Source organism: Lutjanus erythropterus, chromosome 1, assembly GCF_056507025.1.
Source record: "Lutjanus erythropterus isolate fLutEry1 chromosome 1, fLutEry1.hap2, whole genome shotgun sequence".
NCBI classification, from domain to species: Eukaryota; Metazoa; Chordata; class Actinopteri; order Lutjaniformes; family Lutjanidae; genus Lutjanus; species Lutjanus erythropterus.
In genome coordinates, this window is record NC_139317.1 from 18,396,310 (window position 1) to 18,684,667 (window position 288,358).

General features: G+C 38.6%; 11 protein-coding genes across 16 annotated transcripts; 4 read left to right on the forward strand and 7 right to left on the reverse strand.

Moving 5' to 3' along the window:
- Window positions 1-1,166: 1,166 nt before the first annotated feature.
- Window positions 1,167-46,581, forward strand: LOC146332798 (LIM domain only protein 7-like). Of its 3 annotated transcripts, XM_084715501.1 has the most exons (29): window positions 1,167-1,247; window positions 8,314-8,384; window positions 9,333-9,402; window positions 11,567-11,673; window positions 12,036-12,066; window positions 18,660-18,773; window positions 18,858-19,017; window positions 20,237-20,390; window positions 26,594-26,762; window positions 27,490-27,632; window positions 28,119-28,302; window positions 28,923-29,522; window positions 31,940-32,284; window positions 34,800-34,914; window positions 36,233-36,394; window positions 36,558-36,733; window positions 37,822-37,885; window positions 38,016-38,075; window positions 39,994-40,019; window positions 40,139-40,246; window positions 40,369-40,458; window positions 41,573-41,760; window positions 41,993-42,037; window positions 42,692-42,747; window positions 42,839-43,010; window positions 43,101-43,283; window positions 43,400-43,508; window positions 45,560-45,662; window positions 46,520-46,581. In XM_084715501.1, exons 1-29 carry the CDS (start codon window positions 1,179-1,181, stop codon window positions 46,540-46,542), a joined length of 3,897 nt encoding a protein of 1,298 aa, XP_084571627.1. In that variant the 5' UTR covers window positions 1,167-1,178; the 3' UTR covers window positions 46,543-46,581. The 3 variants fall into 3 exon arrangements, with proteins under 3 accessions (XP_084571627.1, XP_084571635.1, XP_084571644.1); XM_084715509.1 differs by lacking the exon at window positions 38,016-38,075; XM_084715518.1 differs by lacking the exons at window positions 36,558-36,733; window positions 37,822-37,885; window positions 38,016-38,075.
- LOC146332799 (uncharacterized) lies at window positions 22,289-25,587 on the forward strand. Its single transcript, XM_084715529.1, has 2 exons — window positions 22,289-22,898; window positions 23,988-25,587. The coding sequence occupies exons 1-2, from the start codon at window positions 22,549-22,551 to the stop codon at window positions 24,106-24,108; spliced, it is 471 nt and encodes a 156-aa protein (XP_084571655.1). The 5' UTR covers window positions 22,289-22,548; the 3' UTR covers window positions 24,109-25,587.
- A 16,239-nt stretch (window positions 46,582-62,820) lies between the features above and the next one.
- LOC146332800 (BTB/POZ domain-containing protein KCTD12-like) lies at window positions 62,821-64,572 on the reverse strand. Its single transcript, XM_084715541.1, has one exon. It carries the CDS (start codon window positions 64,359-64,361, stop codon window positions 63,579-63,581), a length of 783 nt encoding a protein of 260 aa, XP_084571667.1. The 5' UTR covers window positions 64,362-64,572; the 3' UTR covers window positions 62,821-63,578.
- A 16,107-nt stretch (window positions 64,573-80,679) lies between these two features.
- On the reverse strand, window positions 80,680-90,414 carry slc5a7a (solute carrier family 5 member 7a). 2 transcript variants are annotated; one of them, XM_084724048.1, is made up of 9 exons: window positions 89,431-90,414; window positions 88,480-88,705; window positions 88,043-88,156; window positions 86,731-86,886; window positions 86,478-86,626; window positions 86,007-86,150; window positions 83,967-84,120; window positions 82,102-82,319; window positions 80,680-82,009 (listed from the first exon to the last, which is right to left on the reverse strand). In XM_084724048.1, the coding sequence occupies exons 2-9, from the start codon at window positions 88,661-88,663 to the stop codon at window positions 81,338-81,340; spliced, it is 1,791 nt and encodes a 596-aa protein (XP_084580174.1). In that variant the 5' UTR covers window positions 88,664-88,705; window positions 89,431-90,414; the 3' UTR covers window positions 80,680-81,337. The 2 variants fall into 2 exon arrangements, with proteins under 2 accessions (XP_084580174.1, XP_084580183.1); XM_084724057.1 differs by having other exon boundaries at window positions 88,480-88,708; window positions 89,431-89,512.
- Window positions 90,415-92,441: 2,027 nt separating this feature from the next.
- Window positions 92,442-98,780, reverse strand: arl6 (ARF like GTPase 6). Its single transcript, XM_084715566.1, has 8 exons — window positions 98,551-98,780; window positions 97,218-97,371; window positions 96,739-96,800; window positions 96,502-96,570; window positions 96,311-96,405; window positions 95,948-96,077; window positions 95,615-95,670; window positions 92,442-94,485 (listed from the first exon to the last, which is right to left on the reverse strand). The coding sequence occupies exons 2-8, from the start codon at window positions 97,335-97,337 to the stop codon at window positions 94,460-94,462; spliced, it is 558 nt and encodes a 185-aa protein (XP_084571692.1). The 5' UTR covers window positions 97,338-97,371; window positions 98,551-98,780; the 3' UTR covers window positions 92,442-94,459.
- Window positions 98,781-100,450: 1,670 nt separating this feature from the next.
- LOC146332803 (ephrin type-A receptor 6-like) lies at window positions 100,451-182,687 on the reverse strand. The gene is made up of 20 exons (XM_084715552.1): window positions 182,152-182,687; window positions 170,163-170,227; window positions 151,702-151,830; window positions 150,524-150,673; window positions 150,283-150,444; window positions 148,873-149,101; window positions 133,520-133,675; window positions 131,437-131,787; window positions 116,232-116,356; window positions 115,721-115,883; window positions 113,664-113,769; window positions 110,861-110,931; window positions 106,562-106,687; window positions 105,063-105,248; window positions 104,905-104,966; window positions 104,595-104,804; window positions 104,362-104,511; window positions 104,073-104,266; window positions 102,530-102,679; window positions 100,451-101,286 (listed from the first exon to the last, which is right to left on the reverse strand). Exons 1-20 carry the CDS (start codon window positions 182,318-182,320, stop codon window positions 101,172-101,174), a joined length of 3,069 nt encoding a protein of 1,022 aa, XP_084571678.1. The 5' UTR covers window positions 182,321-182,687; the 3' UTR covers window positions 100,451-101,171.
- Window positions 182,688-219,491: 36,804 nt separating this feature from the next.
- nsun3 (NOP2/Sun RNA methyltransferase 3) lies at window positions 219,492-227,165 on the reverse strand. The gene is made up of 6 exons (XM_084715579.1): window positions 226,762-227,165; window positions 224,266-224,369; window positions 223,662-224,176; window positions 222,382-222,536; window positions 220,552-220,673; window positions 219,492-220,115 (listed from the first exon to the last, which is right to left on the reverse strand). The coding sequence occupies exons 1-6, from the start codon at window positions 226,933-226,935 to the stop codon at window positions 219,776-219,778; spliced, it is 1,410 nt and encodes a 469-aa protein (XP_084571705.1). The 5' UTR covers window positions 226,936-227,165; the 3' UTR covers window positions 219,492-219,775.
- A 990-nt stretch (window positions 227,166-228,155) lies between these two features.
- Window positions 228,156-231,115, reverse strand: LOC146332805 (uncharacterized). Its single transcript, XM_084715589.1, has one exon. The coding sequence runs from the start codon at window positions 229,568-229,570 to the stop codon at window positions 228,563-228,565; it is 1,008 nt and encodes a 335-aa protein (XP_084571715.1). The 5' UTR covers window positions 229,571-231,115; the 3' UTR covers window positions 228,156-228,562.
- Window positions 231,116-232,531: 1,416 nt separating this feature from the next.
- Window positions 232,532-236,379, reverse strand: LOC146332806 (ATP synthase F(0) complex subunit C3, mitochondrial-like). Of its 2 annotated transcripts, none has more exons than XM_084715601.1 (5): window positions 236,314-236,379; window positions 235,918-236,017; window positions 234,531-234,602; window positions 233,389-233,588; window positions 232,532-232,917 (listed from the first exon to the last, which is right to left on the reverse strand). In XM_084715601.1, exons 2-5 carry the CDS (start codon window positions 235,954-235,956, stop codon window positions 232,803-232,805), a joined length of 426 nt encoding a protein of 141 aa, XP_084571727.1. In that variant the 5' UTR covers window positions 235,957-236,017; window positions 236,314-236,379; the 3' UTR covers window positions 232,532-232,802. The 2 variants fall into 2 exon arrangements, with proteins under 2 accessions (XP_084571727.1, XP_084571737.1); XM_084715611.1 differs by lacking the exon at window positions 236,314-236,379 and adding an exon at window positions 236,160-236,306.
- Window positions 236,380-239,615: 3,236 nt separating this feature from the next.
- Window positions 239,616-243,523, forward strand: rrad (Ras-related associated with diabetes). The gene is made up of 5 exons (XM_084715621.1): window positions 239,616-239,776; window positions 240,024-240,414; window positions 241,724-241,797; window positions 241,914-242,118; window positions 242,523-243,523. Exons 2-5 carry the CDS (start codon window positions 240,042-240,044, stop codon window positions 242,798-242,800), a joined length of 930 nt encoding a protein of 309 aa, XP_084571747.1. The 5' UTR covers window positions 239,616-239,776; window positions 240,024-240,041; the 3' UTR covers window positions 242,801-243,523.
- Window positions 243,524-243,720: 197 nt separating this feature from the next.
- cdh16 (cadherin 16, KSP-cadherin) lies at window positions 243,721-282,760 on the forward strand. 2 transcript variants are annotated; one of them, XM_084724074.1, is made up of 18 exons: window positions 243,721-243,808; window positions 244,344-244,394; window positions 244,487-244,585; window positions 248,140-248,274; window positions 248,546-248,675; window positions 249,856-250,014; window positions 251,957-252,153; window positions 258,813-258,938; window positions 260,737-260,887; window positions 263,571-263,783; window positions 266,154-266,230; window positions 270,129-270,320; window positions 276,231-276,472; window positions 276,558-276,688; window positions 276,982-277,221; window positions 281,131-281,247; window positions 282,006-282,122; window positions 282,312-282,760. In XM_084724074.1, exons 2-18 carry the CDS (start codon window positions 244,350-244,352, stop codon window positions 282,410-282,412), a joined length of 2,472 nt encoding a protein of 823 aa, XP_084580200.1. In that variant the 5' UTR covers window positions 243,721-243,808; window positions 244,344-244,349; the 3' UTR covers window positions 282,413-282,760. The 2 variants fall into 2 exon arrangements, with proteins under 2 accessions (XP_084580200.1, XP_084580192.1); XM_084724066.1 differs by lacking the exon at window positions 243,721-243,808 and having other exon boundaries at window positions 244,329-244,394.
- The last annotated feature ends 5,598 nt before the right edge of the window (window positions 282,761-288,358 follow it).

Here is a 288,358-nt window from a genome sequence, read left to right on the forward strand (position 1 = left end):
TTTGGCTGTGTTTTATTTGTTCTAATGTATATTCTTTGCCTTGCTTTGCCTTATGAGACTCAATATTAAATGCTTTTAAATGTGTTTGAAAGGTGCATAATTAAACTTCTCTTATTACTTATATTTAGTCTTTTTTTTTTTTTTTTAGTACATTCTGTTTTACTGGGTCCAATGTTTTATATGATTATCTTTTTATCTGTTCTGTTTACAATTTTATCTTGTCCTGTAAAGCACTTCGTGACTGTGTTTTGAAAAGTGCACCAAATAAAGATTATTTTTATTAATTCTTAAGTTCTGGGGGAAAAAACTAAAAGTTTCGAAACGTATATTTTTTGGTCGAGATGATTGATTTTTCTTCTTTGAAAAAAAAAAAGGATTTCTGAGTTCTAGAAACCAACAAACAAACAAACAAAAAATGTTTTAGAAGTATTTATTTTTTATTTTGTAATATTTCAACTATTTAATTTCAGCCATCCAAATAATGACTAATTGGGTTCACAGCTCACTTTGAACACATTTTGAAAGAGAGTTTTTTTGGCTTTCTAAACTTGAAACATTTAGGTTTATCTTAGTGTGAGTAAATTATCTCAACAGGAAAATAGGTCAGCAAGACTTGTTTCAGTTTATCTTAAAAGTTCAGTTTAAAGTTCAGCTTAAAACTCCTAAGTTTAGAGAAGGCAGCCTTGCCCTGTAGCCCTGTGGCCCTGTGTGTCTCTCAGTGTCATACACCAGCAGGCCAGCAGAGGGTCGATGAGACTCTGCACGTCCTCGCTGTTTCACCTCACCTCACAAACTTTGGTTGTAGTTTGTAGGTGGGCGGAGACCTTCCCTCTCCTCTCCACCCAATAAGCGTAACTTGTCGGTGATGCAAAGTGTTTGGCGAAGTGCTGCAGGAGCGTCGGTGATAAACTGCATGTCAATTAGCGGGGAACTTTCACCGGTGAGCAGCTCCACACATTCATCACAAGGTGACTGAGCACAAGCTGCCTCAGGCGCTTGTTTAAAGCTCCTTTTTTTTAAAAAAAAGCAGATTGCATTAGTTTTCCTCGTGTTTGACATGATGTGGATGTTGGTTCATGGAGAGGTGGCGGCATCAGTGCTCCATAAAAAAAATGAGTTGAACTAAACGTTTCCTCTTTCATTAGATTTGAGTCTTTTGCCTCTTGAGAAGATCAGAGATGGAGTGGCGCCAGCAGACCAGTGTCAGCTGTGCAGACGCCTTCATCGAGGCTCAGCGCTGGATTGAGGTACATCACGCTTCACTTTCATCTTTTTTTCTAACTTTATTTTCTGCAGAGACGTTTTCCTGTGCGAGCAGCTGTGGAGATTTAGCCAGTCAGTCATTTAACCACATGTGGAGACAGGAAGTGTTTTAAATGAGTCAGCAGCGGCAGACATTTCAGCCATGAAAGGTCACCTGTCCGTAGTTTGTATCATTGAGTTTCTCGAATTAAAGGGACAATTCACCCAATAATCAAAATACATATTTTTTCCCCCTTTACATGTATTGCTGTTTATCCATTGAGATTATTTTGGTATGAGTTGCTGAGTTTTGGAGATATTGGCAGTGGAGATGATGTTGCACTTTGGTGAATGTGATGAAACCAGATGGCATGGTTTGTGGTGCTTAAAGCATCAAAAAAATACATTTGAAAAATTCAGCAGCAGTGTCTCTTTCCAGAAATTATGATGCAGTTACTCAAGATAATCCACAGAGCCTGCTGTTTCATGTAGGAACTATTTTCTGTCTGCCAAACTACACCCACCGGCCGAATCAGTGACTACATTTACATGCACAGAATATTCAGATTTTTGCGCTTATTCTGAAAAAGACAACATTCCTTCTAAAGTGTTTATATGGCTAATAAAAACGAATATTCCTCTAATATTCTATCTTACATGCAGCTGTACATACAAGATTCTTTGCATCAAAATAGTATTTATTCAAAGTTTTCCACTTGTGGTAGACTTGTTTAACAACCTCTCTAAATTATTAAACCACCTTCTTGAAAAGGCTGGTCTCGTGGTACTTTGCATATCTGAACATCTTTTGATATCCAGGTCTTTCATAGTATATAAAAGTGGGTGTGTTTCTCCTTCTGACTAGAAATGTGGACTTTTGTGCATACATCCAGCAAACTGTTTGCTAGTGGTTTGTTTACAATGCATAGAGCTAACAGTAAATAGACAAGAGGCTGTGAGTAACAAACTGTGGTAAAAAAAACAAAACAAATTATGATGCATATTCTGAATGCATTGCATGCATGTGCAAAGGCTGCTTTTAAAACCTGAATAACACTGGCATATCCCACATGTCTTAAGGTCTATTGAGGCCAACTTCAAAGTATCCAAACAGAAAATGCTTTTTACAAATTCAGAACATTGCCATATTCTGAAAAATAGAGGAAAATTAGTGCATGTAAATGTAGCCACTGCAGAGAAGGGAGTGTGTATCTACTTAAGGAAGAGAAAATATGTATTTTTGATTTTGTGGTCCCTTAAACAGTTGCTCATAACACAAATGGCACTCATAAACCTAAAGAGAGTCACCTTTATAGACTTATCTCAGAGTTCAAATGCAAAACGCACCTTGATAAGACTGAGGTAAGTTAGCGTCCTGACACAGAGAGACCTGTGTGAGACTCTTCTGTGTTTTGCAGATAAAATGATTTGACTGCAGGACTCATGGAGCTTCAGAGGGAAAAGCACATGGAAGGAAGGCAGATAATTAGTTTAGGGTCCAAGTCAGTGTAGTTAGTTAATGCAGCTTTTAAACTGTCCTTACTCCACAAAGTGTAAAGCTGCTAGAAACCCAAAATACAAGAACAGAGACAGTTTCATCATGAAATAATTAAGTCTCCCAAGACACCATTTTTGATTCAATTCAATTCAGGGGCCTGCAATTGATATCAGACGATACTGTCAGACAATTTTACTGAAATCTCCAGACATGTGTGACACAGACATGCCAGGGGACTTTCAAAATAAAGGCACATTTTAACAATGACGATATAGATCCAATATTTCACTTAGCATTGATAATATTGGATCGTTGAGTGCTGAATCTCTATATCGATTCAGACTGATGTAACGTTATGCCTCTAATAGGTCAACTTGTTTTTGTTCACATGTCATTGAAAATGTATTTATGTATGTGAATCACTGAAAAAATATTATTAATTCAAAGTTTTAAAAGATTGTCAAAAAAGTTATGATCTAAAAACATGAGACATAAGAGAGGCACTGAAAACATGCAACAGCATGCTTCACACTTGTTGTCTTTCTGTCCATTGAGATGGTTTACATTTGACTTGTTTTGATTCGGCAGTTCAAGCTCTTTGCACACTTGTTGTGGTTACAGCGATAGGCACATGGTGCAGGCAGGTTCTGCCAGGCACACATTGTGGAGGATGTGGTTTTTATAGCAGTGCATTTTCTAGGTTGTTATAGTCTGCTCCCGTCCAAACATTGTAGAAGTTGTAATCCTTAAATCATAACCAGTGAATACAACTTGTAGAGTGTGGGCACTGAGTGTTGACCAACTCTAAATGGGACCATTAATGCCAATTGTGTCTGAGTGGATCATTATGAGAATTCTGTCCAGAGCTCTGTTGGCGGTGAGCCCGTGCCAATTTTACTCGTCTATTTTCCTGCACTGACGTATGAAAGGATGGATGAACAGCGAGGAGGTCTCTGTGTGTGTGTGTGTGTGTTAGACAGCAAGGCTCACTGCTTTTAAGGAAATAGTAAATGGTGTCATAAATGCTTCCTTTTGCCAAACAACATCGGGAATGTGTTGGCACTAATATTCAGTGTTACAGATTGCTGGATAATAAGCTTCCATATATTCAAGTGTCCAGAAATTGTTGCTGTTTATCATTAGCAGCAGAACCCGCAGCAATTACATGTAAATGTTTGCTCAATGCCTACTGGATTGGAGAAGAAATAAGAATGGATTGGCCTCTTCTACATTATGTAAACAGGCCATTTATTTTTTGGGAGGAACGGGAGCAGCACAGTTTTTAAGCAGGTGTTCTTCTGTTTTGGAACGATGTCCATCATGTCCTTAAAGGGTAACTTCTGTACTTTTCAGCTTGGGCCAATTTTTTCCTCATTTTTTTGTGGGCAAATGACTAATGGCGACAGCAACTTTTGGTTGGTCCAATATTGAGGGAGACGGCTGCAGCTAGCAGGCTTAAAATAGGCTGCAGTGTAATCCTTGTAGGTGATTGTGTATTGTCAGCTGTATAAAAGTGCTTGTTTTGTCATTAACTGTCTCAGATTGTCTCTGCAGAGGTCTTTTACATAGCACTTTCAGAAACTTCGCATAACAGACTTTTTCGTTGAAGAGTAAGATCCCGTTTGTCAAATCAGAAACTGATTATTTATCTGTCTCCGCAAAGCCACCAAACTCCATTTACAGAAACGGTAATTTTGTCATCATAAAACACTTCATTCAGGGTGGACCGAAACAAAATATAACTCTCCAAAAACACCATTGTTCATATTTCCACTGCTCCAACAATCACCAGCTCTGGTCTGGTTGATATACAGCGAGGGGGAGGGCGGACATAAATTTTGGCTGTAAGCACGTCTGGGTGAGACAGTAATAGAGAAAGTTAAGTTATAGTGAATCGGAGCAATAGCGAGCCGAAAGTGGTCGCAAGTTAGATTTGTCAAAACTTGACGTAGCAATATTTGTTACACATTTGTAATGGAATATCTAAAGCTGGCGAGGCAACACATCTAACGAACACAAAATATATCAAAAAGCTGAAGAGTGCACCGCTTGTAATAGCCTGAAAACGAACTCCCCACAACAGCCACAACTTCATTAACCACTCCAGGTGATTAATTATCTTGTTGAACAAATTGTTGTTTCAAATAAGTGGGTTGTTTTGACCAGCTTGGCTAATGTTAGCTTAGCTTCTTTACTAGTGTTAGCTAACCCTCAGCCACTGCTGCAGAGTGTTAGTATGAGACCAATATCCGTGAATGGCCTACTACTAATGAGGAAGTATAAAGGTCTGCAAACACTAAGTAACAATGATGACATTGACGTAACAGGAGGGAGATTACATGCGCTGATCAGGTTTGGGAGAGGAGAAGCAGGGACTGTGTTTCAAATGCTCTAAATAAAATATTCAAAATAAATACTAATGTTCAAATTGAGAAATTTGGACTTATTTTACAACTGAAATTCCATTTTTATTATTACAGAGATGGAAAAAAGGTGCCGCTGGGTACTGGTACCGAATTCCGGGTCCCTTATCTGTACCTTATCAGTTCAGATGTGATTGGTGTCCAACCTTTAGTGCAGATCCTTTCTGTAATGTTGTCAGACACGAATGGCAATCAAGACAAGTGTTCAAAACAAGCGTGTTAATGGACGTACTTTGACTGGTGCAATTGCTCATAAGGATTACGTTGTAGCTCGTTTTCCTGGACGCAGCGGTCGCACTTAGAACTGGACCAGTATAAAAAGAAATTGCCGGCCACATCAGTCACTTGCACAAAAACACGGGAAAACAGGGTTCAGGCTGAAAAATACTGTAGTTATTCTCTAACAAGAGGAAATGTAGAGTAGTTTTTCCTTTTAATCTAACTGCAGCTAACAATTTCCATTAGCTATGTTAATCTGCCAATTCCTTTTTCCAGTAGCAATTTTGCCAATAAAATATCATCAAATAGCTTTCTATACTTTATTGAAGCCCAAAGTGAGGTCTTCAGAAATTGTGTTTTATCTGATAAACGCGCTAAAATCCAGAGAGATTCAGTTTTTTTCACGTTTGACACAGAAAAGCTACATGTCTTCACATTTTAGAAACCAGAAGCAGCAAATTTTGTGATTTCTGCTTAAAAGATGACAATTATTTGATTGTCAGAATACAGTTAATTGGCTAATCATCGTAGCTCTAATTTATACATTATTGTATTGGCTACATGTTAGAACTGGATCACATTGTTTCAGTAATGGTGCCTGTATTTGAGATAATTGCCTTGTTTGATCCTTTTTGGATTTGGGAAGCTCTCTTTGAAGCCGTCTTGAATGTGCGAGACACACTTAAGAGCATATGGTTGAAATCCACTGAATCAGTGGTTTCATGGGGACAGTTGTTTATCGAAATGACCAATTAAAGTTTTGGTGCTGCTGGAGAACAGACAGTATCTTGACCACATGAGTGTGTTTTATTGTGTCAGCCTGGCACTGCATTGTTTGTCTGATTCCACTGAGAAGCATCCTCTCCGTGCCCGGTGCCCAGTTCTACCAAAAACGAATTGTGATGGTGGATTCCTGGGGGGACTAATTAGTGAGAAGAATAGCCTTTTGGGGCCCTCTGTTAGTTATGGAGCCGAACCTTAATAGCCCCATTTTTATGTCCTCATTACAAACCCCCTTTGCCTTGTGCTCGCTTCTGCCATGTAAATCATTTAGGTTATGTTGTGTTCTTTGATTTGACCAAAAACTTATTCTGATATATTTTTTTTGAGGAAAGCTTGTCCACATATATTTTTTATAGCCCTTTTTTTTACTCTGTAGCTCCTCTGTGATTTTTTGTTGCCTACTGAAAGATAATCTGCCTTGTTTTTGTGCAGTAGTTGAAGGACTTTCCAGCTGCTTAGGCTAAATGTTAATAGTACCCAGTACACTTAATTTACTTAACTTTGTTTTACTTATGAGAACCACAAAAAAGAGAAACAACTGCATTGTGGATGGAAGAGTTATTCTAATGAACTTCAACCAGGACCTTGTTTTCATATATTTTGCCATAGTTTCTTTTGTTTCGCAAACTGCCACTGAAACAGCTTTGGGTCTTTTACCAGGAGTGCATAAAGGACCAGTTCAGTCTTCAACAGTTGAACCAAACCGTTTAATTAAAATACTTTTAACTCTGTGTCAGCCACACCGCAGTTTCTGAACTGTGCTGGTTTAGATCTGAGTTTCATTGTTTTGTTTGTTTTTTTCCAGTTCAGTGATGCTGGTAGATGTGACGCTAATTGTGTTAACACTGAAGCAGTTTGTGATGCTATTAGAGACACAGTGGAGCCTGTGCAAAATATTTCAGGACCATTACTGGAGTTTTTATAACGATATAATTTTTTTTTAAATTTGAGAGGGGCACGCAGACGTCTGCTAAGACCAAAACGTCCTAATGGATCTTGAAATGTGATAAAAGTGAAAACTAATTTGTGGATCCACCCAAAGGTCTGCTCCAAAATTTAATGGGCTTTTCCTTGGCCTTTATGACAGCCTTCTAAATTTCATGAAAATTGGGCTAGTAGTTTTCTAAGGCGCTGAAAACATAAACTTCTCAGTGGATGTAATAGACCTGTCAGCGCTCCCCGGTGGACAAAGTGTGAAATGATGTCATTGTTTATAGATATCCACAAACATCTTTGGCATTTCTGTACTGACATTTATTGTTACTTATTAGTTGACATATATGCCAATATACTAACAGATGTTAGCTAATATTAAAAGCCAATATTGGTCAATACGTCACACTTCAGTATAAAGTCCTGTTAATGTGAATGGTGTTTCTCAGTTGGCTATTTGCATTTACAGACCATCCACTCGAATGTGTCATCACAGTACTTGAGCATCCTACTTGTTACTGTAACTGCAGCCCACACTAGTTAAAACAACATGTACAGTATATTCAGCAACGCATGCATATAAGTTTCAGTTCAGTAGTTGTGGTCAGGTTCCATTGAAGACTAAGTTTTACTGTGTGGGAAAGTGTTCATCACAACTGATAACGGCTAGTTCACTGTACACTTCACTGTGACGCCTACCTTGTTGAACTGCTGATGCTTGCACACCTGTGGTGTCCGCATGGGCAGCGTTTCTGTTGCGGGATGGCTGCTGAAAGCCCGATCTTTCTAAATTGAGTTTGCAAAAGAGTTTTGAAGAGAAGAAAAGAGCTGTAGACACTGGCAATCAGTGATTTTCTACCTTGATGAGAGAGAGAAGGACGGACTGAGAACGAGAAAGGTGCACTGCACTGCTCTGAACCTGACATGGCAATTTGACTGTCAACAGGTGATTTTCAGTGTGTATTTATGCAGAGATCTGCATGCGTCACACAGCGAGTAACAGCCACATACACACACTGCTTAAGCATGTGATGTGAACTGGCTGTCAGATATCGTGTCTGACCTGCAGGTATGTTTTTTGAAAGCACCACTATTGAAAAACTGGAAAATATAAATCTCCCCAAGAGAAGCTTTGAACCCACAATTTGACACGTGTCAAAAATAAATGCACTGGTAAATGGATAACTTTTAAAACTTTTTTTTTTTCCTCCTCAGGAAGTGACCGGTAAATCGTTTGGTTGCGATGACTTCCGTGCTGCCTTAGAGAATGGAGTCCTGCTCTGCGAGTAAGTAATGACGTTCAAACGTGGATGTGTTTTATTTTATTTTACAAAGTCGCACTTTAAAAGAGCAGTGCGTAGAATGTTTGCAATATACAACTCACTGCTAGATGGCACAATGGCTCGCCTCACCCTGCCAATCCAAGCATGTAGGAGAAACTGTGGTGGCTGGGAAACTCTTGAAAAATGCAAAAGCCAGTGTTTGGTTTGTCTGTTCTGGGCTCAGAAAACAAATGTAACAAAAAAACAACTATTTATTATTTTCATTATAGTCCATATCTGCTATATTCTGCTAATAGATCCCACTAAATCATGTACACTGGAACTTCAGTGCCATGCAAACCTGTGGTTGGAAAGTTTAGTCAGGCTAATTTAATAGATTGGAGACACCTTTGGAAAAATAATAAAATCTTATATAATCTTATAAGTTAAAGTAACTAAAAATTGGCACAGGCTATATCCCAACATTATATTACATGTACTAGATGCCATCAGATATGAATTGTTTTCTATACCAACTTTTTGTTTGTGTAGCAGCCTCTGTGGAGTGTAAGAAACAGCCATTCTTTTCCAATGCACACTCTAAATAACTGCTGACTTTTATAACATTATATTTTGTAGCTTGTAGCTACAAAATAACAATGAGGCAGATAAATGAGGGGCATTTGGGGAAACAAATCTAGACTAGCGGCCCAGAAATCAAAAAGCTTGTTTCCTCGTCTAAGATGCAATCAAACTGGTTTGTAAAAACAAATGCAGCTTTTGTTGCATGCCTTTTTTAAAAAGTGATTTCTTTCAAAGTCAGGATTATTAAGCCATCCTCTGTTATTTAGATTTATCTGTAGAATGGGACCCTTATGTTACAGTATATATCGTGTATTGTTTTTGACATATATGCATTATAAAGATGGACTATTTGTAAACTGTTGCTGATTTTTATATTTTCTCCCATAGCTTGATCAACCAGTTAAAACCTGGCATCATTAAGAGAGTGAACAGGCTCTCTACTCCCATCGCTGGCCTGGTGAGTGTTTAACAGTTCTTACAGTGTGCTGCCTGGCTGTGTGGTTGCAGGCAGTGTTTCTTTACCCTTGAGTGTTGAGCAGTGTAGAAGACCTTTGTAAATATTTTAGCTCTGTAGACAATTGCAGACAAATAAAGCATTTAAATGTGTGGTTATTGGGTTTAATACAACTGCATGAGAAGGCACCTGCTAGCCAGGAAGTTGTGACACATCATGTGGTTTCCTGTTAAAGGCACAGAGAGACGGTGTTGTCACTGTTTGAAAGATCTTGAAGCTGCATTTCAGTGTGACAACCCCGACTGCTGAATATGCAAAGTTTTTTTTTTTTTTTTTTTTTTTTTTGGGCATAAATGCAAATGCAGATTTTTATTTTGGCTTCAGGCTGTGTTTTGATAGCTTCACACAAGTATAATTGCCAAAACTGCCCTAAGCAAGGGCAGGAAAAGATCAATTGCAGCCTCCCATCAGGGGCCAATAAATAGGCAGAGCCCAACAGTGGATGCTGCAGTGATGGTGGGGTGTGAGATGCAGATGGAGCAGAGAATCAGCACTTACTTCAACAGCCTAAAGGACCACACTGTTGGTGGTCTTGCATGTTTAACCCATTAACCACAAATCAAATATTCTTTATATCACTGCTGAGATTTTTAAAAGCATAAAACACAGTCGGTGTTTGTATTGACTCTCCTCTCCTCAAGCAGAACAGATATCCTGTTGGCACAACTTTAGATCCCTTAGTTGACATGGTTTATTCATCATAGTAAATACTTAGCCTCCATTGGATTAGTGTGAATTTATTGTTATAACTTTGCATGGTAATAGGAGCTCAGGTTATGTATGATAATAAACTTGCATAACAGGATATAAAATATTGATAAAGTGCATGTAATCTGTTTGTCAGTTCAGACTTGCATCACTACTGCAGTTTATATATTAGCCAGTAGAGAAAGACGAAGCTTTATCTGATTGATCCTAAGTGAGAGAGCCTACATTTATGTTGTACTTAAAATTATCATTTTCAAAATTGACAAACACTAACAAAGTAGAGACTGACGTAGTTAAGCTAAATGATCCTTTAATTTGCTGAGCTAAGATACTGCTACCTAGCTAGATGCTAATGGCTTGTAACAGCAGAATGTTAAACTTTCTTTAACTGAGCTTAATTTTACAGGCTGAACCTAGAGAGCGGAGCTTAAGGTTCACATACAACAGTCAAGTTTAATCAGACTCCCACAATTAATGTTTATCACCTACAGAAAATAAAATCTGCTGCTTAAGTATGTCATTTCTTCGAGTTACAACAACAAACACTTAAAAAGATGATCCTGACTGAGAAAAGGAGAAAAAAGAAAAAAAGAGAAAAAAGAGTCACCTGGCAAAATCTGTTTAGCCTTAAATTTTTAGGGAACTTGTCTCTTTTTTTTAACCTGTTCTGAAGTCATAAACACAACGGAGAAAAATGTTTGGATCAGACTTAGAAAATGGCTCACCAGAATTTTAAACTTACTTACTCTGTGCATTTTGACAAACGGATGATTCATAATGTTTTTTTTGTATTAAATGCAGCAAAAATAAGCATCATGTTGAACAGTTAATTGAATAAATGCTAATGAAATCATGAAAAATAACACTGAAGTTCATCATAAAATTCACTGTAAGCATTACATTACATTTAAAATTAATTTTGGCTTTGAGTTAACCTTTCCTGCCTTTGTATGCAAAACACTACAAATAATTGAAACATCAACATTTGAGACTAATAGCTAATGGCTAATAACTATTTTAAGTAATCAAGGAAACTGATAACTGATATACATTTGCAGAAAATCTTGGTGTCAAAATTTAGAATAACACAAACTCTTACGCAAAACTTCATTGAAATGTTTTTAAGCATATTTTTAATTAAAATAGAAGTTTTCAATATGATCTTAAAACAAAAAGTGCAGGGAGCTGCTAATAATTAAAGTAAACTGAGCTGAGCTGAATTAATATCTTAAAGGCAATCAGATTAAAAATAAAGATTCTGGTAATTGTAATAATGCTGAATATCAGATCAGATAAATCGGGTGATAGTAAGTTGAGCTCTTCTTGTGATTCTCTGCCAGTTTTCTGCATGCTCTGATAGTTTGTCTCATTTATCTGTCTCCGTGATTTGACTTTTCAGGATAATGTGAGTGTCTTCCTGAAGGCCTGTGGGAAAGTGGGACTGAACGTGTCACAGCTGTTTCACCCAGGAGACCTGCAGGACCTGTCCACTCGAGTCACACTCAGGTACAGCTGCCGTGTATGAAGCAGTGTCCTGTTAGGTTAAGTGTGTGTACAACTGTCCAGAAGCCACAGTTGCTCACGCCTGCTCACAGGAGCACACCATTGAAGTACACGTCCTTTTTACAGCAGTATGTGTGCTGAAAAAGGTGTATAGTTTGAGCCTCACAGCTGCTTTGCATTTATAAATACCTGACAAGCTGCTGCTTTATACAAGTTGATGGCCTGTTCTCTATAAATTCTGATAAGTAGCTGATTAGTAGAGCATTGCAAATGAGATGTCAGTGACATTTTTTTTAGTCCCAGCAGCTCTCATCTTGTTTCCAATGCAAGCGTTATGATGATGATAGTCTTTCCTTTTATTTTAGGCGGGATGAAAGCACCAGAAGACTCAAAAATGTAAGTGTAACAAAGAATGAATTCTCAATTTATTCTCCAAAGTTGACCTTTGTCCTCCTAAGCTGTTTTATATCATTTATAAATTATGTTTTCCTCATTCTCCCTTTTCCATCTCTGGTTTTAAAATCTTAAATGGGATGGTGATGCAGCAGAATGTCCATGCTCTCATTGTCGTCAAGTTCCTTCAAAGTACTTTTTGTTGTGAAAGTTTTGGCTAGGAAGTTATGAAATTTGAATCAGTGTTGTAACAAAAACTTTTTCAAAATGGTGTTTGGAAACTTAGAAGGATATTTTGGATTAATTGATGTGAGGTTTGTGAGGTAGAGAAGGGCACCAGGACAGAAGCTAAGCAAAGTGCGGCTGTGGACAGGATCACCTTCTAAAGGGATTTTAAACACTTTAAAAACAGGGTACCTTGCAGAACATGGGAATTTCGGGGCAATCTCTTTCACGATCTGTTAGTTTGTGTTATTGTGTGACTTTTGTGTTTTAACAGGTTAGTTTGGGATTCTCCAAGTCACATAAATAACAAAAACTAACAGATCAAGGCAGAGGTAGACCAGCAACTCTTGTGTTCTGCAAAGTAAGATTACTGATTTCACTTCTGAACTGTGGTTGGTTTGTAGAGAGTGATGTTTGACATGTAAAATGACAGTTTCCTGTTGGAAAAGGCTGTCTGATGGCAAAGTAAAGTGGTGAAAATATTCTAAATATACACTTAAACTAATGTTCATTTTTTGTCAGACCTTTTGTTGCAGACTCCGACCACAACAGTTCATTGCTTAGTTTGTGTGCTGGTACTCCTTACTGCTTCTCCTAATTAGGGTAATGTTGACCGGCATCCACTGTAGGTAATACACCGATTATCCATAAGTATCTCATACAGCCCCTAAATGACCCCTAGCACTACTGCTGAATATCCCTACATGATGATGATCAGTAGTCAGCATCCCATTCATCAGCCCAGTTACCAGTTGGAGTAGCCACAGGTTCCAGCTTCTCAAGCTGATGCCAGCAAAGTGAAGAGATGAAGGTTAACAGGGTTGTTCTGCTGATAGAGTCTGGGGCTCATCCCAGTAATCTGGCACCAAACCCCAGATCTGTAGCAAAATGTTTTATCGCTATGCCTCTAACTGTATCTTTGAACTCATCTCTGCAGTAAGTCTGTGTGTGTGTTCTGTGTGTGTGGTACATGTGAGTACTGTACACGCTTGTGTGCACTGCTGGTATTTTACATGTTGCAAAGCTTATGAGCTTGTTTGGTTATCTAGGAAACCTCATTTGAATCACACAATAGCTGACAAGTTGCAGCCAGTAATGAGGCTGTTTGTCAGAGCACTCTTTCTTTGAACTGGGTGTAGCGTTTTTGTTTCTATTAACCAATTAGGGTCAATTTGCTTCCATTGAATCCACAGTTTTCATGCAGGGCTCCGAGCACATACACAAATATCTCACTGTTTTTACATGCAGTATTGATGTAACGTGGAATAATGTTGTTGACATGTACAGCTGAACCCTAAAAAAAAAAACAGGATTACATTCAAGTTAACAGAGAATTACTCTCTCAGTACCCTCTAGGATGTTGCAGGCTGTTTTGGGGATTGTTGTGGCCTAAAATGCCTGATTTAATCGCAGCTTTGCTAAAAAAAAATGCAATACATCACATTTTTTTGTGTAATTAATTAAATCAAAGGGAGAATAAAACCACACTCTGTTCTGAGTGTTCTGAGGAGGCCCAGGATTACAAAAATTCTTACAAAATATGCTCCATTTGTGGATGAAGATGTGCCCCTGGTATATTCCACAAAGCAGCAAAATTCTTTTTGAACTCAAAATAATAAAATAACACACACAGCACAGAGCAATAAATGTTAACAACAATGACAAACCTTCTCTGAGTCTGTTCATTAACATGTGCATGTGCGATGTTTGTGTGGGCGGAAAACTTGTTTGAGTTTGGACAGAATTGCAAGGCCGTGCAGAGTTCATGAGAAGTGGTTGAATTATTGCATATTGCATTCTATCAAAGTGACTGCTAATGCCAGAACTAAGTCAGCATCTGATCTTATGGTTAATGGTGTTTTTAGCCTGTGCCGTCATTTTCTTGTTTTTTATTCCCATAGGCCCACATGTAGTGTATGTGCAAAGATTTTTAGTTTAAAACGAAATTATCAGCAGAATGTGAAGCAATAACAGTTTTGACATTGTGTCAAAGATGCGTGTTGTGTTGCAGAGATATCTGCTGAAGTTAGCATGCTAAGCAGCTAATCCAGGCCCATCCTTTCCAGTAATACCACTCTGTACCTCAGAAGGTGATAGGTGGTTTTCTCGCCTGGTTTGGCTCCTGGCACCACGGGGCTGACCCCTCCATAACCCTGGTTTGGGCCTCTGGCTGACTCACGTCCCCGACTTCCCCCTTGTTCCTCTCCCACATGATGCCTCTCCTGAACCTGCCGCGTCTTTGTCGTCCCCAAAATCAAAGTCCTGGTCGTGTGTGATGTAAGTCACCTCTGTGCTGTATTGCCTGTTGGCAAATTGAGCCCAGTTCTGTTGCCCGCTCGCCTGGCTCAGGTTCTGCTCAGCTAATTGAGCTAAATCGCTAATGGCAGCTACAGTCACCATATGTTCACACTACCGGAGACATGGCAACAAAATGGCCAAACGTGGCCAGCTACTCTGTTGCTGAGTTGCCAGTGAAGTGTTGCTTAAGTGTTCATTGATGTCAGTGTGTGTCAGAGCGAAAAAATATTGAGGCATCATTTGTATGTTGAAAAAAGTTGAGGCTTAACTTTGATTTGTAGTTCCTTCGCCTGACAAACAGCGACAAGTGTCCGATTCTTGCTTCATGTGTCTGGCTTCCATTAAAAAATGACTTGCAGCCTGATGCTTTGTAGCCGGTAGTGTGAACAAACCAACAGCAGCAGTTTTAGCAGTTGTTCTGGTAATATGCTGCTTCTGACTGGTGTGGAGTGTGAATTCATTAGATGGCCAGGTCTTGCACTTTTCTTTTTTTATGGTGTAGTTACTTAGATCTTTGTGATACCTACATTAGTATACGTAGATCCATTTGTATCACCAAGACAAATGGCGTGTAGAGGTCATGTACAGTAATTACATCTTTTTCACCATGACAAAGCAGCCTAATTCACTAACATTGCTGTTGCTGTAGCAATGTGTTATGTGATAATGAACAGTGTTGATTTTAGTGGGGTCTTTATAGGAATATTTAAAATCCAACTTCAATTTATTTTGCACAGCAGTTATGGGAATTAGGGCCATTGTTCAGTAAAATCATACGTGGCAAATAATGCCGTTAAATAGGATTAACCTGTGATGACCTGTTGCATGTCCTTTAATGATTTTCTTGGCATGAGGTAGGTGGTTAGCTATTAGAGAATAATGAACAAATCCTGTCCCTGTGCTGATAAATGAACATTAGCTTATGTTGTACAAATCAGGGAAAAAAATAAATCCAATTTTGGCTTGAACAGACTTACATAGCCAACACAATTGGTCATTTAAAAATAAAAGCTGCATGGTCTCTGTACATCATTTGTACTGAAAAATAAAAGATAACCCTGAATTAGGTTATATATCTACTCTACAATGACACTGAAGGCCAGAACTCTGATAGTGTCTGTATTAAATTAATGTTTTCTATAGCATAATGGGGAATCTATACAGACGCATTTATTACTACTCAAAGTTCTCATCTTTTTCATCTAACTAGCCTCGTGCTATAAAACATTAAGTCAGTTCAATCATCTCTCAAGGCCCCACATGGATTTTCTCTTCAGTCTCCTGACCGCTCAGTGATGACTTTGTTAGGAATCAGATGGAGAGATTTTGACACTCGGCGTTGTAGATATCCCTGCGCAGCACAGGCTGCTGTTCTGCCAGGGAGAACGGCAGTCCGTCAAGAAAATATCCCTCGCCTCAAGGCAAATGAGAAATAAATCGTGTCCAATGCTTTGCTTGCTGAAATAATAATAAAAAAAAAAAACAGGAAGAGACCAATATTTCACAGGCCTTTACTCACTGTCTGTACTAATGGCTGTCAGGTGAGTCTGACTGACTGTCAGCAGTGTTCAGTACCAGTGTTTTAAATTGTCTTGTGTAGCCCAGATGGCTCATCTCACCAGTATTTTTTTTGTGGCTGATGCTGTGGGGGAAGAGTATCATAAGCGGCAGTGTAGACAGGAAAAACAAATTCTCTACTTTTGATTTTTGGCAGACTACTTTTATGTATTTTTTTTTTTCCTGCAATGCTAGTAAAGAATTGTGAATGTCTACTTAAAGCTACTACAAGGAACTTATTGTGTTGATATTGGAGGCCCCTGACAAAAATGGAAGTGTTTCCACTGCCATAAATGCAACGTATAACATCAAAAACAAAACTATCTAAAGAAAATTCTCCTCATACTTCTTTTTAACTGGCAAACATAACTCTGCTTGGAAAAATTTAACCATAGGCTCTTTTGGTTTGCACACTTTTCATTTGATTTCCACAAGAATCAGAGCTGGCAGAAGGCATTCAGAATAACTACATAGAAAGAGTCTTCTTGCTGATGCTCTTGTTTAGTCATTTAGGTGATATAGAGGCATCAGTATTAAATTCAGACCTTTTCCCTAACCAGTTAAAAACTCCTTGTTCAGTGGAATGACACAAAATTAGCCGTAAACTTTCGTGGTGTCCAGAGAATTAATCCCAGTGAATTTAGCAAACATCTGACTTTTTCCTCTAAAACCACCATGCGGTTGATTTGAGGTAGTATTGTGTTTTTGAACGAAATTTGAAAATATTTAAATTTATGCACACATTGATGTCAACCTGATGTCAACTTGATATGATACCATCATCGGGTCAGAAGTCTAATTTTTCCATTATCAAATGATAAAATACTTGTAATGCATGTAGCATCATCAGCCGTACTTTGTGTTTAGCACCAGTTAATAAATGTTTGCATCTTTACACACAAAACTAAGATGGTGAACAATATACCTGCTTAACATGTTAGCATTGTCTGCATTCTGACAAGCATTGAACTTCAATGTCCAGTGTGAGAGAAGATTTACAGGGAGTTATTGGGAGAATATTGCAGAAATGTAAGTATGTTTTCATTAGTGTCTAAACCTTACCTTAATAAGAATCATGTTACCTTAGAATGAGCTGTTTAAATCTACAGAAGAGTGCATGAGGTCTAGTACTGCCATGTTTCTACAGTAGCCCTGAATGACAAAGCGAACACTGGCTCTAGATACAGCCGCCTTTGACATTTTTTGTGAGGCAAGAGGGTTCACATTCTGCAAACTGGTCCTTTTAAAGCAGCGCTGTCTGTATGCACAGCCTTACATAGCTGCTCACTTAGCTGCAGACTCATGGACATGTTAATGCAACAATCTGCTGTATGCACATTATCCTTTAATTCAATTCATTCAATTTGCACAGCACCAAATAATAAGTAAGGGATAAGCAACGAGTAGGTGTGCACTAAGCAGTTTTAAGGAAAGACGTGGAGGTGGTTCTTTAATGCACACCTGCAAGTTCATCATCCCAGTTATACCATGGTCATTTCATTTAACAACAATATGAAATAAAAGCATTCAGTTTTTTTTTTTTGTTTTTTTTTTGGTGAAAAGTTTTGTGCTAAAAATCAAAAGTTATGAAGCAAGATCTTACTGTTGTCATGACGAGGAATAATTCTTACCCATTTTACAACTAAGTGGTTATTCACAGTATAAATTATGATGGGGTGAGGGCTGATTTTAACATTTCTTTCAATCTATTTGAAGAATACAGCAATTTCAAGTAATGAGAGACAGCAGAGGAGAGACAAAACACCTGAACTCCATATCACTTATTATATTGAAATGTAATATATGGTGGTTGATACCAGCTCTACTGCTCTTGATATTTCTAACAGACATCCAGTAGTTACAATATCTGTGTTTTCTTATCATTTGTGTTTCTAAATGCTTTCTGAATGCAGTACCGCTCAACATTTTCTCTTAGGGCTTTCACAGCATATCTTCCTTTTATTTGTTGGCTGAAAACGTGACATTGCCAGAGTCAGAGATTGACGTGCACCTCTGTCATTTCGCAGCCTTTCCGCTCTCATTCCAGGTTTGACAGGGTCACACTCTGCTGCATTTTACTTGGGCTTTTGACTTTGACTCTCCAAACGTCAGTCAAGTCAGTTGCAGGGACGGGCTGCCAGTTGGGTTACCCTTGTGTTCTCCTGCATATTTTTAGTTGGGTAATTCATTGTAACTTTTCATTGATATGTTATGTCATGTCCTTTTACTACCTTAGTTAAAACTGACTTTGTTTCATGTTGGCCTCGTCCATCCTAATCTGTTTCTGCTTTCGAGTTGGAAAAGATGAGTTAAATCAGGATGGGCATTCATGTTGTGCCTCAGCCGCCCCTAGATAGGGTGTAACTAAGCGAGGAAAAGCAGACGGGCTGCTAAAATAAATACAATCCATAGGAAACCCTATATTTTCCTCTTCAGTAGGGAAGGAGAAGGAAGTTGTTTCTGTAGTCGGATTTGAGTACAACATGTGTTCCACTCTTCCTTTCCCACTTTCTCAGGTTCTGATCACAATCTACTGGTTGGGTCGCAAAGCCCATCTAGATGCCTTCTATAGCGGCCCTCAGCTTAACTTCAAGGCCTTTGAAGGGCTTTTAGGTTTGGCTTTGTCCAAGGTAAGATGCTCTTAAACACAGTTGTAGTCCTTATGTTTTTTTTTTGTTTTTTTTACCTATATTAACCCTGTCTTCTGACTCCAGGCTCTAGATGAGGGCGGTAATGTATCAGTGAAAGACAGTGGGTACAGCTGGTACCCAGAGAAGGAGGAATATCTGCGCATGAGACCGTACTACAAGATGCAGACTTCTGTGGACAGCATCGAGTCCCTGGACTCCAGAGCCCTCCACCTAAACAGTGAAGGTTTGTTTACAATCTACTTCTTGTCAATAATTTGTGCCTGCGACGCCATATGAAGTGTGAATCCGTGTTTGTTTGGTTGTAAAAGATTGTGACTATGAAGGTTATGTGCTGCAGTTTGCTGAAATCAGTTGATAATCAAACACAGCGGCCAACAGTGACAACCTTTTGTTTTTGTTTTGATTTTGATGCGGTGTGAGTTTCTGCTGTTGTCTCTTTTCTTTGTGCAAACTCACCCTGCTCATATTGATTCCATACAAAGTTCTATTCCAACTTTTTTTTTTTTTTTTTTTTTTCTTTGTTTGGATTTATTTTACAATAACAACCTGCTCACTGAATGTTCCCTCACATCCCTCACATAATAAACATACTGCAAAACATTTTTAGCATATGAAGTGGAGGGAAACGGCAGACAAACTCTTCTTTGTCTGGGCCCTGTTGTAAATACAAATTGACAAAAATCTAATGGTGATAAATATGGAAATAGTGACATAATTAATGTAAAACAGACATGGATCTTTTTTTTCTTTCTTGTATCTAAGTAGTTCTACTGGTTAGACTATGTATACTTATGAAGGGTATTAGGCATGGTTTTAAGTTTACTTAAATATGTCAAAACCTTATTCCAGATGGAGAATTTTATCCCTGGACCCTCTAAGTGATCATTTTATCTTCTCTAATGGTATAAATTGCATCAGGTCACTGAGCCTGCTACTGCAAATTTCACTACAGTGGAACACCTACCTGCCACTGTCACTCATGCCAAAAAACACAAAGATGCATTTATCAAAAACTCATAAGTTGGCGATTCCATATGCAACCATCTTCTTGTGCTTGATCGGCCTAATTTTGTCGGATCAACAACATTCCTGACCTGCTGATCCTCAGTGTGTCATTTGTCTGCGCTCTGCTGTGCTCGGCCTCGGTGGACGTCAGTGATCGATTGTGGCAAGTTCCACACTGTGGTGATAAAGTGTGTGCGAGTGTGACGGGAGAGGGTAAAGTACTTGGCAGAGTGCTCGCTAGAGGTTCGGCTGTGTGAACGCTCAGTCTTCCACTAAAGGTTCTTCTGTTATGTTCTGATATTGAGACTTTTGTTATTCGATCATAATACGTTCTTGGCTCAGTCGCTTCTCTTTTTAGTTGACTGTATCACTTATGTTTCTCCTCGTTGTTTTATCTTTGCTGTTTCTCATTTTCCACATGTTTGTGCGGTCTCAAGGTTGTGGAAGTGATGCAGAAGCTGAGCAGGTGTTCAAGATGGAGACCACGCAGCCCCCAGCCCAGCCAAACAAAGGTCATATCCCACCACCGCTCCTATGGAGAAAACAAGGACAGGAGGAGAACGGACGGGGTTCCACTAGCCCACTCGCCAGGTACTGCAAATATGTCGACAACTGTACACAGAGAGTTCACTCTCCTCTGCTAACTCACTCACCCATAGCTGCTGAAGGACTGTCTGCAGTTGATTTTGTTTTGTTTTTCTTTAACAGTCGATTTTTTATTCAATTTTTTTGTATTTGCAAGTCTAAATCATATGAACGACTTAAACATACCGTAGAGGAGACCGTTTTATTTTTGATTCTGGTCATTTGAATACTGATAGCGGTAACAGAAAGTCTCAGAGAAACGTCTGTCTTCCTAATTCTGTATATAACAAGATCTGCTGTGATGAGAAGAGAACTGGGCTCGATAATATCCGTCATCAGAATAATGACATGGATTGTTCTTGGCTGAAACTCATTTTCTAGCAAATTTCATCATCTTCAAATCAGTTAACGGCTGATCTTCTTTCACACAGTTTGAAGTTTAAATAGCAGACGAGTACTTTTTTTTTCTCCCACTCTAAACCCCAATCAGTGGTTTGGACTGGCATGCATTCATAAAAACAGCCATCACAAAGTACAAGTCCCTCTCACAAAACACACACTAAGTGGTAATTATTTTCAACTTTTTATGGTATTTGAGCCGCGTATTTTTTCTTTTCTGCTAGAAGTAGATCAGAACATCAGAACTACTTTGTCAGGCTCGATTGAGCGGCTGAGTGTGATAAGTGCTTTTTTAACCACTTGTTGGTACTGAAAACAGCAGCTTGTGCGTGTTCATTTCATCTTTTTTTTAGAGTATCTTTTTGTAGCGAGTTTTGGCTAGGAAATTATTATTGAACTAAAATCAACCTTACAAATGTTTTTCAAATTGGTGTGTATCAGCTTAAAGGTACCGCTGTGAACCTGATCGCTGGCAAAATGTATCGTGGCAACCTAAAATAATACTATTTTAAAGGTGTGGTGCGCTGTTCTGGAGAAAGATTGTTTATATTTGAACTCAACAGCCAAACAAGTCCTCCTTCAGTGCTCTTTTGGAAGATTTAATGCCTCTTTTGCTCCTCCTCTCACAGGCACAAAACTCTCAGCGACCTGTTGCTGTTTAGCCAGAGTACAGTTATGTGTTTCGGTCTTAGACACTTTTTGTTCCCCCTTTTACAGAGTGAGGGCTGTGAAAACACCAGATTGTTTTGTTTTTCAGTGTAGACACAGAACATGGAGCTAGAGGACCATAAGGAGATGTTCACTAAATCTGATTTGTAAAAAGTGCTCTTGGATTAGAATAGCACACCCCAAGTGGCTGTATTTAGAATATTTTCACCTCTTGACCTTGCCATCAGACAGTCTTTTCTGATTAGAAAATGTCGCTATATAAGCCAAATATCGCTCTCTCCAAACCAGCCAGACTTCATTGGCAAAACTGTTAATTTTACCTTGCAGAAAACAGGTGTTCCGCGTCTTCCACTGCTTTAATCGGCTAGTTTTTTTGTGTTATTTACTGGTGAATCCAAACTAAGCCTTTAAAACACCAAACAATAACACAAAAAACTATGGAGTCTTGTGGATCTGGAAAGAGCTATATGTCTTATAGCAGGTCCTCTTCAAAAAAGGCTGTCTGATGTTTTGCTGCAGACTCTGTCCTCAGCAGTACAGCTGATCACCATGTACTGCATGTTGACTACAGATGTGTACCTCAAACAACCCCCACTTCAAAAATCTGAACTATAAACCTTTAAAACTTTAAACTGTTCATTCTGTGTGAATCGTTGAGGACCGACTGGCCTGCTGAGCCGGTGTCTTCATGCCGATGATTTAATCTGTTTGCCTCTAGTCACCATGGTAACCTAGCGCTGAAGACTCAACACGTGGTGGCAGATCACCTGCAGGTTGAGTTTAGCTTCAGACACAGATGACAATATACGATCTTTGATGTGTCAGGTCAAGGTGTTTGCAGTGAGCTCAGTCCTCGTCCCACTAGTCAGATAATGTGTGTGAAGAAGTGTGGATGTCGGCGCTCTGCTTGGCTCTGTTATTACTGACTACCACACTACCTACTACTCTACCGCTTGGACATGGAAAAGCATTGTAACCCTTATCCTCAAACAACACTGAATTTGCCTCCATGCATTAAAGTCACACTTCTGCCTTTTTTAACATTTTGGAGCAGCTTTGTGCTGTAACATTTTTTTTATCCAAAGCGATCTGTGTGATGATCACCATTAGCTGTGGGTGTACCACTCTTTGCTGCAGCATGGAAGAAGCCCCTCTCTCTCCTCAACCCCACCTCACTGTGTCTCCTCCTGAGTGTGCCTTCGATGAAGATCTTTTCCTGCAAGCTCTGAGTGAAGACGACTCGGATGAAGATTACGCCGAGGCGGATCCCGTCCTGGATGACTTGTATTTCCGGCGGGTGCAGCAGACCCTTCATCAGACATCCACAAACTGCAGCTATGACCGCTTCCTGCCCCAGAACTGGACACCAGAAGAGGAGACTCGTGTGCGCACGATCTACCTCGGCTCTCGGAGAAGACCCTGGTATCATAAAATGCAAGGCTTAAGGTCTGTTTGCTGTTTTTACTGCTTTATGATGCAAGGCAGTGCTGATAGTGCAAGTGTGAAAGCTTTTAAGATTTACTCAAAACTAATACAAGGCAAAGCTGACACTGCAGTTTTGTACTTTTGCTGTATGCTTAATGTGCAAAGTTGTTGATGTATTGCTTGAACAGCAAGTAATCCTGGTAACTTTAAGGAAGGAAAAACACAACATGGCCGAAAGGCTGGACTCTGACTTACAGTGCTGCACCTCCTTTGGTGAAATTTAAAATGAAACCTTTGTAGTGTAGTGCTAAAATAACCTGCTGTGTGACATGATGGCATATGGTTAAATGTCTTCTGTTGAGTATTGATTTTGGCTGTAGATTGAGAGAGTTGTTTTAATCTAGCTTAACTACAACAATAGGGATGGGCATTGAGAGTTAATTCCAAATAAGAACTAATTCCAAAGAAGTCATTGAGAAATTTTAATTTTTATTCTGCTTATCGATTTCTGCACAAATTTTGCTTGCACTACTTTAAAATTAATCTAATACCTACTGTATAGCAATCTGCTTGTTACGTGCATGCATGTCTTTCTGTCTCCTGCATTTGTGTTATTATATCATGATTCTAGCATCGTTCTCAGTTAACCTGCTCAGCCGTTGCCAAGTTGCTTGGCCAGCAGGTGAAAAGTACTAATTGTCTTGTAACAATCACCTCAACTTAGGAAATGCTATGCTACAAAGCGCTTTACAATAAAGTATCCTCAATAAACCCCAAAATATTAAAGAAACCACCATTATTATGGTCATCTAGCTAAAGGTAGCTTAGCCTAAATGTTACCAGTGGAAAAACTGAGCTATCAGTGGCAAGTAGTGTTTCACACAACTCTCAACAAATCCTGATCAGCAAACTAAATCCTAGTTTGCTAGGTACAGGGACACAGCTACCTCTAGCTTTGCAAATAACCATTAACCTGCTGAACCCAGCGTCTTGAAATTTTTTATCCTATTTCTTCTCATTTAGAATAACTCCTCTGTTATTTTTTTTAGTCTACTGTAAATCATCTTGCACTTATTTCATGCATCTTCTGTTTCTTTTCTTCGACTGTAGCCATAAAGCTTTGCGTTCTTCTGAGGAGGAGTTTGACTTTGACTTAATTTCCTGGATCATGACATCTGCTGCTGTACAAAACATCGCCGCCACAGCTGGAGAGCCTCAAAAGCATCTCTAAGAAACTCTCTCCAGGCCTGAACATTCACTCTGGCCCTGAAGATCCATACCTGATGGCCAGACACAGTCCCAAACCAAGCGGCAACCTCTGGGGATGAAAAAAAATGAAGCCAACGCGGAGGTGCCAGGAACTTTGATTGGCCACTTGAGGCTCCAAAAGCAAGTCAACCTTCATAGACCCCCATATTAAAGTGCCCAACTTTAAAGCAGAAGTAAACATTTTTTACAGCCTGGTACCAAAAACAGTTTTGGTGTCCATAACTAAATGTTCACCCCCAGTATAGTTGTCATGAGGTGTAAATTAAATGATATTAAGGCTTCGGCTGCACTCAGGCAGAATCAGGTGTTGCAACAATTAATAACAGAGCTGTGCTGCGTTTATTTGTGCTTTGAACATGATCACTGTGACACAATCAGGAAATAATGTCTAATTTTTCTGATGCACCAGCTTTCTTGCAACCAATGCTCCCTCACCTCATTCAGTCTCTACCTTGCAGAATCACTGCTGTGCTCTCTCTCTTTCAAACAATGGTCACAAAACCAAAAGAAACTTCTTGGCGTCACTATTTTGGTGGGTACACACAATAAATACAACAAGGACACAACTCAGAGAATCATCATTTGGTCACTGATGTGTGAATAGCACCTGGTTTTAGTGATATTTCAGGCTGACTGTGGAGCAGTCTGATCGCCAGCTTGTGATTGACTTGACTGATTCTGTCTGAATGTAGCCTTAAAGTTATGTGTGTACCAGCTTGAGTGAAGGGTCGGTGTTGTCACCTCTTGGTAGCTGCTTCATCCGGCCACCTTAGCTCCACCCATGCTCCACTCATTGCCCATTTTTGGATTAGTCAGGAGTTAAGCGGGGCGAGGTGCTGCCTGCCACTGGAAACGACTGGAACCACCACACCAAGAGCTTCACGAGGCCTCTTCAGAAACATACGGGTGACATCACCGATGTCCCAAACACACAAACCATACACACTGTTACAGATGGACAAAAGCTCTATCACACTTATCTTGCTCATTATCTTGTCACGTACCGAGTGCACCTGTTGGTTTTGCATTTGCAAATCTTTAATCCCTCACGCTACATACTTTGGTAAAGATATACAAATGTTACTCTGTTTTTCCAATACATGTTTTATGACAGGAATTAAATTGCTTTGAATTTGTCACTGCTTGTTAAATTATCTGGCCTTTATTCAGGCACCTTTTTATAGTGCTGATGATGTAAGGACTTTTTAACGGCGTCATTCTGAGTGACTCATTAGTTCATAATAGTTAAACAGATGACTCAGGCCTTGTGTCATCCTGCGATAGCCATAACAGAACCATGATAGCTATAACAGAATCATGTTATTTATAACACCTTTTGTGCCAGCAGCGCAAATGTTTTCCAGTTTACTTTCTGTGTGAATATGGCTTTGGTGTGGAAAATACTGAATGTCATCGCAGGTCAATAAACTGACTAAAATATTGTGCAGCATGTGATTTATTTATTTATTTTTTTTCCATTAAATACACTCTTTCTGCCAAGACTTTCTGTGTGAGTGGTGGGTTTGTATTAAAGCTGTGGTCCTGAAATATCTGTCAAATAGCATTGCCTTTTTGTATGTACCAGTGCCTCTTCTCAACATCACTCTTTCTTTTGTCAAACCAGGCGCCTTTTTCATATTTAGATGCATAATGGTGCTCCTCTGTCTTTGACTCCGTAGAGCATATCAAATCCAGGTCAGACCTGAGAGACCAGTTCAGGTCAACCCTGGCTGGATTTGGTAAGTCCTGAAGGTTTGGGCATAAACTTGGAGCTGAACCGCTTTGTTGCTGCTTCATCTGAATGTGCTTCTGTTTGTATTCAGCTTCCCTACAGAGGAAATGATGCTGCTAACATAATTTTCCTTTTCATAAAGATGGAGCACTCGGTGTACCGCCCACTATTAATTATCTGGGCCGGGACTTTGACAGTAGAATTTATGACAAACTGCAGGATTGTTTGTGATCACAGTCTGGGTTCCTCCCATCAAATTATGTCACAGTTTTGATATACCACCTGCTAAATGCTGCTCTAAGTTATTTGAATGTCACATCTGACATCCTCTGTTGCCCTCAGCGGTGCTATTACTTGTTGCAAGTCATGGCTGTTGTGTTTTCCAGACAGCAACATCTGTTGCCATTTGTTCTGCTGCGCTACTTGACTTGCATGCTACTCTCCTGCTTGCACTTGGCTAAGGATTCTGTTGCTGGGATGCATAATGTGCTATGCTGTAGCTGTTAATGCTGTGGCATACTGGCCTGGCCTGTGAGAGAGCTGGAGTGGTTGTCAGTATAAGATGGCATGTTTGAGTGCTCTGCATTGCAATATGACTATTCATCATGCTTGTTATAAACTTTCATGCAAGTGCAGTGTTTTAAATGCCGTCTTCATTTTCTCTGGATATCCATTATTTATATTCATGTCTTGCATTTTTCTCTGTCTGAACCAGGAGCAAATCCCTGAGTGACATCCCGATGATTTATCCTGCGCGTAAAGTTCCTGATGAGAAAACCATTTATGATGTGGATGTGGACACTGGCATGTCAGGGGAATGGAGTCAAGAATACAAACGCAAGTGTAGTGTTGCTGCCAAGGACAGTGAAGCTCAGTGGCAGGATGTAAGTCTAGAAAAATCTTACAACAAAAAGCTGTTGATTAAACGATCTCACTACAAGGTCCATTTAGTAGCCGTCAGCATGGCGTACGCCAATGTTCCTATCCTGGAACTGTAGATATTCTTTTTTTCTGAGCACTTTAAGAGCTTTAAATGCACAGACTCATAGAAAAATAATCCCTCTTAATCATCATCTGTGACCTACCAGAAGTGTGGTGCTCTGCCCTTTGCCCGTACCTTCATATTTTGTGCTGCGAATGCTTTACCGATCCAAAACATCAGCTATTACCGTCCTGGGAATGAGACCCAACAAACGACTTATCTTCCTGATGCATTTACAAACAGCAACAGATAAATCCTACTTATTCTGCCTTTAAGGCATCCTCATTTTAAAGAGGAAATTTTTAGATTTAAAGTTTATTCTTTATCTTGATAACCCCTTACAGTTTAAGTTGAGCCAAAAGATGAGCAAACATCATCTGCTGAAAGCACCAGAACTGCTACTGAATGGAGTAAGAGTTGTCAATACTGAATCTGAATATGATAGTTCCCATAAATTCCTTAAAATTTGAAATTGTTTTGTCAATAACTGTCTGTCGCAAAAAAAGGTTGTTTTGTAGCATATAATCAGTCAAAAGAAAATGTGTTTTTAGCCGTAAAGTACTGATAATGCAATCACATTGTTGCTTGTGTGCATACTGCAGTGTGAATGGGTTATACATGTGTTTCAGGACTTTACAAAGTGGAAGAACCGTCGCAGGAGCACCAAGTCTGACCGCAGGAAGTCACAAGACAGAGAGCATGTCACTAACCAGATGATCAATGGAGCTTTGACTAACTATGAAAAGAATGAAGCAGGCAGACTGCTAAAGAGGTACACCCCTGCCACAAATGTACACTTCCAAAACCTGTTTTTTACTAGGAATCTATTTAAAAGACCAGTGTGTAGGTTTTAGTGGCTTCTAGCAGTTAGCTTGCAGATTAAAAACATGTCAATGCACCCTGCCCTGCAAAGTGTGCAGACCTGAGAACCTATGATAGTTCTGAAATTGCCGATAAATGTGAAAACTGTAGATATGGCTTATTGTAAGGTTTTCTTGGTGATTATACACTAATAAAAGATACTTATTATTAAAGTTATCTTAGCCTAATGAGTATTATATTCCATTTCTCGCATATTCAGCCAATAAACCCATGTAAGTCTTACACACTGGGCCTTTTAAGTGTGTATGAAAAGCTGCTGACCTCGCTTGAATAACTGTTCAGTATGTCACAGTGAACTCATGTAATATGACACACACACACACACTCTGCTTCTTTCATTACATCCTCCTCTTTTCTTACATGCCATTTCCTCCAGAGACCAGCAGTCACCACGCAGGCACACCCCTGCCCCCCATCCTTACTCCACCTCTCCTCCATCCAAATCATCGAGCTCTGATCTCCGGCCCCACACTCGAGCTCTGCTGGCCCGCAGCTACGCCACCGAGGCACCTTTTAGTCCCACGGCTCCACTTAGCCTCCATAACTCAGCCCACACTCCGGTAAGTTGGGTTCTGTTTTACTTCCTTTTGCCTTAATGAATGTCCCTGGCTGTGTTTACTGAAGTATACTACATCAATGATAACAGAAGAGGTTCCTCAGATACAAGTGCAGTAGTACAAAGCAAGCTGTATAACAATGTGGAAATGAAGGCAAGTGGAGGTACTAGTATTCCCTGGTATGCTTTTGAAAACACTGGTTACCCCTACTTCCTAAAATAATTATATGATAATAAGTTCAATAAAAAATTTAAAGGCAAGTCTGATTAAATCATTTTTATACTAATTATTCCCATTTTCAGTGAAGTCATTAACTGCCAAAAGCTGTCAACTACTGTAAAACCTCACAGAAAAAGACAGTCATGTTTGTTGTGAGAGGAAAGCTACTTTCTGTATTGCGTGACAGATGAAAATCAAGATAATGGATTTGTGGTTGAAATGCAGCAGAAATATAGCTGAAAACACAGACAAAGAAGCGAAACACAAAGTGAAAGTGGAGCAAACAGCGCACTAGGCTGAAAGAGTATTTATATTGAAAAAAGTTTGAGAAACATTGGTGTGTAACAGGTAAAAACAAAAATTAATTTTGCACTTTTACACTCTGTTTACGCATGTCTTCTCAGGGATCCACAGTTGGAGCCATGCCTGCCTCTGATGGGAACGTCTTAGGAGAGGACAGCCACTTTGCGTCCTTGGCGTCAGAGGGAGCAGGAGTTATCACACCTACTGTGGACTGCCCCTTCAGCTCCCAGACCCAAGTCAAAGCCCAGGGCAGCCCAGAACATGTTTACACAAACCAAATCTCCATTCTGACCACAACTCTACAGCCAAACAAGACCACAAAGTCAACCATCACCAGGGATCCTACTGTAACTGTGTTGAGCCACAAGGAATTTCCTCTCTGTCCTGATCCAAAAGTTCCAGCATTTTGTCCTGATACAGTTAATCATGCAGGAACTGACACTCTGGAGGACCACCAGAACCACAAGTCCCAGGAAGAGAGCCAGACAGCTTCTTCAGAACCAGCTGTGGAGGCAGGCAGAAGTCAGCAGGCTGCAGGCACATACAAGTACTTCTCCAGAACTGGGTCGTGGTCTGGTTCTGCCAGCCTTCCTCGTGGTTACCGCAGGTCCGAGGGTTCGACCCGTCTCTCTTCTGCAATCACACCCAGACCGTTTGGGACCAAGCAATCCAGGGTGTCCTCGCTGCCGAGACTGTGCAACGTGAGTTGGCTGATTATCACAGATATACCATTGTCCTTGTCTCTTGTGTTGTTTCCTGTCAAGATGAACTAATATTGCTGTTTCTTCAGACTATATCAAATACATAAAGTTCTGTCCAATGGCATTTTTTAGTTTCTGGCTCTGGGAAAATAAGGAAAAAACAGCCTAAATGTGTGTGATTTGGTTGAACAGATTGTCCAGACATACAGTGTTAAGACATTTCCCTAGTCTATGTAATCTTGTTTTGCTAGCTAATGTAATATTTTTTTCATTGCCTTTCACTGAAACTGTTTGGAGTGGCCCTAGGGAGGCCCACCTCCCACTTCAAAAACCTCTGGCTTTAATAATAAAATTTGCATGAAAAGGCCAAAAACCTCTTTAAAAATTGATTACACAGACAGATTTTTAATTTTTAAAAGTGCTAAATCTTTTCCTGAAACAGCTGTAGCTGTAGTTTTCAGCAAATGGGAGTAATCTGTGCATTTGTTGTACTATTTTCAGCTGTGGATTAATACATACTTGGTGTGCTAATTAGTAGGGGTGTGTATATGTTTAAGATATATTGTGTCTTTGACCATGTATCAAGAGACATTTTTACAAGGCCAAAGATTCGGTTCGATACGGTTTGATATGATGCCATACAAGACAATGCAATGTGTGAATCTTTACAGTTTGCAACTAATAGCACCGTGCACATATAGCATTAATTGAATCAAACAGAAATCCTGATAGTTTTTCTAAGTATAGTAACAGTAGAGACAGAGAAAGAAACATTACAGGGGTGTTAACATCTTATTATAAATCTGAGGTGTAAATGAGATCCTGTAGCCTAAATGAGAATCTGTGAACAAACTTAAAAACTGTTTGAAATATTAGTATTTTTTCAGTAAGATGATCTGCTGCTTTGTTTCATAAGAATAGTGCTGTGGTTTTGATTAGTGTGAATGAACAGTGGGGCTCCATGTTACCTTCTCTCACAGTGACATGACATCAGCCTCATGTCTCTGTTCTCTGCTGTCAGACATGTTTTGCATAAATGATCTGCAGCAGCATTTCTCATCTTTCTTATAAAACCCGAATCTTATTCTACACTTGCGCCTCATGAGAGTTTGGTGGTGCGACGCGGTACGGTGTCACTTCTGTGGCTGTTTTCAGCAGAGTAGAGGGAGGAGGGAGCGCTTGTTTTGTGCGACCATGGCAGCAGGCGTCCAGTGAGAGCGGTGCAGGCAGAGGCAGGAGGAGAGAGAAAACAGAGGAAAATTACAGTGGCAGCTCCTTGATGCCAAAAATGAAACGTACACGCATCATATGCTGCATGCTGCACCAATTTTTTTCCGTTTCATTTTCAGCTTTTTACCGATACAGGTCATTTGAACCAATGCTCTCATATCTTACATATAAAAGTCCGATGCATCGGATGCATGAGTGAATCGTTCCATTTCTTTTTTTGCGTTGTTCATCAGTCCGTCCCATTCTTGTGAACGTGACATCTCAGGAACACACTGATGGAATTTTTTCAAACTTGGTACAAACATCCATTTAGACTCGAGGACGAACTGATTAGAATTTGATGATCAAAGGTCAAGGTTACTGCACACTTTTTTAACTTCTTCAAAGTTCTCACCACATATTACTTGACTAGTCGGCAGAGGCGTACAACTGCAAGGCAGTAAATCTAGTTTCCTGAGAAAACAAAATAATTTTAGTGTAAATTTTTGGCACACCAACATGTGCATAAAATATTTAATCACACCTGTCATCCTTTTTTTTAACTACTGTCTTCCCTCTCCAAACACTGAAAAAAAACCTGGAACACTCTGTCTAATGGATTTTATATTAGCAACAGCATCACATCCCTATGATCTATTCAGGCTTTACATCCTGTTTAAATTGGAAATGTGTCCAATTTTGAAATCAAGTCACCTTTAAAATGCCGGTGAATTACGGTGGTGGTTATGGTGGTGGGACAGAGATAAACAGTAAATAGGTTTCTGTTTCTACAGTGAAAATTGAAAATACTCTCCAGTGTTCTAAAAGCGTCGCAGCCGCCACCTGCTAAATTTGTTTCACACAGTCTGGATGGTAATAATTTGGGCTTAATGGGGGTTTAGTGCTTGCAAGGGTGCATATGGACAAATAGGCTCAGACTAGTTAATGTAATGAGAGTGTGTGCGGGCGTGCTTATGTGTGTGCACTACATGTGAGTGAGCTTGTGTTACCTTTGTTTTCTTGGATCGCCGTCCTCATTAATAATAGAAATGCTGCTGCACCATTGTGAACAGTGTCAACTCACTACCAGATTACACATTTTTATTTTCTGTTGGTTGAAGATGTTTTGTGTAACTGTCGGTCAGCGCTGCAGTCAGATGTATCTGTACTGTCCATCCAGGCACATCTTTGTTTCTGTGCATCTGCAGGTCGACACCAACCAGGGTCTGCTGCTGACAAATGAGAAAGAGGAATCTCTTTCTCCACCCAAAGAATCTTCGCTCACAAGACAGACCGCAACCACCCAGCTGATGGGCGAGCACCGGGCTTCGGTCGCACCGGTGAAAGCTAACCTGGTGAAGCAGAATGGCACAGAGCAGGTGGAGGAGGTGAAAGGTGCCACTTTTCCCAGCCAGACCCTCCTCCAGACATATGGATACCACCATCAGCCCTACACCCAAACCCAGCTACTACCGCAGCCTTATTCAAACCCGCAGGCTCACCACAACAAAAGCTCGACTCTCCCATCCAATGCCAGCATCGATCACCCGAAGGTATGTTGTATTATCTTTCATCACACAGCATTTGAAGTATGCGTATATATTGGTGTACTGGTACATCTTTAAAACTTTTAATGTTTGATCCAACATCAGTAATCCTAGATTTAATCTGTACTCTTTCTAATCAGGGATTATCAAATCAATTTCATGTATTGGGTGGTGATGTTGCTTGTCGATCACTAGAAAAACTAAAAGAGCCAAAGTTGTTTTAGAAGATCACAGGCGAATGGCTGGAAAAATAATCCCTTTTCTATGTAGTCATGCACTGTTACTGGGAGCTTTGATCAGGTACAGATTGATATCTGCTGATAACTATAGACCTTTTTCACAGCAGCCACATTTTGACATGAAATAGCAGAATAAACACAGGTGTTACCAGTGATATTAATTAAGTTTCTGTTCCATTCAGGTCAAACAGAGTCGGTGTGCTGCTATTGTGTATGTTGTCTCACTGGAAAGGCTCTGCTACACTAAATGGAAGAGGGCCTTAATTACAGACATTGGTAATAACTGTGTTTACTAGTTCATGCCAATATGGCTGCTGTGAAAAAGGTGACAAAATGACGATTTATTAAGACCTTTATACTAATAAATAAACACAATCTAGGTTTTCACTGCCTGAGATGTCAAAGAGATATGAAGGGGTTAAAGTGCGGTCTATAATTTTGACTTGGAAACAAAATTGCCCCATTTTTTCACATAATAAATTATGATTAAACACTGTGTAAAGCAATAATGAAGGTGTTCTTTGTTTGTCACACCACAGAAAATGTGTTATCCAGCCAAATCTGTATGATTAAAAAAAAAAACACCATTGTTAAAATCATGGAAAAACAAGCGGTTTACTCTGCTCTTAAACGTGGAGGGCTTGTCTTCTCCGCTCTGCTGTCTCAAGTGTCAAAAATAAACAATAAACGTTTAAAATGATTGTATTCCACCGAGGTCCTGACGTTATGCATGTTGGCTCACTGTCATGTTTCACCTGTGATTTTCCTGTCATGACAAGTCCAAACGTCTGCTGTGAAAAATGCCTTCTAGCACCTGTTAGGGTGAGACATCTCATTTTTATAGCACTGTTACTGATGCATGCTCTCTGGTTACCTCACATAACTCTCAGCATAGCTCCGCCCAACTTCACCCAACTCCAAACGTAATTAATTTAGACTTTATTTAATCAGCAAAGCAAGTGGAAATGTGTGTGTGTGTGTGTGTGTGCAGGGCCTTTAAACAATAGCTCTTTTTCACAGCAGCCACATTGATATGAATTTGGAGGGTAAATACAGGTGTTATCAATGATACTAATTAATGTCCTGTTCCATTTAGTGTATCAGGACCTTTCCAGTGAGCCAGTATTCACAATAGCAGCACCTTGACTGTGTTTGACCTGAATGGAACAGATCCTCAATTAGTGTAATTTATAAACACCTCTGTTTAGTCTACTATTTCAAATCAAAATTGTTTATTTGCACTTATTAGGGCAGCAGAGTTACCAGCATTTTGAAGCTACAAAATGTTCAGTTTTTTTCATTGTATGAGGTGTTTTTAATCTTCTACCATCCTTTTTTTTTTTGAGTAAATAAAATGCTGGAACACCAACTAAAGCCTCAGACATAATAATAAAAAAATAGACTTACAAGGTTCTTCACAGTATGTGGGCAAAGATAGTGAATCATAGAGAAATAAAACCACAAATAATACATGGCCGTGGCATTGAGACAGAAATATAACCTGAACATTATAAACTTTACAAAGATGATATTTGTTGCAGGGCGGCTTTGATGATTTAATCTACTTCTTGGATGCTTCTTGATGATTCCTATGAAGTTAAATGATTGAAATATCATCCATAGGCCTAGTGGATGAACTTCACCTGGGCTGCTAAGAGTTGCATGTTGGGCAGTGTGTGTAATTGGCATAGTTAGCTCATTAACAGGTTAATGGAAAAATATTTATTTATTTAACTGGGATGACACATGAAGGCATTGTTACATTTGAGTAAAAAAGCAGCTGATGAAATATACACAGGGCTTTGAAGTTCACACTGCATTTAAAATATAAGAACGTAACACTTATTTGACTATTAATCATTAACAACAACTCCATAATGAGAAAAATATGAAAAGGCCTTATTTGAGACATTTTTTACAGGTATGTTGTCGCTATTATAGAAAAATAACATAATAGTGAAAGACTTAATTGAAAAAAAAAAAAAAAAGTCCAAGCAAAAAACTCTCCTTGGATCAAGAACTTACACCACACTGTAGCTAATGAACTGATCCCTCGCTATATCTGCGTAGCAGGCCAGTGTGTGTATCTAGTTTCCACCAGGAAGCACGGGATATTGGATCACACGGTGTCACCTTTTTGTGTGTGTGTGTGTGTGTGTGTGTGTGTGTGTGTGTGTGTGTGTGTGTGTGTGTGTGTGTGTGTGTGTGTGTGTGTGTGTGTGTATGTGTGTGTGTTTGTGTGTGTGTGTGTGTGTGTGTGTGTGTGTGTGTGTGTATTTCAGGTGGATCACAGTGACATGAGAGTGAGCCTCACACTTAAACCCAACAGTAGACCAGACTTTGGTTTCCAGACTCACTGGGACTCCACAGGGGCGAGAGTCAAATTCATTCAGCCTGGTAAGACTTTCTCCATATATAACTGTACATTACTGACTAACATCACATTTATGGCCTGGCTGACACAGTCCTGAGACTAAAAACTTTGCTGTGAACCTTGTATTACTCAACAAGGACGTTTTAATGACCGTGATGATGATACTACATTATGCTCACAATGTGTTTCTTTTTAGTTTTATTAACTTCTTGGAGAAAGAATTTGTTCTGATGTCCCACTTTAAGTAATTGAGTGCAGTAAAATAGCCCTTAAATGATTTCTGTATCCTGGGGGATACACTCAGATACAAATATTCATTAATATAAAGGTGGGAAATATTGATTACTCTTCATTTTACTCTCTGGTTATTTTACCAGGGTACACAGAGTTTTTGCATGATCACTGGTCAAGAATGCTCGCAACTTTTTCCTGTTTGCTCAGTTTCCATTACCAACAGGATATTGCAAGTGTAGGGTAAAGATGTAAGACGTCTCTAATGAAGTGTATAAACAAAACAATTTATTCTTATTATTAACATTTTTAGTTTGTTTATTTAAAGATTCCAGTGTTCAAAACATGAGATTATGATTATTCTTATTTTTTTCTCTTTAAAACTTACAGTGTTTTAAAAGTTGGTATACGAACTATTAAAAAAAAATGTTAATGTTAAGTTATATCCTAAATTGGCAATGTATCTTGGGATATGCTGAGTATAACTTGGAAAATAAAGGTCATGTTTTGAAAAAATAATGACATTTGATTCTCAATACATACGAAAATAGCAATTAATTGATTTTCCAAAAATATTTTTTATGTGCTTGGTGAGAAACTGTCACTACCAAAACACAAAGAAATGATGTTACTGAGGAAATGTCTTAAGAGTTAAGACACAGCAGTTTCTCATGTGGCTGAAAATGAGGAAAAAAGTTGCATTTTAATGCTAAAAAAGAGAAATGCCGTACACGGATTTTGATAACAAAAACAAAAGTTTTCACTCAGATGTTAATTTTCACTTTTATTTTGTGCGCATTTACTGTACCTCTTTAAAACTATGAACTGCAGCGAGTGATTTAAAACTCGGCCATGAATATTTAATGAGATGTGAGAGGAGGTGTCACTTACTCGCTGCTTTGTAGTTTTGGCTTACTGGCCTACTTTGAAACTCGGAACGGCAACCTTGTCCTCAATTTACTGCAGCTTGTTTCTCAGTTTGTGCTTAACTCATAATTTCCAATTCTGTGTGTGTGTGTGTGTGTGTGTGTGTGTGTGTGTGTGTGTGTTTTATGCTGATCTCATTCTCATCTTTCTTCATCTTCCTGACGCCTGTCCCTCCCTCCTCAGGCAGTCCAGCGGAGCTTTGCCATCTGTGTGTGGACGATGAGATTGTGGCTGTTAATGGAGTTGCGGTGGCACACATGAACTACACCCAGTGGAAGGATAAAATGACATCTTCCCTGAAAACCGGCAGTCTGACTATGGACATTCGGCGCTATGGCAACAAGGGTAAGATGATGAGCCAGAAAAAGACTTAGTTATTAGAGTTATTTTATGTCATTCACCACCCCCTGAAATAATTTGTGATAAATTAACTTCCAACTTCTTACCAGCGGGTAACACGTTGGTTTACGGTGTGGCTGTAGTGTTGATGGCTGGTTGTTTTCATTAGATTGGAGCGTGAGTGAGGGGGGTCATCACAACCAACCAGGCCAGAGCAGGATGACCCTTAATCTGACTGCCGCAGCGCCCGTTCTGATAGGTTGCCCTGATCACCATGCCAACAGTGGCGCCTCTACAGAAACCACAGTCAGGAAAGTGTCCAAATTCAATGGGCAAACGGAAAATGTGAGCAAAGTTTTGGACAGCTATCACTTCAATTCAAAAATGGCACAAAGTTCTTCTTCTGATAGTCTGTTTGAAAGGGAGAGTTCAGATTATTTGAAGTGGGATTGTATGAGGTACTTGCTCATAGTCAGGGTGTTACCTACAGTAGATGGCGATGGACACACACCTAGTTTGGAGAAGCAGAGATGAGTACCAGCATGGACGCTAAACAATGTCCTGCTGTGGCCAAGGTCAGTAACAGAGTACTGTAATAAAGCATGCTATATTTAGAATATGTTCTTTTGGGTTTTTTTTTGGGGGGGGGGGGGTTATGCCTTTAATGGACATGGCAGCTGAAAATATGGAGATATGACAGGAAAGGAGGAGACTGAGTGGAGGAATGCCATGTAGTAAAGGGCCATAGGTGGGAGCTGAACCCACAGCCACTGCAGAGGACTATTTAGAATATTTTCACCACTTTACTTTGCCATCAGACAGTCTCTTTTGACCGATAACCCGCACTATAAAAGCCAAATATCGCTCTCTCTAAATCAATCACCAATCACTGGAGAAATCAGTAATTTTACCACCTACCTCAATCTGTTAAGTTTGTTTGTGTCATTGTGTGACTTTGTTGAATCCGATCTAACTTTTTTTAGACACTAAAGTCACAAAATGACACAGACAGACATATTGAGGCAGCGGTAGACCAGCAGCTCCTGTGTTCTGTGAGGTAAAATGACTGACTTCATCAGTGAAGAGCAATATTTGACTTATATAAGGGTGTATGACAAGAGGTTAAAGTGATGCAAGTATTCCAAATATAGTGTACACTTAAACTAATATAAATGAATTTTTGGTAGGCCTTTTCATTAGGTGGCTAAAATCAGTTTTGCTGCAGACTCTGTCCACAGCAGTACTTTACTTAGCTTCATGCTGTTGCCCCTCTCTGCTTCTACAAACTGGGGATGTGCTGACTGCCCTCTACTCTAGGTAATTCACTGACTATGAATAAATACCTCATATAACCTTGCTTCAAAAAATCCCTTAACAATCCCTTAATTAGTGGTGCTCATTAGGTAAATCTTGGTGTTCTCTCACCTGCCCAGGTTATACAAGGTAAAGTCATGCATGGAGAGCTTGCTGACAGCCACAAGACAGCCAGAAGTAAAGGTAATAACAGACATAAAGTCTGTGATAATAATGTTACAGTACAAATCTAAACATGACAAACAAATGACTCCTCAGATACAGTATGTACTTGTGTAATTTCTTATCTTTTCCACCCTTCCTCTTCATGTAGAATGTAATAAAATTATTAAGACAAATCAGAGAAGGAGGGCTGAATTTTTCAGGCAGAGAGGTAAAATTCTAGTTTGAATTTTTAGACTCCTTATGTAGCAGCTTTGGTGGCTGGTGCTTGGCTTGGTTAGCTGTTGCATATTCATTAAAGGCAAATAAAAATGTAGATTTTCAGTGGGCTTTTTTGATAAGGATTTAAAGTGGAGGCTGTTATAGTAATTAAAAAGAATCAATGATGCACAGTAATTAGATGAGAACCTTTACTAGGAGCACTATCACAACATTAACTAGTGTTTTAATCAAAGCATCCTAACCACAAACTATAAAACAGGACAATTTACCCCTATAATAAAATAGGAGGTTTCTAGGTAGTTGTGCCAGGATGAGCACTGCTTCTGCTCACGTTTGCAAAAAAAAACTCATATAGAAATGCTTCATCTTTAAAGGGGCAGTCCACCCCAAAATTGAGTAGATTCATGCTTTGCTTCTGCTCCTGTGTGGTGATGTAATTGGCAGGTGTCTTTTGGTAGAAAGAAAAACGTTCCGACACGAAACCGCTAACAACTGTTGATTATCTTTTTGGAAAGCGACATAGCTGTTGAGTTCGTTTTTGGCGCACGGAGCAACACAAGCTAAATGCCACCCTGTTCCATTATATTGAAGAGGAGGCAGACATCTTTTTTGGCCAATATCTCACACCGGAACTATCGAGATGGATAAATGGCACTAAAGAGGAAAAATATGTATTTTTGATTGTTTTTTGGGGTGAAGTGTCTCTTTTAAAGATGTAGCATTTCTTTAGATTCATCAGTCAAAAAGCCATACATGTATTTTGCAGATGGGGGTACAAACTCTGCTTGTCTTGGCACAACTTTACCTTGTAACCACACAACTGACAGCACTGATCAAGTCTATAATACACTGTGTGCATTGTGTAATAGCAGATTTTTTTACCAACATATTTTCTGTCAGTGGGTTGTAATTTTTTAATTGGTGTTTTTTTTTGCACAATGACTGATTTGTACCGCCGTCCTTTGTGGTTGTTAATGAATCAATCTGATGTGTGTCCCACTACAATGGCTTCTCTCTTCAGGCTGTGCAGGATTCAGCTCCTGGGTTTACTTGTGTGGTAAATGTTTGCACTGTGTGAGCTACATGCTAGCACTCTGAAATCAGTTGTTGTGGAGCATCCTCAACAAATGAGCCAAATTTTTGTTTTCATATAGCCTGTGAAACTTTTTTTTTTTTTTTTACTACAGCTTAACTCTTTGCTCAACTGTCTCTCTCTCAGTATTTTCTTGCGGTGCCTTTAGGATGGGGACATATTAGCAGATTAGTGTGCTGATTTACACACAGACGTGCTGCTGGCTGGCAAAGAGGTCAACAGATTTAATCTTAGATACTCTCAGACTGAGCTAGACCTGCAGGTAAAGCTGTACAAAGAGCAAAATTATAATTGAGTTCATTGAACTGTATTCTTGTTTACTATAAAGCGGACTGCTGACCTCCACCTCTGACTGCAAAGGGTTTGTCAGGCGTCAGTAGAACAAAGTGTGTAGTCCAGTGTGAAATCGGGCAAAAAGACAAAATACATTATGCATAAAAAGATCATTTATTGTGTCTGGAAGTGATTAAAAAGATCCTCTAAGTCATTGTAATGAGAAACTTTCGCAAATACCCACTTTGTACCTAAAAAATACTGACAGTATATAAAAAGTATTAGTATTTTAAAATAATAACACATTATCTAAATAAAAAAAAATTCTCAAACAGTTTTTTGTTATTTTTGAGATTTTTTTTTTTCCCCATTACATTGGCAGAAATGGGCTTTAATTGTAGATGTGCATTTAGTCTTCTAATGTATCCCCAGCCTTTGTGTGGTGAATGTGTGACCTGTGATATAACACACAGCCTGATCATCTGTTGGAGCTGCTGTATGAACGGTGCTCTCTTTGCTGACCTGTTGTTTTCTCACACAGGAGGTTCAGAATCGGCGATATCTGATGTAAGTGATCAAAGGATGTTTGCGTTCAGTTCAAACATAAGCTATCTGTGTGTGTGTGTGTGTGTGTGTGTGTGTGAGCTGCACTGTGATCATGTTGGAGTCTGTCTGTGCATCACCAGCTCCAGGTGCCATCCCTCAGCCCCTCCTCATCCAGCTGGTCGTGGGACCGTGAGGAGGATCGAAGGCGTCAGGAGAAGTGGCAGGAAGAACAGGAGCGCCTCCTACAGGTGAAGACGCCTTTCACAGAGCACAGATCTGCTACACTACACTGCACTGTGGGAGGTTATAGCACTCCTTGTAAATCTAAATCTTCATCTAAAGTTTACAAGTGTGTGTCTTTGTTTTTCAGGAACAGTGCCAGCGGGATCAGGAGAGGCTGGAGGCAGAGTGGCAGAGGGCACAACAAGAAGCAGTGGGGGAGTTATACAAGAAGTCAGGGGTAATGTGTGGTCTTTGGAGCCACTCCTGAGCATTTATAGTTACAGCTGGGGAATTATAAAATGATTATTATATTTACCTCTATAAAGTCACTACAGAAAAAGAACGCTTCAAAGTTTACCTCAAGTATGTGCATTAAGGCCGTGGTCCCTCAGTGACAGTACTGTATTTAATTTAAGGGATAGTTTGCATTATTTGATGTAGGACTGTATGACTTTTCCATAGTCACTATATTACCTACAGTAGATGGTGGTCGGCTTAAGCGCAATTTTGAGAAGCAGAGTGCGGCACCAGCATGAAAGATAAGCGATGAACTGTTGTAGATGGAGTCAGGAGCAAAAGTTTTTTTAGCTACTTAAAACAATTTCCACTCAAAAAAAATCACTTTAACTGTATGCTATGTTACTGATATTTTAACTGCTTTGCCATCAGACAGGCTTTACTGATGGTAGTTGCTGTTGTATAAGCCTAGTATCTCTCTCTCTCTCCAAAGCAACCAAACTCTACAGGCGAAATCAGTAATTTTATCTCACAGAACATGGATTCTCTGGTGCCTCTGTTAGTTTTTGTATTACATTATGACTTTGGTGAATCCGAACTATCCATTTAAGCTACAGAGGTCACACAATAATACAAGCAAAATAACAAATCAAGGCAGGGATAGACCACCAACTACCATGTTTTGCAAAGTAAAATGACTGGTTTTGCAAAGTAAAATGACTGATTTTGCAAAGTAAAATGACTGATTTTGCCTATGGAGTTTGGCATCAGAGAGCCTTTTATGACAGGAGAACTGCCATTTTACCAGAATATCACTCGCCAAAACAGCCAAAGTAAAGCAGTGATAATATTCTAAATGTAGCGGACGCTTAAACTGATAGTGTGCTTCTTTTCTTTCTTTTTCTTTTGCTAAAATACCTTTGTTGCTGACCCCCACAACATTGTTTAACTTTGAAACATTTTTGTTTCCAACAGATGGTCAATATCTTAAGATTTTTTTTCCAGACAGTGAGATGATATTAGACCAGATAAAGTATGAGTTGCTATTTTTAATGAACAGCTCTGACACTGTGCTGACAGGAAATTTGTGTAATTTTGTTTTTATCTGTTTGAAGCAGACCACATTTGACATGACCAATGGCGGTGAGAGCCATGCCAGCACCCAGCTCCAAGTGAATGGACTGACCAACAAAACCAGAAAAGAAGAGCGGAGCCCTGACCGAGCAGAGCTGAAAGAAGCGGGATCCAAACCTCAAATTAATGCACAAGGACTCCAGAATGACAAGATTACTGAAAACGCCTGGTGAATAAATTTTCTCCTCTTGTTTTAATGTTTCCAACACTGTCACATTTCCTGGCTGAGTGTAACAGTGTTTGAATGAACCAGTGAAAGCAAGGTTCAAGGAATTTTATTTGGCAGTTTTTTTAAACATTTCTGACTGGTCATGATCTTTCCTACGCTGCTGCTGTTGCTGAATCTGCTGCGCTTCCTGCTGCTCTTGCTGGGCCTTCATGCTCTTCATGCTGCACCTCAGGGCTCAGGACTCCTGTGGCTTTGCTCAGCTGTCTCCTGCACACAGGTCAGAAGAAGACCAGCTCAGTTTCCCCTTATTTTCAAACACTCAGCATGACTTGGCCCTAATCCTGTATAATAGTTCTTAATATTTGGCTTTGGGCATAAAGGCCCAGTGTAGTTTTTTTTTTGCAAGCATAACATGTTTTTTTTCTAAAATAACTTGGGATATAAAACTATATCTAACATCGAGGTATAGCGATTTTTTAAAAAAAAGTCTCAATAGCGTACCAGACTGCAAGTTTTATTTTATTTTGTGAAAGGAATGCTACTGACTGCTGGGTTGATTTTGTTTGGAAATAAATGTTTGAATTATGCTAAATACAATTCAAGATGTTCATTAATTCCAGCTTCTTTTTTTTTTACACATGTTGGGTCATGGCTGGCTATTTTTATTTTGTTTTATTTTAAAGAAGGAAAAGAGAGGAACTTTATCTTAAAAAGAAAAATGAATTTTATATAAACAAAAGTCCCTGTAGACATCAAATTTATTATTTATTGAAATATATTATTGCATCATCTCAATAAATATCATATCATGGACTTTTTATTGTGGTGTTATTATAGCTTGAGTTTTTGGTATAATTACCAATTAAGCCAACAACAGCAACCAGCTTGTTGCAGACCCTAAAATCCCATAATGTTTTTTTTCCTCCCGTAGGGCAAAGTCCTTGTCTACCCCAGCATTAGCAGGTCCCCACAAACAGGTCCTAAGAGGTAAGTCTACCCCTCTATGGCGTAATATTCTGCTTCCCCTGTTCTAGTGATTTACTGGGCTAACCACCCACACTATGACTGATTGGTCCAGGTGATGAGAGGAAAAGAAAAGGACAGACGGTGTCTAAGGTCGAGCAAGAAAGACAGCAGATTTTGGATGAGATGAAGAAAAGAACTCAGCTGTTGACCGACAACAGCTGGATCCGTCAGCGCAGCAGCAGCTTTTACAAGGAACCTATCTATGTCGGGGTTCCTCTGAAAAGGTCGGTGTGCAGATTTTGTACCTGTTTGCTTATGATATTTCCTCCCTGTCTTTTCTTTCAGCTTTCTGATCTGTGACATCTTTTCTGCAGGTTTGAGTCCCTGGACAACCTGGATACTTTGCGTCAGTCTCCGCTCTCGAACGCCACATTCAGTTACCCTCGTCCACACTCGGCTGCGGCAGGTTACTGTGCTCCGAGCAGGAACTCCTCCTCCCGCTACACCGCTGGAGCAACGTTATCCCAGAGAAATGCATTAATGGATCAACATGGCAGGTATGTATGTTCATGCAGACGTCGAGTCTGTCTCTCTTGCGCAGGTTGTAGTGTGTTATTTTCTTGATGTGTTGTCATGACTTTTGACCTCACACTGTTAACATGTGCTGCCCCAGGATGGTCAGTGGCAGGAGGACTTGCTGTGTGTGTGAGCGTGTCCTGGGTATTGGGGCAGCCATGGTCATAGAGGCTCTTAGTCTCTGCTTCCACCTCGCCTGTTTCCAGGTGAGAGGTCATGACCGGGTTAAGGTGCGGTCACAATAGCTCCAATTACACAGTATCTCATTCACTTCTGTGGAAGTGGCTTGTGTTTGTGCACTGGACTAAAAACCACAGCATCTCTCTCATAAAGTTGTCCTTATAGCTGTTTTTATGCACATTTTAATTTTGTGTATTAAAAAAAACACTCAGTGGAAATGCCAGAAATTTGAAATAAGATTCAAAATATCACCAAAAAGGTTTTACGCTTGGCTGAGGTGCAGTGAAAATGACAAATAAGTCATTTATTTTTTCACTTCCACTGACGAGGTGAAAAAAGGAGGAAAAAACATCCTAAGTGGGCACTTTGAAAGTAATAGTGAAGGCAGTCAAAATGTCTTTTTAGAGCACAGCATTTAAAAATAACAGTGGTCGATACAAATACAAGAAACAAATTGGCCATATTTCTGTCAGGTTTTCCACACAGCGCTCTTTTAATCATGTCCTCCTGTTCAGCCCCCTTCTTCTGCAGTAGTTTAATGGCACCCAACTAGAGAACTCACCCCTCCTAAGTCCCACCCCCTTTTTTGCTCTGTGCTCCAATAATAGTTGAGTGAGCTTGGTACCCAGCAGTACTTGGTTGTGTCAAGAACGGAGCCCCAGAACTGCAAAAGATCTTGCAAGATGGATCATTTTTTCAGGTGTTTTCTGTCCCTAAAACCACTGCGTTGTTGCTGCAGCAGCCGTGGGTTTGATCCCCCCCCATGGCCCTTTGCTGCATGTCATTTCCCACTCTCTCTCCCCATTTCCTGTCGTGTCTTCAGCTGTCCCGTCGTTAAATGCCCAAAAAATTATTAAAAAAAACAACACATAATTAGTTTGCACACTGTACACAATGAAGAAACAATACGTACAAATTTGCAAGAGTTTTGTAAACCCTGTGGTTCAGACATGACCACAGAACCTGGGCCAGCTTTCTGCTCTTGTATATGCTTTGGTTTTCTTTTCAACATTCAGATCATTAAAAGATGTTGCTGTGGAGCCTGTACAAGCTACATATGGTCTCATTTTAGGTTGGCAAATGTTAACAAAACAATAGCTAACTAGCGAATCAACAACTGATGTAGATTAACGAGATGTCTGGTATTCTGTTAATATCAGCCGTCAGATGTAACCGTGTAACAACGGCTGTAGATTAGCTAGTTAATCTATCTTTTTGCTAACATGATCCCACTAACATGTGATTATATGCTGCTTTTACAGTTCCCCCAGCAAAAGATTTTATTCAGAATTGTTCTTTTCTTTTCCATAGAGACATGGCATAATTAATCATCATTTTCTTTTTGACGATTTCCTTGAAATTCATTTAAAATTTGAGCTATATTTGGATGAAAACCTGACTAGAGAATGCTTACGCCCACGATCATTCTGCCCATTATTACCTGCGTCACACTTATGGCATGAAGTCCATTTTTGGTGCTTAGCGTGGAAAAAATTTCATTAAACTGAAGACTAATGTGACCGCACCTTTAGTAAGTTCAGCGGGAGTCTCATATCTCTAAATTAAAATCGTCTGAGCTTTATAGGCACCGGCCAGCAGCAGGATTTCTACCACCTTTCTATGCTTCTATCCTTCCTAACCAGTCTGTCTCCTAGTTTGTGTGAGGCATTTGGACTGTTGGTCTGTCTGGTGTGGTATTCCTGTCTACGGTTTCTTTATCTGTCTCTAGTTTTCTGCATATGATTGGCTGTCCTGCTTCTCTTTTAGATGCTTATTGTGAAAATCTCACTGGCAGAAGACCCCCACACTTAGGTGACCTAGGTTATTTAACATGTAGATGTAAAAGTCTATTCACTTCTTCAACTTTCTGCTCCATATAAGTCACAGACGCACATAGCACTTATAGAGTATTTATATATTATATGTGTTTTTATGCAAATAGAAAGCTTTGTTCTGTGCTTGGGTGGCGGACAATCTGGTGAAATAATTTAGACACTAAAAGCCCACATTACATTACAGGTCAGCTGGATTTCTCTCTCTGTTTTTTTTTCTCACGTCTCCCTCCTCCTCCTCTCAGTGTGTGGGTTGCCACAGACATCTCGGAGGAACAGAGACTGGAGTCCAGGTTCGAATCCGAAACGGGAAGACCTACTGCGAGCCCTGCTATTTCCAGCTCAAGTGTGAGTATTGGCCTTTGTGAGGCAACGACCTCAAATGCATCTCTCAGAACATATTGCGCCTCACAGTTTCTGTACCTCTGGCCACAAGCCCTCCCAGACGGTTGTTTTTGACTCTATGAATCAGTATAATAACTCTTGTATGGAGCGTTTCTTTGCTATAAAAAACACTTAAACCAAATGTACTTGGGTTGCACTTAAAGCTATAAAATGTAACATTTCCACATTAAAATGTCTAAAAAATGACAATAATAATAATGGACTTTATTTGCCTGGCAGCCTTAATACAATAAATTCATCCCAAAGTGCTTTTCAACAGAGAAATTACATGCACCAAGTGACTCACATGAATGCCATAATTAATGGAAAATAAGATGTAAAATAAAACCCACTCATAAATAAGATAAGATAATAAGATAAAGATGAGAATAGAATATATAAGATGCATCTTCACATGGATGAAACTCACTTATTAGTAAAAGTACTGTGCTGTTAAAAGTAAGTACTAGTAAAAGTAAAAAAAAAAAAAAAAGGATGGAGTAGACTGCACTGCACCAGAGAAATCTGTAATTTATTCAGGGTTAAAAAACACAGGCTACATGGGATATATCAGAGTGAGGAAGGAAGTTGGTGGATGTAACTAAATGTAGCATGAATAAAATTTAAGCTGTTATATGTAATATTTCTGCATTAAAATGTCTAAATGCTAAACCAGTTACATATTTTGTTGAGTTATGTACTTGCATTATAATAATATAATGTTCCCAATAATGTTGTCTAGGAAAATTTAAATTCATTGTCAAGTATCTAGTCTAATTGTGTGGGGGTTTTTTTTATGTATGTGTTTATTAACATTTCAGCCTGTGGTGCCCCTTCCATGTGAGCAGCATCCTGTACTCCACATTACAGAGTAAGCAGCTCCTGTTGGATGAAACGATGAGAACACAGTTAAAACACTGTCCTCGCAGCCAAGCCACAACTTTTGTGTCCGACAGTAACTGCTGGTAAAACTGTAAAAACAAAGTAGATTGTTAACGGCTGTTTTTTAAATCAAATATGGTGAATATGGTAATTAGTTTGTTCTTTTCTCTAATTTGTTTCCAAGAATATTTAGATTTAATATATGAAATAAAGTAATGATGGGGATTATTATTAGTGTATGATTAATGCATTTGTTTTAATATTAGTGTTGCTATTTGTCATATCCTTGTGTTATGTTTGATATTTTGCCCAATAGGGTGATGAAGATATGAGACACTCCTTGCTAATGTAACCCATGTATGGAGGCACATTTTAACTGTATGAAGCACTTTCTGTTCTGTTGTAATCTCACCAAGTGCACTTTGGGATAAATCAGTGGTATATATAGCTCACATGAAAATGGGCATCTTAACTGAAATGTTTTTTGTAAATAAAGTGCACTGAACATCTTCCATAAGGTCTTTCATTTGTTATTCATGTATGTACCACATGGTGGCGTCATTGGTCTCGTAGTAAAGCAGACATTTCAGTGTCATGCTGCAGGCAGAAATGTCATTATTTGAATATACCCACATTATTTTAGACTACATTATTTGAGCAGCGACACAAATGTAAAATATGGCTTCTATCTTTAGATTTTATTACACCTAAACTAAAAGCCCAGGTACTTGCCAGTGTGCTTTGACTTTAGTGCACTACAATGGTGTCTAATAAAAGGGATCAACTTCCTAAACAAGAGTTAACAACAGCTACAAACATGCAGCACATTTGTATGACATGTCAAAAGAAACTGAACAGAAATAGTTGCTTAAATGTCAGCAAATCTTCTGCCTGCAACCCGTTAGTAAGAGTGTAACCTTTTAGTTAATCTGTTATGTAATGCATCAACATTTCTCAGAAATAAAGACTAAATTCAGCATGTGCTTCCTCTTGTGTATTAAGGTATTGAACTCCAAGTAAATCTGTCAAGTTCATCAGTACATGTGTTTATCTGGAAAGTTTAATGGCCAAACACACAGGATTTGTTACTGTTATGTGATGGCACCAGAAAGACAGTTGTGTCTCATTCCCAGGGCGCCATATTATAGAAATGTACTATATTAAGTCTAAAGACAGGAAGAGTGACTTATCAACTTTTGTGTCTGTTGCCTAGCAACTCACATTACTTTTGAGTATGTCACCGAGCTAAACAACTCATTGTGTTTTGAATAAACATACTGAAACATACATGCACGTGCAAAAAATGGAGCAGAAGCAACAACAGGCAGTTAACTTGAAGATGGATGAGTTAGAGGTTTTAGTAAAAGAGAGAGTGGGACAAAATGGACAGTCTCCACCTGATCTGGTTGGCATCCACTGTAAAAGCAATGAAAGAGCAGCCATATGGATTACACAAGTGAGCTAACACTACTGTTAGCTGCTAGTTACCATCAGCTAACACTAAAAGCTACTAGCTAAGACTACCATTAGCTACTGTTACCTAACACTGTCGTCAGCTACCAGCTAACACTACTGTTAGCAACTGTTAGTGAACACTACTGTTATCTAGTTAGTAAGTGAGCCACCACTACAGATGGAAAAGTTAAAGTAACTAACAATAATCACAATTATTATTACAGGAACATTGTTCATCTGTAATGCTGTAATCCTAATTACCATGGTTACTGCAAGTCAGAAAGTTTCTGTAATACGGCCCCAGGTCATCACATATCAACACTTTCAGTTGGTAGTAAAACATCCAGAAAACAGCAAAATAATGAGAAAATACAGGCACAGAAATCATGCATATTATGCCTTACAAAGTACTTTGGAAACTGATTAAAGTCTTGATAACATTTATTTAGTTTTTATGAGGAATCCTCTTTCTTTATCCGGACTCTACTACAGTGATGCAGTGTTTGGTTAAACAAAGAGTGTTTTATCATGAAGTATTACTATGAAATATCTGTGTCTTGGAATTCTGGTATGATATTTCTTTTGAAGGCGGTCTGGATCTATCTGCTTTGAAACCCCTTTTTGGCAGTGGTTACCAAGGGGAAAAAGTCTATTTTTATAAGCTGTTAAAGCATTGAACTGCAAGCCACAGGATTTTTTCCATGTAAGTAAAGAGGACCTCTTTCTACTTTTCCAAATGCCTGTTTGTAAAACCTTTTTCAAACACTTAAAATAAACCGCTGCAAAGGGAACTCTTTCTACCAATTCCAGGACACAAGCAGGAAATTTTTCCTGTTGAAAAAAACGTTTTTAACGCTTCGCAGAGCAAAAATATAATCCCATTCACTTCCATTGTGTTGGTGATAAGCAAATAATGTTTTGTATTGTGTGGGTGAGCTGACCTTTTACAGGAAATTGGTGAAGCAAGGTTAAACCAACAAAGGGGAACAGAAAGTTTTCTTTCCTCTGGCCTTTAAATGGGGAAGTGCAGTGCCCCTGAATGGTAGATTCAGCTCTGACATTGCAAATTAAAGAAGAGTCTGTGGTTGCGTGGCAGTTATGAACAGTCACTGTTTGTCTTTATGCCAACTTTCAGCTCAGATGAACAGGGAAGGGAAGGGAAACTGCAGCAAGCATTGCAAATATGTTATCTAGGTCACTGAGGTGTTTTTTTCACGATGGAGAAATCATTTTCCTGCTTCTTGGAGCCCTGATCTATCTGTGGACCTCGACAGTCAAACAGTGATGTTAAACATTGGTCATCCAGCAGCTCTTGGCCTGATGGATGGAAATGTTTTTACGGTTTTCTGTGACCTGGTCTTTTAGATGGGAGAGTTCAGTTCCCCAAAGGCACTAGTAGAGACATTTTTCACTTTCTGACATGCTCCATCTGTTGAGGATGACTCTTGTGACTCTGGCCTGACCCATTTTAAATACCACAAGTACAGTAAGCCGGAAACAGCGGAGGGTCAGCTGCACATGTAGAGACATTAGTCCAACTTCAGATTTGGCTTGAGAGTCGGAAGATTAACCAAACTGACTGTGGCTGATGTTTACAGGGTGGTGGACATTCCTCTCAGGAATACTTAAACGTTCTCGCTACACCAGGGAGACTGAATCCTTTTATACAAACTCCAATTTCAAAAATGTTGGGATGGTTTGTAAAACATAAACAAAAACAGAATGCAATAATTTGCAAACACTTTTTGACTTATATTCATAATTATTCTTTTTATTCAAACTGAATTTTCTCAATTTGAGGCCCTCAACATGTTTCAAAACAGTTTAGACAGGAGCAACAAAAGACTGGGAAAGTTCTGAAATGCTAAAAAACAAAAAAACACCTGTTTGAAATATTCAACAGCTAAAACAGGTTAATTGGTAACAGGTGACAGTATCATGATTGGTTACCTTGAGGACCATCTTTGAACGGCTCAGTCATTCACAAGCATGGATGAGACAAGGTTCACCACCACACAAACAGGCCAACAGTTTAAAAACAAGGTTTTTCAACACTCAGTTTGGGGTTTCACCATCTACAATCCATAACATCATTAATAGATTCAGAGAATCTGAAGAAATATCTGCATGTGAGGGATCAAGGCTAGAATCAAACATTGAATACCTGTGACCTTTGACTCAGGCTGCACTGCAGTAAAAACCCACATAATTGTATAAAGGATGTTACATGGGCTCAGGAACACTTTAGAAAACCTTTGTCAGCAAACACAGCATGTTGTTAAATATAGAAATGCAAATTAAGACTCCACCATGGAAAGCGAAAGTCATATATCAACAACATTCAGAAAACGCTGAGCCTGAGCTCATCTGAGACGGACTGAGGTACAGTGGAAAAGTGTGCTGTGGTCTGACGAGTCCACATTTTAGAAATTGAAATCATGGACATTGTGACCTCCAGGCTAAAGAGGAAAAGAACCATCCAGATTGGTACTAGCACTGACATTAAAGGTCAACATCTGTGATGGTACGGGGGTGTGCTAATGGCCATGGCATCATGGGTGACATGTTTTTCAGAGACGTTCTTGTTTATTACAGTAATGCCAAGACACATTCTGCAGATGTTACAGCAGCATGGCTCCATAGTTAGAGAGTCAAAGAGAGATACTAGATTGATCTGCCTGCAGTCCAGACCTGCCTCACACTGAAAATGTGTGGTGCATCATAAAGCACAAAATTCATTTCATTTTCTACCCAAACACTGACTGTCATCATAGGTGATGTAACAAATTCTGAATATGATTCAGAATATAATATATATGTGTGTGTGTGTGTGTGTGTGTGTGTGCATGTGTGTATGTAGTGTATGTTCAGAAAAAAAACCAATTAAGTTAATCAGTTTGAACATTAAATATCTTGTCTTTGCACTGTATTCAATTGAATATTGGTCAAAAAGTTTTTACAAATCATTGCATTCTGCTTTTATTTACATTTTACACAATGTCCCAACTTTTTTGGAACTGGGGTTTGTACTTTTTTCAGATGAATAGTCAGTCATATCAGCCTACACAAGAACGTGACTATGTCTTCAGGCTGAAGCATTTTTAGAACTCTAACAATATCCCTTAGCTAACTAGAGCAATGTCCCTTAGCTTGCTGGTGATTTAATGCTTTATTTCTGTTTGGGGCATCTGTCTGAGAAGTGAGTAAAACCTAATCTCTCAGGCTTGATGAAAGGTTGCACTCACACTTAATATGTGCTTAAAAGACATCTGGACTACAAACAAATGGACAGTTGTTGAATAATGCTGATTTATACGTTTGGCCATCTGTGAAGAGGCTGCCAGATGGATGTAAGTTTTTAAATGTGTCAGCCTGACAAGTGTAAATGGGAATAATCAGACATATGATGGGAGAGATCTGTGTCGAGCATCACCAAGACATTTTCAGAAAGCCACTGTTGGTGTTTGTCTTGTTTATAACACAATTACGAGCAACCAAGTGGAAACTCATGAGCCTGGTCTTTGTCAAAGAATCTAAATATTTTTTTTAAGGCGCCCATTTCTTCCTGAAACAAACTTTTTTAATTCAGTGATACCCTAAAGCTGTTATTTACAACACTATCCCTGACTACTGTCTGTGTCCTGATCTGCCCTTTGTGGTTAAAGACGTCCTATTTAAGTCTTATTTGTGCAAATATTTGCCTTCTTTCTCCATGGTTCTTGGTAAAGTGGATTCCATTCAGCGGTTTGCTAGTGTGAATGGGAGATCTTGTCTGCAATCTTGTGATCTCTGTGAATTTTTGCAGCACAGAATGTCTCTATTTGAGATTAAATAACTCTTTCATAACTACAAGACAAGTATTCATAACAATGCAGCAACAGTTTCAGTGTCGCACAACTTGACACTAGAAATGATTGCACAAACACACATACTGTTCAGTGTGTCAAACAGGAAAGCACAATGACATGAGGAAATAGCTTAAAGTTACAAGCGTGGTACTGACCTTCTCTGCCTATCTGTCAATCATTTATTACCATAGCACTATCTGGACTGTCTATCAGGACGACACAGGAAGAAAGGAGGAAGAAGTAGGCGTGTCTGTGCCTCGCAGATATCTGGCGAGTGTCCTCTCAGTTGAACGTCACTGCTGTAACATTGTCCAGAGCCCAAACAGACAGACTGTCCAGCTCAACAGAGAAACAGGCAGAACCCTGTACTGTATATACAATAGTCTTTATAGGAGGGACGGCCTGGAATCTGTTTTTGCAGACCAGTAATCATGGATAAATATGATATTTTGGGCCATATTTCAATGCTAAACAATGTGAAGACATAAAAAGTCCAGTGTGTAAGATTTACAGGGGTTTATTGGCAGAATATGACAGAAATTGAATATAATATTCATAAGTATGTTTTCATTACCTACCAGGCCAATATAAGGGGCCATCCTGAAGACTTCTGATTGGTACTGCAGTGCATAGTTTGTTTAAAACTCTGTCTCCACTCAGTTTCCCTAAAGTTTTAGTATCAAACACTGGGATTTTGTTCTCAGTTTATATTGAGTGAAGTATTTAGAGAGAGCCTTGTGGATCTAGAAAAGTGAAGCCACCACCAGAAGTGCCTTAAAACCTTCATTCTTCCTAATGGCCAAAAGCAGGCGAAAAACAAAGTCCCATTGAGCAGCTACCCTGTTTACATGGATTTGTTCACAGGTCAGTCTTGATCTAATGAAAATAGTGACATTGATGTAATACAGCAACAAACCAAAGTGGTTAATGTGGGTCACATATTATTTGGGCCATCATGTCAAACTTGAGGCTTCAGAACAGTACACCACAAACCAGTGGATGACGTCTGGTGGCTACACCCACTTCTCTTATAGATCTATGGTCATGAACCAAAGTATTGGACAAAAATCAGTGGATCATCAAAGTTATTACAATTGATCCCGAGGGAGGCAGGAATGTTGTTACCTCACTTTGTGGAAATCCATCCAAGAGCTGCTGAGATATCAAACTCAAAATCTGCAAATGTCAGCCTTTTGGTGGAAAAACTGTTTTGTTGAACCAGTTCAAGGACAAAAATAATACAGTATCTTAGTATGCATGAAATGGCATTACAGCTCAAAATAAAGTGACCTTACTGACAGTCTCAGACAAACTTTGAATTGGCTTCCTTCACGTCTTGCCCTTTCAGACAGACAGCCCTGAGAGGGAGGGAGGGGGGGGTTGCGCTTCTTGTGAAAGGAAGCCTGCTGCAGCAGCAGCAGGGGAGGAGGATGCTCCCTCTCTTCCTCTCTGTTCCCTGCAGCTGATTGATGCTGGCAGCCTTTTACCTTTTAGTTTACCGGCACAGTGCAGGGCTCAGCTCTATCACTGGGAGCTGCACCAATCTCCGGCCTGCTGCTGGGTGCTGAGAACAGCTCAGCTGAGGCTGGCGACATTTACACCCTCCCTCTACCCGACAAAACTACACAGAGCAGACAGGGGGAGAGAGCGTTATGGTCAGAGGCACCAAGGGTGAGTCCTAGAAGGAGACAGATAACATGGCCACTGGAGGATCACAGATTTTAATGTTTGTCTGCAGCAATACCTATATATCCTATATATCCTCCATATACCATATCCATCGGCTGATGGCGTGACATGTGACTTTAAAGCATCTCAAAAGCAAAAACGTTGCATGCAAAAACCAAAACAAGTAAGAATATCAAGATTCAGCGAGTATTTTAATACTAAAACTTAACTGATAACTGTAGTTTCATTCATTCTAACTTGTTTCTACTTTATTAAAGGAATAGTTTGGATTTTTTGAAGTGGGGTACTGTGAGGTACTTATCTATGGTCAGTGTGTTTCTTACAGTAGGTGGTGGTCTGTGCACCTCCAGTTTGGAGTAACAGCAGGATTTCCCAGGTAGAAAGCTAAGTACTGCTGTACTGCTGTGGGGAGGGTCAACGTCAAAACATGTTTTAGACACCTAAACAAAGGCCCACCAAAAAACATCAACAGCCTCTATCAGTTTAAGTGGACATTATATTTAGAATATTATCAACCCTTTATCTTGCCATCAGACAACCTTTTCCAACAAGAAACTATCGTAAAATGAGCCAGCTATCACTATCTTCAAAGCAACCAGACTCCTTCAACAAAAACTATAATTTTACCTCAGAGAATACAGGTGTTACTAGTCTGTCAGTGCCTTGATCGATTAGTTTGTTTGTGTCACTGTGCGACTTTGGTAAATCCAAACTAAATTTTTATAACACCAATATCACACAATAACAACAATATAACCCAAAGACAACACCGTACTTCCAAGGTTTGTTCAGTTTGGCTCTAGATATATTAAAACGAACAAATGAAGTCAGATTTATTTTTAACTGTCTCTTGCGCACAGCTGGCATTAAAACTATGAACTTAATTCTTTCACTAACATTTGTTGTGCCAGTGTGATTTAAAAATGCACCGCCAAATTCAGGGCACAGTTGCAGGTGGTTTAAATGCTGCTGCATGTGGTGTTTATGAGTCAGTTCCTTTAAATAAAACCAGACTGTCCTGTGTGAAGGTTTGGTGTGATGGTATCTTGATTAAAAACATGAGCAGAGCAGATCTGTGGTGTTATTGTTATTGTTGTTTTTTTGTGTGTGTGTTGCGTTGCTGAGCTGTGAACCACAATAGAGCAGGAAGCACAAGAGCAAAAGCTTGTGTGCAGGTTTTTATGTCTTGTTTTATTGCTGGGATTTCACTTCTGATGGAATAGATTGCCCTTAACAGAGCCTTAGAGGGGGAGCAAAGTTCTGCTTTAATTTCCTGCATCTTACCTTTTATCCCACACAGTGTCTGAAGTTCATACTGTACTTGGACACAAACACACACACACACAAAACAAAGCATTACCTCCAGAATACACTGCCCAGCTTATGAATCACTTCTTGTACTTTAAAACGAAACAAGGTCAAATAAAGCTGCAATGCATTAGGACAATAACAGCACTGTCAGATTGTAAAACTGAATGATTCTACAGAGAAAAAAAAAACATCTGCATCAAAGAGTCATGGATTACAGTGTCACAATTCAAGAACATAGCTGAGCATTCAAATGATAGATTGTGGTTTAAAGCTGTTTTGGTGATGCTGTCAGCCCGTAGCTTCTGGGAACCATTTGTGAAAGAGGATGTTTATTTTTTTGTGAAAGAGTTGGTGGAGAAACAGAAAAGGTCTTAAGTACACCATATTCGCTATGATAAGACACAAATCCACATTTTTATTAGCTGAACACAATTCTGAGAGATTCTGTTGATTATTAATCAAATGCACAGACCCTTAATGGTTTCACTGCTTGGTAACACAAACACTTAACCAGGCTAATTACGTGTTCAGGTAGTTAGCAAACACTGACAGTCTGAGTCTGCAGTGATGCAAGCCTGTGATGGTCTGTTACCATATGTGCACTTCACATTAGCAGTCATTGGCTGGCTAAACTTCTCAGGATTTGTTCAAACACTGAAGTGTTTGCTCTTATAATACCAAGATAAGTGAGGAAATTAAAGGCCTGAGAAAAAGTAAGTGGACCTTAAGATGAGATTGTTTTGTCAATGGCTCTTTCAAGGTCAAGAATGAAATGTTAAGTTAATCACACAGTAGCCCCACCCAAAAAGCCTGCTTTACTGTCTATTTTGCTCTAAATGGGACTGTTCAGAGGGTCAGCCAGTCCTCCCACCTGCAGCAACTCTCCTTTAACCCGTTCAGGATTCACGTGTACAGACCCAAAGTTTGCAACCTTGCTGGAACACAGTGTTCACATGAACAAACAGTAGCAAGACGTATTTACCAATCACATGTATCCCTTCAGCTGTCAATCATCATTAAGCAACAGGCCTGAAGTGAAGTGACATCAGACAACATACTGCTGTCAGCTGAACGTCAATGGAACCATACTGCAGTCTCTGGGACTATAATTTTATTATCGCTGCAACAGACTTTATTCATTCCTCTTAGCTGCAGTTCTTGGGAAGCCATCCTGCTGCAGCACCAGGACTCTTTGTTACAGGGACCATAATTAACAAATGAACATCATGCCGTTTTAAAAAAAGACTTGAAACTGGTGACTGAGACAATAAACACACAAGGCAACTGTATACTGAGGTTACACATCAAGTTAGAAGTAGAGTATTTTTGCCATAAGAGTACATACAGCTGGACTGTTTTTTGCAGCCAGTGGAGTCGCTCTCTGCTGGCCCTTAGAAACAATTGATTAATTAAGGAATTTCTGCAATGGCTTCATGTATCTATGTGTATACCCCTGTTTCCTGTTTTTGTGCTAAGCCAAGCTAATCTGCCAAGTGGCTATAGATTTATATTTAACATACATATATGAAACTGGTAACAATCTTCCCATGTTTATCTGTTCCTTTAAAGGATACTACTTGTTTTCATGTGATAGAGATAATTTACTACACTGACATTCATGTATAAAATGACTGTGGCATGTTGAGTAGAATCCGTGTTTAATCAAGAAATACTTATTGCTGCTCTAAATATTTTTTAGGTGACTTAAAGACTATGACATGCTTTGCTGTTTGCTTGCTGGTTCTCTTTTAAGTATACGTTTGATGGTGGCTATGGTTCTAATGTTTGCAAGATGATTATAACACAGCCAAGCCAAATACTTTCACCCTTCTAAAAACAGAACCAAGAGAACCAAACCCTCGCTTCTTTCTATGACTTTTATGGGTCTTTCAGTCCTTTTGTTATTGTTAAACCTGCAGTCAGGATGTTGTATTGTTTCTCAAAAGGGCTCACTTCATGCTCATGCTTCACAGCTAAGCGTAAGCACTTAAGAAGTCTTGCAGAACTCAGTATTGATAAATGCAAATGGCCACACAGCCACTACCATCATTACAAGCTGTAAAGGGAACATTTCAGATGACATGGAAATGAAGGAAGGATGGTTTTGCATTTAGCTAAGGGCCATCACATTTTATTTTCTGCTCTCACACCTGATCTAAACAAAGAGAAACACAGCTTGGATTAATTATTCATGTGTTGTTGTCTCTGTACACAGTGTGATGTGACTATATCAGAGGAACTGGAGATGGAATAAATACAAATTAAACAGTATTAAGGCGTGCAGGTCGCAGCGAGCTACAGGCAGAGACTGTGAAAGTGTGAAAGATTTAGCACATAGAGGCTGATATGAAGAAAGCCAGCACGTCTGTGTTATCTCCAACTCTGCAAATTGGCTAATTTGGCTCTCTTTATCTCTCTCCCTCCTGCGTTCTGTGTGTTCATTTATATACGCGTGAGTGTGCACATTTTCGGTGTTTGGCCGACAGTTTTTGTACAGACAAAAAAAAAAAAGCATGCATAGAATGAAATGTGTGTTGGAGGTGTTTTATCACCAGGAACACACACACTCACCACACACAACAAGGGCTGTATTAGAATATTAGAAATAGCTGCTTGGCAGAGAAACTCATCATCGCCTCAGAGGGGAAAAAAAAACGGAAATTTAAATTTAATTAAGTGTTTTATGTGTCTTTTGACCAACATTTGTCCTATCGTTTCACAAGCTCCCAGTCTAAGACATGCGAGGGCATCCTCATTTCTCAGAGCAATTTAAAACATCACTCATTATATATATATTTTCATAATAATACATGGAAAATAAGACGTATGATGAGGACAAACGTGTCTAATTTTGTTGAGGAGAGCAAGCGCTACGTCCTGTTTCTGGAGATCACAGTATAGAGGAAGAGTTGCGGTCGATCCTTCCTTTTTCCTGTCCAGATGGCAGCATCAGCTGACAGCAGATATGAGCTCTTTTTGTGCAGACACGTCTATCTTTGAAGCTGTTACGAAGCTCCTTGGTAGCAGAAGTGTGTGTAGGAGGTTGGGTTGTTGTAGGGGTACGTACACGTGTGTGCATTTTTGTGTATCTTCAAACAACTTTGTTTGCATATAGTTGGAGAACAAATCCCCTTTAATGCGTTTTACAGTAACAACTTCAGTGCTCCTGGACATCTGACAAACAAAAATGATTCATTTTTTGCACATTTGTATTCAAGTACACTCTAACACAGCCCACACAAAGCCTTTTTTGTACTAGACTTGATCCTGGGATAGCTTGGATTTGTGCCCCAGGATCCCACAAGGGAACAGACATTTGATTACTGTACTTGTCAGCCAAAGAGAAATCCCCCCTCCTCCTCCTTCCCATCCTGCTCAGGGGAGATAACAGAGCTCTTCTGTGCTGCAGAGAAGGACACTCTGCTATATATGCTCAGCCAGATCGGCAACCAAGTTCTGTTGTTGGCAGTTATTTTGATTTTTAGCTTGACTGCACGTAAAATCTCCCCCTCAGGTAAAAAGAGAAGTAACTGTGTTGAAACGGTAGTGGAAAATGTATACAGTTCAGAGAAATTTACATAATGTACTTCAGCATGATACACCCCTGTGAAAAGAAATGAGAATGCAAAGAGCTAACCTTCCTCATGTTGGTTCAAATAATTTTTAATATACAGAAATCAGAAAATTAACAGTGGAGTTTTGAATTAATACCATCTGTGCATTTTATTGCTTTTTGTGCCACGACTGATGTTATCTTTTACCAGATAACTCATGACTTGACGTCAGATTGTGTCTCATATAATGTAGCTGTTGTGCAGTTAAGTTTGTGATGCAGTTCTACTGTTACTATGGTGATCAGGTGTCCCACTTTATGAGGGACTGCACAGCATTTTTGTAACTTGTCCCACATCCCACATACTGGAACAATGGGCTTCATGCTAGAAGTCATTAACAAACTGTCTTTCATTTTTGTTTGTATCCATGATTTGCTCTTATTTTGCTAGTACCCACTGACTTCTATGATTCATTAATATTTTCTTATTATTTGCTCTTCTATAGGTAAAAGAAAGGTTGCGAGTGTTTGAGAGCACTCTTACCAACACATGAAGAAATATGTAAATATTCATAATTACCACTTTTAATAATAGTAACTATTATTGAGATATAATTATTTGTTTTAATCATAATTGAAATATCTACAGTTATACAATAATGAAAAACATGTTCTATGTTTCACCCAGGGGGCACCTTTAAATGTTAACTGTTTATTAAGAGAAAATATAAGAGACAATTTAAGAAAATGTTGCTGCATAAGGCCTAATGTCCCACATTTTGATTGATTCTAGTTTTCAGAAGTCAAACCACCACTTTTCAAAATCTGGCCTTTAGCCAGCGGCTGTGAAGAAAGCGGGGAAGGCTGTAATCATGTGCCCGTGTTAGATGTCAGACTGTGCACATGTGGGTCAGATGCGGGTCATAACCTCAGCATTAGTAGCAGGTCCTACATTGTCCCGCACAAGCACAATCTTTGTCTCACATTTGGTTTATTGAGATCTGGTCAGCCTGACCGTAACATGTTTAACATCCTCGTTTCTGTCGTCTTGATTCAGTGACCTCTGAATTTATGAATGGATGTGGGAGTCTCTCTAAAACAAAGCTTTATAAAAACCATCAATTGATAAAAAAAGTTTTAACTTATAGTGATTCATGTAGTACACAATTTTTGCATGATGAAAAACAGGATTTTCAAAAAATCATCAAACACGTACATTATCGCAGTCCTTGTGATGCAGACTTTTCAGGTAAACACCTGGTAACCTGGTCATGGCTCACATCTCATTCCCTCTTCTGCACTCTAGCAAGAACCAAGAAGGGTTCTTCAGCTTGTCCCAACAGGAGTCTCTGTGGTATTTGTCTTGTTCTGTGACTCATTCTTGGTATTCTTTCACTAGAACTTATTTTTGCCCATTGGTCGAAACAGTACATTTAGTCAAAAGTGTACATGCATACACTCTTAGAAATAAAGGTGCTAACTAGAAGCACAAAGGGTTCTTTGGCTTGTCCTAATGGGAGAACCCTCTCCAGTTCCTAATAGAGCATTTTCTAAAGGTTCCACTTGGAAACCATTCAGAGAGTTCCACCTAAAACCAAACTTAAGGGATTATACATACAAAGATGTGACACATAAAAAGATCTACAGAGAACCCTGTTATGATGTAATGGATCCACCCAGAACCCTCCCTATAGGCCCCTTCCGCCAAAATACCAGTGGTCCTCGAACTGGTTCCTTTCAAGGAACTGTAAGACAACAATAAATGTCACGCCACAGAAACATGTGTGGTCAACCGCCCAGCCAAATTTGAATGATTAAAAAAATGCTGAGAATGTAAATTTATCAACAGAGGGCGTTGCATGGCAACTTGTAGAACATGACACGCCTACTTTGTTTTCCCAAGGAAAGTCAGCTAGTTTGGGGGTTCTAGTTGGGAATCAACGATTCCGGTTCCAAACCAATTTATTTTTGGTGGAATGTTGGTGGAAAAAGCCTGCCTGAGGGTTCTATCTGGAACCTTTCCACCTTCCAAGTAGGCTAACAAGAACCCACCCAGAGGGTTCTATGGGAGCCTTTTTATATTCCACTGGTTTTATCTAGGACCCACCCAGGGGCTCTACAAAAGGATTTCAACAATTCTCAAAGAGCTCCTTCTACCAAAAAGGGTTCCTTGGATCAAAATGGTTCTTAATGGAACCCTTAGTCTTCCAAAGAAACCTTTCTTCAAAAAAAAAGGTTCCTCAGAAGCAAATGGTTCTGGGTAGAACCTCAGTCCTTCAAGAGGAACCCTTTTGGAACCCTTATTTCTAAGCTTTGATATGCTGGTGATATGTTGGTGTCCTGCTGTAGTGTAAAACACTTTCCAGATGTTGTGAATAACTAAGATAAAAGTGATCCTGGTCATTCAAATATGCGCAAAAACTATGAAAGTCTCCCAGCATTTAGTATCACTTAGTTTCTTTCAACACCACCAACTCTGACTGACTTCCTGCATCCCTGAATTTATCATGTGATAAATGTCACATCTATTGTTGAAAACAATACTATGTGACTTAATTCAGGTCAAATTCTCATGAAACCCTTTCGGTGATATTATAATCTGCTGAGGTCATGGCTCATTCAGGAGGAGCAGCTGGATTTGATCTCCAACATGTTCACATTTGTAAATATAACCATGAGTAAAGTCAGTGTGGCTGACCACATGATGGAAATCCCCAGCTGGATGAGTACTTTGGTGAAAATGTCTAAATTAAAGGTTTTGTAAATTTCTTTTTTGGGCAAAAATTCACAGAGAAATCACAAAAACACTAGAGATGAGACGAGAAAAAATATGTTGTGCTGAGAAAAGAATCATCAGTGTATTTGAAATAGACGTCAGTCTTAAACAGTTTCCACAGTGAACTCAAGGGGACGATGATGTTGATAGTGTTACCATGTCACACTTTATTTGGCTTTATATCTAAAGAGAGAAAACAATGACATGAAAACAGTTCATAAATGTCACATTACAACATAGCATTGTGAAAAAGTCCCAATGTGTAATCTTGAAAGCAGTGATGCTGTATGAGTGGTCAATATGATTGAATTAAACAAAAGAAAAACAATAAAAACATCATATCAAAGAAGCCTCTTATGTCTTCCTCATTCATCAATCCCCCTAATTAAAGAGCTGGACGTTATAAGTAAGTAATAGACCAAACATCTGGCTATTTACAGTACATATGTCTAGTTAATGTGTTCAAAACATCAAAAGCCTTTCTACAATGAGCACAGTTCAATAAGGATCAAAAGAAACCAGTTCCAACATTTCTGCCACCCCGAGTAACCATTTATGTCATTTCCTTCAGAACAAAACAGTCTTTGTGAAAGCCATAAAGGTCATGAGGCATAAAAATAACCCAGCGACATATCAAAAAAATGTTTTGGTCTGACCAGTGATATTTATGTTTGGATCTGGAGAGTGTCCTAGGAGAAAAGGTTATTGCTTTAACAAGATGTGTTTCATGTTATTATGACATGCAAACTTATCATGTGATAACAGGAAACTGTTCTTGGTATAACAGTATACTATTTATCATGTCAAAAGTTTCATGTTGTAACATAACTTATTGGTAAAACATAAAACATTTAACATTAACATGATAAGTTATACTGTTATAACATGATAACTTATTGTTAAAACAGAAAATGTTATTAGAGCCTGACTGATACTGGATTTCTGGGGTGCAAAACCATTCTGATATTGGTATTATGGCCAACACATGTATTTATATATATAATATCCGAAGTTACATCAGAGCATTGAAACAGTAAAACAGCTATAGACAAAAAAAAAAACACAAATAGAACAACCTGAATTAAGAAAATGATCAAATATACATAAAATGCTGCCTAGAAAACTAAAAAAAAATAAATAAATAAAAATAATTTGCATTATGTTTGGTAAAAAAAAAAAAAACCTGGCTGTGCAAGGGCAATATTGGTACAATAATCTCCTCCGACCAATACATCAGTCTGGCTCTACATGTTATAATGTGACAACTTAATGTTATAACATCCTGTTATAATGTATCCTATTTTGTGAGCCTTTTTTCTTTCTGTTGTACTATCAAAAGAGATATTAAGCATCTTTCTTTTCATAGAAGTGTTGTATCGAAGTTAAAAATTCTGGTACAGTGACAACTAGGGATGTTAATGATTAATCAGTTAATCACTGTCAAAAATTTAACCAGTTAAAAGTGTATTAATCGGATTATAGTAACTGTGCCTCATTTGACATTGTTTTCTCTAGCAGATCCATTTGTTGAATTAGTAAATTTAAATTTAAACATAAAATGAAAAAAGAATTACACAAAAAAAAGAAAATTACAAAAACATACGTATATATCTTAATCGTTAGTATGTTAGCATCTTTATTGTTAACATTTTCAACTATCATTTGAAATGCACAAAATTAGCAACCCTAGTTGCAACTCTACAGGGCAAGTTTCTTGTTATAACATGACAGATATTCATGGTGTAGTAATGTGAAAATATCTTGTTGGAAAAACATCTTGCAACAATAAACTTTTCAAGTTATATGTTTTTCTGGTGGCAGTAATATGCTTCCATTCAGAACAACAGAGGAGAAAACGGCAGAAAAGCTCCAGTCTGCCTGAGACATTATAACAGCATGACATAAAGTGAAATTCTTTATGTTATAACAATAAGTTAATCACATTATGACATGTTTTAAAAAATGCTAAAAAGCATATTGTTATGACAAGAAAAGTTTCTCGTTATAACGAGATAAGTTTGTACGTCATAGTAATATGTTGTTATAATGAGGAAAAGACATCTGCTTATACCAATAAACGTTTCACTTTTTAAGGCGTGTCTGTTTTTTCTTTTCTCTGGTGTGGCAGCAGTAAGTTTTGCATACAGAACAGAGAAGATGGCAGAAAAGTTAAACCGAGGCTGACCCCTCTGCACAAAGCAGGGAGCACAAAAAAAAACAAAACACGATAAACTGAAACTAAACAGGTTGAAACTGCCAGTTTGGGATGTTAATTAATATAAGAACTATTGTAACTGGTGATTGCTCCCATGTGTTAGTTGGAATAAGTGGAGAGCGTGAAATGTACCCTTCAGGTTTCAGTCGTTTCACCGACAGAAAACATACTCGGTGTAACTGGTCCACTGTTTGTCCTCCCCCGGGTCGTTACTGCCGTACGAGCAGGTCCCGGTGGAGTTACAGGCCACCATGTGGAAACCAGCCTGGGCCAGGCGGTCAAACGCCTGCTCCAGAAAGTTATACTTGAGGTAATACCGGGCGGTGTATTTGTCGGGCGGTCGGTCCGGGTCGCGGCTCTCGTTCAGGGTTTCTCCAAACACCTCTTTGGCCAGAGAGATCTTGCTGCAGACGGTTATTCTCGCCACCCTGCGGAACTTAACATCCGTCTGCATGTCCCTCCCGATGGTGTAGCTGCCCCTGTACCCGATGGTGATGAAGCCGGAGGCGGCCCCCGGGGAGCGCACGGTCCTCTCCGAGGAGGAGGAGGAGGATGTGACCGGGCTGCTGAGATCAGTCTCCTCCGGCTCCCCGCTGTCCTCGTCCTTGCTGACGGCCGCCAGGCGCCTCGACAGCTCCGGCAGCTGGAAGAAGTCCGCCTCCCTCTGCAGCCGCCTCCTCTCTTTGAAGAACTCGGGCAGGAAAAGCTCCGAGTCCCGCAAGTAATCCAAAATGTAGCGGAAAAGAAAGCCGTCCCGGTCGAAGAAGAAGCGGCCCTTGCCGTCTTTGGGCAGGTCGCCCGGGAAGCTCTGGGTGAACTTGGTCCACAGGAGAGAGTTGGGAACCGCGGTGAGCGTCTCAAGTCGGGTCACATACACCTGTCCGCCCACGTTTAGCTCCACTACCTCAGGGAAAGTTTTGTCGGTCTGTGCCATATTTCTCGCTGTCTTTTTCTGTTTAAATCCCAATAGTGTTCCTGTAGGTTCCCCTAACGAGGAGGACGGATAGTTGGAGAGTGTCCTCACTGTACAGAAATGTTTGTATTGGTTTGAGTGAGTGGGAGGAGAAGGAAAAGGACGGCCAACAGAGACATTAACTGTTCACTGGAAAGCTCTGTGAAAACATAATGCTGCCTTCAAGGACTCCGTGTAAGCCTCAACTTCCTAATATAACACTTGTAAACATCTTGACATGATGATATCCAGGCTACTGTATTTACAGGTCCACCGAGGAACATCGACGGGGGTATACTGGCAGAAAAAGGAATATAATACTCACAAGTATGTTTTCATTAGTGCTTATTACATGGCTTTGTTACTCGATGCCGATTGGACAATCACAGCATTGTAAGGTCTGTTATTTCTGTATAGCAGACTGTTGCTATGAAGAACAAACTTGCTGCTATGGACACAGTTCCAATCACAGACTCTGGAGGAACACTGAAATAAGTGTGAAATCAGTAAAATCATTTTAAATGAATATTTTGTGTCACAATGAGCAGGTCACTATTGTGAAATAAAGTCAGAAAGTCATTTTAAAATTAGAATTTTGTGTCACATAAATGTGTGCCACATACATATATTTTTTTGGAAGTAACCATGTAATAAGCAAGGTAATGTTCAGTGAGCAGGTAATTATTGTGAAATAAACCCTGACTGAGTGATGCAGGAATCAGGAAGGCAGGAATTGATTCTTCTTTCTTACACCGTGGTTATTTGTCAAAAATCATCAGTTTGACACAAAATATTGATTTTAAAATGATGTTGTGAATTAAAAATTGCTTTATTGGGCCCCCAGAGTCTATGATCAGAACTACATCCATAGCAACTGTATTTTCTCCATAGCAACGTGCTGTTATACATAACAACGGTCTACTATACAGATATAACAGACTTTAGAATTCTGGTTGACCAATCAGAATCAAGTATTTAACAAAGTCATGTAATGATTATGTACAGCAGGCTGTTGCTATGTATAACAGACCGTTGCTAAGAAGAACAGACTGTTGCTATGGGTGCAGTTCTGATCATAGACTCTAGAGGACCAATAAAATAAATCAGCAAAATCACTGAAAATCACATATATTTTGGTAAGTTACCATGTAATAAGCGTGATGATGCACAGTGAGTTCTTCATTGCCTTACGTAATAACCTGAAAATAAAAATCAGGTTTCCAATGCCTTACAATGAGTCCTTTATACCCCCAGGAAGTGCATTGAACTTTTTTAAATAGTGGACAAACAGTGTAATTACAACTCGTGATGCACAGTGAGCCAAAAACACTTCATTTAATCCATTTGCCCCAGTAACATTTGGAAAGTCTAGAACAGCTACACAATGGAATCATTTTATCCTTTCAAGTTAGCTGAGGCTAAACTGGAAGCTAGCCAGCTCAAGTCTTAGAAGTTAGTCTCAGGTTCACATGCTCCTTTGGCCACTGCGACCAATAGCGCATGTGCAGTACATTTTCATCTGGGTAATTCCTTTACAGCGGGAAGCCTTGCCTCTGATGCTGTATCTGGTTCTGTACCCAGTTCTCTATTATGCATCCATGGTCCTATAGACAAATACATGTAGACACCACATTTTGGCCTATTGCTGCAATATGTCAACACTGCCGCCATACTGGACAGGGTAAGACTGACCTCTGAACAAAAACACGGGGAACTACACTTTTTGGATAAAAAGCACTATAAAGTTTATTTCTTAACTAATGTCAGAGTCATGTTATATTCACAGGTTTGTGATCAGTATGGACTAGGAAAACAGTCAACCCTAAACCTTTGAATATGAAAACAACTCAGTTTGTTGAGAAATGTAAACGTTATAGTGCTTTAATCCAGATAAACCACAGCTCCCTTGTTTACTTCTATTTGTCTACAGGTCAGTCATGCCCTGTCCAATATGGCAGTGATGATGATGTACAATCCAAAGGCCAATGCAGCATCTGTTTATATAAGTCTTAGTCTGTTGCAGTAGTCCAAGATGGACAAACCAGCCACTGGCCCCAGATACGGCCTTTTGCATTTTTCATGAGTTTGACGGCCACCATATTCTCCCACACACTTTGAAGAAGACTACATCCCACTAAATTGTACACACTGGTCCTTTAAAGGAAAATTTCCACATTTTAGGTAACATCATTCCTTCTGCGAAGAGTTAGATGACAAGATTGATACCACTCACATTTTGCAGACAAAGTAGGCTGACACTTTATACTACTATACTATACTATACTTTATACTTCTACTTGATTTTCACAGGAAATATTCTACAATTGTTGACAGCTTTCGTTACCATACAGACTAAGATTTGACTTATAAAACATGTGCACAGCTAATACAATTTAATGCAATATTACTGTTTCACCTATCAACAGTAAATAGAATAGTTAATACAAACACCACCTTAAGTAGCTATATTAAAATGCTGCTTACACATCAGTAATATAATATAGCTCTCTGTCAGGAGCCATTATGCTGCCTAGTGAGTACTACTGCTTGGAGTTTTGTATTCAGAAAGTAACATTATAAATCCAGGACTAATGCAGGAGTTTAATGGAGTTTCAAATTATGTACTTGACAAAAGGAGAAGTAACACTTTGCATGAAACCCAATATAAGACTTGGTATAAACCTTCATTAAAAAAATATCAGACCAGGTCAAGTATGTCAATTGCTTATATTTGTTTAACTCCTTTTTGATGACAAGTGATAAAGATTTGGGAACCTTGTGGAGATTTTTGTAGCCATACTTCGATGATAAATGTGTTAATGCCTCTATGACAGCTCATTGACTGTTTCAAGTGAAGTCAGGATGTGTTGATATCTATAACAGGATGTTTGTATCTCGCTGCAACACGATGCACAACAGTAGAAGAGGTCGAGATGTAACATGTGTTCATGTACATATATTCCACACGGCTGCAGAAACTTTGACACAGTATGGTATGTTCAGATGATATTATTACACCCTCACCAAAAGCAGAAAAACTTGTCTTTTGAAGAGGAAGTTATTATGGCAACAATAACAGCTCTCTGTTTACATAAAGCACCAGGGAGTTCATACACCTTTCCAAAGGATGTATGGACAGTAACACATTCAGGTCCATTTAGACAGATTGTTTTATCTACATACATTCATGTCCTATGGGTGTTGTCAGAGGACGTTTTAATGCATTATATATACTTGATGTAATTTATTTGATGCATTATACGTGCGCAGGCAGTGTTAGCGCCTTCTGGATGAGAACCATGGACATGTGTGATGGCTGTGTGAGGCAGTTAAGATGCATGCCAAAGTTAAGGGGGGCGGACTTAGATTATTTGTCATATTTACCCTGGAGTGTTTCATCTTCCAGGCCCCCCCAGGAATCAAGCTCATCCTCAGGCCGCCTACATTCCAGTTAAAAATTTGAACACTCCATATGAGGCAAAGCTGCACTGTGTTTGACAGGAACGATCAAAATCTGTTTTCATAAACTGAAGCTTGAAAACATGACCTTGGCTAGAAGTAAATCCCTTGTTTCCAAGACGAAATGGAAGAACTGGGATTCCACCAACAAACCCCCAGAGGGGAGATAGTATAAGTTTGCCTGGGGTCTTTGTGTTTACACTGCTGCATTGAAAATAGAATAACAGATTAAGTTCAGTACCAAAAACCCTCAACTTCCAAGGTAAGATAAAGCTGGTCTGACTGATCTGTGGTGTCTCTGAAAATCCCTTGAAAAGAGGCCGCACTTTTCCTTCAGCCCCCAAAAGTCTTAACACAGAATTGATTTCAGCTTAACACCAGAAAGCTCTTTGATCTAGTCTTAAAGTGCAGTGTTGGCTGTATTCATATTTCAGTCCACACACACACCAGTATTTCTGCTGAGGGCAACCACTGACATTATCACTCATCATCTGACTGAGATGTAATTGGTTTGTTATCACGGATGCTGATTTTTGTTTGATGTATAAAGAACATCAGCTATTTGTAAGAGAGACTGCTGATTAAGATCCATCCGAATTATGGAAAACAACACTTGTTATAATATTGTTCAGAAACAAACAAGGTTTGAGACAACAGAAACATTTAGAGATACAGCTGCAGCCTGCAGAGCAAAACCAATCAGAATGGTGTTGCAAAAAAAAAAAAAAAAAAAAAAAAAAAATGGCTGTTGATAGAGTTGTGCAATGAATATGAATATGGAATAAATATGGAATAAATTTATACAAAAAGTGAAGTTTTAAGGATAGGAAGACACAAAACACTGCGACAGTGGAAAAGTTGATTAAGATTTTGATGAACCATAAAGCATTTAAAACATCCAGTATAGCACTGCAATGATTAGTTAATTAATCAATTAGTTTGCAACTATTAAATCAAATAACCACTTGCCAATAATTTTGATAATCAATTAACCATTTTGAGCCATTTTGAAGAAAAAAAGAAGAAAGAAGACTATCCAAATCAGAATTTAGCTTGTCAAATATGAAGACTGAGGGCGTCAAATTGGGCTTTGAAACAGTGATGGACCAAACAACTATAGAGAAAATGATTGGCAGATTAATGGATAATGAAAATAATCATTAGCTGCAGCCCAAATCCTGTCCAAATTCTGGAATTAAATAAACTCTGTGAATACATCAAAGTTAAAATAAGCAGAAAAGAGACTCATGAAATTATTGTATGATCATCATCATTTTAATAAAAAAAAAATATAAAAAAAATATAAATATATATAATCGTGATGATAAGTGTCATAAATGCAATAAAATAACATGTTGCTCCATGTAACTTGTAATGTAACTCATCAGTTTGCTCTCTGTTTGATTGTTTTTGTTTTTCTTTTGTTCTGCACACCACATTAGACCTTTTAATGATTCTTGGTGGTTTGCAAATGAAAACATAAACTTGTTGCTTTCCTGATTAATTTAGTTCCTGCTTTAGAGCACAAACATGAACATGTATCACCCAGCCTTTCCTACTTGAGACAATCTTTGGACTAGACTGACATCTAGTGGACAATAAGCGGAGATGCAGGTTGTTGTTCTTGTGTTGTTGTAGTGGAGATGTTTACTGGAGTGCTAAAACACAACACCACGTGTCCAACTTTTTTATGATCCAGCCTCAAGACAGTTGGTTGCCATTTGAAAGCTATAAAAGAACTTTGATTTAATTATATGTCTTACCACAAACTGAAAATACCAATGGTGAATCAGCTGAACAAAAATCTACTGTGAAGCCTTTGTGATTTAGCTTTTAATTTATCTTTCTTATCTTTTTATTATATCTGCTGTTTGTTTAGTGGAGATATGTGTGGTTTGTGTATATATTCATAACACAGAAAAACATGTCTGTCATGAACACTGGTCACTAATTATCTTAGAATAAAATAAATGATCAAGCTGCTCTCTGCACATCCCACCTAAATTGTCGCCCTCTGTCCGGTCTCAGCCTCTTGTCAGTGTCATCGCAGTTAAATGTTACCATTTTTCTCATCCTCTAGCAGAAGATAATTGGATAAAGGAAGTTGTAACACTTAGATTTTCTGCCATTTCCCAGACAGTATGAAGGTTAAGAGATGTGGCAGCTCATTTACTCATCATATGGGTTCCCCTCTGAGATCTCAGAATTGAAATATTTATCCGTTTTTAGTTTTTAGTTCATATTTCTGAGGCCATGTATTGTATCGTGTTGAATGTTGCTGACCCTGACAGAGGACATCTTGAACTGTATGTTGATGGTTGCATAAACATATACTCTGGCTGTTTAGAGAGAGAAGAAACTGAAGTATGTTAATGAAATTATCATGCATGTGAGTTTAATTTGCTGTTTCACACTGGTTAATGTTTTAGAGGTAGTTTAGGGAAGTTTTAAGCGCAGTGAAATGATTTTGTTCATCTAAAAACATGTTTTTGTATGTGTCCTCTGCAGTGGTGAAAGACTTATTCAGATTTTTTACCTAAGTAAAAGTACTAATACAACAATGTAAAAATACTACATTAGGAATAAAACACCCCCTTTTAAAATCAAGTACAAAAGTATAATTCTCATTCATATACTAATCTATACTCTAATATACTCATTCATATACTGTAAACAACAAAACATTGCAAAAGTTCACAATATTTTCAGTTCACCTGGCTCCATCTAGTGGTCATAAGATAGATAGATAGATAGATAGATAGATAGATAGATAGATAGATAGATAGATAGATAGATAGAGATTTGTGTGTACATGTTTTTATGTGTGTGTGTGTGTGTGTGTGTGTGTGTGTGTGTGTGTGCATGCACAGTGTTGTATTATGTCATCATGTCAATCATGTGACCTCCTGCTCATGACAATAAGGCAGCCTTCTGATGTGACACCCAGCCAAACACTGTCACTCTGCGGTGTACTGGAGTGTGACCTCCTCAGCAGCGTCTCTGTGCTCCGTACAGCAGCCGCCCCCATCATCCGTGCGCTGTCTCCCCTCTGTCGCCCTCACCCAGCTCCTCTCCCCTGATCCCCTGCCTGCCCCTGTCTGACACATAGACAGAGACGAGAGGCAGAAACCCTCTCTTTTTCCCTGTCAACATGGAAACACTCATCCCTACTATAACTCTGGTGTGGTATTACAGGCTTGTCCCTGCGAGGCAATTTCTGGCTTCAGTCAAGACACTCATGTCAGTGTTTCAGTTTTTACTTAGGTTTGGCAGGGTGGCGCTGCTCATGTGATGCTCTGGAACGGATCTGAGCTAGCTTGACACAGACAGTTGTTTTGAGGGAGTTAAATTTCTGAAAGGAGCAACAGTGTGAGGACACAGAGCTCAGTGTTGTGTTCTGACTGAGTGAGTGCCAAACGTTTATATGGACCGCCTACTGTGAGAGACAGGCTAGGTCATGAGGATACATGATTGGAACATGTGACAATTAAAACGACTTTGGTGCCTGCCTAAATTTCCAAGAGAACAATATAAACTCATATTATGCTCCATTATCATATGGTGGACCACCTGCTGGCTGTCCTGCTGCTTAAACTAGCAAACCAGAGTATAAAACACAATAAACTCTAAATAAAAACATAGTTTAGAGTTTTTAAGCCACAGTTAGTGTCCCTTAGAGTAAATTAAAACACCTGGGTTGGGGTGCAAGGACAACCACTGTAGGGGGGTTGGCTTTGTAGTTCCATTTCATTGTGTGACGCCGGAGGTAAGGACACACAGACCAGAGTAACAGATTTGACAGTCTGACCAGCGCTCTGTGTAGCCAAAACAGTTAATAGTTAGAGCCAATCAGCAACGAGCAGCTCCTATCAGACTCCCTGTGTCAGCACTGGAGCCTTGACAGTCACTAGAAGCACAATCATGACCCTTTGTAATACTTCTTGTGTGGTAATGTTACCTGTGTTGTAATTTAGCTGAGCTAGTGGAGAGACTGAGAGGCAAAAAATACAGTCCACTGGTACTTCTACAGCAGTCAAAAGCAAAAAGTCCAAACCACTATGGCAAAATGTAAAAGAAAAACTAAATAGAGGGGTTGCAAAAGATAGCACAAACTCCTGAATGTGTCTCCATCAGCACGTTTGAAAATGAAAATGAGAAAATGAGTAAGACTTGATGGTGTGCAAAACCTCTTTAAATGAGTACATGCTAACAAAGTTTAAACATTCCTTAAAAACTACATCAATTTCACACCAGCACCAGCTTTAAGCAGGTAAAGAACAGCTGTAACTAATACAGTTAATGATGGCTGAATTCCATTTAGCTAGTTTCAGCATCCTGATATTGTGCATGCTGGCTCACTGTCATGATTTATGGGGACAACTGAATAGAAGAGAGCCATCGTTAGGCTTTTCCTATGACACTCTAAATGTCTGCTATGAGAAAAAGAACTATTAAGAAGCACAGTGTTTGAACCGAGAGTTAAAATATTGTGTAATTAAGCCTGATTTCATTTCCTTGCTCCTTATATATCACACACACACACTTGTGTAAATTTGTTGTGCAGTTCCCACACAAACTCAGACTAGTATAGCTCAGACATTTTACCTCCTAATTGTGGTTCCACTGTAAACTCATCCCTTGCTCAAAGGTTAATTTTGTGCATATGAATATGTGTGTATTATCTTTGTGTGTGTGTGTATCTGTGCTTGAAGTGACTGGACTGGACTGGACAGATGTGTGTGTGTGTGTGTGTGTGTTCTCGTCACCTTCTCTCAGGGTTACGTCTGCACCCTTGTGCTCCTCAATCAGCTCTAATGGATCCTCTGGCTCAGACTCAGCTGGGGCAATGATACTAAAGACACACACACACACACACACACACACACACACACACACACATACACACACACACACACACACACACACACACAAGACAGGGCGGGGTTGGTGGCTGATGCGTCGTGATGAGCTAAGAGGTATAACAACGACATTTTCTTCCCGTCTTTGTCCTTTGTATCTTCTCTTGTGCGTCGCCATTGCCATCCCTCAGTGCTGCACCTCCTGCAGTCAATTTAATGTAATTAAAGTGTGGTCTGGTAACCAGTCACATCTAGAATTAATTTCTGCTAAATATAACACAATATACAATTAAAATCCAAACCAAAAATCCCCCCAAAAGTCTTTATCTCTCTCTTATCTGAAATCTTAAGGCTGTAAAAATGACACAAAAAAGCATCTTTCTTTCTATGTCACCCACCCCCCACCCATCACCACCACCAGTCCAGGGCTCTGAGTGCATGTGTGTATGTGAATGGTTCGCATGGGTCCCATCTACCCTCCCTCCTTCCTTCACTCGGAGAGTGAACAGGTCCCCTGGGGCTAATGTCTGCCTTTGTATATGTGTGTGTGTGGGTGGCCACTACATTATTCTCCCCACTGACTTTCTATGGGCTGAAAAAATGTCCGTCCATCCAGCATGTCCCCACTTTGTTCCTGTCTTTAGAAAAGAGACAGGCTGATGGGAACATGCTGTCTGGCAGGGCAAATTAAGTAATACATCCGGCAATAAATTTCTCAAAATATCAAAATATTTTATATGTTCATCACTGAAATTTATTAATAAAGTGTTCATTATCAAATAATTTTTTTCAAGCAGTGACTCATTCACATCAAAACTGAATTTACAACAGTCATTTCGGAGATTATACAAATAGCAATAATAATTATAATTTTGGAACATTAAGTCACAATTTACGTTCCAGTAACAGACACTCAAGACTCTACACAAGATTTACAAGGGAAAAGGAAACAGTGTGGCTCAGGAGGTAGAGGCTAATCAAGAGTTTTGGAGTTTGATCCCTGGCTGCTCCAGTTTGCATGTTACAGCATCCTTGTGCAAGATACTGATCCTCACATTTCCTCCAGAGGCTGTTTCTTGTGTGTGACTGTGTGAACAAAAGTCCATTTACCATTTATAAATCAGATTTTTCACTTCTGCCGTACATCTGAAATGTGGCAGCATCATTAGCAATTACGCTGCAATTCTACTCACCAGGGATGCACCCGAATCTGAATGCATTATTCAGGAAAATGCAAATAATATGATGGAAACAGATGTTTCTTCTACACAAAGTTGCTCCTTTAAATAATAATAATTTTAAAAAATCCCAAAAATGTAACACACTAGATTATAACATCAAGAAATATGAATGCAGCTTCATTACATTTTAAGATTTTTCTCTTCAGGTGAAGGATAAAAAAATACAAAATTTAATTCTGGTATAAAACCTGTATCTGAATACAGATACAAAGACAAATTTGATTTGATTTGAACAGATACAGATACGGACCATTTTGTTTTCATTCAATGGATACAGAGACAGATCATTTTATTTTGTTTTGAATAGATAAAGAGACAGATAGTTTTGTTGGTTGAACAGATACAAATACAGATAATGACATCTGTATACCTCTACTCCTCACCTGGGTAATATTATAAAAATAAAAATAGGATGGACTCTTAAAGACTTGTGGTGCATTGGTTCAGTGATCTGAACTGAACATGTGTGTTTTAAACACAGTATGTTGTTATACACTGACATGCACTTCAATTTGTTTTGCAAGAGCTGTTTTTGTTTCTCATTCTCAATCTCTGCACCGTCTCACCATACATGCAGGTCCAGTGCAACAATAAGATTCTCATTGATCCGTTGGAGCTGCCGGCTCTCCACAACTTGTAAAATCAAGTCTCAGAGGATCTGAGTGACTATTTGACTCACAGCTCTAATTCCATATCAGTGAAGCTGATTCATGGCTCTGACTCATTAAGAATCAGGGGGTTTGCTGATTGCAGAGCAGTCGCCTCATTCCTGCGGTGAGCCCCCGGACGGTCTACCTGCAGCCCGGTCCGAGTGGAACAAAGCTGGTTCTATAATTAGGTTCTCGTGGCTGATTCGATTAGAGAAGCCGCTGCATTCACTTTGCTAAAGATGCTCCTCAGCTGCTTGAAGGGACTAATGGAGGAGATGGAGAGATATATGGGAAACAATTAGACATGACATTATCGTATGCTGTGTGTGTGTGTGTGTGTGCGTGTGTGTGTGTGTGTGTGTGTTTGTGTATGTTTATAACGCCGTGTGTTGGGACCATTCAGTCAAAACTCCTCTTATTTTTCCTCAACAATTATATAGCCCACACATACTCACATTCCTCCTTCAGAAACCCACACCTTTTCTTTTTCTTCTTTCCTTCTCCATCCCACGTCCTTTTCCAATGTTTCAATTATCTACCTTGCAATTAAATTACAGGGGACATTACTTAAGAAGGACATAAATAGCGGCCTCCCAACATGGTGGTGGTGCCTCATCCTCAGATGAGATATGAGCTGCCTTGAGTCACGCTAACTGTCTTATCAGAGACTGTCTGATCCTGAAACCAGGTCTTCTGCTCTACATCATGTTCAGATCATAGATTTGACCTTTCCTGTGCTTTCAGTAAAAAATATTAAACCCCCTTTTCACTCAAAAATGTGTTGTGCATATTTTATCTTCACTTGGATATTTGACCTTCACTGTGCAGAATGATGCTGTTGCTGTGTTGATCTGCTTCAGTTTCTCTGTGGTCACCTTAAATCTTTAAGACATTTGGTACAAGCAGGATTTTATGACATCAAGTACTCTGGAATAGAGTTGCAATGATTAGTCAATTAGTCAATTGAAGAATTAACCAACTATTTTTAAAACTGATTGTTAAGTAATTTTTCAGGCAAAAATGTCCAAAAAATATTTGGCTGCAGCTTCTTGAATGGATGAATTTGCCGCATTTCTTTGTCATGTCTGATAGTAAATGAAAAGTCTTTGGAAGCAGCAATATGAAGACATCACTTTGAGCTCTGGGAAATTCTGACAAGCATTTTCACTTTTTAAAAAATATTTTATATACTAAAGTTTAACGATTGATCATGAAAATAATCAGCAGATCAACTGAACTTTTGAAATAAAGGATTTTTCAACAATGTAATTGAACTTTTGTGGAAAATAATTAGGCACATTTACTCAAGTACAATTTGAGGCACTTCCATTTTATGCTACTTTATACTTCTACTCCACAACATCTGGAAGCCAATATTTTAAGGTCCCAACATGAACAACAGCAGCACCCTGACTCTGTTTAATCTGAACTGGAACAGAACAATAATTAGTATCATTGGTAACACCTGGCTTTACCCAACTATTTCATATCAAAATGGCTGCTGTGAAAAATGTCTATTAAATTGGTTGATATGAGGTAAAACATTTGCCAAAAAGTATTAGACTATTCAGTGTAAATTTAGGTTTGATTCTGACCTTCAAAAAACAAAACAAAAATCAAAAGTCCTGATCACAAATGCAATTTCCAGCAAACAGTGTGATACCTGAACAGTCTTTAAGTCCTCTCTGTCTAAAGTTATGTCTGACTTCAGCACATTACAGATGTCTATCTGAACGCTCCGTCTGCTCTCTGTAATCTCATCTCCGCAAATCCACATTGAAAGAAAGTGCTCTACTGGGACCTTGATTCCCAGAATCCTCTTTTATCTCTCGGTGTTTGTCTGGGAATATAAGGCCGTCAGCTATAGCAGATAAAATGCAGTGAAGGAGAAATGGTTAAAATTTCATGTCAAGTCTGCTTGGCTCTCCTTTTAGGATCTAATCAGACACTTGGGTTGGGAAGGTTTAACTTTTAAAATAGCTGCCTTTTTAAGACAATTGAGCAAAATAATCAAGTTCCTTGAAGGAAGTTAAGGAACTTGATGATTCAAACGACAACTTCTTCTCAAAGGAGGAGAAATTACAGATTCTCTGTTGAGCCAACGTGAGAGGGCTAAGTGATTTTTTTTAGCTGGCTAGCAACATTAAAAAAAAAACTTTTTGCTAGATAGCAAACACTGTAACATTTGAAAAAATATTTTAACTCAATAGCAAATAAAGTTAAAGTTTTGTTAACTTTTTCACTAGCTCACAAAAAAAGTAAATATTTTTAAAAATGTTTTAGCAACCTAACAAATAATTCATAGTTTTGTTAACCTTTCAGCTAACTAGAAAACAATTTAACATTTTTTAAAAAAACATGTTTTAGTTCAGGAGCAAACAGGACAATGTTTTATTAAGGAATACAGAGCAGCCAGAAACCAAAAAATTACTCTTACTAGAGCCCAACAACACTAAATTTATTTATTTAGTTAGTTAATTTCAGAAAGAAGGATATGCATATGGATTAATCTCTATTTAATTTCAATTTTAACCGAAATTGGAATGACTAAACTGAGTTTAGATTTAATCATGCAACACAGCTGTGCCAATCTTGATTTAGTAATTTTAAACCTAGTTTCTCTGAACTCTGATTAGAACAAGATAAAATTAATATTTGCTGTTGAAACCCAATCTTAAAGAAGACTGCAGCTGTACAGGAGGTATGGATGGTTAGTTTTCAGTTTGTAAAAGCAGTTATGGGTAAATATAAAATAAAAGGCAGTAATAATCAGCACTGGCTGAATATCAGTGACTCCTGGAAAGACATCATAGGACGTTCTAAAAATATCCAGCAGTTATGAATGAAAGAATCTGTTTTGGTTTACATCCAAATGGTCTCTAGAAGAGACTCCTACACACGAACCATCCCCCCTCATACGTAAAGCCATAAATAAATGGATTGACTTCTGGACAAGCGACAGTTTTCCTTCATAATTGTTAATTATCATGAGTGCTCTCTGAGGTACTTTCTATGAATGGAGATGGGACACTCTCCCTCTGTCTCCACCCTCTTGTTCTTTTTATGGGATTGGTCTCACTTCTCAAGGACGTCAAAAAGGACGATGGAAGGAGGAGGCGCGGTGGACGGGTGGGGCACCTGCGTCATTCCTTCGCATCAGGGTTGGTGGATTTTATGGCAGTGGGCGCCAGTAAGCTACACTCCATCTAAACCCCACCCAGGTCCATCTTCCCCGCAACCCCACCCACCCCTGGGTGGCTCCTCCCCGAGTCCCAGACCAGAGAGAGCACAGCACTTAAGGTAATGTAAATAACCAGAGAGGGAGAGCTATTTTAAGACGCTGTCTTTTCATTGTGGCCATGGAATGGGACAAAGATGCAAGCCAAGCGATTGTAATTTCAGTCACGTTTTCGGACATGTTCTCTTTCTCTGCCCACCGTCCAGCTAGCTGAAGGGCCTGGCAGACAAGAAAGAGCTCGGAACCGGCTGCAAATTCAATGTAAGCTGTTCTCTAAAGAAAGACGTTCTCAAAAATATAGATACCTTACAATAACAGACGGCTGAAGGTTTCGTAAAGTGGGTCTGAGATTTCTCCTTTAGGCTTAAATATACACAGAGAAAAATGAAAGCAGAAATGAAAGCTCTAAAATTCCTATAAAACAGAAACTGTCCAAAGGGGCTGTAAGATAAATCTGACAGGTCACAAACTGATGAGTAGAGTAGGAAACCAGAAAAAAAAAAAACCCAGATTTTTGCAACACAAAGTTGATTCTTTGCTCTTTCATTTTGTAAATTACTGGTTAATTTGACCTCTTCTGGCCTCTAATGTAATGAAAATCCAACAATCAGAAAATAAAGGATCAGTTTTTGGTCAAGTCAACAGCCTGGCTTTAAGAACTTACACAGAACCACTGCTGTAAACCCACACGACAGAACCTCGTCCCTGGAAGATCACAGTGTTTCAGCAACATGACCAATAAGCCAAGAAAACATTTAAATCTGCAACATTCAATCGATTAATCAATCGATCAATTAGTTGTCAACTATTAAATCAATCGCCAACTAGTTTGATAATTGATTAATCGGTTTGAGTCATTTTTTCAAGAAAAAAAGAAGTCAAAATCATTTGATTAAATGAGAGTATTTTCTGGAATCTTTACTCCTCTGTTTGTCCTCTGACATCTGACGTCATCTTACAACGATGGACATTTTTCACCATTTTCATACATTTACGTACCAACAGTAACAACTGATTGATTTATCGAAAAAGTAATCAACAGATTAATTGACAATGAAAATAATAGTTGCAGCCCCGGAAACAATTGTGTTTTGTTATTTTGTGGAAATTTTGAAAGTAAATTAAGCAAAATCACATTTGCAATATTCTCAATGTGGATTTTTAACAAGAGTCAGCAAAGAAAAAAGTGAAATACCCATTTTTATCTTCTTATAAAATTAGAATTTATATATTTTGAAATTCTGAAATAACTTGTTTGTTTTTTATTGTTTCATCTTATGACATCAAAAATAAATAAACATTTAGACATCATCCTCTCCATCTTATATGAATAAATTTTAACCAGCATTATTTGTTACCTATATAACTTTTTTCCAGATATATACAAACATACACAACACAGAGAAAATAATCTGTACACTGCTGTTAACAACAAATAAATTTGTAAATCAGAACCTGCCGCCACATTGTTCTGCAACAGTTACTGTTTGACTTTGCAAAAACCACAAACAAAAACAGACACAAACAGCAGTCAAAGTACACTACTTGACATAATTAGATCTTTTTTTGTCGAGGTTACATTCATATTCAAGTCTTTGTTCACTGCAGTCTGACCAGAGTCCAGTCACAACCGCGGAAATTAACAGTATCTCTTCTTATGAGCTTCATTAAGGCAGTTAAAATACAACTTTAAACTCTAATTTACACCGATTCTTATGATTAAAACTGACATTAAAGAGAATATTTACTAATGCTTTAAGTCAACTACCATCACTACAGCTTGTATATTTTCTACTCCGCATGATATATGGATTGTTTCTTTCATGATTCATTGTTTATCAGTAATAAGTTAATAATATACATGAAAGACATGATTGCCAAAAACTGTATCAACCAAAATTAGTTTTGTGTTTTGGTTAATATGTCTGATGCATTTCACTTTATGAATTTACAGTCAAAAAAGTTATTTCACCGCTACTAATGTGAATTACGTTACACATAACATATAGTTATATGCTTTATATGACTTAATTGAGCTATGAAATATCCTGTTTTCCATCATTTCTCTTTGTTGATCTATTATACCTCCACTCTATCAAAATCAGATTTTCGTTAAAATCACTTTAAACAGGTGTTAAAGGGATAGTTCAGATTCTTCAAAGTGGGGTTGTAGGAGGTACTTATATGTGGTCAGTGTATTAACTACAGCAGATGGCTGAGAAAAGAAGTCAGCAAACGTGACTAAACATAACGCGAATATTACGTCCAACAACATGACTTCTGCCTGAGTCACATCAGATTTTAATCAGAAGTGGTGGGTGTTTAACAATGAAGACAACATCTCCCATAATTCCATGCTGCTTCACAGCATCATCAAACTACTTCTTGTGTTATTTTTTTAATGTGAGGGAGACCACCAGCAGCAGGATTTAAATATTGTGCATCTAAGTGAATGCCATATTTAGAATAGTTTCAGTGCTTTGCTGTCTGACAGCCTTTCAAGACGAAAAGTTGCTGTTGTACAAGCCAAACATCGCTCTCTCCAAAGCAACCAAACTCCTTTGAAACAAAAAGCAATTTTACCTCGTTTTACCCTTGTTTGTGATATTGTGTGACCTCTGTGCTTTGAAAGGATTGTTTGCAATCACTAAAGTCACACAATAACACAAAGAAACTGACAGATTGCGGCAGCAACAGACCAGCAACTCCTGTGTTCTGTTTTTTCACAGGAGTTTTGGTGGCAGGGAGACAGTCATTTAAAAAGCATTATAACTTTCCCATCAAAAAATGTCGTGTGACAACAAGGTAAAGTGGTGAAAATATGCTAAAACACATTTTGCTGCTGCGGTACATTGCTTAGCTTCTGTGCCGGTGCTCCTCTTTGCTTTTCCAAACTGGGGGCGTGCTGACCGGCATCTACAATAAGTGGTGGATAACTACCTCACACAACCCCACTTTAAAAAATGTCATCCATCCTTTTAAAGTGTGTTTATGTGTTATTGCTTTCATGTAAATGGCACATACATTGATAAACAAATACCCTTCTTCCAAACTATGGTTGTGCTGTCAACTGCTTCATTCCTTGCCATATTTCTGATCAAATATTTAATCAGCATCTCTGATCTCCATTCGTCTGCAGTTTGATAATGTTCTGCTTTTATATTAGTGATATAAAATCAAGAAATTAAGAGTCTGTTAACACAGTTTTGTCCAAACCAGTTCAAAAAAATGATGAATATACGGTACACTCAGCTATCTATAAGAACTACATGAGTGTATGTGTGTGTTTGATGTACTTCAGTTTAATGTCTGGACAATCAGCAAGCTGCTACACTACACAGTATATCCTGTCACGTGGCTGTTATCCAGTCACCACAAGCAGAATGTGGTGCTTCGTGGTCCAGAGGGAGGATGTTTGCTTGTTGTCTCTTTCTGACAGAGTAACCAGTTCTCTGGCAGTTCGGTCACATGTTCTTTTTTAAAATGTTTTTTTAATCACATCCTGAGTTTGTCATTCGTCGTCATGGTGAGAGGAGTCGGGGCTGGACTCCTCCTCCTCCTCCACTGTTTCTGTCGGCAGCGTGTCACGGCGTGTGAACGCGGCCGCCAAGGTCACACTCAGCCGCGGTTTGACCGGCGCCATCTCTGACAGCCCGATGTTGTTTCCACGAGTTACAAGCGTCGTCTTATCCATAATCTCTCCGCTGTGCTTGGACACCACCGCGTCGAGAAAGTCGTATTTGTGTGAAATCTTGCCGCTCTCAAACAGGTACTTCGCCAGGTAGGAGAAAGCAACGTTCCCCAGGAAGGAGGCGAGCATGGAGACGGTCTTGAAGGGAAACTTCTGGATGACGACTTCCTCCATTTCTCCGCTGATCTGGTGCATCCGCTTCTCAGTGGTCCAGCCAGGGTAGTAAATGAAAGGAGGCAGCTGCAGGTAGGGCTCCCCTCCGCCTATACGCAGAATCATACCAAACACGTAGGCGGCGATCGAGCCGTATGTGTTGGTGCCTTTGATGAAGAGCACGCTAAGCAGCTGCGGGAAGATGATGACGTAAACCAGGTCTGAGCTCAGGTACCACAGGCCATAAACTGTCCCAGTCACCAGTGCCATCCACGTGGCAAGGCCGCCAAAGACAAAGATAGTGATACGCATCACCCACACGATCTCACGGTCAGACGCCTGAGGACAGAGAGAGGAGTGAAAAAAAGGATTGCCACATGAGCAGCCAAAAACAAGCCTAAACGCATTTGACATGTCACACATTTACTTACAGACTGTCTAAAGGCGAGCTGGTAGATATTCCTCGCAAACATGGAGCTCGCTGAGAGGATGGAAGAGTCTGCAGATGACATCACAGCTGCAGACACCGCACCCAGGCCGAAAAAAGAGACGAATGGCGGGCAAAGGTGTTGGAGCACGATAGGTAGAATCATGTCTGCTTGGTCCTTCGCTTGAGGAGTGAGGGCACCGTAGGATGTCTGGTTCCAGTCTGATCAGGGGAAACAGTTAACGAACACTTACAATGACACATCCAATATGCCTGGATTATTGTCATTTGATCCATCCAAACCCTTGCCCTTTTCACTCTGTGCTCGAATAACAGTTAAACAATTCTGTCAAATATTGCCTTTCCTGTTTCCTGTAGTTGGATATGTTATGTGCTACGTTTGTCTATGTTGAAAAGAATCAAAATTTTGAAGATGGTTAAAAGATGTCGCTGGGATATAAAAGATAAAAGCCACATATATACATATCTTAGGTTAGCTAGCAAAACGCCAGCTAACTAGCTAGCCAGTTACATTCATTGTTCATTCATTATCTGTAACTGCTTATCTTTGAATGACTGCAGGCTTGCTGGAGCGTATCCCAGCTGTCACTGGGTGAGATGTGGAGTACACTCTGGGCAACTTGCAAGTTCATCTCAGGGCTGACACATAGACACAAACAACCATTCATGCTGGCATTCACACCAGAGGCAATATAGAGTCACCAGTTAGCCTGCATGTTTTTGGACAGTGGGGGAAGCTGGAGTACCTGGAGAAAGCATGCAAACTCTGCACAGAAGGGCCCTGCTCCAGCCACAAACTCCCCAGACCCCCAGCTGCCTAGGGCATTTGAATCAGAACCTTCTGGCTGTGAGTCGACAGTGCTACCCTAGCAAAACACTAGTTACCTGATCTACATCAATTATTAGCTAGCTAGTTAGCATTTTGCTGTTTAGCTAGCTAATGATTGATGTAGATTAGCTATCAAGATAGTGACTGTATATATGTGAATTTTATAGGTCGGCCAGCAACATGTTTAAACAATCTTCAGAATTTGGTTTTCTTTTCAATATAGACAAATATTGCACATATTTAACGGAGATTATTGGAGCACAAAGTAAAAGGGGCGGGACTTAGGAAGGGCAAATACATAAACCGTAGCAATATCTTTAATAGCATCTGAATGTGCTTCTTTCATCATGGTGACATCTATAAGTAGAGGAAGTCTGTGTTTTTCTGAAGGTGTGGGGGGTTCAGGGTTGTGTCAGCCTGTTCAGGATACAGAAGGGGGTGCAAGGCCTAAAACATTTGAAACAATGAAACAAGATCAAACTGGACTGTACGTGGCCCCAGAACTAAAATGAGTTTGACTCCCCTGCAGTATATAGTATGAAAGTCATTGCACTACAATTTCAAAATTGCAACATGCACAATCATTAGGAAAGGAAATATAATAAAATTCTTCTATAGTTAGTTTCTTCTTTCTTTAGTTTAAATTCTGTATGTGATTTTTGTCATTTTAAGTTTTTCATGATAGATAGATTGTGTTTGTAATTTTTATGTTAAAACAAGACAAAACAAACGTGTGTATTCAGATGTTCACTGAGGAATTCTGATGCCTAAAAATCTGGAGATCAAACCTCTAATTTGGTCCCTTGCCTCCTCTAATGTAATATTTACACGAGCAGCGTGGTTATTAAACGGATTGCTGCTTCATTATGGATGAGGTGAACCAGCTGCTATTTACCAGCCTCTCTCAGATCTAAGGGCAACATGGACCCATCCAGAGCCTCCCACCATACCCCCCAAAACAAATACACACACACAGACACAGCCCGTGCATATGCAAGCTCATGTGCGAGCGCTCTAACCTGTAGAGGCCCCGATTGCCCCGATGAGAACGGACGGCACAGCCATGACGAGGCACCCGAAAGCAGCGATGAAGGAGAGGACCTGGGCGTAGGTGGCTGAGGAGGCAGACAGGACTCTCTGGAAATACACCTGCCAGGGGATTCCTCCAAGCATCTGCAGGAAATTTAGACATTTAGAGACCAGTGAGGAATATTCACAACTTAAGCCCAACATAGTCAACTTAGTTTTACTTATATAGGCCAAAATCACACATTTGTCTCAATTCTGACAAGGAAAACCCCATTTAACAGGGGAAAAAAAATTAAGACATTTCAGGAAGAGTAACAGAGAAGGGCTCCTTCTTTCTAGAAGTAGTACAGAAGTGTCAGAATGCATGAAACTTCTTACCATAAGGTTCAACTAAATGACATTTTATGACACAAACAACTGTGATCATGACTGATTAATCTATAGATTATTTATGAGGTTAATTTGTAGTGTTTGTCTTCAAAATGTAAAAAATGTAATATTAAAATATGTCAGCTCTAGGGACGTAACAATACCAAAACTCAATAATACCACAATAAAATGTCCACAATACAATATTTATTACAATATTAAAAAGCAACAAAAAAGAAAGAAAAAAAGTCCTTTATTAAATAATAAATCTGATGTGTGCATTTTTTGTTTGCATAAAATCCATTTTTCTTTTAACTTAAAGCTGCTACAAAGAACTTTAATATTTTGTTGATTCTGGAGGCCTCTTTAAACAAAAGCAGCAGTGTTTCCACTGCAATAACCACAAAATATAGTGTTAAAAATAGAATTTTCGAAAGAAAAATCTCCTTGTGCTTCTTTTTAACTGTCTAAAGTACCACTCACTGTATCGTTGCCTGGGAAAATCTAAAAAGAGGCTTGTTTATCTGATTTTAAGGAGCATCTGGTGGCAGCCATTAAGAATAACTGTACAGAAATAGCCAGTCAGTATTAAAATGGGACTGTTCATAACCAGTTAAAAACTCCTCGTAGTAGCTTTAAAGTGCTTCTGCTTTCCCTCTTTTTATTGCGCTGTTCAAGATAGTATTACATCCCTGGTAGGCTCTGCCACTAGGTGTCTCTCTCACAATAAAACAATAACAGAGGACATACTGATGATGTGAAGTAGCATGGCATCGTGGAAGTTGTTGTCTTCACTGTGAAGCAACCACACCTGACATGACTCCTGGGCGAGGTAATGGTAAAGTTTTATTCACGTTATGTTTAGTAACGCTCTCTAACTTCCTCCCTCAGTCCGTGAAGTGTTCTGTGTTTTCACAGAGGTCTAGCAGCTGGCAAGGAAATGCACTGTTACACTGAATAAATTACACTTTTCTCTGCATTTGAACATTGTTGGAAACAATTGGGATGATGTAAGTACACAAATCAACAAAATATGTAACATATGAAGACAAATTTAAATAATGTTACCGGATTAAAACTTATCACATTTGAAAGGCTGCAACCAGCAACATTCAGTATTTTCATTTCATAAATGATTTTACTGACGAGCAAAATTATCAGGAATTTTCTGACAATAAAATATAAGATTAATCAACAAATATTCTCATTTTGATGAAGTCTAGTTCATCAGTACAGTACTGTTTTAGACCTATTTCCAGCATGAAAAAGTGTTTGTCTTAGTGAACTAAATTTTGATATGATATGATTCACTTTAAAAGATGATTACAGAGACTTTCGCCCAACTGTTGTGCTTTTTACCAATGTTCAATAAATTTAACAATTGCACCTGTTTATACTGTATAGTGTTTCTATTTTTATATTTCCTCTTGTTTATATTGTTCCTATTTTTATAATTCTTCTTGTTTAAATTGTTAAGTTTTTAATATTTTTTTCTTGTTAAAATTGCTTTGTTTACTATTTATTGTTTTTTTTATGCTTCTTTCTATTTTTGCCATCCACCTAGCAGCTGTAACACTGAAAATTCCTACCATTGTGGGACTAATAAAGGAACATATTATCTCATCTTAAAGTAAGATATGAATAACTGGTTAGTTACGTACCAGGAGGCAGAAGTTGTCGATCCAGACCCAGGTGTCGCTCTTGTGGACGCTGCCTTTCCAGGGCGACTGATGCACGTGCTTCACTGCAGTAACAGTAATGTCTGACACCGCAGGGTTGATCAGAGCAAAGGGGACACTGATCCACTGTAGACGGAGAGAAACAAGTTCAGTATTAAACAGTTACAAACAAAAATGTATGGGTTTATGTTCATTGCAACTTTTTATGCATCCCATCTTGGTTTATTTTTTTAGAATTTCTGGACAGTTTGTCACCAATAAATTTTTGCAGTGTCATTTCACATCCCTGTGCGCCCTTGAAACTGACTATTTTTGTGCATAACTCTTAGAGTAATCTGGCATATTTAAAGTCAAGGTCAAAGTACATTTGTTACATTAAATCCATTCAAAAGGGGTAACTAATTACACTATTTGCTATGATCTACTTTTCAGTTGTGCTCAACATGAACCTACCAGGCCAACAAAGATACAGAAGAGCTGCACGACGTCTGTGTATGCCACAGAGTAAAGACCTCCAACCAGGGTGTAAAAGATTGCAATGAGTGCCGAGATGACCACTGACATCTTGATGTTGATGTCCACGATGACACTCAGAGTAGCACCTAAGGTCATGAACAAAGAGATGAGAGGACATTACGACCACTGCAGCATCACAAAGACAAAAACAGACTTTAATCTTTCAGCCCAGATAGAGACATGAACTTACCAAGGGCGTTTAAGATGGCGGCGGACCAGAAGATCTCACCCATGAGTGCAGGTATGAAGAGCAGGCCACCCATGCGTTTGCCGTACAGCTGCTGGAACGGGTCCAACATGGTGACGTAACCTCGTGAGCGCATGGGCTTAGCGAAAAAAAGACCACCTGAACCAAAAGTGGACACGGTACAGTCTGAGGATTGAAGCTACCACCATCCAGAGCTGAGAGAGGATCTCTAAATCAAGACTAAACCACCTTTTCTGGTCCTCAAGTGTACATTTATACATATTCATTGTTTTATTTTGCACCATTCCTTAGACTGGGTTGCATCAGCAAGGACACATTTTTAAGCATGGCTTAATTTTAAATTATGTTACAACAGAAATGTGAAAGTATCCTCAATTTAAATGCGTCTTTAAACCTCAGTTTAGTATTTACTCTGAACATAGATTATGTTGCATTAAAATTTAAAATGTGATCCAGTATTAAGTGGTTTAACTTTTTTGAGATGGATTAAGGGACAGACTCACATTGATTTTCATCATAAGTATCTCCTTTCTTTCAGTCCAGTTGATCAATCAAAACAGTCAGCCAGTTGCTGCCAGGCAGTCTCTTTCCTTATTGTGCTGTTGCCTGTTTTTTTTTTTTTTTTTTTTTATTATTATTTGGTCATATTGCTCCAATTATTCAGTCAACAAGTTTTTCTCAAAGGTAGAGAAACTAGAACTTCTCTGCAGAGTCATCGTGCGTAGGCTAAGTGGGCTAACTTTTTAGCTAGCTATCAAACAGTGTAACATTTTGTTTAGGAATATAGAGCAGACTAAAGTTCATTTTCATCCCACTTTTAAACTGACTAGGTCAAGACAGCACACCAATTTATTTTTTATTTGTTTATTTTAATTTTGGTAAGCAATCACTTCCATATTAAACTTTATTTAATTTCAGTTTACATTAGTTTTTCATTGTGAAACAGAGCTTGCCTCAATTTTAAATCTGGATTTATTCACCCCCCCCCCCCCCCTCCCCCCCCCGCGCCTAATTTTGCTAAATGCTGATTAGAATTAATCTGCGATTAAACCAGCCTTTGTTGGTGCAACCTAGTCTTAAAATTGATTTGTTAAAAACAGTAGAATAACAGAGGGTTATACTTCAAAAACTGGCTTAACAAGGATTTCCCTGCACAGAGGAAAACTCAAACCAATCATTTCAATTAGATATGTGATCAATAAGTCATTACATTAATGTGTGAAAAACCCCTTAATATTACACCTGTACTTTTACAGGGTTTTAAACATGATAATAAACCCAGCACAGCACTCACCCACAACAAGACTGAGGGCATATCCAAAGGGAGCTTGAGCCCAAGCCAAACCATAATCTGGGAGGTACACGTACTCAGCTGTGCCATTGATGTATCCTCCTCCAACCCAGGTCGCTGAAAGTCACACACACATCACATACACAAATGTAATCAATGGGAAAAAACAGATTAAAGTGAAGCATTAAATGCCAAAATAAATATTAAATTAAAGTCAATTTTAAATCAAAGAAATTGTCTGAAAGCTGGTGGAGCGACGTCTCACAAAATGTTGGCACTTATTTCTAAAAAAAAAAAAAACATGCTGACACATACTACATTAGAAAAAGCATAAATGATCTAACTCCAACAGCTGATTCTTCGCATTAAAAGATAAAGGATTAAACTTGTTAAAACAGATCTACGTGCTAATTTTAAACAGTCACCGCTCCAAACTTTACCTGTCATTGTAAATCCACCGACAAATAATCCAATGTCTCTCCCTCCGACCATGATGGTCTCGCTGCGGTCGGTGCCCTCCGCCTCCCCGGAGTTTTTGTTCTTCCATGCCGCCCAGATGCCCACGAACAGGATCAGCAGATAGAAGAGCGCGATAGCCACAAGCCCCTCTACATGGATGGTCATCGTCGCACCGGTCTGCCGCTAGGAACGGGAGGGCATGGAGACCTGCTTGGCGCACGGAGACAACAGGATCAGATACAATAAAATATATAAAAACAATCATTTGACATTCAGTTTTCTGCATCTTGCAGTTGGACTAATTTTTTGGTTCGTGTGAAATCCACTTTTTTTTATTTTGACAGGTTTTCATTGTATTAGAGGTCCAACTGACAAAACACGCACCGACTTGTTGAAAAAGGCAAGACAATCACAGGAATAGTCCAAAAGAAATAATTTCCTCTGTCGATTTAATAGATTTCATGCTCTGGAAGCTCTTATAGTACAAGTCAATTGTGGCGAACATTATCATAATAAGTAAAGTAAAAATGTATTAAGAAGAAACCTGGAAACTATGTTGCCTATTTTTTTTTCCTTCAGGCAAAGACATGCAGTAAGTAGTTCATTTAAATGTAAACTAGTCCCCTACACAATTAAAAATAAACCAAATAAATCTATAATTGTTTCAAAAATATCACAGCTGCTCCTCCATTGTCTATCTCTCTTCTTGTATTTCTATCCGGACATGTGTGCGTAAAAGTCAAATTACGCACAGCATTCATGATAAAAAAATATGTCCACCCTGATGTTGAGACAGCCTTATCCAAATGTAGATAGTAGATCGTGAACTGTCACCTAAAGATCTTCACTCAGATGATCAAATATCATCATATATAATTTGATAAACGAAAATAAACAGTTTACAAACGCTTGAAAAACACAAAAAAACTTACCTCAAGTGTGTCTAGAGTCATGTGCTGGGGCACCTGAGGCAGAAAACAGTTGGGACGGTTTGGAGGAACAGTTGAATGAACCGTTGGTGGAGGTCTCCCGGGTGACTTACCGAGCCTTATAAGGGGGGCAGGTGCCGTCAGAGGACTGATACACACGTCAGAGACACAAAACGTCCCCTCTTAATGAGCACCTTGCACGGAAACACGTCACAGCGAACTGGCTGATGTGACTGGAGGAGGGCGGGAAGAGAGATTCCTTTACTCAATAAAGGGGATGGATGGACATCTTACTCTTTTTTTTAAACCACTGAATCACTAAGTGGCATGGCATGAATTTTAATATCAACGTCGCATTTTTACGCATTAAATAATCAATAATCTGTGGAGGAGTTTCTGTGCTTCACGTGGCTCCTGCTCCTTCAAACTCAGTGCGTAACAGGCGCCTAATTGCGCAGCCACGCTTCGTGTGGCCTTTTATCCGCTGTCACTTTGTCCAGCCGGCATTTTACCTTACAACCGCAATTAACTTTCCTCCACAGAAACAGTTTTTGCGTGACTGAGTGAGGAGGAGGAGAAGGAGAAACCGCCCTCATGGTGCCCTCTTTGCTTTGCACAGGAGAAATCTGTGGAGAGATACATTTATTAATAATATACATACTGAAATTTAACTGTCATTTATTAAAGCCGAGTACTATTTACAGCAGTTCAGCCACACTTGAGCAGAAATGGTCCATTCTTCCTCTTTTTTTGGGCCTAACACGGGAAAATTCTCCTCACCTCTGAGCAATTAGAAATCATTTAAGTGGTCTGTCTGCCACTTTCCCTTCAGGATATATATCAATGAACTGAACCTACTTAATGACCTCTCCTGCCTCAAGTCGTTTAATGTGGGTGCTCTTGTCAAAACTGACAGGCGTCCAATTAGGATGGATCCTGAGGAGCAGCGCAGAGATTTAATGATACAGTCGGACTTTAAAAAAAAAAAGAAAACCTGGCACACACAGAGACACACGCACAAACTCTGACGACAGACGAACAGACGGTGTAACGGAGAAGTTATTTGCTAAAAGATGTCTGAGGCGTTTACTCATCAAGACAAAGGGTGACAAGCTGAACGCGCACAACGCCCCCTTCTGGCCACAGAGCTGTTTCAGCACCATGGACAGAGTCTCAGGTTTATTCAGTTGAAGTTCAACATTGCCAGAAAACGTTTGATCTTAATGGAGCCAATTGATGGGACTGCAGGGTAATGTCTGATATGTGGTCATAATGTTTCTTTATTAATTTCATTTTACTACATCAACATTTTAACATCAGTGTGATAACTTATTTCTCAGTTTAAAACATTTCTCAGTTAAAAACATTTATTTGAAATGTTTTGTCCATAAAGAATACCAGATTTTATCAGTTGGTATATATACATATTATTTTATATATACATTATTTGATCCTGCTTGAAAGTCTCAACTACATATTCCTCTGCTGGGCTTTCTGGTTCCTATTTAAAGCTTTGATTAATGTAGCAGGAAATTACAAATAAAGACAATTTAAGAAGTTAGTTAATTAGAATATGGCTGACACTGATGCCAAAATCTACTACATCCGGAAGACAGCTGGAAAACTTCCTAACTGCATGTTTGACAGATGGCTTGCACATGACCTTGACACTTTTTCAAGGCAAATACTGAAGCTGAGCCATGATGTGTTTGTGGGTTGATGACGTGTTCCTTAATCATGATATTATATCAACATATAGATACCAAATAAACCATAATTACAAAGAGAAACTGACATGCTGCATAACATGACACGAGAAACCCTCATAACTTGTAGAAATGAATGTTTATGTTCTACCAAATAAATTGTTCAGGGCCCAAGGACTGCAGGTTTAATGAGCAGCTGTTGCTGGCAGCACTCAAGATGTTCGTGAGAGAGAGAGAGAGAGAGAGAGAGAGAGAGAGAGAGAGAGACAGAGAGAGACAGAGAAAGAGAGAAGATCCACAGCTGACATCAGACATACAGTATGAAGCCACATGAGCAACATTATTTCCCAAAACTTCATGAAACAATATTAATTTTCCACAGCATTTATTCTTTGAAAATTAACACACACAACATAATAAACAACATACACACATTTGAAGATACAGTTATAACTTCTCTGATGCTAAAGTGAACCTGTGCTCAGAGGGTCCTTGTTGTGAAACAGATGTCGGGAGGATATGAAATATTATCCCACAAGGACCCTCTTCTTGTTTTGAGAATAGGAAGTAGGATGTCTGGAGGACATGAAAGCTGTAATTTTGCCTGGTAAATCACCAATCTGAAATGTCTTACAGTTAGCAGAAACAGACAATATATTATAAAAAACATCAATGTGTCCTTGAAGCCACTAAGAGTAGGATTTGAATATTTTGGACTTGTGTGTGCCCCCCAGTGGTAGCATGAAGCATAAATACGTGTAGGACAAAAGTAATACATAAAACAATTTTCACTGGAAAGTCTGTGCACTGAAAACATTACAGTACATTAATATACAACTTGTGGGATATGAAAAAAGTTAAACTGCCCAATAGCAACAAAATCAGCATTTTCATCGTGTATGTTTTGATTTTTAAAGGACCAGTGTGCAGGACTTAGTGGCATCCAGCTGTGAGGTTGTAGATTTCAACCAGTTGAATATAGCTTGCCTCACCCTCCTCTTCCAAGCATGTAGGAGAAACTATGGTGGCCCTAAAACTTGCAAAGAAGCGAAAGACCCTCTCTAGAGCCAGTGTCTGATCTGGAAACATGGTGGTTCAACAGGGTGGCCACTATGGAAAAGGACCCATGACCTCTGTCTCATATAAGGTAACGAAAGCATTCTTATATTCGGGTGATTATACACTAATGAAAATTATACTTACGAAAATTACATTAAATTCCTGTCTTATTCTGCCACTAAATCCCCATAAATCTTACACAGTGGAACTTTAAGCTAAAACAAGTTCTTGATAATTCGATTTTTTAAAAAAGTTTGCCCTCCATGAAATCTGTGAGGTTTTCTCTGGTTGGTAAATCGGCTTAAATGTACCGACTAACCATCAATTCACCTTTCATTCATCAACAACTTAAAGAACTAAATTCGCAAAAACTAAATAAGGAACTGTTTTGTCTCATCCAACCCATACACTCAGGTAATACATTCTACAGTTAATATTTTAAACCATTAACAAAATAATTTTCAAAACATCCATTATAAAAAACAAACAAACTTTGAATGAATTTTCTGTGATATTCACTTCTGTGTCAAGTTTTAATGGGGAAAATTTATTTTGGAATGTTTCAAGGCGTTTTTGTAGTTTCTGCCATTTGTTATATTTGTAGAACTAAAAATGAGGTTTTCAGATGACACATTTGTGAACAGGAGGATATCACAGTGTATATAAAATAAAACACTATTATTTTAAAGATTGTATCATACATTTTTGCCAGGTATCCTTTTTTTTTTTTGCCTTGAAACTACTCAAAAACAGTGGAACATCTCTCACTTGATGTGAAGCTTGGTTGAGGTGATGGAGCCTGACAAAGCCACCACACACTGATCTGTACACAAGTGGTTTTTAATGCAAGCTTTCAGTCAGAGACTGAAGGAGAGGATCAAAGGCCTGAATTAAAAACTTTGTGTAGATGTTGTTTTTCCTTAGTCTGCCTTTGAATCACTGAGTAAATTGTAAGAAGCATTTTGTTTCATTACATTTTTTTCTTTGAGCAATGAAATAAGGCAAAGATACAAACACCAGATGCTTTTGAAGTTTCAATTTTAAAGCAAACTTTGCAGGCTAATTAATTTGATATTCACTGATGACTATCATTTTATCACTTGTTACAGCTAAGTTAACTCTATATGAACTCTTAGCCACAAGTAACAATATGTACAACAAAATCTACTAGACTCTTGAACACATTTAATCTTCAATATGCAAAATATATTTTCCACAGCTACTCGAAAAAGAGCAACATTGATCCAACATGAGCAGAGCTGCATGACGTGTTAGCTGCAGTTAAGATATAGTAACTTTTGTTTTCAATGTGACAGTGGGATGGACCTTAATGCAATTTTGAGAAAGGCGCTGTGCACTGGAATGCATGAAAGGTTTTGGTATTTGTCAAAGAAACACCAGAAAATTTGCCTCCGCTTTAGAAATAACTGAGAGTTGACTTGAGTGTCGTGATGCTTCAAACACAATTTATAATGTAGCTAGAGAGGCCCTGAGAAACAAAAGAAAAAAATGGAGCATTTGGCATATTTTGGAGGTGGAAATAAATTATGAAGGACCTTCCTTACACATCATTTTGTATGTATTAGCCCACTACATACAGACTGTAGAGAATGACACATAAAACTAGAGATCAGACCACACTATACTTATAACTGTTAACAGGGGCTACAGGACAATGAGTTTACATGGCTGGTATAATGTAGTGTCTAAGTAACTCTAAGTAGCTCTGAGACATGTTGTCTCTTCAGTGAACCTGGTACATAAGATTTGTTGAACATAGAGAATAGTTTAAGGGCTAAAACATGCAAAATAACACCCAACAATGGGTCTTTTCTGCAAGACATCCCAGGTATTTATGCTCCTTAAAATGCAGCCAGCATCAACCATAAAAACTCATCTAAGAGCCTGTTACACAAAGTTATTGAGAAATTGGGGCGTAATATAAATGGAAACAGAATTTTCCATATTTTAAAAATGTCACTGCTCCTTTAGACAGCTGTATCCATCAGTTTAAACTCAAAATACAATTTGCACAAAATGAATGTGTTAAAAGTTGCCAACTTGGATGTTTGTCATTGACTTAGCACTGTTGGTGGATGCATTTCACTGTCTTTCCTGGTACCAGAGAATCAAATCGTCCAAGAACCATCTAAATACCACATTAAAAACATTACTATCCCATGGTACCTCTGAAAACAGTGTCAACCCATCTTTCACTGAAGACCTCCATGGATGCTGCTACTTCCCACATGTCCATCCTCATGCCCTCATGTTCTCATTGTTTTGATTTGATCTGGAAAAACACGATAAATTCTGTTAATAAGCAAAATATAATCAACAGACATACACATCTATGGATGTTTTGAGCCCTGCGTAAATGCTGTGAATCCATCTGATTACTACTGCCACCATCCTCCACAACAGAGCTACCTATAAACCTTTCAAGGCCACATTTTGAGCCTTGAAATTTGAGCATTTGATACTCAAAGGATAGATTTCAAGTGGAATGTTCCTTTAAGAGTTTGATATCATCACAAGCCTTATTGGAGCACCCTTGGTTCAGCAGATGCAATGGGAAACCAAAAGGCTGTTGGTGATGGAACAACAGTACAGAATGCAGAACGGTAAGGAAAAGCTGGGGGAATTCACAGCTATGCAGTAACACAATAAATAACACAACATTTACAAAACACCAAGTACTCACTGCATTATTTGATCTATGGGAGGATTTGAATGAGAGCGTTAAACATAATAAAAAGAAGAGAAGATGATGTTGACGAAGTGGAGCAGACCACACTTTGCAGGTTAATGCAAAGTTAGTTGCAGTGTATCTCTTAGTCATGTTTAGATAGATGCAATAAAACAAACACAAACATTTTGATCTGAAGACAAACACAATTTCAAGTCATTAACTTTAATGGGAATATAAATTCATCCTGGCAAAGTTCACAATCACTAACACCCAAACTAAACTATCCTACAAAAAACTAATGGTCCAACTGACAAGACCATGTTCTGAGTTTCGTCAAAGTTAAAACATATAAACACAGAATTACATGGTTTTTGAAACTGATAGGTTCTTGCTGTACTAGTTGGGTTTTGTTAAACTTGAAGTTACATATCTAATGTAAGTGCATTACACAATAACAAAAAAAAAACAAAACAAGTTAAGCTACATTATATTTTCGCTACAAATGACGTGTAAATAAAAATACTGTTACACTGGCGTCATTATATCCACTGGTAAACTTCAGATGCTAGTTTAATAAAAATGAGACAAAAAACTGACCATATAAGATATAAGTAAAAAGGTGTTTTGATATACATATATTCATCACTTTTAATAGTGAACAAAATGTTCCATCTGCGCTGTAAACACGACTTTACACTGTCACTTTCATTCATATGAATTCTCATCATACCTTGTAACCAGTCGACTCCCTCCTGTAAACCCTCTCCTTTCAGAGCGTCGGTGGCACTGAAACATACCAACACATCATATTAAAAAAAAAAAATAGCCAAAAGTGACTGCTCTGTCAGAGGAAAACTCCAAACTAAAGATGCTGTAATCCTTTGGGTACTGTAGAACAGTAGAATCCAGACAAAGTTTGGGAGCCACTGCTGTACACAATATACTACAGTATTATTTCACAGATTTCAATTTGTCAATGAGAAGTACACCGGCACTATTTTCTCAGTGGCATTGGCATACAGGCATACTAGGCAAGTAAATAAGTGTGCATGTATGTTCATACCAGATGTGCCAGGGTTTGTCTTTGATGTTCTCCAAACAGAGCAGCTGTGAGACCTTGACTGAAGACAGAGCATCTCTGACGTCCATCTTGTTTGCAAAGAACAGGATGGGGATCCTCCTGTGTTTAATGTCTGCAGTGAGAGTGAGTGGGATGATGTCAGAAATTTAGTTTTCTAAATTTGTCATGTCATCTCATTATACTGATGACAAACAATATTGTGAACAGACAAGACAGAGCAGAGCAAAATCTGTGTCCTCATTTTTAAATGTTCAATGAAGACTCAATAGCACTCAAGAAAAAGACACCACAGCACAACAGTTAACAGGGTAGAAACTCCAAGTTCAAGAATCATGTTGAACGTACCAGGATGGTTTAGTAATGTGTCCAGTTCTTCTTTGGCTACTACCATCCTCAGTTTGTCTGCACTATCAATGACAAATATGATCGCCTGGCCTTCCCTGACAAATACAAAAAGATGACAAGAATTTATACAGTATGTACATGATTTAAATGGCAAATAAGACTGGTGTTTTTTGTAGCAGAGGCACACTCACTTGTAGTAGTGTTCCCAAAGGTTTCTGTATCTGCCTTGACCAGACATGTCAAACACTGTGAAGGAAAGACTGCAAGAAGAGAAGACAGAAAACTTTTATGCTCTCATTCTGATTGTTCAGAGTTGAAAAGACATAGCATAATATATCAGACCTACAAAACAATATGAATTTATTTCAGAAATATGCAAATATAAAAATACAACATAACATTTTTTTTGTTTTATGATGAACAGCTACCTGGATGTCTTGAACTTCTCTATGCTGAAGCCAATGGTTGGGACAATGTCTTGTGCCTGGGCCTGAAAGACAAACGCAGCATATTGAAAATAAAAACTTAAAAAGAGAGCACAAATTAGCAACACAGTTTAATTTCCTTGCTAGTTTTTATTTGTTTAGGAGGATCATCATTAGTTGCTACCAGGCAATCAACCATTCTTCCTGGAGTCCACATATAAGTACAACATCAACATACATGAACAACATCACAATAACCCAGATTCTCTTCACACATAGTCAAGTGATTATAATTATTATTAGTCAGTATTATAACAAAGGCAGTACTGTGGAATATTTAAGTGTACAACTCCTGCAGTCACTAATTTGGCAGTTAAGTAAATGTCAAATGTGCGTTCTTGTGAGTAAATAACATTCACTCGTCAGCTGTGTCAGAAACTCGTTATAATGTTATCTTAGTCATAAGCATTGTGTAGACTTACATTGGAAGGTTTGAGCTGGTTAATGATGGTGGTTTTTCCACTGTTGTCCAGACCGAGACACAGCACATTCACCTCCTTCTTCAGCCCCAGCCATCCTGCCAACTTGTCAAACAGCCCCATTGGCTAGCCAGCAACCATCAGCTACCTGTCTGATCTACAAGGAAAAGACAATAAATACAGTGACAGTTAGAAAATAACATCATTACAGGTGGCTTAAGTTGTCCTAGAGCATTGGCTCCCAACTATTATTATTATAATAATAATGATAATAATAATTCGAATTAATTTATTTAGTCATTTATTTTTAGCATTATCCTTCATCTTTTGCTAGAAACTGAAACCTGAAATCGTTGGATTGTCATTTGAATTGCTGAGGCCCTTCAAAACAATTAGTTATAACTTAATTGATATCAATATTTAATAATCAAGCTATGAAATCAATAACTTATTCTACTAGTGTGCGTGCAGGCTGTGAAGCTCAGCTTTTTTTACATAAATGCTCCAGGATAAAGGAGAGATAAGATAAGATTGGGAACCACTGTCCTAGAGGTTTATAAACCAGATAAGCTCAGTTCTCTCCGCACTGCTACATTGATACTGATTGTGACTTCTTACTTTGGGTAAAAGATGTTCATTTGAACATGCACATAATCCGGCCCCATGTTGCCTCTTGGTGTATCCTCTAACAAACCTTTACTCCTGTGAATACGTCATACTAGTCACGTACACGCTACTGTCTTACTTTTTAAGTGATGTCACATAACGTTAAGGTTTACCTTTCTCCCCGAGGCAGCGGTTTTAGCTAACACTCGACAATTTCGCACTTGGCGTCACTTTATCAACAGCCGCCTTCACCTTGAAAGACACTGATTCAAGCTAATTTAATGTCAACATTTAGACGTTGTTCATTAGCTACAGATCAACATGGTCATTGCAGCCATCAACGACGATTTTTATTCGCTAACCGTAGCTTAAGCCACCATACTTAGTGGGCTCTTACCAGCTTCTAACGTAATTAACATTCACTAACAGCTATTTAGTTAATCTCTTGTTGTGACTGTTGCTAGCTAGCCTTAGCGTTTAGCCACTGATTACTTCAGCTTGCTGAGTTTACACAGACAACATCAACGGCTGAACAATTGCTCTGTGGCATCTCGTATCGTTAAGACAGCCACAAGTATGATATAGTTAGGTTAGCAAGTAGTAAACGTGTCTGAAATCTAACTTAACTAGCTTAGCGTGGTAACGTTTCAGTTCAAGCTAACACGCTAGCAAGGCTAACGTTAGCTTGTATTATCCGTTCCCAGACTGTTATATTGAGCTGGACTTTTACCTGTAATGTAGCCTCGGGATCTTGCTGCCAGGATGCACTTAAATAACCGGGGTCAAACCAGCGTTTCATTCATTTCTCTTCTATTCTCTCATGCTCTCAGCCAACAGTGAAAAAAAAAAAAGCACCCGAGTTATTTACACTGTGTTGCTGGGAGACCAGTGTCCTCCTGACTGAAGTCTGCCCCCTGCAGGCCAAACACGGAGAGAGTCCTCCCTGCGGAATGTGGATGTTGTTTAATTTTATTATGTACATAAATATTTTTGCGATTCCGTTATTTTCCACCTCTATATACCTCTACTACTACTACTACTACTACTACTACTACTACTACTACTATAATAATAATAATAATAATAACAATAATAATAATAATAATAATATTATTATATGTGCAAAATCAATATACCCTCTGTGCAATGGTGTAAGTTCAATTGCTGAGGCTGCTTATATTGTTTATATTGTTCCTATTTTTATATATAATTTATAATATATATAATAATAATATAATAATTTATATAAAATACTGTTTGATGCTAGAAATGTGTTCCTTTGTGTCTCTGTGATATAAATGACACGTCACTGGTATCAGTCGATAAAGGCTTTTACATGAAATATCATATCCAAAACTAGAAGAATGCACTTAGTTGAGTGCAGATTGAGACAACAAATGGTGGAGCTGCCAGATGCAACCATCAGAGATTTGTAAAGTTCCACCAACATTAACGTGACCCCACATATGTTGTTCCTGAAACAAGATTGAGAGGGTGAGAAGAGTGACAGGTCAGCTGTCAATGGTCGTATGAAACAGGGCAGTCAAAAAATAGGATGACTGCTTTACAGACGATCACAGACGTCACCATGACTTTGACCACCAAAAACTAATCAGTTCATCTTTCAGTGAAAGTGGACATTTGTGAAGAAATTCTCTCAAGGCATTCTTGACATGTTGCATTCACATGAACAGGATGGATATGAGGTCACAGTGACTTGACCTTTGACCTCTGACCTCTGAGGAAATTCACACAAGGAATTCTTGAGATATTGCTTTCATAAGAATGAAATGACATGAGAATATATGCTTTGAGCCATAAAAAAATGCATGAGAGGTTTTTAAACAATTCAGCTGCATTTACAGTTTAGAGCAGTGATTCTCTCCTTGGGTGGCCCTTTATTGCAGTTTTAGGAAGGGCACATTTTTATCCTCAATCCATTTTAATCCATAATCCATTTTCTATGTTTTTATATAAAGAACAACAGTGGCACTATGTAAACAAACTGGCATTTAAAGGGTAAATGTAATTAAATACGTTTAAAAAAGAAAGAGAAATACCTTTTGATAATTAAAATGTCTGTTTCTGTATTTTTACATTTATTTCTGCATTTCTGCATTTATTTACATGTATTTCTTTTTTTTTTTTTACCTCCATATTATTGCAGTGTCAGAAACATACATTTAAGAAAAAAGAAAAATAGTCAGTTTTTGTTGTATTTCTACAACTGTCTTTGTAAGTTGATTTATGTAAATCCCCATGGATACTTATGGTAAAATATAGACAATAACTTGAAAACATGAACCACATGAAATGCAAAAAATTGTAGACACAGAGCAAAAAGTGTGTGCCACATTGTCTTTTGTCATTGTCTTTATTGTCATCTATCACCTCCCATAAGCACCTGTTTGACAAACTCACCTGACAATTCTTCATGTCCAGAAAATGTGTCCGTCTCTTGAGTGACAATTAAGAGGATGCTGTTATAGTGCATGTGTGCGCTTGAGATGCATCCATGGATACCTTTTGTGTATGTGTGTTCATGTGCATGAGGAATTAACAGCCTGATTTAAAGAGACATAGATGCTCTGGCCTGGTGGTGGTTAAAGTCTGAGAGAAAACGAAGTATTAAAATAGGGTCGTTTATTAAGGAACAAACATACTGAATAAAACATACAACTTTCACAAGACTTTTTGTACAAGACATACTGCATTATCATGAGGATAGAACGTACATTTCTATAAAATCTTTTGACATTCAGCGGTCTTCAGTTCAAAAAACATGATTGTATTTACCATTCTGTCAATCTTTATTTCTGGCGGATTGTTACATTAACCAGCTGGAGACGCTGTTGTTGTTAAAATCACATATTGCACCACACATTACCATACCTTACATCCTATCCACATCTTCTCTGGTCATGAGGTAACAAGACTTGAGACCATTCAAAGTCAATAGAAACCGTTGGATTGTCACTTGGAAAGAGAAGAGGTATTGGTGAACACTTGAATAGACACTAGAGAAAAGAAGTCCTAAATTCAAGTGAATGCTAGTATTTGCTGAGATAACAAAGAGACCGCATTTGGCCAACGCTGACAGAGGTTGGTTGTTGTGGAGGTTGTATTGATAAGATGTATCCATAAGATGATGAGTGTGTATTATTACCCAGACCCACATGTGGCATAGCAGCGGACCGCTCTCACATGAGCAGCGTGTGGTACCTGCTACACCTAACAGTCTGGTGTTTGTGCAATTAGTTGAATGACGATGCCAAGGAAGGAGTCTGGTTCATTTCCAGCTCAGTGTGTGTACAGACACGCGCACACACAGTCTGTTTTTGCGCAACGGTCTCACACTTGGAAGCCACTCTGTTGGATGTGGTGAAGCTGCAGGCGGAGAGACTGTATGCTGCTTATGATTCTCCTCTGGTGGCCAATCAAACAGATCCCGATGCGCCTGATGTCGCTGAAGGGGAGAAGAGAAACATCATGACAAGTGTGCCGTAAAGCTCTTCACACCACTTTAACCTGAAAAAAGCACTCTGGATAATATAGACACTAACCATATTTAGCAAAGCTGGACAAAATATTGTAATACTACAGCAGAGGTAGCATTTCAGACTGTCAAGACAGTATGTCCAGATTAGAATTACTGCCTTGCTGTTGTATGCTTTTGCCAACCAGTTTCCAATTTACACCCATGTCTGTCCAGACTTATTTAATATATGTAATGAAGATTTTTTTTTTTTTTTTTGGCAAAATAGAAGTCATCACAACATTGACATGTGATTCCAGTGAATAGTTTTCAGTGAGAAACATGCTGTCTTCACTTAGAGACTATGTTTGAACAGGAGTTCAGAGGACTGAGAGAGAGAGATGAACATTATGATGTCACAGTGAAGTTGACCTTTGACCTTTTGGAAACAATGTCATCACCTCATAATTTTATCCTCTAATATACATTTGAGAGAAATCTTGTCATAATTAGCATATGGATTCTTGAGCTATGGCCAAAAATGTATTTTGTATGTACCTGAAAACATAATGCCTCTGGTCACAGCTGGCATAACATATCTGCAACTTGATGATGATACAGTGAATAAGCCTATCTATATGGAAAAGAAATGAAAATAAAAAAAAAGTATTTTATGTCTTATAAGCACATGATGCCCCATGTTTGTAGTTTTTAATTAAATATTTAAACATGCCTCAGTTATGTGCTTTTTTTTATATCATTATATATATGTTTTTGCTTTGTTTTGTGTTTTTTTTTAATTTGTATGTCTCAGATGTGACATCTTACATGCTTGTAATGTTTTTATACAAACATTGGTTTCACTAATGGTTGCCTAAATTTCAGATTATACACATCTACTGAGGAGATATGAATTGACTGTCATATATAGTACTTACAAGTTCCCAAATTCTGTTAGTTTCATGTTACACAGATTTACTGAGGATGATGAATCTAGTTTCATCATATATATATTACTTACAAGTTTCAGACAAAGATACAAACATTTAGTAAAATGTATCTGTCTTTTTAAAGAGAGGGATATGTGATTCACACTGTACAGATATTTTCTTGACAAAGTTTAATGATGAAATCAATTTTATTACAATTCTTCTTTCCTTTAATGTTACTTTGTGTCCTTCCAGTGTGTTTTTCGATACCGTAGCTGCACTCTGTATAATGTGGCTCCACTCACTCTATACTCATGGTTGAAATGGAATCCAGTGTTGTGTATCCTGCTGCAAGGAAATTGTTCTTATACTGGCTCATCTTGATGGAGTCGAGCCAGTCGCCGATGGAGATGAAAAGAGGGTAGTCTGGCATGTCCTCCGGCGAGTCAGGGAAGCTGAGATGTCAAACAGAAAGTTAAGGAATACAAAAAGACAAGTTAGCATATCACTGAGCAGAACAGTAAATATTCTTTGAATAACCATGTCAGTGGTTTTGAATGACAAACAGTGTGTTTGTTATTACTAATAATTTTCCTGCCTGCTTTGGTTTCGGTTTACTGTAAGGCCGGAGATAAAGCTGCTTTTTAACCAAACTTTTGGGAATGCACAACAATAATTTCTCAGGACATGTAGAACCATTGTTCCAATCAGATGCAGGATATGTGAGGCAGCCATGATGCAAATGGATGCAAATGCAAACATGTAGTTAAAAGAAGGATGTTTCCAGTCTAAGAGGTCTGGTAATAAATTCTAGACACATGAATATCGATCAATCAATCACAGTCAGTATTTCAGATTTATTGTTTTTTCCCCCAACAACATAAATTGTCTGGTGAGGTGACGCCAAGCAGGAATGCTCTTAACATCTCTACCTTGTTGTTGTTATATTTGCTATTAAAAAAACTCTCCTTAAAGGGAAAATTCAGCACTCTTCACGTTGATGGTAAATGATGTAATAAAGTCCTCAGTGGGTGCTATATTGATGCAGGAAGAACTACAGGCTATTTGGGCTTGGATTTCTAGTCTCCACCTGTGTGTAGCCAGGGGGTGTGTTAGATGAGTATTTCTGTCACTTAATGCTATGTTTTGGCCAACAAAGTAATAATGGTGATACACAGCAACGTTGGCGAGGACATCAGAAACTTGTGTGCAATGCATCCTGATACACACAGCTCTGTCAGCTTTCTTGGTCATTATATCACACACTGAGAAATGTATTGCTTCCACTGACCACATTTACCATCATCATTGACTGGATATCCAAATGAAAAGTGCTAAATTTAATTTTTTTAATGGAGGAGAGTATTTCACAAAACGTCCACATTTACTTAATGTTTGCCCTCTTGGTTTGATATTCTAACAAATAGCACATGAACACATACATAAATGCAATGCAATAAAGGAGCTGAAAATGTGATCAGTGTTTCAGTCTCTTCTTTTAATTGCATTACCATGCAGTGGTAAAAGATAAATAATTATTCATTTAGTCTTAGCTAGTGTATGCCAAAAGTTTAAAGTCTATGCAATATGATTACCATGCCCTTCTGAAACTGAAATCAACAGCTGCAAAAAAATAACACAGTATGCTTTAAAGAGTGTTATAAGTCAGTTAGGAGTATCCTGGTTATCTGTTGGGTATGTAAACATCATATCCTGGTTGAATAATAACTTATCCATGTTCCATGGACACACCATGTCCTGAATATGATCAAAACATGATGAGACTCAAAACCAGGATTCTTTTGAGCATGTAAATACAGTCATTGTCTGTATGAACTGATACTTTACCTCTGCACATCATTCACCAGAGTTAGCAGACTGCTGGGATTGATGATGAGTTTATCCAGGAAGGAGAGCACGTTGTTGAAGCGTGGGCGCTGGCTGGACTCCTTCTGCCAGCAGTGCAGCATCAGCTGGTGCAGCGTCACAGGGCAGCCCATTGGTGCTGGTAGACGGTAGCCTTCTTCAATTGATAAAATGACCTGAGATGAAGATCAATTAAAGGTAAATATGAATGACAAATATTTTATTTTAGTATTTTAGTGATTATGAAGTTTTGATGTGATGAGCAGCTTACATCTTGATTGGACATCTCCCAGTAGGGCCTCTCCCCATATGACATCACTTCCCACATGACAATGCCGTAGCTCCATACATCACTAGCTGAGGAGAATTTCCCATAGGCAATAGCCTCTGGTGCTGTCCAGCGTATTGGAATCTTTCCTCCCTGACACAAAACATAAAGATATTCAACATCGCAGTGGCTGTCAGATTGTGACGTCCTGCAGTAACTGTCAGAGCTGCACTCACTGTGGCAGTGTAAGCTGCTTCACTGTCGTCCTCGAGGATTCTGGACATGCCGAAATCAGACACCTTACACACCAAGTTCTCATCCACCAAGATGTTACGAGCGGCGAGGTCTCTGTGAACGTATCCCATTTCTGACAGATAGGTCATGCCCACTGCGATGCCGCGCATCATGCCAACCAGCTGGAGCACCGTGAACTGACCGTCACGCGTCTGTAGAGGTTGGGAGAATGGGAGAAGACAAATATGATGCACGGAAGAAAATACTTCCCCAGGTAACAGATGTACATGTGTGGATATGTATTAATCTCACCCGGAGGAAAGAACCAAGCGCTCCGTTTTCCATGTACTCCACCACTATCATTACTGGTCTGCCTGAGGAAAAGGGAAAATACATGATTTCAGTGACAAACAGAGAAAAGAGACCAAAGTAAGAAGAATGTCATGAACAGATACATATGTGGAACTTACTCTTGGTCACCACTCCCTCCAGCCTGATGATGTTGGGGTTGTTAAACTGTCCCATGATTGAAGCCTCACGCAAAAAGTCTCGCCTCTGTTGATCCATATAGCCGCCTTTAAGTGTCTTTATTGCCACGGCGATGTCCATTGATCCAGGTATACGCAACCGACCACTACAGACTTCTCCAAATTCACCTGTCAAACAATGTAATACAAAAAAGAATTATCTCTCATGTATCATAAGACTCAGGAATGCATGATATGGATTTCTTTCAGCTGATACGGATAACTGATAATTACCTGCTTCTCATGGCTGATAATGATAAGATAACAGATAACAATGACTAAATATTTTTGTATTCAAATTTGTGTTTATATTTTGTATTACAAATGTTCATATAGCTTGTATTTTATGCACACCAGAGGGTAAGAAAAGCAAAGATTCACTGTTCTGACTCTTCAAATGCACATTTTTCAAGTTAAGTTCATTAAAAAACTTAGCAAACACTATGGCTTTTGCACAGCAAAAATGCAAATCATGTCTACATTGCATCAGTCGGTCCAGGATCCTATTTTTGATGCATCTTTGCCTGGTGGATATAGATAATTTTGCCCGAAAATTCTAATAAGAAGCTTTGAAATAATCTGTCAAATCAGATATTAGTATATAGTTTAATTATTGGAATGATAAATATTGATAGAAATTACCTCTATCACCTGATATATATCACACATCCCTAATAAGTTATTCTAGGCAGTGTTCAATAAATGATTAAGTATAATCATATATCAAGAAACAATCAGGTGAAATAAACATATTAAACTATGTTAACTTAAAGCCAAACAGTTGGTAAATCCATTAAAACTTGAGGTTGAAACAAAAGGGCGAAATGGAAACAGTGTGACAGTATACTGCAGTTGCATTGCCATTAAAAAAACACCTGCAGGCACACAGTGCCTCCACCAGATGGAGTCCATGTTACAGAAAGTAGACAAGGGGAGTCACCCTCATGATTACTCATGGGCTTAACAGCAGACACAATCTGTTCAATTTAATGAGCCATCGAACATCATTATTCAGAGTCATCAGCACTGACTTTGCTCCTCTAAGGTACAATATAATAAAATACTTTAAAATCAGCTTGCTAAGAGTGGCTATAAAAATGTAAAACTCAAACTTTATGAGGTTTAACATTTCTTGTAAAATAAAAATGTTACTCGACATGAAATGTGATCATTTCTCTACCACCAGGACATTTTTCACAATATGCCTGTGTAATCTTAAATGTGACTTTAGGAAATAAAACCCAGATTAAGATAATGGTGTGCACTATTCTTCTAACTAGTTAACAAGCATTATAAGAAAAAAAGAGTACATCAACTCTTTTTACACACAGGTGACAGCTGTACTGTTCCCGCCATAAAAACCAAAAACACATGTACAGTATGAGTTAATGTACAGTATCTATCTATGTGTGTGTGTGTGTGTGTGTGTGTATTGATTCTACCTGCACCGATCACCCTCTCGATGCAGATGTATGAGGGGTCAATCTCTTTGGCGAACTCTTCCACAGCCTGAGTGGGATCTTCATAGGTGTCTGGATCCACGTACGTCTTTATCCCAGAGAACGGGACTGGAAGAGACGAAACAAAACATACAGCATAAATATTTATAATTTTTGCATGGATTGGAACATGAAATTTTGACAACATCCATACAGTTGCACTGCAGAAATATATTCAGGACAAGATGATATGTAATGAGTAATAAAGCCTGACTGATACATCAGACAATTGTAAGATTGTTTTTATTTGTTGGCTTTATAGGCAGCATTTCATGTATATTTGATACATTTTCTTAATGCAGATAAAATATAGGCATATATTTTACTCTATTTGTTTTTTAATTTATATTTATTTATAAATATTAAAAATACTGGTGAAAGTTAACTTGACCAGTCGCCTGATATAATTTTGGTCAATGGAGTTTCTTGTTAAACTGTATCCTGCCTCTATTACATATCTATGTCACAAGTGTTAACCACTTTTAAGGGATCATTGCAAAAAAATGTAATGCCAATGTATATTCTATATTGTGCATATTATATTCTGTATCAAGAATATTGTGTCATGGTTTGTGTTTTTTTTGTTTTATTTTGTAGTCCTTTTCTTCCCTCTTGTTTCTGTGACCATACTTCCTGTCTTTGTCTCCCTCCAGGACTTTTTGATTACCATTTATTTCACCTGTGTCTGATTAGTTCCTTGTCCATTGTGTCCTTGTGGTTTCTGCTTATGTTTCACCCGTCTGTACTGTTGGGTCCATCATCTTGTTTCATACACTGTGACTTATTGGCCAATGTATCGATATCAGACGTTTACTACTCCATAATATCGGCAGTGGCCCAAAGAAAATCCAGTATCAGTGGGCTCTACAAAGTAATAGTGTGAATACATACACAAACACTGATATACATCTCCAACACCGGTAATCTGCAAAACCTTCCAGGGAGAACATCAGCAGATTTAATATGCGTTTTAGTATTCTTATCTCTTCTTACAGTATAACAATAATGGAAACCTGGTGCACATGCATTATTAACTTTAACCAGAAGATTTAGATTGAAATTCTAATTAAGAGATAGAGCTGTGCAGGCAGTGTTTAGAAATATGTGCACATCACATGCATGAATGCAGATCAGATTTGTGTATCCCCTTGTACTCTCAAAGGATGGATATAATAACACAAACACCTGTGCAACACGATGCAATCAAGCTCTGTAGACTAGTTTTGTATAAACTGTGAATTTAGTCAACATGTGCAAATCTAATTTTGACCACCTCAGAGCAGACAAAGTCTTGGGGATCCATTATGATTTTTGTTGCGTGCCTTAGCAATAAACAATAAGTTTGTAGCACTAAAACTTGAAAGTGAGTTGCCAGTTTTGAATCATAGGTTCCCTTGCCAGATTAAAAAAACCCTTTTCTTAAAATGGACCTGATTTATGCAGAAAACAAGGCCTTACATTTTACTCTGCAACCTGTACCCATTAGTCTTTTAGTGTTTTTGTGAACAGCACAGTTGTCATGACCTTAATTTATTCAAAATGCAGAATAAAAGTTTCTTTTGAAAGTTTCGCCTGCAAAAGATACTATGATTCCTGCTTCAACTACATGAGGCCATAATGAATGTTGTATTTGCTTCTATTATACTGTAAGGTTTCTCTGTTATTTCGTCCTGGGAAAAGGGGGGGGAAAAAAGGAGCTGAGAAAATGCCCCAGAGCAGCGTATATGAAGACATTGCAGGCAGCCAGGCTTCAGCATCCTCCTCGCTGGCTGAGGCTGGGGACGCCGCTGCAGTGAGCACTGTGTGCACGATGACTGGCACAAATGATAACTTGAAGCAGCCCCTGGTACACCTTGAGCAGATGAGCTGGGGACTAAATGTACTTTATAGCTGTGTCAGCTCATATTGTGGAGGGGTTGAAGGCTTCGTCTGAGACAGATTCCAGTTTTGGAGTCTCACACTCTTACCTATGTCTCCAGGGTGTCTAAGCTCAGCTCTATAATAGAACAAACCTTTTCTACCAGTTTGTTGAGCCTGCTGGCACCCCCTGCCTGGGTGATGCCTCCACAGCACACAACAGAAAAGAACAAACAACAAGAAAAGACCGTGGGCAAGGATTATTCAACTATTCAAATCATTTTTATATTTAAAGAAAAGGCTCATAAATGCACATTTGTGTTGGCAAGAATGTTATCATTCTCTGTCGTGTGCTGTAAGTAAAATTAGACTGATGATGGGCAGAATTAAAATAACAAGAAAGTATGCCTAGAACTCTGTCCAACTTTCTGTACACTGGCGCAGGAAACACAACATACAGCATGTGTCTTTGGAGGTGTTCATATGTCAGCATGTTACAATATTTTTACTCGCAGTCTTCCATGTTCTTCTTGGATCAATCACAAATCCTCAAATCAAGCCCACAGATGGTTAGATTTGTCTCAGGAGCCACCCTTGTGCCCCTGCAGGCCTCAGATCGAATCCTACAAGAGCTCTCACTGAACTGTCAGGACACCATTTTGTTTCCCAAGAATGATACACCTCCCCCGTGGGGCAATCAATAATGTTGTTTTTATCTGTAATTGTAGCCCCACAGTTGGGGTCAATCCTGTAATTCTTAAAACGGAACAGCGGTTACCCAAGCTTTGTCACAATCCAATAATGGGTGTATGAGATACTGTGAGTGGAGGACGACTGAAAAGAATGAAAGATTTAGCACCAAAATAGGGCAAATCCGTGGTATGAACAATCAATAGTGTGCACACATGGAAGGATTTGTAAGAGACATTTTTGTGTAGTTACAAGAATTACAAAGTGTTGCTGTAAAATGTTGCATCAAGAGCTTAGTTTGACACAGGCAATAGAAATCATCCAGACCTGAAACTGACATGGGACATGCACGGCCCTGGACAGGAAGACTCTGCAGCAGGTGACTAAACTGCATAGATCATCATTGGTACCCATGTACTGAGCATCAGTGATATAAGTGAGTTTAAGTGCCTAAACAGAGCCCAGAGGAGACTAAAAGATAAACAGCCACAGTCTGTTCACCCTGCTACTGTCTGGCAAGAGATACAGAAGTATCCTCTGCTGATTACAGAGCAGCTTCTTCATCTTCTGTGCTACACCATGCAAAATAGTTTTATTTCTGACTCATTATTTATTCACACATTTTATCATATATTTTTCCTGATATAATATTACTGTATATTTGCTGTTAGTAGCATGGAGGGTCTATGCATCTTGCATCTTGTGTAAGTGTGTTTTGTCTTGCAGTTGTACATACATTATTCAAGCTTTCATTGCCAAAGGCAATTCATGCCAAATTTTTGCACATGCTTAGGTTGTCACTGGCTACTTTTATTTTTTTATTAAACAAGGAAAGCAGAGGCACTTTCAGTTAAAAGGAAAATTAATATTCATATGCACAAAAATGCTGTACACATCAGATTTATTATCTAATTAAGGACATCTTTTCTTGTTTTTAAATATCACAATAAATATCAAATTGTGGAATTTTTAGTGTGGTGTTATTGTATCTACATTATCTCAAATTTAGTTTGGCATTTCTGTACTGCAAATTTCTTGTTACCTAGTGGCCAACATATACATCAATATCCACATATCCATATATATAGCTAATATTGGTCAACATATCAGGAACAATATATCAAGAATTTATTGGTTTAGATCTAATCTGAGGTTGTTTTTTTAAAATAATTATTAAGTCTTGTATTTTGCTTTGATTGTTTTCCTTTTTCCATGTTACTTTTTTATGTTGCCTATGAAAACCACTTTGTGCTCCTTGCTTTAGAGCTGCGATACAAATTAAAATGTTATTATCATGATTATCATTACTACTACTCTCTCCTAGTCAGCTACAACAAGCCACAAACCTTCAGTTAATTCCATCAACCAAATTAGTGGATGTAACTAATGAGACAGCGAGCTAGAAAGTCTGTTCTAATGTGTCCTTTGAGCTTAAAAGTGACTGAAACAGAAAATAAATATGTACATAAATTCTGGCTATGTACATAAATTCTGGCTATGATAAAAACAACATAAAGAGGGCAAACTGTGACCACTCTGTGTATAATCTGTATAACTTGTGTTAAACTCCCTGGGAGTTGCAGCATGAAGTGTGTTGAAATCATACCAGTGTGAAAACAGATGTGAGCAACTGGACGCAAAATCAGAATTGAAAGTAGACAAACACACAGTAAAAACCATTATCAAATACAATACCGTGCCCACTGTGGAAGCGAGTCCTCCTCTTCTCCTCTGACTTCATCCTGGCTTTAATGTACCCTTGACATCTGCACAGGTGAACCAAGAATCACCTTCATTATCACATGAAACACCACTGAACGCCACGTCCTCTCTTTCTCATAACAACCCTCTCAAAGTTTCATGCTCAAAAATGGTGAATTAGTTGACATTATCAGCAGGAAACAAGTATGGCATTTAACAGATTTTCTGCCTATGTGACAAAAGGTGGAAAAGTGCACATTTATTCTGACAGCACAAACTGGCTAAAGACTGTTTCAAATGGGCTTTAGCCTGTAATGTTACATCATCAGTCTTTTGGTTTACAAAGACATCTCTGGTGGTAGCCATTTTCCTCTTTTCCATAACCCATTCTTTCAGAGCAATTTTTATTCTGGCCTTCATGTGGTTCTTTTTATTTTCTTCCATTTACCCATATTTATCCTGTTCAAATTCCCACAAATTCAAGGCTTTCAAGGCTCAGTCTCCATACTGAGGGGGAGTTGGGGACAAAAGTAGCAATCAAACACTAGTATTCAACAATTCAAAGAGATCAATTTGCATTCTCCATGTAAAAACCCCACAGAAGAAGGCTGCCCTTTGAAAATGTCAGCACAGGATTAAAATGTGCTAATACTTTGCAACTTTTGACTTTAGAAGTGTAATTTATTTGTATGAAAATAGTTTACAGGACAGTTTTATGAAAGCTGTTATTGATATTTGGACTCAGATGAACTGGGGTCAAAGGGAAATAAGAGATAGAGCTGGTATTTAAAGCTTCATTTACATACTGTCGTCTTTCTGCCCCTGTATTATTCCTGTGTAGCCCATATTTGGTGTTGGAGATGGCTGAACATAAAAATCATCCACAGGTGATAGCTGGATAGCTGTGATGTGTACATTACAAGTATATTTCAGATAAAAATTATGATAGGAAAAGGTAAAATATAGACTGTAGTATGCTACAGATAGCAAAAATGGGCAGAATCCAAAAATAGCAGGAGTGAATATCTGAGATTTTCCCAAATCACATTCACTGAACTGTTCAAATATTTAATACATGTTGAAATATGGACTAAATCTTCATGGCACGCTTAAGGAAACCGATATCTTACTGGACCTCATGCGAGAACCCCCTCGTACGCATAGATATGTTCTTAAGTAGCACATACAAGTAGCCTGGCATTGACACCACGGATGCAAATTCAGAACATTTTCGATTTCTGAGGGGTGTTATCAGCACGTACCAACCCAAATGCCTCTGGATGCAGCTGGATAGACAACCAGTCAAAGCAACGAAACGTGTGATGTAGCGCTGAGCGATGCATGCAGGTTGGGCTGTTTTCAAGCAGGCGAAAATGGCACCCTGGTCAGAACTTAGGTTTGTTTCATTAGATCATTTTAAAGTGCCTACTCAATGATACTGTTGTTGTACAGTGTAGACATGGATATTAATTACTGGTTTAATTGACTTTACCTACAATATATTGTTTTTATTATTGTTGTGTATGATTTTGTCAGACTTGTTTTTATTTGTTGTTTCTTTGCCAAGTCTGAAGAAATTCCCTCAAGGCGTTCTTGAAATATTGCACTCACATGAATGGGATTTCCTGAAAACATAATGCCTCTGCCCAGTGTGAACCCATTCAAAAAAAGCTTTTTTAAGGTTTTTCAAAAAATTCTGAATCATTGTGAGTTTCAAAAATTCTGTGTGCTGAAGTCCTTCAACTAATCTTGCAACTTGAACTAATCTGTGACTAACCTTGCAAGACTAGTTCCAGATGATCTCCAGGTCTGTCAGATTACACAGATTTGTCTAGTAACATATGGGTGGTTTCTGAGACTCTGATGTATTTACCATTTTTCTTGTACTTGGAATTTCTATTTCATGTCTTACGAGTGTTGTACAGATAATGCATCATTCTCCACACAGGGAAAAATGATTGTTTGACTGATTAATTATAACGCCTAATTCTGAAGAAATTTGGAGTTATTTTTCTTAATGAAACTTGCCTCAAATTGAGCAGAACAGGCAGCCTTATATAGCAACTTAGGGGGGCTCATTATCCTAATGATCAAATCTCACAAACGCAAGTCATTAACAGGAGGCGTTCATCAAGTTGTAACAAGCAATTTAAAACAAACTTGTGCAGGTGGGAGTTTGGTGAATCCGACAAGGATCGAGGGCAAGCTTTACAGAAAAACACGACAGAGATTTAGGGTGAAAATATTCTCACACGGGGCCAATGTCCACCATTTTGTTGCCAGGGAACTACCTGAATTTAGTGTTTTTTTTATAAAGTGAGAACTCAGATATTTCCATCATAAGAAGTCTGCAAATTGTGTGATTAAAGCTTATCTCTTCAGTTTGTAAGTTATTAGGTATTTGGTAAAACTCCAGAGAAAGTATTGACTGATTCTGGGCCATTTTTCATTATTTATTAATAAGTGCCACTAATGGTGAAGCTCTGTGAACCAGAATCAGAGTGAAGACAACAGTCTGAGATAACCTGTGGAAGTTAATGGAATGGAGCAAACTGCTGGTACATGCATTACATGCTGAGTAATTAGGCAGAAAATTGGTTCAGCCATTTGGAAAATAAGAGTGTCTGCTTGGTGGCAAAAGAGAGTCCATTAACAGACTTCTGGTTGTAGCAGCACTCTGGAGATTATGAGCAGAGAAGCACAGAGGGGTGTGTGTGTGTGTGTGTGTGTGTGTGTGTGTGCGCGCGCGCTCAGGTGTGTTAAGCCAGCACTGAAGAGAAACAGAGGGGCATCTTACCGGCCAGTGATGAGGAGAAAGAGGGTGAGGATGACCAACAGGGAGAAGCCTCCGACAGACGCTGTGACGACCACCAGAACTTGACCCTGATCAGCGATATCTGGATCTGAGGAAAGTGAGAAAGCAAAGAGGAAAACAGACGAAAGACCGATCACTACCTGTTAATGTTAACATCTCTCTCTCATAGACACAGTCGCAATTTACTGGACAGAATCAAAGGACTGAAAACAATATTCAGTTTTTTGTTTTGCAAAACACTTTCTTGATATTTTGCACTATTGAAAATGCAATTGAAAGCATTTTCTATTATCTTTATGCCACCTAGTCTTTCATATTTAATGCAACCACATTTTAATACTAACTCATAACTTTTGCTGGTGAGGAAACAACAGAACATACATATAAAACATGTTTTCATAACAAAAATAAGTATTTTTAAAAGAGAAACAACTACTTACGAATCAACTACTTACTCATAGTTTATTCAATTCCTGTTTAAATTTTTGATTGAAATGATAAAGTCCAACCTATCACAAGGCAAGAGTGGCACTATAAAAATAAAATATAAAGCTTTTATACTTTATTCTTTAAGCCCCGAAAAAAGAATCTGTATTTCCATTGTACCTCTATCAAAAGACTGTGGAGCCTTTGAGACTCCTCCTCATCATCAAGAAAATTACTGTTAATTTTATGTTGTATTAATTAAGCAAATTAACCTTGCAAAAATAAATAAATAAATAAATAAAATTAGGCTTCATACAAAAGAAAACAATGCACATTTAAAAATATTTGTCAAAACGCTGGTTCAAATTAAGGTAACCAATCGTACTTGAGGATAATATGGTGACATTTGGGGTGGTCAATCAAATTTCAGGGGTGGCCTGTGCCCCTACTCTAAGTGGGTGTGAGTATTGATGTTTTCTTTGAAACTGATTTTTTGGGGGCTTTGATTCCCTGGACCACTAAAGAGTCCAAGCTAGTGGTGTGGGTGTTGCCCTCTACTCATTATTAAAGTTTATAAAGCACCGAATCTCCTTGGTTGTGCATTTTTGTGCATCAGTGTCCAGCAACATTTAACATTTAACGGACCAGTGCATCATCTTCCTCTTCCAAGTGTGGAGGAGAAATTATAGTGTTCTCAAAACTTGTGCTCTGAGCTACTGTAGAAACATGATGGTTCAACATGGCAGCTCCCATTGACTTATTATCTAAATTTTTAAGAAATATTACTATTTTCTGTTTTCTGTCACAGTTTGGTCAGGTTTAGGCACCAAAAGTACTTGGTTAGGTTTAGGGAGAGATCATGATGTAGGTTAAAATAAACTATTAAACGTTAGAAAACCCTTTCTGGCAGAAAGATTTGAAGGCTAACTTCTCCCACATGCCCACAGAAGAAGAGTTGCTCCTTTAACTGAGGATAACATTTTAACATTGTTGGTTAAGGTCTGTTCTTGGATGTTTCATACTGTTTGTATGAAATGAAGGAAAACAGTCAAGAAACATGAAAAATGTCTGAATCACTGCATCCTGTGTGACATGAAGTGATGTGAGAGATTTTACAGGATGAATAAGGTGAGAAAGAAGATAGCACATATGTAGAAGCACAGTCCAAGTATATAGATGGACTTGCATCAGATGGTAAATGGTAGTGTGAAAATTTGAAGGTGGCCATCTACATATTCATCACCTAAAGTGTGTATGTTGTAGGAGGAAGCTGTGCATTCCTGCATATTTCAGGATTAGAATCAGCAGAGCGTTATGTGTGCATCAGAAACTTACACAGCTTATAAACATTTAAATAAATGGCTCATGCCTGAGGAGGCACTGATGAGTTTCACTGATCCATGGCAAAGAATGACCATAAAATGTCTCCAAGGATCTTATGAGTTGTTGATCAACACAGATGACTCCATGTCCCTGGCATAAAAACTCCCTTCTTCTCCTGTGCATTGTTTTAAACACAAATCTCCACATCCACTGGCTTTTCAACGCAAATCTAGCCTGTGCCACACAAACACAGGCACAATTCCCTCATGCTCGCTCCTCCACAGTCGTACCCTCAGCTGCAGTAGCGAACTCAAAGTTGGGGCTGTAGGCTGTGTAGCCGGCAGCAGTGCGAGCGCGCACATGGAAGACGTAGACAGTCGAGGGTCTGAGGCCCGTTACCACCACACTGGGGGCTTTGGTCCGCGTTGATGAGTAGCTCAGCTGCTCTTGCTCCTGGAGAAAAACAGAAACAGATTGGCAGAGATGATGAACAAAAGCAAGTTTGGCAGGCAAACGTGTGTTTGCATAAATCTATTATCACAGCAATGTTTGAAACAAAACACATAATTTTCATCCTATTAACCATCAGAGCAGATGGTGAACAAAGCGATACATTACGGAGGGTTCTGCACTTACATTTGGTCGCTCTGTGAGCAGTGATTGCTCTCTGTGTAATCACTTGTAGTTATTTCAGTGCTAAAATAACTGATACAAGCAACTGATGCCACAAAACAATTAACTCATATGGTGCATAAACAGGGAGCAAGAACCTTTAAATGTATGTAACAATAAAGACTTTACCTTCTCAAAGTATTTGACTTCATAGTCTACTATGTCTGAATGCGCCTGTTCCACTTGTGACCAGGAGAGGGCGATGCTGTTTTGAGAGGCCCAGTCTTTCCTGACTACACCCACCAGAGCAGGACCTGAGGATGCAGTGGAGGAGAGCAGGTACTTGAGTCAGCTGGGACTACAAACCTGCAAGGAGCAGGCTGTTAGCAGGTTTTAAGACAGTTCAAGTAAACAACAGCAACAGTTAAATGTCTTTTCACACCATGGACATTTTCTTTTAAACTGAAGTAAAATATTAAAACTGTCTTAAAATTAAGAAAGATTAAATTAAAATGATACCTTTCACCGTTTAACTTTTAAAATCATTACCTTATTGAGATGGACTGAGGAAAATAATTAAGCCCTCCAAAGAAAGTTAAGGGACAGACTTAACCCAGTGTAGTTTTATGTTGCACCTTCTTTTTTTCACTGTAAGGAAATTACAGCTTATCCATCATGAGTATTGTTCTACGAATTAGACTAACTAGCTTTTTAGCTCACTAGCAAACAATGTAATGTTTTCTTAACTTTTAGCTAGCTGCCAATCAATGCAATAGTTGTTAACGTTTTAGCTAGCTAACCTTTTAGTTAAGAAACAATTAGAACGTTTAACTTTTTTAGCTAGCAAGCAAACAATACATGTTAAAGAACACAGAGCGCTGAAAATTAGCTTTCCTCCCTCTTACTGGACCTGACAGCACTCAGATTTACTTTTTTATTGATTTATGGAATTAAAATCAAGTAAGCAAGCATCTCCATACTGATTAAACTGTATTTAATTTAAGTTTACATCATGAAACATGAATTACGAAACTGAGATTAGTTCTTAATTGTGAAACAGAGTTCTACTTAGCTTTAAATCTGGATTTACTCATTTTAAATCGTACATAAAATTAATATTTGTTGGTGAAACCTGGTCTTAGGGATGAACTTACGTATGCCTATTAACAATTAGCTCACTGAAATGCACACGTGCCAAAGAGTGAATCTTGACACAGAAGTATAAGGATTGGGAGAAACATGAGCAAGAAAAATAGCAGGTTTCCATCATGACTGAGCAGCGCAGAGTCACCTGTCCTGGCCTGAGAGGCCGAGGGGAATGAAGAAATGAGTGATTTCAGCCACTTATTGCTGGAGCCACTGCAGTGAACTCTAAAGTGAATCCATCGAGTTCAGAGACACGACTGCAAAACACATTTCAAAAGTGTCTTCAGCCATCACAAGACAGATATCAACTTTGAACAAAAAGTTTGCAGAACTCCAAACTGGAAATAAAAAAAAGTTTGAAACAGAGCCTGAAAAAAGTGCACACTGTATATAAATAACATCTCCAGTCTCCGGCTTACGGTAGACAATCTCAAGTAAACCAACCTTTGAGAAATGTAACATTCTGGTGGTAATTCGGAAGAAAAATTGTTTCAGTATCCCAGGAATACCCAAAGGGAAGGGAGGGCAAAGAAAAGACCATTTTACTGTCCAGCTCCAGCATGATGTGCAGCCTGAGAAAAAACATTTTTGTTAACCAAACCACGAGACCTCCAGCAACTGTTTATCATGTTTGTCATTATTGCTGAATTTGGGGGAATATTTTACGCGGGGCTGCTGAGGAGACACAAAATCACCTAGCAGAGATTCAAATATTTACCATCAATTATTCATAAAGCCTTCGCTTGAACAGAATATGATTTGGCAAACTAATAGATCCACTCCCTCTGTTGTCGAGCGTGCTGTTTGGGAGCTCACTGTTGGAATACAAATTTGAGCCCAGATTGGAGTCTAAAACTGTCCTCACGCTCAGAGAAGCAGATAACCTTCTGCACACACAGATCGCTGCAGACCGGACGAGCCACTTGAGAAAGGTGACGTGTCACTGTATTAAGTTGGACCCATTGGGGTTCAGATGCGACTTTAACATCCTGTCAAGAAGCCAAGATGTTCTAGCAGTAGCTCAGCCCAGACACAACACTTCACAGTCCAGCAGCTCAACCGCTTCAACTTACATTAAAACAAAAAAAGGACAGAGAAAAATGGTGCACACAGGAAGCAAGAGTTTGATGCTGACTCCTGCAAAACTACACATTTGAGGTGACAAATATGTAAATTTAAGGTGTATTATGATGCACAAACACCTGACTCGAGTCTGTATGAACACGCACTTCTTTCTTAATCCTAAACTGTGTGACAAAATGTTGTCATACTGTTTTGGAAAATGAGGTGTGTCAATATTAGTTTAACACAGGATACAGGTTACAGGATTATCAGAGGAGACAAAAGCCATCAGAAGTGTATCAATCATTCAAATATTAACATGAACCCTAAACATATTTCCACTGACAAAAATGAGATGACAACTAAATAAAAATTATGATGACAAAAAATATGCAGTGCTGTACTGATCAGCAGTATGACTGGCACACTAAAGACAAGTGGAAAGTTTCACTAACACATGTAACGAAAAGAACTACTTAAAGTTAATGAAAGTGTAAAAGATGTTTTTTAAGGAGTATAAGGAGTTCGGAAAGTCTAGAGATTCATTTAAATAATGCATTACACTGCAAAGATCAATTGATTAATCAATTAACCAAATAATGGATTATCAATCAACTATTAGAATAATTTCTATGACTATTTTGATAATCAATTATTCGTTTTGCATCATTTTTTAGATAAAAAATGTCCAAATTCTCAGATTTCAGCTTCTTAAAGGTTAACATTTTCTCGTTTTGTTACTCCTCTCTGACAGTGAATCTTTGCTTCAGGCAACACTTTTCACCATTTTTCACCATTTTATAAACAAAACAACTTATTGATTAATCTAGAAAATAATCAACAGATTAATTGTTGATGAAAATAATCGTTAGTTGCAGCCCTACACTTTAACTAAACTCATTAAGTTTTTATCGACTTAAGCGAACTAAAACTATACTACATGTAAAACAATTCAGATGACTGAAGTATGACTAAAACTAAACAGCATTTTAGCCAAAAGACTGGCTAAAATTAACACTGACACACAGCATCACGCATGGATGGAGTCTCAATCACTGAACTGTGCTGGTGTCTATTAAACAATTTGCAGAGGCACAGATCACACATCTGCCACGTCTGCCCTGTTATTCCAGGCAGCATGTGCCCTCTCTATCCTGGTGGCAGGTGGTGTCTGAGCTGCACAGAGCGCCTGGAGATGTTGTGGGAATATCTCGAGCCTCTCAGTCTGGCTGCCTGCTGCAGTTATTAATGGCAAACAGCAGACACACCAACAAAAACATACAGCATGTATTGACAGAACACTACGGTGCAAAAAGTGCGTAGGCAAGGCGAGGACAAACTCCACTGAGATATGAACGTCACCTGTGATATACCTGGATTACTGTCATTATTAGTAAGTGCACAATATTAAACAGCAGTTCCTCTAAAGAAATCTTTCAGCAAAGTGAAATATATCGCAGGCAGCTAAAAGATTTTCAGATTTTTTGGGGGATTAGGGGTATTGTGATACACTGGTATTGACGAACACCTACGCTCATTTTGTTTTTCTGTTGTGTTTGAATGAAGATAACACTGACAATGATAAAATTACTGTTTCTGTAAATGAAGTCTGGTGAGTTTGGTAAAAAAAACAAACAACATACAGCATGTACTGAAAGAGCACTACGGTACAAAAACTGCACAGGTGAGGTGAGGACAAACTCCACTGAGACAGACTTGCGAGAGCGATAAAACAGCTGCTTTTGGTTAAACAAAAAGTATCTCACTCTTTAATAAAAAGGTCTATCTGCATAGCGATCTTTTTCATAATGTTGTCGGAGACTTAGAATAACAATCTGAACCTGTCAGTGAAAAACAAGCACTTATGGTGGACACACTTTGACGGTACGAATTTGCCAATTAAGGATTACGCTGCAGCCTGTTCTTCTGGCTGAGGGCTGCAGCCGTCTCACTCAATACTGGACCAATTTCAAGAAAATGCTGTCCCCATTAGTCACTTAGACACAGAAACATGTGAAAATAAGGTCCAGGTTGAAAAATACCAAAGTTACCCTTTAAAAGATAATTGCTGATTAATTTTCTGTACATCAAATAATCAATTAAACTACTTATCATTTCAGCCCCATCTCACAGCACTGCAACATCTGTAGTTTTCTGATGTAAAAATGTAAATGCATGCAGGTAAAGGCACACTCAAAACCTGAGGCGAACGTCGACTAATCTGAAGAGGAGCAGCTACAAAATGCATACCAGTCCAAGAGCAGCAGTCTAAATCAGTTCCAACATTTGTAGTCCAAAGTTTGCAGTTTATGATCAAAGACCATTGTACAACACACCACAAGTATGTTTGCTTATTATTAGTTTTACATGTATCATAAAATTGTTCCTTGCGCTCTCAAATCAGGCGTGAATAGACTCCAAAGTCTAAACAAATCAATCACATTTGTGACTAGATGTGCTTGAGATTTGAGCTGATCTGATAAAAAATATGTAAACAAGAATGATGCCCATAAATGTCATGCTCAACTGAGGAATGATGATGTTTTTCAGTTGGCCTCAGTGTAACCGGCCAGATAAATATGTATAACCCACTTAGGGGATAAGAGTGTTTGTGAGAATCATATTACTAGAGGGCATTTCAGTCTGCAGCATACAGTATAATGTTATGTATCTATCAGCATATGCATACGTGTGTATGTCTGTGTGTGTATATGGAAAATTTTGCAAAGCGAGAAAACTCTTACAAAACCCTCTAAACTCTTATGCAAGAGGCTATTTTAAGTTCAGAATAAATCAATCCGCTGGTACATACCTACTGCTACCTTATGAGCGGCTCAAAGAAAAATATTTATGGTCATTATATTTTATTCACAATTCACACATCAAAGGATAATTGACTGTCCATAAGCTGTAGGTACTGGCAACATGTAAAAATAGGCTAACCCCTAAACTACAGATGCTCAGACGGATAAAGAAAGGACAGAGGGGGAAGATGAGAGAGGGAGAGAAAGAGTGAGGAGGGAGAGCTGTAAAGAAATCCCATGAGGTTGCATCTCCCCAGCATCTGAGCATATAAATAGAAGTCAGCCTTATTCCCAGAGCAAGGGGAGATGAAAACAGAAGAGAATCCACTGGAGGAAAGGGGAGAAGAGCAAAGTAAAAGAGAGAAAATCTCCTGAATCAGGACACCGCAAAACAGTGGGAAACATTTACACGTGGATTCAGCATGTGAGAACTTTGCATGACTCTTGTTGTTATTGTTTTATCAAAGAAATAGTTATGGTGATAAAGATACGAGCAAAACCGTGTTTGGTTTCAGCGTGATTTGTATTTAAGAAAAAAGACAAGTCAACAATAATTGCCAGTGTGAGGTGGACTCGAGGTTCATATGAAAGGTTATCTACATAAACCTCTGTGTAAGAGCCTTTCTCCCCAGACAATGTGTGCTGTATGACGCATTTACATCTACAGTATACTGTGTATGTGTACGTTCATATATTGGATAAATAATTTAAATACTGTTCTTCAAAGCTGATCCATATGTCAGTAGAAGGACTGAAACTGCTGACGTACATAACAACAACCCCCAAGACCCAGAACAACCAAGCTGGGCTCAAGTGTTGCCTCTCTGTTGTATGTCTCCCCGAACCAGTCAAATTGTAGTTTACATCCTTGTCTGTCCAGAATTATTATAATATGGGTAATGAAGATTTTGAAGGAATTCAATTAAAGGTTTTAAATGTATTTTTTTCGTGAGATGGAAGTTATCACTATGCATGTTTAATTCCAGTGAATAATTTCCAGGTAGGAACATGCTGTCTTCACTTAAAGGCTATTTTTACAGACCGATAGAGAGGTGAACATTATGATGTCACAGTGAAGATGACCTTTGACCTTTTGGATATAAAAGGTCATCATGTCTTATCATTTTACCCTTTTAGATATCTGTGTCAATTTTTTTTTAATCATAGTTAGCATATGATTTCTCCAGTTATGGCCAGGAAAATCTTTTGAAAGGTCACCTTTGACCTCCAAATTCTAAGGTGGATGTCACTTCTGACATGGAGTTCTTGAGATATCGCATTCACAAGAATGGGCTGGACATGGGTTCACAGTGACCTTTGACCTCTAAATTCTGGTAAGTTCATCTTTGAGTCCCAGTAGACGTTTGTGCTGAATTCGAAGAACCTCCATCGAGGCCTTCTTGAAATATTGCATTTGAAAAATGACAACCTGAAAACATAACGCCTCCGGCCATGGCTGTCGAGTCATAACAAAAATGCACTGAATTCTTCGTTCACCTACATTTTGCACTTGTGTGAGAAGAATTAACTGACTAGACATCAGGTTTTGTAATGTCAGAACAGACAAATCCGGCTTACAGTTTTACAGGGAACAAAATTAACACCAACCAGCCAAAGTTATTATAGTTAACTAAAATAAAAACAAAACCTAGACATTAGAAAAATAATATTATGTATGTATGGACTAAATAAATTTAAATACAAAATGTACAGGAAATGTCTTTAGCTTTAGTTGCTGTTAATGACGTCAAATTTGTCAACATATGTACATGTACATATATATATGTATTACATATATGGTACATGTAAGAATGTATGCATGTACACTTATGAATTAATTTAACCCATTTCACTGTTTGGACCAATGGGCAAACAAGTGTTAGTGAAAATAATGAAACATAGCAACTATGAGTTACAGAACAACACTGTTAAAACTAATTACTTATTAATAGGCGTTTATTTATGTAATTATAAAAATTAGAATGATGAAGGCGAGTACAATCTGTAGTTGTGGAGCAGCGGAGCAGAACTGACAGACAATGAGCACAACTCTGTAGGGATTAAACCATTTAAACCAGCAGCTATTTGATTTCGATTGTTTCAGCAGAGGTTCAATGCATCATTAAATCTCACATTTTGTAACTGATTTGTTTCGATTAGATATGTCATTCCATTAATTTTGATTCTGCCAGGCCCACCAAATAGAAAAACTAATCTATGCCACTGTCAAAAATACATGTAAACTACAGGTGTAATCTTTAGTCCAAACTTTCAAAGGCTCAGTATTTTCAGCCTCAGCTAGGACACAATCTTTCCTTTTTTATCTTACATAAGGACTGCTTATAACACAGAGCCTATCTTTGTGGGTGTCTCTCTGCTCTGCTGTTGTACGAGCAGCACATTTTTCACAATTTGCACGGATTTCTCTGTGCCTCTTCACAGCATACTGCAGTGAACTTTGTGGGAGGAAGCCTCAGTGAGAAACGCTCTGCTGAGCAATATCCACAGCGTTCATAAACACAGAGATCACCCTGCTTACTCTGCTCTGCGTTGAGAGACGTCGGGACAACAACTGACCTTCATCGGCTCCAACGAGCAGAAAACCAGCATCCTGCCTCACAAAGTGAAATTAAGTGTGGAGGAGAGTACGCACAAATTGGCATTCGGGATGATCAAACGTGCCTTTTGAGAATCCATCACTAAACGGATCTTGTTCAGCTCTTACGGCTACAAAACTGACCTGTAACCCCAGTACATCATATTGCGGAAGGCAACAAACACTTGGTTCAAAGACAGAGTGATCATGCATCTTGCTTAACTGAGAATTATAACTTATCAAGGTTAGACAAGCACACAGGCAATCGGGAAGAGAGATTATTAGTAATTCTGATTAATAGGTTTAGCATAATTAAAAGTATAATGAGGCATTAATATGCAATTTACAAACAGATAGCACGCCAACTGAAAATAAATCGTCCCGCTCCTTCTCACTACAAAAATCCATTTAATTGCTAATTCTGCATTTGATTGGCTATTATTCCATCATTGGCATAATATCACAATCAATTATATGAATCACCTTGCAGCATCTGCGTTAACTGGCAATGAGCCTGTCCGTCCCGAGTCCGTCTGAACACAGGTTTAGACAAGCACAAATTTACAACATGCATTCCTCTCAACTCGATGAATGTTACGCCTCATTTGAATTTATAGTTTATAAGTTTTGAGACATATGTTGCTTTGAAGAGTTTAAATTTCTAATATTGGCCTGCTATTACACAGCATCATTAAGAAGCTTTGTCATATCTCACAGTTGCTTTATCCTATCATTTCAGTTGTTGACTTCATATCATTGTTTTCTGTTTGTTTTAATTGATGTTTTCAAAAATACCAATGTATTGAGATCCTGGGCCGCCCCAGACAAAAGCACCCAATTCTGCCTCTTTAGTTTCCTATGGGTCCTAGATGTCCACAGCAGATACAGATTTCCTCATGTGCTCTATTTACTTCCATTTCTCAAGATATGCAAATTAACTGTAACTTGTCTAAAATTATAATAAAGATCTGTTTTTCTTCTTCAGATGAATGATTAATTACATAACTAATGATGTTGTATCGGTAGTCCTAGTATGTTAAATATGTTGGTAGGATGATGATTAAAGGTAGAATATGCAGGATTTGTTTGTTTGCAAACACACCAAAAAGATAGTATATCCTCATCACAGCTTGACATCTACTAATACTGCTTTGTCATATTGATCCGTAAGGTATCCTTCATCATCTGTATGAGATGCTGCCAAAAAGCCTTTTTTTCATGTGGTGAAAGCTATAATATGCATAATTTCTGTATTAAAATGTTTAAATCCTGTTAAGTATTTTCTTGAGTTATTTTGTGGTCGAATGCAGAGATACACATATTTTATTCAAGGTAACGGTGCCCTTCCTGCTAGCCGTTGCTAGCTGTTGCTGTAACTTCCAGGAGAACATGGGATAAGATGTGTGAGAGCGTGGAAGGAGGTTGGTATATAACTAAACATAACATGAATTATACTTTAATATTACCACATCCATGAACATGATTTCTGCCTGTGTCATGTCAGATTTTCATCAGCTATGGTGGTTGTTTAAAAAAAATTATTGTTATTGTTTTAAGGTGAGAGAGACCCCCAGCGGCAGAATTTACGCATTGTGACTTTAACATTGTGAAACAGTCACAGTTTGTAAACCTATGAGTCACTGAGGGACGGTAAGAAGACGTTGGTACGCGATGAGTTGGCAGTGAAAAGGGCTGGTATTTTTGGAGCAATGGGCCTTCAGAGCAATGGGTATTTGTTGTCAAGATAATGAAAAAAAGAGATTTCAGACTATTGGGGTTTCAGAATAATGAGTCGCTGAAACAATGGGCAGTACCCGCAGTCGCTGAGGGGCGTGACAAAATGTCGGGAATGAGAATGGGCTGGATTATTGAGTCTCATCCAATATGTGAAATACAGCTGCTTTGGGTTTGCAAAATTCCCAAACACAGAAAAATGAAAAGAAAATAAGAAAATAAAGGCAGATACAGACACCACCACACACATCTACTGGGTCATAAATGATCATCGAAAGGAACTGTGTTTCTGAGTCTACAGACTGTTTTCCTTTTTTTCTTTCAGGAAAATCCTGCATAGTACACATTTAATATTTGTTGGGGTTATGCTTTAAGAATTAAGCATATTTATGATAATTACAATCCACTGAACTGCAGATTACATGCAGGCAAAACTGCATTCAAACACTATGAATGGAGCTCAGTAGGCATTTCCTTTTTTATTTAGCCTTTTTCCCCACACAGACTATGCAGGGCAGTTATATAACTGCAAACAAGGGATCAGGATATTTCTATTCAGTATCAGAACAGAGAATATGTGTTATCATACTTTTTTAATGGATCTATATCTATATATGGAAATGTCTCTCTATTGTTCAATTCTATAATGACACTCAAACAAAGACAAGGTGCATCTGTAGTTTGACTTGTATGTGTGTGGGAGAAAGCCAAACAGGAGGGAGCACATTGGAGAGCTGGGAAATGATGAACCAACCATATGCAAAGCTGTAGGTGGCACATGGGTGAAGCAAATATGAGTGCAAATGTCGTATGTGTATGCATTTGTTTGCCTGCTTGTTTGCGTGCGTGTCTGGCTGTGTGAGCATACAGTAAGTCTACTGAGGAAAGGCAGTTTGACAAGTTAATCCACTCTAAACATCCTAATGGGAACATCCCCACAGGCTGCTTCTCCTCCTCTACAGAGATTATTTTGCATTCCAACTTCCTCCCATCAGCCGAGCTGCCTTTGCCAGAGAGACGGGCATGAAGTGACACACACACACACACACACACACACACCTGACATCTGGTTTCCACGGCATACTGACAGCCTATCAGCGAAACATTTCATTTCTAAAAATAATACTTTAATGCAATATTTTTCACTGCATACAAGGCGAGAATTAACTGTGAGAAATGACTGTTCAAGTTATTAACTCTTCTTGAATTAGTAGGAGCCTGATTATGACTGTGATATGATAATTGGGACCATTTCTTTCTCACTTACCAGCCATCCATGCCTGAAAAACTGAGAGAGATACAACTACTACTAAATCCTATTCACAGAGAGACAATAACTGCAAAAAGGTTGGTAGAAAATGATATTAAATTAGTAATAAAATGATAATATTTATGAGCACTTACACTTCAAAGTCTTCCATTCAACACAATGGAAGCATTTGCACAGTCTGAACACTTGACAACAAATGAGAAATTACATTTTTATTCCCTCCACTGAGTCTTGGTTCCTTGCTGTCACTTAAACCTTCGACTCCATCATTAGTGCTGCTTCATTCCCATCCAGAATCTCACTGCTTTTGACACAGCAACTGTCTCACAGTTAGACTAATAATCTTACTGATTTCTAGTCATTTTTATAATGGGTTAGTCAACTGGCTTGGTCCAGGGTGAAATATCTCAATAACTATCGGACAGATTGCCATGATATTTGGTTCAAACATTTATGGTCCCCAGATGAAGCCTGAGAAAAAGACAAATCTGCCATCTGCCCCCCTTCCATTCAGACAGAATGCCAGTAGCCTTGGATTAGTTTGGGCAAATTGGGAACTTAAATTTAATTTGGGGCGGGTTCTACATGGTGATTGACAGAGAAACGTTGCCAGTCCAGATCTGATCATGTCACATGTTTCGTTGCTCTGATTGATTACAGGTCTACAAAAACAATCCAATCAGCAGGTCCATCCAGCACAAAACCTTAAGCCTATGAAACTCAGATTACTAGACAGTGCTCATCAAATATGAATCAAGATTATGTCACTGCATTGCCTATTTCTTGCTTTAAATGTTTTCTGAAACGTATATTAGTGTGCTGTTTAGCTGTAATATGAGAGAGGTTGTAGCCAGACTGCCACCAATGCCCTCCTTGGAAACAGACTGCTACAGAACTGCTACGTCACATGATTTGTTGCTCTGATTGGTTGTAAGTCTATCAAATTGCATCAAAAGGTATTTTGGCCTGCACAGGCTGATAACGCAAATCGCAAATGAACTGAGAAGTTCTAATTGTGAATTAGTCTGGCGATGCCAGGCTACCACTAAAGATGGCTGACTTTTCATCAAGCGCCATCATCAGGTCAAAATTTTATTTCATCCAATACTTTTGTTCATTTCTAAAGAGAGCTGTTTATTGGCAAGAATCTGGTGATACAATACATATTACAATGAAGGGGTTATGATTCCATATATTGCAATATACACAATATTGCATAACTTGCACAAAATGCCAAAACCCTATCTAGAGCCAGAGTTTGGTTTGTCCCTTCTGGGATACTGTAGAAACATGGCAGTGAAACATGGTGGCCTCCATGGAAAAGGACCCATGGCCTCTGTATATAAACAGCTCATTGTAAGGGAGTGATTTCTACCATATTCTGCCTATAAAGCTCTTGAAATCTCGCACACTGGACATATAAGACTGAAAAGTTGACAAGTTGACAATATGTTATAACTGTTGTATGATATGTATATTATTTGCACCTTCCATGCTTCCCTGTGCTCAAACCACAACGGCAGTCTATTATTGCACAAAGATGATTTAGCATAGCATAACATTTAGCATAGATATAGCCACTTATACTTTCTGATTCTGTATCTGAGCCACTGATGACTGAAGAGAGTCTGTCTTGTTCTCATCAGAATTTCATCTAAATTCTGACTTGCTGCACATGCTGAAAGGGGAAAAAAATGTGCACATACAGGCCGGTATAATTTATTAATCCGCTCCCTTTCCTTCCATCGTCTCAACATTTCCCATCAATTATTCCATCAATATTCTTGCCCCTAAAATATAAGGTTCAAGTTTCAGTAAGTGAACTCGGGTCTCTCATTTTTCCTTATTCAAGCCCAAGACAATACTGCACTGAGGACTGCTAGCTATTTGACCTCAGGTCAGCCAGACTGTACTAATTAAGACTAGGTTCAGGTCAGAGTGACTCTGTCAGCTATTCCAGGGTCAGACATATGCATCACCTATTGACACATTAAGCTGGACAGAGAGACAGACCCTGTGGAAGGAGACACAGGGAGCTCTTGAAGGAAAAAGGCTAATGTAGCTGCAGAATAAATAAATCCCCATCTGTTACTGTAGCATAAATATCTTCATCTGCTCCCAAACACAGTATTCATGAGCTATGAATCAGGTATTATGTAACTGCAGCATATGCATATGTCAAGCATAAGCATGTAAATGTAATATTTATTAATATTTCAGGCCTAAATATGGCTGGCTGATGTTAACCCTCAAAAATCTGTCCAGCAAAAGGAGAGACAATTAAAAGGTAAACTGCAGATGTCCTGTCGGCTAAAATCCGCAGTCATTAGTGTCCTTCAGCCATCATGCACCAAAGTTATGGAATTTAACTCAAAGTCTGAGATGCAATTTGATCGATACAGCGGACAGTCAGGCACCAGCCATGTCGAGTCCACACTTCAACCAATGCACAAAAAGTAAACTGGGAATACAGGAACGGATCACTTCAAGAGATGCAGACTATTTATCCACACAATCTTTTGTTTCAGTTTGGTAAATTGTTAATGTTCATGTAAGTCAGGTAGTTAGATGCTGTGTGTATTTTAGGTGGTAGTTTTTGCAACCTGCTAGTTTTTGAAAACTATTTTTTACCAGTTTTGCTTGGCTTCCTGCCCTCCCACAGGCTGAATAGCCCACTGGGAAAATTCCCACCATTCCAGCTGGCCATTTGGCCCATGTCAGCAGGATTAAAATGATGAATGTGTCGCAATATTACGTAGCTTACTAGGTACTACTTCAGCCCAGCAAAATGTTGTAAATTTGATTTATATAATTAGGAAAATCACAGCTGCAACTAACAATGTCATTACTTGATAAGAAAATACTGCTCATAATAAGACCCAGGAGCCCAATATGAAATCTCTGAACTTTTTTTTGTCCGACCAACAGTCCAAAACCCAAAGTTCTTCAATTACAGTGGTGTAAAATAGAGCCAGACCAATATATCAGTCAGCTGATATTGTCAGCAAATATTGGCCTATCACAGCTATATTGATCTATAATGATATTGGCATATATGTTGTCAAATTATGAACAAATATTATATATTTATTGTATCATAACTATTGATTATTGTGGAAAGGTTGGTCTGCCATGCGTAAACACAATGAGAACACTTACACAGGCTGACCACCACTTTGGTCCTCCAGACTGAAATACCTCATCTACTGGATAGACTGCGTGAAATTTGGAACAGACATTTGTACTCCCCTGAAGAGGAGTCATACTGACTTTGGTGATTCGCTCACTTTTCATCCAGCACCATCAGGTCAAAATGTTACTTTGTCCAGTACTTCTTGTGTCTTCTAAATAACTGCAAACTTAAGACATTACCATCATCCTCAGCTGTACTTTATGTTTAGTGCTAATTAGCAAATGCTGCTAACAAGTAAGGTTGTATTCAACTCAGAATTTTGTGTTTGATGAGCACATTTGAGGTATAATGGCAATATTTGTCAATATACTGATTGTTTTTACTTGCTAATATCATTAATGCCATCAGCCTCAGAAATCCAGTATTGGTTGGGCCCTAATGTGAGACACAGAAAATCAGCAAATTCTCACATTTAAGAAGATAGAATCAGTAAATAATTGGAATTTTTGCTACATTAATGACTTGAATTAATAATTAATTATCTAAATTAATAAATTAATGAATTAATAGATTAATTCATTAATTTAATAAATGATTTCACTATCTGTTTAAGCACTCATGAAATTAGTAATGAATTGTTAATCTCGTCCACAGTACTTGATTAATTAATTTTTAAAAGGGGGGTGGACCTGGTCTGTTTCGTTTACCAGCAACCAGCAAACTGAATCATGAACTTCCATAGATTCTAACACAAACCTCAATTATACAACAGATCAATAAGTCTGACAGACTGGACTAACATATTTCAACTAAACAACCCCTCTGCTCTGGCACTCTCTCCTCTAGTAGGGAATGGCAGTTTAACAAGGGGAATGCATTTTGGTCATTTCAGCCCCTTTTATACTGGACAAAAAAAAAAACATCAACGGGGAAAATCAGCATTCACTCCAAGGAAGTAGTCACGGGTATTTAGAAACATGACACCCATTTCAACACGCTAATTTTACCCCCTTTTTGCCAAAGGCAATAAAGGCTTGTCGCTTCTGTCGTTAATTTCTGCAACTCATGCTCCTTTTTCATACACATGTGCTGCTTGGCTGGACTCTGTTTGACTTGGTGTTACAGCCCAGCACATGGAAGTTTGCACCCCCCCGAGGGTGTGTTTTTAACTGATGCGTGCTCATCTTTAGTTGAGCGTCTGAGTGGTGGATAAACATTTTATTTCCTACAGCTTTCCTAAAGTTTTTATTATGACGCAGTAAAACCAGGAAATGTTGGGTCTTCATCAACACTAACTTAACACGACTCCTATCCACCTGAAAGTGAACAGTAAAATAAAGCAGAGAGTACAAACAGCGACACAGGACAGAAGATAATATTCAAACCACACAGATTCAGTTAGAAGCTACAAAAGAGACTTTTAAAAAACACCTCTCTCTGCTCTCCTGTCCATACACATATAGCATGCATACATATCGTATCGTATCGTATCGTATCGTATCGTATCGTATCGTATCGTATCAATATAGGTCAGTCCTATAATTTTGTGGGTACATCTGCTTGTTATTATTATTGCAATAGGTGAATCTGAAGACAAAACAAACAGAATTGTAACATTGCATTTAAATGTACAGGGCTCTGCAACTCACCAGCTTGATGTGTATTGACGGTAACATTCGCCAGCGAGCGTGCAGCCACGCCCAGCCCAGAGACACCATTCACAGCCTCTACATGGAAGGTGTAGTTTGCATGCATTGCAAAATCTAGAATTGCCACGGAGGTACCAGTCAGACCGAGTGGCCGTGGGATGAACCGCAGGTCGGGCTCACACGGCTCACACAGTGTCACGCCGCTGTCGCCGTCACTTCCATCACAGCGCTGGCACAGGATGTTGTAAGTGATGTCCTTCCTGCCTCCCGTATCGCTGGGAGGCATCCACTGCAGGAAGAGAGCCGTGTCATTGATCACTGAGACCAGGTTCCTGGGAGCTGACGGAGGCCCTGAAGTGAAAGAAATGGTGTTTACAGAGAGATTACTCACTGATAGCTCATCGATCACTTTCTCGGGTATTTTTAATCCAGTATCTTACAAATACATTTGTACAGCTATAAAATATAACACATATAAAGGGGTTTGGTCCACGTATTTTACTCATAAACGTGGGTCAACCTCACACAAATTACAACATAAACAAACTCAATGGATTTTGTGTCCTTAGTATGTTCTGAATGAACTCTCATGCATCTTGCTGGAACCATTCACCCGGTCATCTCTTTTGTTACATTATTTGTGGCTGATATTCATGTAGTTTCGCCTTTGACTGGGTAACTGCATCACTAGCTTGTAGTTTCAGGTTTGAGTGATGATTAAGTCACTGAACAGGTTGGAAGGACTTGCCACTTTAGAGTTTTGCCTTTAATCCTTAATAGAGGCATGGCTCAGCACAGTGCAGTTGGCTACATTTCAGTGAATTCAGTGTTAAAAGTTGCCCTGACAAGCCACTGAAGACTAGTTCAGTTAGTTTGACACTTGGGTAGGAAGGTAGCAGTTGGGGTGCTTCTCTATAGCTCGAGTCGCTAGTTTATTGCACTTACACTGCAACTTGGTTGTATCTCTTGTGTGACATGACTACTTTTTGTTTGGTGACTTTGTAAAGGTTAAGACTTTCCTTCTGCACATTCACTGTACTTCATCCAACTCAATGTCCCATAAAAAACAGTTTCTGCTTGATTGTGGACAACACTGACCACTTTGTGTGGAAATGAGACATGAGGACATGTATAAATCAGTTTTAATCAATAATAATCAATTTTAACATGGACACAATGGGACACTGTGGCATCACCAGTTTCAGTATTTTTCAATACTGTTCCCCACTTGGATTTCTTAATACTTTCGATATATTATAAAGGACATATTCATGAGATTAGAACAGCTGAAAGATTTTGCCTACACTAATTGACAGAATACATAATCAATGATAACTTATGCCATTTTAGACACTGTTGACCTCTTGGTAGAGCCAGTAACAGTCACCAAAAATCACTGAATGAGCAGCAGTAACATCTTAATTTTAGTATATTATTTTTCATAAATTCAGGTATCAGTATGAAGTATAACAGCAAATACACCACTAATCTGGCCTTGAGGATGAAGCTTTAGTGGGCACATGAAAATCTGACAATTAAAAGGACCTTTGGCGGCAAGTGAGCATAATTTGAATTTGTAGCGTGTGTGTGAGAGTGTAGGTACGTGTGTGGGTGTTTGGCTTTCACCGTCTTCTGCAGTATTTCATTCCAACACCCTATGTGTCAATTTCCTGGAAGGAACACAGTTCTGATTTTTTCCCCCCGATTTTCACAACTGTACATCTGATTTGGCAAAGTGATCAGAACTGAAGTTGAGAGTGCGTCTTTGAATATCTGCGTGTGGGAGGTAAGCTTTCAGAGTGCCCTAAGTGTTTCATTTCAGCATGCTACTTGTTAGTTTCATGGATACAACTGTCAGAAGGATGAGTTACATCAAAACTGATTTTTTTTTATGTTAAAATATGGAGATATTAAATTATGGAGGCATATATTTAATTTCAGTTCAATCATATGGCTAAAAGAAAAAAGAGCAGATGGATGGAGAGAAAGATGACACTACAGTCTAAAATAAATTACAAACATGCAAACAGAGAGTAAGAATGTTTCAGCTGTCAGAGAAAGTTTGTTTTTGGAAACTACTAACTTGTACAAGCCATGGTGGAGGCGTCTTTGATAGCTCTGTAGAAGCCTTTGTCGCAGTGACAGATGGTGGCGGCCTGGTCATGGCTGGAGCTGTGTGGAGGACACTTGGAGCATTTAGTGTTCCCAGCATACGCCTTGAAGAAGCCAGGCTTACAAGCTGGAGAAAAAGAGAGGTAGAGGAGGAGGAGGAAGCCGGTTACACAAGGTTAATGTTCCTCATACAACTGCAGTTCCATCAGTACACATACATTTAATTCAAAGCCACAGCTGCTCCTCTCCTCACCTGTGGTCTGACCTTATTTCTTTAGGTACTATGGATCACTGTCTACTCCTTATTAGCTCACTAAGCCATGCTTATGGCCCTGTCCATTGTCCAGTCTAACAAATGGCACACACCTGTAATGTCCCCGCTCCGTATAAAGAATCGCAAACTCACACAACCCACAAATATGTTTTAAAACACATTACAAACACCTCATAGTCCAGTTAAAGTAGTTTACAGGTAACTTCATGTGTTAACAGTGGAGACCATTGGACCAAAGGGCCATTATTCAGAAACCCCAACAGTCCACAAAATGTCCCACCGGACTGATAGCCTATTTGTCCACAGTTGTTGTTGTTTGCAGTTGTTAGGGTTACGTTTAGTGTCTTACTGCAGAGAGAGTGTGCATTTTTGGAGCAATGGGAGTTTGTTTTCGGGATAACGGGCTGTCAAACAAATGGGCTTTTTGTCCAATGGGACATTTTTTGGACTACTGGGGTTTTGGAATAATGGCCCATCGAAACAATAGCATGGCACCCGAGCAGTACCACAGTAGTCTGGCTTTTCCTTGAGATGGCTGAACAGCAGATGTTTCTTCATGTTGGGTTGCTTGTTAAGATCCCATAGTTAACAAGACGGTTGGAAAAGTTACGTGTTAATCAAACACTCTCAACTAATCACTCAATGAAAATGTCACCAATCACATTGCTTTACTAATTACTGTACAAGAAATAACCTAACGCTACCTAATGCTACTTGTTATAATTTTTACTGTTAGCTGCTCTGTGAAAACAAAGGAAATGAAGAAACTGTGATTTAGCAAATGCCCCCAAAAGACTGCATGTATTAACTGACCGTCAACGGCCAACTTAACACCGGTGACACCCTGAAGCACTGTCATCACTTCAGGCACCAGATTCACACACTATTCAGACTCTGAACTAGTTGAACCCAGATTACTAACGGACATGATATTTTTTTCCCATAATGGTGAAGGCATGACATACCGTACTCTACCTCTGATTGGCTTACCAGAGCTGTCAGGTCTGCAGATTTCCCAACAGAATTGGGCTAATTTTGAAGTGTTGCCGTGGGTTGGATTTTTTGTCTGCTGGTTTGGTAGCATGCAATTTACACTAATCATATAATCATATATATAAAAATAAAAATTCATATTTTAAATTAAATAATTTCTTTATACCCAGATCTTCCTTAACTGACATGGGATACATCACATGCATGCCCAATATGTTCAATATACAAATTAGCGTTAAATAATGTCATTAATACATCTTCAATGAAATACTGGAGCAGTCTACAGTATATAATGTGTTATTGTTTTATAAGAAAGGAATGAAATTAGCACCTCCCACTTGCCAAATAAATGTTGGATATGACAGGTAGAAATTTCAGGTCACCTGCTACCATGGCAGTTAGAGTTTTCTTATAAGAAATAGCCAATTATTTTCAAAAAGCATTTCCTAAAACAGACAGGGATTATGGCAACATGATATATTCCATATTTCTACTGCCTGGACTCCGTTATTACAATGCTAGAGTGTTCTACATAGCTCAGAAGACAAACAATTAAGTGGCTAGGAGAAATGTTTAATAACCTGGAAGTCAGAAAAAAGAATTCTGAACATGCTTACAATGCAAAGAAGTACATCTACAAAAGGCTGTGAAAACTAAGAATTCAAGAGTTCAGAAGGTACACTAGGGGGTAAAGGGTACCATATAAATGATTAAGCTATAGAAAAGACTCATTTGTTTTAAATAGCAGGTTTAATGGAGTTTTCCACTCTCAGATTCCCTTGAATACAGAAAGGGGGAAGTTTATATTGTTTGTCAGACAGGTTAGAAAAAGAGCTATTAACATACAAATAATGCATTATGAAAATGCAATTATAGCCTGTTTTCAGTCTAAAACCCCCATCCACTTACATGGTCCATTCTGCTGACCTAAGTATTCTTCAGTTTTCCGTCCTTACCTCGGTTCACTTTCCCGCCTCATTACTTCCACCAGTTCTGTCCCGTTTTACCTGCATTTCTTTTTTTCCTCCTCAATTCAACCAGCTCTCCTTTCCTTATCTTTCTAATTTTTCTCCAACTGTTTTGCTCTGCCACATTTTTCACCTTTTCTTGATTTTTTCATCTTTCCAATATTTTTTTCTTTCCCATCTCTCCTCCTGCTTCCCTCTCCTTCGCTCTTTCCCCGTAAGGCTTATCAGAAGATGGCAAATCCATTGCAGATTGCCTCCTTCTCCCCAGTCTTATCTCAGCAGAGAAAAATAAAGCACTAATAGTGCAATTATATAATATTCTGTGAATCTGGGGATCATTTTATTGCAGTGATTTGTATGAGAATATATGCGTGTGGGTGGGCGTAATAATTTCAAAATTATCAAATTAGCATGCCAGCTATAAGACAGACAATGTGATGATAGAGAAAAAGAGTAACACGTTGGGAAATTCAATCACTACTTCATGGCAGACAGCCAGAAGGATTTTTATAATTTCAACATTTTAATATTTTTCCCACAATTACTGTAAGTAGGGAGACGTACTAGTGAGCCATATTTATTTCTTTTCTCCCCTCACATCATCAGTAACAGACCATATTACACAGGTTTGTTATTGTCTGATGCATTATTGCCTCTACTGACAAACATTACCACTATAATCCTTCTATTGATGCTAGCCCTTTTTATTATACAGTGATGAGTTTCATGTTATGCCACATGAATGATGTCCAGCTGCTAACCACTATTCAGTACTGCACTGTACCCAGGACTCCTTATAAAGGATAATTGTTACAGAGTGAATTATCCCAGTGAAATAAAGTATATTAAATGAAATTGCTTATATATTTATGCAGTAATGGAAATTCTGATTCAATATGTTCAGTAGTTGTAGATACACTAAATCCCTCAGATTGTAATGTGGACCAATAATGCAGTATCTGAAATGTTTACATGTACGTCAGCTTGGACCCGAGGGAGAGAGCTGGTTGAATGAGGATTAGACTTTCTACCTCAGGCTAAATTGTTGTTACTTGAGTCAACCCGAGGCTAGACACTTGTTGGAGTATTTATAACATAAACAGTTCAGTTGTTCATTCAGATGATTATAATAATTCAATGCAGAGATCTGTACATGTGCAGACTGTTAAAATTATTTTGAGAAAACACGAGCAGGCCTGTTTTAAATGCATCTCCCTTAAACGTGTTCCCCTCCCACTGAGATTGATCCAGCTGAACTCTGACCTCCATAATGGTATTTTTCATCAATAATAAATTTAATATATGAGTCTAATATGAGATTGGAATAAAAATCATATCTTGTTCCCAGCTATCTAAACCTCTATCACAATATTCCTGTCAGTGTAACTTAGGGGTTAGCAACCTTTACTATCAAAAGAGACATTTTTGGCCAAAAAAGAAAAATAAAATTGTCTGGAACCACAACTAGTAACTTCTCTGCCACCACGTCCAGCGTAAATAGACTCGGAAATAAGCTACACAGTACTACAGCTGGACAAAATGAGATTGAATAAGACTGACAGGCATGAATAAATAAGAATTACAATATTGAAAAAAAATAATAATTTCCATATTTTCTTTTGCCAAAGTCCAGGGAGCCACTGAAGAGGAGCAAAAGAACTGCAACTTGCTGGCTCTCAGGTATAACTGAAAACTGAATCTGTGGGTGTGGGACTGTTGGTGAGACAAAATAAGACATTTGAAGACGTCACCTTGAAGGACAATAGAGGAGGCATTTTCCACTATTTTCTGACAATATGATTAATAGAGAAAATAATCAGTGATTAGCAGTTTCAGCTCTTGATAAAATTCGAACTTTTGAATCGGCAGGAGAAAAGATCAGTTTGTATCAGAAAATTTCAGTGTTTTTTGTAGGGCTGCAACTTCCATTTATTTTTTTTTTATTATAGATTAATTTGCAGATTATCTTCTTGATCAATCATGTAGCCTATAAAACAGTTCCAAGTTCCAATTTTTGGTTTAGATTTACATTATTTTATTGTATAACAGCTACTACAACATTGTAATAAAAACAAAAAAGGAAACTGTTTAACTATTTCATTGTACATAGAGGCCAAATCATTTTTTAGTATACTAGGGCAGCCTTTATGGGACGTTTTATCTACCACAGGGGCATCCAAGAGGCCCTCCATTGAGTCCAACAGTGGTCACATGTCTTTCTTTGTCCGACCAACAATCTAAAACTCACAGAGATTCAACTTCCTGTTAAGGTCAGACAATTAAAGACGGCAAATTCACACTAGACCTGCAACGACTAACTGGTTATTAATCGATTATCAAATTATAGCCAACTATTGCAGCAATCAATTAATTGTTGAAGTAATTTTTTTAAACAAAAAAAGTCAAAATTCTTTGATTCTAGCTTCATATATGTGAATATTTTCATTTGAGGATGTTGTCCTCAGGAAACACATTCAACATTTTACAGACCACACAACTAATCAATTAATCAAGAAAATAAAAAACAGAAAAAAATAATGAACAGATTAATCGACAATGATAACAAATGTTAGTTACAGCCATTTCTAAAACCATAAAATTTAGCAGTTTTACTTGATAACCAATCATCTTAATTGACTGAAAATTGTAAGGGGAGACTCCCAAAGAGCATTTCAGTAAAAACATCCAATCACAAACAAAACATCCGATCTGCGGCATGCAAACATGCCAAATAAATTTTGGTCGAATGACTAATCAATTAACCAGCTAACTGATGATCCATTCAAATGCTTCAATGCAATGCAATTAAATGCAAATTTATTTCTGTAGAGCAACATATAATTTTCTATTCTCTTTTACACATCAATATTTACTGAAAATGCAGTGATAAGACTTTATTTCTTTAAATGGCAAAGGTCAGTGGTTTTGAGAGATGAGAGATGCAAGATGGAGTGAAAATGAAGAAGGAATTCTGCAAGATGGAAAGAGATACAAGGAAGAAACACTCTGCATAAACAGGTGGACATAATTGAGTATAAAGATATGTAAAAGGGATGACATTGAAATACACACAGAGATCCTTGCTAAAATCATGTTGCTGCTTAGCTCCTCATGAGAAGAGTAATTTGTCACCCAGTTTCCAATTTTTGAGGCTCCTCGTTCACTTGGATATTACTTTCCTTCTATGCCGAGCTCCCGCCAAAGGCAACAAACACACAGATTCATTTGAATTTCCAGCTGCTCCCTGTTCTCCTGTATAGATGCTGGAAAGATCACCACCAAAAAGCAATTACAATACTTATACCAATGTTTTTATCAAAAGATTGGAAAACATCCCACACACATGCACAAAACACACGGACACACAATGAGATGTTCGCTATCACTGCTCGGATTTTTGTCATGGATCACATTCTTATTCATGAAAAGCACAAAATTTGTATTCCCAAATACTGCTGTACACACAAAACACACACAAAATATGCAGACACGTTTCACCAGTTAATAGCTTTAGGGCTGAAATTATTTTTTTTTCCATTATCAGTTATTTTTTCACTTAATTGGTAAACCATTTGGTCTGTAAAATGTCAGAGAACAGTGAATTTAAAAAATATATAATATTTTTTCCACTGAAATGTGATGTTTTGCTTGTCCAACAGCCCCAAACCAAGAATTACTTAATCTACTATTATATTTGATAAAGAATATCAGCAAATTTGAGGAGCATGAAGCAGTGAATGTTTGGTATTCATATAAATAAAAAGTCACACTCCAGTTTCTAACAGGAAGAGTAACTAAAATGTAACTCTCATTACTTAAACTACCTTTAACTAATGATTGCAGCATTCAAAGTTGTCTCCTCCTATCGGGTTAAATGAACGAGACGGAGAGAGACAGCAGCTGTAGTTAAGAGAGCTAGAAAGTTTATGAAGTGAGGGAGCAGTGATATTTAGAACAAAGCAGTGAATCAGAGAAATAAAAATATCTGATAGTTTCACAGCAGTTATGTTCTAAAGCCAAAATGAACACGCTCACACCTCTGCACAATGCTAGATGTTTTTGTAAATGCTACCAGTTGAACCTTCATCCCGTTGCTGTGTCCTCAGTCTGCTCTGCGTGTGCGTCTCTGCAACTCTCGAGAGACAGCGAATGAGCTTTAACCGTTGTTTGATACGCTGTTGTTGAGCCCCGACCTCACAACCCGCGTGTTGTTATTGGCTGGGGGCTACACTCGAAAATGTCCTGAGCACGTCAGAATAATATAAAATAAGAAGACACGGGCAAAGGGCAGGGTCTCTGTAGAGACAGACACCAACACACACTACTACTGAGTCATGAGAGACGATTGAGAGGGATTATTGTAATAAGTCTCTACACTGTTTCTTAAGAAAATCCTGCATTGCATGTCAGTATTTTTTGGCCACGTGGCGGCAGTGCAAGAAGCTTTAAACGCACGAATGAACCAACCTAAACTTCATATGATAAATGTGTTAGCAAACAATTGCTTATTACAGAAGGCAGATGCAGAGGTACACTAGCATTCATTTGGAGTTTGTTTACACCTGACAGAAAAGAAAAATTTTGGTCTCCACCCTCTACTAATGGGAGCGTTTGGCTCTTTATTTTAATAAACCACACCACTAAAACGCTGTGAACTCTTAACCAGTCAGAAATGTTTAACACCGCAAGCACCACCCCCAAACTTTCCATACTTTTAGAAAGCACCACCCCTTGAACTTTTGGGGTTAAAATAATTTCCCCTAAACCTAATTAAGACCTTGGTCCCTGTGGTGGAAACTCACCGAGTTCCTCCAAAGGTTATAGTCTCCTGCAGTAGAAACACGGCTTGTGCTCAGTAGCTACTCCCTAACTTTGTTTTTGGTTTGGTGCTTGGCAAGTAGTGTAAAGCCTAGTGGGCTTTTTTTTTCTGCTGAGAACAGCTACCTGCCTGCTTACAACATTGCTGAAGTGATTCAAAGCAGTGAAGTTGTCGGCCAGAAAACCAAAACAGAGCTAAAAGATGCTGTGAAGGTCCGTAGAGCTGAGGGGAACTGCAGTCTGGTGGTAATTCTCTTCTGTGGGTTCATCAGCACAGATGATCACTTTTAAATTACACCTCATAATTTGATCCATTAGAATACAGATCAGAGCATTTTGTGATTAAAGTAGTGATAAAATTTTGGCTTCAGGTTAAGAGGTGCACTTAAAAAATGCTTGAGATTTGAGTGTCAATAGACAAGCTATAGGCACACGGTCGAAGTAAGTACATCGTCTAAGAGAATCTGAGTTGTTTGGGTTTGTGTGGAGTTGGAAGTTTTCTCTTGGCTTTACGTTGTCAGAAACAGATGGAGCCAGAGACTATGTTTACCCTGGTCTCTCAGCTTTGATATGCAGATGGGAAGTTCACAGAGAATGAGTGATGCTCTAGTCTGGCTGAGCTGCGTTAGAGGCCAGAGTAAACACAGCCCTTAATGGACAGAAGAGGGCACGGTGACTCAGATACAACTAAGAGAATGTATTGATCTCCTCATTTCCCATTCCACTTTACCTGAATTTAAGGTCAAAAGTTTGTGCTTTTCCTGCCTGATCAGTCCCGTGTCTCGAGACAGCAGGGGTCATGAGTGAGCAGGCTACAGTAAGTAATATCAATTTATGGAGATGCCTAATAATGATGTGTCATAGGCAAAAAGAGAAAAGGGAAAACATTGATGGACTTTATTGTGTGAGTTTCAAAAACTCTGTTTGCATCCTCATTATCAGACTTGAATATTCAGAATACAAGTATTTAAGTTACAATAATGAATTTTTAACTGGTTATGAAACCACCTCAATTTAGTACTGATGCTGCTATATGACCTTCATAAACAAACAAAACCAACTGAGAGAAGATTGGCTATTTCTATATAATTGGTCAGATTCTTCTTGAAATCAGATTTAACAGCCTGTGTTTTCCAAGCAAAGTTACAGTGAGTAGAACTGTATTTAGCCAGTTCAAAAAGGCTTTTTTATTTAGATCATTTTATTTTTGTTGACTTACTCATTAGTTTGGCTAACGTGCTAAGATAAGTGACCAAGACAAATTGCTGATATGTATCACTAACTAGCCACAAATGTGATCTGTTTAATGTATAATTCACAATATATTCTTTGGATGTGTGTGTTCACATGCTGCTCTATGTAATCTGGTGAGAACAGCAAAGAGATCTCTGCAGTGATGCCATTCCCTAAATCAACTATTAACGGTGAAATCTGTAATATATATACACTATAATTTATCAGAAAATGATCATGATATCCCATCAGAGACTAAGCTAAGCAACCTGATTCACATGATCAGCTCGTCATCAAGCCTCTGCAGAAGCCTGACAACAACCTGATCATTTGAATCAGGTGTGTTGGAGCAGGGAAACATCTAAAACATGCAGGACAGGGGATCCTGAGGACCAGGGTTGGGGAACACTGGTCTAGGACACTTCATTGTTTGTAAAATTATAATGTTGTGCTTGTCTTGTGCTACTGCAGTGGTCCTGCAGCCTGCCTGGGCTTCTTCACATCTGGAGAGGTGGGGCTGGGGGGGAAACATCTCGCTTCAACCATAAATTATATATTAAATAGCATTTGAGCCTATTTAATATACAGTCTATGGCACCAACTCACTATTTAAACTGCTGTAGTCATTTCTGGACATGTAATTCCTACGTATTGCTCCTTTAACTACATTCAGTCTGTTTAATATGTAGCCCCTAACGTCTTTATATGTTTCATTCATAGGTGATGTAATGCTGAGAAAGTAAAATATGTTGCGGTGGAAATAAAGCTTTGATTAAGGAAGGGAAAATGTATTGGGTATTGTTTGGTATAAGCAAAAATGTTGTCTTTTTTAAATAACCATTATTTGATTAATTAATTGTTAATGTTACTAATGATCAATTAAGCAAAGTGCTTACAATTTGCAGCTCTAATCTGTACAGTAAGAAGAAAAACTTGGCTGTGTTGGAATAAACTTCATGTAAAATACAGGAGCTGTCAGCTACAAAAAAGCTATTGTTGAAACCAAAATATTTGAACATAAAAGATTTCTCACCTATCAAATGTAATCACTCAGCCTACCGGTGGGCTTTTGGTCTTGTCTGCATATCTATCTTGATTCAAATGAAATTCGAAAAGACGTCTCTATTAGCTTCCCCGGCAATTCACTGCCTCCTTTTGAATATGATGGTGTGACGAAAGGATGTGGAACAAATAGCATTAGCGCTATGATGTTGCCTTATCTAGGTCATGATATAACCAGCCTATCTCTGCGTAATCCTCTTGTGGCTGACACTGAATGAAAGGAATAGAATAATAAAGCACTCGATTGAGATGTCAAAACAGTCTGGCAGAATGCTATTGGGGTGGAAAGCAGGGTTTGATAAGCGCTGATGCCTTTGTTTAGGCAGCTGGGAGGGAAAGATGGACGTGTTAGCGCAGAGTTCTGCTTATATTTGGGAGCGTTGGGGTTTTCCCTATTCTCTCTCTCCCTCTCTCGCACTCTCTCTCCCCCTCTATCGCTCTCTCTCCCTCTTTTGCTCTTTCCCCATGCTGCCTCTCAGACAGCTTTGATCACAGTACCCTTTGAAGCAGTGTTCCAAAATGAAAACGAGGAGAAAGCAGAAGTCACCGCAAGTTCATGCCTAAACTTCCTGCAACTACTTGCAAAGTGCACATCTTCATCACGGCAGAAGCTCTGTGAGACCTGTGGAAATTATTGATGAGGAAAAATAATTGGGCATAAATCATTAAAGCCATAAATCATTAATTGCAAGGCCATAATGTGTTGTTACTGTTGATTACTTCCTCTAACTTAATGTTCTCAGGTCTTCATCAGCAGATGATCATCCTCGATAGATGTTACCTGGACTATAGCTCACAGCAAAACAATACAGAACAGTGACGTCTCTGGTGTCCTTTACCCAGGATGCTACAGCAGTATTTCAGAGAAGGGCGAATCTTAAAGGAACAGCCATTCACTTTTCTACAGCGAGACGATAAGATCAATATCAGTTTCATGTCTGTTCATCCAGAGCAGAGAGGACTCTGGGAAATGTGCTGCAGACAGAAAGAGTGGACCCAAGGTGAAACTGTTGGTCTAACTCTGTCTAAATTTACTGAAGACCTCATAACAGTTTTCAAGTTTTATTTTGTTAATATTGCACATTCGCAGGTAGTATCACAGATTGATCAGTGATGTAATTTATAAAAATTCCATATAATAACTGGCTACAATCACTTGTACAACTCTGTATCATTAGTACTCTCATTAATTAACCATAATATCAGTATGACAGTTGCCTGTACATAGGCTAAATAAACGCCATTAAATTATTATTGTTGATAACAAATTTCCTTGTTTGTAGACTTTGATTCTAACCCAAATGTTAGGCACAGTTACCTGTGTATGATGAGGCTGACGCTGTTACTGAAATTATCAATAAGTTTAACTTGGTAACTCTTTACAATAAGGGTACAAATCCTGAACTTAATTAATGCATGACTTACGATGATTTAATGCATGAAGTAATGCAGAATATATCAGGAAATTATGTTGCTCACCACTAACAAACGATCAAGTCACTATCATTTTATGTGATTACTTCACACTTCATAGATTATTAGTAAAGGAATGTTAATTCTCAGTTACTTCATACATTAATTGATACTTTTACTGGATTTCTGTTACATAAAATCTCATTAATGTAACTGTACTTATGTTTATTGTGTTAGGGTTTGCAGTTTGATTAAAACAAAGCTTCTTACTTTTTATGAGAACAGGTACTGTTCTGCTGTCAGAGAAGCTGAGCAAATACATGGGTCAATAAAGTTTTATGCAACTGGAATCCATCCATTTGATCACAAATCAATTAATGTATGAAACTGAAAATTAACTTTCCTTAACTGATGATCTATTAAGTGTGACTTGATCATTTGTTAGTGGTGAGTAACAGGAATTTGTGATACATCATGATACATGATGGAGGAATACCATACATACATTTGTACCTTTATTGTTAAGCGTTATATTTAACTCTAAGTAATTTCTCTCCGGTTTAGTATTACATATATACACATGCATACATGCTAACTTGTCTATAACTATAACAGGGTAGTTATTTTAGTTATTGAGAGTGACAGTTTATTATGTATGACAGATAACGGGTAGTCTATTTTGCACTGTGTTTGTCTTTGGTGGCATGGTGGAACAGTGGTTAGCATTTTCACCTTATAGCAAGAAGGTCCTAGTTGAGCAGAGTGAGGAGAATGAATGTTTTCCAGTGCTTGTCTGGGTTTCCTCTGGGTGTATGTTAGGTCAACTCTCCAGTTAGTACTCCTGACCAAAGTGCTGGCTGAGAACTGGAGTTGGTCCCAGAGCGCTGCACAGCGGCTGCCCACTTTTCCTAACTCTAGGTCTCTAGGTTAAATGCAAAGACTGAATCTCACTGTATAATTGTATATGTGATAATTAAGTTGACCTCTAACTTTACCTTCACCTTTATTTCAGTAAACCACTATACGGTATGGTAGGGGTACAATAATTTTTCTCTCCAAATGATGATTCTGAATAACTGAATATATGCAGCTGATTGGTCCTGAGTTTGAATCCTCCAGCAGGGCCTTTCTGTGCAGAGTTTGCTTGTTCTCCTCGTGTCTGCGTGGGTTCTCTCCGGGTTCTCCAGCTTCCTCCCACAGTCCATTGACACGCATGCTAGGTTAATTGGTGACTGGTGGTATGAATGTGAGTGTGAGTGGTTGCCTGTCTCTACATGTCAGCCCTGGGATGAACTGGCGACTTAACCAGGGTGAACCCCGCCTCTCGCCCAATGTCAGCTGGGATGGGCTCTAGCCTCCCTGCGACCCTTCGGGAATAAGCGGTTACAGAAAATGAATGAATGAATGTAGCTGATAGTGGTGATTAAAGGGAAAATGCTGCAGTTTTCGTGTGTATCTTCAGTCAGTGCTGAGGGTAAATGTAGTAAACTGAAGCAATAAACTCCTCAGTGCTGCTATAAAGACCAAGAACTACCAGGATACATTTTGTGCGAGCTTCTTCACCACCCTAGCCTATAGTGATTACTTTGTTGGCCAAAACATAATGCTAGATGACAAAAATAATCATCTAACATGCCACCTGGCCACCCAGAGGTGGAGACATCATCTACATCACTTTGACATCACAAACAGACATTCTTGCCTGTTTTTTTAATCCATGAGTGGTTTCTAAAGTGCTTTTCAATTAAATGTCCTATATTACCACACTAGTGATAAAATATAAAATCACATTACACTTCAACTGCCAACTTGAGATGTCTGACAACTTAAGTTTGTTAGTTTGAAGAATAAACAGTAGCCTACATATGACTGGATAAAAAGACAAACAGGCATCCTTTTCCAAGTGCCAAGTGGGTTATTGCTCAATGAGTTACTGACCCATTCATTGTTACGGCTGCCTCGATCCCCTCGACACTGTCCCAGCTACAGTACAATTGAGAGAAGCAACTACTGTCAGCCAGAGGGGTTGAATAAGGAGAGTAAAGATGTAGGACACATACGAGGGACACCATGAGAGTGCTCCTCCTAAGCTGCCGTCTCATCAGTAATCTCTCCTGACAGGCTTCTGTGTTGTTTAACTACATCTTTGAGATGATGGAGAGCGCACGCGAGAGAAAAGATAAATAAAAAGCAGATAAAAGAGAAGAGGATAAAAAGAAAAATTACACCCGAGGAGCAAATAAAGGAGATATTACAGCCTGTCCTACATATCAGCTGTACTAATGACTGTTGGAGTTCTCTCTGTAATAACCTGAGTAACCAGATCACCACAGGGGTAACACCACATGAGTTTCACCCCAACCAGCTGAGACTTCTGCAAGTCTGAAAAATGTAGCAAGTAATTGTAATCATGCAGTGTGGCTCAATTTAGCACCTGCCTTAATTACAAGAGTAAGTCTGAGCCTCTCTAAATGGAAGAGAGGGTTGGGAGAGTTTTGCAAAAGACTAGGTGCGAGCTAAATTAGCTGTGAAACTAACAAATGAAGGCAATTAGCCAGCTAGCCCTCAGTCTGTCTGCACAGTCTAATTGAGAAACCAGGCCAAAGACTATCTGGAACAACTCAACAGTTACTTTAACTTTTTCCTTAATCTCTTTTGCTGACAATGGGCCACATTTATGTAGTGCTGATACAACTAATTAGAGAGGAGGCATTCAGAAAGCTTTTCACAGAAGCTTTGTGATATTTATCAAAGTTTGTGCCACAGCATGATGGCTATCAAGGCAAGAGCAAACATATGCACACCAGAAAACCAAAAAGCCCCTCCTCTAAACAGCAATTGTCCAATCATAGATAAGTAACTGAAAATAGACATCACAGACATGTCAAACTTTTGCTTTCTCTACACGTTGAAGTGGTGTGCATGGGGCTTTAAGACAAGGTTCGACATTAGCCTTGACGGCCCTTGGCCACAAAATTTTACTCTGTGACCACCAAATATTCAATGTAGGAACAGCTGTGGGCTTGAGATTGTAGAAGCCAAGTTTTATTCCCTACTGTGAGCCCTCTCCAACACAACGTTTCAGTTCCACAAACATCCCAATTCCTTTGCGGCTTTCAGTGTGATGAACATTAACCAATGGCTAGCTCCTTACATGTCTGGGCTCCTGAAGTACGGAGCTATTACGCTTACTTAAACTGATTTAGTTTACGGCCAACAGTAAGAGTTAACCCTAGTTAAACTTAAGTTAGATACCAGGGGTTAAATTTGGGTTTGTTATGTGGAAGATTTTGGGAGGACGATGTAGGCTGTTGCATAATTAAAGTTGGACGGTGTTGGCACATCTCACTCTGGGTCACTCTCTTAGGTCTAAGCTGGGTGAGCTTAGTTCTTACGTTGGCTCTCTTCCTGGGGCAATCATGGTCTTGCTGGTCTGGCTAGGTGGTCGTCTCAAGGTCCAAAGCTGAGTATATTTCTGTCGTCTATCGCATACAGTACGTAATTTATCATCTGGCTGATGTTTGCACAGATTCAGATTTAGCATCTGACTTTTAGCATTAACGCTATATTATGCACACAGCTGTTACAGCTATAACGTGTAACATTTCCAGATTAAAATGTCTAAAAATGCTCTCTATGTTATATATTTTGTTTAGTTGTGAACTTGCTGACTTACTGAAGGACTTTTAACATTAGCACTAGCTTTCATTAGATAGCTACAGTTATGATGTCTGCTAGCGAGAGTCATTATTTTAGCTGACAAAATCCACAATCATCAGCCAGAAATGAGAAGCTATCTTTGTTTACTTCTCTGTAAAATCAAAGACTTTGTTTCAAAAATAACTGCCAATTTTCCAATGTAAAAACTGTCACTGTTATCATTGTTAACTACATATGCGCAGTGCAAGAATAGAAAGCTTGACAGATATAGCAACAATAACTAAGAAGGGGTCAATTACTTTCCCATTTGAACCAAATGATTGAAGCAGTCTGGTGTCCCTCGTGAAAGCCAAAGCACTGATTTCGAAATGTCACAATGCTCTTGGTGACATACACTAATCCCTTCATACTCACACTGTTTTGGATCTCGTGGCAGAGGAGAATGGCGACGAGAGACAGCGAGTGTGAGAATTAAACGGGAGGAAAAGAGAGCAAATAAAAGGACACGGGGGAGAAAGTAGGGGGGTGTAAGTGAAGCGTAAACAAAGTGGACAAGAGAGCAGAGACGATGATGAGGGGAGGTGGAGCTGTGAAGAGATGAAGAGAGATGTGGATGGAGAGGATCAGACAAGGATGCAGGATCTTAGAACGAGAGGAGGGAATAGCGGTTCTGTAAACTCAGACTCCTGCAGATGACTGTGGAGGCCCTAGAGATCTGTTAATGTGATGCAATTCCTTCTCATCTCTTCTCTCCTCTTGTCCCTGTTTCTCTCTATATATACATTTGTTACCTTCTCTGTATCTGCAGCTTTAGTGCACTGTTGGTGAAGTGTACTGCTCTAAAATTAGTACAAACAAACACACACACACAAGTACACAAAAACATCCAAAACAACTTCTGACCTCGGCAGTAGCCATCCATCTCCTCGTGGCCGATACTACAGACACAACGGCCCAGTGGTACCAACCAGTCTCCATCAGCACCACAGTACAGTTTGGGTGTGTCCCTCTCTTCTGCATTCTCCACACATGCACCCCTCACTTCCACCAGAGAGGATGAGTCCATGTGCGGCACTGTGTCAGGAAATGCCGCCAAGTTTCTCAGCGTCGACGGGCAGCGTTTGTAAAACACCTAATGTAAAAGAGAAAACAGGGATCGGAGTCAGAATCTGCTTTATTGGCCAATTGTGTGCATTCACACAAATAGTTTTGTATGAGTTTTGTTTTGCTCCTGATGTACATATGCACAAAAGATATACAGCTTACAACAAGGACAAGAAAAGTAGGGATGCATCGATCTGATTCTCAGTATCATTATCAGTCAGATACAGGCCAAAATTATTGGATCGATAATTGGCGAAATAACAGATTAGACAAATATGATCCATTAGCCTAATGTATCCCATGGATCCATAACTACAGGCTACACTGAGCGGAGATATAAAGCAGGTAATTTTCATCATGGAGTTTGCATGTTCTTCCCATGCTTGCATGGATTTCCTCCTGGTTCTCCATCAAAAACAAATACACCTGGTCTATTTTCCTGTCAGTACCCCTGACTTAGACTTAGGTGCTGGCTTAGATCTAGAGTTATTGCCCAGGTGCATCACAGGAACTGCTGATACTAGAATGGGATAAATGCAGAGACCAAATCTGACTGTATATTTGTACCCTATATAACTGTATATGTCACAAAATAGTAGGTCTTTACCTTTACACCGGAATTATAATTCATTTGTTACTCTCCAAACTCAGATTTAAACTTGAGCACAAAGTTGCACTTTCAGTTGCATTTTTAATGTTTGAATGGTGCTAACAGATCAAAAATGTTGCTAAAAGTTCTGTGTGAGAAAAAGTTTAAATTAAAAGAGCAGCAGTGTTGCATAAGTCATGGTGAGTGCCGTGTATTTCTTCCTTCATGGGAGTAGAATACTTGTTTCATAGTTTGAGCATTCCGTTTTAGATAAAAGTCAAAATTGATGTTCAAGTGTTTTTATTGCATATGTACTGTGCTATAGCTGACATACCTATTGACATTTACAAATGTGTCATTAACAGGTAAATTGTTTAAGAGAGGGAAAAAGACAAGATCTGATATCTCATATGGGCAGATATCATAATGGATATGAAAAAGTGGTATTGAGTCATCCCTGAAAACTGAACAAATAAAGATAAAGAATGGTAAACAATAAAGAACAGACAATATAAATAAAAAATATATACACAAGTCAAGTGTTACAAAGAAGTTTGAGGTATATTGCCAGAAACAGAAACTGACAAACAAACATAAGTCACACCGTCCTGTTAACTGACCTTAACAGACACAAGTGCAATGCAGGCTCCTACATCCTGGAAGGCCAAGTAGAAGCCCTTACGTGTCACCGGTCCCACCTCCCTGACCTCAGTGTTGAGGCGAAGAACACGATCTCCAAGATCTGTCTGTGTAAAACTCTCATCTGCCGCGATGGTGTCCACCTTAAAGCCAACAACAGACACTTAATTAGCACAGTTCATTGGTACTGAACGATAGCAGATCTGATCAGATATAACCAACCTTGGCATAGTCAGTAGGCCGAAACCGTGTCGATGCAGGGAGCGGCTCTTCTGTTTGCAGGTAAAAGAGGTTGAAAGTCTCCTTACAGGTACCAGACACCCAAGGAATGGAGTTGCAGTCTCTCAGTGTGAAACGCAGCTCTACATACACCTGAATTCAAATATAGAAAAATAGATGTAATGATCACAAGCTCAGCAGACATTACAAATACAGGGTTGTGTCTAGATTTGAGGAATTCTCGCAAGCTACGTTGCGCGCCACGTTATTTCTTCATATTTTGAAGTGGCTCGCACATGAGAGAAATTTGCCTTCAGGGTTTTCTGCGAGAAAGCCTTTCCTTTGTGAAACCCTTACTCAATATTGACTACACCCCAGTTTGCACTCAAACTGCAACTAAAAACCGAAAAAATATGTGTAGACACACACACACGGCTCCTTATTCTGTGTTAACTGACTTTCAAAAGCCTGTGCTGAATCAAGCGCACATGAGCGCATGTTTTGCAAATCTTACCATCTAGGCATGACCCAAATACAACTACTGGCCTAATATTTCTACCAGTAATACGAATGTTAATATATCAATAAAAATGGCTTCATGTTTACATGTTATTGAAGTGCAAGCATTATAACAATTCATTCAATTCAATTCATAACAAGTACTTATAATAGGCAGAGAAGATCTCATAAACAAACGTCCAGTAGTATAAAGGATAAAAGACTCGCCATGAAAACTGTTTGATAAAGTGACAGGGTTTCTGCCATTTCAAAGGTAATTTGAAAATCGGAGACAGCCCAGCCAGCCACACAGGGCTTTCAGTGGTTTGTGAAACAGCTCTGTTTCAGACATAATGAGCAGCACTCCAGTGTAGTGTAGTGTAAAGACGAAATCCTGCACCATCTTGGATTTATCTTCTCTATTGACTTCACTGGAAATCAGCCCTTTCTGTAACAGAATGAAGTCACGTTTTTGTTACTTTTCCCCCACATTTTTCTCCTCCCTTGATAAGTTACATGGACGACCGTGTTCCCTCCAGCGACTTCAGCACTCGCCCGACCTTGAGACAATGTCACAACAAGGCTCTGCTTCAAGACTGCTTCATTTGATCCACATATCCGGCAAAGATGTTTGAACAGTCGAACAGTGTGTGTCTGAGGAAGTGTTGTGATGTGGTCCTGACCCTCTGTGCAGCCTGTCGCTGGATCCATCCAGACCGCAGCCAGTTGTTCTGGTTTGGCTCCATTACGTGACAAACCTGGAAGGTGTGAATGGGTCTGTTCTGCTCATCCATCTCTGTGATAGCATCCCACTGTAAAATATAGAGAGCACATATGGATAGATTTGTAAATAAGTTTTCATTAGGAACTTTGTTGCTGAAACATTTTGACATCCATCCTTTGTTGTCATGTCATACATCTAGACTGCACACATTCACTTATGGATATATATATTATGTTAGTATGTAGTGGGCTGCAGATTAGTAGCAAATATATAAATATTGAGGTTATGTTAAGAGATTACAATACATGCACCTATGAATGATCTGGTTTAAGAGCTGTTCCGCAAAATGCTAAACCTCTATTGCATGTGGTGAAACTTAATTTCTATAGAAACATGACGTTTGAGAGACACCGAGTTAGTTTCACCAATGTTTTCAAGCTGTTGCATCAGCCAGACTCTCTCATTTGTCTGCTCCGCTTTAACGGTGCGATGATCAGAGCTTCAAAAGCCCTAATGTTTATTGACAGATCTTCTTTCTCGCAACTCCTGTGGCAATAAATGGGCAGCAGAGATTGTGTCAGCTACACAGCTGGACATGTAATTATATCTCAAGAGCAGGAGATAGTTGTACTTGGGATGCGCGGTAGCGGTTCTTGTTGAGTCTGTTTTGGAAAGGGACATGGTGGAGAAATATACAGCATGTAAAACATTATGTATGAATGAGACAAAGCTATTAAATTAAAAATGGAGACAAAACTTTGGAGGTTTAGATGTTAAAAGCCAGTGAAAAACAATTCACATTTAGCTAAACACTTTTATTTAAAGGGCGTGCATAAGACTGTCATTACACTGTCATAATATGTCATGACACCTGATCATGAAAGTCTTTATGAATGTTTATGACTGTTGTCATGAAATGCTAATCCGTCATTTATGCCATGTTTAATGCAAAGTTGACGTTGTTTGAGATGTTTGTCATATGACAATTTGACATCAGTCAAGATAAAAATGTCTTTGTTATGACAAGTTGACATTATCAAACTTACAGGAACTGTTTAGCTTTATGGCTTAACATAACATTAAACTGTCATACGTCATTGGTTTTGAAACTGACTGTCATGAGACCTTTATAAGAATGCCATGAATGAAAATGAACCACTTGACCTGAAGTCAAGTGGTTCATTTTGGACTTGTCATAAAGATGTCAATAAATGTTAGAAGGCCAATTTAATGACAGATTACAAAACTAAGGTGATTTAGATTACCACATGAACAGACAGCAGTTAGTTGGTTTACTTGTTGCTAAAGTAGGCTAAACACTGTCTGCTGTTATCTGTAGTTGACATTAGCTACTTAGCTCGATTAGCCATAGAGCTAGCTGCTTAACTAGCTGACTCCCGGGGTATAAGGAGCCAAACAATGCCAGTGTTCCCAGGAGGAGATGGCGACATGGTGGTGAAGACATCAAGGGAGAGACGTGATATTGTTGATATATGGTGATAACAGCACATGTTTTCTCTCATATTATGCATTCATAGTATTGCGCTGAACAGAATGTTTAAAATTTAAATTCTGGCTCTTTTCTCACCTCCACACCACTGACCAATCATGCCGTGAATATTGGAATATCAGTTTTGGAAGGTTACAAAAATGGTTTGAACGCTACATCAGAAATGTGTGTGGGTAGGGGGGGGTTCCAAAGCTATTTGACCACTCGACAAGCACCTGTAATGAGGCATAAAGGCAGCTTAAGTGAATGTGTGGGTGCTTTTTATCTGTCTTTCTAGCTAACATCCTCTCATTTTAGTCTATTTCACTGTTAACTGATGGAGAATTAGTTTCCTTGTATAATCATAGCTCACATTGAACAAACCATTAAAACACATTAAATGGTTTGTTTTGGCGGTCTCGACAGTATTGCTGTAATATTGATACAAAAGTAGGGCTGGGCAATATATCAGTGTTGGATATTGATATGAGACTAGATATTGTCTTAGATTTTGAATACTGTTATATCATGATATCGCAGGATTGTCTTATCCTGCTTTTAAAAGCTGCATTACAGTAAAATTATGTAATTTTACCAGAATGTTCTTGTTGTTCTATTATTTTTCTTTACCCTTTGTCATTATATCCACATTATTGATTGTCAAAAATCTCACTGTTAATATTCTATGAATGCACCAATCAAATATAAAAAATATTGTGATATTCGATTTTGTCCGTATTTCCCAAGCCCCATGTAAAAGCAATGCTTTTTTCACCGGTCCACTCTTCTCAGTTCAGCTGCAGTGACCAGTTTATTTTAGTTGAAATATTTTAAACTTTGAGCACAGCACTCTGTGGTTCATGTTGTGTGCCACACAAAGGTTACCACCTACGCTTTCTCCATAGGAAAGTAGTGGTACAGCCAGCGCAGAGTAGTTTTTACCTCTGATCATGCGTGGGCACCTTAAATTGAAGACAGAATTTGTGCTCAATAGTATAACTCATCACATCACAGCATCATTTATGCCAGTCTTCCATCATTTACAACTGTTTATTTTTAATTGGTCTGTTTCATCTGATGCATTAATGACATGAACAAGACCAATAAAATAGAATAAATACAATGCAGTTTTGTGACATTTCTTGACATAACTAGTTCACAGAGATCCCCAAATGCTCCATTAAACATGTGAAGGTGCACAATGGATTATGCTATAATGAGGGCTGCAATGTACCCCAGATTTTAACAGCTCAGGAAAACTGCATTTTGCTATTACACACCTTACACAGGTTGGGAATGGAATAATCTAAAAAAAGATCTAAAATCTTTATATCAACTGATGAACTGAAGTCCATTGTGAAGGATGGATTTGGATTTGAAGAGGTTTCACTCTCCAGCAAAATACGTCTGCCTAAGATACATCTGTGTAACCTTCCTCCTCTCTTGCAGTCTTTTCCAAGACGCACAGGACTGAATCTTCTTCCATGACTATAGACTGTCATTTCCAGGTCCACAGACTGAAGCACGGAGGACACAAGAAAGTATATGTACCTAAATGGAAAGCACTCTGTGACAGCTTATTGATTTCACTCTCCACCTCCACCACGTTGGTACCTACATTATGTAATTATGTACCTGTGATACTGGGGTGTTCAATAGGGGAAAATTATCTTGTTTTGAATGTGATATACATACCGTTTCATTTTGCATTATGCATAGTTGTTCATTTTAAAATACACAAACACACACGCACACACATCGTGGCTGCACGGTCCCTAATCATGAATATCTTGAGTGTGTCGCACAGAAACCCAATAAAGTTAGATGACAGACAGAACAAGTTGAACCAAGACAACTGAGGTAAAGTGTTCTCTAATGTAAATTATTAAACAACACTTTAACCTTGACTGGAGTGAGCAAAAGCAATTAATCTTATATTAATTAAGCTATCTAAATTAGCACTATGTGACACCCAAGGGCTAAATGATTAATCAATCATAATCACTTCCTCTTTCATTTGGAACTCCAGCCAGCCAATAATGCTGTGCCCGGCCCTTTATGATGTTAAGTGGACTCTGAGGTAGTATGTAATCATCCATATATCATTGCCATGGGAAATAACCAAGATACATGAGCCGAATCTAAAAATACAAAAAACATCTCATAGGATTTAGTTGCATGTTCAGTCGGGCGGGATATTGTTTAAAAAAGTATTATATCAGTATCAGTATCAGTACCCTTAAAGTGTTACCGATACAGATAGAAAACTTAATTTGATACCATTTTTTCTTCTTCCGTAGTTTCAAACATTTTGGTGGCATCTCAGCACGCTGAACTTCCAACCGTGTCAAATACGACGGGCTCAATTTCACCACTGCAGACTGTATGTAGCTGCAAGCCATAGCTGCAGTAGTGGAACAATCTCATCTTGCATTAGATTGAAGAACACTTGAGACAATTGGCTGCAAGCAAAACCATACAAATAGTATTTTTGTCTGTCTGAGTACAAAAATGACTGAACGCAAGTATCACCTAACTGGAGAAAATCTGACACTACTTGGTGCTGGGTTATTCTTGTTGATACCCTAAAGGTATTGAGTACTGATACCCAACCCTAATGTTCAGTCTGTAATAGGCTGAAAATAAAACAAACTTAAAGGGATAGTTCACTCAAAAATGAAAGTTCAGTCATCATCTACTCACCTTCACTGATGGTTCGGTTTAGTTTTTTAGTCCAAAAACACAGCGTTGCAGAATCTCCCAAACAATTTAACTAAATGGTGACCAGTTTCAAGTGAAAAAAACAATAGAAAAACATAAAATGTTTGTCTGCAGTGTTTTGTGGACTGAAAAACAGATAATGACTGAATTTTCACTTTTGGGTGAACTATTCCTTTAACTACAGGCCTATGTAACTAGTATAATCAGGTATATATTGGCATATGATTACAATACATAATTGATTATATTATTGGTATATTCCTATATATGTTATATTATTAGCTCAACTCTTTTGTTTTGTTTGTCTGCGAGGCAGTGAGGAAAGGTTCACAGTTTTTCAAATCTGTCTGTAAACGATAGCCAGGTGCCCTTATGAACGTCTAAATGAGGCTTTGTTTGCTGTAATCATTCCTCTTCTTCATAGCAGGAGGTCCCTTGCTCATGCACTTCCAATGTGAATGATAAGGGGCAAAAGTCTGTCTTCGTTCTGTGAAAAACCACAATGTGAATTAATAGCTTGAGCTAAAATTAAAAATAAGGCAGGAGTCTTCCAAAGTTGCAATACTTTAGTACAACATTTCCTTTGAGTGTTATTATCCCTCCACTGCAGCTCAGTACAGAAACACTGTCCAGGGAAACGAAAAGGGAATTTCATAACTTGGGAAGATACCCATTTGATTTAATTGGCTCAGACTGCTGAAGCCCCATATTAGCTTCAAATAAAAGTTGGAATATATTTTTCCACTGACTGAGAATTATGAAATTTGTCCTCCATCACTTACATTAGAAGCGTGTTAGGAAGTGATTTCTCCATGCCCAGTATGAACAGCAGAATTGATTACAGCAAGCAACTGTTTCAATGTGCACATGGGAGAAGAAGTCGGCCTTCAGGGTTTTCAGTTAAAAAGACCTTTCTGGCAGAAACTTGCTATTTTAACCCAAACCATGATGGTTTCCCCGAAACCCATCCAAGAATCTGTTGTGAATGGCTTTCTGCCAGAACGGCATACTTTTATTAATGTCTCGGAAGTTGGGCAGAAGCTGTACAGTTCTGCTGCTCAAACAATACTGTCAAATTTCAACTTTGGAAAAAAAACAGAATGCCATATACACAAGCCTTTACTTCATGATCTGCTGATCTGCTGGTCTTTGCTGCTGTCTGAGACCATACAACCCGACTAGAAGGGAACCCCAGACCCATGAGATCTGAGAGAGAGAGTGAACATTTTGACTTAAAACATTAAAAATCTTGTGAGAGTCCCACAAATTCAGGGGTCCCTTCTAGACACAACCAGCAGACACCAAGGGTAATGGCAACAACGTGCCACTGCAGCAATGACGGTGCTGCAAGATGGCGGAATACCCAAAGCGGTTGCTGGATTCGTCTATGTTATATTTCTGCCATATTCTGGCAATAAATGCCTGTAGATCTTACACACTGGATATTTAAGTGAAATGTGAAAGTAATTGTTAGCATGCTAACATGCTTGCAACTACAGTGCTAAGATGTTCATGTTTAGTGTTTACCACCTTAGTCTAGTGTGTTAGCATGCATGCTAACGTTTGCTAACAAGCAATAAACACAAAATACAGCTGATGCTGATGGGAATGTCATCAGCTTTGCAGGTATGTGTTCATAAACCAAAGTATTGAGAAAACTAATGACAGACCCACATTAAAGGTCAAGAGATCCAAATGGTCCATCACCAATGGCTGACATTGACCACTGAGCCTCGCTTATCATAACATCCTGATTTAAAAGCCGTCTGTATTTGAGTTAGTGTGTCTCTTCAGAGTTGCTTTGTGGCAGGATTTTTGTTTTGATGTATGAGAGAGAAAATAAAAAGAACCTGTGTTAGATTACATCTCTGTGCCCAGTTTATTATTTTCTTATTAAACCTACCAAGCAGAGTGAACCCAAGATGCTCAGCTGGCAGCAGTGTTCGTTTTCTGGGAGCCACTGTTAGTGTGTGTCTTTCAGTCGTGCTGCTATTGTTTTCATAGCTTAGTTCCTTCAGTGTTGCAAGCTGGCTAACTTTGTTTCAAGCTTCAGAGGCTGAACACAACTATGTTACAGACATGAAGTGCAGAGACGAGGGCTTTTTTAAACCCGGCACTGGGATGTATGTCACCGGCTCTCCTGGCAGGGATGTGAGAATTAATCTGTCTGCTCCCTTCAGCTGAGAGAGACAGCTGGAGGTTGCTGTCACAATGACAGTTGGAAGCAGCATTGACTACAGTGGGAAGCTGGTGAACAAGATGGCTTTTCTGACATAAGACAGCATCTCTCTCCTTCCTATTGAAAAAAAATCTTTAACAACTTTTCACTGTGGACGTCATTGTGCCAATTCGGTAGACATCTCCCCTCCCTACTACAAGTCATCATCTGGGGGTCATGAACGTCTGTTTGGTACCAGATCCATCAAATAAATGTCCAGAAATTTAAATGGATAAGACAAAACTTTAACCTGCTTGTGGCACTAGAGGTCAGAGGTTTTCCAAAGCCATTAAGATTAAGATTAATGAATGTCTATAACAAATCCCATGACAATCCATCCAATAGTTATTGAGATATTTCTCCAAAGTGGTCCAAAGCGGTCGACCGACTGACAGACCAACACTGCCTAGAGCCATGCCGATAGCATGGCCAAAAATCTAAAAGTCAGGCGTTCATTCTGACTTCACCAAAGTGAGAAGCCAACTACAACTGCAAGGCCTCTGCAGTGCTTTGTCACATGCAATGAGCCTCGAATTTCTGAGATTTTCTTCCAGCGTAAGAATGTAAGAAAGTGGAAATGCTGTAGAAGTCATAGAAAGGAATTGTAACTTCAAGGAACTCTCACACACTTGATGTAAGAGGACTTTCTTCACTATATAGACTCTATATTCTGTCATTTCAGTGGCCTCCTTACAGCCCAGAAACAGAAACTCGGTATCTTTAAAGAAAGCAGCCTCCCTGGTTTGCATAAGATCAGCATTAAGTAATTGAAGTTCCATTATGCATACAAACAAGAGAAAATGGTAATTTGTCACTCTCTGTGCCTCAGTGTTCCAAAATGCCCCCTTGGGATGTGGCATGGTTCAGAGCAGAGAAAACAAATGCGAACCCCGAGTTTGAAAGATGAGCTGCAGCCCACGCTCTCTGAGGCAATCAGATATGCACCTACTAATCGCTCTGACTATTAGCCCCAAGCTTAGCAGACTGTAGCAGACGGAAACAATTTTTTTAGACCAAAGGTGCACGAGCGACTTAATGTATTGACACTACTTTAATACTGCAACATGAGAGTGCAATTCAAGGTTTTCTGAAACTGGCTCTTAAAAAGGTTCGCTGTTGACTCAGTTTTGAGGCCGAACCTGTGATGAAATACTGAAGATATGAACAACTGCAGATGATGCAAGAGCAATTTTGGGCCTAATTTCCTCGCCTGGCATCATGACCCTGGAGTTTGTTGAAAATTTCCACACTTAATCCAAAAAGCAATTAAAACATTTAATACCAACATAATGACACTCACACCACAATTAGACCTGCCCCCATGAGGTGTCCTATTGACTTTTCCTTGGTCAGGTTTCTCCAGGTTCATTTTAACAAAGTTTGCTACAATTAATGACTGCGCTGTCTGCATACAGATGGTGTTTTGAAGGAGAGAGTGGGAGGATCATGGACAACTTCATCATTATTGCCCAGTAGATGACTATTTACTTCGAGAGTCTCAGGCCCTCTTCAGACTTGAAGTGGACAGACAAATAGCAGCTGCTCAGTTCACATCAATTCCTCATGGCAGCCATATTAATGTATTGGAGAGGTACTCGTAGTTGATGTATCTGCAGTGATATTTCTGATATGTAGCATCTTTAAGAGTGGAGAATGCTTATCTGAGCTACATGTAAAAAACATATATTTGCATGGCTGCTTCTTTTATACTTAATCCGATGCGCATAGATTTTCTTTTATTGATTGCTTAAAGGTAGTCTATGTACGATTTCCCTAAAAAACAATATATAGTCGCATAAAATCTGTCTCAATCATCACTTATGACCCACCAGAAGTGTGTGGAGCTGTCTGTATCTGCAGAGAGCTGCCTAATTTCATCACTGTTTTGCTCTTTTTGGGAAATGTTGATTTAGTCATATTTTAGTTGACTAAATCTACAGTAGATTTAGTCGATTAAAATATAATGTAATGCATTATTTAAATGTTTTTCTATAATTTCCAAACTCAGTCCTGGATAAAACGTCTATTAACCTGTTTTTAACATTAACATTAAGTCTACTACATTTCTGCTCCTTTCTCCCATCATATTTCTAGCATAGTGCATTAAACACTCACAGTCACATCAGATTCTGCTCCTGTCCAATGTCCTTCACTTCATTAAAGCACACAGATCTACAGAGAGGACAAGGAAAAGAAGACAGACTCTGAGAGTCTCTGAGTGTTCAGTTCAATCACAGATCAAATCTCTTCCGCTCTCATCCCTCCCTAACATTTTTCTCATTTCATTTTATTTGTTGACAAAAAAGTGTCAGTAGATTTCATCATAGTTTTGTCACCATAAATAACTTTTATTTATTGTCTTTTTTTCATCAGTGGAAAAATATTGTTGTTGAAGAAAACTATGACAAAAATTACTGGTCAACGAAACTAAGACTGCAACGGTTACATCGCTGTCTCTGTCTCTCTCCTCTGCCTGCTGTCTGTGAGATCTGCAGAGACAGATACACACATGCAGGCAGAGCAGACTGAGGACACAGCAACAGGATGAAGGTTCACTTTCACCGCATTCACACAAAATCCAGCATTGTACACAAGTGTGGGTGTGTTCATTTGAGCATTAGAACGTAACTGCTGTAAAACAATCAGAAAGTAATATTTTTTCTCTGATTCACTGCTTTGTTTTCACTATTGCTTCTCCCTTACTTAATTCACTCACTGGCTCTCTTTACCAATGCTGCTGCCTCACTCCCTCTTCTTTTCAATAAACTGGGGAGGACGGGCCAACTTTGAAGGGCGCCTTTATACGTATTCTACCTGGAAACATAAATTTAGATATAAAAAAAATAATAATGCGTATTGTTTCATTTGGGTTGCCTGAACACAGTACAGCCTGTTCTTACCTACAGTATGTTTCCTCCCTGTGTTTTTGACCCAGTACTGAGGAACAATGCTGGACAGAGCAGCTGCAACCTGCACATATAAATCCCAAAATGTTTACTCTACATCCTGTCTGGAAAAGTCATGTCCCGCATCCTGCTTTGAATGTGTTTTCAAATTGATGATGCCAGCTTGTAGCGGCCTCTCACTGACTTCATACAGACCCATTTTAACCTTCTCCATGACATTTAGAAGCAGTTGCAAAGCCCCATTTACTGTGCAGAGACATTCACACACTGAAAACTTGTGGTGAGTTTCTAACTCTACTTGTTATGACGTTTTTCAGGGGTTTTTTTTCTCACCATGACTCCCGGCAGCTTAAGGTCTGCTCTTAGCTCCTTGACAGGAATCTTTTGACAGCCACTGAACTTACTCAGTGAAAAATTGTTATGAAAGTTGTTCATTGCTGAGAAAAGGTTTAGATGGAACTTGCAGATAAAGAGATCATCTTCCAAATTAGTGATGGCTGCATAAAGACAACGATTAGAAGCCTATCCCTTCACTAGCAATGAGGTCACACGGCTCCAATCGATGTTTTTATAGCTTACACTCAATTAAGTGTGAGAAGTATTTACTTAAGCTGATTTATGTCTCTGAGAACATTAACATCTACTGCTGAAGTTAAACTAGATGACAAAACACACCAGAACTTTAGATTCATTTCAGAGTTCAACACAAGTCGGCTGCACATTCGTACTTTTGCCTCACACAACAACTGCTCTTCCCAGCTAGTTGCCTGTCCTCTCCTACTCATCACTGATGTATATTACTAACCTAACTACACTGACATGATGGCAGTGACAGAACTGTGAGAAATGAGAGAGCAGGGAAAAGGGTGCAAAAGAGGTGCTGTTTATAGCAATAATTTAATGCTAATTTAGCACTTTCATGCTGAACACTTAGACCCATCAGTAGAGCTTTTTGCATTTGGCCACAACCTATGAACTACAGTATGTGATCATTTTAATAAATCCTACTCTCATACAGACATTGTGCAATTACTCATTCAATGTGTCACAGAATATGTGATACACTGGTGGTGAATACCAGCCAAAATACATCAGAGCATTTTTCATCATTTTGGGTGGATGTGATTTTGGATCATCTATGTCTAAGCTCTAATCACAAAAGCAATGGAGCAGTGTGTAATGATGGGAACCCCCCAGGTCAACAGTGCTGCCTGCCTCATGGTCAAAAGAGCCACATTAATCCTGTAGTCATGTGATTGATAGCAGTCTTTATAGTGCGCGTAAGAAAATCCCTTAAACATCTTTTCTTTTCAGTAAGGACGGGTTCATTAACCTTTAACCACCCACTGTCTGCCTGCAGGACACCGGCACTAAAATATATAAATATATAAAGCTACATCAATAATACTACATGAACATGAAGGAGAAGTCTGTCCTCTTTTTAGTCACTGTAGTCATCTCCAAAAGAAAACCCTTAAATAAATATACACGCTTTGTACTGCAAAGTAATTGATGATAAATAAACTCACACACACACACACACACACACACACACACACACACACACACACACACACACACACACACACACACACACACACACAGACATCAGCTTGAGCAAAGAAAAACACAAGCAATAGCAATACCAGTCAGTATTACCTTCTATCTGTGCAACCAAATATGAAAACAAATACACTCGCGTTGCCTGAGGTTAGGTGACGAAAGACGAGTGAGTCATGTACGGCTATTTTCAGCTCAACTCCCCTCAGAAAATATTGACTATCACTATATTCTCATTTGAAAAGAGTGGATTAGCCGGGAGGATCCATAATCTTTACATATATTTTATAATTTTATGTATCAAAAGTCTGTCATCAAATTCAGTATTAAAGCTTATTAAAGAAACTACATACTTTTTTTTATTTTGGAGGCCCCTGTGGACAAATACAGTAATGTTTCCATTGAATAAAAATCTCCTACTGTCTATATTTAACTGGCTAATATACTATTCACTAAAATTTTGCCTTCAAGGGAAAATTTTAACACTGGCTTGTTTCATCCTGGGGGCAGACATTAAGAACAACACAGAAATATCCAATCTTCTCCAGGATGGTCTCGTTTGCTTATATAGATATCTGAAGACATCACCTCGCACTTGGGAAACACTGATTGACATTTTCTGAGAGTTATATAGAGCAAATGACTGAATGATTATTCAAGAAAATAACTGACAGAAGAGGGTTAGTTACAGCCATAATCATAACTATATATATATACATATATATATAGTGTGAGAGAGAGAGAGAGAGAGAGAGAGAGAGAGAGAGAGAGAGAGAGAGAGAGAGAGAGAGAGAGAATAATCATGCAGGCTGAATTGACATTATTATTAATAGCAGGTGGGTTGCGGGTGTGTGCACAAAAGTGTAACTTCATTGTGTATTTAAATCTCATGACATGTGGATAAGATCAGTCAGGATCTAATGTTAATTAATGTTCTGTGTTCTTCTACACATCAGAAGGGAACACACACAGTCTGAAACTGGAGTAAAGCAGTCGTTCTCCTCATAAATCCTGAGCTCCGTAAAAATATTTCAGGAGCTAAAAGTTCTATTTGCTTTTCAGTTCAGTTTCAGTTCATTCACACTATAATTACGCATATAAAACATATTGGAACATGTGAAATGGGACATTGATAAGTTATCTGGAGCTTGAAAAATAGGGGCTCAGACATTGAGCAAATAATATTTAAATACACATAAGATTAACCAAAGTCCCTCAACAAGAGAAGTTAAAAGCTAAACCTAGACCTACAAAACTACTTAATGGTCCCAGGACATTTTTTTCACATCAGTCTAAACATTAGTTAAATAGGTAAGTTACAGTAAATACAGACATATGTCAAGTGAAAAATAAAAAGTCCCCAGACGTTTAGGGTATTCAAGCTGCAACATACAGTATTTTAATAGGAACAGCTGCTGTAAGCCGCGGTCTGATCAAGTTTATAACTCCAGACTTTAGCTTTGCTGTTTAAATATCACACAATATTTACTGCAGTGATGTTACTGCACGCATAAAAATGTTTACATTTACAGAAGGCGGCCTCTCAGTCACTGAAGTAAATCGTTAAAGAAAAGACTCATACATCAATACAACACACAATAAAGAAATCACCTGGAAAGCTTGTGCTGCTCCACATAAATTAAAAGGCAATATAGCCTACACTGTAGGCTCTACAGAAACTGGTAGAGGCAGGAAAATGTCCAACAGGTCTCTAAATCGGAGACAGTAATTTGTCTGCATGGGTGGTGGATGGGTGGATGATGTATGTACACATCCTGCTTCGGATGACATCAGAGCCGATCCGCACATCACCAGTGTCTAGCAGGGAAAAGAAATCATTCTGAGTTCCCCTTTGAGGTAAAATAAATATCAATGTTTCATGTCACTAAATGTTGAACAAGACATGAGACCACTGAGGAAACACACATACACATGTACCTACACTGCACAGACAGATAGTGTTGCATTAACAACACTGGTGGAGGCGCTCAACCTGGCTAAGAGGTGTGAGGTTATGATTAAAACAAGACAATCTGTCATTGTCAGACTAAAGGGAAGAGAGAGGGAGAGGTGTTATGAAAATATCATTAAATCTCTGTAGTTGTAATGAATTATTGATCTGATGTGAATCTGGGAGGTGCCGTTGTGTTTTTGTTCAACCAATTAATGGCGTAGTTGCTCCCCATAGCAAAAAACCTGTTCAGGCTGTGTGGAGGGGAGGAGAAGCTGTTTCAATATTGGTATATGGCCCCGAAAATATCTCAGTATTTTGTTTCTATTTATTGGTTTTGCTCCAAAGGATTTATTACACTTTTAATAATAGCCTGGAAGCACAAACAGTCCCGCTACCTCCTTGTGTCCCGAATTAGACACGACACGACGGAAAAACTATTGTTGCTCAGTCCCATTTGTAAGAATGAAATCTGCAGCACTTCCCCTTCAGGCTGAGCCATGCAAGAATTTTATGCTACAATTAAATTAGTTTAATCTCTAGATATTTTAAAGGCTTGATCAAATCTGCATTCACTGCATGTAAACACTGTCGTATAAAAAACACCAGTGGAGACAACCAGAGACTATTGTTTTAGATTTATTCTGCCTTTATGTTCCAGAAATGGTCCTACTGAACTCTCAGAGTGCTGTGGTGAATTCTTTTTCATATTTTATTTGAAGTTAAGTGTGCTTTGTTTGCGAATAGAGTTGAAATAAGTGGATGCACATGAAGAAGAACTTGATATAGCAGGAACATTACACTTAAGTGTGTTTTTATTGACTGAAGGAGCATCTTGGTTGAATAAAGGTTAAAAAAAAAAAGATTTTGTTGCTGGAGCACATGTTTGCGTTCCATAGGCACGAGTGAACATCCTGGGCATCGGCCAAAACATCAATCAGTCTACAGGCTGTTAATCATGGAGGGTTTCATGATTTAAGTTACATTACGAGCAGTTCACATTTTTTTAATACAAAGCGATTAATACATGTAAATTGCCTGATATAGTACCTTTAAAAGCTGTAATAAGACATGACCTGCTGTCAGAGGGGTTAATGTTCATCTGTTCATTACAAATTTAAAGTCTAATTTAATTATTTATATATATGTATATGTGTGTGTGTGTGTGTGTGTGTGTGTGTGTGTGTGTGTGTGTGTGTGTGTCATGAAGCAAGCCGCCTGTAAATACTAATGGTAAAAAGGGTAAAAACTCTGAATGTGTCTACTAGTACATTTTCAAAAGATGTTGTTCAAAACATGGGAATAAATAACTTCCAGCTTCACAAAAAACAAATACTCACAGACTTATCAACATGTTGGAGGCTGTGCCCCAGTTGTGTAACGGACCAGTAACGGAGTTAACTGGATAATTGCAGCTACAGCACAGTTAGTAGCGATGCACCAGTGAATACAGGGTTACAAGAGAACAGGTTCATGTTGCAACAATCCCCCGAGCCTGACGTAAGGGGGAGGTTCTGCAGTCGAAGGCTGACATTTCTATGGCCAAATGCGTATTTTTTAATTTTGGGTTGAACAGTCTTTTTAAGAAACTAGTGGAAATCCACACAGTTATGACTCAATCTTGCCATTAATCATGATTAATATACAATGTTTATATAAGGCAGAGTAACCCAGTTATTTAAATCCCTGATTGCGTGATTATGACGTTATCCAAGTTTCTGATCACTGTCTGTGGAGGCGTGGAATCAGCTCCTCAACATCCTCTGGGTCTGTTATTTCTGAACTGTCTGAGTCTGCTGTTCCAGACAAATAAATAATAAATATTAAACCAACCCAAACTCAGATACTTAAGTAAAAAATACCAGAGTGCGAGAGTGTAAAATATTCCATTACAAATAAAAGTCTGTCTGCACTGAATTTTTTCTTTATCAAAATTAAACATAATTCTTCTCACTGCAGTAAAGTAATCCCTGTGGCTGATATATTATGACATTTTTAGATTTTTAATACTGATGCAATAATGTGTAAGCAGCATTTTACTGTTGTAGTTGGATGAGAAGGAGCTAGTTTATCTAATGTAGATTCAGTCAGGTCAGATAAATCTGTGATTGAATGATTATTGGGAAAGAAAAGAACAAAATATTTAGTTCTGCCACAAAGATTTGTATTCATTTTCTGATTTTTATCCTTTATGTTAAAACCATTTGAGAGGTTTAAAGGGAAAATATCTCTATGGTTGAATTTCTAACAGCTCACAAACATCTAAAATATGACAAGGAGACCCAGCCAGACAGATTTTTTTTTTCTGTGAGGGGTCATAAGCACAGGTTTTATCTTAACATTGTGTATTTTATTAGCTTATCATATGTTTTTTTTAATGTTAAGTAGAATGTGTAAACTAAATGTTAACTACATCTGTCAAATTATTGTCATGGAGCAGAAACGGTCTGAAATGTAGTGGAGGCTGCATGTAAAGGAACAGAAAATGGATGTACTCAAGTAAAATTTTGAGGTATTAGCAGGATGAGGGTGACGCATGAAATGCAGCATCTCCTCCTCTGGTGTCAGATTTTTACCCGCATCATCACGTACACCGTGACATAGCTAACCATCATTGTTAATCATTTTGTTTGTTTCTCTGGCTAATTACTCTGTCAGTCGAGTCAAAGATGTGGATGCTCAGACAGCCATCAGAAATCCCGAAGCTGGACATTAAATGGTCTTTACATGCCTCAGTATCCCTGTCTCTCTTCAAAAAAGCAGGATCACACATTCTGCTTTCAGAAAACCAACATAATGATGTGTCTGTGTTTCTGTGTTTTTTTTCTCCAGCGCAAACACAACACTTAAAGAAATGGCAGCCCCAGTTGCTTCTATGGTTGGGGACACAAGTTCACCTAGAACTCGCACTGATATAACAACAGCACATCCCAAAAATGGTCCAAACAACGTTGTATCTGTTCAACCATCTAAATTATCTGTGTTTATCTGTACTGGGAGTCGGCGGTGGGCAGGGCTAATTTGAAAGAATAATTTAAGCCTGAAAGTTATTGATCAGAAGTTACTGTATTTACTATTTATTTGAAAATCAGAAAACGCACATTATCCATACCTGATACTTCTTTCAGCTGAGTACTCGCTCAACTCTGCTTACTGCCAGACCTCTGCAAGATTACCCAGTGAGCATCACTGTGTTGAAAAGACATCATGTCTGGGTTAAAGCTGGGATAAATTTGGCTTAAAAGTTCTGTAAGCATCACTCAAAGTTGTATGTATTCATATTATGGGACAATTTGCTCTCAAAACAAAAAAAACACTTTCGGCTAGTTTAATCTCTGTTTCCTTGGAGACACATGGGGTCTGACTATTAACTGGAAAAAAATCTGTCACGTCAGTAGAACTCCTATATAATGAGACCTAGTTTGCTACTCCAGTAAGTAGGTAATAAAAACCTAGCAACACAGGCGTTTTTTAAGTCCCTGTTGAGTCAGCCAGCCAACATGAGCTAACGTTAATGCTTTCTAGAGATTGTGGGATTTCCCAGAGTGAATAAAAACCACATATACACACCCACTAAAAACTGCTTTGCTAGTTGTAACTGAAGATATAATCTGAAAAAACTACATTTCACATTTAGCCAATATGTCCATGAACTATTTTAAGCTAGTTGCACCTGTCACAGACTTACTGGCACAGCTGGAAGATGATGTTGAAGTGAGTTTCCATGTGATCCAAACATTTCCAATAACACCAGAGCATTGTGGTCCAAAATTCAAAAGAGTTCCAAAATTCCCATGTTCCATACTTGTTGGTGGTTAGTTTTTTAAAAACAATTTTTTTTTTTTTTTTAGTTTAACAGTTTCTCTCCAGCTTGTCACTCACAAGGAAGGCCACACTTGTGTTAAAGGGGCAGTCTGCAACAATCTAACAGCACTATAAATGATATTTAATGCAGAAAGTTGATTTAATTATTCTATAAATGTTATTAAAACAGCTGACAGAAATATCCTAACAGGAGGTCATAGTCTATATAGGCCCACTGTGGTGTGTAATTATTTTAATGAATAAAAATGTTTAAAAATCACACCCCCTCTGAGTAATATATGCAACAGAGCACAGTATGCTGTAACGCTGACTTGAGCGTGTTCTAAATGTGTAGCTGACCAATCAGATTGCTTGGTCGGAGCAACCCGTTGTATAACCATTTCAACCACTTTCACTGCATCATATATTACAATAAACACACCCTTTCGATCATGTCGGTGTGCATAAGCTGTCAGCACTCTGCTAACTCTTTTTCAGCTGCCACACTGTTCGCCTGAAACCTCTGCTGTCACTCACTGCAACAGCTGCCACTGTTCACAAGGCATTTCAAAAGCCCCGCCTCCGCCCTCGCATCCACCTGTAGCCTCTGTGTCTACCTTCCCCTGGGGGGTAAGTTCGTTCCTCACTCCCTGCTGTGCTGTGCTTAGTGCCTGCTTGTGTTGGTGAGGTCAGAGCCGAGACACCAAACATCAATGCTGCACATATTCTACATGCACATAATAATTCAGTCCATGTGACTTGGCAGACTGATGTGAAGCAGGTACCACATGTCAAAATATAGCATTGTTGTAGCCTAGACATTTTTTTTAAATGTCCACTTTTCAACCACATTTAACCCAGTTTATAGACATACAGACACTGGACCACACGCTGTTCTGACTACTGTCAGAAAGACTGGCATGCAACATACATCACCTGTTACGTCTACTTTATTAATACCCAAGGTACTGTCTGTATTTGACTTTAGCACAAGAAAAACCTTGACTTGGCTTAATGGTTCTGTTTTTGAAATGCTGTGTATCTGTATATGGATGTGTGGGTCAGAGCTATAAAACACATAGGTGTGCATAAGCCTGTCAACACCTGTCATTAACATAAAGGAGTCTTTATGAAATGTTTAAGCTACAGATAACAGCAGACAGCAGCCTACTTTAGCAACAAGTAAACTAGCTAACTGCTATCCGTCCATCAACTCTGTCTATCTAGTCCATGAAGGTATTCATGACACTGTCACAAAGCATTGGACAGTGTAATAAAACTTAACAACATCATAATGAGAGGTCCAAAATGCTCCACTTGAATTGAGGTAAAGGAAAATATTTATAACACACTTAAAATGGTAAACATCATCATAAACCACCGCAAACTGAACTGAGTTACTGTTACTGATTTTATTTCACACTTATAATGGTCTTATGACCAAAACCAACCACATATGACAGTTTAATGTCATTTTAAAACATAAAGCTAAACAGTTTCTTTAAGTTTGATAATGTTAAGCTGTCATGACAAGACATTATTGGTTTGCTTAATGTCAAAATGTTATAACAAACACATTTCAAACACTGTCAAATTTGCAGTAAAAATGACATGTATATATTGCAATAATAATGTGGTATTAAAATCATGTTTTGTTACATTCTTCATGTATTTTATTCCATTTGCTCACTTGTTTGACTGGTTATATCCAGTGCAGAAAATATTCTTAACAGTGAATATTCTCATTTAAAGAAATGCTAATGTCACTCACCCCATTGACAGGATATGTCTTCCAGTCCAGTTCTCCTAGCACTGTCGTGGTGTCCAACAGAACCACTAGAGAGAGAGAGAGAGAGAGCGGGGTGGTGAAAAAAGAAAGAAAGTCATGTAAAATGGAGGAGAAAAGTTGGAGGAGTGAAAGCACGACAGTACAAGCACACAGAGAGTGACAGCAGAGAGCAGAGAGGGTAGGAGAGAGAGAGTGCCAGAGAGGTTGGACAGTGAATTTAAAAAGAAGAGAAATGGAGGTGACAAAATAGGAAGAGAGCAGACAATAGTTATCAAGCTGTCAATGAGCAGCTGACAGAGCTGTAAAGCCCTTATCAGATTCAACCACGTATGAAATAACAGCTCTTAGGAAAGTCCTGGACAACAGCAGCACTAACACAGATCCGCCCTCCGTCTAGGTGAAGTCTGGAAGATTAGTACTCTCCTTCTCAGAGGTCAGGAGTTTTCTGTGCTGCATGACATCAAAGATGAGCCAAAGATGAATAAAGGGGACAGACGGAAGGAAACTTTCTATATTTGACTGCCAAACTGTGAATTAATTGGCAAACTTTATGAACGGTGACCACATTGTTTCACACTCTTTAAAGTCGACTGAAGTTTCTCACTTGATGTCAGTCTGTCACTTGACAGCTCAGCCCAGTATTCTCAATAATTACACCTCTAGTCACTGAAAAAAAAAAAAAAAACATATGCAGGCATTCAAGGGAACCAAATAATATTTTCTCATTAAGTTAACATAAATATACAAGTTTTATTTATTCAAGTTGTCAACCAAACAGAAGTGAACTGACTGTTATGCCTCATCTGCTTGACATGAGGTGATAAGGTCCTTTTCTTGGTGTCTTGTGTTTTCTTTGTGTCTCATAGAGTGCTGCCATTACCGGTCCTTAAAAAAATCCAATGAACAGGCTTTTCAAAAAAAAATGGAGAAATTGATCTGTAAACCCCTCACATTACCAGATAATCTGGGCCAAACATCACAATAATGAAAACACATTGAACCGTGATGAAGGTTAGTATTGAATTCAGTCCCTGCCCGCTACACTTTGCACAGCTGCAGCTGGAGGTTGTTTGTGTAAAATGAAGAGCTGACTCTTCAAAATGAGAAAATATAAAAGGAAATCAAATTTGCTCGTGTAATGTTTGTAATGTTCGTCAGTGTGGCTGAACAGTCGTTGGCTCAACTAAATATCTTAAGCTTACTGAACGTGTTTTAGTGGCCTGACTCTAACCGTGCCCTATTTACAGTCTTTTTCCAAACGTGACTATACCAGTTTTGACATGCACAGACATTGTAGACAGTGGGAATTTTAAAAAGCATCATCTGGAGCAGTGGGGGTACGTAGAACAATGTATGGATTAGTGAACCCATGATGCATACAATGATCCTGGCCTCATTGTTCTGTAAATAGAAAATCACAGTGGGGAGATTATTCCCACGAATGTAAACAAATAAACACATGGACAGTTTTATGTGGAAGGTACAGACTGATGGACCAACAGACCAAGACAGTTGGAGGGAGGGATCTCATAATTTCATAATGAGGGAAATTCATGATTAATGCAACCATACGTTCAGTTTAGGTGTGTGTTCACATTCAAGTTAGACAACTGGAAGAGTTCTGGCTACTTTTTGGCGATTGGCTGTGTCCATTGTCAGTTGTTTTGTTTTTTTTTTGGCAGGCAATTTTTATTTTTTTGGTTATTTACTGGTCTGAATGAGTGTTACTGTATACTCCCACAGAACACAAGAATGAGTGAGAGGAAAACAGCCAGTACAGGCAGCATATTTTCACATCTAACGTGGTGAATTAAGGATTTATTTTGACCAAACCAGCCAAAGAGTCGGTCCAAGTGTAAAGACTTACAAAATAGTATCACCAGAAATATAAATACATTGATAAATATCCATACTCAATATCTGAAATGCTTTAAATACAATTTTTTTACAGTATCGGTGCTGAGGTACCAGCTGCACTTTCTTGCTCTCTCTTCTGACACACACCACTGCAGTACCCACATAGTCCCTCCTCCTCTTATTTACTCATAGCGCTGTCTTCTTCCCATCACTCCTCTCATTTGCTGTATCCATAGTCAAGTTACAGACTTGTTATACATATCTTTTAATAAAAATCTAAAATTTTATGCCCGCAATGTTGAGACAATTTTTCCTGTGGTATCAAAAATGGCATCAAATATTAATATTAATAGTTTTATTTTGTTTCTGCCTGTCAGGCTTGAATTAATTGTGTTTTGCAATGTGATGATAAGGCAATCTGCTTGTCTTAGCCAAGTTAAAGAGAGAAACCTGAATTGAATTAAGCATTTCCACATTAAAATGTCTAAAAACACCAGACATGGGTTAAATATTTTGTTGACCTGCGTAAAAACCTTACCCCAGATGTCAACAATGGTCAAACCCAGAGAAAAATGTTGTTTATTCAATGTAATGGTGTTTTTCCTACTAGCCATTGTCAGCTAGCTGCTTCCAGTGAAATGCAGGATACATCAGATACAATAGAGTGAGGACAAAAGTTAGGAAGGAGCATGATGTCTTCCTGAGACAGGTCAGATATCTCATCAAACTACATCTTTTGTTATTGTTTTAATGTGAGAGAGACTTCTAGCAGGGTGACACAAAGACATCTGCATGAATATATCGGCAGTCGCCGGTTGCTGCGTTGACAGTGGATGGTGCTTGGATATTTTAAGAAATCGTCCAACCCTAGTTCATATATGTCTGCCTTATATCCAAGTCAGACTGCACAATATCAGCCCAACAATGGCTGACCCGTCAGACTTTGGGGCATTTCTCATTTTATCCAGTCTAGTGTGCATTAGTGGAAAATAACCACCGCAGACAAAGAGGCATCAAGTAAGCTGTCAAACACAGCATCTCTAATGGTGTTTTTTGTGTGAGCATGTTAACAACTATCTTTCTTTGTGAGCGTCCATGACCACACTGTGTACATACAAGTGTAACAATCTCAAGCTGTCTGCACTCCGGTCACGGCTCAGGCATGAAAAGAGTCATTATCTGGCCCTTGCTAAGCCCCCTGAGTCAATTTGATATGATGAATGTGCAATTTCCTTTGTCTCCACACAGCCAGTTAATTACAATCTCTATCAATAAAGTGCGTCCCACTTCAGTGGTCGACATTACAGACCACAGAGTCACATCCTCTGACGACCTGTCACTCCAGTGTACAGCGGACTTTGCCAAATCTCGACTAATTTAATGGGGTTGCCACTGTTTTAAGAACAAGTTAGATAACTGGAGAAGATACACTTTGGTGAGACTAAATGAACCGCTTCAGTATTTACAGAGACTTCATTTAGCCTTGATCCCCTGCTGGTAATTAAGGGCTGAATTATAATAAGATGGCCTTGCCTCTGTTTGAAAGGAGGACATAGTGAGAGGAGGAGGGAGGGAGTCGGTGAGACAGACCAGGAGAGACAGAGAGATATTGATTTTTGACTAAACTAGAAAAACAATCCTTCATAATCATGAGCAATGTTCTATACCATGCTTGACAGCAGCAAACTTTTTCCACCAACCACCCTCACTGTCACACACACACACACACACACACACACACACACACACACACACACACACACACACACACACACACGCACAAACATACATTCACAGTAATGTAGTCATACAATAATTAAATTCCTGCATCTACCTTTGGAGACAGGAAATAACAGATGACCTGAGACCACAATGCTGCTGAATTTGATACATAGATTTTCTCACTCAAAGCACACACACCCACACACACACACACACACACACACACACACACACACACACACACACACACACACACTAACGTATGCCGACGAGTACTACTTATCAGGAGGCTAAATCACATTACTCTTGTCTGGGTATTGTGTCTGGAAGCATAATAATCTGCAACTGTCCTTTTAAAGTTTTCCTGACCACAGGGAAGTTATCACATTCTAGAAAATAATGTGGGCACAAATCGTCTAAATAGCAGTAAATTCCCTCAATTTCTCTTGTGGCGTGTCGGTGATACACTTGGGCCAATATGGCAGGGTGTTCAGTATGTGAACGAACGCATTTTTAACACTGAATCCTAAAGCTGAGCTGAGTGCATTGAATCATTAGTGTCACAGTTTAAATCTGTAGCTTTCAGCACTGAGACTCTCATCATTAGCAGCTCAGCTGTGACATACTGTGTTACTACCCGGTTAAAAGCTAACCGAAAATGTAATTTTATTTTGATCCAGTGTAAATTATAAACATTATATATAAATGTGCCCCCCCCCCCCCCCCCCTTTTTTTTAAAGACTTAATTTCTCCTATTTTTTGTTTCTCTTACTCTCTCTTAATTTATTTTATGGTGTTTTACAGCATTAGTGTTATGGTACTTTATCTGTACACGTGTGTGTTTATAGCAGTAGATATTTGTACTATGTTACTGTGTACAGAAAGACAATAAACACATACAAAAGCTCACTAAAACACAGAAACAATCATGATGTGATAACTCTGCTGTAAATCAGAGGTATTAATCTTATTAACTGTGCTCGTTTAGGCCTCATTTTGCACCAAACTGTACAACAGTTCAATCTCGGAACAATCTTGGCAGCAGTCAGTGTTTCAGGACTTCAGGTGTAGCCAGCGGATAACAGATAACAGGTAATGGATAACAGATAACAGATATCCGAGCCAAGGCTTCCACTTCTGTGCACCATGTCATTGTTTACAGTCTGATTAGCAGCTTGAGACGTGAGAATGGAGTCGGAGACTAATCTTCACAAACAGATACCTGCATCTGGATAATTCTTTAAAAAAATCTAGTAAAAATCTAAATTTTAGTCGGACAACGGCCAGTTTGTTCCGGGACTTTTTACCTGCACGCAACCAAAGCCTGCTCAAACATGATTGGTCAGTACCACTCCTCCTACAAACAGACAATAAACGGAAACTGGAGTCAGTCAGATATATTGATTGATTGGATTATTGATCAGTCTGTATTTAGTTTTTTTCATCATTATGTTATAGGTAGCATTTCATATATATGTTAACTTTTTTCTTAATTTAAGTTTTTCTATTTGTATTTATATTCACTTAAACAATTAATAAAAATACAAGTGAAAGTTTACGGTTTCACTACCTTAATGTTGTTTTGGGTTTTACATTTGTAAAAAAAACAGATCCAGTACTGGTCAGGCTCTAGTGGAAACCAAAATGCCACTGATACCAAAATCTTGTCCCTTGCATACAGATTCTGCATTCATATTCAGATATATCAGTGAACAGAGATTAAAAACAGTCTAAACATACATAGCATCTGACACTGATTACAGGCATCATGGTTAATATCAAAATGTAATGAATGAAGATGGGATCGCTAAGTGTAAAATAAAGCAACAAACTACATCACCGGATCAGTGATGTGATTATTGAATCCTACTTCTGTGTGCGATACATTCTTTATGGAGGCATAGCTGCATCCTTACTTTTCCTCCTGACATGTCGGGTGTGTATGTGTTTACAAGGTTTACACTGCAGGCACTATGTTATAAACAGTTTCATCTCAAAGGTTCCTTGTGGAGTTTTTGACCTCTAACAGCTATACTGAGCTGTTTGTATATCAGTTGGTCCCTGTTTTATTTCTCTGACATGAACATGAGGATGCACATGATGTGACAAAGGAAGACACACACTACTACTAAGTTTTTGTGAGTAACACTGAATAAAAATATAACTTAAGTTAAACTCCACTGGGCCCCTTTAATTAACTGTAAAATCTAAAGAACTTAAAATAAAGCAGTAAATATACTGCATATTTTTTGTGGTGATTTAATTTTTTTTGCCATCTCGATGGAATAAATTGATATTCTGGGAAATATGCTTACTGGCTTTTCCCAGCCTTCCTGTGAAAGCACAAATTGTCTCTTTTTACATTTCTGTTTGTGTACAAATTAAACAAACAAGATATAACATGTTAATTAGTGAGCTTAAGATATGCCGACAAACGGATTTTCAAGTTTTTGCGAGCCGTTTCCTCCTACTTCAAGTTTTTATGCTAAGCTAAGCTAATTATCTCCTGGCTCCAGCTTAATATTTTCCGTACAGACTTGAGAATGGCATCAGTTTTCTCACCAAATTCCCAGTAATTAAATAAATAACTGTTCATCATAATACAGATTGGTGTACTGCAGAAATGCTTCTATATTTTCCCTTGCTATGTTGTTATGTTGTCTTTGACCTATGATTACCACAACTCTTAGTAAATAAGACAAAAATCTTTATTGTCTGTTGTTCACCAGGTGCATGGACTTCAGTCAGTGGCACCACATGTCATTTTACTATAAAAAGTGCCACCTACCTATTGTACATTTACGCAGATGTCTTCATTGGTAACTATTCATTGACTTTTATTGTAGGTTTCAGAAATTTGCTGTATATTTGGCCTTGAGCAGAATGGTAAAAGTTTCATATATATCTTCCCTGCAAGGGGCTCACTGACTCAAAAGTTTGACATTAAGTTAGAATCTTCGATAACATACGTATTTGGCTGAGGATATTCAAGTAGACAAGCCCTTGGCTGAGATGGTCCAGAGAGAAAGGCATTTCTATAAGGGCCCTTGTATTTATTTATTTTTTTCCAGTTTCCAGTATGTGGTTTCAGAAAGCCATTGAGAGAGGGAGAATCATTATTTTCTATATGAGATGATAATAGAAGTGGACAGCAGCAGCTAATTCACTGATCGTGACACAGACGATGTTGTAGCTCTATATTTACAGAGGAAGACAGAGCATCTGACTGAATGTTACTGTTGTGTCGGGATGAAATGGTTACAGACGTGTCAGACCCAGTGATTATAATGAATGTTAGTGTGTGAGCCATTTATCAAGATAAAATATGAAAATATTTACTAGTTACAGCATCTTAAATTATATAATTTGCTTGACAGTAAACCGTATACCTTTTAGATTTTTTTTGCCTGTAGACAAATACCCTGTTGACGGTTCAATAAACCTGTACCCCGAACAGCTGCTGTCAGACTGTGGCTTTGCAAACGGAAGTTGGCAGAACAAGTCTATTTAACAGTGTTTGGAGCGCGGTGCCCTTTTTTTCAGTCTTTTCAAAACCAAAGTGACAAAATAAAAAAGTGTAAAGATGGATTAAACAGTATTTATCCACTCTAATAAGCTGCTAACATTAGCATGTCTAGTTAACTTGCTTACTAGCTGTAATACCTATCAAATATTAACCAAGCCAAAGAGCACATTATTAGCTAACCCCATTTTAACATGCACCACCCGGTGGGCTATTTCCTCACTGGTAGGAGCTCAGCCCCTCCTCATCCCAGCTTGCTGAAATACTGTGGTCTTCGTCACACCTCTTGGCATCTCCTACTGATGCACAAACATCTGTAACATGTGATTATATGATTAGCAATTTGATTTGGGTTAAAACAACTATGTTTCATTTCATTTACTGGGTTAAAATAAGTTACATACATCACATCATATGTTACACCTGTGACATCATGTAACTTAGAACTTTAGAATACGTTAAAAGTTTTGATTTTGTTTGACCCATCCATCTACCGCCTCCATTCGCAGAGTATCTCCCCCTTCACCTGATGCGGATGGGTTTACTTTAAACTTTTTTGAAAGCTCGGTGTCTCTCATACAGATGCAGAAAGGTATGAAAAGCATCTGTATTTGACAATTAGGGAATAAGAATGGGCTGGGGAGTCAGCCTCAGATGCTTTTAGAGATATTAACAGCTCCATCCCACTCTTTATTGAATTTGAGGACATTATGGTAATAGTGTTTTGCTCACTGGTTAGTCTGTTCTCTTTCAACATTAAAAGTAAAATGATACTGTTTGAAATGTCAAATAACTAAGCTAAGCATCCCTACATTTTATGTCACTTTCATGATTTTATTCAAACATTGGTAAATGGTCTGCAACAGAAAAATCGCTTAAAATGTTGTTTGGTGTAAGACCAGAGCGATAACCTATTAAGCACAAGTTCAGCAGCATGGACACAGCTGGCAGTCACTGAACTAACAACTGCAGGGAGTTTGAGTATTTCTGGAGCAATAAGCTTTCATTTTTGGAGAAACAGGCTGTCATACAAATTGGCTTCCAGTCCAAAGTGACATTTTTCGGACTACTGTGGTTTCGGAATAATGTGCCGTTATAACAATAGCACAGCACCAGACATGTAGCTTTAGCCTCACTTTTTTTTTAGCACACATGTACGTAGCCATCAAGCACACATTTTACAAGATCTTCCTTTAGAAACCAGTCGGATCAAAATATCAAAAAATCAACGAGTGACAGAATTTTCAAACAAATCATGAAGCCAATGTTAACTTCATTAGATATGGCACCAGCCAATAAGGTCTGCCAGTGACGGTTGTCATTTTAGTCTGCGAAATTGTCAGTCACCGACTAGAAAACAGAAGCCTGCTTTTCTCTACCTCTGTATGAAATGAAGAAGTGATTGTTTCAAGTATTACTAAGAATTTCGAGTGGTAAATCTGCCACCGTTATCATTGTAAACTGCAGAGTATAAAGTTTGACAGCTGTATAGAAACAGTTACTGTAGGGGGTGGGAGCTTAGAAAAAGGTTAATGTTATGTCAGACATCACATAGCCATAATTTTGGAATTTATTCATACAAACTTACCCTCATATTGACCACAAAACAGATAAATGACCAATAAATACCCCGTTATATTAAGACTACATCTAATCTCTTTTACTTTCTTTTACTCCAGAAAGGACATACACATTCAAGTGATTCACATTCATTAGAAAACCTCGCTCTGATAAATTGCTGCTGGCAAACATATATTAGCTTCTTCTCACTACATTTTAAACTCCTCACGTTATGTTTTTTTTTTCAAGTTTCTCCTGTGCAGTGAATCCCCTCCCCTTCAAGCCTGTCACCACCACAGGCAGACAGGCATCCTGTGGGGAAAGCTGAGCACACACACACACTAGACACACAGAAAAATGAAGTGAAGGAGACTTTGACATTTGGGTAGTGAGAGGGCTCCTGTCGTCTCTGAATATGTGTATCCTAAACATTAAACATTCAGGAGGGAATATTAAACTGACCTCTGCAAACGTGTGAAATGGAAGATGTCAAGAACCAATTACATTATGGCAACCATTTACCTATTTGACTTATGAGTACAGCTGAGGGGAGATAACATTATCATGTGCTGTGTTTCTCAAACATATTTGACTGTGCACAATGCCCATGTGACGGGAAACAAAGTCTGAAATTATTAGTCTCAACCACTCGCCCAGCATAATAAAACTCACTCGTTTCTTCGAGTAAACATAACACAGTTGTCTGTGACAAATCCTCTTGGACCAATATCTGTTATATTTCCATCTATGAATGTTGTGTGAACTCATCATAGACGACAGGGAGGCAAAAATAGGCTGCATCAGTATAGCTGACACAGTGTGCCAGAGGCTGACATCCACTGTAACACTCGGTGGTCCCTATAGCTATGGCAATGTTCTGTACACTCAGATTTTAGAGGTGAAGTAATGTCAGAGCCTCCTCCATAATTTGGCTGATGGAGCTCCTGTCTGTGGGCCCAACAGCGCACAGAACCTAGGTACGACTTTTTGCATTTTTATGCTGTGAATGTCCATTTCACTGTGCATTCATCATATAATCAGAGAAAATCCATCTTTTATCAGACAAAGCAGCTGCACTAAAGCAGGAGTTCATCCTCAGGTTTAGTCTTTTAAATATGTAAGACGTTAAACTGCAGATATATCTACTGAAAACAGGGGAAAAATTGGCATTCATGCACTTATTTTGAAGATGTCAGTGTGTTTAAATATGTATTATCTTTAAACTTTTAAGATTGAGTGGATTAAAAAAAGTAGAGCCTGACTGACATATCAGTTGGCCGATACTGTCGACCTGATATTGGCCTATAACATATATGTCTATATGTATTGGCATATGTTGTCCAATATGTGCCGATATCAAAACAGAGCATAATGCAAATTGATTTATTTGTTTGATTTATAGGCAGCATTTCATGTATATTTCCTGCTCTTTCTTAATTCAAATGTAGTACACTTTACTGGTTCGATGCCCTGACATTATTTTGGACAAAAAGGTTTTTGTTCAACTGTAAAATATCCTGCCTCCACTGGATCACGGCAAAAAATGCTGTTCATGTACACTATATATTCTATATTCTCTATAACATTAATTTAGTATAAAGAATATTGGCCGATATATCGATATCAGTATTTTCAAATTCTGTATCGACATCAGCCCCAAAAATCCAGCATTGGTCAGGCCCTAAAAAAGTCTTTCAAAGATGTGTACTGTAAGCTATACAGCATCAGTGACTGGGGTTAGAGATACCTCTACCAAAACCAAGACTGATATCTCTTGGGTCAGGCACCAAACTGATATCTTTGCAAGAATTTTTGCAACGGTAAATGCATAAATATGTATCTTCTGATTCATGCAAAGTATCTTTTTAGTCACTAAAACGTGATCATCACTGCCAAAGATAGAGACTGACTCTTGGTTCAGGCATCAAACTGACATTTTTGCATGAACTTTAAGACTGTAAATGTATAAATACATATTCTTTGACACATTCAGAGTCTTATAGTTTTAGACAGACTGCTTTACTAAAGTCACTAAAATATGATTATCACTGTCAAAGATAGAGACTGACATCTCTTGGTTCAACCAGCAAATTGACAATTCTGTTCACATTTTGAGGCTATGAATGTATCTTTAAATTTGTACTCACAAATTTGTACCAAGTTAATGTATTTTGAGACAGAGGAGGTATAAAAAGTAAGCAAAATATTATTATCCCTGCCAGTCTTTCAGAGGTCTGTGTGGTATAAACAATACAGTATCAGTGATGAAGACAACAGATACATCTACTGCAACAAAGACTGACATCTTTTGGTTCAGCCAACAAACTGAATATTTGCCTGCATTTTGGCGTGTATAAATGTGTATTTTTTGGATCAATTCAGAGCCAGATCTTTATTCTAAAAGAGAGTTAAAAAAATAGTTGATCCAAACATTATTGCTGCTATGTTTAGTTGATTCAAAGATGAGTTTTGTGTGCTATACAGTGGCAGTGACTAGGACAACAAGAACATCTTACAGTAATCAAGACCGACATCTCTTGGTTCAGCAAATAAATCAGAATTTACAAGCATTTTTAGACTTCAAATGCACGTGTAAATGTGCATTTTTGACCCATTCAGACCCAAACTCTATTCTACAAGAGAAATGTATATGCATTTTGAGGGTGCATGTGCATGTATATGCTTTTTGATGAATTCTGAGCCAGATTAACCTCCTCTAAAAAGAGCTGAGGAAGTAACTAAAACATTTTTACTGCTATGTTTAGTCTTTCAAAGATGGATGATAGGGACAGACTGTCACCTCTTCAGCTGACCAACTGAAACATTTTCATGCATTTTGTGACTTTAAATGCATGTTTGTGTGTTTTCTGCACAAGACCCACAGTGCTGTCATGCTGAGACTGACACATCTTAATCCAACCAATAATCTGACACTGGAGAGAAATATCAAAACAACTGGACTAAGTCACTGATATGTAATTCTGCTACTGAAACAACTAATGTCCAAATATACAAAATAGCCTGGAATCTCCTGTGAAAAGCATCATTGTACTTTAGGTAATTGAAGGCATCATACTCTTTAAACATCAGTATTTTCTTTACAGTCCTTATTATATAAATGGTTTAAAATATTTTAATGGTTGACAATAAATGAGACGCACTGAAAAACATGAAGTTACCTTGTGTTTTGCTTGTGAGGGAGAGCAGAAAAATCAGTTTCGTTGGGAAAAGACTTTAAAGTGGTCAGATTTGGAGCAGCCACCCTGTTCTGAGCCTGTTCTCAGATGTAGTGAAGCTCTTTATACTCACCTTGGTTCGTGGTTCCCGGGTCCGACAGGATACTTTCAAGCAGGAACAAAAACACACAGTATTTCCCACCGGAGCACATCGTTGAGTCAGACACAAGTGCGCTTGGAACTAAAACGCTGCACAGACTCCTGAATAGATCCCCAAAAATGGAAAGGTAAGAAGGTTTCATGAAAGACGTCCCAGTATCCAGACTCAGACGGCCACCACAGGAGTTGTTTATTGCTTATTTGTTATTTTTTCAGCCAAGCATCCCGAGTCCCTCCATGTGGGCAGACAGACGGTACAGACGACCAGCCATTGCGCACGAAAACGCGAAGCCGGAGCAAGTTAAAAAATAAATAAATGGAGGAGGAGTTGTCTGGAAACCCTTAAAAACGCGGGCGTCGGCAGGTGCAGACTATCCCCAAAAGTGTCCAAAAGCGAACTTCTCCGATGTGTGTTTGTGGTAAAGTCAGTCTCTTTCTCTTTTCAGTGTTTTTATCCTAAAAAGAGGGAGAGGAAAAGAGGGAAACCCCGGACTTCCCGCCTCACTTTCAGCCAGTGCATCCCTCACTGTGTGTCTGTATCACTGCGTGTATCTCCCTCCTCTCTCTGTCTCTCTTCTCTCAGGATAGGAGGGATGCTCTGGCGCAGGCAGAGGAGCCGATTTTTATGCCACAAGCAGATATTGAGGAGCCAAGTCCAGGGGCGACCAAATAAGTCGGTCTTTTGGCGATATTTCAGCTCATTTCTCACTTTGCATCATGTAAAACGCGCGGTCGGGTCAGTCGTTTCCATCAGACGTTATTGATTCCGGGGGGGACGCAGGGGAGATGGAAGGAAATATGAGGCCATTATTAAACTCGTGTATCACTCCTGTGCTATGATGTAGGTTATACCTGCATTGGATTATGTTGTAGGAATAGTAATGTGTCTGGGGCAGTTTCTATTTCTGGTGGCAGGGGAGGAAGGCGAGCAGACAAATAGATAAGTTGATCTAAGGCATGACACACAGACACACACACACTCACATTTATATGTTGTTATGAGTTCAGTGCATTCACTGTGAACAAAAAAAGTTGTAACTTAAAAAAAAAAAAGGTGTCTGGACTGCCTTAAAATTTTTAAGCTGCGTGAAAAGACAAGTTGAGGTAATTTTGTAGTGATTCAAAATATATCAAGTTTTCTAGTCAAATAAACTTAATATTAATTAAGTTATACTTGAAATAAACATGCAATAAACAAGTCTAAGATATTAGAGCAATTATGAAGTTATATAAGTTGTCATTATCCCAAAATGTTCCCAACAATCTGTAACATATTCAGGTAACGGATCATTTTTTCATAGCTGTTTTATAGCTAGCCATAACTTACAAGAAAGTACAGGATACGTTGGATATGATGGGATGACATATGAAGTTGGTGCATGAGATTAAATGTAGGCTAACATGGATAAAACTCTAATTTTACATCATCCATGAACATGATTTTTACCTGAGTCTTTCATCACCTGTGGTGGTTGTTTAACTCCCATGATTCCACGCTACTTCACAATGTCATCAAACTACGTCTTTTGTCATTGTCTTAATATGAGAGAGAGCCCTAGTAGTAGAATGTACACATTGTGCATTTAACTTAAAAAAGTCAGTCTTAAAATTTTAGGCTCACTGAATTTTAAAAAAGTTGACTTTTTTTTAAACTTGATATTAATTCAGTTGAGAAAACATGTTCAAATAGACAAGTGCACTATTTGAAAATAATATTTGAAATCACCATTATTTTGATTAGTAATTATAACTAAATTACATATTTTTCTCAATAACTGTGATGGATTACATTTATTTTGTAAATTAATTACATGAAACTAGTTTCCAGCAGTGCTAGTATCCTGATAGGCGTTTGTGGGAAATCTTGTTACAATTAGTGAATGAATTCTTGAGTTATGGCCAAAAATGTGTTTAATGTGGTAACAGTGACCTTTGACCTGTGCCCACCAAAATATAATTGGTTCATTTTGTCATTTGTGCCAAGTTTGAAGAAATTCCCTCCAGGTATTCTTGAGATTTTGTGTTCAAAAGAATGGGATGATGGGACATAATGCAGGCGAGCTGCAGATCCGTTGACCACACATGAAAGCGACTGCATGATAAGCTCAAGATATTAAGTTGAACCAACTATTCTGACCAACACTGCAAACGAATTTGATTTACTTTTATATTTTCTCAGTTTGAAGAGTCAGTTCTTCATTTCACAATAGTACTTACAGCTGCAGCTGCTGCTGTTGGAGCTACTTTGTTCCAGCACTGACACAAAATAATGTAAAACTGTTTCAGTGAATTTATTACATTTTCAGCATAAAAAGACAGGGACTGAATTAAATACTAACCTCCATCACAATTCACAGTGTTGTCAGTGTTGTTAAAACAAACAACCATGGCTAATTGTAAAATAAATAAGAGACACAGCAAACTTTCATCATATAGTTCCAGCTCTCACACAATGCATGCTGGGAAATCTAGCTAAACGTATTTTAATGAGTTGAACTCTGTACAATATCCAACTCATCATTCAAGTTAAAAGTCTTCAAGTTGGAAAACTCATATTTATACACACTGGATAGTTTATGTTAAGTTAATGAGAAAAGATGATTTGATTTCACTAAATTCTTGTATGTTTTTTTTACAGTGTTAATTTGAGTGAATGTGTTCCTCTTGCTGGCTGCCATAGATTGATGCACCACAACAGTGATTCATTAACATGATTCCATTTTTTATTCAGACTTTTATTTCACTTTTATACTGTTGTTTATGTGTGCAAACAGCTGGTGTTTTGGTTATGTGGAGAAATAAAATTAACGTATTGCATGCAGTTGAAGTGATGCATATGATTCCATCAGCAGCAACAGCAGCTTGTTTGAAGAAGAAGTAAGCACAAACAAACAAAAATTCAGATGAAAATTGCAGTGCAAATACACACACAGAGTCATCTTAGCAAAATAAAACAACACGGAGGCAACAGGATTACCATTTTAATCCTTTTATTTTCTTGTGTGTACATTTCCGTATTTCATATTTATGTCAGATTACAGTTGATACGTCCCCGCGGTGTCTACCTGCTCATTAGACATGGACCCAGTCAACGCTTTGTAATTGAGCTTTTGGTTAAAGCACGTCCTGCTGCAGAGAGGTTTCATCCTTGCTTCAAACACTTCTACCTGTCCTGACTGATGGCCTGTGAGCTTTAATCTGTAACACAATAGTGGAGGTGACTGTTAATAGAGGTCCACTGGGATCCACAGTCAGGGAGAAGATATAATGACCCTCTGGCCTCCAGAGTCTCGGCCCAGCTGTGGGAGGATAAAGGTGCTGCTTATCAGTCACTCATTGTCTGTCTGAGTGACAGCTCATGTAATTGCTCACAGCATTGACACCGGCATTGCAGCATTTAGGGTGGACATACAGCTCGACAGTGTTAGCATGTGGTTACTAACAAGAAATTCTATCTATGTTGTATATGGTCTTGTATAGAAGTGTTGCAGATACCCATCAGATGTAGCTACTCAGTTGCCTGCCTTGTGCAGACACAGTGAGTCACCAAGAAGCCTAAATCTAACTTTGTTGCTTTCTTGGGCTGCAACAGTTTTAGTGTTAACGTCATGGTGACCCTTTTCCTAGAAACCCCACTAACACATTTTCAGGTTGCTAATAAGTGCTGGCCTGTGGCATGGTCAAAATAGGCACGCACCTGTGGGCCTATTTTCAGGGGCATCACAAGGTGCAAAGCTTTTTCCTTTCATTTCCTTCTTGGTTATGTTTCTGAGGCCACCTTTAACCCAGGTTGTGGATAATTTAGTAATTTTTGAGTAGACAGCAAACGTTAATCTTCAAACATTACTCTTTTTTTTTCACCTTTTCTTATCTGTTTGGGAAGGATGAAAACAGTTTGGTTTTGTTTCATGTGCAGGCCAAAGTTCAGAGACAAAGGATTTTAAAAAGTGAGACGATGAAAGATGATTCTCAGAAAGACTTTTTTGGAAGTTGAGAAAACCTTTTCCAAAGACCGCTGCAGTTATGGCAGAGTAAAAATATCTGGAGAACTTTTAGACAAATATAAATGCAGAGGATGATAGTGTTGTGTTTGTTGTTTCTTCTTCTTCTTTCTTCTTCACAGGTTAGTTAATGATGTTACTGAGTAAATGACGTGCATATTGCGTCTGTGGGTCAAAGTGAGTCAGAAAATGTGCATGTGAATGTGAATGTGATGACGAATGTCGTCCAGTCACTTTCTAAGTCCCAGTTCAGTTCATAAAACAATATTTCAAGACATTTCTGCAAATCCGTCTCTTTGTGCTGACCAGCAGTCATCCGAGCTTTAGCAGTGCATTAAAAGAGGAGAGAATCATTAGGCAACAAGCAGCAGCTGTGCCGATCAACTCACCTGGCACTGCTCTCATGAGGCCTCTCCTCTCCTCTCTCTCTACTGCAGTTGATTGCCAACCACGCCCACTTCTACAATGCAACATAAATGGCTCCTTTCCATGAAGGAAGCAGGGCTCATCTCTTGTCCCAATGCACCTCAGTGGGCCCTGAGCATAATACAGCATTTCAGCACCATGGACAGCAACACCAGACTGTAGAAATGTGACTTTTTTTTGCCTTGCATGGTTAAAAATAAATCTTGGTGTGTCCAGACATTACCTTAAAATGATAAGTATGTGTGAATCATCTGCATAGCACAGCCAGAATCAGTCAAAAAATTAACTATAAATGTTTTTCACCTACTTCCAAATGTTTTATTTAGCTAACCAAAGTATTCTGGTATTGCTACTTCAGGTTTCCAAGTACAATTTCTAACCCCCACCCCCCAAGAGACCACAAGACCACATTAAAACTGAAAAAAAAAAAAACATGTTGTCCCCATTTATTTTGTTGGAAAGTGTTTGGAATGGTTTGCCACCAGTCTGTTTGTTTTATTTATTTATTTTAGCCTTGTCTTGGTCGTATCCTCCCTTTCTGCTGTTTGAAAGACTCTATGTGGCTGATGGTTCTAATAGTCAATTTTAAGCCATTTACTTCCTGCAGAGTGAAAGGATCGTAACTGCTTTCAATATTTTTATTATTCGATTTTTTCCCTAAGAGCTGTGGACCAGGCCGAAGGCAATTTCATTTGTCTGTCGCTCTGTACGAGCACTTTGTTCAAAGCATGATATCTCAACACAGTTAGCCGGTGCAATGAATTTTGGTGATTACAGGTTTCTACTACTACTGAGCTGCTGTCACATTTTGATTTTGAAATTGACCACAACAAGTTGGTCCCAGACGATATATCCTGAAAATCAGTCCATGAACAATTCATTTTCAACAGAGAGTTTTGTTGCTCCATTGATTTTACATATTAAAGTTTGTTTCAGGTCATGGGGAATACTACTATATAAGTTTTAAAAAAGTTTCATTAAGTCTTTTGTGGTTCCAGACAACTGGTATAAGCAAAGATAGATGCCTCATCTCCACTTCCTCCCAAAAATGACAAAATATCCTGGATAGGAGCGCTGCCATGTTGCACTGATGACATCATTTGGAGTCTGAGTAGTAGTGATCAAGGTCGGAGCTCACAACCAGGTGCCGCTCCACCACATACAGCCAGCCAACTCAATCATGAACAGAGCTTAGCTGTCAATCATGATGTGAAATCCTCTTTTTATTGCATCAAATAAATATAATATATTATAATAATGCATATAATAAAATGAAACTCATGGAAAAAATGAACACTTGAGCACACATCAGCGTGATAAAAAACTAGCTAAAATGACAGGAACCATCCTTGACATAAAATTTATTTAATGTGCATTTTATTGTTTTAGACTGGCCCATGTCTGTTTATTGACATTGGAGGAGGCAGTGTTCATGACCTATACTGCAGCACCCTCCAGGGAGCGATGTGGATGTTTTGGCTTCACTTTTGGGGAGCTGTCATGTTGTCCACTCTATCAATATCAGTGCTCCAGAAGGAGCATGAAATCTGATAAATTGCCTCAAGTGATGTCACTTGATGTCACTGTTGCGGCTGATGACTACAGGTTTGAAAATGAAAAAAACATCTGTGGGTGTGGAGCTACACATGAGTTCATCAGACCTCTGTAGTCCACTTCTCATCTTCGTTTGAGGCTTGAGGCTCAAGGCTACATTAGCTGCTAGCATAACACTCCCAAATCTCAGACCAACACTGACGAAGAAGGAGAACGTGTGGAATAAAAAAGAGGAGATCTCTGGTTCTGCTGCGTCGATTTCAATCCTTTCTTAAAAAACTGTCCATTGCGACTCAGTGTTGAGGGAGTGTGATGCTAAATCAGCTGAGTACTGTTTCAATAAATGTCAAAATCTAATTAACATATTTCCCTGAAACGTACCGAGTGTATTTGTGCTCCCCAGAGGATTAATTATTCACATTTTGAACACTAATGAGCTACTGCATCACTTACTATAGCACGTCAACACAAAGCTTCTTCAAAGCTAACCTGAAGTTTGCCATGAAATGTGTACCGCACGTTAATGCTTCAAAGAACATAAACAATTTTGATTTTAGCTATGATGTATCAGCACTCTACAGACAAAGCTTTTAGGTTTTTTAAACCCCATTACTGTTGATTAAATGAGCATCACAGCCTCCAGGGACCGCTAATAGGGGATTAAGCTTTATATTATTGTTGTTGTTATTTGACTCTTTTGGGAAATCTGCCTTTTGTGTTGACAGTATTCTTTAGCTCTCCCTCACCCTTCACATGCTTGATGGTATTTGCGCTCTGACAGGAGCTTTCCTTAAAAATAATATACAACCATTAACTATGGACAGCAGTAAATCCAACTTTTACCACATGACTTTGAACAAAAGCTTCTGCCAGATGAATACGTGTAAATAAATAAAATGTGAAAAATATAACAATTAGTAATGGATAATGTATTGTTAAAAGGAGCCAAACGATGTCTGAGGCTGTGATGGTAGATGGTTTATGGGTCGTGCAGCAGCTGCATTGTATTTGGAAAAAACTACCAATTACTTTAGTTAATGATCTTGAAAACAATATGTGTATTTTTCATCATTTCTCAACACTTTGGCTTTCAGTGTCTTAATAGAATGTATTTGTTGTTTTTTTTATATTTGTTGTGCTGTAATGAAAGAAAAACATGAAGGTAAATTATGAACATTTTCTAAATTAAACATTGTTTGCATCTTTTCATTGTATAATGAAGTTGTTTTGACTTTAATTGTACTCTTTGTGTCTCCATCAACGCTTTCCTTTTGAAATAAGCGAGAAGATAAATTGTGTCACAATACCTCTCCTCACTTATGCTCATGAAACATTTCAAAAGGCAGATCTTACAACAAATCAACTGCAACAATAAAGTGAAGGATTACTGCGTGTAGCGCACTCGAAATCATTTGCATTAATATGAAATTTGAATATAAACGTGTAGATGAAATCTTTAATTCACAATTTGATTCTCTAATTTTCAAAATGTATTTGTACAAGTATTTAAGAGATAGACAGTACATATTTGAATCCTTCCACAGTAGTCAACAAACAAATCAGTTCAATGTTACATTTAAGAAAGTGCTGTTGACACAGAAAACACAGCTGAGATAAAGACATGAATAAAGGCTGTTTGTCCTGACAAAAGATGTATAGAGTGTGCAGGATTCATGCTCTGTTCATCAGTAATACTTCAGCACTGCCAGATTGATTTTTCCCTTTTTCCAGTTGCTAACAATCACTTTAAATCCACCCACCAGAACACTCAGCTCTCATGCATCTTTGAATTGAAAATTCATACATTTTGTTGCTCCAGATACTGAAACACAGATGCAGCTTCCCCCTGTGTCATGATGACTTAAAGCTGATTGCTGATCGTTTACAAAGACACAATCTGGCATGTATTTCCAGGTCACCAAAAGACAGAGAAATGACAACATTTTTAGTCTTACCACCCCGCTTTAGATGGAAATAATGGCAGCATTTTACATGCATTCACAATTGTGTGAAAAGTGACTGTTTACAGAAAACTTTACTGTGATTGAGCAATTCAGCACCTATGTGAGGTGTTTCTATATGCAGGTTGGAACATCAGAAAAACAAATCTAGGTATGCTTCAAACAAACTAAACTGAACAGCAAGTCATCTAAGGGCAAGATGCAAAAATCATTCAATGAGGACGATGGTTCACACCGAACGCAGAATTCATGGTGTTACATGCGAAAAGTTACAAAAGTGGTTGTGTGAATTGTGAAAATTTAAAGCCTGAGAGAGAAATTAATCTTGTTAATTTTCTGGCCTTCACACACCTAACCGGGAAAATGGTGGGTGTGAATGTCAGAGGAGTGAATGAAATGAAATGTTGCCCCTAGGGGAATTTGCTTTGCACAAACAGCCTAAAAGATTATCAAAAGAACATGACCAAGCGTGACAGCACATAATATTACATAAAACATGTGCATCACAAAAACATTATAAATGCATCATTGGGAAATTGATAATCAGTAAAAAACATCAAGAAAATGCCAAATGGAGTGATCAAAACTATTTGCAGTAAACTTTGGGCAAAGGACATGATCCCTCTTTTACTCCGGATCCTGGACATGCTGTACCTTGTCATATCTTCAGACTTTGGAAATTGTAACAGCCACTTCTGACGTCCAAAAAGTGTTTTCTCTTAACTGAGTCTACATTCACTTTGTTCAATATTTTCTTTGAATACAACTACTTAAGAGTCTACAGCCATGCTAGTAGCTCTGTGAGGCTTTAATGCTCATTGTAAATAGTCCAAAGTTTGCTTTTGGTCCTGAGTAGTTCTGGTGAAGTTTTTTTGTTTGTTTGTTTGTTTGCTTGAGGATAATGCAACCAGAAAGATCGATTTGTTATAATACTATTACCAAAGGTTGTACAGTTCTGATAAGCAGTGTTTGTTTTTTGGATCCAAAAGCAGACCTCAGACAATGGCTGGCAACAGTTCAATTTGATCTAAAAGTTGGATGAGGCGAGGTCTGGAGAGTCTGGCCAGACTGGACAGTGGAGCTGAGAAGGCAGAGAGAGCTGGGCTGTCGGCAGGAAGACACTGGGCGAGGCAGGCGGACATAGATCACAGGAAGGTAATGAATTGGAGGGACAGGTAAACAACAGAGGTAGACTGGATTCAGGAAAACACAAAAAAATACTCAACTAGAGTCTCAAACTTGGACGCAGTGTATACTACATTTGCAAACTGGACAATCTCGCAAAGACTGATACTTTGGCAAGTTTTGAACGCCCTTTTCTGTCTCAAACAGAAACAGGAACATTCATCATGATAGATATTGCACTTAAATATTTAAATGATATATGCATTGAAAAAGATGTTAGTGGCGTTGACATGACACTTGTTACGGTCATTGCATAGTAAGCCTTTGAACGGAAAAATGCTTTATTAAATGAATAAAAACTCGCCACGATTCTTTGGCCACATCTTTGTTTTGTTGAACATTTTTCATCATGTAATTCCATCATGCATGCATGCATAAATATAGCCCAGTTGAGGTGAGGTAACGTATTATTGATCCTTTGTAAATAACAGCATGGAACTACCTTTTTGTTGTAATGTTGAGGCTTCTCCATCCTGGACACAAAAGAGATGCTCCATTTGAGGCGAGTGTGTGTTGTAAGCCTGCAACGATGCAGAGTTGGTGTTGGAGGCTTTCATAACCCACTTGCCCTTAAGGCTAACTGGTTTGTAGGGCTGTGTGTTTCCAAAAATCTGTTGATACAATACGTATCAAGAAACAGTTACAATTCAATATATTGCAATATATTATGATACTCTAAGCAAGATGATAACTTGGTATTTTTTAAATCTAATCTTAGGAAAGAAGAGAAATCATCAGCAGATGCATAAAATCTGAGTTCAAAAAGTTTACATTTTTATGCAGTCAGAACACTGAGGATAGATAATAACACTGCTAACCCACTGCTGTCTTATACCCCTACTGGTTTTCAAATGACTCTCAGTGTGGAGGACCCTCCATGTGAATATGCAAATAGAGTGAAAGTGGGTATAGGGGCCAGATTAAAATTGGGCCAGAGAGAGAGAGAGGAAAAGCAGGGGACCAACAAGAAACAGGGGATGGGTAAACAGCAGAAACATTAGGAACGAAGGAACAATGACAAATTCATATGGGGAACATAAATAATTGTACCAAATTCCATTGCAATAATCCAGCATTTCCAGAGATATTCTACTGTGAAGCAAAACCCTACTGATGGTGAAAAAGTCTATTGATTACTCAAGTCTTTAAGGATACATGATCTGGGAACCATAACTGTCTACACAAAAAAAATCATGATTTTCCCTCCAAAAGTTGTTAATACATGTCACGAAAGTAATGAACCAGGCTTCTGACTGACAAAGCAACATATCTGCAAACCCTCCCGATTTTTCCAGGACAACCCATTTTTCTTAGCCTTGTCCAGTTGCAAGATCACAGTTCTCCTGTGTTTCTCCTGATTTCTGGCAAGTTTTCACACAATTTTTTTCCTTTTCATTATTCCTGGCACTGTTTCCACCATGACAGCAATACAGCTACACCAAACCAGACTTCCTAAGAAGAATTGGCTGAGCATGAAACTGCAGATAAAACCAAAAGCGACGGGTTTAGGAACTGCTGTTCATGTACAATTCCTGTTAACTATAATAAGCTCAATGTAAACTTTGCTATCAGGAAATGTCACAATGTAACGATCCTTTAAAGTGAGCAGAGTGGACGTGAATAGAGCAGCTACACCAGTGAGAAGTCTTTGAGATCCCAGCACAGAGCGACCTGTGAAAGAATAAACCCTCATTAAGTCCTGGATGGGGATTATCACTCTTCAGCTGCAGACTGACAGGGACCGTAAAGAGCTTTAGAGCATCATTTCCTGCAATCCATTTACTCTCACACATCTCCTCTGCTGTAGGACACCACACAATGTGCTGCCTGATTATTCCTGATTTTGTCTGCCTGTCAGTCTACATCTTTATTTGTCCTCCACATTTAGAGTTCCCATCCCTCCTCACTCCCTCTTCTCTGCTGCTCCTTTCTGTCCTGTCACACTCTTCAACCTCTCCTCCTCCTCCTCCTCCTCCTCCTCTCTCCTCAGCCTTGTTGTTCATTCCCTCTGCCTCCCTCAACACCTCCTCTGCCTTTTCGTTCCTTGTCTCTTCCTCGCCACAAACAACCCATTCCCTCTCCCTCAGATCTTCCTGCTGTAGGACCGAGCCACCTGCCCACGCACTTTTTTCCCCTCCGTCCATCTTATTCTGTTACGTGTGACCTCTCTCTCCCTCTCTCTTTTTTCCCCTCTCACTCTCACTCTCTCCTTCTCTCCCCTCCTCCCACCTCCTCCCACCCCCCCTCCCTGAATATTTCATGATTTGGTGGCACAGTGCTGAGGTGAGGAGCCTTCCTCTGTCTAGAGCTTGCACAGCACAAATATTTACTCCCCGAGCTGAGCTTAGTCAAGTGTTAGGACAGACTAACAGTGTGTGTGTGTGTGTGTGTGTGTGTGTGTGTGTGTGTGTGTGTGTGTGTGTGTGTGTGTGTGTGTGTGTGTGTGTGTCTTATAAGTAACAGTGATTACATGTGACATAGGCCCCAGAGGGGAAAGGAGGTCTTTGGTCTCTTCCTACATTGATGTTACTGCTCCATTGCACCCTCTCTGAAGTCTTCAAGAATAGATAGATAGATAGATAGATAGATAGATAGATAGATAGATAGATAGTTAGATAGATAGATAGATAGATAGATAGATAGATAGATAGATAGATAGATAGATAGATAGATAGATAGATAGATCTGGGTAGGTTCTAGATGAAACCCTCATAATATAAAAGAGTTCTTGATGAAGCCCCCCGGTTGGGTTGGAAACAAAATCCTTGGAATATAAAATGGTTCTTGGTAAAACTAGGCTCTAGATTAAACCCTTGGGTAATATAAAAAGGGTTCACGGTAGAACCCCCAGGGTGAGTTCTAGATAAAATGCTTGGAAAATAAACAGATTCTTGGTAGAACCCCTTGGGTGGGTTCTCAATGAAACCCTTGTGATATAAAAAGAGTTCTCAGTAGAAGCCCCTGGATGTGTTCTACATGAAACCCTTGTCATATAAACCCCCGTGGGTGGGTTCTAGATAAACCCCTTTGAATATAAAAGGGTTCTTGGTAGATCCCCCTGCGTGGGTTCTTGATAAAACCCATGGAATGAAAAGGGCTCTCAGTTGAACCCCCTGGGTGGGTTCTTGATAAAAGGGATATAAAAATAGGTTTGGGGTAGAGCCAATACACCATGGAATGACTCTCTGTAGAACCTTTTTAGGGGGTTCTGGGTGAAACCTTTCACAGATGGTTCTAGGTTTAACCCTTTATTGTAGGTAAAACTCTCTGAAAGGGTTCCAAGTGAACCCTTTATGAAGGGTTCTTCAGCTTGTTTTTTTATTGGTTCTAGTTAGCACCTTTATTTCTAAGAGTGTAAATAGATAGTCAGATACAAGTAGGACAGTAACGGATAAAAACAAAAGAAAAAGGAGCTAAAATGAAGGACAACAGCAGAAAATGTGGGAGAGACGCTGGGGAATCTCACGGTGCCTGTGCATTGACAAATGTCTGTTCTGTTTTGGCTGGCGAGAATGGAGCTCAATTGCAGGTCTGCGGGAACATCAAAACACAATTAAGGGCTGACATGGAACTGGTCATGCAGAAGAGTGAGGACAGGGGAAGAAGAAGAAGAAGAAGAAGAAGCAGAGCTATAGAGGGAGGAGGAGAAGGAAGGAGGAGCAGAGCACAGTAAAGAGAGAAGGACAAGAAAGTGAGGTATTTGGGAAGCCGACAGAGAAACACAGAGACGCATAATTGTTTTTTATTAGGTATGATCAAAGGAAGAGCGATAGAGAAAAAAAAAACAGAGCAGTCATTTAGAAGGTGTGTATGTGTGTGTGTAAATGTAAGAGGTTTGATTAAGTTGTGTCACCGACTGGTCCTCTTCCTCACATGAATAATCATTTCTTGTGTACAGGAATTATCGTGCATTCAGAAAGGCTAATTTAATTTCCAACTAAGTGATTCTGTAATTTACTATTCATGAACTTGTTTGAAGTCAGTGTGCAGACACGACCGTCAATTCCTCACAGATTATGAGGAGTGGCTCCAAGTCCAATTGAAGAAAATTAGCTGTTAGCCTATATGGGTTCTACAGAGCAGACTCCGGTCCTGCTGTCTGCTGCTCAGTCACTCAGTCCACCACTTTGGACCAGACTCAAATATCTCATCTAGCACTGCTAGGAGGTCAAATTATGACTTATATGACTTCAGTACTTTAGTTTATGAACAAATACCTGCAAAAGTAATGACATCCCCACTAAACTGAGATAGTGAACATGGTAGGCTGAATTTCATTCCTCTTAAACATAAGCATGTTAGCACTAGTGTTGGGCAGTTACTTAAACCAGTAACAAGTAATATAAGGGATTACAATTTCCAAAACGGTAATTACATTACCATTACTAATCCAAGTATCTCTGAGTTACTGAGTTGCTTTTTGACCAAAGGTGGCTATCCTATGATGACGAGTGTGCGGCAGCTCAGGGGAGGTCAGGTCAGCTGCTAGCCAAAAAGCTAAACGAAGGATGGAGGTTGAGGGAGAGGGACAGATGCATACTTTCCACAGGTTGATGTATTGTCAATACATTGAGTTTGTTTGTTTGTCTCTTCGAGAGAGAATCTGAGGTGATGGAATCTAATTTGAAGGTCACACACACAGAGGTCAACTTTGTTTCCAAGAACATCTGGACAGCTAATAACAAAAGTTTTCTGGGTGTTAACAGTTCACTGGATCAACAGTTTAACTTTGGAACCAACAAGGTACAGAAGTAATACAATAATATATCGGGTAATTTAACTATTTACCTTTGATACCTAATAATAAATAAAGTAATATTATTGCTTTTTAAAGGAAGACCAAATAAAAAGTAACTTATCACACTTCCTGATTAACTTGCCCAACACTTGTTGGCATTAACATCAAGAGTATTTTTGTAATTAGCATTAGCATCTTTAGCTCTGGTGCTAATGTACCTAAGTACAGCCTCACAGACCAGGTGAGTGACTGAGCAAACATCAGATCGTTTCAGTTTTTTCCAATGACAATGGCAGGCTAACAGGCTAAGTAACATGTCGCTTGTTTGAAAACACTCACTCTGGCTCTATTTTTTGTTTTTTGATCAAAATCAATGCTGACATCGTTTCTGTTTCCCCTCATTAAAGCAGTCAAAAAGGAGGGACAGAAGCAGGACCGTTTACTGTATATGAAACACAGCACCGTTTTTATTGGATTAACCTCAAAAAGGATGATGTTTGGAAGGAAAACAGAGAGCTGCTGGGAGTCACAAGTTTGTAAAACTGTCTGCCAATTATGTAAAAACAAGGCTCACTTAAGAAAATTACACTAGTTATGAATAAATAGGTCTCACAGCAGACACTTAACTTACTTACCTGCAGAGGGAGAAATTGCTCATATTATATCTGGACAATTTTTCTCCCTCTATCCCCTCAAGTTTGCTCCTTTGCTCTAGGTCAGACAAGGGTGTGAGTCTTGTTATCTAATGGTGAATCTCATTCAGCTTAGTTTTCATTTGTTAAAATTGGAACTGGACCTGCGAGGGAATTAACTAATTAACTTATCTTAGCATAAAAACTGGTATTGGAGGGAAGTAGCTAGCCTTGCTAACCCTAAAGAGGAAAAAATATGCCTACCAACATATTTAAACAGCCAACTAATTAACACATCGTGTCTTGGTGGTTTAATCTGCACACAAACAGTATTTAGTTGTTTCAAAGAGATTTACATGGCGTAAAGTAATTTCTTGCCAAACACTAGCTGGGCTCAGTGACTGCATGTAGCTTCCCAGGGTCTCGTGATTGTTTGGTTGCCAGTTGACTGCAGGAGAAACTGCAGAATTGTTGGGTGGATGGACAAACTATTCTTAAAATGATTGGTTTTGCAGAGAGTATGGTCTAGACCTGCTTTGAGATAACTTTGTTATGATTTGGTGCTCTGCAAATAAAATTGGACTGAATTAAATTTAATTGAATCACTTGTTTAAAGTTGTGAAGGGTGCACACGGACTTCTTTATTTAATCTGAATGTGTTTACTGTGGTTGGTATTCCTTCAATTCCAGCCACAGTTCATATCGAGCTCATACCCCCTCCCTTTGTTTTTAATATACCGCAATGCATTTTAGAGCTTGAACTTTATTTAATTGGGGCAAAAGGTCTTCATTTCACAAGTTCACTTCACAAGTTTTTTAGCATTCATTACTTTGAGAGTGCATTATAATTGATATGCTTGAAAAATCTGGATTTGAACTTTCAAGTAGCTGTATGTTAAAACTGAGAGTGTTATCTACCTAAAGGCACAACAGCTTCAAAGCTGTGAAGTCAGCAGGAAGAATCCTAACTTTAACATTACAGTCGAGTGGACTAAGCCTACCTCTACTGTGACTATTAGCCACAACTTCATTGCTATTAAATGGAACAGTGAGCATTGAGCAAAAAGAAAATGGGCCATATGAAAATTAAGTCATGTGTATGTTAAGTTTAATATTCATTCTGTGCTCTCGCTGCCCTTTTTGCAAGCGTGAAGTGTTTGATTGCTAAACTTTATTTTCCCTCAGGGAGAAGTTTCAATTTAGTCAATAAGAAAAAGGTCAGAATTAACATTTTGTTAATGTTTTTGTGATTCCCAGAAAAGCTATAACATGAAAATAAAAGGGACCAAATAAATGATACAGATATCCAGAAGACATGTAAAACAGGGCACTCAGTCAGCATCATCATTACAATGTCAGAAAAGACTGAATTTGAGCAGAAGTGCATAAACAAGGTTAGTCATGCTCTGAGGTGGATCTTTCTAAGATATCAAATAAAACTGTCAGGTGGTAATCTGAATTTGTGAAATCGGTTGCACTTGATTTTACAGTACATCAATGAGACATACCTTGTATTAAAATAGACAAAAACTGGAAATGACATATTTTTTAATTTGACCCTTAATAGACTTTATTAGAGGGTAATTTGGGACACATTAAAACAGAACTGTACTGTAAACTAAAGTGAAATTACATATCTGCTGCTTCTCCATTTAAAAACAAAATGCGAACCAGATCTACCAATTAAAGGCCAAAATTATTGAGTTAGAGGAATATTTCGTCCATCAGCCAAAGAAAACATGTCTCAAGTAGCAGATATCTAATTTCACTTTAGTCTAGTAAGTGTATAACAATACGAAATAACACACTTTAGTTTACAGTACAGGTCTGATGTGTTCTAAATTGCCCTCTAACAAAGTCGAATGAGTGTATAATCCTAATTAAGGGTAACTACTGTCTAATAGACCAAATTATTTCTAGTTTTTGTCTAATTTGATACAAAATACATCTTGTTACATCTTGTTAGTTTACTGTAAAATAAAGTGCGACCATGAAATCTAGATAACTAGCCAGGTTGAACACTGGTTCAAATGAATTAACTGGTCAAATATCATGTTTCTTGGTCAAATTAGAGTCTATCTTTCTCATTCTGCAAGTAAAACTAACTCAGTAATTTTTTAACTGTATACAAGAGTAAACCCTGTGTGTGTTGTCTCAAATCAGAGGACACTTTAGGTATTCAATCCTACACCTCCAGTACGAAGACAAGGTGACATATCAAACATCTAGAGGACATCACATACACTGCGACCCTCCCTCTCCCGCTGCCTACTGAGCTGATTTCCTTTGTTCTAAACCTGAGAAAGGCTTTCAGTCGATGCGTGACCACATTTGAACACCTGTGAACTCCTGTTGTTAGAGGATCGATCTCGGAGGCGGGAGGGGAAGACCAGATTTGTGGTTGAGGAATTGGATTGAAGCTGTGTCTAAGAGGCCCAGTGGGATGTTGAGTGATTAAGGGATGTGAAAGGTTTCATGCCCTTGAAAAGTGTTTTATATTTACAGGTCTGCACACACTATTCTTTGGCAGAACAATAGGCAGTTGTGTATTAATCCATAACACAATAATGTGATGCCAAAACGGCTCTTTAAACACATTAAAGTGGTGGTCTGTGTTAAGAAGCTTGGATTAAAGGCAGTAGAAGTCTGTTATTCGAGCTCAAGCTGTGCCAAGAAAAACAATAAAAAACTTGACACCTATGAAAAGCTCTCGCAGCAGCTCTTTCTCTCTTTTTCACTCCTTCAAAGTGAAGCAAAGTGTCCTGATGAGGATTAAGCTGAGACCCAGTTTGATAAGATGAGTCAGTGAGACGCATGTATCACTCCTGCAGGGGAGATTTTAAAGAGGTGGCACCAGGCTGCTGCCCTCTCACTGACCACAAAGACAGCCAGCACAGCAATCTCTCTGCAAGCTGGATCCTCCCACGAGGTGGTCAGAGAAGGGTCTTTACAACTGATTTCATCAAAAAATATATTTTTTTAGGCTTTGAGATGCATGATTGGTTAGTTATTTGTATGCTGCAGTTATAGAACTTGATCCCTCATCTTGAAAAATGAGTATCCCAAAAAGATCAAAGAAAGTTTTCATATTATTGCCCGTGGCTGCATGATGCAGACACTTTTGTTAAACATTTGGTAAATATTGAACTCCAGAGTTTGTTTTCTGACTCATTCAACTGTTTTAGTAATCTCTTAAACCTTTTCTCTACCACCATCATCAAGCTAAAATTTTAATCCATCCAATACTTTGGTTCATGGCCAGATACCTGCAAAAGGACATCTAAAATATCCAACATTGGCATGTTTACATTGCCATTGTGAACATTTTTAATGCTAGCATTAGTATTTAGCTCAAAGCACACCTTCACAGAGCTGCTAGCATGGCTACAGACTCTTGTTCCCTTTCATCACACGCTCTTCATCTCTGACCATTTGTAGTCTAATTTTGCCGTCTTCTCACCTGCCATCCTTTGTCTTATGGCTCATTGATCTCATTAAAGGTTACAGCCTCATTTGACCCGCTGTGTCTTTCTACTTCCTGCCAGATATTTCATCTCCACTAGATCTTCCACCTCATTAACTTTCAGTTAACATGATTAACCTTACTTGTCTTCAAATTGGTTTCAACAAGTGTCTTAGCACCTTGACTAAATGAGAATTTGCATCAAAGTTGCGTTTATGTAAAGACACTCTGTTTTTCCAGTTGGACATTATTTGTAATTTAGTATGTTACCTACTGGATGCCATCCATGAAACACATTCACTTAAATTTCACAAAGAAAAGGAAAAATCCTTGTACTTCTCTTTTACGTTCTGTCTTTATTTTGAAGACTTTGACCTTTTCATGTTGCATTTATTATAAATTAGTCTGGTTTATCTCTTAATTGCCTAAAATGTAAATGTAAAATGACAATTATGCTGTCACATTAAAGGCTATTATGCATTGAATTGACTAATTATACATGGTAATGCAAAAATACAGCTACAATTGGTTCAGCTTTGTGTTTGCAGAAAGGAAATTGGTTCACAGTAATTTCTCACAACAGATTTCTCTTCACTCCATCTCTGCACCTCCAGGTGCACTCTGATAGTTTCTCAAACAAATTGAGCTGGTGGCTTTTGGTGATAATAGTAATGCAGTTGTAATTGAAAAAAAAAAAGTTGGTGGGGCCATGGCCTGACACAGGTTTTCACTGCCTTTTACCAAATGCATGTATGGGAAAGGCTCCATTACTCCCCTGACATTGAATGCACTAAAGATGGATGGGTGATATGGATTCCTTAAGTCCATCTATTAAAGCTTCAGTTGGAATGTAAGGCCCATTAATAACTGAAATCCTCTCTAATTTTCTTGTTATGGATAATGAATGCTGGACATGCAAGTGGACAAAACATGGCTGAGAAAAACGGGTGAGGGAAACTGAAATGGCAGAAGAAAATTAAAGGTTTGTAAGACATAACAAGCTGTACTTTGTATTAAATGTATTAAATTGACAAAAAATATAATATGTTCTTTATTAGACAGTACTTATATCCTAATTAGACACTATACAAATAACAGTACACTAATAAGACATAACAAGACTTTGATTCAATTTAGACAAAAACTAGAAATAATATGTCCTTTAGACCCTTTATTAGATCCTCATTAGACTTTATTAGAGGGTAATTAAGGGTACATTACAGCAGAACTGTAGTGTAAGTATATTGTAAATGTTTTTGTTTGTTTGTTTTTTCACTACAAAAGAGAAATTCAGCCACACAGTAGACTGATATCTGGTTCTGTGATTACAGGGAAGAAACGAGAAGAAAGAAATTTCCTGAAAACCATTTGCACCTTGAAATGTCTTTCATACAGCCAATAAATGAAAGTGAAAACACATACCTGCTTTTGTAATTGTGCAACCACAATTACAAGTCTGTGCACTCACACCACAGACAAAATATTCCTCTAGCTCTATAATTTTGGCCTTCAGTTGGTGGATCTGGTTCACATGTTGGTTTTAAATGGGGAAAAAGCAGACATGTGAATTCACTTTAGTTTACTGTACAGTTCTGTTGTAATGTGTCCCTAATTACCCTCTAATTAAGTCTAATGAGGTTCTCAGAGTGGGAAATATTACACTACAGTTAATACTGTCTAACAAACAACATTATTTCTAGTGAGTTAATACAAAGTACGGCTTGTTACATCTTATTACTGTATTACCATGTTGTCAAGAGGAACAGTTGGGGAAAGAAAAATTCTCACAAGTGGATATATTTTTGTTTCAGACATGCTCATGACTCAGCTTCTTCACAGTTTTGTCACATAGTGTTCCCGAGCTGATTTGAGCTACTTCTGACTGTAAAGACCACAAGGTGCATCAGTTACCATGAACAAGCGTGATGTTATTTTCTGTATAAATTAAAAACTTGATACCACCCTCGTGGAAGCGTGTCACTCTGCCTGAGAACACATATTTTGGTGTTTTTCTGTGGTCGGTAGGTCGTTGTGAGGAGGAGCTGATTTGACACACGAGTCTGGGAAAGTGATTATACACTGCCTCGCTGTGTGACTAAAATCTCCAACCACCTTTTAATAATAAATTTATTATTCATGATGATAATTGAACTACTTCTGTAGAACCATTTAGTCACCTGCATTATTCATTTAAACTAGCTGTGCATAATGAATGTGGCAACACAGCAACAACACAAAAGACTGTCTGTTTATGTTTTCACACTTGGACCAATGTTGTTGCCCCCGAGGCTTTGACATTCATGTTTCTGTTCGTGTTGATTTATTGCTGCTGGCATAGATTAAAAAATGATCTGGCATGTCTTATGCATCAGTTTAGGAAATGATACAAGAGGATGGCAACTAAAATGCTAAAGAAAACTGAGCGGTAGTCTCTTTGTGCTTCCCCTGCTGCAGACAGACCATTGTTTGTGCCTCTGATCATATGTAAAACATGTCATCATGTGTGTGCACTTATTTTCAGTCATGCTGCTGCAGAGGTGCTGCTGTACCCCTACTGCTGCGTGAGTATGTAGCATGAAATTAGACACAACAGTTCAAAGAAAAAGACCCTCTGAGACATGAGAAAATTAAACATTAATTTCTGGTCCACGGTCTGTAGTTCAGTTAATGTGCAGCCATGAATTCTCCTCATTGGCCCAACCAGTTAGAGTCTCCTGGTGCTTGTTAACAAGGAAACAGTGTGAATGCAGGACATGTGCGAATCCGCCAATTTGCCTTTCCAATCACTCATTACCCACGGTTTGATTTACATATAAAAATTTACAATGTTAATAGGTTTATTGAATTCCCAAAGAATCATTTAAAGTAGCTCTATTACAAGTTATATTAAATATAACTTCAGCAATTGAATTCTCAAAGTCTTATTCCCAAAATATAGTACTTATTGATTTCAGGGAGGAAAAAGAGCCTCATTCAGTCCAGCTTTGATATTCTGGACAACAGCAGCCTGTCATATTGATGTGATCCACCCCCAGGAAAAAGAAATAAAAACACATAAACAACACATCTGTCTCCTCAGCATCCGCACTATAGACTGTATGCACAAGGACATTTTTATACTTGTAAAAGATCAGAGAAAAACACTCTTCTGGCTTATATACAGGTGCTATTGAGAGACACAAGTAGAGTCAAAGTGATTGGAAAAAACTTGATATGATATCAAAAGGAAGTCAAGGAACTTTATGATTCTTAGTCCACCCTCGCTTTGCTTTATATAATTCACAATTTGATTTTGATTTATTTGAACTTTCTAAATGTTCAGCTAGTACTAATAAGATGCACCATCAGTCTGAGTTGGACAATCAGATACACAAAGACAGTTTCTTTCTTAGTACAAAATTCAGTCTTTCTGTCACTGCTCCTTTGCTGCTGCTCAGAAAGCAAATACAAGACGTCATTAAGAAGGAATTTTGTATTAAAAAGGGAAAATGATTTGTCTAAGTCAGTCTGCTAAAGCTGAGATTCAGATTCAGCCGAAATAGTTTTACTTAAGTATCTCTGTCTGGACATAAGATGAATTACAGTGAATAATAACCCTCTTAAAATAGAGATGTAATTAGGAGTAACTCATTATTAACTTGTCCAATATAAACACTCATCTTGATATAATCAGATCATCAGTTAGGGATTAATATTTAAGGCAGTGTAAGTGGCCAACAGCCTGTTTCATTGAAGATATTTCGATAGATAGTTTGTAAAAGCAGAATTGTGCAATTTGTTAATGGAGTCTGGCAGGCAGTAAGACAGGCAGTCACTGAACTCCAACTTTCAGAGCAGTGGGCTTTTGTTTTCAAGATAACAGACTTAACTTTACATTGACAAACAACTGACAGTTATAAACAGCTGACCAACTTACAGTGTAGGACTCATGTCTTGTCATTGTCAGAGTTTCAGTGTCACTGCAGCCTGCAGACAGCCTGCCTGAGCTTGGAGTCTGGGGAGGAGGGGGCGAGGGGAAAAAACTGACCTCAGTCTATTTAATATGTCATCTGTGGCTCCAAGAGATATAATAATAATAATAATAATAATAATAATAATAATAATAATAATAGCAATATGTAGTAGAAAACCAGAAACAGCAACATTTGCTGAAATGCAGGAAAAATAGTCACTTTGAGGATGATTCAGGACACGAGGATGCCATGATTCAGGGATTTATTGATGAATCTAAGTGGATATACAGGATGTTTTTTTATACCCTCACATGTGTAGTAATGAATAGATTTGTGTGCATTTATGCAGGCCGCAAGTGTGTACACTGCACTGACAGCAGTAATAGTAAGCACTCTTCCTTTCTCCTCCGTCTCTTTTCCTCCTGGGTGAACGGTCTTGAAAATGTATGTTATGGGTCTTGAGTCCTGAGTGCACTTGTAAGTTTCACAAGAACATCAAAACACAATCAAGTCGTGTGGATCCCTGAGGCTCCAGGCTGGGAGCGAGCACTTAGGGAAGGAGAGGATTAAGGGGGGAGGGAAAATGACGGGGAGATGAAGGTATGAAGAGAAGCAGAGGAAGGATATGCGGCTGGGAAATATATGCATGTAAAGGTTGGGATAAATTACTTTTCCATCATTTCATATTGTTGAAGCCAGATGATAAGATATTTTAATACAAGAAAACCTAGATCAGATGATATTGTGTGGTTCATATCAGCTTTTATACGCAGCAGAGTTTATGACTAATTGATTCCCTCATAAATTCATTCAGAAGTTTTTGCCCTCCTCTGTCGTTAAGTACTGAGTTCACTGAATCGATCCAAAGCTCAGCTCCAGCCCAGAAACCTCTTCAATTACAGGTGTCACAATTCACTACTAAGCTGAGCGAACTCTGACAGCCAGCGACGGGGAGTAAGAGAAAATTAAAAGTCTCTCTCTTTTTTTTTTTACATGGTCAAGAAATCCTGCTCCATTTTGCTCACTTTTGAAGCATGAGTGTGAGGAATGGTAATTGAGCCATCACTCCAGGAAAGAGAGAAAGATGAATAGACAGCAGAGAGAGAGAGAGAGGGGGAGAGAGAGAAGTGGAGGGGAGAAGGGAGACAGATGTGACATAAGAGAAAGGCTCACAGAAGAGACGAAGCTTATCTACTTTGAATTTTGCTCATTTGCAACTGTATTTGTATTAGCAGAAACATTTTGGGGAAAACATAATGATGCTGAGATTATTACCGATGATTACTGAGCGTGTCTGCAGAATCCTCACTGCCAAGTGCTAACAGCTTTTTTAAATTAGTTGTTCAATATCTTATCATGGCAATAAGAGTGAGCTAAGGGCAAGCAACTGTAATCACTTGGTCAAGCTTTAGGAAGATTGTGGTCATGGTAAAATCATAAAAATGCCAGTGGTGAGGTTGGGAGGGAGATGGAAGATGATTAGATATGTGGGAAATATGTGGGGTTTTTTAGAGGTTTTTTTTTTTTAATCCATTGAGTGCTTCACAGTCCTAAGACGTGCAGGTTGGGTTAATTGGTGATTCTAAAATATAAACATATGTCCGCCCTGTAATGAACTGCCGACCTGTTCAGGGTGTATGCTGCATCTTGGCCAGTGTCAGCTGGAATCGGCTCCAGCTCCCTGCGACCCTGCAAAGGATAAGCGGTTATATATAATGGATGGATGGATTGTTAATTTTTCAACATGTATCCCTACAACCACAACTCCCAGCTCTGGACCACACAATACAAAGCAAAACAAAATACACAAAAGAGAGAACCACACACACACAAAAACTATTCCATGTTACACAGCATAAAGATGCATACTGTTCTTATACCCCTTCACACAGAGCTGGGCATGCATATGCATGCACCCATGAAACAACATGACACACCTCTCATAATTTAATATGTCACATGTGCATATGCATGTGCCCACATACATGCAGTTAAAATGCATTGTAACTGTATGGGTAACACCTGCAATCAGATAAGAACATCCTTCATAAAAGCTAATATCCCACCTTATCAGTGAGTTAGTTGCTTTACGTGAGCAATAAATGATGCCCGTGTGTGTGAGGTACATGTCAGTGTCTCACACTGTAATTAAAAGGATACTTAACTGATTTTATACATCAGGATAGTTTAAGCTAAGCTTAAGTGTAACTTCAGCCACTGCATAATTTTGAAAAATGCTAAGAAAAAACAGTGGGCCAAGGGTTGAGGTTGAGGGGGGTGGTGTGTACAGGACAATCTCTGTTGGGGGCGTGGCCTCGTGCGTAGTGTGTGACATTGCTCACTGCAGTAGTAACAGACAGCTGTCATACTGTGTCCACAAACACTGGAAATACAAAGAAGCTCTGGAGACACAGAGAATCTGCTGGAGCTCTGACAGTCACTGGAAGCGCATATGAAGCTGTTTTTGAAAAAGTTTATCTGTTGTACTTGTGTTGTAGCTAGCTGAGCTAATACTAGCTGCTCAGAGGGGCTGAGAGGGTCTCTGCTGTGTGTGTGTGTGTGTGTGTCTGCAGGGGTGTGTCAGTACATATACCCCTACTGTTTATCATGGGATCTTCATCAAGGAAAAGATGCAGTCAAGTGGAGCTTCTACAGCTGTCAAAAGCACCAAAATTGAAAAATACTGATGTAGATGGTAAAAAAAATAGTCTAAACTCCTTTGAATCATGAGTCTTGATAAGAATTTTTTTGAAAATGAGCGCTTTTTCAGACTTTCACTTTCATTCATTGAGATTTGTTAATATTAACACCGTCACTGATGTGCTTCATCAGAGTACAGTCATATAATTGAGTTTGCAGCTCAAAAACATGTTTAAGTGTGAAGTACCTCTTCAACTTACCAGACCTTTGTAGCCCACTTCTTTTCTCTGATTGAAACTAGTGACTCAAGGTTACATTAGTCACAACTAGCAACTAGCTTTGGTTTTATATTAATGCAATTCTAAATCAGTGGAGTACTCTAATTATTAATGTAAAAAAAAAAACAGACAAAGCAAAGCTGCTACATGAAGTTTGTACATATTTGTATGCAACACCATATTCAAAGGTGTTTTTGTTTTGGTCAAGTTTAACTTTTTTTTATACAGCCACCCCAAGGGTGAACGTGTCAGTGTGGCTGAGCATCATTTCAGCAGTTTCAGTAAATCTTCAGCTCTCTAACTTATGAGGATTGTGCGTTCTTGGTATTATTTATTTTGTGTGTGACACTGGGAAAGCAATCTTGGCACCCACCACAATGGATATTCATCTTAATTTACAGTTTACTTTATTGCCTCAGAGAAAATAGTTTCTTCACATTTTTCTTGAGCAATAATGATTCAAATTTTAGGACTGCAGACAGAGGGAATTATGCCTCGATGATGCAACATTTAGGATGAAATATCCATGATGTTTCTGACACCTTCATATGTTTATTTATCTTCTACAGTAATAAAACGGCTTATTGTGTGAAGTTATAATTCAATCTGCATAAGTGTTTTTCATTTGAGTGTCACTGTATCTTATATTTTTATCTTTGCCACAAATGTCACAAAATGAATATTTGCAGATTATAAGTGGGCAGTGTGTGCTGTGTTTGTCATTGATAAGGACATTTGAGCTTTATTGCTGTCACCACATTTATTCCAGCTTATATGAATTTTAAAACTGTTCCTCATCATTTGAATTTACCTTATTCCTCAGACACACATACACACCCACCCACACACACACCTACACACACACACACACACACATATGCAGGGACAGTATGCTTGTGATTAAGGGTGTCCAGGCCTGTCATTAGACCGTGCGGTGTGGGGAAATGATGTCTCAGTAGACCTCCTGCAAAAGGCAGAGCAAGAGTTAAGACATTAATAGGCAGAGAAAAGCTATACAGCATCACTGTCTACCTCTGTGCTGGGACTGGCAAGATCAAAGGCTGACTCTGAGAGGGAGAGGAGGGAGAGGAGAAGAGGGGGGTAGAGAAAGACAGCCAGATACACAGACACCGAGGAAGGGAGAGAAAAAGTCATCCAGCGACAAGGAGACAGAGAGAATAGCAAGTTCTGAAAGCACAGAGGGGACAGGGAGGCAGGTAAAGAAAAAATCGACAGGGAGGATAAATAGAAGACATTTCCCTTCTGCCACCTGCCTTATTGCTGACTTCAGATTATGCGCCGCATTGGCCTCGGTGTCACCTTCTGTATGCCTTGTGAAACCCTTGAAACAAGGCAGGCATTGAACTTGTCTGGTCAGCACCCTGACTACTGAGTCATGCTAATTGGAAATAAGCCTGCAGTGAACATGTTTTCATTGAGGAATGGAGGAGCAATGACAAAGTTTTTAGTTTTTTACGACATCAGCTCTATGGGGGGGTGATGTCAGTCTGGCAGTCAGTTGGTCAGTTTGCCACTTTGGCACAGACTGAAACATCTAAACAACTATTGGATAGATTGCCATGAAATTTCTGTAGTTATCCCTGTTTTGAGATGAATCCTAATGATTTTAGTTATCCTCTGGCTTTTCTTCTAGCACTGCCATGATATTCACATTTGTGGTTTTAAGGTAATGGTCACATATACAGTTATACAGAGAACAGCTTACACTAAAATTCAGTCTTTGCATTCAACCCATCTATATCAGGAGCAGTGGACAGCCGCTGTGCAGTGCCTGGGGACCAACACCGGTTTTAAGCCAGTGGCATGGTCAAGAGTACTGACTGGAGAATTGACCTAGAATACATGTTTTTTGATAGTGGGAGACCAGTGCACCCGGCAGAAATGCAAGCAGGCATGAGGAGAACATGCAGACTCCCCTGCTTAGCACCCTCTTCACTTCATGCAAACCCAGGGCCTTCTTCCTGCGAGCAGACAGTGCTAATGTGAAATGTCTTGTAAACTATTGGATTGATTTGCCATTGAATTTGATAGAGACCAAAATGTTCCCCTCAGGATGAATACTTTCTATGAAATTTCATCTAGTGTCACCATCAGGTCAACAATTCAGTTCATCCACTGCATTAGTTTTTAACCAAATATCTGAAAAACTTAATACATTCCACTCCGTCTGACCTGTTTATATTTATTTATTTTTTTTAATGTCTCAATTTTATGAAGTCCTTGGAACCTGTGAGTGCTTTTATCTTGTTTGTTTTTGTTCTTGATGTTTGTAAATGTGTCAAGATGGACGTACATAAAGTAACCTGAACTGGAACCCGTATTTGTGTTCACTGCTAATTAGCAAGCATGCTGAAATGCTAAACTACAGTGACAATATTTTCAAACCCCAAATTGGGACCCAAGTGTATCATACTATGACAGCCAGACTAGAAAGTGGACCCAAAACAGAACAGAACAGGACTTGGGAGTGAATGAACAAAAGTAAAACTTGAATGAACTTGCTGGCACAAAAATAACAAAAGGCAGTTGGAAGTCCAGGTAAAATAAGTCCAACAAAGAAAATCCAAAAGTCCACAAGACAGCAGAAACACTGAGGGGAAAAACACAAACAAGATACAAAGAAAATGTGTACAAGGGAACACTAGGAAGCAAAAAGTAAACAAAACAAGCTAGTAACAGAAGAGGGAACAGGCACATGGCCAGATACACAAGGGAGGTGATCAGGGGCAGGTGGGACAGGTGGACAGGTGGGAGACAGACAAATACAGGGAGTAAAGACAATTAAGACACACAAGGGAAGACATACCAAAATGAAACAGGAAGTGAACTACAAAAACCTAAAACCATGACACGATACATCAGCGTGTTATCATGATCTTGTAAGCTATTAACTCAAAGCATTGTGTCTAAGAACAGCCTCACAGAGCTCCTCTTGTTTCATTACATTTACATCTATTTGTAAGAAAAGAGACGCACCAGCTGCGCCATTGTGATCTAACTTGCCAAAGTAGTACAATCAGTTTATTGCAGTAGCGCAGGTGCTCAGTGTAATTTTATCAGTTCCATATTTCAAAGGCAAACTGCCCAAGTTTGATTGGAAATAGAAATAGATGGTGTGAAAAATTGAGAGAGAGAGAGATGGCATCCTGCAACACTTTACAGCTGCATGCATTCCACTACGACCAGCTGAATAATAAATACGTTATGTTTAAGTGCTTATGTTCTTACATAAAATATGATGAATAGACTATTGAATATCCAGTCTAGGCATTTTAAAGGTATGCTCCAGGAGGGCTTCATTATTTCTGAATTACCTCTAACTACTCTACGAATATGCTCTTATTTTGAGGAAGCGTCACTTATTTTATCTTTTGAATAAAATCCCCCACTAATGTTTTTATGAAGTTTTAAACTGAAAGTACTGGTATGAAATCTATCAGTTTTAATCAGCTGCTTCATACCTCTCTCCTCTGACTTCCTTTCCCCTTTTTTTTTCCTTTTGGGTGAAGAATCTATTATTCATGCTTTTCCTTCACTCGGGAAGTGTCCACTTCAACAAGGTTTGAAGTCAGGAAGTTTAACAGAAGTGAAGTAAAAATTGAGATGAGGCAACTCAATCTGGGTATACCTCCTCTGGATGAACATTTTATTCCTGGGCACATGTACTGCAGAGATCCATGCTGGGGTCAAATAAGTGTTAACACTGGGCTCCAGAGTGTATGCTCCAACATGAACTGCAGCTTTGGAGCTGCTTAACATGAGAAGTACTGGAATGAGAGAGAGATTTTCTAAAATGATGTTAAACTGATAACGAAGCATGAAGTCCTGAAGTTGAACCCAACCTGCAGCAGCCCAGGCACAAAGAGCGGTTAATTAACATGTTAGAAGCAGAAGATTAAAATTCTGCACTTTCCATTTAAACAATAAATCATGTTTTGCTGTAAATGGAAAACAAAACTGCACTAGTTTGGGTGAGATATTTTAAGTTTTTGGGTGAGTCCATGTCCAAGTCCCAAGTCAAGGCCTGCAACACATAATTTATTAAACCACATTTTCGTCATACTTAACAAAAACAAATGCAGCAGTTCCTAAACATTCTTGTACATTAGTTAGTCATGCGTTAGACACAATCTCAGAAATTCTTTTGTCACTTTGAATTGGTCATTAATACCTCTGAAGAAAGTCGCTCAGTTGGTTTTGTCTGTGTTTTTGTCTAAAGCCTTAGTGAAAACTCTGCCTTAATCACATAATTGATCATAAATGCTGCTTGATAACATCTTAATGTGCTCCGCTGCTGCATTTCCTGATAGAGAAATATTATTCAAAAAGGTATTCTTTTGTGGAAATAGACTACCAGCAAACTGCAACATGCAATCTGTAAGAAATACATACATACTGTACATTTTTTGAAAATAGAATTGTCTTTATTTCAGTTATATTCAATTGAAGGGTAGTTTAAATTGGTAAGAAACAACTAACTAACTACTAAAAACTGTATTTGTCGCAGGCCAGAGGAAGGGAGGGCGATGGCCACCGGGCCGGCAGTTTGAGACCCCTGATTTAGTGACATCTAGCGTTGAGCTTGCAGATTGCATACTACATTGCTTAGGAGAACCGTGAAACCTTTGCAACCATGAGTATCTCATGCTGACATCTGGTTTGTCTGTTCTGAAAACATATTCAATTCTATTCAATTTCTGCCATATTCTGACAATAAACCCAAGTAAATCTTACATATTGGACCTTTAATATATATGCCCAAAAATTTAATTCCTGCGATGTGGTTATTCAACGCCTGTCTGGCAATGTATGGTAATTTATTAGTTATCGCCTAAGGACAAGGTCAAAACCCTGGACTGCAATATTTTTGTTTTCAAGTCTCAAATTGCATCGTGTCAAGATGTAAGTCAAGCATTGCAGCATAAAAATCCAAGTCAAGGCCTCTGTGATGGCAGCTCTGCAGGTCTGTCATTTGCCTTTCAGAAGGATTCTAACTTATGATATATGATACTGGTCTTAAATTAAAGGACCGGTGTGTAGGATTTGGTGGCATCTAGCGCTGTGATTGTAGATTGCAACCAACTGAATACTGTTCGCTTGAGTCTCGCCCTCCCCTTCCAAGTGTAGGAGAAACTATGGTGGCTACAAGAAACGAAAGGTTGAATCTAGGCTACTGTAGAAATATGGCGGTTCAACACGTCAGCCTTCATGGCACCTTCTATAGATATAAAGGGCTCAGAAAGGGGAGATATTTTATGAAATGTGTAAAAACCATGCTCTAATTGTGCTATACATGTTTTAAATCAGCCTCCCTTCTCTTTTTGTAACTCTGAGTGGGTTGTAAGTTGCTTTTGCTGTTCACCATTCAGCCTCTGTAGGCTGACGTGGGGGTCAAAAGTGTGAAAGATTACTAACCACTGTGGGAACAGTTACTGTTTAAGCAGTCTAAACTCACATCCTAAATTGGCATACTTCATGCCCCGTTTTACTGATCTGCTGTTCCAATTTGCATTTAATTTGTGAGAAAATGATGACTTGATACTTAAAACTGAAAAGGCCCAGTACTTCTTCTTTCTCAAATCCAATTTCGCTGCAAGACTGTCTCAGGCTTTAGTTTTATATCTCCCGATCAATTCTGTCTTTTCCTCAAAGGATGAATGAATGTCCGGGCCGGGGTAATCTGTCCTGCCTTCAGCCTGTTAAGTCTGTGCTTTGTCTTCTCGTGCAGCTGTTATGGATGTCTCTCTCCCCGCAGCTGCTCAGGCTCACAGAGGTCTACAGGAGGAACAACAACACATCTCCTCTCGGTGTAGTTTATCGAGGGCCACACAGCTTTAGTCTTGAAGTGCTCTTGATTTTCTTTCTTTTGCCCATAAGTCCCCTTTGAATTAAAGCTGTTGACAAGTTTTGAAGAACTGCTGAACTTGAATATACAGTATTATCCAAGTTCTGCTGCCTTCTAAGACACCTGTCACTCCAGTATACCTTCCTTTGAAATAAACCTGGATCATTGCCCTCTGCTAAATCTCTAAACAACAAGGAAAAAAAAAACTTCTACTTCTCTTTGCTCTCAAGTTTCTTTTGCATTTGGAGTCTGTGTGTATGACAGACAAGCAGTAGATGAAAGGATGAAGATTTCTGTGTTCCTTTCCTTTGTCTTGAAGTAGTTTCAGTTACCCTCTCACTTTCACTCCTGTCCCGTTCATTTTCCTCTGGCGTTGTCTGTCTGCGCTGACATTGATGGTACCTGATGTCTCCTCAGGCCATGAAAAACATGAGAGGAAATTTTGTTCTGTATCCTGTCAGTCCTCACACAAAACTCCTTAATTTTCTGGTAACACTTTATTTGAAAGGGTGTGCATAAGACTGTCATGACAGTCTCATAACCATGTCATGACACCTGTTATGAACATTAGTTATGAGAAAATGTTTATGAGGTTTATGAAGCGTCATTTGTCATTTTTAATGCAAAGTTGACATTGTTTTAAATGCCTTTGCTCTGACAACTTGACATTAATCAAGCCAATAAAGTCTTTGTTATGACAACTTGACATCATCAAACTTGAAGAAACTGTTTTATGTTATGACATTAAACTGTCATATGTGGTTCGTTTTCACACTGACTGTCCTGAGGCTGTTATAAATGTGCCAAAAATGTTTTTCTTGACCTTAACTCCTTCCTTGTAACACCTTATTTGAAGGGGTATGCATAATACTGTCATTACACTGTCATAACCATGTCATGACACCTGCCATGAACAGAAAGGTGTTTAAGACTGTTGTTATCGTGTGTAAATTAGACATTCTTTAATGCAAAGTTGACATGTCTTTGTTAAGACAGCTTGACATTAACCAAGACATCATAACCTGTCACTGTCTTTGTTATGATAACTTGACATCAGAGTTAAAGAAACTGTTTAGCTTTATGTTTTAACATGACATTAAACTGTCATTGTGGTTGGTTTTGACACTGGCTGTCATGAGACTATTATAAGTGTGTCATGTACGTATATATTTTCTTTTGCCTCAAGTAAAGGGGTACATTTTGGACTTGTCAAAAAGATGTCATCAAGTTTCATTATACTGTCAATGTACCAGACTTGCCATTAAGATGTCATTAAATCACTTATCATTAAGATAAAATGTTAAATGTTTTATGACCAGTTTGACAACAGCTTTGCAGAATTACCTGACAGACACACAGCAGTTAGCTAGTTTACTTGCTGCTAAAGTAAACTAACTGCTGTCTGCTGCAATGTATAGCTGGCATTAGCTAGTTAGCCATGGAGCTCCCAGCATTATGAGCTGACTCAGCTAAAGCTTCAAACTGTGACCAGAAGATGTTAAAACTTAATTTTAAAACCCAGCTAACTCTGTAAGCTAAATCACTAATGTACTAATGTGTGTAATACTTTCTAATGTGTGTTAGTCCTTTTTGTTCTATAATACTTCAAAAACTTAATTAACAAAACTCTTGTTTGCTATTGTATGGACATAGACAAACAGTTTGACTTGACCTCTGTAAGGACTCATTCTTTGCAGACTTCTCCCCCCTCAGAGATTAGGTGTGTAACAATCAATCAAGAGCAGCAGCCCTGGTTACTCATTTCCACTGATGGAATATTGACAAATGATGACATTTGAAATGAGTGATGGATACCCCAAACGGTGCTAAATCTATAGACCCACTTGTTAACTGTCCAGCACATTCAGTGTCAAACGCTTCAGGTCAGACATTTTTCACAAGAGGGACACTTTCAGATTGACAGTGTGATTATTGTCTGGATTTGAGCAACTTTTCTATGTCAGTGATGTTCTACAGCATCTTGTTTATGAATATATCATAATGTATTTAATATTTTATTCCCAATTTAAAGGCATACTATACTGGACATTCTTAAAAATGTAATAGACTCATACAAAAATGATCCCTCTCAATCATCACTTATGACCCACTAAAAGTGTGTGGTGGTGTCTGTGTCTGCAGAGAACCTGTCCTCTGCCTGCATTTTCTTATTTTTTTTTTACATGTAATGGGTTATGTGAGTGACAAATGGGACTGGAGCTCGTCTGCAGCTAATCTTACATACTACTGCACCAGTCTGATATTTTTTTTATGATTGTATGTTGAAGAACCTCTCATGATTCACAAGTTTTGTTTTTGTCTTGTAAAAACCTATATAAAACCTATATATAAGCTAAGCTGATTATTCATTATTACATTTTTTTGTGACGTCAATTGTTTTTTTCCTTCTTGTTGCCACTTTTATGTAAGTTTCTCATTGGTGTTTTTTGTGTCAGTGTGCTTTTATTTAATTGTTTTACTCGACTACATTTCTGAGTTAAAATAAAGGTTGATGACTGAATAAATTAATGAATGATTGAATGAGAATAGGACATGAGATCACAGTGACCTTTGACCTCTAACCACCAAAATCTAATCAGTTTATCCTTGCGTCCAAATGAACATTTGTGTCAAGTTTGAGAAAATTCCCTCAAGGCGTTCTTGAGATATAACATTCAATGGGAGGACCTGAAAACATAATGCCTGTAGTCTGTAGATGTCACTGGCACGCAGCCATAAAAACGGTCTTTCAAGATTTGTGAATCACAGAGGTACTTCAGCATACAGTCATGAACGTTCACAAAAAAATTAGGCTGATTGGTCCAGTAGCATGTAAGACTCGCTACGGACGAGCTGCAAATCCATTGGTCAGGCACAGACACATATGCAAGCAATCGCACGATCCCCTCCAGGCTTATCATTGTGGAGATAATAAATGTAATGGACTAGTGGCACAGAAGACATTTTGACTCGTCACAGAAGGAAAAATGCAGGCCAATTACTGTGACAGTGACCCACCATGCACAATACCAGGACCTCCGCTGAGTGGAATGCAGTAATCATTGGTATACCTGTGAGTTTCCTACTATAGCATGTAAAATGTCCGATGTGCAACTAGTGCAGTACAATCAGTTACAATTGCTGATAAAACTGGAACTAAATTGCAGTTACTAATCAAAGTGTTGGTGATTACTAAGTAGTTATAATTTTTGGTTTTCCTGGCAGAAACCTCTACTCTGAGTGCACTCTTTTGGTTTAGCGTTTGTTTTTTTTTTTCAAATTAAAAGGAAAGTAATATTGTGTTCCATGCTGTACTGCAAACATACATTTTCCACATTTTGTGGACTGTAACAGACTGATCTCTTATTTTCAACACAAAGCTCAGTTTGCTCCATTCAATTCAACAGAGTTTTACCGACTCAAAGTGTCAGTATCAGTAATAAAAACCACTGGTTAGCACTTTCGCCTTACAGGAAAAAGGTTGAGGTTAAAATCCTGGTTTGGACACAGCTTTCCTGTGTGGAGCCCGGGTTTCCCTCACCATCACAAACATGTTCAGTTCATTTCTCCAGTCAATAATGCAACAATGAATTTGACAGTATAACTGTACTCTGTATAACCACAATGAAGTTGACCTTTACCTTTACATTTATTTGAAAACACTGGAAAGACACTCAGCAATTAAGTATCTTTCCTGTGTCTTTACAAACCGCAACTGACAAATGCTGCATTCGTTCCCTTTAACCCACAAATATTAAGAATTCTTCAGCAGTTTGTCACGAACTTCATCTGTCTGTTGTTTGGTGCCGAGCAGCAGAGCAGTAGAGTGGGCTTGAAAACAGCTGCCTGCTGCCAGGAGCGGGGTTAATGAGAGCAGTGAAACTGAACCATACACTAGCTACATTTACATTTTTTGGAGCCTTAAAGCCTACACATGCTGCTAAATGGCTTTCAGTATGACTGGAATCTATAGCTGCCTAAATAAGTGTCATATTCTAAATTTCAAATCCTTTCTCCTGATGTGTTTTATACCACTAAAATAAAGGGCTATGAGAAGTAAGGATTAATTTTGTGCCAACATGTCTAAACACAGAGCGACGGAGCTGAATGTTACCAGACTGAAAAAAATGTCATTCTGGCTTAACAGAGCTCAGGCCAGATTAGCCCATTTAGCTATAGTGTCCTTTGGCATTCAGGACCATCCTATGCTCCGTATCTCTTTCTCATTCCATCTACTGTTCTACAATTCCTCCTCTATATTCCCCTCCTCCTCCCTCTTTATTGTCAATGACTAGAGTTTTAATGATTACATCTGGCGGTGGCACAAATTAATTCCTGCCTCTCTGGCAAAAAGCTGTTCCCCACCTGATTATGCAAAGCAGGCCTACATTCTCTCCCTTTGAAGTGGAGGAAAAGCTGCTTAGAGATTCTCCCCTTGAGGAGACACTGCAATATGGGGGAACATCAACAAACCAGAGTTCACACAAAGGTCAGGAACATGGTTAACCCCACTGAAGCCTCACTTCATCTTCACATCTCGCTACTTTTTAAGTTGGCGTCGATGGCGCGGCGGTGTAATGATGCACTCACACCAGAGAGGCCGAAGCTACTTTTCAAAGACGCGCAGAAGTGGAGCAAAAGTGGGACAGCCAATAATAAAAATAGCCATATAAATGCGCCCAATAATGCTTGTGTCTATGGCCACACTAGTGCAAGGCTCTCCTATTTCAGCAATCACGTCTTAGAACCACCAGCCATATATCTGGAAGGAAGAAATAAGGGTTTCCACATATAACTGCCTCTGCAAAAGAGTACTTTGTCAGTCTGTTATGTTCAGAAGGTAAACATATGTGAATTCCTGTGTGTTATTTTCCACAGTAGACACTTTCAAAACACCTTCGGCTTCTGGTCTCAGCAATCAACACCTGATGGAAAGCTACAGCGCCGCCATGAAATAGTCTACTTTTCACTCAAGCATGACACAAGAACAGTCCAGCCAAGTAATGAGCCGCTGTAAGAGATGATACTACCTGCTCAATCACACTGAAGGGGCCCGTGGTGATAGATGTAAGTTTACTTCCAGCGAGACTTACAGCAGGACTTAACCCAGAGCAGGGGGAAGCAGCACCAATGAATACACTGTGTTAATCATATCATTACTGCTCATCTCGGTCATTAAACTAATGCCTCGGACAGGGAACTTTTTACCTCCTGTTGAGTCTGTCATGTCTGAAAACATCTGCAGTAGTGTTAGTGTAGTACTTAGATGTTTAAAAAAAAAAAACACAAGCCAACAGACATACCAGTCATGGTGATTCAGCTATAAACTCTTAAAAAATTCAGTGATGACTTAAGTCAAGAGGTGATCAAAATTTAATAAGCGCAACCTGATTTACTGACTTCAGGCTTTGAAGATGGAGACTGTGAATGTGAGTCTGTGTAGTGCTGATGTCTATAATTTCATCTCAATCTCTAATGAATATTTAGATACTAAAACTCACAAACTGAAATAAAACTCACACCATGAGCACTCACTTCTGACAGAATAAACTATGAATCAATATTTAATGTTACAATCGTACAAAAATATTGTAGTCTTATGGTATAATCTTTTTTTAATAAAACACGGACACACTTACGTATCTCATACATCAAGGAATTTTTTAACATATCGCCCAAACATAACAGCTATTTAGACAATATTTTCAATAATGCATGGCTAGTTTAACTAGTTTGCCATTTTGGATAGGTGCTGCACTGTGATTTAGCAGGTTAGCTTGCTCCCTGCGCAAGGAAGGAGCCATGAGTAGCCTTTTGTTAATATCGTGTTAATTAAATGTTTGTTTTTTGACAAATAGGCTGATTTATCTTTGCTATGTTGGATTCATATTAATGTGTACTTCAGACATATTTTTATTTTATATATCAAACATGAATTTGGGGGAATGCATGCAGTAACTCTTGGCCCTTTCCCATAAACAGAACTGGCCTTCCTCGACTCAGCTCGTTAAAATTTCCATTACAACAGGGCTACCCAGTGGAAGGTGTGTCTTTTACCTGCTCGAGGAGGCTCAAGTCGAGTGGCTGTAAAGCGATGGCTAAAATGTTCATATACATTTCTGGGATTAACATGTTGTTACCTTAAATTCTTCCCGATAAAAGTTCTGTATTGTTTTGTTATTTAAATACTTGAAGCAGCACAAACAGAAAAAGTTTTCATTCAGGGGTTTCATCAGCAGTAACTTAACACGACTCCAACGCAGCTGAAAGTGAATAAAACATGGCAAAATAATGCAGATACCTGAAAGTTCAAAGTGTGACACGGGAGAGACACTAAATTTCAATACATAAAGATTCTGTTAGAAGCTACAAAAGTACTGAGATCTGAACGTAAAGAGACTTTGAAAGGTCTTTCTGCTGTCCTGCACATACGTGAGCTGAGTATCATAACACTCGCTTGTCCAAGGGGGAGAAAGGAAGCTCATCACAGGTTCGCCACGACCCGCGAGACGTCACCGCAGCCCCAGTTGGGCTTGCTTTGGCCCCACCCCTAAGTCCATCTCAGGTGCGGCTCAGGCTCAGTGCACAGCTCGGCATGCTGAAAGTGATAATGGCCAAAAGCGCTGGTGGAAAAGGCCCATCTGAGGACTCCCCTAGGGGTCTTGGACTGCCTGAGATTTACATAGATTAACATCTGCTTGTCTGCCAAAATTGACACTGTGTAGACTTAGCAGTGTGCTACATGTTAATTAATTAGTCAGTTTGTGTGAGTGAGCTATTAGCCAGTTCCATGAGATACTTTGCATCTTTAAAAACCCCACAGGTAACAAAAGTCAAGCCAAAGAAATGTGCATGTTTAGCATTTGTTTCTACCTATCTTTTCAGCACAGGAGCATACACACTACTCCCTCCTTCTAATCCGCGACAAAAACATGGGTCCCCAGGTCTTGCCAGGCTGAGGAACCACTAAAATGCCAAGCCTGTGACGATAAGAGGACACATTGCCATTCTGTGGCTGCAGGGACAGCTTGTGAAGTGTCTCTTCTCTGTGACCGGGGTGAGCAGGACTAAATGCAAAGTATTTTGATAAAGGAGCAGCAATCTCCTCCCACAGGTCTTCAGGTTCAGCCTCAGGACAGTCATTCAGCACAGTCTCAACCACAGAGTAGTTCTCAAAGCTGGACAGTGTGCAAGTGGAGTAGACCACCACGCCCCCTGGACGCACCGCTGACAGAGCAGACCTGCGGGGAGAAGACAAATACTGCACTTCATGGCAAGGGACTGAACGACCATTTCAAACACTGCTGGAAAGCTGGATAATATTAAGTTGCACAATAATTGCCACCCAACTAATTAATTTGCTTTTTTGCAATTTCACCAAATATGATACAGCCTCCATGTAAGTCTCTGCAGAAGAGCTGATTGCCAGCCCTTTTTTATTTAGACAAAATACACTAATTGCCTGTCAGTCTAATGTAATTCTTTGTAGCACTGCTTGTAATTGTGATTAATTGAAGTCCTTTGTCATACAGTGTTCACATCACAACTTAAAACAAAGAGAAATACAATTCCTGACCTGAACCAAAACAATGATATTATTTAGTTAGGAATTCCACTCAAATTTCAGTGTTCAGCCACGCTGCAGACATTTCTATAGGTTGCACAGGATGGGGTTACCTAAGCAGTTCAGCCTGGAGCGCAGGCAGCCTGCCTCTTTCCTTTAGTCTCTGTTCCCCCTGCTGGCTGCTGCAAGAATACAACCAACTCCTGTCATTAGAACATGGAGCATCAACTAAAACCTGCAACGGAGAGAACAAGAAATGTGTGGACTTCAGAGTCTGAGTCAGACAGTTCAAGAGAGGTAACAGCAGTGAGAGACAGCAAGGTCCAGTAGGGAAAGCAAAACCGAGAACATTTAAGCAGTTAAAGGGATAGTTCTGATTTTTAGATGTAGGGTTGTATGAGGTTCTTATCTACCAAGCTTAAGACAGGATAAACACAGGCGGCCACCGGGTCAGTATCAAAAGGTATTCTCGTGACTTAAAAAGTTCCACCTTAAAAAAATAAAAGAAAATAAACATATTTGTTTAAATGTACACCATATCTAGAATCTTTTCACTGCTTTACTTTGCCATCAGATGGCCTTTTCTACAGGCTGTTATATAAGCCAAATATCGCTCTCTCCAAACCAACCAAACTTCACAGGTGAAAGGAGGAGGAGACATTTTTTAAATATCATTCATTCATTCATTCATTCATTCATTTTGTGTAACCGCTTATTCCCGAAGGGTCGCAGGGGGCTGGAGCCTATCCCAGCTGACATTGGGCGAGAGGCGGGGTTCACCCTGGACAAGTCGCCAGTTCATCGCAGGGCTGACACATACAGACAGACAACCAATTAACCTAGCATGCATGTCTTTGGACTGTGGGAGGAAGCCAGAGAACCCAGAAAGAACCCACGCAGACACGAGGAGAACATGCAAACTCTGCACAGAAAGGCCCTGCTCCAGCCAGCTGGGGGATTTGAACTCAGGACCTTCTTCCTGTGAGGCAGCAGTGCTAACCACTGCACTTCAGACTTACACATGCACTGCGTACACAGACAAGTAAATCCACAGTTGCATGTGCATACATTGCATGCACACATACCCACACATGCATTTATGCACACATGTACACCCACATGCACATACAAATCTAAATGTCAAAGGAGTTTGTTTGGTTCAGAAAGAAAAATATTTGACATGTATAAAGGTGGATCCTTGACAGAAGAGGCTGTCTGACAAAAAGTTTAAGCGGTGAATATACTCTAAATATAGCGCACATTAAAACCAATTTTTTTAGGTTCTCCTCCTAACTTGGGGCATGCTGGCTGCCATTTACTCTGGGTAATATACTGACTATGAATAAGTACCTCACACTGCCCTGTCAAATAATCCAAACTATCCCTGTAATGTAGGAAAAAGCAGATGGATAGACAAATATTGGAGGTCTGTAAAAGAATCAAAGAACATATTATATTTTCCTCAGACAAAGTATGCTCAGTGTAGAAAAACGAGTAAAACAATGGGTGCCTCTGAAACTTTACACCTCAGCTGAGAATCTTCTCACAAATCTATCCTCTGTGCAAAGTTTACAAAGCCATATCACTCCCATAATACAGCTTGAATCTGAGCAGTCTGTTTGCACAACTAGTCTTTTACCTTGCAGTCTTTGCTCACACTGCATCCCTTTCTGCGCTTTCCTTTTTTTTTTTTCTTCTTACAATATTCTGTTCCATTATCAGTCTCTTTGATTCCTCTCAGCCATTTGTCTGCCTCTTCTTGGCTCCTATTCTGAATGAACTTTTTTTTTTCTTTTCTGCTGGGCTTATTACCTTTTGTTCAAAGGCTCGCTGCTCTCATTCATTTCTAACCATGGCCTTCAAAAAGAAGTGTGACACCTCAATTTGTTGGACACTGCAGCAAAATGCATTCAAATGCTGCCATAAACATGACTCTCCCCCACCTTGTCATATGTTCCTGCTTCACTTTGCCCAAAAGACCGTCCATCCTGTGCAGACACAATCACTCTGCTTTTTAGTGAGTGAGGCAGAAAAGACTCCAGAGTTTTGGCCAGCCAGTCCCGTCTGTGAGGATCTGGTTCATTACAGCAGAGAAGTGCTGGAACACAACACAGGGGAGCAGTACTTATTACCAGTGTCCAATGCAAACAGGCTATTCACAGCAGACTAAAATATTCCTTACATTTAACTGCAGCAACTTACATGCAAAATGTGCTTTTAATTTTACCAAAGAGGTGTTTTTGTGAAAAGCTATTTTTGCCAAACACCCCATTTCCTGGAAAAGTCGTTTAGTGTACATTAACTTATGTTTTGGGGTCATTTCTACTAATCATTAGTCCAGCTGGTCCATTAAAACAGTCTGCCAGTTGCTGCCAGGCAGTCTACTTTCCCTCACTACGCTGTTATCTGTTTTTAATGTTCTATTATTTGGCCATATTGGTCAGTTAATCTGGACTACAAGTTTTCTCTCATGAGCCATCATGAGCAGACTAACTGGATTAACTATTTAGCTAACTAGCAAACAATGTAATGTTTTGTTAATTTTTAAATGTAGCTAGCTAACAATCTATTTTTTTACTTCTTAATCTAGCTAACAAACAGTGTAACCTTTTGTTAACCTTTTTATCTAGCTAACAAACAATGTGCCATTTATTAACTTTTTACTACCTAAAAAAATAATGTAACATTTTGTACATTTTTTTATCTAGCTAGGAAACAATGTAACATTTTGTTCAGAAATACAGAGCAGTGGAAAGTTAACCACCTCGTCCCTTATGCTTACTACATCCTAACATCACTTAAATTTATTATTAATTTTTTTATTTTAACTTGGAAACCCAAGCATCTCCATATTTATTAAACAATATAATTACATTTAATTTTACAACAGGGCTAGATCTGGATTTCTTCATTTGAAACCTAGTTTTGCTAAACTCTGATTAGAACTAATCTTAAATTCATCTTTGCTGATTCAACCATTTATTAACTATATGAGTTTATAAATAAACTTTAATATTGAGTATCACAGGTACCAAATGCCAATATTTTACATTTTATTGCAAACTTGATAACTTGATGTATATAGTCAGCAGTGTGTAAGTTATATTAGCTTTCTTCTGTCCTCTACTGCCTTGTTTTAAAGACTGAACAAAATGCACAGTCTTGTACTTATTTGCATGATATACATAAAATCAAATAAAAGTTTTCAAAGTCTTTGTTTTACCTGGGGTGGCACACTGCATTATGGCTAAAGCTTTGCCACCAGGAGCTGAGCAAAGATCCAAAACCTTCTCCCCATCTCTGACTTGTAAAGCCAGCACTGGAAGCAGGGAGGCGGCATTCAGGAGGTAGTACTGCTTCAACTGGCCAGGCCTGTGGGCCTGAGAGGGAAACCGCAGTGGATGTGGGTGGATGTAACATTGTAATGAAGGACGGGGCAAAATGAGTGAAGGCTCTGACTGAAGGTCCTGACTGAGCACATGAGAGGTGCTGTCAGGTTTGAAGACATTAGGAGGGCACTTGGATATGTAGTGAGGTGGCATCAGAAAGTCTTTTTCTGCTTGGTGTTTAGAATCTGACTCTGCTGAGGGGTTATTACAAAGCAACATGGACACATCTGTTTGTGGCTGCAATTTGGAGAAGCCCTGCGATTGGAGAATCTGTGTGATGTCCGTCACAGCACTGAAGCGGTTGAGCATGACCCCATACTGCCAAGAGTGTGGGTCCACAAGTACTGATCTACAGGAGAAAAGCAAACCCAATGAAAAGAAATGGGCACAAATGCTCTTTGTGTGTAGGCTGCAATAATTATTTCAAACAACATTTACCTTGCAGACGCCCACAAGTTTCCAAGTTCCTGACTGTACTGCTGGTCAAAGCTGTCCAGTACTGGTTGACATGGAGATCTTTCTTTTTGACGCCTTTTTCTTACCTGTTACAAACAGACAAAAGTGAAAATGTTAACCCAATATAAATCCTGGCCCTGTTCAGACCTGGTATTAACATGCGTCCTGATTGATCCAATTCCGAGTGGATAGCTCTAAGTGTGAATGCATTTGAGATCTGATCTCTCAGACCACATTCAGAGGTGATCTGGGCCGCATGTGACCACATTCTTTTAGCAGTGTGAATGGAAATGTGTCCTGGGCTACACTTAACGGCCGCCTACTTATGTATGGGCTCTCTTACCTGTAACAGATGTTTGTGAACACACAAGTAACCCCAGACTCCATTACAAAGTTGTGCTAATTTGAGAGATGAAGAAATTTTCTAAACTTTGCAAAATACTGTCTACATCAAATTCTTAATTATTTGGGCCTTCTTGTTAATCTGACAAGCGTTTAAGTTGTGTCTTTCTTTGTAGAAAAAATATCATGTTTGTTTGTCCCAGTAGGCTGTGGTTAAAAATAAGTGCATTTTGTAAATGTGTTTATTTATTTAATGAGCAGTGAAGTAAAACAGCTATGGCGAATTCTTAATAACTTGTGCCTTCTTGTAAATTCAGCATTAAATGTAAAACATTAAGTTGTTTTTTTTCCCCGGTAAAAAACATTCTGTTGCTAACTGTGGGCTGATAGAAGAGTTTAGTGTGGCGCTGAACTAAAAAAGAGGAATGAATAAACCGTTAAATGGACAGTAATTGACATTCAACTTACAAAATAGTCTTTGTCTTTGAGATCCAATCACAAGTGGTCACTCAGGACACATCTGGGGACGCATTGTAAAACTAGGTGTGAACTCAGAGTACTCAGAGCTGTGCATTTGTGACTGGGTCACTGAGGACGCATGTTAATACCAGGTCGGAACACAGGCATGACATTATGCAGCACTTTGGTTAGTTTTACTGGGACATGTGCGGATTCAAAGCTGCGAGTCCTCTTCATTTTAAAATGATTTGGACCTAAATACCAAGAGTAAACACCAAGTAAATATTGACCAAATCCAAGTATCACCTGCTGAAATAATTAATTCAAGCCTTGACATTCTAATTTCCAGCCTAACAATTCACTGACCAAACCCACTGGAAGGCAACTATGTACATTATAGTTTAGGGTGGATTTTCCCTTTAAGCTCCTGAACTGAAAAACTGCTGTGTGATGTCTTGTACGATCACTACCCCTGGTGGACATGGAGTGTAAAAAGGCCTCCTGTTAGGAATTACATAGCTTAGCTGCAGGCTATATTATTCAAGTTCTTCTCAGGTTCAGTAAACTGGATATCTGTTGTTTCCTTTGTTTCCTGAAATGAAAGAAGTTATTGTCATAAAATTTATATACATGAATGTAGATTTTTTTTTCCCCTCCATGCCTTACAGCATTTAAAAATGCCACCACCATGCTTCACAGTGGGAATGGTGTGTTTGTGGTGATGTGCAGTGTTTTGTGTCAGGAAAACATAGTGTCTAGTCTGATGACCAAAAATTTCTGTTGGTCTCATCAGACCAAAGACCCTTCTTCCACTTGAACATGGAGTCTTCCACATGCCTTTGGGCGAACTCTATTTGAGATCTGCCATGAGCTTTCTTCAACAGTGGTTTTCTCTTTGCCACTCTCCCATAACGCTTTGACTGGTGAAGAGCCCATGCAACAGCTGTTGTATGCAGAATCTCCCATCTTAGCTGCTGAAGCTTTTAACTCCCTCAGAGTAGTCAAAGGTGTCTTTGTGGCCTCCTTCACTAGTCTCCTTCTAGCACGGTCACTCAGTTTGTGAGGACGGCCTGCTCTAGGCACATTTACAAACCTTCTGTATTTTGTTTTTGATTCATCACCTGAATGATACTTACCAATAACCTTTTCTTGGAGTTGCTTAGAGTGTTCTTTTGTCTTCATGGTGTAATTATAGCCAGGAATAATGATGGACCAGTGACTGGACCTTCCAGACCCAGGTGTTTATCTACTACAATTATTTGTGACACATTCACTGCACTCAGGTAATCTCCATTTCACTATTTGTGAGACTACAAGCACCAATTAGCTGGACCTCTGTTGAATTAGGTCAGCCACTTTAAAGGTGGTGAAAATTTATGCGATCACTCATTTTACATGACATATTTTTTAATGACATTACTTTGTCGAAATCTGTTTTCACTTTGACATTAAAGAGGTTTTTGTCAAAAAACTATATTGACCATGATTACATTTATAAAAGCAATAAGAGGGGAAACATCTCTTACTTATACTATACTTTTTATAGGCACTGTATATGTGTAATGTGGTATTTACAGGAACCATATGTGGTTGATAATAAATCCGACAAACTGTCTCTCACAAGGACATAAAATAAAAGCATGCTTCCACAAAAAGCATTCCCTAACGATCCTTTACCTCGTCGTTAAAGGCTCCTTTATGCTCGTTCAGTTGTAAAATAACCTCGGCTCCCGTGTGACAGTTACACGACCACAACCACCACAGAGGAGTCGACGTCAGCTTTCCAGTCTTTAGGTAACGTGTCCTCCATGAACTGTAAAACTGATGTAGCGGCAACATGTATTTAGACATTCGGTTATCTATTTTCACTGCCTAAACTACATATCCGAATAAATTTTCATTACTCTTTAATTTCTTTCACAAGCATCAGGGACGCGTCCGTCACTCAAATGCGTCCTCCCTAAACTCTGACTGTGTGTCTTGGGTTCCACCTGACACACGCCTACATGAATGTATTCGGTAGATGGTTTTAATACAATGAAATAATTTAGCAGTAAATGAGACAATCTGGATGAGTTTTAAGTTGCACCTTTTTTCCGATGTAGCTATCACACATTCAGGGTTGCAAACTTTCTTTCTTTCTTTTTTTTTTTTAAAAACAAAGTTAACTTAAAACTGATTAGGTAGCCTTAGGTAAACATAGAAAAATAAAAATACAACAGTAAATAGCTCCTACACATTTCCCATTTCAAAATTATGACAGCCAACAACCAGCAAATGGGAAGGCTGGTGACATGCCTCCCTGGAGCAAGATTTTGGTTGGAAAAGCCCGTGTTTGGTGTCCTTTGGTACATTATAATACAAAAATTGTATAATTTACCTGATCTTAATTATTGCATATTTTAGTAAGTTTTGCTACCACACTGTCAACATGTAGTGAATTACTGTCTTGTGCATTTTAGTCCACAAACTGTAAACATCTATCAATATTTACAACCACAACTATGCTTGATTGGTCAGAACTTTTGTAATTATGCAACAATCAGACAGTTTGCTTAATTGGACCATGGCAAAAGCATAAAACCTTTTTAAAGAAATTCTGATTGAAGTTTCAAAAAACAGAATAGGGGAAATAGACTGGAAAAAGATTTTCCACTTTTTTCCATACTTACCCACACCTGGATACTAAAATTAAATTGCATGGTAACAACACTGGTCCAATGAAATAATGGCCACTCATCACACAGATGTTTTTTCAAGATTTATTTTCTCTCTTGTGAGCAAACAGTTTGAAAACTACAATAAAATAAAAGCTATTAAAAAAATCATATATACATCTCTAAAATATTTCATGTGTCAATCAAGAGTTGAATGTTGTTGAAAGGCACTTCGAAAAATATTATACAAAAATATGAAACAAATTGAAGTAGAAGATCATAAATTACTATGTGCGCCTCTTAAACCGTGCAGAATATGGATAATTTGGGCTCATATATTTTTTCTCTGCAGCCATATTGGCTCTGACCCATAATGCAACAATTGTGCCCCCTTAAGTTAACTGTGGTCACATGAAATTGTTATCAGATCATTCAACCACCAACCCTGCATGCCATGCCCGCCTACCCCAGGTACTGGACAATCAGTAAGCTTACATACAGTACACATTCAAACACCAAAAAAAAAAAAGTAAACATCCACATTCACAGTTTCAGCACCAAGTATTTTTTTTAACCAAAATTTATTTTAAGGCGGTATTGCTTGGACAGATTTTGAAACCAGTTACCTTTTTAACATCTTATTTTACCTTTTTAACTATTTTTTAACTATATGAACTGAAACATTCATGAATCTATGGCAAAAATCTGAAAAAAATATCTTGATAAAATCTTAATGAAAAATCGCAGAGTTACATCCATACTGTGTAGAAATCCTGATTTAACATGTAGTGGAGGCGAGGCAGTTTTGTTTACATTTAGCTTCAGATCAGTGGTCCCTGAAAAATTGTGAGGAGTGCACACACCTTCCACACTTTGTTTATAGAGCCCATTGTGGTCATTGGTAATGTTTTATCGAAAATGCGGTATTCTTTAATTCTTCCGATGGCCCGTTCCACATGAATCCTGAGGCGATCTATTTCCTGTGTCTGCAACACCTCCATAAGCCATCTATTCAACTTTAGGGATGGTGGTGTTACAAGGCTGACATTTATGGCAGACAAAAGATTGTCGATACGGAAGCCTTCACCTGCCAATACTTCATCACCTTCCTCTAGCAAAGAGAGAATCCCAGACGACTTTGTGATGTCCTTTTCTGATACTGACCCCATGTATAAGTCACTGATGAAGGACAGTGCACCTGATGGACTTACGCCAATTAAGGACTTGAGTGTGGTCGTTTCTTTGTTGTAGGAGTAGGTTTCTGAATTCAGTACTTCTGAACTGGCTTTTTCGACATGTAACTCCGCACAGTCTAATATTACTCTTGCACGTGGGAAAGTATCTTTGACAGACCGAGGCATAAGTTCATATACTGTTTCTCGTGAAGGCCAAATAGGGATAGATCCAAGCATGTAATAAAGAAAGTTTGTCCAATTGATGCAGATTCTACCGACAGCTGCCTGAGAAACATTGAATCGAGTTGCAAGATCCTCCACTGAAAAGCCCTGCCTCACACGGCACAGAAAGAGAAAAAACTGCTCTATGAGAGGTAAGCATTGCTCTTTAAATCCCTCTCTAATGATGCATTGATCTGCTTGTTTCAGTCTCTCTTCTTCACTCCATCCTGGCATGTTTTCAGCTGTAGGTTGCAAAGCCATAAAAACAGCCATGAGTGTGTTATAATCTTTAAATCCTGTGTAGAACAAAATTTGACTATCATCACACTGAAACCGTTCAAGAAAGAATCGGTTGTTTCTTAGTTCCACAAACTCCTCCTCTTGGCATTCAATCATCTCGCAGGTTTCTTCAAGCTCTTCCTCCAGCGACATTAATGTTTGGATGTAATCATGATCTGGATATGGCAAAGCTACCTGTACTGGGCTGAAACTGCGAAGTAAAAATTGAAAGATATTTTATGTTGCATTTTGAGTAATAACTTGTATCTTCCCAACAGATGAGCAAAGTTGAAGCTCTGCAACCAATTACAATACAGATTACCTTGGTGCTGAGGATAAGTACTCTTCAGGTGCATCCTGTCCACAGGTAACAGCAACTCCATCACTGGGAAACAGCAACAGAAATTTGGCCTTTTGTTAAATTAGACCAGGGATTTTAAAAGTGGATGGTGGGCCTGGTGGTGCCAAGAGTTTCAGCAACTATGCTTTACCACTATGTGTGTTACTGTAAATAGTGCTATTTTAAGTGTGCTGTAAAATCCTTACCGTAATCACGTCTTAACATAAATTTTATTACGACATAAAGTAAAAACCCTGAGTTTTATGGCAATACACAGCACAGTGCTATTAAGCTCCAATATTAAATCCTATTAAAATGTCTTATCTGACTTATCTGCCATTAGACTTGCAAGTGATATATGACTGTACATGACATATAATACAATATGGGATCATTTTCTACTGACATGTAACTTAAATGTTAATTGTACTCAAACTGATTGATTATGAAAAGAGCTGGCAAAGAGTTTGATAATCAATTTGTGATAATGTAATTTTGCCACTCAAGTTGCCTTGAAAGAGAATGTCCTAAATGAGAATTAAAGTAGTTATTTTGACCCCAACAGTGTGCAGACTTCTCCTTTGTATTACTGACTCAATGTTTATAATGTTAACGCTGTCTGGATAGGTTTCAGAGGTGACAGACAAAAAAAGAGCAGAAAAAGTAGCTGAAATATCCGGTGGCACTTGAGAAACACAATACAACATAGATGGAGAATGACAAATGGGAGATTAACAATGTGCGGCAGACTGCAGGATGTTACTCTCTACCTTTTTAAACAACACAAGGTTTGTTGGCAGAATATTATAAGTTAAGTGAAATTTAATGTGTATACCTTGTGCTGATCACTTCACTCCAACCAGACTTGGTAGTGGACCACGCAAACACAGTTGGCACACTCCCCTCATTCAGCTTGCTTATCCCTGTTATGGTCTTTGAGAAGCAGTCGCTGGTGAAATGATCACCACATACTCTTGTGTGTTCTGTAATCTGAACAAGATAACATTTTAGGGCTGCAACTAACAGTTATTTTCATGATCGATCAATCTATCAGTTATTTTCTGAATTTGTTGATTTGGTCCATAAAATAATTTCTCAAACTCCAATATGATGTCCTCAACTGTTTTGTTTTGAACAGAAAGTTATTCAGTTTACTGAGAAGAATAGAAGAATAAGGAAACCAGAGAACATTCACATTCAAGAAGCTGAAATCAGATAATTAGGATTTTTTTTTAATTACTCAAAACAATTAATCGATTATCAAAATAGTTGATTAATTTAATAGTCAGTTAATAACTGATTAATCATTGCAGCCTCAATATTTTGATTACGTTAAAATAATTATCAGGACAGAGCCAACAGCCTCTATTTGTCTATAATACAGCTGCACTGATCAATCAATTAATCACTTATTAATTGATTATCGAATTTATCACCAAACAACTATTAATTGACAACATTACCGACTGGCTCTAGTCTATAAGCGCCAGTACCAACAACCAAATGCTAACATTTGAGTGCTAACGTTTTAACTATGGCATAAAGACATGCTATCACGCTACTGCTAGCCAGTTAGCTACCAGACTACATTAGCGACCGTCTTACCTTAAAGTTTGGACTAATGTCTCTCCTTATATTTACAAGCCACTGGCGACGGATTTGACGGTTAACAGGAAAACGGTGGAAGGTCTTATTCCCACAACCCTTCCTCTTCTTGTAGGACTTGCAACCGTCAACACAACAACTCGACATTGCTGGATATAAACAGATCTCTCTGGCTCCCTGGTATTGGCTGACCCCAGGATGAGCCACCCAGCCTCGTTTTGATATCAAGATGGCGATGTGTGTGTGTGTGTGTGTGTGTGTGTGTGTGTGTGTGTGTGTGTGTGTGTAGCGAATAACAGAATATTGAAAAGTAGAGGATTAACTTTGTTAAGATAGCGTAACTACGTGCAAAATGTTCTTCTTCGGGTTCGACAGACTAAACGCTATAATAGCGCTCGCGTATTGCTGCTCTCCACTGTTTATTATGGAGTTCAACAGCGAGATTCCGGAAGTGACGCCCTTTCCGGTGGACCACCAAGGAAAAACTTTTGAAAAAATGTGAACTGTAGTCAATGGCAAGAGACTCGCTGGATAAAACGCTCCAGGTGAGATAACGTTAAAAGGTACAACCAGTGAGATCAATGCTGATGACGTATATTGTGCGAGACGAGAAATGCAGTTAATTAAGAAGTTTTACACAAAGCTTAACTACGACAAACGTACCACAAACAGACTTTCTTCACTTGTAAAATTGTTTTAAATTTATAAACAACACATATGTGGCAGTGGCACAGCTCTCTCGCCACAGACTACCGTTCATATTTTTTCCAAATATGTAGGTTCTCTATTCTGAATATATGATAAATCATAATGTCGTAACCATCCAAGGTAGACTTACCATATGCAATGGAATCGTGAAACGGTGGTAAATGCTCCCGTCGAAGCTACAAGTCTGTATATCAACCTTGTTGATATATAAAAAAACATTTTTAGTCTACTGGGCTGTGATGTGACTATATTACTCAAACATAAGTAGAGACACTTGATCTATGCGATACATTAACTGGGACTGGGTAAATACCCTAATATAAATGTATGAGCATTTGAAATTTTACAGTTTTTTTCTAGGTGAACCAGAATGCTCGCACACCTTTTGAATTAAAATTAACCCAAAAATGGAAAACTCCCCCAGCATTTCCCATTTACAAATGCACACAAAAGACACATGATGAATTAAACATTTTACTTCTGTTGTTGGTTGCATTGTTGTTAACAAAAACATTTGATTAAATATACAATATAATGGCAAACCATCATTTAAAATGATTTGGGTTTACCAGATTTTCATACATCTGTGGGTTCACAATCTTCTAAGAAACACCAGTGAACAAGAACAGGCAACATGATAAGCTGTAATCACCATACCATTCAAGGGCATCTCAAACTGCTAATTCTTGTTAACATTGCGATGTATCCCTTTACAGTAAATGCCGAACTGGTTTACATGGCAAACAGAATAAGGAATGCAACCATCAAACAGAAAAGACCCATAGCTTCAGACAGAGCGAAGCCCAGGATGGCGTAAGAGAACAGCTGCTGCTTCAGAGAGGGGTTCCTGTTGAGATGGATAGAGACACGACAAACAGATTAGATGTACAAAATGTTCAAAGTACAACTGCTAAGACATTTCAGTGATCAGACAACCACATTCTCTTCTAGGTTCCCCATAAAGGACTTAAAGCATGTGACTAAATAATTCTATCAGTAACTGGAGAGAATTAAAGCAGCAAAAATATAAAGAATTATTTTAGTATATTTTTTACACCCTATGACATAATTCCTTTCATTTTACATTTAAAACAATTTATTGAGCATGTAGACATTTGGAATAAAGTATGTCTGTTAATTTTACAGTTAATACTGTTACTATTAACAACCATCTAATGAAAAACAACCACTAAACCTAATTAATTGTTCCATCTGTCTGACTAACTAATCAGAAATAAATTGATAGTTGCAACATGTGCAACATTCTGTCCTTGGTGGATATTAAAAATGTCCTAAGAAGACAGATGATGTAATTTACCTGGCATATCCAATAATAAGGCTACCAAACACCGTTCCAATTCCAGCTCCAGATCCAGCCACTCCCACAGTGGCAGCTCCTGCTCCAATGAACTTTGCAGCAGTGTCGATGTCACGGCTCACAGCACTGGTCTGGAATCCCCGCACCGCCACCTGCTGCTGGGAGGCTGCAATACTCTGTGGTGCCAGGAGTGAAGCAGTCTGACAACCCAAAAGTAAACAACGTTAGTAAACATTTTTATACAATGATTCATTTCTAAAGTGAATCAATTTTATTTAGATCACCTAATTGTTATGTGACATAAAATATTCTGTTTTGTATGCATCTGGCACATGATGTTCCACTGCGATCACCTATTTCCATTTATAGCCATAAAAAATAACCAGTTTGGCCATATCTGTTTGTACAACTGTTGGCATTAAAGATGCATACAGTGTTACTTTACTAGCTCTACTTCGCTCAAAATTACCATAAAATATCAACAGGGGTTTCCAACTTTTGCTGCTAAAGGTCAGTCACTTTGACCTCTGAATCTGTCTCTACTATGTACTTGATTAAGTGTGTTACGTTTTCCAAGTGGACATTAGCGCAACTTTAAAACAATTAATTGACCACAGAAAGCAGAGCTGGAATTGCATTTGTTACAATGGTGGCAAACTATGTGCAGCTAACAATTTACAACTATCCAGTCGTACTGTTCAGTAGGAAAATTTTATGCTTCATTTATCTTATAATCGTATCACCTCACCAGTCTGTTTTTGTATGTGCATGCAAAAATCCATTGCAGAATTGAGTAACTTTGTTAAGTAGATACATTAAACAATTTTATATTACGCAGCCCTGGTCCTTGTTTCGTAGGTAATTTATTAGCTGTGGATGAGATAAAACTTATAAATCTAACCCCAAGAACCTGAAATACATTAGAATGTTTCACAAATACTATACTACTGTTAAATTACCTTGGATTAAAATGTATCATGGTTTTATTTGTGTAGTCAGTCTAGTGTGAGAAACAAGGTAATGAGAATAGCAAAGGAGATGTGATAGTTTAATGGATCTGTGATAGCTTCAGAGTGCCTCAAATCTGTGGACACTCAAAGTCAATACATCAGTTATGAGTATAAGTACAGACTGATGCTTACATCTGCTTTCCTGGCATCTGAGACTACTGCTGCAGAGAGTGGTCTGTACAGAGCCCGGGATCCAGCACGGACCTGTAACAAGAAAAAAACAAACAAACAAAAAAAGACATTTAGCTAACACAGCCATGTTCTGATTAGATGTTACCAGTATGCTGTTTTGAAAATTAGGAGTGTCATGATATACTGTTACTGAGGATAATTGTGATATTAAGAAATACTGATATCATGTTAATACACGTGACAATATGTAAATAATCCAGAGCCTCTTAAACATACTGTATGCTCTTGAATCATGTCAGTTTCACTACCCATTAAGTGTAACTGCCCCTTTTGTACGCTTTTGTACAATTATGGTTACAGATTCTCTCCACTTCCCTACACTCATATTTTGAATGCAATTCTTTTGCCAAAAAGAGCTGAAAACACAATGAACAGTCGCATAAGCAATAAGCATCAGCCACCAGCCAAATGCTGGTAAAATATACAAGTGGCTGGTAGATTTGCTTCCAGCACCACCAAAAAAAGCATGGTAATCAAGTGAGTGGCTGCTAAAATTTGCAATATTCACTAGCCATTTGGCCACTGAACAAAAAATTTTGCACTCTGTCTATGGTGACATTCTACTTAAAAATCCAGCAGTGACAACACTTGAGCTGCAAGTAACAATTATTTTCATAATCAGTTCATTCATGATTACTTTCGTGATTGATCAATTAATTATTTAGTCCATAAAGTTACTTCTCAAAGCCAAAGAGGACATCCTCAACTGTCCTGTTTTGTTTCCACAAACCAAAGATAGTCAGTTTACTGTCATACAGAGGATCAAAGAAACCAGAAATCAGTCATATCTAAGAAGCTGAATCACAGATTATTTTTCTTAAAAAAAATCACCCCCAAAATTTAATAGTTAATGACAATTAACTTAATCGTAAATTAACAATGGATTTATCACTGCAGTTCTAGACAACACTAACAGTGTCTTTTACAGGGTTTATATTTGTATTAACTCTGCTCAAACAGCTCTGATTTCAATGAGCCACAGTATAGCCTTTAAAAAAATCCTTCAAATTTGGATAATGCTGATTGATATAAGCTTAAGAACGTAGATAAACAGTCTGACCCAGGGACACGGTGGACAGGCTGAGGTTTGTCCTGATACTGATCAAAACTAGGACGTCCTTGCAGGTGTCTGAACGCTAGCTGACTTTGGCGGAGGGTCACAGACGGCTACATAACTGAGTAACGCTGTTAGCAGGCTACATTATAGCTGCTAGTTGTTAGCCCTGTACATAGACTAGCAGCTTTCTGCAGACCAGCAACAGGCGGGGTACAAGACACGGGCTTAATACTTAGTAAGTCTTATCTTCATTCATTCATGTGGACTCACCAGAGAGGGCGTGGAGACGAACTTAGCACAGGCATACATTACGACGGGACGTGGTGGTCAGGTCAACCAAAGGAGCTGGAGCTGATTCACTGTCAACTGACTGTGGAAATAAATATACGAAACATAACACAGAATAACTTCACTTAGTTGAATTCGTAACGAGTTCTCTAAATAAGAAAGTACAAAATGTGCAAAGTTAAGTAGACACACACAGAGAAGTAAGGTCAAGATTAGCTACAAACCGAACAACGTCGCTAAAAACGAGCTAGTAGGAAAAGCTAAAGAGCTGAGCAGTGCTGTGGTCAACAGAGCTACAAACATGCACGGTTACACACAAGTGTCACTGTTATTTATTTAACTCAAATGCAGTTTGTTACAGAGGAGGTTAGCTCTCACCGGTGTGTAGTAGAGGTCGAAGACGTGAGAGGGTTGCGCATGCGCAGCGTCACATGAAACGGTTGACTTCCGGTTTCCTGATGTGGGAGCCAGTACCCAGCAGTCTAGATGGATCATCAAGGTAAAGCAGCGTAGTTAAAGCTTCTCCAGGCTTACACGAAATTTAGTTGTTAGCTACAACCATTTGAACAAACGATTATATGCATATACACATTCATATAATTGAATACCACACAATGACTGCCTCCAAAATTACCCAAACATTAAATCAACACGTTTGGCAAGCATATTCCTCATAAAGGTAATTTACTGTGTATTGTTATATTTGTCATGCAGAAAGTGTCAGTAAGCATTTGGAAGTTATATGACCAAATGTAAATATTTTTTATTGTAGAGCTGGCCGATTGCTGAATTAAGCAGGTTTACATTAACCTACTGCATATAAATTGTTAATGGGGTATATGTCACCAGAAATTACAGTGTGGAAATGCCAAACTAGATTTTATGAAATTTGAAAACGGTGCCACCTTTACATAATTTCAGAAAGAGCTGACAAATTGAGTTTTCAAGTGATGTTCAACTCAGTATGTTTGCTGGTCACAATAAAAATAAAAATATCACAAATCTATCTAAGGATTGTTATTAATGTTTTTTGTTTAAAGAAATTACTAGCTGCCAATATATAGGTTTTTTTTAAAACTCCCAAATACATATATATAAACATCAGCCTAAAAAATATCCATAATTGGTCATGCTATAATCTTAGTAAATTCGATTTTAAGAATTATGTACTCTTATTGAATTTGAATATTATCAGCTGTGATGGCCTTGGCTGTTACATCCGGATTATTTCAAGGAAGGTAGAAGTGATGTGTATATGTATCACTCACACAATTCATTTTATTGTATGTAATATATTGTTATTTTATTATATGAACAACCAGAGATGACAAAAGGACACAGATTTTGCAGTGGACATTGTATGCAGTCCACAATAGCAGTGATCAGTCAACTACAACCACACTGACTAAGCCCTTAAGATATCAAATCAAATCAAGTTGAATTGTCACATATACAATTATATGTAGTATAATATATAGTCAAATCCTTAAGTACCTAGGAACAAAACACATCTAACAGATAGACAGATAGATAGAGAGAGAGAGAGAGAGACAGAGAGAGAGAGAGAGAGAGAGATTATATGTTTTTGGTTCAGGACTGTTTTAGCCTTCAGGCAGCAGTAATGTCTCCCTGACCAGAGCAGAGAGAACAGTCTGTTGTCCCTTGAGAGACATCTTGATGTCCCTTAGGTATCTGGTATTGTAGAGACCAGGGCACAGCTGATCCTGAGGTGAAGGTAGTTCCTGTCCTGCTTCCTCCTAAAGTCCACCATCAGCTTCTTAATCATGCAGACATTCAGTGAGGGTGTTCTCATGCCCCCAGTTGTCCAGGTGAGTCACTTCCTCCAGATATGCCATCTCATCGTTACCAGAGATCAGGCCCACCACTTCTGTGTCATCCACAAACCTGATGACCGGCATAGAGTCAGACAGGCCACACAGTTGGGTGTTTGCAGTGTGAACAGCAAGGATTGAGATGTATTTTTCGTGTCACATGTTACTTGGCAATGACCTAAACATTTCTGACCTGTGGAGAAATCAAGTGATGTTTCAACAATATCTGATCTAACTTTTGACTGAAAGTGTGTGGTCACAATTCTCATATACTGTGTGTAATATTAAATAAAACATCTCTACAAGCTTTTATCACTGAGAGAGAGGACATGCTCACACAATCTTAAAATTCGCGATTTCATGTGGATACAGATGTGAATCAACTTGTAGCCAATTAGGAGGAAATGCAGGTGGAAGCGATCTAAAAACAGAATCAAATTTAATAAAGACACGCAATCAGAGATAATGGGATACACGTGCATTAGTCATCAGGTTTGTAGATGACACAGAGGTGGTGGGCCTGATCTCTGGTAATGATGAGGTGTGTATTTTCAGTTAAACTCAAGTCAAAAAACTAGAGCAAGAGAAATAGTAAATGAACTATGAGAGCTTTATGTGGGAGAAGACAATAGTTAAATCAGTGAAGAGCTTTCAGAGACAAATATAAAACCGTGATAAATAGATTTTTAGAGAAGAACTGCTGACAGCTATGTCACAATCATTTGTTTGTTTTTTTATTTGATTGTTGATCTATTCACATTTCTCACATTGAGACAAAGCAGAAAATACATTATGTTGGATGCCACCATTGGTGGTTGGACTCTGCCGCAATGAGATCAAAAGGTTCAACTGTAATGTAAAGTCTGCAGCCACAAGGGGGCAGCAACATATCACGCAGATTCTGTGGCATAGCCTGGAAAATGAAATTCTGCCTGTAAAGCACATCGTGATAGGTTATTTTGTGTGCCAGAAAATGTATGTAAAATATGCTGGATGTGAAATCAAACATAAAAACACATGCAGAATTAAAACAAAGAAAATCCACCTGTCCTGAAGTCAGCTGAGCTCCCCTGGGGCAGTATAATGCGATTTGTCTCTATTAATATTTCACAGTTTCGTATTTTAAAAGGAAAGCATTTTGCATTCTTCAAATAAGACATGGATCAGTAACAGCAGACATTATTGGCATAGGTCAGGCCTGTCAGCTGTGAAGAATTAGGTCTGCTGCTGCAAATGGAATTATGGTTTTGTGGCTGCAGTCTTCATCTTTCAGACAGTAAGGTGGTGGGTGGAGAGCCAGGAGTGCATGATAAATGAATGTCACCGTGTGTAGAATTTTTATGTGTTCAAAGCATCTTCACTGCCGAGTAGATGCCTTTATTTTTTTGCATATGCACAAAAATGCATTCAAGTGTGATGTTGCCTTTGGGCTGTCAAGGCAATGATATAAATAACAAATATTTCTCTTTTTTTCCCATGCTCACAACTGCCTCACATTAAAATGAAATTCCTGTCATATTACTACATAATTGTATGACCTCCATCTTGCATCGACCATAACGCTCAAAACGGATCAATCTTTAACACATTTTAGCATCTTGCATCATGTTGCTGGCCTTCCAGCACCTCTAAATTTATCTCCTGAATGAATAAAAATTAAATATTTATATCACTCCAGCTTTAAGTGGGCTTCCCCTCTTTAAGGATTCATCTCTGGCCGCCCCCTCAGAGGTAAGCTCTGCATTTGGCGAAGCGGAAGGGAGATTCCTCAGCTCTTCCAGTCATACACCCCCTCCTCTGTATGATGTGACCGTTACGCACCACTATAATAAGCGGAGACGTGATTCTCTGGGGCGAATCCCTGCCAACGTCACTCCCAGACCCATATAAATACGCCGAGCAGAGGCTGAGAGCCAGACTCAAGCGAAAAGCGCGTTTTCGACTACAACAACTCTTTAAATCAAGGATTATTTGGATTGCCTTCGTTGGATTTTAGTTGCCAGCACCGAGTAAGTATCTCTACTACTGAGTCTATCTTTATTTTGCGTTTTTCATTAAGAGTAAAGTTGAATAAACATGTGGTCAAGTCATAAAAAGTCAGCCTAATCGATGTTTTAATTTTACATTCTAACTATATAATATTACACTGTTTATCATCCACTGCACCCATAATAGACTTTTACGCTTTTCTTTAATGCCTCTGTATATGTGACTTAACATTGAGCACAAATTTACGCACGACACATCTATCCACAGCTCTTCGGTACAAGCACAATGACTTTGAACAAGGGTGACAAATTGCGGAATATGGACAAGAGAAGAGGCAGCATGCCGTTCCCCATGAATCTACCCAACCTGCACCGAAGGAGCATGCCCGTGGACGACCGGGACCTGCGCGCCACGATGCCACAGACGGGCCAGACCGACGAGCTGTCCAACCTCCTGCGCTGCACGTCCTACTCCCCCAGCGAGCAGCACCGGGGCAGCTGCGCGTCCGACTCCTCCGACTCAGTCATCTCTACCGGCAGCGAGGCCGAGAACCAGGTGTACAAGGTGGTGCTCCTCGGGGAGCACGGCGTCGGCAAGTCCAGCCTGGCGCGCGTCTTTGGAGGAGTTGAGGATGCTGGTCACGACTTCGATGAAGCAGGTAAGTGGTGATGCTGAGGATGAGTCATCAACCATAGCAACCCCCTCCCCTACTCCCCGCACAGACACATACACGCGAGATGTCCATTGTGTGAAGATACAAGTGATAATTGGGACTGTCAGGGGTTAATTTAGTCTTCTTAATGATACGCAATCAAGTTACATTACCAACATAAGCTTTAATGAATAGAGAGTAGTTCTAAGCAGGTAAGATTATCTGAAATGTAGTCAGTTACTGAATACAAATTACATGGCACTTTTTGTAATTAGCAATATACTGGATTACAAAAATCTCTTTATTTTTCAGTTTGTAGTCCCTACAGTTAATTCTCAAAAATTAGAAACAGCAGTGTCAAACAACTTTATAGCTACTGTTTATACATCCCACCCCATAATCCCAACATCCCAACAAATAATCATCAAAATAGACAACCAGGGAGAACAATAATAACACTTAATAACATTTGGTTAAAAAAAATGAATAATGAAAAAAGAGAGGAAGGGGAAAGGGGGAATAATTAAGTAAGTAAATTAAGAAAAAATAAAATAAGTTATTATAAAATTAATAATTTATTAATTATAAAATTGCCATATTTTGCCATATTATCAAAAAATGTGATAAAGTAATCCCTTTTTAAACATCTGTGTATTGATTTTGAAAAGTGGTATAAAAATACAGAAGAACAGATGCACAAAAAACATTTACACATTTTTCAAAAGCAATCGGGCAGATTATAGTCACTTATTTTGTAATCTGATTACCTACCCCAATTACATGTAATCCATTACCAGCCAACTCTGGTTCTGAGATATTAAGCATCTAACTTTTTGGATTTTAAAAAGATTAATTCTGAAAACACATTTAAGTATAATAAACATTTTTAGAAACCACATTAAGCCTTCTAAAGTCTGTAATTTAGAATTTTGTTTACCTGTGAGGATAGTCAAACTAGTAGTAAAACCGATGGATTAGAAAAAAAACAGGGTTCTTATTTTTGCACGCAATCGTGTCCATGCATTGATTATTGCTATTTCCATCTGCAGCGAGGCAGCAGCCCTGCCCTCAGTAGTCCAGCTGTCAGAAACACATCCAGTAGCATCATGTGAAGGGAAAATATAAAAGGCCAGCAGTGATGGCTTGATCACAGGCTGTGATCAACTTACTGCTTCAAAAGAACAAAAATGTGCTAAAAGCAGTGTGAAGAAAAGCAACAACACACATTGACAACAAACACGATTGTTCAGATAAGAGCTGCTTTGCTCCTCTCTGTCAGCGTGTAACTCGATATTCTTTTTCTCCCTCCCCTCAGGAAACACGTATGACAGATCTATCGTGGTGGATGAAGAAGAGGCCTCCATTATGTTGTATGACATCTGGGAACAGGTGAGTTATATATTATTTATGTTTGTTTATTTACATTGATTCATGGACGTTACATTAGTGAAAGAAGGGATTAGAGATGTATGATTCTAATCTTGGTCTCTGTTTCCCCCTTGAAGGATAACAGCCAGTGGCTCAAGGAACAGTGCATGAGGATGGGAGACGCCTACATCATCGTGTATTCAGTAACAGACAAGTCGAGCTTCGAGAAGGCGTCGGAGCTGCGTATTCAGCTGCGCCGGGCCAGGCAGTCAGAGAACATTCCCATAATCCTCGTTGGCAACAAGAGTGACCTGGTGCGGTCCAGAGAGGTGTCAGTAGACGGTAAGTTTGTGTGATTAACTAACTTTTGAACTGAAAAATGTAGTAATAAGTAATACGCTTTAAGCCCAGGGGAGGTGGGTAATGAAATGTGGTTACTTTATAAAAATGTAATATTTATCATTTGAAGCTTAAAAGCTATTCTGGAGGATTTTCATGATCAAATCTGACAGAACTGGTTTAGCTTGTCTTTCGTGGGGTCAAGCCACATTTCTTACTTGACTGCTCAGGTTCAGGCCCGGCTTACTGTCAGAAACCACAGCAAACTAAAGCTGTCTGCCAAAGTTTTAAAACTAATATCACTAGGGTTACCATTTTCTGTTTTCTACCTTAAAGGGATAGTTCAGACTATTTAATGTTTTCTTACTGTTCTAATTGTCCATTCTCCATGTGTTCTTTTATTTCAGAGGGAAGTGCCTGTGCGGTGGTATTCGACTGCAAGTTCATCGAGACATCTGCATCCCTTCACCACAACGTGCAGGACCTTTTCGAGGGCATCGTCAGACAGATCCGCTTGAGGAAAGACAGCAAGGAGGAGAACGCACGACGCATGGCCAACTGCAGGCGCAGGGAGAGCATCGGCAAGAAGGCCAAACGGTTTCTGGGCCGCATGGTTGCACGCAAGAACAAGAAGATGGCTTTCAGGCAGAAGTCAAAGTCCTGCCACGACCTAACAGTTCTCTGAGGACAAGATGAGACAGAATGAGACAGACGGACATTTTTTCTTTGGCCTCTGAAGACCAGACGCTGTGTGTGTTTTAACACTAACCCTAAAGGACTAATAGAGCTGTACAGAAATATATTTTTATTTTTTAGACACCAACCAAAAGCAAAGAAAGGACTTAATTAATAAAATATCATTATCATGATGGTGATAACCTGCATGAAGCTTTGCAAACATTTATTTTATTTTATTTTATTTTATTTTATTTTATTTTATTTTTTGTTTGCCTTAAACATGTTGCTGTCATAATATGATCAGTATGTATGAAAAAAATCCACAAAGGCTTGTTATTTCTAATGAGTTGCAAAGATTGCCTTGCTGTTGGGTTATTGTTGTGCTCCTTTATCCGAGGGGACTGTTGTATATATTATAACATGAATGATGCAGAATGTGACATACATCTCATTATTGTAAAAGACACGGCACAGGATCACAATACTCGGTCATCTGGAGTCATATTTACTTGAAACGGGGTATGCAGGTTCGTGCCTCGGCCAAGTCACTGAGGTCAAAGATGAGAGAAAACTTCTGTTATTCTATGTTGTTCCATGACATTGAATTCAGGTTGTGAATGTATGAGTAAAGCAATAAGTTATATTAGTCTCGTGAACCTTGACATTATTTGGAAATTCTTTGTTTACGTTGATTTCCTTTTTCAATAAAATATAAAATCAAATCATAAAATCTCCTCTGTCCTTTATAAAATAAAGCATTCAGCAGAATGCAACAATAAAAGAATAAGTAATGCTGAGACGATTTACATCCTCATGAATATTCATGTGATGGTATCAGTGGAGTGGAACCTCACTGGCCATTGGTTTTTTGCAGGAAGGAAACAAGGTAGTTAAGCATGTTTATCTGGAGGTGTTAACCATTAATCCACCAGAGGAGTACAAGTACGCAATTTTTCCACCCGATTTAAACTCGTCTCACAGCTTTCAGAGGCAACACACACACCATTTGGAGAAGGTAAGCTACAGATGTTTTGTTTTGTTTTGTTAAAAATAGTTTTGTTACCTAAATTAACTGGCACTTTTTGCCATGTTTTGTTGCTGGCATCATCTGGTGTTGTTAAGCTACAGTATATCTAAAGTTTGATATTGCAATATGGAGGCTTAAATTGGAGTTAATAGAGTATATGGGCAATGATTTGGTGGCCTATTCCTAAAGAAAACATCTTGAGGTAAAAGATATCTGACAGATATTTAGGCTCTGATGAAATTACATAATCTTTGCCTCTAACTTGATTTTAACAGATAAAAGCTTTATCTCCAAATCTGATGTGACTTTGTCGTCTTCTGTGCAACAGACTATAGTGGGAGTTGAGATGTTGCTTTAAACAGCTTAAGCACATGGCTGTGCATTAAAATGTAGGCTAAACACAGTGAAATATGTGCGTATGAAAGAATGCCGTGGTGGTGAATCTTTAACAAGACAGAAATTGTGTTGATTGTTGAGCCGAGGCCATGTGGTCTGAAATGCTGTGAATATGCCACATTTACAGGCACTCATGGCTGACAGAGGAGCTACACCAACGTTCATCACAGCTCTCACAGTAAGATTTTGTCTTTTAATTACTAATTGTTATACTTTGTTCACGCACACAAGCAAATTCCATTTAGAAATGCTTAATGTCTTGTTTCACAGTTGGTGATACTTCAAACATTTGCACTGTGTTCTGGGACAAATGTTAAAATTGGTGTCCCTGAAAACTACAACGGTATTTTCCCATGGTATCTAGCCAAGGTAAGGCTTTTCAACTTACTTGAATTCAACAAAATACTCTTTCCGTTGCTCTCATTGCATTCTTATATAATCTCTTTTTCAACTGAATATAACCAAGGGGAATAGATCATATACCTCTCAGTGTAAAACAAGCAAATTATAAATATAGTAATCTGAGAGGCAAGTCAACAGTATCACTAAGTTTCAATGGCAAAAAAAGAAAGCATCAATAACTGTTGGAAAGGTCTGAAATCCTTCTTATGAGGCTGATCTTTAAACATTTAATTAGATTTCATTTCAAAAGTTTCTTCAAGTTTAAACTGTGTAAATGAAGACATCTCCTGCATCGAGCCTGTCTGTCTTTAAAAAGTTTTTAAAGGGTTAGTTTGGATCATTTGTAGTGGGATTGTGTCAGATAGGGGAGAGTGATCAAATAGATTTTCTAACCTACATATGTAATATCTTCAGACAGACTACCTACTTGTGTCTTATTTTTGTTCATACCCACAATTTCTTCTTATTTTTCAGTAACCATTGGGATTCACCAATGGTTTCTAATTTTTGCTCTCTGTTCGTATTTGCTGCTTTTATCTATTTAATTGTAAATTCAGTGTTTTAGGGGTTTTAGACTATTGGTCATTTGAAGATGTCTCTGGAGTGATGATGCTCTGGAAAATTGTGCTTTTTTTGTCTAAAGTTGTTTAAAAGCATGTTGATTTCACTACTGCTGAAGTTCTTTCAGCCTTTTTTTGTTGACATCTCCAATTTTTGGGCATTTGCCAGAGTATCTGCGCACAGCACACCACCTGCCCTTATTTAGTGTTTAGGAGGCATTATCTATGCCATAATTGACCTCCAGTTTATGATCAGGAGGGATTCATCATTCACCGAGTAAGAGCAGATTTGGATGGTTAAGACTGATGCATCTGGGGTTGATTTCTTGGTTGATTTTTTTTCCTTTATTAGGAAATCCAGAGAACATAGAGGAAAAAAGAGAAATTAAAGAAAATGTTGCTTAAAAAAAACAGATTGAGGCAGCACAAGACCAGAGCAATTCCTTTGTTCTGCAAGGTAGTTTGGTAGCTTCCTACACTGGCACTACCACTACCTTCATCTACTGCAGTTAATACAGTGATTATGGAAAAGTACCTCATACAACTCCACTTCAAATAATCCAAACTACCCCTTTAAGTGGTGAGGAATATGATTAAAAGACCATGATTGGTGATTGGTCTATTGGCTGAAAATTATGACGGGCCACAATCAGGCTCTTTTTTTTTCTCTCACCCATCTTCACATAAGGTTGAAGATGAACATGCTGCCGTCATCACTAGACTATAATTGGAGCTTTCACAAAGCTTTTCATGCATCAGACCAAGCCTCTGCATTCAGTCCAGCTGGGTGGCAGGCGGGGTGTTTTGTTCATACATGTCACTCACACATCCTCTGGATTGCACAACAGCATGAGTATCTGGCACTTTAATTGGTTGTATTGTGACGTCAGCACATCGTGTATGACACATAGTCATATTTTCAGCCTTGAATGAGCGCCATTAACGCTCCTGAAATTGTGTGTTAATGGCCACAATGGAGAAGTTGGATAATAAGCCCACTTTATGTTTTAAATGGAGAGGGCATTATAATTACTTAAGATTTGTTCAAGGTAAAAGCTCTTCATGATAATATGTTCAACAGAGAGAGCTACACTTGTCATCTCATTTACTTTAATTTCATGAATGGTCAGATTTGCAAACCATACAAAGTACAAAGCACTGCAAGTGTTTTTAATTACCTTGTGAATGACCAGCCTTAACACACCACTGGTTCGAAATTTGACAGTTTGCTCCTATTATATTTGCTTTAAAACATCTTAACCTTGTGTGTGTCTTGTCTAGGCTGCAAAGTGCAAACTTGTGGCATTGTTATAACACGAATTTGGTCATCAGAGAAGCTGAATGGCAGAATTCTGGCAAAAATAAGATGCAAAGGATCTATAGTTTTCTTGTTGTCAACAAACCTCTTAAAACAGCTTTCCCCAAACTTATGAGTTTTGACACATAAGTTTTCCTGGTCAGCTAGCAGGCGTCCAAGCCATCAGTTGAATTCATTGCATGTTTTTATATTAATTTTAAATATATATTTTTGGGGCACAAGGTGAGCCACCTAAATGCTAAATGCAACAACATAGTATAAACACTCTAATAAATAACTTCCAGCTTCACAAAAACAAATATTCACTGACTTATCAACACAGTGGATGATGTAAGCTTACAAATTGATTCCTCAACTGCTTCACACCTCCTGACCCACCATATCTTCATCATCCCACGAGTCACAGTCATGGTCAGAGCCGCTATAATCTTAAATCACCTTGATACTGTATTTACGGTTCTTGAAGTGGCCTCCGCTGGTCCTGGATGCTGTGTTCCAGTCCAGTCCAGTCAGACCGCTAACTGAACTAACTAGCTGACAGTTAGCAGCAGTGAGCTGGTGTTACAAGAGAGAAGGTCCATGTTGCAACAACCCCCTGTGGCTAACGGCAAGATGCAGCTCTTGAATGGAGTTTCAGGTGTTTTTCTTTCTGTGACCGACTTACTTTTCAGGGACACACCTGTCACTCAGAGTGGGCGCACCTTTAATTATGCATGACTTTATGCCTTATTATATTTTAAACAGGTGAGTTATATAAAGATTTGCCCCTTGTACACTTGTCATGTGCAGGGAAATTAGCTATACAGACCAAAACTGTTTTTGTACCAGGATGTAAACATGTTTATTTCTGCAGTAAAGTTGGACATTTTGATGTGAGGGTCTGTGGAAACTGACTCATTTTTGGGGCCAGCCTCTAGTGGCCACTCAAGAAACTGCAGATTTTGGCGCTTCCACGTTGCCCCAGAGGAAGTCCAGCCCCTTATACAATTAGACTGGAGGCATAATTACTGTTTATCGATGATTTTGGGATCGCATACATGTAGCGTTAATTTGTGGGGACGAGTACAACTAAGGTGAAACAGCTGTACCCGTCTTCATAGTAATACAGGAACATGTCTCCCAGCACAACAGTGATGCACTTTTAATAGTTTTTAGACAACAATAAAGGTTCAGAGGAAAAAACTTTTTTTAGCTCTTAAAACACCTTCAATACTTCAATTTATGGTTTTGTTCTTTTCACAGATTTTACAGTAAATATATTTGAAATATCACCAGGTTTAACTGTTAAGGAATGTAGCACAAGTGGAGATCAGCTGCAGCTAGTGTGGGTGCTGTATTATTGTGTATCTTCAGTCAAAATGTCATCACTCAGACTTTCATTTTAACTGAACATGTGACTTTTCACAAGACAGCTGTGCTTTTCATCCCTTATTAAATGATCTCTTAATGATCTTTTATTTCCTGTAATTAGTTAATGTTTAAGTGTTTTTTTCAAGTCTCAGTTGGAAAATCAAATCACAGATGACTGCAGTAACTACCCTGCTGCTCTAGTCTTCCTACACTTCATAGTTTTTGTGCACATGGTTTGCTTTTAAACAGGAACACAAACTGATGTTTTATGAATGTTGTTGTGTTCTGCACAGCTCCAGAACCTGCCAGCTAATTATAGTGACCTGGTGGTCACAGGGGATGATGAGGGGATATTCGGAGTTGAAGCACAATTTCTGTACGCTCAGAAGCCACTGGACAGAGAGAAACAGCCGTCCTACTCTCTGCAGGTAAATCACATTGTGTCATGTGACGTCATAGTGGTGATAGCAATTTCCCACACGTCTTAGCTAATGGATAGTTCATTCATTCAAGATGCATCAGATTCAGATAACAAGGTTTGGTTTTTCTGTGTTCTGACTTGTTTGTCAAATGACGTTGATGTGCTCATGTTCCATAATGTATGAAGAGTTAATCACGCTTTAGATTCTCATGGGAAGGCCGCATGCCAAGTGTGTTATTTAAAGATTCTTACAGGGCGTGTGTGTGCGTGCGTGGCAGGTGTCCTTCAGAACATCAGTGCACCGGCAGAGCTTCACCGTCGAAGTGTGTGTCATCGACAAGAACGACAACGTGCCCAGTTTCATAGAGGAGAGCATGAGGGGCAGCGTGCAGCTTGGCCTTCTCAAAGGTATGAGAACCGTGAGCTCTGATGTCACCATGTTACACAAGCTTTTTCAGCCCTGGTCACGCTTGTAGACCCTGCCACATGGCATACAAAAACTCATTCAGTGGAAAACATGTCCAGTGTATTTCTAGAAACTTGAAACTCTAGAAAAAATGCAGTAGTGTTACCATCACCATAACCACAGAATATAATATAAAAAAATAAAATGATCTGAATAACAATCTCCTCCTGCCTTTTTTAAGTGGCTAATGTACTTCTGACTGTAACTTTTACTCGGAAAATGTAAACACATGCTCGTTTCATGTGATTTCAAGGAGAATCAGAATCGATGGCAGGCTGTCAGAACTTTACAGAAAAACATCTTTTCACTGATGTCTTTTAGGCAAAGATAATAATTTAGTTATTAGAAATGTCCTTGTATCAGATTTGATTACATATTTTTTCTCAGTGATTGCAATGGATTACAATTACATTTATTTTTTTTACTATAATTACATGTAACTATTTACATGTATGTAGCTATTCTCCAGCACTGCCAGTATCCTAGTAGACATCTGTGTAAAATGTTGTCATAATTCGCAGATGATTCTTGCGTTATGGCCAAAAACATATTTAGTGTGGTCACGGTGACCTTTGACCACCAAAATCTAAACAGTTCATCTTTGAGTCCAAGTGGACATTAGTACCAAGTTTAAAGAAATTCCCTCCATGTGTTTTTGAGATATAACGCTCACAAGAAGCATGCAGTCATTAATGTGCACCAAAAGAGATTAGCTGTGGACAAGCTCCAGGTCCATGTAGTGACACACACACACACACACACACACAAGTGATTGCATGATTCCCACCAGATGTAATGATTCATTGTTAACAAGGGTCACTTCTTTAAATCAGCTCTCAAACTATTTAATAATGGCTGATGATGTTATTGAATCATGTTTTCTTATATGCAAATGAGGCATTCTGCAGCCGTATCATCTTTCAACTTGGGTATCAATATGCATTTATCTATATAAAACCAAAGACATGCTTAAAATACTTTTATATCTTTGGTTTTCTGCCTTGCATGTCCTTTCATTTTCTGTATGTAAAGACAAAGTTCATGTGCTTTAAGTTTGTGGTGGGGAGAGATGTCTGTGGTGCAGAAGGGAACATTTTTGACTCTGCATCACGTGTGTCTCAGGGATCCCCTTCATGCAGGTGGAGGCACTGGATCGTGATGAGCGCAACACTCCTCACGCTGAGCTCCGGTTCAGCCTCATGGAACAGACACCGAGGATTCCCTCCAGCCAGATGTTCTTCATCGACTCCATCACTGGAGAGGTTTCCCTCACTGAGGAAGGTCAGTCAGAACCGGTGACTCAAGGGAAGGTATCAAGTTACTGTCATATTTTGTTTGTTTTCCTTTGTTTTTTTAAGGGAGCTCATAATGCAGGGTAATCTAAAGGACAGCACCTCTGACACTATTGTTTTAAGCATGTTTTCTTATTTTTGTTGGACATTAGTAATGTTTAAACAAGCTGCTTCATTATGTGACCCATAGTTTTCACATTTCACATTAGTTTCCACTAACATTGCCACAAATAATAAATGCAGACCATTAGGCACAAATTGCACCACAGAAAGATATGTTACGAAATGTTTGTACAAGTTTAGAGTCAGTGTTGTACATAGCGTCTCTACTAGAGAGCGCTGACAATTTTTTTTTTTTTAATGTGAAATATACTTCTCAGTACCAGTTGTTAACAAAAGATAACTTTAATAAACTGACTGGAGAAGGTAAAAATCCAGCATTGGTAGTGCTTTAACTCAAAGGCTATAATTTTTTATCCTAGAAGAAGAAGAAAGAAAGAGAAGAAGAAGAAATTGACAGAGCCTATTTTTTTACACTACTTAGTTGTGAAACAATAACACAAGAAAAAATGTATTAAAACGATATTACACACAAATATTTGCACCATGTCAACACAGAATATCCATAACATACATACACAGACATTATTTTAAATAATATGCAATACAAAATATAAACTCCATATAAAATATAAATAAAAAATATAAAACAATAAAACCATACTAACAAAAAACAATAATAGACCTACTGTGGGCCTATAAAACTGTTTATGGAAAGGAATAGCTTGTGTAAATAAGTAATGATTGCTAAAAGTCTAATCATAAAATAAATGCAGGTTATAATGAGGCAAACAGTAAACTTTTTTTTAAATATATCATAATAATTTAAATGAATCTGAAAACTTTTCATGGGCCCATGTGGATCCCTGGACCCCTATTTGTTAACCACCGTTCCAACTAATAATTGCAGTAAAGCATTCTACTTGATGCCGTTGTTGAAACATGATGAAAATGGGAGAAAAGCCTTAATTTTAGGAAAGCGACAACGGTTCAGTGATACATCCTATAAAAAGCCAAACATGAGATATAAAAAAAACAAGCATTTATCTTGTTGGGTGGAGAGTTACTTGAAATTCAGCCTTATTGCATGTTAAAAATTTAATCAAATGCAAATAATGTAGTAAGATATGATGGAAAAGTGATGCAGTTATGTTATGTTTCTTCCTTTAGGCACACAGACATCCACATATTGTACAGTGCACACATACACACACACACACACACACACACACACACACACACACACACACACACACACACACACACACACACACTTTCCCTCGATGCAGTGAAGTCCTGTATGCTGGAGCTATTTCTGTAGCTCTGGTGTTGCCCTTTGTTACGGCTCGGCAGGAGCTGGATGACTTTCACGCTTACTGGTCCCTTCCGGCCCACACTGCTGCTGCTGGGCTGCTGGTTTCCACAAAGCTTCACAGTAGCAGTGAAAATTGACAATTACCTCCTCAATTTTCTACCGTACTTTCACATTAGCCGTAACTGATGGTTACGGTTACCTCTCTACTGGGCTGCTGCTGTTATTTCTTTTCCATTTTAACAAGAAATTGAAAATTGAGTGATGAATAGTTGCAGCACTCACTTAGAAAAGCATGAACGTGTTACATTTAACAGGAAATGTCCACTCTGAGTTTCTGTAAGCCATCACTTGATTATATGGTGTTTGTATGCATTTTTTTTTAACTTTTTGTGTCTCCTTATATTATTTTATTTTGCATGACTTGCTATACATATACGTACAGTATTCCGTCATTAAATGCAACACTATACTGTAGTTGCCTTTGTCAAACTGGTTCATTCTTGGCTGAAGTTAAAATAATATGTTTGTATAACATCTATCCCACTGTGACCATCAGGATCCTCTGCTCTGGACCCAGAGATGTGTGGCCGTTACAAGCTCTCAGTGATGGTGAAAGACATGGCAGGGAAGGCGAACGCTTTCTTCACCACTGGCATCGTCACTGTTGAGGTGACTGGAAACACCTGGGCATCACCCGACCCTGTGCGACTGCAGGAGAACCTCCCAGGCCCCTACCCCATCCCCATCTCACAGGTGAGGCAACACCACCCTGATCAAGACTTTTGCACGTGAAGTGTTTTAGTCCACACTCTTAGAAATAATGCTGCTAACTTGAGTCATGAAGGGTTCTTAAGCTTGTTCCCAGAAGCGAACCCTCTTTGGTTCCTGGTAGAACATTTTCCAAAGGGTCCATTTGGAACCCTTTCAGAGAGTTCAACCCAACATCAAGGATTTTGCCTAAAACTATCTATGGCAGGTTTCGCCCAGAACCCCTGTCAGAACCCTTCTATGGTATAATGGTTCTACCGAGAGCCCTTAGCAAACCACTTTGCATTTCCACCAGTTTCAGTGGAACCATTGTGATCATCAACAGAAGGTGCTGCACAATGCGCAGCGACCTGTAGAATATTGCACGCTTTGGTTCTCATGGAAAATCTGCCACGGGAACCAACGTTGAACGAACTGCTCAAAATTAGATGCGTAAACTTGGAACAGGGCTGCTTCCATGTTAGTGAAAAAAAGCCTATCAGAGGGTTCTATCCAGAACATTTCCAACTTCTAATGGTGCTAACAACCCATGGGAATCTACCAAGTGCCTTTTCTTTTATATTCAAAGGGTTTTATCTGGAACCCACCCACAGGGTTCTATGGTGAACCGGTTTCTATTATGGTACAAATACCCCTTAACAAACCCTTGACCAAAGCATTCTTAAAAGATTTCAACAATCCTCAACTAAGTATTTCTTCTTAAAAGAGTTCTTTGGATGAAAAAGAATCTTAGCGGAATCCTTAATCTTACAAAGACCCATTGACAAACACTTTCTTCAAAAAAGGTTCTTCAAAAGCAAATGGTTCTGGGTAGAACCTCTGCCCTTCAGGAAGAACACATTTGGAAGCCTTATTTCTAAGAGTGTACATGAAAAAACACTTTTACTTATTGGATTTTTACAATAAATCATGCAGACAACTCGGGGTAAGTGCTGACTTTATTATTAAGCATTTCAATCTGTTGTATCGTATTACAATAAAACAAACTCTATCAATAACCCAGACTGAGTAAAGTGGCATCATGTTGCCAGTTGCTGTTTTTAGGGCCTCTTGGGTCCTCCCTAAGTGACCAAATACTGAATTATTGATGCTGTTCAAATGTCATGGATCCTTTCAGGCTACCTCCTGACTGAGTCACTTTAACTCCCATAATCACTCACTATACCACCCACCCACCAACCACCAACCACCACTCTGAGGCGTTTTGTACAAACCTCACAGCTTAAAGGCAAAATGCACGCTAAAATAGACTTCACAATTGTTACTTTAATCATATGGTGCAGCTCAGTAGGAATATTTTTAGTATTTTGTGTCAAATAGAGAAAAATCCTGCACCAGTAGACTCTAAAGCATTTTTTTTTGTTTATTTTTGGCATATTTGCCTATTAATATCTCAGCTGTTCTGCAACACTGAAGTGTTTAATCCAAATTAATTTGCAACTATTTTGATAATCAATCAAGATTAAAAATCTCTTTTCCAAGAGTGTCCAGGCCAACATAAAACAATATAAAATGTAAAATGATGAACACATTACAGAGTTCTATGATATAAAAATATATCTCAACTTTAAAAAACATCTGCAGCCAGATGAACCTGTTTCCAAATTATTCAAAAACACTTTAAAGGTGTCCAATGTGACCAGCTCCCAAATATTTAGGTGATTTTGCAACTGACTCCAAACCGAGGGAGTAGCATACTTTAATATCCTTTTTCACAGTTCAGAACAGACTTTCAAAAGGCAGACATTTTCAAGCAAATACGACATTTTATGATTCCAGCTTCTCAGTCTCACTGTGGTTTAATGGACAAAACAAGACATCTGGACACATCATTTTGACCTGTGGAAAACTGTGGTGAGCATTTGTCATTATTTCTGACAATTTATAGACTAAATGAATAACCATCTAATCAACAAAATAATTAATCAGATCACTTGATAATGAAAAAGATTATTAGTTGCAGCCCAACATGTCAGTAAAGTTTGTTAAAATTGAAATTTAGAACTGAATAGTGTCACAGCACCCAAGGAAACAAAGAGTTTCTTTTTTGTTTCGTTTCCTTGACAGCACCAATGAAGTTTCAACAGTAACCATGGTGATTTCAGGAGGATAAAGGCACATTTTCATATCTAAAGCTGCAAATCCTGTGTTCGTATAAAATTGTGGATGTAGTCTCTCTCAAAAAAGCCAATAAGACCTCAGAGTCAGCCACACTTTCATTGTGGAGAGACTCCAAAAAGGCTCTGATAATATCTGATCATCAATTGATGCTCCAGGCTCAGGCTAAAAGGTGCACTTAATACTACATTATTATTGCAGGACAGTAGTTTACCTCTGGTTTACCTCTGGTTCTTGTAACACATCACTGTCTGTCCCTGGACTCGTCCAACCTTTTGGCTGTTATAATATTAGCCATATCAACTACATGTCTATAAATAACTCAAAAGCCCTCAGAGGTTTTGTACCCCATGGAAAAAAATATCATCCAGCTATAGCTGTTATCATTTGTGAAGAAATTGTGCGCCTGCATGGCAAAAAAATAAAATTTATTCAGTCGTTTCTGAGAACTGTGGAAACAAAAGAGCCTTGTGGAGCCGATTGTGATTTCAGTGCATTGTGCAGGTTCTGATAGTGGCTGTGGCCAGTAGGTACATCACAATACCTCCCCCCTCCTCCTGTTTTCTCCCACCTCCCCCACACTCGCCCTCAGCCTCTCATCTCTCCTGTTCTAACAGCCCCCTTCCACCCACTGAAAACGTGTGGATTCACAAGTGTAGGCACATTAGATTTTTTTTTTGTCATATTTTCAAAGGCCATCAGATCTACATCTATAAAATCAATCTTTTTTGTCTTGGAGGTTTCATACAATGCAATAGAATCAATAGAAATTATATAATATACAGTTTGATGACTTTGAAAGGATAAATAATTGTCATAATTCTCAACAAATAGCATCTGTGCCTCTATGCAAATGAAGTTATGTGAAAATATTTCACTGAGCAGATTTCCTCTGTGTATCTGCTTTAATTTGTAATGAAAAAATGTGTTAACATGGCGAGAGATGAACCCTCCATCACTGAATCATCGTCATGAGTTACAGTTTAGTTACAGTGTCCCATTTGTTCCCATTCAGAATCTAAATCACACCAAACTGGATTAGTTCAAAATGGATGTTTACTTCGGGGGAAGCCTCATTTCTCCCACGCTGAGTGATTGTGCTGCTGTGCTCAGTAGGTGGTGGGACTAACCGCTGTTATGACACACACAAAGATAGTCATGTTCAAGAACCCACTCTATGGATCTCACCTCCCCTACTGTCTCAGATTAATGGAGCAGTCATGTCCACATCCACTCATCTGTACCAAATGTTTGCACTGATATCATCCACGCTGTGATGACATTTTGACAAAGTCTGAAACGAATCTGCTGCCGTGCGTACTTTATTCGTTTCTGCCATCATCTGTGTAAAAGTCAGTTATAAAACTCAGTCTGTAAGAGATTGCTGTTGTGACCAATTCGACTGATTCTGCAATCAGATCAAAACAAGCTCTGATTTGTAATTTTAAACATGAAATCCAGGCATTTGTTATCAGTGCTTTTGCGTCATCGGGGCGAGGGAGGTTAATTTCAATCTGTTATCTATTGCACGTTTCTGATTGCCTGCCTAAAACTTTGCTTATGTAATGCAATCACTGGAACTACTTGAACTCAGTAATGCAATCTATTGAGACTTTGGAGTGGAAGCGAGGCCTCAGAGCCTGTGAATGAATGAGTCAAGGCTCTTAGCTACATTGAACTGTGAGTTTTCACAGTCAAATGAAATCTGATTATTTGTTGCAGAATTAGTTTGAGCCCCACTAGACCTTCGTCATAGCCTTATAATCAGTGTACAATATTACAAATGATACTTGTATCAATGTGATGCGTCAGCTGATGTTAGTTATCCAAGGTGTTGTTGTGTTGGTTTGAATAACACCAACATTAAAGTTGCTATGATTGGTATTTTTATGTTAACAGTTTTAACAGAATTATCACTCGCTCATTTGTCTTCAGATCTGATATAGTTGTTGTTTGCTGGCCTGCTCCATAAACACACCTGTCCAACAGCAGTGTTATGCAGTTTAATGCCATAATATGTGAGCGTAGAAATGTTATGTGAAGCTCGTGTGAAGGGCTCAGTCATTGAGCTTCTGGTGTCATGGTTGCAAATGTTGGACCTACTGTCACAGAGGGGATGCACATTCTAGTTTACTCGTACTTACAAGCGAAGAATTTTGGATCTATACCTTGGACACTCTGGCTTCATAGGGGTTAACGAAGATTTTGATTTGAGGCCATTTTTGTAAAGAATTTACTGTACTTGCATGTGGCTTTTGGCCTTACACTTATGGATGTGTCACTGCTCTGGTGTAGACATTGTTCCCGAGCTCATGGTTCTGTACGGCATATCTTATGTGTTTTCCATTGCTTTGTGTTTACATGCCATTCTATTCTAGACTTGTTAGGCACATCGTTGTGGTATTTTTCATCAGGTATCACTAACTTTTCATAGCGATAGAGGTGCTTTGTCCAACACCCAGTACTTATAGCCTTTGGATATGCTGCTGTTTTTTCTTTTATTTTTGTCCAACACCAAACATCATACAAAAGAAAGTTTAACATTAAACCGCTAACAAGCCAGAAATTTCTCTCAGGAGTCGATGGAGACCGAACAGGGTAGACGAGCAGTGAATTGCAAGGTGGCCAATCTTCAAATAAATGCTAATGTTGCTCTGTTTCTGCTATAACATTATGTAAATACATGTGTGGCTGCACGTCATCTGTATAATGTTTGTCCTTAGAATACTACAATCATGAGAACGGCAGATTGTAAACACAGCATAGTGTGGTGCAACTTTTCACCTGTTGGCTGGATAAAAATACCTCAAGATGCAAGACAAAGTGTCACACAGCAGCATTGTGAAAAAGTAAAAAAAAACACTTTTTTCACTCATTAGTACAAATACTTTTTATTTAATTGTACTCTTATTTGCGTTTTTAATGTTATTAATGGTCAGTATGTGTCACGTGATTTTCTGTTTTTTTAATAAAAAATTCCTTTTAGAAAAAATAGCTACTCACTTAAAATTGTGACAAAAGTGTTGGCATTGCACTGATTTTAAAGAAGTGTTTCTGTTGTATCGAATTTACAAAGTTCGGTATTTCCCATCTCTAATGTTTGTGTTTACAGCTTGGTTATGTTTCGCCTAAGTGGCAAAAAACCCCAAATAAAAAAAAAAAATCAGTTATCACAAGTTTAATGTTAAAGTCCTCAAACAAGACAACTCTCGCTTTGTTTCTGTCTCTCTTGTGCTTTTGTCCTCCTATTACATTCATGCACATGGACACAAAGTTTCCAATTTTTTGTAATACAATATTCATAAGTTTGTTTTCATTAGTGTATAATAACCTGAAAATAAGAACAGTGTTTTTGTTGCCTTGGATTGAGCCATTTATCCATCTATCCCATATTTACTAGGGAAGCAACCATTATGATTATGCACATTACCATTTCATCTATTATCCTTTATTTTTAGCAAAAATGCTCATTTGAATTTCCAAGAGCCCAAGCCTATTTAAGTAGGTTGTTTTGTCCAACCAACTCTCCAAAACTAAAAGATATTTAGTTTGCTATTAAGGACAGGGAAGTGTCAAATCCTCACAGTTGTGAGGCTATAAGCTGCACTTGTTTGGCATTTGACAAATTGTTTCAGCTCTGATATTTTTCGTACTCCCTGCTTTATATCATTAATGTAGGGTATTCTGCTCTTTTCTGCAGCAGCTGATTTCTCTCCAGTCCTCAGAGTCCTGGAGAGAAGCAGACATGAGGCGCTCATGACGCAGCTCATACACAAGCCATCGAGGGAGACAGAACGTGCTCTGCAAACTCAAACACTGACAGAGGCAAAACAGATGACTTCATACAGTAGATGTTTTGTACGGAACTTTATATAGAGCAGCCTGTGATTGTAAATCATCTCTTTAAACATATCTCCTTAAAGTTCTGAGGTCTGGAAACACACCATAACAGTGAGAGGCAGCCAGCTGTGTGAAGTGGCTTTGTGTATACAAAAGCATAGTGTTTGGGCAGCCATCTCCAAAACAAGGAGGGAGTGTGTGACAGCATGTTGAGGAGACACACATGCCCTGGGTGTGCATCAGCTGTGCTGTGGCTGGGCCCCTCTCCTTGTTGGGTGCTGTTTGATGGCGACTAGGGCGCTTTCAGCCCCGCTGCACAGCCCTCTGTCAAGGGCTGTAAAGCAGAGTGGAAAATCCCCTTCAGCCTACATAGTTAGTTTTGGCTGTGCTCTCTGTTCCACATCATTGTCAGTGCGTTCGGTTAGCTCCTTATCATGTAAAGAAATGGTAGCTTAGCTTTCTACTTATACATCATCCAGGCCCTGCTGAGCTGCTTTCTAGGTTTATACTGCACGGTTATTTTCCTGCTGCACTCAGATAAAAAAGCATTTAATATTACATTTGTATTGCAAAAAAAAAAAAAAAGGTTAGGCATTAAAATGTGAGTCATGTTTTGGTTTCCCACACTACATTTTGTATTTAGAAAACTTTTTGTTGTGTTTGTGTGTGCCTGTGTATGTTTCCAGGTCAAATGGAGTGGAAGTCAGGCAGAGTACAGTCTGGAGGGGGAGTTTCCAGAGATGCTCTTCACCATCAGTAGAGAAGGAGTCATTTATCTCAACGCCCCACTGGACAGAGAGACACAAGACCAGGTCTGTATAACTGTGTCCAACACCTTCTAATAAATGTCTATTTAGGATTGCTGTTTAAAATGTCTCATCATTAGGGCTGTCATGTCTTTTACACGGCTGCTTACTTTAAAAAAAATCAATAATTTGCCACAAAATATTGATTTAAAAATTATTTTATTGCTCATCCAGAGTCTATGATCGGAACTGTGTCCATAGCAACAGTCTGTTCTTCTATACAGATATAACAGACCTTAGAAGGCTTTAACCGACCAATCAGAATCAAGCATTTAACTACTTTACTAACCCCACCCTCCAGGATTAATAAAGTATTTCTGATTCAGATTCGTATTTTATCATTAGTTTGTGTAGAAACCAAATAAAAATTATATTTTGTGTCATTGCTGATAGGAGATGTTGATTACATTAGTAAACTATTGTACACATAACAAAAACATCTCACACAGTGCCTGTTTAACATTACTAATGATTAGTAAATATTATTAATTAATTAACAATGTTCTCAAATAGCTATTAATTAAAGTTTAATTACTATTACTGCTTAATTAATCAATTCACCATTTAATAATGATGGTTATTATAAAGTGTTACCAATGACTGCACTTGTTCTATAATCTTTATAAAAATTTTAAGTTTTTATATTTTTAAGTTTTTAAGTTTAAAAGCTTATTGTGTTTTGTCATATGCTGTGATGGCACTAAACAATTTCTCATGTTGTTGATTAAAATGAAACTCATATTTTAATTACATTTCATAAAGTTAATGTTAGTGACAGATTAATTATCTTGTAATTAGCCCCTGGTACACATTATTGCAACAGTGCTGAACACTGAACATGCTCTATTTTTAAACTGAACAGAGGCAAACCCCAACCTGAAAAGTGCAGCTACCTTCCCTGAACATAGCCTGCCTGTGGCTAAAAAATCATTTGTATTATGACACAAACTATAAAGTTAAAAGCTTCGTTTCAAACCTTCTTCTCCTCGGGCTATCAGAGTAGCATCATTATTCAAGGTCGGATTACAAATTAAGGATAGTTTGTTTGCATTTATTCTCTTGACTTTTGCACACAACTTAAGCTCCTGAGAGCTTTGAACGGCTCACTGAACAATGTATTCTGGCACAAATGCTCAAGTGGCCAAAGAACAACACGGAGAGGCTGAGCTACATCAGTGGATGTGATTAGTGTGTTTAAACACATGCTTCTAGCATTTTATATTCTCTGTCCTCTGTGATCATTTAATGGAAAGTTTAAAATGACGTATCAGCCTGAGGCTTTATGCTTTTAGTTTAATCTGTACTTCAGTTGGCAGTAATAAAATTCAACTTGATATTTGTTTTGTATTCCTATTTTTTAGGAAGTGTATTGTAGTAAAGTATAGAACATTAACTGCGCTGAGACAAGGTAGAAAAAAGTGGAGCAGACATAAACTTTTTCAGGTTTTGTTACCATCCCTCCAAAAATAATTAATAATCTGTGGATGTGTTAAAGAGGCACTAAATGCCAAACGTCTGTTGTCTGCATGCAGCTCCATCAATCAGTCTGTGCTGTTCATGGCTGATGGTGGAGATTTTTCACACTGTAAGCTTTGTGTCTCCATCCATCCATCCATCCATCCATCCATCCATCCATCCATCCATCCATCCATTTTGTTTACCAGTTTACCTCTACTGCAGGATCCTATTCCATCACAACCTGCACTGGTCTACCAGTCCTCTGCAAGGACAAATATTTCTAACCACTCTGTTTCTCTCATACTCTGGAGGCAAACATTTTTTTTTTCTGTTATTTCTTCGCCAGTTCCAGATCAGCATTGTGGTTGAGCGTCCAGATGGCAGAGAGATTGCCAAGCCTGTGGAGCTGAGGGTGATGGTGGGCGACGCCAATGACAACAGACCCACCTTTCCACAAGCACAGTACCACACTGTGGTCAAGGAACTGGCTGCTCGAGGTAACTGGTAGTGTTTTTAGCACTATAAAAAAAATATTTGGGAAACAGTTTGTAAAAACATGAGCTGATATGAGTCTCACTCTTGCTACTCCAACATGTGTTGGAAAATACTGGATAACACTTTATTTGGATAGTCCGCCTACAGACAGTGTTTTGTAACATTTAACCAGCTTTTTAGTTAAGATTCAACAATTCAACTTACTTTGGTCATCTAATTTTTTTAGTACATGTAAGGTGATAAGAGTGATTTCAAAGCAGTAAAGGGTTTGATTGTGTAGTCAGCTGAATAAAAGTACATATATTTTGAACATAATGTTGAATGAGTAGATTAACTTATAACTTGGTTGTTATAACTTCATATAAAAGACAGAAAACGTTGGCAAAACCAGTTCAGCATCATGCAAGTAAAAGCTTACAAATGTTCAACACTGATAATAGAAATAAAGTATACACGTCATTGAACATTTGTCTATGTATTGTTGATCATTTGTATCTGTAGTGTTAAACATTTGGTTAGCACTGTAATGTTCAACAAAGATTAATGAAATGGTTAATTAATTCTTAATTATTTCTCCTATCAGAACATGTTTGTTATTATTTGGGAAAAAATCATGTCCAAACTGTAACACAGTAATGTTAAGAGTACTCCTTTTTACTTTTATCTGAGTACAGTTTTACATAAGTGCTTCATTTTGATATTATAATAATATATTATAATATTGATATGCACGTATAATATTCTTGTTTTGTGAACTGCAGTAAGGTTAACACATCAAGAAAAATGAATGCAGCATCATTGCAATTTAAGATTATTCTCTTCAACTGAAGGATATTTTTCTTATCTTTACTGCAAAGAGTTTCTATTTCCAATTCAAAACAGAATATTTTGATTTATTTAGGATTTTTTTTACAGTATCCCTCAGTTAAATAGGAGTGGTGAGGTTCAGTTGCTAAAACTTAGTTTAGTTAAAAAATTTAAATTTCATTAATTATATGCCAGCATTAAATCATTTTGATGTGTTGTAGGTACAACAACTGCATCATCGATATATATTAGGTTAGAAAATAAAACATTTGCCTGAGTTAAGTTAAGCTCAACTAATAAACTGTTGAAATGTTTCAAATACTCTGTAAACTGGAGTACCCAACTTCCCTGACTAGTCAGTTTACAGCAGGATATTGTTTTATTGCGTCAAGAGGTGATGTTTTAAGTTAAAATCCAAAGCGAAACCAACATGTAATGTTTTCATATGTTCCTATGTAAAAATATGAGTATGGGTAATGTACAGTATACCAGTAATACACAGTTTCAGTGCCCCTTTGTTTAAATTTTAAATTACTGTAAAAGTTAGGGATTATCATAAAACAACACAGTGAGACCTATGAGTGATCCTTTGTTACATCCTATAATGGGAATATTGTTTAACAACAAGGTAGAGGAAACTGTGGCTGGAAGGGATGTTACAGTGATGACAGGGCTGTGAGTGCCAGATACCTTTTGTGAAAGCAGATTGGGATATTTGCCAGGACACGAGAGGGAAAGCACCCTCACTTCTCCCCGTGCTCATTTAAACCACATGTTGTGTTGTGACACGGCATAAAAGCTTTTTTGTTGATGCTTCGAAACGGTTGATTCTGGGAAGTGAATTGGAGGGGACAATCTGTTAATCTAAATGGGATCACTGAGTGTGGATTAAATGAGAAAGCTATTGTTTAATCCTTCCTCCCCCTTATTTCTATTGGGTGTGCTACGTTACTGTAACTTATTGCAGAAAGAAAAACATTTCCAGTTTCTTTGGTGTGTTACAGAAACATGGAAAATCCATTTTAACTGTGTAGTCATCACTGAATATTAGATTATTGTAATTGTACTGGAGCTGCTTTAACAAAGATTACATTATAAATTAAGAAAGCTCAAATCAGATTAGTTTACTCTAAACCTGGATTAACTTTAATTCGTTCATACCAATCATAGAAGTTTAAAATGTGATGCAGAATTAACTTTATACCTACACTTAAGGAGGTTTAACTTTTAGAATGGCTGCCTTCTTGAGATGGACTGAGCAAAATAATCAAGTTCCTCAAGGAAAGTTAAGGGACCCAGTTTTACAAAGCATCTCAATTTCTTTTTTGCTTGTTCTGTCTGTTTTTTAGGTTTTCTATTATTTGGCTATATATGCCTAATTAACTAATTAGGCAAACTACATTTTTAATTAGCTATTAAACAATCTAATGTTTTGTTAACTTTTTAGCTAACTAGCAAACAATGCAACATTTTGTTAAGGAATACAGAACAGCTGAAAGTTCGAAATTTCCCCCCACTTCATACTCAAGGTGCTGACAGCACTCAGATGTCTTTTTTCAGTATGCAAGCACCTACATATTGATTAACCCTAGTTAATTTCGATTTACTAAACAGACATTGGTTTTTAATTCTGCTACTTTAGTTCTGTTTAATTTTAAATCTCAGTTGTCAGTGCAAATCTCATTTTAAGCCAAGTTTTGCTGAAGTCTGATTAGAACTAATCTTGGATTAAATCAATCGTAGTATGTGCAGTCTATTGTTATACATTTAAAAAACAAATTTTATATAAAAACAATCAAATTTAACATTTTTAAAAAGCTTTATATCAAATTGTATCTTTAAGTCTTTACTATTCTTTACTGTTGTATCTTTCCCCAGGGACAGAAATCCTGACAGTGCAGGCAGCCGATAACGATGATCCCAAGACGGACAACGTGCGGATCTTCTACCGCTTAGTCGGACAAATCCCAGAGAGTCCTCGCGCCCTGTTCAGAGTGGACCGTGACTCAGGGGTCATCTCAGTCCAAGCAGACAGCATGGAGGGCACAGCTCCTCAGTACACTCTCACCATCACTGCTGAGGATGCTAAAGGTGAGTTTGGGTCAATGCGCGGCCTCGATCATGTTTATTTATTTGGAGGAATGTGCATAAGATTGTCATTTCACTGTTGGAGTCTATGAATGTTTAAGACTGTTGTCATTAAATGTGATGCGGAGAGTTCGGTGATTACTGTTAATGCAAAGTTGACATTGTTTGAGATTTTTGTCATGACAACTTGACATTATTAACCTTAAAGAAACTGTTTAGCTTCACGCTTGAATATGACATTAAACTGCTACATGTGGTTGGTTTCAACATTGGCTGGTACAAAGCCATTATAAGTCATGAATATTTTCTTTGACCTCAAGTAAAGTGGTACATTTTGGACTTGTCATAAATATTTTGTTAAGTTTTATTACACTGTCATATGCTTTTGGAAATGTGTCATCAATAATTTCTTGGACTTTGACTAAAATGTACAATTTGAATGTTAAGTTTGATAATAACAGACACTGACAGGTTATGTTGTCTTAGTTTGTGTCAAGTTGTCATAATAAAGACATTATTGGCTTGATTAATGTCTAGCTGTCATAACAAAGACATTATTGAATGTCACTTAATGATAACGGTTATAAACATCCATAATGTCCACAGTGTTCCTAACAGTTGTCATGACACGGTTATGACAGTGTAATGACAGTCTTCTGCACACCCTTTAAAAAAGTGTTACTGTATCTCCCAGTCTGTTCTCTAGTAACTCATCATTATTAATTATATGCCACTCGTTCCTTTTTGTACTGTGTTGTTATGTTACTGTGCTGTTTTTCTTTTGCAACCTCACTTAGTCTCACAAAAAGGAATAGATGCTATTTTTTACTGTGACTGGCTTCTTTAAGGAACATAAAGTACTGATGTTGGTATTTCCTGTCGCTGAAGTAATATTATGCCTGGAGGAAGAAAACATTAAATATAAAGATAATTTCATCAAATGACTGGAAGCCAATGTTGTTTTTATCGATTTCTAGGAAGTAAAAGTCAGTGGACTTCCAAGTAAAAATACATGCCATTCTGAAACACACAACCGTTGATAATAAAAATAAATACACAAATAGATCACAGTGTATTTGAACGTCATATCTTGGAAAATTAGCTAGAAAAGTGATTTTATTCTATTGGTTTTTTTAATATCAAACAAATGTTTTCCATGACAGATTTTCAAAGTAATTTCATTTAAGTAAAAATGCTTCAGTTAGACCAGAGGTTTTCAAAATCTTAGACTGAGCCCCCCTCATACAAAGCTGATGGTGAACTCAAGTGTTGTGTATTTGACGGAGTTGGCAGTTCAGTGTGCTGAGATGCCAAATGTTTGAAAGTATGGAAATAAAAAAAAAAAAAAGGTTTGAAGTACTGTATCAGTCTCTGTATGACTTTAAGGGTACTGGTGTCATCACTTTTTAAATGATATCCAGCCCTGATAGACACACACCTGTTTGACACAACTTCAAACTACACCAAAAGTTCTGTGCTATTAGTTTCTGACTGCGGGAATGTGGGAAAAACAGTCAAATCCCCCAATCTCTTTAACCAAATAACACACACTTATGTGATTCTATGTGATCTCGTTTTGATAACTAATGTAATAGCTTAATATTTTTCGCTTTCATTGTCTGAGCCTCCCCTGAAACTGTTTGGAGCCCCCTGGGGAGGCTGAACTCCCACTCTGAAAACCTTGAAGTTAGAAGATATCTTTATACATGGGCAAAAAAGATTGAAAGCTTCTGTATACTCATTATTTCTCCTGCTTCCCCCCTCTATGTTTTCATTATGTAGACAAATACAGACACGTTTTGTTCACAGATATAGTAGCTGTGTTTTGGCTCTCATGAGTCCCTTTTGTTGCTAGCACAAATGAACAAAATCTAATTTGTGAAAGAAAACTAATTTCAGTCTTCCAGTATAAAAATAGTGCATAGCTAAAATGGACTTTACAAGGCCAGGTGTCCCATCATGATCCTTGTTATTTAACTGGTGATGGTGTAGACTACGTGTCCAATCACAGTGTTAGTCATGATGAAGAAAAAGGTGGCAATCAAGCTGCAAGGACATTATGTTTAAGGTGCCAATAAAGAGGAGAGTAAGAGGGAAAAAAAGCAATTATAAAGCTGTGCCAGGATGCAGCATGATGACATACTAGATTTGTGAGCTAACAAGTGCGTCAGTAGCTTCGCTGCCACTATAGCGCCAAGGGGAACATGTGTATCCTAGCCCCTGGGGGTGACATGATGAGGTGGTCTGCGTGACTCATGGATCAGGTTGTGATGAGGTGCGAGATGAGGTACTTGTCGTTCCTTCAGCATACATTATTTGTGCAACGGTCTGACCCTGAGTCACTAACAGAAGCTGCGATGATGTCCCTGGCAGGTCTGAACAGCTCCTGCACAGTGGTCGTGACGGTGCAGGATGAGAACAACAACCCACCAGTCTTCTCCCAACATGAGGTACGAGAGCACATGTTCAAACTGACACACACGCACACAGGCATGATAAACAATACCGTTGGAAAAAAGGCCGGCCAAACCTCACAGGCCGTCGTCAGTGGCCATTGGACTGCGGACTGTGAATCCGCTCAGCAGGTCACTGATCTAATTTTCCTGGCGGGGAACTAGATATGCCCTCTAATCTCAGGCTTATAGAGATGGCACCATGTTACTGGAGGAGTTTTATTCAGTTCTTTGTACTCTAAGTGGACTGTGTTTTTAGAGTTTAATCTGATAAAGCTTTCTTTAGAAAGTAGTTTCCACTCATTTATTTTTAGTCAAATCTAGATCATGACTACACACTGATGCATTAACGTGTCAGAAGTGTTGTAAGAAACAATGACGTCAAAGGTTTTACAGTCCCACAGACACGCTCAGCTGGTTCTTTATTTTTTACTGGTATGAATCTACGCAAGAGTGCACCTCAAGTGACTCCGGCCAAGTTATTTTAAACGCACCACTCTTTCTTCATGAGCTGTGGTTAGAGTGTATTCATGTTAGTTACAATAGACTCCAACTTCGACAGGCTTCCAAAGCAGACAAATGAAAAGAAAAAATCAAAACGTCTACAGACACCTCTCAGCAAAAAGAAATCAAATCATTTACAGAAATTTCTTTACTTCTTGAGTACGGCCACCTTTGAAGCCTACATGAGCTGAGTCTGTACCAACATAGTGTTTTCCAAACTTTTCTTTTTTATTTGGGACCCACTTCTTTAAAATGACCAACCATTGCAACCCAGTTCACAATATCACTAAATCTCTGAAAGATTTATTCATTCATGAACATTCCTGATCATTTTTACTGATTATTCCGCATCAGCTTATATTTTCTTGATGCATGTTATTGAAAACATACACATTTTAAATACTTTGGAAATGAGAAATAAATGCATTTAGTCCATCTCGTAGTTTTAATGTCCTGTCATCGGAAAAACGACATAGAACATCATAGCTTTCTTCTTAAATGAGACAAAATAAGTAGCAGAATTCAAAGGCTCTCATTTTTTCCTCACATGAATGAAACAATATACACATTTTAAATGATTTATAAAAGGTTTATTGCAGATATGCACCTTAAATTTGCTGAATTTCTTCTATAGTCTTTTATTTATTTGGCAATCCAAATAAAATCTCCTGTGACCCACCTGTGGGTCACAACCCAGTCCCCGGGAATGACTGTTTTAATGTGTATGCAAACTGTTCTACTTTGAATAATAATTTGGATCTGATAGTTATTTTCACAAAAAAAAGTTCAATTACCTTGTTAAAATGTTTGAAATGACCTACTCCTTCATTAAAAATGCAGAATCTATAAATACAAGTTGAACGACTGGATAACAGATGTTTCCTACTTCACTGTAAAGTCCTTACTCTGTGTATGCACACTGGAGGCTTCAAGTTTCCATGTGACACTTGCGCAAGTTGAATGTTGGGCCAGGACTGGCTTCTAAACTATTTGTGATGTCACAAATCATATGACGTTCCACTTTCAGCAGACGGATGTGAAAACAGCCTTCTAGTACCAAACTCTGGACAAACGTCATTCAGTCGAGTCATGCTCGAACATTCAGCTCTAGGAAGAGGAAGAAAAACATATCTTTGAGTGGAGGGGAACTTTTTGCAATAGTGGAGTACCCGGGTGACCTGGGATGGTCTCCTGGGATGGTTAGACAAACAGTTGTCTAATAAAGGCATAAAATACACAAAAGCCTAGCAAAGAAGATGACAAATTTTGTAAATCCAACTATTGCTCGCTTTCATTATTTGACTGCTAAAAGTTTGGAATCACCTGACATTCTGTATTGTTTATTGTTTAAAATGACAACTTCAACACAGACGAATTCAACAGATGAAACAGTGTAGTTCAAGCCCCAAATCTTGAGTAGTCTCTGCAGTCTACTCACTGGGTAGATTGAACTGTGATTTGTCAGTCCATATATTATCAGCTAATATTTCTAGATCCAGTTCCAATAGTTCTTACCCTAGACCAGCCTTCTGTTTCTATTTTGAAAGTTTAAGAGTAGCTTTCCTAATGCAACACACCTGTCAATACCAGCTTGTTGTACCCATTATTGTGCACTTCACACAGGAACATGAACCTGTTTCCTATTATTTGAATAGGAATCTGCAGAGGTTTCAATTCCAAAATTCCAGCCTTCCGTTGTCAGTGTGATTAAACCACCGTACAGCGTTTTATTTTCCATTGACAGAACTTTTTTTTGCAAACCACTCATAATGTAACATATGTTTGTAAAGGGGACTTCTCACAACCTAAAAGCATGAACAGTGAAGCATCTTTGAGACCTCCAATATGTATTTTGCCTTTTAGAGATCCTGTTGAGAAATGCCTCAGAAATACAGGCCCAGCACAAAATAGGATGGTGGTTTCCCTCATTTTGGCGTAGGTGCTGGTATGAAATAGGCTAAAGATAGGCAGTTACAGAAATTCCCCTCACTTTTCACCCACATGTGGTGCATAATAGAGGAGAGAAAAGCCATGAGGGTTGGAGGGAGTTACGTGGGAGAGCCATCACGCTGCGGTAATGGGGAATCAGTCTCTGGCTGTTCTCTCTGTCAGACCATAGTGACACTTAACAACTGCGCGGACATTGTGAGCCGTGAAGGAACATTTTATTTTGAGCAGGGAGGGGAGGTACCGTCTTTGAATTTAACAGCGGAAATTGGCTGTAGAGCTTTGGCATGAAGAACAGCAGACAGCATCGCTGAACACTGAATTAGTAAAAGATTGTACAGTGTATTTTTGTTTAATTTAACATCTGTAGTCTTGGCGTTCTTCGTGTCCTTTCTCTGCCCAGTTGGCTCTTTGAGTGTTTCAAGCTTTACTGAATACTAATTTTCAAGCTGCTACAAACGCGGTAATGTGTGCAGATAACTGCCACCACACACACAGACACACAAACACAGAGGTGGAAAATGCTCTTGAGCAGGTCACGCCTGAGTAGTGCAGCTTTTTCCATGGCGATGTGAAGGCAGCGCTATAGGGGGTGATGTGGGAGGCGAGTGGTGACAGGGCTGGGTTCAGCGACCCTGTGGATGGGGCAGCCAGATCAGAGGCATGGCTGCTTCACTAGAGGACATCAGTGAGTGGCAGATTAAACGGCTGTCCAAACACACAGAGGTGTGTGAATAAAGGTTAGTTCACAGCGGGAGAGGGCAAAACGTATATTTACGTACCATCACATGCCATCACAACAAGACTGAGATGAATTGAAAACTGGATGTTTTTAAACCAAATTGCAACATCAACATGCCTCTGGAAAAAAAAACTGACATTAGCTTGTAATTGAAATAAATATTTAATTGTATTATTTAAAATGTGATGCTAACGATATTGTGTTTATGAGTTAGAGAAGAATATTAGCTGATATTCTGCTATCAGAGTTTTCGATTCAAAATATTAGCATTACTGTTAGGCCCAAAACCCAGTAGTGATCAATCAATCAAACAAACAATTAAGGAATGTTTTATAAATAAATAAGTATGGTGGACTATATGGCAAAAACCAATCAGATGTGTTATAAATAGTAATAATAAAACATTGTCGTTATTGGCTTGACAATGAAATAGAGAGATGAATTGAGAATATTATCAACAGATTACTTGATAATGAAAATAATGCAGATATAATGAAATGCTCCAGTATTTTCCTATTACTTTTCCTCTGTTTTCTGTCAGTAGGGCTTGATGTGAGCTGAAACATATAAGCTAATAGCTAATCATGATTTATTAGTACATATGTGCAAACGTAAGTGCATTTGTACAGGGCAGTGTCTTGTCAACAAACAAATGGTTTCTGTTAGATGATAATCATAAATTCTCTGTCTCTTCCCCGTCAGTACGGGCCCTTTCACATCCTGGAGAACGCTCCAGTGGGCACCACAGTGACAGCTGTTCTGGCAGGAGATGCAGATGTTCGAGGAGGAGACAGCTGGCAGGTGGACTACCGTTTAGAGTCTGGAAACGAGGAGGAGGTCTTCACACTAGTGACAGACAAGCTGACCAATGAGGTCTCGCTCGTCCTTTCAAAGGTAAACAGCACAAATCATCCAGTAACATCTGTACTGGAAATGCAGAGACACCATTATCTGTTTCTGTATCTGTTCAACCAACAAAATGATCTGTCTCTGTCTTTGTATCTGTATTCAGATAGAAGACCAGAAGTGGACATGGTTAATACCAGAGGTCATGTTAAACTGGGCAAATCTTGTATTTTTTAACCCAGTATTCATTGGCAATGCAATGCCTTCAAAGCATCAAAATGATTTAATATCGGTATATAATTAACAATGAAATATATTTCCACATTCTCATAATGTACTTTTCATTGATTCTTTTTTTTAACTTAATGCAATGATGCTGCATTCATGTTTGCATGTCTGCAAGTGCTGGAATATTATACAATATATTCATATAATAATAATAATAATAATAATAATGATATAATAAAATGTAGTACTCTTAATCCTACTGTGTTACATTTTGGAAATTATTTTTCCTGAACAATAATGAGCAACTTCATCCCTTCTCTCTACACACACATTTGACCATCTTTTTCTTATTGATTATATTCAGATGAGAAAATTCCTGTGAAGTCCAAATTAAACTGTCATGTCGATTGTTTTCTTTATCCGGTTGAGGGTATGAGAGAGTATAAACACTTTTTTCCTCTCAGGAGCACAAATATTAATGTCAAGGACGATTTTTGGCATGATGGCTTGTATCCGTCCCTGGTGTCTGTGCAGCACTGAGAGATCATTCAAAACAGCAGTCACATGAAACTCAAGTCATGTTGTGAGGACACAGTTTTAATATCACAGTGTGAACATGTGAGGCACTGACAGAAAGGTTGGAAAAGAATATTCCAATACGTCAATACTTCAGTCCCACATGCCTCAAACAAAAAAAGAGTCCAGATGACAATGGAATGTTTTTGCCCAATAATCTCTGCTGTCCCCGGGGCGCATCACCCTTCGCCTGCCTCCTATAATCCAGCAGGGTGTTTTAGGGATGCATGGGGGAATGAGTGTGTGTCTATCTATCCGTGTGTGTATGTGTGCGTGTGTGTGTGTGTGCATTCTCTAATGGCGTGCTCTCTGTAAGTGGGCCAGCCAGGAGACAGTCTATTATTTTCAACCCCTCTGTGGGAGTTGATGACTGTGATTGAACTATGAGTTGCTCTGCTGAGAGAAAGCAGGAGATGTCGAAACGCTAAAAATGGATTTTGTATTATTTGAGATTAGCACACAAGGACTTCTGTTTTTTAGAAATGATGTTATACAGATTAAATTCCTCTTTGCCTCTTGAGCAGCTGTTTTTAAAGCTCTCGTATTGACCTTGTGAGATATCGCTGTAACTAACTTTGTATCACTAGAAGGGATGCTGTTGTTTATTTAGCTCATACCTTAGTAAAAGTAAAGCTTAAATCCTTCACAAGTAAAACCCGCAGCGGATTAAAATGCACTTGAGCAAATCCTTTAATTCATCGTGTTACAGTGTGAGGTCAGCGCCAGAAGGCAGACACATTTCATTATTAGAAATTACACAGTGCTCACGGCCCAAGTGAATAATTAGATTGTGTGAGCAGACACTAATGGCAGTTTACTACACAAGCTAGAGGCTGCCGATTGAGGTAAAAGTATAATGAACCAGGGGAAGTGAGGGGAATCTAATCAGGATGTAGAGAACAGGAGATGTTAGACATGACATCAAACGTAAAAGCATTTTGTTAAAGGAAATGAGAATCTGAGCTCATTGTAACACTTCAATTAATCATGTTACTGTAATATTTACCATTAATTAATTCACAGTTGTCACCAAATACATCCATAACACATATTCATCCATTGCTAACTAAATGTTTGAGTCATCAATTTAAAATGCTAATCTTGTTGAATCATATGAGGCTGATGTTAGAATGGTGTAACTTCAATGGCAGGGCTTTAATCACATGAATGAGATATTTATTACAAAGAGATTTGTGACAAACAAATCTATGTCATAAAAACAAGTTGTTTTGTACTCCATTTTGACTCAGATGAAGGCTTTAAAGCCGTAATATGTAATAATAATAATACATATTTAGTAATGGATTGAGTTAAGAAACAGAACAGTTATCTTTATAACAGATGAGCCAGAAGCAAAGGACAGCTTGTGATTTTTAAGAACACAGCTAAGCACAGATTCAGCAAACAAAATAGTTTATTGAGTTTGTTAACTGAATTGCCCTGAATATGCCCACTGCAGACAACGATGACAGGACTGGAGATATTCATTTTTTTGGATTAATATATCTATAAATGGGATTATTCAGTATCATTAGTAGGGATGAACAGGTAATTGGTGTCACATTAAACTGCAATAAAATTCTTGATGATTAGCATTTTCGTTTCAAGCGTTAATTATTGTAATAGCTGTGTTTGATTACCGCGCTTTGAAAAACTTATGATAAATACCGTTTAGCATCAACCAAAGTTAGGAACAGTCTCCTAGACCCGGTACAGCAGCAACATGGGTTTGTTTAGCATCAGTGAAAACACTGACATTGTAAAGGCAATGATGTCATTTCATACTTATTCAAATGTTCAAAGTTAGCAACTGCCTGGTGAACATAGCTGTTAAATTGCAAGATATTTCCCTCAGGAGATGGTGGAGACCCAAAGCGGAGCTAAAAAAACAGATTCATTAGGTGGCCAGAACACGACTTTAAGTTAAAGGTAATGAGGCTCCATATTTGCTGGATGTGTAAATAAGCAACTGTTTGCTGACTAAGTTGCTCCAACAACTGTTGTTTGATGTCAATTGTTTCCAGTACACCCACATTAGAAAATGGTTGTTGTTTTAGATGCCCACTGTCTTTAAATATTTGGTGTTAACATTTAAGGTGAGGGAAAATTGATAAAAACGTGTCACTGATACCTATTTCATATAATACAATATGATATAGTGTATGATACATGTATCTAGTATAATTCTATAATAATAAGCATATCCAGAATAAATCAAAAACAGTATCATCATGTGAAGACCGAGTAACATATAATAATGCTTCATGTGACTACAGCCCAGAGTCCATGCACATGAATATGGTCGCTGATAGCACACTGAGTAGTTTGATGCGTCACTTCCAGTCAGCAGCAGTACTCATGCACCCTCCAAGGTCTGCGTTTCTTCTCCCTGGCAACAAAGACGCACTCAGCCTGAGCAGCATGATGTCAGACATCGCTGGTTTAATAATGTCTTGTGTCATGGACAAACAGAACACGTTTTAACGGTAAAACCTGGCAGCACATACACGTTCAGGGCAGGATTCAGAAGACTGCATTAAAGTATATAAATAAATTAGAGATGAAATTGAAATAATACGATCCCTTTACCTTCAGTTGGATTACTCCACCTCTAAAATCTGTGAAATCTTTGTATGTGTGACAAGTATTCAAATCACTGCAAACACAATCATTACTGCAGCTAATCGTTTCACACCTCTGCTGTGAAACTACATTTTTAATCCTTTAAACAAAGTCAACAGGTCACAGTTTCTATTTTTAGAGTCCAGATTATAGTAATCCTATCACTTAAAATCTGCTACTTCCAACTTTGCTGCAAAATTCTGGATCCAAATATAGATCCTGCTCTGCCTCCCAGACAAGAAGTAAAAGTGTTCATGGATAGATTTATTTACCCCTTTATGAAAAAAACATTGACATATTGAATACTGCGTAATGTCAGCGTAATTTCATGCCTTTTCTATGGTCATAAAAAGCTGCCTAACACATCCAGCTTACACAGTGGAATTTATTGCATTGTCACAGAGCAGTTGCTCTCAGTGCATCATCATGGAAAATGTTTCATTAGTGACACAGTGAATCAATTGGCTCATCTCCCTGTGACCAGTGTCTGGTTCATATTGGAAATACACAAAAACTCTGCCAGTAAATCTAGTTTCCTTGGGAGTAAGATAAAGAAACCGGACACTGGGGACTGTACTGTGTCCCTCTCCTGCTGCTAGAGACAACATGCTGTTTTTCTCAAACGTGGGTGTTTTACATTTTGTGCCAATAAAACATATACACAAAAAACACAAAAACTCCAAAGCACCATCATTTTAAACAATTAAAATGTCTTTATTGTCATGGCACGGTCATGTTGAACCTTAAAACAAACAAACTGACACGTCTTTTTGACTCCCCGATAAAGGCTTCATGCTGAAACACATTGCACTTGTTTTAAGGTCCAACATGACCGTGCAGTGACAATAACAGCATTTTAATTGTGTTAAAAGTTGTTAAAAGTGTCTGTATTCAAAGAGCACCTCGAACTTTTTCAGTCCAGGAAGAGCTTTAACCCAATCATTTTTTGTCTATAAATTGTTATTGAATCCATAAAAAACTCTGAGCAGTTCTATTATTTTTAGATAATGATGATTTCTTTGTGTCTTGGGTAGCTACATTAGGAATTTAATTAAGGAAAAATTCACCCAAATCAAAAAATACAATTTCTCACTCTAGCAGTGTAGATAGCCTGGTTTTATGCATTGAAAAAAATGTGCATTTGAAATACAACATCCAAAAGTTTGACAAAACATTTTCTTGTCCGGGGTTGAGTCATGGTGGCAGCAGGCTAAGCAGGGTATTTCAGACGTCTCTTTCCCCAGCCATGCTTTGCAGCGCCTCTTGGGGAATCCCGAGGCATTCCCAGGCCAGATGGGATGTGTTGTTCATCCATCGAGTTCTGGGTCTAGCCTGGGGTCTCCTCCCAGTTGGACATTCCCAGAAAACCTCCCAAAGACAGGCGCCCAGGAGATATACTAATCAGATGAAGCAGCATTTCTACTATAAGCTCCCTCTGGATGTCGAGCTCCTCTAAGACTGAACCCAGCCAACCTACGAAGGAAACACATTTCATGCTTATATCTGTGATGTCCTTCTTTTGGTCATTGCCCAAAGCTCATAACCATAGGTTAGGGTTGGAATGAAGATCAACTGGTAAATACATAGCTTTTCCTTCCAGCTCAGTTCCCCCTTCACCATGACGATCCGGTACAACGCCTGCGTTACTACTGATGCAGCACCGATCCACCTGTTGATCTTGTGCTCCATTTTACTGTCACTCGTGAACAAGACCTTGATATACTTAAACTCCTTCCCAATAAGAGGAAGAAATCTATGGTTTTCTGGCAGGCAACCATGGCCTCAGACCTGGAGATGCTGACTGTCATCCCAGCTGCAGCAGCTGCTGCTGCAAACGCAGCTGCAAACCGCCCCAGTTCGTGCAAACCGCCTCAGTGCAGCCTGATGAGGCCAACAGAACCACATCATCTGCAAAAACCAAAAATGCATTTATGAGATTCCCAGACCGGACACTCTCCTCACTCCGGCTGTGCCTTGAGAACCCGAAGGATGTTGACAATGACATGTCTCCAGATTTTCAGGAATATTTCTCACTGTATCCCTCAAAGTGTCAGAAAGTGAAAATGCCATTTCTTGCTGTATACAAACTTCAATCAACCACTAAGACAGCTCCTTCACTATAAAGCTCAGGTTGTATTGTATTATAATTCATTGTGTTCTGTACTTTCAGCCATGAGTCGGAGATAAACACACACAAAGGGCAACAATTTACTACATAGTGCCATTAGAAACTGAATACTATTAGATAATAATTGATATATCAGCCACCATCAGTAATCAATGCACACATTATCATATCATTAATCAAACCAATACCTAACAGCAGTCAACATCAGACAATTTTATCATCTTTTAGTAGTTACCTAGTGTTTCTGTAGTCGTGAAATTGATCTGCTGTGCTATTTTGGTGACAGAAGACCCTGAGAATGACCTTGTTGAAGCTGAAATTTTCCTTCCTTCCCTCCTTCTTGGGGTGTAGCTGACCCATTTGCTCCATTGCTCAGGTGTCTGTGTGTACATATGTTTTCACAGGTCTTGGACTTCGAGCGTGAGAGTGAGTACATCCTGGTGCTCAGTGCTCAAAACCCAGTGGCTCTGGTCCGTGGTCGATACGGACCTGCATCCACAGCAACAGTCTCCATTTATGTTGACGATGTGAATGAAGGGCCAATCCTGTCTCAGAGCCACTATGAGGTGACTGTCAGAGAGGGCGAGGAACCAGGACGGGTCATCGCCACCATCCGAGGTTATGACCCTGATTCTCACCCAATCAGGTAAACTGATTGCTGAAGGAATTACTGTCTACTTTATGAAATGACATGCCAACTTTCCAGGGTTTGCATGTGTTTTCTTGTGCAGATATTCTCTTCAAGGAGACACCAAGAAATACTTTTCAATAGGGAAATATTCTGGTGAACTAAAGACTGTGCAAGCCTTGGACAGAGAGGAGAACAGCACGTACACCATGGAGGTCATTGCAGTGGATGGACGTAAGATTGCCTTCATTATTTCATGAAGACTGAAAATAAAGTAATATATGCAGATTTCTATACATATTCTCTTTTTCTTTGTAGTGAGTAGCCGTAATATTACTCCAAATGTCATAAATTGAGACACTGAGCATGCACATCTCCACAGGCAAAAAGGAAGTCTTAGGAATTCAGATTTAGAGGAGAAAATATTTCAGAAGAGTGCAAGAGAACAGAAAAACATTCAGATGTTGGTAATAATGAATCTGCAGCAGCCAATCTATTTTTGTATTTGTCTCTTGTGCTCCTCTTAGGAAACTCTTCCCTATCTGCATCCACCCTGGTCACTGTCCAAATCCTGGATGTGAATGACAACAGTCCAGTGCTGGTTGGAGACTACTCCTGGAAGTACCTGTGTACCCCTCGCTGGGAGGACCAAGCTCTGGTGCTGGCCTCACGGGACAGTGATGGGCCACAGCATGGAGGACGACTCAACTTCTCCCTGCGCAGTGATGCCACAGTCCGACGTAACTGGAAGCTAACGCCTATTAATGGTGAGGTGAATGCAGACTAGGTGAACCCAGTCAACCTGCAGCATACAGTATTAGTCTTATGATTCATGGTGAAAAGAGACAGCAGTGAAGTGAAGCCCATTGTTGGGAGAAGCTATTTTAAAGATGAGATGAAATGAAAAATACCTTTTTAAACCTTTTAGATCACATCCTCAGTGATATTGCACACCTATTTAACAATATGCACCAACAAAACCCCCCCAAAATCAATATCTTTGTATTTTTATATGGCAATCATGGAAAATCAGATCCTTTAACATTTTTCTTCCTGTGACGAGTGCTTACCAATTTCAACCAATAATATACTGACCTTCACCAGTCAATCAACTTTCAACTTTCGTAGCCACTGAGGTGGAGTCCTCTGCAGTGCAGTCCTCTGCTTGCATGTTGTCCCCCTACTCTCTTTCCCCCTTTCCTGTCATAGCTTCAGATATGACAGGAAAGCCACGCCCCTTTCACAGCTCATTAACTGTTTGTTAAAGACACAAAAAAGCCCAAATAAAAACAACTTTTATACACATTTATAAAAAGAGTGATTCAATTACCATCTGGGTTTCAAGCATCAGTTATGCCCACGTACTCTGGTTTGATTCTGTGTGACAATATGGTTTTAAAGCCAGTCACAGTGCTGATAACTGGATGTAGTTATCTGCCAGAACACAGCAAGTTGTGCGGACACTTGACCAGGGTTACCTCTCATTAAAGCCACATAACAGAGCCATCACAGCCACTATATCAAACTTTTCTATTGCTTTAATATGGACCAGTTTAGTTTAGTTTAGTTCAATGTGTACAAAAACAGATAATCCACTATAAGACAAACTTTCTATGCACAAAATCTTACCTAATATTTACACTTAATAATAACAGAACATAAAGATAGCCTTTCTCCTTTTCACCGATCACATAAAAATTCAACAATGCATCCTGAAATATTGTCACATACTTAAATACAGTTTCAGGTGGTTATGTGAACATTGTCTCTTCTAGTGTGGCCCAAGTAAACTGTCACTTCCACTTTGCGAAGAATCAGCCGGCTTTTGAATAATGTAGAGAGTAGGGAAGTTAATTTAAGGGACCAGACAGGTTGATGTCATCCAGACACAAGGACGTTCCAATGTGACTTTAACGATAAATGGATTTTTAAGCACAGCCAGTGGACAGTGAGTTAGCCACAGTGTCCTAAATGTTTTGACTTGTATGAATTCAAACATCCATGCCATCCACAAGTATAGACAGTCACAGAAGCAGCGATCTCGCCCAATGATGTGCAAATTGCCCCGTTCTATTTTCCGCCTGCATAATTTCTTCAGTCCTATCTGCGATGGGAGGTATGTAATGTAATTATCCTTTTTTTGCAGTTGTAAACTACTAGTGTTGGGCTCATTTAATCCAAACAATTTACTGCTATGACGTCTGTCATTTAGTCATTCAAATAGTTCAACCACTTCCCTCTCAGGTTTTTTTTTATCTCCCTCTTTCACTCCCCTGTTCCTGTTGGTATTGATTGAGCCCAGCTGTAATTATATCTTCTGTGTAATTTCTTTGGCGTCACCGCTGGGTTCCTGCCAGCTAATGGAGGCTAAAAAAGGAATCTCCCAGAATGCTTTGCACCTGGTCGCAGCAAGTAATGGTCGTACCCATAATGTGTGCTTGTGGTATAATGTTTGCTGTAGAGTTGCACAGTGTGCGTGACATAACTACAACCTCTCATGAAAAGAAGAACACCTGTGTGTGTGCATGTGTGTATGTGCATATGTGCATGTGTGTGTGCATCATGGCTATTCATCTCAAGTCTTTCAGAGACTCTCAAATGTACTGTGTTCAAATAACTGACAGCTTCTTTCAGTGCAGAAATTTGTTTAATGAGGCACATACTTTGCCGTCCACTCTGCTCACAGCAGTAAGGAGGGAAATGTGGTACATCAGTCTTACTGTAACACATGTAATAACACTGGCATGTGGAAATGCTTCATAAAAATAGTTTTGGGTAGGTAGGTAGGTAGTCACAGATCCATCCTGTGAAAATGTCACATCAGTGCAGATAGAGGATGAAATACATTAAGTGCTGCACAGCTCGTGTGGCGCTGACTGACAAATGCAACATGAGGGGGATTGATGGTGAGCTGCAGGCGTGCAGGTTAAGACCCTCAGATAAGGGTTCAAACGGCTTGATAACACACCTCTCTTTACAGCACAGGGCTTTTACGTCATGCGGCCAGGCATGTATTTCAGACTGATTTACAGAGATAAGATAAAGAGTCACACACTCAAGACCTCCATCCATACACAGATCAGTCTCTCTTGTTCTCTGGGTTGTATAGTTATGCAGTTGTATTAGATGTTTTTGCTTGATTTTTGTTCCTTTGGTAGTAGAAACTGTAAAATATTATAAAGCTGCATGTGATGATCTTTTCATAATCAAACATTGAGAACTTTTGTTTAGCATATAATAGCATATTCTAATTAAATACCAAGCCAGATACCCGTACAAGGTTAAAAATATAATGATAACACAAAAAAATAAAAGAAAAACATATATACTTAAGCAAATAGAGGGATTATATGTTGCTTGGTCAGTGGAGGGTCTAAATGACAAACTAAACTAAAAGTATAGTTCAAGCCATATCCAGTAGAAAAACAAATAAAGGAAACATAAACCATTCATGTCAGATTCTGGCGAAAGGTAGGTATTTTATGCACAGTGGGCCTCATGCAAGAACTCATTCACCCATTTTATCATATGAGCATTATTTACAAGTTGGTCAAACTTCAGTTTTTGACTAATGATTGCATATTTAAGTACTTTGCAGCAAATTTGATTTTTAAATTACACAATTATGTTGACAATATATTATTTCTTTTAAACTGGCAATGACCTTTTTTCAAGCTGTATATTCACATGCAGGTTTAGTCGCTGTCCAGGGAAACATCCTCTGTTGCAACATAATCTTAACTATTATTATATGTATTTTTTGTTGTTCTTTATGAATGAAACTTCTCCTTGATCCCCTCCTCCTGTTTCAGTCATTGCTGTGGCAAGACTTTTTTTCTCTCAGAGGCCATTTTCATATTGAGCCATTGCCTCTGTATTTCAGTGGCAGTGACAGGCAAAATTAACAGCACTCGCTTTTCCCATTTCTTAGCTTTGGCAGGTCTCTTATTCCAGTGTTGACGCTGTTAAAATTATATACTTTTCTTTGTGGATTTCTGAAAGACTTCAATTTCTTCTTTTTCCACTTTTACGCCATTTTCATGAATTAACACTTCCTGACATACTGTATGGGGCAGGAGGTGTAGCTTTATGTGGTATAATTGATGCAGTAATTATGCTAATTTAAAAGTCTTATGCATGTGCACTCAAATACACACGGGCAGATCATTTACTGATTTATTTTTTATCTTAAGTGAGGAGTGTTTACTGAATCTGATGTGGCATGTACAAGCCCACCATATGAGAACAAATAAGAGAAAGTTAACATAAGAATACAACAATGTTCACGGGGGCTATTTCCCATTATAATCTTCCACAATTGTTCCTCACTGTAAAATTCAGACACATTGGATGAAGCCCCTCCATAGAGATCATCTTCAGGAATGTTTGAAGCCACAGTGCTTCTTTCAGCTGATCTGTGTTATCTGTTAGTCTGTTGTGTTTGTTGTGTTTGGATCAAGTTCCTACAACAGTGTAATTCAAAAGGCTCAGTGTTGGGTCATAATGAACAGTATCGCCTATAATCTTTCTCACAGAATGTGCAACATTTCCCCTTTGTCCCTTTGATGATAGGCAGCATTGAAAGAAGAAATTTGGCTGATTGGTCCAGTAGTATTTGAGATTTTATTTCATTTTCATTTTCTTTACCAACATGCAAGTGTTTTGTTCTTTGTCAGACACTCACACCAACCTGTCATTGAACATCCCATACCTGGCCCCTGAGGTCTACACTGTGCCCTTCACCATCTCTGATAGCAGCTCTCCTCCCAGGAGCACCTTCATAAACCTGCCAGGTAATGCCGACTCTCCTGCTGATTAGCTGCAGCGAACGCGGGGAGGTTACGGGACGCGAGCATCGGAACAATCAATAAAGATAATCCTAACCTCTGTGTGGCAGCTTGTCCTAGCGCTGCTCCTGTTTGATAATGATGCAGTGCGGCTTTATTAATGATTTTTCCATCCTTGTGATTACACAGCTCTCTTAAGACTATGCCCAGTACAGCCTGCTGACACCTTATATACAGAACACAGAATTTCTCATAAACAGTTTGGTGTCTGAAGTTCCATTTCCTATGATTCTGTTTTGGTATGGGAAAAAGCCTCTAGCTGAGCAGAGTGTGAAGAAACAAAGATATGTACATGTTTAGGATAATTCTTCACATCATCACTACTCAATAAACAACAACAGATCAGGATAAAGATGGTTGATGGAATAAGGGGTGTGTGTGTGTGTCCTGTCCTTTGGTTTTCACCGCATTAGGTTTTGCAGTTAATTTAGGTCAACTTCTATATGAAATTCAGTTTTCATACATGATAAATAAACAAATGTAGTCATGTGTGTACAGGTAGGTAAAAATGTATCTTTATATGAATTATTCTTGTATCTTAACTCTACAAATGATTCTTCCATTAATTACAATCTGAACAGTGTTTTGGCTGAACTAAAAGTGTTAAAACTACAATTGTTAGTAGTATTTCTTGTTCACACAGAACTCCTCTGGTTTTAAAATGCTCAGACCTCTAAGTTGGTTTTGTTTTCCTCTCCTGTTAGTGACAGTGTGTCCCTGCAACGTCAGAGGGAACTGCAAAATGGCTGCCAAGCAGCTGCAGGGCATGCCAACTATTCAATCTGCAGTGGGCACCTTTCTTGGCACCTTTGCAGTCATAGGTGAGCAGAGAGACTGATGAACACTGTTTTATTGCAACTATAACAAATCATAAACACCAATTGAAAATGCATTATAGGCTCCAAGTGCTACAAAAGTAGCTGTTGCAAAGCCCATTTCCTATATTTTGCAGTCAAATACACAATAATATTGTTGAATATCTCAGTGTTTTGCTTTTTCTTTCATTCCAGGAACCATCCTCATTGTTGTATTTGTGCGACTGTCCTACCAGAACCCTAAACAGCCAAGCAAAACTAACCAGGAGCGAGTTCCCCTGAAGATTGCAATCTAATTAGGCTCATATTCCATTGTGTGTCCCCCTCGCTGTCCTGTCCTACTAGACCCAATGTACACAACTTTGTTCACAGGACAATGACTTCACTGAGTGACCATGAATGTCTAAAAATGAATGTATATTTCAGATCAACTTTCACATGTACACAGAACAAAATAACAAGATATTTTAGGTGATTAATATCATTATTATTAGATGTTAAGTGCTTAGGCCTGTGCCTGGGACATGATGTTGACTTATGTTTTAAGTTTTTCCATTTTTTTATTGCTGTAGACATATTAATTCATTGCAAAATGCTACTAATTTACTATGACAGAGTATTAGGGAAAAATATAGAGACTGAGAATGAAGTTGTAATTTTACAGGAAAAATATGTAATTTTTGAGAATGTTGTAATATTTTGAGATTAATCTCACAATATTTCAAATTTCAAGTTGAAAGAGCCGACTTTTTTCTTGGAACTTTTCAACTTTTAATACTCAAAATCTTTTCTGTAAAACCTTGGCACCGATACTCTGTTGTAATTTCCACTGCATGTACCTGTTATTCATTTATGATAAACACATCTATGATGCTATCTCTGTCATTCCTAATTATGATACACTGTTACAAAAACATTGTTGTAAAACCATGAATCAGAATAAACATCTCTGTAAATGCTGAGTTGTGATCTTATCTAATTAAACATATTGAAGAATTAATAATGTTGTATACCTGCATAATTTAATTTAACTCTAAATTGTCATGTCCGTACTTTTGTTCTATTCCATCCAGGTGTAACTGTGCATGGTCTGTATATCTGAGCCTCTCATACCTGTAACAGTGGAATTGGTCATCACTGATTCTCGGCATGAAATCTTTTTTCATCTGTCTGCCAGCTTCCCCATGTTATAAACCCAAACACTTTTAATCTAATGAGACAGCCTGAAATCGTCCCGCGTTTGTAACTGCATTAGCAGCAGCCTCTGTGATTAAGGCTTTATAAATGCTGACCCAGATGACCTAACAGGCAAGCAAAGCTATATTCAGACCAAAGTGTTGCTATGAATAGCTCAACAATTGAAGGTCCACTGAATGACACTCACCCAGTAGTGTCCAGCAAACTGCCTACCACCTCTAATTCACAAAAGACAGCTTTACAAATTGATTATATGTGCATACTCATTAATTAGCCTGCTGTAACAAAAGTTTAATCAGTTTTGGATTATTGTTCCTTTAAGAAATGCTATTTTTAAAACTAATAGGTCACAGGTTAAAAGCTACCAATGTAATTCTGGAAGATACATTACCGAAGTTAAATAGAAGCTAGGGCTGGGAAACAGTGCAGACATAACCCAGGACCAAGTAAAACATATTGCAACTTCTCCTGTCAAATGATACCTGCATTTGATCATTTTTACACATGTATCTATAAAAAAATCATTATTGGTATGAAAGATTGGCTATATTACACTCCTGTGGCATCTGATAAAAAATAAATACTGAAAATGCAGATGGATTATGGGTATCAAAAGAAGCAGAAACAAAAAGGTATCAAATGAAGTATGGTGTTGGTATCAGTGTCACTTTAAGGATACTTAATTGTATTGTATTGTTACTGGTATGCTAATTTAAACAGTACTGAGCTCTAATAGATGCAGATCATTGTAACAAACTGTGACCAATCCAATAAATAATAGCTGATTATAATTTTAAATTAATTCTATCGCTATTGTTTGTGAAACATGCAGAGATTTAAGATTTCCCCTTGTAATAACAAACCTGCTGAGAATTATAAACCCCCAACTGAACTGATGTGTAATTAAGCAACTCTACACTGCATTTCAAGAATGAGTCGGGTAACAGACAAAGTTTGCAACTAGGTAGCGAAAAAAGTCAAACAAGTAGCAGGGTAAAGATCCAGATGTTTTTCTCAGAGGTTGGTGGAGACCAAACCAGAGCTAAATGATGAGTGAATATGAGATGTACGTTTGCCAAATGGTCAGAAACAGAACTCCTGGATATAACTGTTTGCTAACACACTAACCACAGCAACATGATGACATCATTATTTGATAGGACTGTGTGTGTGACAGTGATTTTGCAGTTCTTGTAGTGCCACAAAATCAATCAATGCAGCTTTAAGTGCAGTATGACAGCCCTTTAACCATGGCTTTGACATAAATCCCCGTAAGTCCCCCCTAAAGAACAAAAAGATTAGTATTTTTTACAGTAGATATTTTGACATGTCATAGAACTAATAACATTAACAATTGCTCTGTTCAAGTGTCTCTGTAAGTCATAAAACAGTGAGCCAGCATGCACAACACCATGACCGTGAAACTGAAGCAACATGTCGTGTCATGTATTCCATGAAAAATGCCTATAAGCTCAAACTAAATATCTAGAGACAGCTATATTAATGTTAAGACACTATCACCTATAAAATAAAGATTTTTTTATTGTCACATAATGTAGCCAAAGTGTGCTCATATTCTCTTTATATCTTGTAGCAGAGAATGAAGAAATATTCAGGCATTTTTTGGAAATAGAGTGACACAGAACCTCAACAGGAGCAGGCCTCATCTGTAGGTTAGCAGCTGTATTTTATTTTTATCTTCCAGGTTAGTAGACTGTTAGGAAGTGAGCTAACAAACATCATCTGTACTGTTCCAGCATGCATGAAATGGAGGAAAAAAAACATCAACAACCATGAAGCAAAAATGAGAAGGCAAGTCTAAAAATAACCATATTTACATGTTCACTTTTACAAGTACATAAAGCTGGACGTTTTCAATGTGCAGTGACTCACCAAATATACAAACAATGCTGCTGATAGCCTACGCACCCCCTGCCCATTTATATTAGGCTATTTATATCTCCATCTAACTGTTCCAATCAAAGCACAACATGGCTCCAAGTAAAAGAAAAGTACACTGAAGAGGACCCTGAGGGAGATGAGAGAGCACAAGGGAAGGGATTAGCTTGTGACATGGGGTCAAGCATTACATTTGGGAGGTAATGGGCGTCCAACTTTAGCCTCGATGTGTCCCCACAGATCCTCCGAGGACAGGATGGTTCAGCTGGCCCACTTGGGGTGCAAGGCCACAGAGAGAAACGGGTGAGATTTCCAATCACATCAAGTAGCTTGGGAAATGAGAGATAATTCTCCACATATGGACGGACACTCAGGGACAGGAACAGTGGGGCAGTGGACGGTTTTCCCCAGGAGGCTGGCCGGTTTTCCATTGCTCGCTTTACCGACACAGACGAGTGTTTTTCCTAATCCCTCCCCCCTCTGTTCTTGAGTTTCCCCACAGCTTTGTCTATTTTAAGCTTGTTTTAAGATCAGAGTTTCACTTTGGCTCCAAACCTGACAGTTTTCCCATCTGTAACTGTTAGAGGCTGCTGCATATCAGTGCTGCTGCTGATAACTCTTCCATTAATATAAATATGACACAAACTCTTCTCCAGCCAAAACTCTTGCAAAAGCAAAATTTCCACCTGAATATCACTGAACTATTGGAAGCAGTTGTAATAATTTTTTTTTTACATTAACATGGATGATTACTTGTATGTGAAAGGGGTTCATAATATTGAAAAAGCCACAAATTGTGATTTCTGCAGTTCCCCTCTGCTCACTGAAATATTTTAGTGCTTTTCAGCTCATTATTAGGGTTTTCTGGTCCACAGTGTGTCCACTCTCATCAGTGTAATTTTTTTTGCCACAGCAGACAGCTGTTTACAATGAAAAACCTTTAAAAACCTAACTGTGCACTACCTGCGCAGCACCAAATCATTTATAGATTAACTGGTAGAGCATTTAGCAACCATACATGCTGGTATTTCCCTTAGGAGTTGGTTGAGACCAAAAGCAGAGCAAAAAGGAGATTTATATAAGACTTACATTCATAAGATGGGCACAAACGTCAAATTAATGATAAATGTTGCCATCTAGTGTTGCCACCAATATTGTATGATGACTTTAAAATGTGTGTATTTCAATGAAAATTAATGTAGATACTGAAACAACATGGAGGGGAACAGAATACCACATTTAAAAAATTAAACTGTGTACAACTTCACAGAGTCAAGAGTCAATCGCAACCCATTACACAATCTGAATGACCATTTTTACCCGTCAAAACAAAAACCTCAGATCTACATGCTGCATCACTGTTTTACCTGCCTCTTGCAGGGTTGATGTGACTGGTTGCTCTTAAATCACAACAAGATTTCCATTGTGGGTTTACTGAAATGGCAAAATTATCATACACTCAGCCTTTTTTGGAATTATTGATCATATAAAGTCACATTATATCAAAGTTATTTTCTAACCTAATATTCATTGGCAATTCCTTTGTTTAAGACTGATTAAGGTGGTTGCAACATTTTTAACTATGCTAAGGTAATCATGGACATGACCTTTCTGAATAATAATGAGCAACATTCGAATAAAAGAAATATCTGTTTCCATTGCATGTTTTGTGCTTTCCCAAATAACATATTCAGATTTGGATGTATCCTTAACTCTCTTCTGAACCTTTAAGCAGTGAGGCAGTGGAAACAACACCGCTTTTGACCACAGGGGCTGCCAGAAGCTACACAAAATGAAAAATGCTTGTAGCTCCCATAAAAGTGACAATTTAATTATTAAAGTCAGCTGAGTCTACTACTAGCCTACTACTCGGTCAATTCAATAAGGCTGCAACAACTCAACTCCTGCTTGTTTTTATTCATTAGGCCGAGGTCAGACTCAAGTATTAGAAACACAGAAATTGTCCTGGTCTGATGTATATTTAATCTCAGTCAATCTTTGGTGGATTTGAAAGAGTTTAGGCACAAAATCAAATTTGTATTTGTTGCAATATGCATCTCCTTAGAGTCCGAGGAAGAAGTGTCCATGGCTGACCACTTCATTATACATTCGAGTGATTTGTTTGTTACAGATTCATACACAGTTCTTCTTTGCCTTTTGACTGCAATATGTTTGTTTACATTAATTAACACCACTGGTTGCATTCAGTGCTTAAAGATGTTCACTTGAATATCTGTGCAATAAAAGCTCCCACCAACAAAGGTAGTGGAGCATGTGAGACGTCAGCTTCCTGCTAATATTTTACTAATGGAAACTTAAATCTTAAAAGGTTAAAAACATGAACATTCTGCCTTTGAAGTGACCTCAAGAAATGCTGCGATAAATGACTCGTAGAGTGTGGGAATAAACTCGCTCTTAGTTACTTCAGCATCCCCTGCTCTTTCAGTAAATTACGTTTGACTAATATAAATTGCCTGCAATTACTGGCAGTTGAGAAAGGTCAGGGGCTGTGGGTTTTCCATTTGCAAGATGAATTGATTCACTGACAGGAATGGTGCTGCAGAACAGCAACACAACTCACTGGTGCGTTATGTTGCATCATTGTGACTGAAGTGCTCCAGCTGTCCACTTTTACTCTAACCTCACTTTAACAGTCAGTCTGGTTAAAACCTTGAGATTCACTCTGGAATGTTAACAAAACATCTTTCCAGGAGGATCATCAGTGAAAACACTGAAAAACAAACTGTTTGCTCGATCCAGCTTTCCTTCAACTTTGAAGACAGGCTCAGTGAGGTTGACCTGTGGTTGCAGGAGGCTGTCTTGTTTCACATGACACTGTCACTGGCAGCGTGAGAAGCTGTTAATCCTGTTTCCACCAGTGCTGCTCCAGCGGTGGTGGAATGTAAATAAGTACTTTTACTCAAGTACTGTACTTTAGAACACATTTGAGGTACTCGTACTTTATACTTGTACTCCCCTGCAATTCAGAGGCAAATACTGAACTTTTCCACTATTCCTAAATTATTTTTCATTAGTGTATAATCACTTGAAAACAAGAATTGCTCGTCATTTGTTACCTTCCCATGAGCCATTTCCAGTACATCTACAGAGGACACAGGTCCTCTTCCGTGAAGGCTGCCATGTTA

Coding starts and splice junctions, on each gene's coding strand:
- slc5a7a (XM_084724048.1), bottom strand. CDS start 88,663: ATGACCATCCATGTAGAGGGGCTTGTGGCTATCGCGCTCTTCTATCTG. Junction 86,627..86,730: donor CGCCATCTTAAACGCCCTTG/GTAAGTTCATGT, acceptor TCATGACCTTAG/GTGCTACTCTGAGTGTCATC. Junction 82,320..83,966: donor GGCAATCGGGGCCTCTACAG/GTTAGAGCGCTC, acceptor TCCCCTGATCAG/ACTGGAACCAGACATCCTAC.
- LOC146332799 (XM_084715529.1), top strand. CDS start 22,549: ATGATCACCATTAGCTGTGGGTGTACCACTCTTTGCTGCAGCATGGAA. Junction 22,899..23,987: donor CATAAAATGCAAGGCTTAAG/GTCTGTTTGCTG, acceptor CTTCGACTGTAG/CCATAAAGCTTTGCGTTCTT.
- LOC146332806 (XM_084715601.1), bottom strand. CDS start 235,956: ATGTATGCCTGTGCTAAGTTCGTCTCCACGCCCTCTCTG. Junction 234,603..235,917: donor TCGTCTCCACGCCCTCTCTG/GTGAGTCCACAT, acceptor TTCTTGTTACAG/GTCCGTGCTGGATCCCGGGC. Junction 233,589..234,530: donor CAGATGCCAGGAAAGCAGAT/GTAAGCATCAGT, acceptor TTGGGTTGTCAG/ACTGCTTCACTCCTGGCACC.
- LOC146332803 (XM_084715552.1), bottom strand. CDS start 182,320: ATGAAACCTTCTTACCTTTCCATTTTTGGGGATCTATTCAGGAGTCTG. Junction 151,831..170,162: donor AGACATATCCTGTCAATGGG/GTGAGTGACATT, acceptor TATATTTTACAG/TGGGATGCTATCACAGAGAT. Junction 110,932..113,663: donor TTTCTCCTCATCACTGGCCG/GTAAGATGCCCC, acceptor TCACCTGTGCAG/ATGTCAAGGGTACATTAAAG.
- LOC146332798 (XM_084715501.1), top strand. CDS start 1,179: ATGGAGTGGCGCCAGCAGACCAGTGTCAGCTGTGCAGACGCCTTCATC. Junction 38,076..39,993: donor TGAATTTTTCAGGCAGAGAG/GTAAAATTCTAG, acceptor TTTCTCACACAG/GAGGTTCAGAATCGGCGATA. Junction 40,020..40,138: donor CAGAATCGGCGATATCTGAT/GTAAGTGATCAA, acceptor GTGCATCACCAG/CTCCAGGTGCCATCCCTCAG.
- LOC146332800 (XM_084715541.1), bottom strand. CDS start 64,361: ATGGCACAGACCGACAAAACTTTCCCTGAGGTAGTGGAGCTAAACGTG.
- LOC146332805 (XM_084715589.1), bottom strand. CDS start 229,570: ATGTCGCTGGAGGAAGAGCTTGAAGAAACCTGCGAGATGATTGAATGC.
- cdh16 (XM_084724066.1), top strand. CDS start 244,329: ATGCCACATTTACAGGCACTCATGGCTGACAGAGGAGCTACACCAACG. Junction 277,222..281,130: donor GAAGCTAACGCCTATTAATG/GTGAGGTGAATG, acceptor GTTCTTTGTCAG/ACACTCACACCAACCTGTCA. Junction 281,248..282,005: donor CACCTTCATAAACCTGCCAG/GTAATGCCGACT, acceptor CTCTCCTGTTAG/TGACAGTGTGTCCCTGCAAC.
- nsun3 (XM_084715579.1), bottom strand. CDS start 226,935: ATGTCTAAATACATGTTGCCGCTACATCAGTTTTACAGTTCATGGAGG. Junction 220,674..222,381: donor AAGCAGGAACATATGACAAG/GTGGGGGAGAGT, acceptor TCTCCGTTGCAG/GTTTTAGTTGATGCTCCATG. Junction 220,116..220,551: donor CTCCAGGCTGAACTGCTTAG/GTAACCCCATCC, acceptor TTCTCCCCGCAG/GTCTGCTCTGTCAGCGGTGC.
- rrad (XM_084715621.1), top strand. CDS start 240,042: ATGACTTTGAACAAGGGTGACAAATTGCGGAATATGGACAAGAGAAGA. Junction 240,415..241,723: donor TCACGACTTCGATGAAGCAG/GTAAGTGGTGAT, acceptor CCCTCCCCTCAG/GAAACACGTATGACAGATCT. Junction 241,798..241,913: donor TGTATGACATCTGGGAACAG/GTGAGTTATATA, acceptor TCCCCCTTGAAG/GATAACAGCCAGTGGCTCAA.
- arl6 (XM_084715566.1), bottom strand. CDS start 97,337: ATGGGGCTGTTTGACAAGTTGGCAGGATGGCTGGGGCTGAAGAAGGAG. Junction 96,406..96,501: donor CTTTGGGAACACTACTACAA/GTGAGTGTGCCT, acceptor TGTATTTGTCAG/GGAAGGCCAGGCGATCATAT. Junction 95,671..95,947: donor GACAAACCCTGGCACATCTG/GTATGAACATAC, acceptor GGTATGTTTCAG/TGCCACCGACGCTCTGAAAG.